Source organism: Oncorhynchus kisutch, linkage group LG22, assembly GCF_002021735.2.
Source record: "Oncorhynchus kisutch isolate 150728-3 linkage group LG22, Okis_V2, whole genome shotgun sequence".
Classification (NCBI taxonomy): Eukaryota; Metazoa; Chordata; class Actinopteri; order Salmoniformes; family Salmonidae; genus Oncorhynchus; species Oncorhynchus kisutch.
In genome coordinates this window covers 6,757,460-7,016,141 of record NC_034195.2, presented here as the reverse complement: position 1 = coordinate 7,016,141, position 258,682 = coordinate 6,757,460, and the positions used below count along the sequence as shown (strand labels likewise).

General features: G+C 42.0%; 4 protein-coding genes across 6 annotated transcripts; 2 read left to right on the top strand and 2 right to left on the bottom strand.

Moving 5' to 3' along the window:
- Window positions 1-18,453: 18,453 nt before the first annotated feature.
- ciao2a (cytosolic iron-sulfur assembly component 2A) lies at window positions 18,454-23,047 on the bottom strand. The gene is made up of 5 exons (XM_020470020.2): window positions 22,709-23,047; window positions 21,413-21,577; window positions 19,913-19,962; window positions 19,429-19,474; window positions 18,454-19,119 (listed from the first exon to the last, which is right to left on the bottom strand). Exons 1-5 carry the CDS (start codon window positions 22,734-22,736, stop codon window positions 19,019-19,021), a joined length of 390 nt encoding a protein of 129 aa, XP_020325609.1. The 5' UTR covers window positions 22,737-23,047; the 3' UTR covers window positions 18,454-19,018.
- A 710-nt stretch (window positions 23,048-23,757) lies between these two features.
- Window positions 23,758-118,299, top strand: spg11 (SPG11 vesicle trafficking associated, spatacsin). Of its 3 annotated transcripts, none has more exons than XM_020470019.2 (40): window positions 23,758-24,198; window positions 24,368-24,555; window positions 24,789-25,016; window positions 25,196-25,394; window positions 25,722-25,859; window positions 26,038-26,420; window positions 30,867-31,012; window positions 31,109-31,241; window positions 36,007-36,162; window positions 37,479-37,657; window positions 37,998-38,174; window positions 40,590-40,661; window positions 40,898-41,025; window positions 41,484-41,659; window positions 52,284-52,497; window positions 60,704-60,907; window positions 64,479-64,585; window positions 65,754-65,899; window positions 82,390-82,560; window positions 83,368-83,434; window positions 83,623-83,788; window positions 84,907-85,115; window positions 86,923-87,025; window positions 87,338-87,497; window positions 88,862-89,143; window positions 89,396-89,596; window positions 91,097-91,204; window positions 98,771-98,936; window positions 99,499-99,713; window positions 102,811-103,543; window positions 105,533-105,678; window positions 106,102-106,306; window positions 106,625-106,759; window positions 109,869-110,002; window positions 110,204-110,311; window positions 112,697-112,865; window positions 113,292-113,368; window positions 117,316-117,471; window positions 117,699-117,850; window positions 117,931-118,299. In XM_020470019.2, the coding sequence occupies exons 1-40, from the start codon at window positions 23,969-23,971 to the stop codon at window positions 118,112-118,114; spliced, it is 7,251 nt and encodes a 2,416-aa protein (XP_020325608.1). In that variant the 5' UTR covers window positions 23,758-23,968; the 3' UTR covers window positions 118,115-118,299. The 3 variants fall into 3 exon arrangements, with proteins under 3 accessions (XP_020325608.1, XP_020325607.1, XP_020325606.1); XM_020470018.2 differs by having other exon boundaries at window positions 23,759-24,198; window positions 52,287-52,497; window positions 106,622-106,759; XM_020470017.2 differs by having other exon boundaries at window positions 23,759-24,198; window positions 106,622-106,759.
- Window positions 118,300-123,620: 5,321 nt separating this feature from the next.
- Window positions 123,621-149,199, top strand: LOC109877812 (neuronal acetylcholine receptor subunit alpha-7). The gene is made up of 10 exons (XM_020470021.2): window positions 123,621-124,031; window positions 127,135-127,274; window positions 129,650-129,694; window positions 132,647-132,756; window positions 134,319-134,398; window positions 135,767-135,934; window positions 137,690-137,884; window positions 143,473-143,559; window positions 145,009-145,118; window positions 147,138-149,199. The coding sequence occupies exons 1-10, from the start codon at window positions 123,977-123,979 to the stop codon at window positions 147,702-147,704; spliced, it is 1,557 nt and encodes a 518-aa protein (XP_020325610.1). The 5' UTR covers window positions 123,621-123,976; the 3' UTR covers window positions 147,705-149,199.
- A 2,645-nt stretch (window positions 149,200-151,844) lies between these two features.
- Window positions 151,845-184,096, bottom strand: si:ch211-284k5.2 (uncharacterized protein CFAP97D1). The gene is made up of 5 exons (XM_031801918.1): window positions 183,997-184,096; window positions 183,640-183,720; window positions 182,138-182,256; window positions 167,436-167,619; window positions 151,845-152,112 (listed from the first exon to the last, which is right to left on the bottom strand). The coding sequence occupies exons 1-5, from the start codon at window positions 184,087-184,089 to the stop codon at window positions 151,957-151,959; spliced, it is 633 nt and encodes a 210-aa protein (XP_031657778.1). The 5' UTR covers window positions 184,090-184,096; the 3' UTR covers window positions 151,845-151,956.
- Between the last annotated feature and the right edge of the window lie 74,586 nt (window positions 184,097-258,682).

Here is a 258,682-nt window from a genome sequence, read left to right as displayed (position 1 = left end):
GCTCAAACCCAACACCTCTCATCACCCCGAGAAACCATGTGGGGATGTTTTTCCATTGGCAGGGACTGGGAAAGTGGTCAGAATTGAAGGAATGATGGATGGAGCTAAATATAGGGAAATTCTTGAGGGAAACCAATTTCAGTCCTGCAGAGATTTTAGACTGGGACGGAGGTTCACCTTCCAGCAGGCCAATGACCCTAAGCATACTGCTAAAGCAACACTCGAGTGGTATAAGGGGAAACATTTAAATGTCTTGGCATGGTCTAGTCAAAGCCCAGACCTCAATCCAATTGGGAATCTGTGGTATGATTTAAAGATTGCTGTACACCAGCGGAACCCATCTAAATGGAAGGAGCTGGAGCAGTTTTTCCTTGAAGAATGGGTAAAAACCCCAGTGGCCAGATGTGCCAAGCTTATAGAGACATACCCTAAGAGACTTGCAGCTGTAATTGCTGCAAAAGGTGGCTCTACAAAGTACTGACTTTGGGGTGGGTGAATAGTTATGCACTGTGGCGTACAGCAGGTCAGCCACCATGGGGAGACTCGTCGAGGCCTGGAATGTACATCACGAGGCGATGGCTCCATCTGTTGGACGTGCCAGGTTTCGACGGGCTCTCCAGCCAGGACTAATTGGGGCTGATTGGGAGCTGGTGAGTAATCAAGGGCGGATTGCTCACCAGCTGTGCGAGGCCCATAAAGCTGCCAGAAGGGTAGCACACAGGTGAGGATTTGGGGGAAACTTGACCACTATTGGCCTGGGCCTGTCACCTGGGCTGGTGGTGGGTATTACAGTCCTGTGGGCACGCTCCACCTCAATCTTCCTGTGGTCCATCTTCAATTTCTCAGAGATCATTTCCCTCACTTTGTCCTCAGATTCTATTCAGGTCTTGTGGAGATTCTGAAATACCGTACACAACCATGTTGTTCCGCCTTTATTGTCCCCTGATTTATCCATCATGGTTATCATGGATTCACACAGAACTGATGTCCTCTCTCAATGACTGTCATCTTACCGTTCTCCTGTTTCAACTCATCGAGCTGACCCTGGGAGAGGTGCAATCTGTTCTTCAGGTCCTGGACCTCTCTGGTTAGGTCCTCCATTCTTTTATTAGTTGAATCCACCAGTATTTGGACAAAACACATTAAGCTATTTTCTTGTTGTTGTAACAACTGCTTGTAGAACAGTTTTTTTTTGTGTTACTTTAGAAGAGCCTTCACGTGTGATAGACACCACTGTCCACAACAGTACTCCCGCCGGCTTTGTCTTTGTCATGGTAGCAAGCAACGTAGGTTACACTGTTACTCTTCACAGTTCCAGACAGGGCAGGTCACAAGGAAGATTGAAAACAACAAAGAGCAGGGATCTAGACAGCCACAAACCTGGGACAATCCACGGTCCCAGCCACAATGGCTAACCACATTGCGGGCTGCGTTCAAGCCCTCAAGAAAACCCCGCTAGCTTGATATGCAGCTTGCTGCAATGCCAAATGGCTCCTCAGCCCCATCATTGGTCGACAGGATCACTGGACAGAGACTAGCAGTGCCAGGAGGGATCCAAACTAAAAAGTTAGCTAGCTACTAAGAACTTTCCAATACACTTTCAAAACAACAAAACTGAGTGCTTCCTTGTTCAGAGGAAGTGACGTGTTACAACATGTCATATGTACATTCTACACACATTTGACATACATGGCCTTTATTTTTTACAGTACATAACAAGAATAAAGTCATTTGATATATATTACATCTAGGTAGATAACACAATGTATAATGTGTAGCTTTTCAGTCAGAACTATTAAAGAACATGAGCTTTTAAAAACACACCCCTCAGCTACTCTCAGTCCATCCCACCTATCTCCGTAAACCACAGTCTTAGGATTTCCATGTGCCATATATTTTTCAACTGAACCTGTCTAATCGCGTAGTATCTACACATTGTAAGTTAAATATTTTTACAATGTTGATTTATTGACTACGGCATTCCAAATCTCCCAACAGTGCTATTTGTAGAGTTAATTTTAGATAAAAGTTGTGATTTTTCAGCCATTCCTGAACTTGTGACGAGAAAGAAGCAACATCGCGGCAAATGATTGTCTATTCGTAGCAAAATCTGCAGAGCTGAGATGGTTGTATGCCCCATATACTGTAAATAACATTCGGTTTGTGGCAAGATTTTATATCATTTGAATTTAAAAAACATTTGAAATAAGCATTGTTTTGCATATTGGCCCATAAACCATGTGCCACTCTGTTCACAACGTTGACATCAGCAAACCGCCCACACAACGCCATACACATGGTTTGCGGTTGTGAGGCCGGTTGGACGTACTGCCAAATTCTCTAAAACTGTTGGAGGCGGTTTATGGTAGAAACATTAACATTCAATTATCTGGCAACAGCTCTGGTGGGCATTTCTGCACACTCCTTTAAAACTTGAGACATCTGTGGCATTGTGTTGTGGCAAAACGGCAAATTTGAGACTTTTGTCCCCAGCACAAGGTACACCTGTGTAATGATCATGCGGTTTAATCAGTTTCTTGATATGCCACACCTGTCTGGTGGATGGATTTTCTTTGACAAATGAGAAATGCTCACAAATTAATTGGAGAGAAATAAGCTTTTTGTGTGTATGAAACATTTCTGGGATATTTTATTAATCCCTACAGCCAGCCTAATTGGACCATGGGAGTTGACAATCACAATGAGTTTGCAAAAGGTTCACAAGTTGAGCCCATTTCTCATGTTTCTCACATTGCATTACATGACACAGTCCCTTTTTCAAGATATACTCATGGAACATATCAACTGCACTACACAGTTGGTATCAAAACATTGGAGTGCTGCAACTTGAAGGTGAATGCTGTTGTTTAGACTGCTGATGTCTTTTCACCTACCTACTTTTTTAGTTACTAATTATATATCTACTGTACACTGCTTTCCAGTATTTATTAAATTGATATTGCACTGTTTATGAAGAGCTTGCAAGTAAGCATTTCACTGTACCGTTTACATCCACAGCATATATCCTGTGCACGTAACAAACGTTGATTTGTATCCAAAGGGAGCTGTATTTTCCATTACCGTGATTTAGCCTCGTTATAAATCTTTGATAAAACAGATCTATTAAAAAAAATGGATATGAAAGTACTACAAACTGAACTCCAATGTATTGTGTTAATTCTCAAAATCCAAATGAACTTTAGAGAACTCAAGAGGGGACATAGAAGTGACAGGGTCCAGTTAAAATAGCATGTTGAGCTTAGAAGAGATTACAGGAGTGTTGTCTGCATTATCTTCAGTTAGAAGGCTCTGCTGATCATTATCTATTGTAAGAGTTTGCATGAGTCTTATTTATGCAAGAGCCTGTTTGATGTCATATAGAAGAGTGACAATTTAAATTATTTTTCTTTAAAAAGCCTGGGATAACATTGTCCTTAAAGCTGCACATACTGTATATTTTCACAAGTAATAAAACATTATTTTGTTTGTCCTGTTTCATTATCTTTTGAGAATGTAGGCTAAATGTAGTTCCACAGTAATACTTCCAATAATTCTGAAACTTCCATCAATTCAATTCAAGCGGTTTGTTACGTCAGAGCCAAACTTTTGTGAGAGCCTTTTGGAAAAGCCTACGCATTATTCTTAATGGTAGTTTACCAGGAAAAGTAGCTCATTTTTCTATGGGCTTCAAAAATAGACATTAGCTAGCTAGTTTCTATCCAATTGGCGACAGATTTTCACACAAATATTCTTCAATCTGCATAACATAATGCAAATATTCCCACCAGAGATGTGTTTCCATCCAATTGACTTATGGATAACAGTCAGTGCTTGATGACATACAGTAGTGCACAAATATAACGTTTACGGTCAAAAGTACAGAATAAAAAAATACAAGATTAATGGGTTTCCATATTATATCAATATTTGCGCATAAAGGCATTTCCACTGCCATTTCTCGCATACTTAATTTTACCTAAACTAAAAGACACCACCTTGTCTAGCGTATTTTGTTTTGTCATAATTTGGAAAGTTTACAGCTGAATTAGCTGTTTCCATCAGGCCTTAACTTGCATAAAGAAAGTTGGATGGAAGTAAATCATAAAACTGCAATACCTCTGAAATTGCAGCCTGTTACAGAAAGCACATTGAGAAAAGAGATTTGATTGAGACAAATGTCATAGGCTGCCCAGGATCTCAACATGACATTAGAAAGTAATTAAAAGTACTGTATATGTTGTTTATTCAAAAGGAACCACTCCTAATTATCCTCAAAATGAAATGGAAAAGTTGGCCACTTTTCAAGCAACTAGCTGGCTGATTGTCCAACTTCAGAGCCTCAAATATGGACAGCATTAGTGAAAAGGTACCTGTAAAAACAGACAGATTTGAGCACCCTTTTCCAACACTTGTGATAGTGAATGTGTATTCAGAGGGTTATGCTTTAAACATTTTTTTAACTACGCAGACCACTCTGAACAGTACTCAAGCAGTAGCGAACTCACATTTCATCTGACTTGTCTATCAATTCCTAGAATTCCATTGTTTACGCCATGTCAAATGTATTTTCTGGTTCTGTAAAGACTAAAGCGCTTTCTTTCTTCCCTCTGTATTTACCGATGACTTTTCACCACAGACGCGCTTCATCTCAAAGTCCCTCGAAGACAAAGGCAATCACAGGTTGTTTGTCTGAGTGAAGATTTGTCATTTCTTCTCATTTCTTCCATCTGCTCAGACATGCTGGAACCGTATGCTCTGCTCAAGCGGTGGCTTCAGTGTCTAGTATGTCCAGTTGGTGCTGTTCATCCTTTGGGCAAGGGGAGGTTTCTAACACATATGGTGTAAACCAGAGAGGAATTGTGATATCCTCGGCAAAGCCATCAAACAAGCAAAAGGACATTTCCTATTTGACCCAAATAGTTTGTGTATGCACCTATGCACCTAATTAGTTTGTGCATGCACGTAGGCTACATGTGCCTTTAAAATAAACTGTATGTTGTTCTATCCTTGAGCTGTTCTTGTCTATTAATGTTCTGTATTATGTAATGTTATGTTTTGATTGGACCCCAGGAAGAGAAGCTCTGCTGCTTTTGTAACAGCTAATGGGATCCTAATAAAATACCAAATCCCAAAAATAGGAACAAGATGGAATTCTTAGAGCCTGTGCAGAACAGCTGGCAGACACATTCACAGTCATGTTCAACCTCACAGTCATGTTCAACCAGTCCCAGTCTGTCACCCCCACAAGCAGACCAATATCATTCATGTTCAAAAGAACACTAATGACTACCTCCCTATAGCACTAACATCTGTAATCATGAAGTGCTTTTTGAAAGGCTTGCAATGGCACACATCAAATCCATCATCCCAGACCCAATCCAATTTGCACAACAGATTCAATCTCAAGTGCACTCCACACTGCCCTCACACACCTACAGTGAGCTCCAAAAGTATTGGGAAAGTAACACGTGTTGTTTTGGCTCTGTACTTCAGCACTTTGGATTTGAAACAATACACTGACTGAGGTTAAAGTGCAAGTTCCCAGCTTTAATTTGAGGGTATAACAAAAATAAAAATCCATACCAGGTGAATCATTTAGAAATTACAGCACTTTTTGTCCATAGTTCTCCCATTTAAGGGGACCAAAGGAGTTGGGACAAATTGCCTTGTGTGTGCATTAAAAATGGAACAAATTCATAGCACACAAGGAATACATCAAGCGTGTGATTCTACAAATTTGTTGGATGCATTTGCTGTTTGTTTTGGTTGGTTTTCAGATTGTTTTGTGTCCAATGAAAATCTATGGAGAATTAGTCATTTTAGAGTCACTTTTATTGTAAATAAGACTAGAATGTTTCTGAACACTTCTCCTTAACGTGGATGGTACCATGATTACAGATAATCCTGAATTAATCTGGAATAATGAGTGAGAAAGTTAGACGCACAAATATTATACATCCCAGACATGCTAACCTCACCATTACAATAGCAGGGGTTCACAAATATTATACATCCCAGACATGCTAACCTCACCATTACAATAGCAGGGGTTCACATTTTTTGGGGGGGTATGATATTTATGCCTCTAACTAACTTTGACTCATTATTATTCACGATTCATTCAGGATTATCCATAGTCATGGTAGCATCCACATTAAACATCTGAAACACAAAATGGCAAATGCATCCAACAAATTTGTAGTCACAAGCTTGAATGTAATCAAATAAAATGTGTACTGAATACAACAAGTGTAGATTTTACAGTGAAACACTAATTTACAGGCACATTACCAACAGTGCAAAGTAAAAAAACTTTTAAAAAAAACAACGAATATTTGCTAAATAAAAAAGTTAACAGTAACAAAAATAATAACTAGGGAGATTTTCTTATTTGATCATTTTTAGGGATTAGATCAGCTTTAATATTGCATATACATTGATGGAAGCTACAATCTAATTGTCTGCATTATTTCCAATCCCCATATACAGTGGGGAGAACAAGTATTTGATACACTGCCGATGTTGCAGGTTTTCCTACTTACAAAGATTGTAGAGGTGTGTAACTTTTTATCATAGGTACTGTGAGAGACGGAATCTAAAACAAAAATCACATTGTATGATTTTTAAATAATTAATTTGCATTTTATGCAGTGTGTGCAAACCTGGTCAAGAACAACAGGAAACATATATGATCTCTGTAATTGCAAACAAAGGTTTCTGTACCAAATATTAAGTTCTGCTTTTCTGATCTATGAAATACTTATGTCATGCAATGAAATAAAAATTAATTAATTAAAAATCATGTGATTTTCTGGATTTTTGTTTTAGATTCTGTCTCTCACAGTTGAAGTGCATCTATGATAAAAAATTACAGATCTCTACATGCTTTGTAAGCAGGAAAATCTGCAAAATCAGCAAATACACTTAAACTCAGTTTCACAATTCCTGACATTTAATCCCAGTAAAAATTCCCTGTTTTAGGTCAGTTAGGATCACCACTTTATTTTAACAATGTGAAATGTCAGAATAATAGTAGAGAGAATGATTTATTTCAGCTTTTATTTCTTTCATCACATTCCCAGTGGGTCAGAAGTTTACATACACTCAATTAGCATTTGGTAGCATTGCCTTTAAATTGGGTCAAACGTTTTGGGTAGCCACAACTTTGGAAGTATGCTTGGGGTCATTGTCAAATTGGAAGACCAATTTACAACCAAGCTTTAACTTCCAGACTGATGTCTTGAGTTGTTGCCTCAATATATACACATAATTTTCCTTCCTCATGATGCCATCTATTTTGTGAAGTCGTTTGTGCGCAGGCGGCTCTGGGGCCCATCCCGTTCCCCCTGCTCTTGTGCCTTGCACGCTTTCAGTGGATACAGATAGAGAACTGCAAGGCAATCCCATTGTGCGCCACTCGGGAGCCACGACCAATATATATAAAAGTCCTGCTAACGACAGGGTTTAGAATATATCTGTGAGAATATCCATCCGGCTTTTATATAATTCTAAATTAATAATATATCGCTTTGTTAAAATTCTATTTTGGAGATTTCTTTTTCAAATAACGTAAAATGAGCGAGAAAAAGTCCATTATTGAAAATGGGGTGAGACATTGTAGGTTTTTGGTATTCACAAATTAGTAACAATCATCTCATAGGTCTCCCAGTCGAGGGTGGCATGGGTATTAAAGCAGCATCTGTAGCAACACAGCTTGCACGGCTATGCAGCGTCTTAGACGGCCACTCAGGCACTGTTTAACGTGACCGGTCAGGAGAGGCCTACAGTACCACAGTAAGAGAAGAATAATCCTAACAAAATAAAATAAAAAGCTTAGTGTAACAACAGTTTTAGTAAGTAATACTGAAATCATGCACAATTATCAGTTTTTATGTCACCCATTCATTGCCAGTTAGAGACACAGTAACTCCCGTTTGCGCTGGTCTGGAGCAATGAAGTGGTGACGCAGGATACCGTACTAAACCACAAATTACCTCTAAATCCCGCAGCATAATCGCAAAACCTTTAGTAAAGCAACACATTTAACAATTAACCAAGCAAGGGAAGTTGGCAATGTAAACCGCTATGCCCTCATTTGTGATTGAGTTTGCGAGTGTACCATTCTGGAACACGCCATAATTCAATTTGTGATGATTTTACATTCACTACGAAGTCAGAGAAAACTAAACTACCATCTATATGAAGAAGTTAACATACAAGTTTAAGTAAAAATGAATGTAAATAAGTCATGCACATGACAGCACGAACACGTTTCTTAAAAGTAATGTTGTTTTTGGTTAGCTTTTGGAAACTTTAGCTAGCGCATGTAACTTTCCCTGACATTACACTTACACATTGTTATTTTCGATTTACCTGATAACGTCGGATGGCTAGCCTTCGATGTCTGCGGATGCGTTGTCTTCTAGCCAAGATATCAAATGCAATCTTTATTGACAGTAGTGCATATAAAGCACACAACAGCTACCGGTGGTTCCATGATGATTGAAAACAGTTGGGCGAACGAGTGACACATTTCCATTTGTCATCTTTTATATCATGGCGGTCTGCAAACAAACTTTTCAAGCGCATGCCGCCACCTACTGTGCTGGAATGTATGATCAATCATGAACTGCCAAATCCAAACCTACCATGAAAATACAGTACTAAACGAAATAAATCCCTAACTACTTCCTCCCCCTCCCCCATTAAACTTTCTCATGCAGAAACACTGCACCCTTACAGGCTGACCACACCACTCGCGTCGCGTGCGTGAGTGTTGCAAAATAAATACAGAAATCTATGTTATTCAATTACTGCACCCACACTGCGTGCGCGCCAATGAGCGTCTGCGTTGCCAAGGGCTAAAATAGAAATAGTTTCTATTTCTGACGCAGATCACGCTGCAAGTCCTGCCTCTCCCATCTCCTCATTGGTTTATGGAAGGCGGTACCCATGTGCCATCTCCTCATTGGTTATACTCACATGGGTGACTGAAAGACGAACGAGGTCAGTGGCGGTAATGCACCTAATTTATGAAGAGATGACTAGAAACGATTCGGTTGACAGTTATGTGTGGATTAATTGGCAGAGTAGAGGACCTTAAAATAACTCAATGTTTATATCCTAGCTAGCTAAATTTCCATAAATGTTTGTGTTTCAACCTGACCCCAAATTAATATAATTGGTTCAGTTTGTTTTGATATTTTAACCTGCGTGTCGTGATAGCGTTTGGTGTGGGGGGACAAAATACATTTATGCACGATGGCGCCGGTTTGGGTTCCATGTCAGGATTGTTCAGCATGTCAAACATTTCAACAGTAACATTTGTTACCTCAAATAGCTCTTGAGCCATCTCCACAATAACCTTCAACCTGGCATTTGTTTGCCACAACCCGCATTGTATTGATAACCTTACCAACAAAAACTATGAAGTCACCTTTATTCATTTTCAAAGTGTCCTTTGACACAGCACATTCATGAGCACAACATTTCTGAACAGGCCTCAAAACCATGCCAGCACCATCAGAAGCGCCAGCCCCAACAGACAGTAAGTCCTCTTACAACAGGTATATCCATGTAAGCGCCATCAGTCCTCACTGTAGTTCTAGCAATCTGTTTTTACGGCCCCTGCATGTGATACATCATGACTGATCCTATATCTCTAAGCCGCTCTCTGTACCTGGCATCCACCAAATGCTGCACTGTGTTCTACCCCCAATTACAGCACTTAACCTTCACACTGCTTCCACATTTACCGTAATCATGTGCCTCTCCACACATCTTTTCTTCCCTTCACACAGAGCAGCTACTTTTGGCATTTAAAACCCTGCAGTGCATATGGGGCAAATTTTTCCCGGCAAACCTCAGGACCACTGATAAGCTAAGCTTTCTCTTCTTTGACTCTCCTACTGATCAACCTTTTGGGCTCACTCTGCCTCCCTTAACATTTTCTTTAACTTAATCTGTGGACATAGATATTGGGGCCCCAGTGATGACTTCCCTCAATCTAGCATGAGCACCAGGGACATAGATTTTAATCTTCTTCCCATAAAGCTTTTCCATAATCCATAATGAGGATAACATAGTGCCACCAACGCGGCGAGCTCTCCTTCTCCGTTTCCGCCTTGAGTAAGACATTTAAACATGTTAACCTTTGCGAGGCTGCCGGGCTCTTCAATTTGCTTACCGCCCAAATAGATTAACAAACGATGCAATCGTCACCACACTGCCCTATCCCATCTGGACAAGTGGCATACAGTGCCTTGCGAAAGCATTCGGCCCCCTTGAACTTTGCGACCTTTTGCCACATTTCAGGCTTCAAACAAAGATATAAAACTGTATTTTTTTGTGAAGAATCAACAACAAGTGGGACACAATCATGAAGTGGAACGACATTTATTGGATATTTCAAACTTTTTTAACAAATCAAAAACTGAAAAATTGAGCGTGTAAAATTATTCAGCCCCTTTACTTTCAGTGCAGCAAACTCTCTCCAGAAGTTCAGTGAGGATCTCTGAATGATCCAATGTTGACCTAAATGACTAATGATGATAAATACAATCCACCTGTGTGTAATCAAGTCTCCGTATAAATGCACCTGCACTGTGATAGTCTCAGAGGTCCGTTAAAAGCGCAGAGAGCATCATGAAGAACAAGGAACACACCAGGCAGGTCCGAGATACTGTTGTGAAGAAGTTTAAAGCCGGATTTGGATACAAAAAGATTTCCCAAGCTTTAAACATCCCAAGGAGCACTGTGCAAGCGATATTGAAATGGAAGGAGTATCAGACCACTGCAAATCTACCAAGACCTGGCCGTCCCTCTAAACTTTCAGCTCATACAAGGAGAAGACTGATCAGAGATGCAGCCAAGAGGCCCATGATCACTCTGGATGAACTGCAGAGATCTACAGCTGAGGTGGGGGACTCTGTCCATAGGACAACAATCAGTCATATATTGCACAAATCTGGCCTTTATGGAAGAGTGGCAAGAAGAAAGCCATTTCTTAAAGATATCCATAAAAAGTGTCGTTTAAAGTTTGCCACAAGCCACCTGTGAGACACACCAAACATGTGGAAGAAGGTGCTCTGGTCAGATGAAACCAAAATTGAACTTTTTGGCAACAATGCAAAACGTTATGTTTGGCGTAAAAGCAACACAGCTCATCACCCTGAACACACCATCCCCACTGTCAAACATGGTGGTGGCAGCATCATGGTTTGGGCCTGCTTTTCTTCAGCAGGGACAGGGAAGATGGTTAAAATTGATGGGAAGATGGATGGAGCCAAATACAGGACCATTCTGGAAGAAAACCTGATGGAGTCTGCAAAAGACCTGAGACTGGGACAGAGATTTGTCTTCCAACAAGACAATGATCCAAAACATAAAGCAAAATCTACAATGGAATGGTTCAAAAATAAACATATCCAGGTGTTAGAATGGCCAAGTCAAAGTCCAGACCTGAATCCAATCGAGAATCTGTGGAAAGAACTGAAAACTGCTGTTCACAAATGCTCTCCATCCAACCTCACTGAGCTTGAGCTGTTTTGCAAGGAGGAATGGGAAAAAAATTCAGTCTCTCGATGTGCAAAACTGATAGAGACATACCCCAAGCGACTTACAGCTGTAATCGCAGCAAAAGGTGGCGCTACAAAGTATTAACTTAAGGGGGCTGAATAATTTTGCACGCCCAATTTTTCAGTTTTGGATTTGTTAAAAAAGTTTGAAATATCCAATAAATGTCGTTCCACTTCATGATTGTGTCCCACTTGTTGTTGATTCTTCACAAAAAAATACAGTTTTATATCTTTATGTTTGAAGCCTGAAATGTGGCAAAAGGTCGCAAAGTTCAAGGGGGCCGAATACTTTCGCAAGGCACTGTACCTACATAAGAATGCTGTTCAGTGACTATAGCTCAGCATTCAACACAAGAATACCCTCCAAACTCATCATCAAGCTCGAGGCCCTGGGTCTGAACCCCGCCCTGTGCAACTGGGTTCTGTACTTCCTGACGGGTCGTCCCCAGGTGGTGAAGGTAGGAAACACAGCTTCGCTGATCCTCAACACTGGGTCCCCACAAGGGTGCGCACGCTTCCAACTCAATCATCAAGTTTGCAGACAACAGTAGTAGGTTTGATTACCAACAACTATGAGAGCCTACAGGGAGGAGCTGAGGGCTCTGGGAATGTGGTGCCAGGAAAATAACCTCTCACTCAACGTCAACAAAACTAAGGAGATGATCGTGGACTTCAGGAAACAGCAGTGGGAGCACCCCCCTATCCACATCAATGGGACCACAGTGGAGAAGGTGGAAAGCTTTAAGTTCCTTGGCGTACACATCACTGACAAACTAAAATGGTCCATCCACACAGACAGTGTGGTGAAGGTGCAACAGTGCCTCTACAACCTCAGAAAGCAAATGAAATGTGGCTTAAAACCTGAAACTTTTACAGATTCACAATTGAGAGCATCCTGTCAGGCTGTATCACCGCCTGGTACGGCAATTGCACCGCCCACAACCACAAAGCTCTCCAGAGGATGGTAAGGACTTCCCAACACATTACCAGGGCAAACTTCCCACCCTCCCCGACACCTACAGCACCCGATGCCATAGGAAGGCCAAAAAGATCAACTACCCGAGCCACTGTCTGTTCACCTCGCTATCATCTAGAAGGAGAGGTCAGTACAGGTGCATCAAAGCTGGGACCGAGAGACTGAAAAACAACTTCTATCTCAAGGCCATCAGACTGCTAAACAGTTATCACTAGCACATCAGAAGCGGCTGCCTATAGACATAGATTAGGAATCACAGGCAACTTTTAGAAATGGATCACTAGCCACTGTAATAAAGTTCTGTATCTAGCATTACTCATCTCATGTGTAAACTGCACTCCACACTATTCTACGGTATCTTAGACACTTTTAAATTGTGTTTACATATTTTATCACCCATTTCATATGTATATACTGTATTGTATTCTATACTACACCACCAACTGTTAAACAGCCATCTCCAGCACATCAGAGGCTGCTGCCTATAGACATAGATTAGGAATCACTGGCCACTTTCAGGAAATGAAACACTAGCCACTTTAATCTTGCATTAGTCATCTCATATGAGTAAACTGTACTCTATAATATGTTAGTCTAATGCCGCTCTGACATGTGTGCGTGTATGTATGGATGTATGTATACTTTATTCATTCCTTACTTAGATTTACGTATTTGTTTTGGGTATATGTTGTGAAACTGTTAAATATTACTGCACTGTCGGAGCTAGAAGCACAAGCATTTCGCTACACCCGCGATAACATCTGCTTAAATCACCATCCGTTCCCCTTTGCTCTCAGAACAGCCTCAATTCGTCAGGCCCATGTGGACTCCAATTATTCCTACAATTGTATCAAGTTGGCTGGCTGTCCTTTGCGTGGTGGACCATTCTTGATACACACTGGAAACTGTTGAGGGTGGAAAACCCCAGAAGCGTTGCAGTTCTTGACACACTCAACATGGGGGGCCTGGCACCTACTACCATACCCAGATCATAAGGCACAAATCTTTTTGCCCATCCACCCGCTGAATGGCAGACAATTCAGATCTCTTCTTCTTCTGGATTTGGTACATAGATCGAATCAAACTTTTAGGTGCATACACCTCCACTCACACTGGTGTGCGAGGCCATTTATGGCCTACCTACATTCAATTCTTTGATACAGTAATACAAAATTAGGAAAAAGGAAAAATTGCCCAGCCAACTATTACACAACTTTTAAAAAACAATCAAAAACGACATTCAACTATTTAACCCTATCCAGTCCTACTCCAGACCAAAGGTCTGAGTGGAATTAACACTACCACTCAACACCCTCTGCAGCTGTTCTGCAGTAAATCCTCGCAATCCCAAGTACTTCTCTGCCTGCCGCCACAACCTATTTTCTCTGACTTTCGATCCATTTCTGCAGTACAATTGACAACCATGGCTATAAATGCTAAAAAGACCACCTTAATGAATGAAGCACATCTTCCCATCACTCTCAGTCTCTGCCTACTCACATGAATCCTCTCAGGATCCCTCACCCTGTACCAATCGTCCTCAACCATTCTTCACTGCTTCAGCTTACAGCACTATCTGTACCACTAACCCTGGTAACCACAATCGGCCTTTCTCTCAGCGGACACGATCTCCAGCCCTATGGGCACCCCCACAATTACCACAAATAACCTTCTTCACCGACACCACACATTCCTTCTTCTCATGCCCTCCTGCACACTTCCCACATCTAGGCATCTCGCTCCTACACACAACATGCCCATAAACTTGACACCTAAAACACCATAGTATTTTCAGAGCAAAAGCTGTCACGGTATAACTGACACTTCCTACCTTAACCTTATCTGGCAAAGACTCTGCATCAAAACTCAGCATGACAAACATGGTCTGTTTCCCCACGCACTCCATCGGATCTACGTCTCACCAAATGGCAGATGTCAGACAAGGAATTTTCCATTTCAATTGCTCAACACTTAATGCCACCCCCGTTAAAGCAGGTCACAATTCTTGTCCCTTATCGCATAATCCGGAGCACCCGGTCCCTCTGGGCAGAGTAAACACAATAAATCATCAGAAGTCCATTCCGAGTTACCTTCACCAACTCAGCAGTCCCCAGCCTGATACCACATATGGATCAGCCAAATTTCAACGATCCATTCTCTACAAATCTCACTCCCACTGGGCCAGAATCATTCTTAACATCCTCGGGATGAGGCCAGAACTTGGCGGTCCTCACCCCAGGTACTTCATCCTCACTCCCACCAGGTTCCATCTCTGAACTACTGGAGCACGTATCCATTTTTTTGCCAATCTTCCTTGTCACACTACTTCCCTCTACACTCAATATCTTCTTAGCAGTCATCACTCAACCTGCAGTTAATTCATTCTCACTCATGTTCAATTTCCTCCTCAAGCTCTTCCAAAAGTTCTGTGAGATCCTCTAGTCGATATTCAAACATCCTACTTAACTCATTTATTTATTATAGTCCACCATATTCTCCTTCTCCAGATCATCCAGAAGGCTTGCGCAATCCCAGTCCATATTTTATATATGTTGCACGCTTCCTTTTTTTCTTACCGCCCATGTGCCCAATCATGGCGAGGCTTAAAATAACTTAGTTAATCAGTCTCCTCCCCTTCATCAACACAGATTGAAATGGATTTAACAGGTGACATCAGTAAGGGATCATAGCTTTCACCACGTCGGCCGGTCATGTGAAAGTGAAGGTGTTTCTAATGTTTTGTACACTCAGTGTATATCATGGTTCACCTGCATTGGATATTCTCTTTCATATTGGTGGACATGGCAGAAAAACAGACAAGACTATTGCTAATTGAGGTTTGACTATTGTCCCACTTCAGTGACTCAACTAACTTTTTTCGACCATGCTGTTCGAGAGCTTACGTTCTGATTCGCATGAAACGAGAGCGCAGAGATCAGAATGGTGGACCAGGCTACCTCTCAAATGTTTGTCATTGTGTAATGTCATGGCGAGGGAAATGTGTATGATTCAAAATCATTTTCTATTAAAAACGTCTTGCATGTGAAGTTTCACACCTGCTATCCTACTATGTCCAGTTTAAGCTTCACTCCCAGATAAAGTACGGTGATTAGATCAACAGTGCCCTCCACTGGAATGGTACCTTCATTACAGAAGGGACACAACTTTTGAAACATTACCTGCTCTACATTTTTATATATCCCTCTATGTAACCGTTAGAGCATTGTTGTCCAGTGAGTCCATTTATACCATAGGCAGGAAAAACACATGTTAAAATAATTTTCCAGCAAAATTAGTTCTCAATTACAAGTTCTCAATTACAACTGCAACCTGGCCAAGATAAAGCAAAGCGACAAAAACAAGTTACACATGGGATAAACAAACGTAGTCAATAACAATAGAAACATCTATATACAGTGTGTGCATATGTAGGAAGATTCAGGAGGTTAGGCAATAAATAGGCCATAGTGGAAAAATAATTACAGTTTAGCATTAACACTGGAGTGAGTTGTGCAAGTAGAGATACTGGGGTGCAAAAGGGCAAAAACAATACGGGATGAGGTAGTTGGGTGGGCTATTTACAGATGGGCTGTGTACAGGTGCAGTGATCGGTAAGCTGCTCTGACAGCTGATGCTTATAGTTGGTGAGGGAGATGAGTCTCCATCATCAGTGACTCTTGCAATTCGTTCCAGTCATTGACAGCAGAGAACTGGAAGGAAAGGCAGCCACAGGTGTTGGCTTTGGGGATGACCAGTGCAATATACATGCTGGAGCGGGTGCTACGGGTGGGTGTTGCTATGGTGACCAGTGAGCTGAGATAAGGCGGAGCTATACATAGCAAAGACTTAGATGACCTGGAGCCAGCGGGTTTGGCGACAGATATGTAGAGATGGACAGCCATAGAGAGCATACAGGTCGCAGTGGTGGGTAGTATATAGAGCTTTAGAGTGACAAAACGGATGGCACTGTGATAGCAAATTGTACAGAGAAGAGAATCGGCCCGGGAATTGAACCCTGTGGGACTCCCATAGAGATTGCCAGAGGTCCGGACAACAGGCCCTCCAATTTGACACATTGAACTCTGTCTGCGAAGTAGTTGGTGAACCAGGCGAGGCAGTCGTTTGAGAAACCAAGGCTATTGAGTTTGCCGATAAGAATGTTGTGGTTGACAGAGTCGAAAGCATTGGCCAGAGCGATGAATACAGCTGCACAGTACGGTCTTATCGATGGAGTTTATGATATCATTTAGGACCTTGAGCGTGGCTGAAATGCACCCATGACCAGCTCGGAAACCAGATTACATTGCGGAGAAGGTACGGTGGGATTCGAAATGGCCGGTGATCTGTTTGTTAACTTCGCTTTTGAAGATTTTAGAAAGGCAGGGCGGATATAGGTCTGTAACAGTTTGGGGCTAGAGCAGTGGTTTTCAATCCTGGTCCTGGGGACCCAAAGGGGTGCACATTTTTGTTTTTACCCCAGCAGTACACACCTGATTCAAATCAGGCCTTTTGATGAGTTTATAATTTGAATCAGCTGTGTAGTGCTATGGCAAAAACAACATTGTGCACCCCTTTGGGTCCCCAGGACCTGGATTGAAAACCAGAAATTTGTCTCTCACTGTTGCTGCAGAGTGTATCCCCCTTTGAAGAGGGGGATGACCGTGGCAGCTTTCCAATCTTTAGGGATCTCAGACTATACGAAAAAGAGGTTGAACAGGCTAGTAATAGGAGTTGCAACAATTGCGGCAGATAATTTTAGAAAGAGAGGGTCCAGATTGTCTAGCCCAGCTGATTTGTAGGGGGTTCAGATTTTGCAACGCTTTCAGAATATCAGCTGCCTGGATTCGGGTGATGAGACGACGGGGGGGCAGCCAGGTGGAAAGCATGGCCAGCCGTAGAAAAATGCTTGTTGAAATGTTTAATTATCGTGGATTTATCGGTGATGACAGTGTTTCCTAGCCTCAGTGCAGTGGGCAGCTGGGAGGAGGTGCTCTTATTCTCCATGGACTTGTGTCCCAAAACCTTTTGAAATTAGTGCTACAGGATAAAAATGTAAGCTTGAAAAAGCTAGCCTTTGCTTTCCTAAATGACTGTGTATATTGGTTCATGACTTCCCTGAAAAATTGCATATCGCAGGGGGCTAGTCGATGCGAATGCAGTACGCCACAGGATGTTTGTGCTAGCCAAGGGCAGTCAAGTCACGAGAGAACAAGGGGCTATCTGTTCTTAGTTCTACATTTTTTGAAAGGGGCATGCTTATTAAGATGGTGAGGAAGGCACTTTTAAAGAACAACCAGGCATCCTCGGGGCATGTCAATTAGAAAGGCCTGCTCGCTGAAGTATTTTAGGGAGCGTTTGACAGTGATGAGTGGTGGTCGTTTGACCGCAGACCCATTACGGACGCAGGCAATGATTGCTGAGATCCTGGTTGAAGACAGCAAAGGTGTATTTGAAGGGCACTTTGGTCAGGATGATATCTATGATGGTGCCTGTGTTTACGGATGTAGGGTTGTACCTGCTAGGTTCCGTGATAATTTGCGAGAGATTGAGGGCATCTAGCTTAGATTGTAGGACAGCCGGGGTGTTAAGCATATCCCAGTTTAGGTCACCTAACAGTAAGAACTCTGAAGATAGACGGGGGGCAATCAATTCCCATATGGTGTCCAGGGCACAGCTGGGGGCTATAACAAGCAGCAACAGTGAGAGACTAATTTCTGGATAGGTGGATTTTTTAAAGTAGAAGCTCGAACTGTTTGGGTACACACCTGGATAGTAAGACAGAACTCTAAAGCTAACTCCGCCCCCTTCGGCAGAATAATGATGCATTTAGCCATTTCAGGTGAAAAATAACCCCAGCAGAAAAGATACAAAAAAAAATACAAATTCACCTCAAAACAAATATCAGCTTTTTTAGGAATAGGTTTTATTTCCTATTTCAATTATGATGTTAGAAAAAGATCAAACAAGACAAAGCCATATACACTGCTGTCCATTCTGTGGCGATTGTTCGAGGGACGTTGCTCAGAAGTCTAAAAACTAACTGGGAAGTTCTCACATTTTCCTGCAACTCTTCATCTTATCCCTTAGTGATTCTTTCATGATTACAATAAACTTCAAGTTGGAATTCTGTTACGGATTTGGACTTATTTTTTTTACCATGGTTGTTATTCACAAAAGGATTTAGGAAATTTGAACAGTTCCGATCAGGTAATCTCCGACATATCCTCCAGGCACTTGTATAAAAAAAAAAAAACACACATATTCCACGATGGCTACGATTTTAAGTTGATGGCTGGGTCGCATTCATTAGGGTACACAGTAGCAAAATGTTTTACAACGGAAAGCAAAAACTAGCATTTCTAAATGGACAACTTCAGCTAGTACCCCCCTGTTTCAGTCCATTTTCTTCCATTTGGTGCCTATTGAATACCTTGGTCTAAAGTAACTGAGATGTCAGTCCATTGGCTCAGTCATCAGGTTCAGTAACGCACTGCTCCACAATGTCCCGCAGGTTGGGGTTCTCCATAGCAGCTGCTACCCTCTCCTTGTCGTTGATCTGTTTGTTAACTGGAGGGAAATGGATAAAATCACAATAGGTTTCCTTCTATTGTCCAACTGCATAAATGGGACCAAATGGGTTTGAACCTGGATTGTCTGAGCACCACAAGTAAATGTTATTCCCGCTGAGTTAAAGCCTGAAGGTCTGTAAAATATTACCAATAGGGGTTCACAGAATTACTGGTTTCATAAGACAAATTATAGTTGGGCTTTTCGTGTGTAAATACAAAATATATCCAATGTCTGACATTTCTCTTTTATTCAAAATACATTTTCTGGAGATACGGATAAGGTGGTGTTGTAAGTAATAACACTTACTATCTTCCTCAGTAGAATGGGTTCCCTCAGAAATGAAAATGTCCAACTGTTGAACAAGAACAGATACATTTACACTTTAAAATAACAATAAATAAGCAATTCATCTGCATGAAGTTGGAAAAACTAAGTGTGTGTGTGTTCCCACAGACAGGTCTAATCAGGGAGAAGGGTTGGAGGTTAGCACACCAGAGATACAACCAGAACCAGAAAACAACCACACTGCATTTTCATAGGAGCCCCTTTGTTCCAGAGGCACCGCATTATAAACCATTTAAATTATTGGCTTCAGAGACTACCCTTGGAAATAAGACAAAGCGCTATGCATCAAAGGTTTGGAAAATAGGACTTTTCTTAATGACAAATCACTGGATGAGAGAACGTGTTCTTACTAAACAGACTAACATTTTGTGCATCAACATTGATTTAGGGATTAGTTGTATGATAACATTTTTCCTCTGATGGGTGTAATCCCCTAGCTGCTTACCTTGTGTTTAAACGGCAAGCATCTTTGCAGTTTAACTTGTAAGCACAGGCCTGAAACACACGTTACAGAATAACTTACATTGATGTCTGAAGTAGGCAATTTCTGTGTTTCCCCTAGGGTTTCTTTTAAGCAGCGGTGGCAGAGTTAGGGGGGGGGGGGGGGGGGGGGGGTTATACATCTATATTATATTTCTTATACCCGCTGCTGAACACATATAGGGGAAACAGATTTAAAAAAATATATATATATATATCCATAGAACAGAGTTAATTGACCCTGTGGGAAGAAGGTCATGTTACAAAGAGAGTGAAAAGCAGGGGTTTCTCATGAGACTGCCATTTAACATTCGTCCCCTTCAGAGAATGATTGGGAACATTCACTGAGTGTTAGAAACATTAGGAACACCTTCCTAATATTGAATTTCACACCCGTTTCCCCACAGAACAGCCTCAATTCACCAGGGCATGGACTCTACAAGGTGTTGAAAGCAGTTGGCTGGATGTTCTTTGGGTGGAGTACCATTCTTGACACACATGGGAAACTGTTGTGAGAAACCCAGCAGCGTTGCAGTTCTTGACACATAAATCAGTGCGCCTGGTACATACTACCATACCCCGCTCAAAAGGCACTTAAATATTTTGTGTTGCCAATTCACCCTCTGAATGGCATACATATACAAGCCACGTCTCAATTATCTCCAGGCTTGCAATTCCTTATTTTACCTGTCTCCTCCCCTTCATCTACACTGATTGAAGTGGATTTAACAAGTGGCATCAATAATGGATCATAGCTTTCACCTAGAATCACCTGGTCGGTCTGTCATGGAATGAGCAGGTATTCCTAATGTTTCTTACACTCAGTAGGTCTAGACAAAGTAGATCAATGCTACATTAAGTCAGACCACCTATGTCGAGTTACTTGACAACCTTGTGGAAGTAGAAACTGAAACTAGTGGAAGTATAAAATGCAAAGTCTGTTGCATTTCAGTCATGCCAGTCTGAGTGCACTAATACGCCAGAGTATGGTTGGAGAGGTGCCTGCTTGTGCTCCAGTTATCGGTCAATGGCCACCGATGTCACTATAGCTTCAAAGACAACATTGCATGGCACTTTATCATATCCCTATTTATTAAAAGGATAGGAAAAGGGGCCTCACAGACTCTTACATTCTCTGCCTGTGCTGCCAACTTTGAGGTAGACAAGAATGTAGTAGAGATAGTTGTAGCTCTATAGGAATGGTAGCCTGAGTGTTAGTCTGTTTATGCTATCATGCCAACTCCTTGTCACTCGTTATGTTAGGCTTGACAGCAACAGCAATGTAAGCAATGTAAGCAATGGAGATGTCAACAGCACAAACAGATCTGCGACAAGACTATGAGAATGCCACTGTAGTGTTGTCACATAAAACATTCTATCAGTATGGATGCAAGAGGCTAAATATCTATTTCTGTTCATGTCAGTTATGAACGGTTGTTTCTTATCAGTTGAAACAGAGACACACCGATTAGTGTTGCCAGAGAGCAGTGTGGGACAGTTGGGGAGAACTTGATAATTATGAGATACTCGTCCTCTCCAAGCTCTTGAACTTCAACACATTCTTCTGACACGACATCCAATTCCTCCAACGTGTTAGGTTTCTCTGGGTCTCGAATAGTGCGAATGACATCTGGGGAAAGAAATTGGGGTTGAGGTGGTGAACAAGCACATCACTTAGAAATGTTAACTATTTCAGCTGGTTATACTGACAACTAGCTAGCTATCAGTTGAAATTAGCAGTTGTCCGAATGTTTCATTATCAGAGAAAATAAGAAATTGTAAAACAATCTCAGATCTTTTAGTGCGGTCTCTCCGTTGGTCACTTAGGCGTTACAATCATTGTGACCTGTACGCACTCGTTGGCTGGCCCTCGCTTCATACTCGTCGCCAAACCCACTGACTCCATGTCATCTACAAGACCCTGCTAGGTAAAGTCTCCCCTTATCTCAGCTCACTGGTCACCATCGCATCACCCACCTATAGCACGCGCTCCAGCAGGTATATCTCTCTGGTCACCCCCAAAACCAATTCTTTCTTTGGCCGCCTCTCCTTCCAGTTCTCTGCTGCCAATGACTGGAACGAACTACAAAAATCTCTGAAACTGGAAACACTTATCTCCCTCACTAGCTTTAAGCACCAACTGTCAGAGCAGCTCACAGATTACTGCACCTGTACATAGCCCATCTATAATTTAGCCCAAACAACTACCTCTCCCCCTACTGTATTTATTTATTTAGCTCCTTTGCACCCCATTATTTATATTACTACCTTGCACATTCTTCCACTGCAAATCTACCATTTCAGTGTTTTACTTGCTATATTGTATTTACTTTGCCACCATGGCCTTTTTTTTTTGCCTTTACCTCCCTTATCTCACCTCATTTGCTCACATTGTATATAGACTTATTTTTTCTACTGTATTATTGACTGTATGTTTGTTTTACTCCATGTGCAACTCTGTGTTGTTGTATGTGTGGAACTGCTTTGCTTTATCTTGGCCAGGTCTCAATTGTAAATGAGAACTTGTTCTCAACTTGCCTACCTGGTTAAATAAAGGTGAAATAAAACAATTAAATAAAAAAAACAACGACCAGACTTGTCAACACATAAACTGTTCTGGGACCAGGCTAAGATAACCATAACTGGCCTAATTAAATAAAGATTCAATCAAATAAATAAAACAATACTAGCACGCAGCCTAGAAAACCTGTCTATAACGTTAGCGAACTAGCTGTATCAAGATGCAAATAAACCAATTTACCGTATACTTCTAATGCTTTCTCTTCCATATTTTGGGTCCTTGGTGCATTCGTGTTGTCTGGCAATCCGGTGAACTGCAATACTTTGTGACTCAATGTAACTAAGTGAGGCAAAGCTAGACACTATTTACATTTTTCATATACTCGAGCTTTCTGAGACTTTGACATCAGTGTTTTCACGCTCCCCTAAACTAGACAGTATGTTCACCGTTTAATAAAACATACTAGCATATGGATTGGCTCATCAACGCGGTTTTTATAAGAAGACTTAAGCTTTGACATCTGCGTAGGTTGTGACAAACAAAAAGTCGTCACTAGTTAACACAGTAACAAAGTTATAAACCCCGCCCATTTAAAAAACAACGCTATCTTAATTTTAAACATAACGCTAACCTTAACCACAATGCTTAAACATGCATAACCCTAACCTTAAATGAATCCCAAAAAGTACATGTTTGTTTTCATAAATTTTTACGTTAGCAAACATCGTCTTTGTGGCTGTGTTATCTAGTGGGAAGCAAAACGAAAGCCTGTGCTGGCTGTTTACTTCCTCCTTCAGATTCAGGCGAAAGCAAACGCTGCAAGATCAATACAAGTTCGGTTTTCTGCTCTGCATGCATAATCATTTAGGAATTATTATTTGGTGTATTCATTAATGTATTAATATTTTCAACAATTTGCCTTTAAACGGCAATTTAGGGTGTAAAATATCAAGGTTTCAACAGTGATGCTATCCTTGCTCTGCTTTTCTTTTACGTTTTATGGAAGACTACACCTACTGTATGGGGTATTGGAAAAAACAACAACATATTCCATTGCAGACATATAAAAAACAAATTAAACAACCATCACACTACTTCAGTCACAGTTCAAAGCACACCACCACACAGGCTCGGGTGGCTGTGAGCAAGGAGCATTCATCGACAGGATTCCTTGTAATGCCTCTGGAGAAAAATATATGAGCGCTATCCTTGCTTGATTATTACTGTCTTTTATGTATATATTTTTTCGTTCTACTATTGGGCAATAGTTAATCATCTGATACAGAGAACGCATGTCATGTGATTTGTGTCAGGATGTAGGTCAGAATGTTTACGTGAAAGAGGAACACACATCCACGAAAAAGAAAACGATAATGTCCAAATTCTATTTGAATTGTTCTCTCATTTGACGACAAGTCGACAGCTGAGTATATACAACTGTAAATAGCTAAATTACATATGAGATCGTATCAGTTGTAAGGCATCTGCATCAAATTCGACATGATTATGATAAATATGTTGCACAGATCTGAAACTCGAGATAACTGTGCATTAGAAGTCGCTCTCATCCCGGAGAGCAACCTCTGTGAAAATGTTGTGGACACAGCAAAAGCTAAAATGGCCCAAGGCTGCTCCCTGCTCTGCTGCTTGAGTGGTGCTGGGGTGCTGACAGTCGGCGACATTTCAGAGAGCAAGGCACCGGGGAGAACGGTGGATGGCACATATACAGAGTGAGTAAAGTGAGCTAAAAGAAATGTCAACTGCCGTATGCATTTGTTTCCACATTGATGACGGGATTGGTTCACACATCTCGTGTCTGTCTGTCTGTCTGTCTGTGCGTGGGTGCGTGCTATATCTTCAAAAAGTTCTCTAATTGAATGAATTCCTCGCTGTCTGTAGCTTTGCCTGGGAGGAGGTGACAGTTTACAATGGAGCCCGTGGCAACCCTAGACTTCTGGCTGTGAGCTCTGAGTGTGAGCTGACACTTTATGAACTAGAAGCAGAGGGCCCTACCTCTGGCCCTCTTGTCTCTGCCTCTGAGTTCACAGCAGAGAAGCTACTGCAGCTGGTCAAGGAGAAAGCCCCGAGTACGTGACGCCAATGTCTTTATCATTATCAGTTTAATTCAGATTGAAAGTAGTGGATTATATTTGTTTTAGAGACTACATTAGGGTACACAGAATTAGCAGTTGTGCCTGAAGTTGTACTCATTGTTATTTTCATAGCTTTGAGTGTTATTTTACATACATTCCAACTTTAATCTATCCATATGAATTCGTAACCTATACTAAACTGCACTGCTTGCATTTTGATTCTGCAGGTGTGGCTGAGGTGGTGTCCTTGAGGCTGCTGTCCTTTGTGGATGCCAGAAGCTTTCTCCTGCTCAACTCCAGTGTTGTGGTGCAGCTGCAGTGGCAGCAGGGGGCTGAACCGGGGACCCTGTCCTGCTGCAGCATCGTTCTGCCCCCAAAGGCCCCCCTGGACACATGCACTGACTACCAGCTCTGCAGAGGCATACTCTTTGTGTTGACCACACCTGGAGTCATATGTATCCTTAGCAATTTTATGTGTAGTAGTTAGCCCTGAGACACAGGGCTGTGCAGACTTCTATGGTAGCCATAACTGCCATAGGAGTCTACAGGCATCTCTCACAACTAAGTCGTAGTATCTTACTCTGATCCTGATTGTCTTTCAGTATACTGCTCTATCTTTAACACAGTGCTCCAGATGTGTTTGACAGTGCTGAGGGGAGGAAGCTGGCCAGTGTAGACCTGCCCTCGTACCACACTGCTGGGCTGGGGGAAGATGAGCCGGCCCCCTACCTGGACTCCTTCTGTCTCCTCCAGGTGTCTCCTGACCTGGGTACTGCTGTTGCTGCCACTCAGTCTAACACTGCCTTTGCTGTCGACCTCAACCACTACTTCAGGTATTTCAGCAGTAAACAGGGAAGAACTATCACTGAGACTCACCAAGATGGTTTACTTGTGATTCAATCTGTTCAGTCCATCTGGATGTCTCACAATTGGTATTTTCTTGATTCCTTGCTTCCTTTTTCTTTGGCTCTTTCCCAAAAGCATTCAAGGAGAACATCCTTGGTTCCGCCCTTGGTACCTTTTCCTTCAATGCGTTTTTAGGAGGCGAGGAGGGAGGACACAAGCCATCAAGGAAAGGCAAATTGAGAAGGGTTTCCTATGAAACCCTTCTTCCTTTAATTAACAGAAGTTGTTGTGGATTTTTCCTGTCGTCCTGATAGGATGTACCCAGAGCATCTGATGTGTCGAGTGGTCCCCAGTCGCCCTCCCCTCAGGCCCCAGGGTCCCTGTGATGAGGACAGCCTCTCCAGCTCCATCTACAGCCACACTGTGCTGGGCACCTCCTTCAGCACTGACCGGTAAGAGGAAGAGCACAGAATAGAACAGAATAGAATTCTCTGTCAGTGTTGTACATTGCATTTTAGTTAAAGGGGAGTGTATTGCATACCATTTTTTGTTTTTATCTTTAATTCCCTGAAAGTTAAATGAGGAAAATAATTATTTGTTTTCCTCTCTCCCCCTTCCCGTTATCTCCAGGTCCTGGGAAGCTAGGCTGACTTCTCTGTACAACAAGGCCAAGGCTACCCCTCCCTCTTCTCCTCAGACTCTGGGGGCTCCTTGGTTTAAGGATTTCCCCCACATCGAGTGTGGGCGGGCAGCTATCGCTGCCAAGCTCTCCCAGAGCAGAGTCCCATCAGGGGGAGCCACCATGCAATTCTCTGTGCCCTACACAACTACCCCAGTGCTGCTCTCTGTTTCTGAATTCTCCACTGTGTTGACCTTTGTCTCCCCTGGCAACAGCGAGACAACTGTGGCCTTCTGGGATCTGCAGTCCCAGAGTGTTACATACCACCGGCCCACCTCGCCCACCGTGCCTATCCAGCGTACCGCAGAGGAGCAGCTCAGCCTGCTTCTGAAGAGTGAGTCTGCTACTGCACACATATGAGAGGTGTTTAGTGTTCCTGAGTGGTCCAGTCTCAGCCATGACTCAAATCTGCTTGAAAATCAGAGACACGGTTTGAATATTGCTGTCCATCAATGATTCCCAACCAAATTTACTAAGCTAGATACATTTTGATGAAAAAAAGGTAACTTTTCAGTTTGTCGATCAGTATAACGTACTATCCGCTTGCCAGGACAAGTATAAAACCATGGGACAGACAAGAAGACAGATGGGTCAGACAAGAAAACCATGGGTCAGACAAGAAGAAAATGGATTAAAGTTGTTCGATTGGACAAGTAAAAAAAAAAAACATCTTACAACCACGCAATGTGTTGTACACTGTCCTCCAAATTTCTGCAGAGCGCATCGGACTATAATATTGTAGGCCTGCATTGACCGTGACGAGCGGTGATTCAATCATGCAGTCAGAAGAATATGTTTTCGTGATCAAAGCGTGCGTAGTGGAGTGTACATTTGTTGATATTCATTGCTAGTTAGTGAGCCCATTTATAGCAATTTTTTTGTCAGAATTAAAATCCTGGAAAATGAATGTTGTGTGCATCACCTGCATGTGGCATTGGGTTGCTGCCAAAGGAGCAAAAGAGACATTTGCGCAGAAGATAAAATAATGACATACAACAAACTAGCAAGATTACCAGCCAAACTACACTATGTTTTGAAGTGGCTGTCTCGCTAGTTAACTATTTAGCTATTAGCATGTATTATTGTCATGTCTGATGTCCTAAAATAACTCCACAGGCACTGGTGTATAATGGCAAATGACAGACATGCAGTTGATACGGGTGCACAGTTGATGAAACCAGGGTAATTTCAGGATGAGCCTGCAGGAAGGGTACCACATGAGGGAGGAGGATGTCTTCCCTGTAACGCACAGCGTTGAGTTTGCCTGCAATGACAACAAGCTCAGTCCGATGATGCTGTGACACACCTCCCCAGACCATGACGGTCCCTCCACCTCCAAATCGATCACGCTCCAGAGTAGAGGCCTCGGTGTAACGCTCATTCCTTTGACGATAAACACGAATCTGACAATCACCCCTGGTGAGACAAAACCACAACTCGTCAGTGAAGAGCACTTTTGGCCAGTCCTGTCTGGTCCAGTGACGGTGGGTTTGTGCCCATAGGCGACGTTGTTGCCGGTGATGTCTGGTGAGGACCTGCCTTACAACAGGCTTACAAGCCCTCAGTCCATCTTCTCTCAGCCTATTGCGGACAGTCTGAGCACTGATGGAGGAATTGTGTGTTCCTGGCGTAACTCGGGCAGTTGTTGTTGCCATCCTATACCTGTCCCGTAGGTGGGATGTTCGGATGTACCGATCTTCTGCAAATGTTGTTATACGTGGTCTGCCACTGCGAGGACTATCAGCTGTCCGTCCTTTCTCCCTGTAGTGCTGTCTTAGGTTGCTCACAGTACGGACATTGAGATTTATTGCCCTGGCCACATCTGCAGTCCTCATGCCTCCTTGCAGCATTCCTAAGGCATGTTCACGCAGTTAAGCAGGGACCATGGGCATCTTTCTTTTGGTGTTTTTCAGAGTCAGTAGAAAGGCCTCTATAATGTCCTAAGTTGTCATTACTGTGACCTTAATTGCCTACTGTCTGTAAGCTGTTTGTGTCTTAACGACCGTTCCACAGGTGCATGTTCATTAATTGTTTATGGTTCATTGAACAAGCATGGTAAACAGTGTTTAAACATTTACAATGAAGATCTGTGAAGTTATTTGGATTTTTATGAATTATCTTTGAAAGACAGGGTCTTGAAAAAGGGATGTTTCTTTTTTCGCTGAGTTTTACTGTCCTTGATTGGCTCTGGAGGGTTTTCGGAGTATGAATTGGCTGACTTCAGTCCGGGGCAGCCTGAAGCCCTTGCTTTGGATTCGGCGGGGGAGAGTGAACCATTGGTGGTGAATGCGCCTTTGATGGCGTTTTTCTCCCCTGCAGCAGAGTTCCTCCAGATTTGGGAAAGGTATTTCCTGTCCGTGCAGCGGTGAAGAGTTACTTAACCCAGTTTTAAAGATCTTGCTGATTTAGTGGCGAGTTTCTTTACTACAGAGTATAACAAGGGGGCTAGTCCTAGCTCAGAGGTTCCTTGGGCCGGGAATCAGAACACGCAGTTCCTTCCTCATGTTCAGACACACGGTTTTCAAGAGTGGTGGATATGAAAACAAAAATGACATCCCTGGTTCCTGAAGATCATCCACCTGTTGGCCGGGGACCCGTAGATTGAGGGAGTCTTTGGTTGACATTTTGATGTTCTTGCAATAGCTTTTTGGGCGGAGCCTTTCTTTTTCCAAATTGAAGTTTTATATGGCAGCCATTTTGGGGCGTGTCATGTACGGATGGACGGCTCGACCCCTGAGTCTCATCCTCTGTTGGTCGGTTCCTGAAAGCCGTACATTGGCTCGGACCAGGGTCTAAGCCTATAGCACCGGTCCTGGACGCTCTGTGTGAGCCTCCGTACGAACCGTTGGAGTCTGTGGACCTGAAGTTCCTTTCCTAGAAATGTGCACTGCTCATGGTGTCGGCAAAACACGTTGGGCATCTCCACGCACTTCCTGTTTGAAGTTTGCACCTGTAGTGAAACTACATCCTAATCCAGTTGCTCTCAAGGTTATGCCTATGAGGGGGGGTCGCTGGCTTTTGAGCAGTCTCTTTCTCACCCCCACCGTTTGTTTCTAGTGAACAACGAAGGCAGCATGGCCTGTATCCTATATGGATAGGAACAAGAATATCTGTGTTGTGACCAGCTTTTTTTTGTCTGTTTCGCTAATCCAGCTCAGGATAGGGTGCTTTCTAAGCAGCGTCTGTCTTGTTGGATTGTGGAGGCTATCTCCCTGGTGTGTGGCGGCTACTTGGGCATTGTTCATGGGCATGAAGATTGGTGATATCTGTGCTGCAGCGAGTTGGGGTTCCCCCACATACCTTTTGTGAAATTGTATTGATTGGATGTAGTAACTGCTCCCGGTGTGGCTCATAGTGTTCTTATGGCTGGTTCCGGGAGTGGATGTCCGGCACAGATGGCGCATGTATCCGGGTTACCACAGTTTCCCTGTGGGTTTGATCCTTGGGCTGCCGTGGTTCGTCAATGAAGTGGCACGCATTATCAAGTCACAGCAGGTGCCCTGTTGTTTTGGACTTGCGGTTCCTTGTATGAGATCTGACTTTTCAGGTTCCCAAGGTAAGTGTTGTTCTTGCCAAGGTGGGGCTTGTAGACTTGGGCCGCTGTGGTCGATGTTAGACAGCCTTTTGTCCTGGTTTCCCTGATTTGAGCCTTGGTCTGCCTTGATGCGCAGCAGCGTGCAGAGTGCGTTTTATCAGGGTTACCACAGTTTTCTGTGGGTTTGAACCTTGGGCTACGGCAGCGCGCGAGTACACAGTTTACAGGTTGCTGCAGGTTTTTTGTCGGAATCCTGCAGTAGCCATTTTGATGGTGGATCTTTGATGTTATGGGGCTATTTTGCTTCCACAGGTCCTGGGGCTATTGTTAAGGTCAACGGCATCAAAAACTTTTTCCCAGTACCAGGAGATTTTAGCCAAAAACCTAGTTACCTCTGCCAGGAGGCTGAAACTTGGCTGTAAATGGATCTTCTAGCAAGACAATATCCCCAAGCATACATCAAAATCCACAAATAAATTATTAGTTATAAATGATTAGAAAATCAACATTTTTCAATTGCCATCTCAGTCTCCGGACTTGAAAACCTGCAGTTTGAATTGTAAAGCGCAGTCCATAAGCACAGACTAAGGATATCAATGATCTGGAAGGATTCTGTATGGAGGAATCGTCTAAGATCCTTCCACATGAGTTCTCCAACTCATAAAACAAGGGAGAGTAAGGCTCAGTGCCTTTCTCCTCGCTAGGTGAGGTATTGTTAAACTAAAATCTCTTTCTCTGAGCAATTGTTTTACTGCTAAAATAATATAATTTCCCAATTTTTTGTGTGCGTAAAATATAGCTCAGTATATTTATTTATTTATTTTATACAGTAATTTTTGCTCATCTTTATTAAGTGTGTCAGTAATTTTAGACCCCACTGTAGGTTGCTATTAGAGTTGTGCAAAGTTGGTTGAATCTTATTCTAAGCTGTAATCTGATTCACAGCTGTAATGGCTGCCAAAAGTGCTTCTACCAAGTATTACCTCTGGGTTGTGAAGACATATGCAATCATTATTTTTTTGTATTTTTTATTAATTTGGGAAATGTTCTATAATATTCGTTCACTTTCAACATGTGGATTAGGTTGTGTAGATCGGTAAGAAAAAAAATCAAATGCAATACTTTTTTAGATACCACTTGCACACTTTTCTTCTGTAAAAATTGTGAGTAGACTTTCACTAGGCACTGTATGTTTTCGTTATTCATGTGTGTATTGATGTTGAGTGTAGCTCTTGTGTGTTGCAGCGTCAGGCCTGTCCCTGGTACTGTTTGCTGTGTCACAGGAGGAGCTGCTCAACAGACTAATGGTATTTGGCAGTGCTGGCACAGTGGACTCTCTGTGCCACCTTAATGAATGGGGCCGCTGCGCCATCCCCATTCACGCCTTGCAGGTAGGAGTCCTGGGGCCCGTTCAGTTGGCTAAATGGTTTGCTTAATTTCACAACAGTACGTACAGAACGATACATGCCTTTGTCTTGTATTTGTAGGCTGGTCTAAAGAACCACCAGTTGGACACAGTGGACTTCTTCCTGAAGAGCAAAAAGAACGTCCTGACTCCACCCTCTGGGTATATTCTACCTGACCAATCAGCTGCCATCTCAACCCAGAGCCAGCTGAAGAGTAAGGCCTTTACAATCAATTTCATATTAATCACATAAATCCCTAGAATCCTAATATAAATACTTAGTATTATTGTAATTGTATGCCATAGTAATTAATACTAAGAACAAATTTGACATGCATCAAATCTAATATTATTTGTCATTATTTGACCTTACTTACAGCCCTTAACCAATAGTGCAGTTCAATAAATAGTTAAGAAAATATTTATTACATTTAAATTAAGTAAAAAATGTAAAGTAACAAAGCAGAATTGCATAACAATAACAAGGCTATATGTAGGTAGGGGTGAAGTGACTATGCATAGATGATAAGATGAATAACAGAGAGTAACAGCAGTGTAAGAACAAAGGGGGGGTCAATGTAAATAGTCTGTAGAGCTTTTGGAAGATCTGGGGACCCATGCCAAATCGTTTCAGTCTCCTGAGGGGGAAAAGGTGTTGTCGTACCCTCTTCATGACTGTCTTGGTGTGTTTCGACCATGATGTTGATGCTACACTATTTCAGGTCTTTGTGCAGGGGCACCACCTTCCTGTTATTTTAAGGGATTATCAGAGGCCCAGGCGTCTTTAAGATTACATGCTTTATGAATTTCCATGTGCAATTGATGTTTGTTTATTTTTCAATAATTATTCACTCACTGAGGTTGGAGTCATTAAAACTCATTTTTCAACCACTCCACAAATTTCTTGTTAACAAACTATAGTTTTGGCAAGTCGGTTAGGACATCTACTTTGTGCATGACACAAGCAATTGTTTACAGACAGATTATTTCACTTATAATTCACTGTACAATTTCAGTGGGTCAGAAGTTTACATACACTTAAAAAAACAAACCATTTTACAACTTTTTTCTCCCCAATTTTGAGGTATCCACTTGGTAGTAGTTCGTCTTTTCTCATCGCTGCAACTCCCGTACGGACTCGGGAGAGGCGAAGGTCGATAGCCATGCGTCCCCAGAAACACAACCCAACCAAGCCACACTGCTTTTTGACACAATGCACATCCAACCCGGAAGCCAGCCAGTGTGTCGGAGGAAACACCATACACCTGGCGACCTGGTCAGAGTGCACTGCGCCCGGCCCACCACAAGAGTCGCTAGTGCGTGATGAGAGTATAAACACAATGGTACCACGCAGCTGTCATACCGCTCAGGAAGGAGACGCGTTCTGTCTCCTAGAAATGAATGTACTTTGGTGCAAAAAGTGCAAATCAATCCCAGAACAACAGCAAAGGACCTTGTGAAGATGCTGGAGGAAACGGGTACAAAAGTATCTATATCCACAGTAAAACGAGTCCTATATCAACATACCCTTAAAGGCCGCTCAGCAATGAAGAAGCCACTGCTCTAAGTCCGCCATAAAAAAGCGGACAAAGATTGTACTTTTTGAAGAAATGTCCTCTGGTCTGATGAAACAAAAATATAATTGTTTGGCCCTAATGACCATTGTTTGGAGGAATAAGGGGGAGGCTTGCAAGCTGAAGAACACCATCCCAACCGTGAAGCACATGTTGGCAGTATCATGTTGTGGGAGTGCTTTGCTGCTTGAGGGACTGGTACACTTCACAAAATAGATGGCATCACGAGAAAGGAAAATTATGAGGCTATATTGAAGCAACATCTCAAGACAACAGTCAGGAAGTTAAAGCTTGGTCGCAAATGGGTCTTCCAAATGTACAATGACCCCAAGCATACTTCCAAACATGTGGCAAAATGGTTTAAGGACAACAAAGTCAAGGTATTGGAGTGGTCATCACAAAGCCCTGACCTCAATCCTATAGAACATTTTGGGCAGAACTGAAGAAGTGTGTGCGAGCTCTGTTAGGAGGAATGGGACAAAATTCACAAAATGTATTGTGGGAAGCTTTTGGAAGGCGACCCGAAAAGTTTGATCCAAGTTAAACAATTTAAAGGCGATGCTACCAAATACTAATTGAGTGTATGTACACTTCTGACCCACTGGGAATGTGATGAAACAAATGAAAGCTGAAATAAATCATTCTCTCTACTATTATTCTGACATTTCACATTATTAAATAAAGTGGTGATCAAAACTGACCTAAGACAGGGAATTGTTACTAGGATTAAATGTCAGGAATGGTGAAAAACTGAATTTAAATGTATTTGTAAACTTCCGACTTCAACAATACCTTTTCAAATATTGCATTTTGCAAATAGTGTACAGTTCAAGTGACACCTGTCATCCATTTGTTGTGTTTATGTAATGTAGTATTGTGTTGCAAGGTCAATACACTTTACTGAGTTATAAATCAGGCTGAAAATAAGGCATACATTGATAACCATTACATTGTAGCTTTCAATTTAATTATCACTGTGAGGACATTCTAGGTTGTAAATGCAAGTAATCTGCAAATCCTATACCATGCTTGACAATTAAATGCTTGGGGGAACACAGACACATGAACAGAAACACGAACACACACGGGGAGAGTTAAGACGGTAATGATTCATATTGTGCATTGACTCATGGGAGCTATTGGGCCGACAGTCTGTCGTATCAGCCTTGCCTCCTGAGTCCTGCTTGGATCGTTGTATAGTAGGTAAAGCTTTGGAGCCCCTTAATCTAGCCCACTGGGAGTGGCTGACAAACAGAAAGGAACAAGTATTGGTATTTGGTATTTTATTAGGATCCCCATTAGCTGTTGCGAAAGCAGCAGCTACTCTTCCTGGGGTCCACACAACATAAAACATGACATAATACAAAAAATGTATAAACAACACCAGCTCAAAGACAGAACTACATAAATTAAATAAATATCACAAACACACACTCACAAATGTGTATTTAAATGTGTCTGCGTTCCTGTATGTGTGTCTACTAGTATGTTGTTCCTGGCGGTATACCGTATTTTACTATACACCGGTATTTATGCACGAACCGGTGTGGGTTTTTACTTTACCTTCTATAACGGTATTTTTAATGTTTGGTTTGTTAAATGTGATACGCCGTGTGTAACATCTATTTTTATAATTTACTTTGCTACTTGAGTCATCCCTCTCCACTCTCTCCATGCCGCTTTCCACACAGACCTGGTCCCACCCCGTCACTCAAGGAGAGCATTTGTTGTTGCTTGACCACGAGACACTTTCGTTCAGTCTGCATGGTCAACGCAGCACATACAACAATGTTGTTTCCACTTTGATCTTAATATAAATCCACAAGTGTTCTATAATTACAATATTAGTTTGTGTTTCTTACTTCTGCAAACAGCTAGTTTGTAATTTCTTAGCAAGTTAAGCTAAATCGTGTTAACCACTAATGCTAATTGCTAGTTAGCTGGCTAGTCAACGAGCTATTACAAGTACTGAGTCAGAGCAAACGTAGCTAGCTAATACAACCTGATCCCAGTTCTGGTGGAGGCTTAAATCAGAATGTTTTTTGTGCAACAGTATCTTCTTAATCAAAGAGGAATAGGCGAAGCATGAATATGTTTGCTATATGAATACAAATTTTAAATTTCCCTAGGAAACACTGAACATCACTTTGGTTCCTACCCTGTCACAATAACTCGCCCATGGCATTTTCATTCGTTGTCATGTCAACCACTGTATTCAAAGTGCCCACTATTATTTATATTCTAACTATAGAATTATAATAAACATTCTATTTCCATGATTCGAAAAGTTCACCGATCTAAATCTCAATTGAAGCATTTGGTTAAAAATAAGACCTAGTATTTTTGCCCATATTGTGGCAGTGTGGAAATGATCTCAAATGAGTGCAGGAAACTATTAGGTTAAAGTTGAGTTGAACAGTATAAAACAATCACAATTGGGAAAGACCCATTTAAAATCATTTAGAATATATGTGCTGCCACCCCTAGGGTCACGAACTACTCATAAAGCACATGTAGAACTTTTATTTCAAAGTCTGTAGAAATAGAAACTCCAGCACACTGGTGACCTTAATGCTACAAAAATGTAACAGATCTTATATTTCAGTCTCAATAGGCCTTCATCAGGGATTTCTACTGATGTTATTAGGAGATCAGGACCAAACTTGTTTGTATGGTCTATGTTGAATCATGATAAGGTCTGATGATGGTGGGTGTTTCAAACTTTCAATAACACAGAGGTTTCTCCCTATTCTCTAATCAAAAACATAAAATACCATCAAAAATGCGAAAAATACCATGATATGATATTTTGGCCCTATCGCCCAGCCCTAACTGTGAGCATACAGTTTGTGTGAGAGAAAAAGGAAGGGGACTATACCGTAAGATACCTCATGCGATGTCAGCTAGAATTACCGCTCCTAATAGTAATTGCCTTCTCACATGATGTCTCACTGTAGTCTCATCACAGCCTAGTAATTGAAATTGTGTGCATGCGCCCCCATGCCTTTAATTTGTTTGTGTATGTGTGTGTGGTTGATGTTTTCTCCTACTGACTAGAATAAATGTGTTCAACCTGTAGTGTATTATGAGCTTCAAATGAATATTTATGGAGTGTATATGTAAAAAAATATATATATAAAAAAAAATGTATGTGTGCCTTCAATGGGTAGGACAGTGTAATTACCAGAATGTAATGAATAGAACTGTAGCAAATGCAGCCATTACAATGGCAACATTTCCCCCTACTCATATGACCTAGGTACAGATCTAGGATCAGCTTCCACTCCCCCAATCCTAACCTTAACCATTAGTGGGGAACATGCAAAACTGAATAAAGATCAGCTTCTGGAAGCAACTTCATCCTACTGCAGATAATGACAGTATGAGTGTTTCTCTGTTCCTGTAGATGTCCAGGATCTGTGTCCGGCTCTGGACCTTCTGCGTTGTGCCATCAGAGACAATCATACTGAGGCCCAGAGCCGACAATTTTCAGAACAGCTGCTCAGCATCACCCTGGCCTTCCTCAACACACAAGTCAGGGCTGTCCTCTCCGCCACAGAGGGTAAGACATTTCTCTCGCCGCGTTCCCCATGATTTTGCTTGCAGGTTAAACCCATGTTCATTGCTACAAACTTTCAAAAAACATTTTGGATAAAATTACCACATGTAAATAAATAAAAAACGTTTAAAAACCGTGAACAATCCCTTTAAGATTTTTGAGGGGACACTGCATCAACCTGCTTGGCTACAGAATCCAGTTGCTGTAAGCATGATGCATTAGGAGTGCTGCCTCACTGAGCAGAGTCATGGTTGAGTGGTAACCCTCCCGGCTCTAGGCTCATGTACTACAACTCTGGAGACTGGGTTTCAAACCCTTCACACTACTATGCCTGATCCATTTCCCACTTTGTTTCTCATCTGAAATGAAATCAATAACATTTGAAATCCACTCACTTTAAAATCAAATAAAATACTGCTCTCAACTCTCAATCAATCAGCCATGGCTGGCAAGAAAACATCTGCGGGAGATTGCATCAACCTGCTTAGTTGCCAACTGTATAACAAAAAAATCAAGTTGACATTAGAATTTTGTCTGCTTCCACATGCAACAGTGAATTGAAATGAATTCATTAGGCCTTAATCTATGGATTTCACATGACAGGGCAGGGGCACAGCTGTGGGTGAGCCTGGGAGGCCATAGGCCCACCCACTTGGGAGCCCAGCCAATCAGAATAGGTTTTTACCCACAAAAGGGCATTATTACAGACAGAAATACTCCTCAGTTTCATCAGCTCTCCGGGTGGCTGGTCTCAGACGATTACGCAGGTGAAGAAACCGGATGTGGAGGTCCTGGGCTGGGGTGGTTGTGAGGACGGTTGGACGTATTGCCAAATTCTTTAAAATGACATTGAAGGTGGCATATGGTAGAGAAATGAACATTCAATTCTCTGGCTACAGCTCTGATGTACGTTCCTGCAGTCAGCAAGCCAATTGCACGCTCCCTCAGAACTTGAGACATCTGTGGCGTTGTTGTGTGACAACTTCACATGTTTTGGATCTTTTATTGCAGCTCATGAGACATGGGACTAATACTTTACTTTACATTTTGCATTTATATTTTTGTTCAGTGTAGAAAAGTCTATAGAAATAGAAACTCCAACACACTGGTGACCTTAATGCTCCATAAATGTACCAATCTTATATTTCAGTCTCAATAGGCCTTCATCAGGGATTTGTACTGATGTTTTTAGGAGATCAGTACCAAACTTGAGTTTGTATGGTCTATGTTGAATCATGATAAGGTCTGATGATGGTGGGTGTTTCAAACTTTCGATAACACAGAGGTTTCTCCCTATTCTCTAATTTCTTTCTTCACAGAGCTGGATGAGAACCTGCAGGAGTGTGTGGAGATCTTGGATAGTTACGTCTCAGATCTGCGTACCTTCATGAAGAGGTTTCCCTGGCCAACAGGTGGCGACACTTCCACCCTTGTCCCATCCCCCATACCTGTACCTGAGGAGGTGGAGAATGATTACTGGAGTTCCCTCTCTTCTGAGGTAAAAACACAGTGAATCTTTCAGAATAGCTACTTTATTGTCGATTCTTCCACTCAAATTAATTGATTTGCTGTCACAATCACACACACACACCCACACAAGAAGCAGAGTGGGCATGAATCCTCAGCAACATCCTAGATGGGTAATCATGATAATGGCTTGAATTTATGTCACACTTTTTAACCATAGGCCTCAAAGCGCTTGACCTTGTGCTAGGGTAACTCTTCTCATCCACAACAGCCATTTTGCACCAGAATGGTTCTCCCCAATTGGCTTTCATTAAATAATTATCTACAGTAATGACCAGATATCCGATTTCTGATACTGTGTGTGCGTCAAGGAGGTGGTCGAGCGAGCAGTGCTGACCAGGCAGATTCCCCGGGCCCAGGCCTACCTGAGGAGCCAGAACAGGCCAGATCAGCGGCTGGAGGAGTTGAGGAGTACGGGGCTGCGTCTGGCCTTCAACTGCCTCACACACAAAGACCTGGAGCAGGCCACTGCACTGCTCAGGAACATGGTGAGACTATGGCTATGTTTGGTTTGTTTTCACTAATTCATTCTGGAAGGATTCTGTATGGAGGAATGGTCTAAGATCCCTCCGGATGCGTTCTCCAACTCCATAAAACCTTTTAGAAAAAGGCTCATTGTCGTTATCCTCACAAGGTGAGGTATCGAAGGGTATTGAAAACTCGGGTGTCAATAATGTTGTCTTCTACCTTTTTTGAGAGAAAAAAATATTACTTGTTTAACAAATTCTCTTTCTCTGAGCAATTGTATTAGTATAACATAATTTAATTTCCCCCAAAAATGTAGCATACAATATAATAGCCCAGTATTTGAATTTATTTTATCCAGTCATTTTTTTTTTTCAGACCCCACTGTTGTTTGCCCTTAGAGTTGTTCAAAGTTGGTAGAATCTTATTCTAAATGATTCACAGCTGTAATGGCTGCCAAAAGGGCTTCCACCAAGTATTACCTCTGGGGTAATCTTTATATTCGTAGTTAGACAATGATGAACAATGGTAACAATATAAGATAAAACGAATTAAACAATATAGCAGCGAGCAGCAATGAACGGGGTTCAGAGGATGATAGAAAGGACACAAGATCAGTTGAATAGCAAAGCAAGCACTCTATCATGTAGGAACAATCTTCCTTTATGTGCAATCCTAAGTTTAAATACAACATTGAAGTGAATCTGATGAACGGTTCATGAGGAGAAGATGATTGCAGATCATTTTTAGCATTAGCGTTACATATGCAGTAATTAGTTATTAGTAGTTTCCTTGTTTTTTTTAGATATCAATACAAAATTCAGTGGGCTTCATCTTAGGGATGTCGATGACAAGTTTCAAGTTGATAGGCCACCGTGGAGTGGATTTCCAGTGGTTTAAATTGACACGTTAAATCCCATTTGAATTTGTCAACTCAGCCATCTCTTAGCCAATCCCTTGGCTTTTCTCAAACTAAGTTAAGAGATGTACCATGGACCTGTTATTTATCCTTCATGAGAATATGTTTTCCCAAGATGGAGGAGAATCTTTCCTGATAGACCTTATGAAATGTGGTCAGCATTAGAAAAGACACTTACATACAAAGTTTCAAGTCTCTAGGTCAAACAGGGTAGTGAATAGGAGGGTTTAAGTGAGATTGCTTATAACAGAGCCACCTATAGGCCAATCGTGCCATTCTTTTTCACCAAGTTCTTCATGGCCTCTAGTTCTGTGCGCCAAATTAGAAAAAAAGGTACCAATCTATATGCTTCAGTTATTTGACTATGTCAAAAATATGTATTTGTCATCTAAGAATAACAACAGCTTTGCTGTGAACCCCTAAAAAAGGTTTTCAACTTTGATAAATCTCACAATTACCCTTGGACAAAATAACTCAAAGACATATTTAAGGGAGCTGATCTATAACATATTTAGACACAAGTTACCATGCAATGTCTACATGATCAAAACAAAGTTGAACCCTTAGCTACAAAGAAAAATGGTCAACTTATATATTGCTTAAACCTAAGCTCAGAAATTATAACCAGACCAAAACACCTATGATCCAGAACCCTATGTCACCTGACAAGAAATCAAAGAATCTTGTTGAGAACTGGGATACTGCTTCTGGTAATTGAATTAGGTAGGTTCAATGCCATAAATAAAGAAGAGCGGATATAAACTGGTTATTTGTTTAGCAACAAAACCTACGTGTGCGCAGCTACGGGTTGGCTTACATTGTTGGCAAAATGTGAACTATATTTCATTTCCAATGTTTATTGAAAACATAAAACATTTGCATAATGAGCACTTGTTGTCTCTCAAACACATCGTTGCAGTTGTTGGAATGCTAGCTAGCAATTTTTTTTACTATATATACTGTACTAGCTCCAGGGTGCCAATAATTGTCTTTATTTCTTTTTTTATAAAACTGAAAATCCAAAGTTTCTTTTCAATTTCATCTTGTTTTAGAAGAAATGTGGGATTTCTTTTTTAATTCAAGGGTGCCAATACATTTGGCTGCAACTGTATGTGTGTAAGCATGTGTGTACTTGTGTTCATGTATAAGTATGATCATTTTTCTTTGGATACAGCAAATACGGTGTCTTATAAGCCCATGTGGGTTGGGCATCATGAAGATTCACTCTAATATAATCAACCAAGTCATCAATCATATAACATTACTTGACAGTGGTTACACTGCATGATTATTTTACATAACCCACAAGACATAGACAGAGCTTTGCTATTCATTGTGCCCAGAGTCTGTGAAAACAGGGATGATGTTAGAATCTCACTCACACCCCATGACCCAGCAGGAATGTTGGTGTGTCCTCCATGACTAAATGGTAATTTCTCATGCAACTGAAACAGGAGTCTCCTTGTTTTTTTGTAGTTTGTACTGTGGATAAAAAAACACCGGCATTCTCTGTTTTCAGGGTTTCAACGTAAAGAAGCAACTGCATAACATATGCCTCTACACAGATGACCGGGGCCTAAGGGACTTTGTGGTAAGACCAGCATTTTGAGCAAATGCGACGATCGCATCGAACATTGACTTTCATTATTTGGATGATTTGACTGTTTTTAAAAACTCATTCCAGCCAGACAAGCGGGTACACTGCATTGAGTTGAAAAACATTATCCTTATCAACATCTCTTTATGAACATTACCTTTTGAACTCATTACCTTTTGCCTTAGAGGCGATTTAAGATTTTTTTGGGGGGGGTTTCATACTGTGTGCAGGTGGAGGAGTTGTCAAAGCAGAGCTATTTGTCTGATGAAGAGACACAGAGGGTGGAATTCATCAAACAGATTGAGGCTTTGTGTGCGGTGCCTGAGACGCGCTGCACAGACCCTGTGGGCAGACAACGGTACGAGATAAAACGAGACTATTCACTGCATTTGGTTTTTCAGTTTTATCTTCGTGTGCTTTTCTCCTGTCAGGATTTCTGACACCGTTTCCATCTGGGTCGTGTTCTTTAGTCACCAAACAGAAGAAAACACATGTGAAGGTGGTCCCTCCCTTTGTGTGTCCTTAATGAACATGTGAAGGTGGTCCCTCCCTTTGTGTGTCCTTAATGAACATGTGAAGATGGTCCCTCCCTTTGTGTGTCCTTAATGAACATGTGAAGGTGGTCCCTCCCTTTGTGTCCTTAATGAACATGGCCCTGAATGCCAGTAGTTGTTTTTCTCTGCTTACATGACAAAATGTTAGCAGTAAACATTATTATAAATTTTTTTGCTCAATCATTTATCTTTAGTCTTGCTCTATGGCAATCACTTCCTGTTTTAATGTAGCAATACGGTACTGTGTACTGCTTTTTCTCAGGGTTCCTCAGATGTCCCAGACAGACCCAGGGTCTAAGAGTCTGCTGGAGGAGCTGGTAGACCAGAGAGGCTCCCAGTCAGAACAGACACTGTGGAGCTCGCTCCGTCTGGACTGGGTCAGACATTGGGACCACAACACCCAGCGAGCCATCCTGCTGTCACGCCTACAAGACTCGGGTAGGACTCTCTTAACCCTGCATTCACACCCTATATGAGTCATTGTAAGTAGGAGATCCTGACTTGGAAAAACATTCAGCTTTCATGTGGTAAATACAAGTTGGAAACTCGTATCATCTATGGACCCCGACTTTCCCGTCATGCTGAACTCTGACTTCACCCACAACAGAAATTAATATGATGACAGCATTTTCTGCACTAAATCCACTCCTATAATTAAATTCCTGTCAATTTGGTTATAGTCTATGTTCTATGAGTGGGTAAAACATTTATTTTCACCATGATTTAAGTGGTCTGCTTGTGCAATCATTAAATCGTGTTGTGCATCAGAATTCCAAATGATCACATTTTCAGAAAACTTTAAAAAAATAATTAAAAAAATACCTTCACTCCCGATCGCCATGTCAGCTCTGCTTCTAGCTCCTAAGCAACTTTGCACAAGAATTTAGCTTCACCCGCAATAACATCTGCTAAATTTGTGTATGTGACCAATACAATTTGATTTGATTTGATTACATGGTGTGGGCATACTTGTCTAGAACACATACACTACCATTCAAAAGTTTGGGGTCACATAGAAATGTCCTTGTTTTTGAAAGAAACATTTTTTTTTTCTCCATTTAAAATAACATCAAATTGATCAGAAATACAGTGTTGACATTGTTAATGGTGGAGGCAATGTGATAGTCTCGGGGTGCTTTGGTGGTCAAGTGGGAGGTTTGTACAGGGTAAAGGGATCTTGAAGGAAGACTGTCACTCCATTTTGCAACGCCATGCCAGAACCTGTGGATGGCTCTTAATTGGAGCCAATTTCCTCCTACAACAGGACAACGACCCAAAGCACAGCTCCAAACTATGCAAGAACTATTTAGGGAAGAAGCAGTCAGCTGGTATTCTGTCTATAATGGAGTGGCCAGCACAGTCACCGGATCTCAACCCTACTGAGTTGTTGTGGGAGCAGCTTTACCGTATGGTACGTAAGAAGTGCCCATCAAGCCAATCCAACTTGTGGGAGGTGCTTCAGGAAGCATGGGGTGAAATCTCTTCAGACAACCTCGACAAATTGACAACTAGAATGCCAAAGGTCTGCAAGGCTGTAATTGCTGGAGGATTGCTGCAAATGGATGATTCTTTGACGAAAGTTTGAAGGACACAATTATTATTTAATATACAAATCATTCTTGATAAAGTTGTCAGCGTCTCGACTATATTTCCTATTCATTCATTTCATGTATGTTTTCATGGAAAACAAGAACATTTCTAAGTGACCCCAAACTTTTGAACGGTAGTGGACATCCGTCTATATTTCGCTGAGATGTGCTCAATCTAAACAGTGGACCAAATTATTCAACTCCATTTTTTTCCTTCAACTACCATCACGCAACACAAATGTGTGTGTGTGTGTGCGTGCGGTCGCACTGTGCCTGCGGGGCTGTTGCATTGCCACATCAACATCAGACTCCACAGAGCCACACGACCTGCAGTTTGAACATTGTAGATTGTAGATCATTGTAGATTGAACATTGTAGATTGTAGATCATTGTAGATTGAACATTGTAGATTGAAGATTGTAACCTCCTAAATTGATAGTCCAGGTTGTTTTGGAGATTTTACAGTTAGCTACCTACTTCACATGCTGATGTTGACTTTGGTATTATCAGAGACACCTTATAGGCTTGGGGGGGTCTTGAGGCTGTGTGAGAGCGATAAGATTTGACAGAATATTACAGATTTCCCCACACACACAGTAATGGTTGTACATTTGGGCAAATCTGATGACAACCCGAATGTGTTCAGAACATTCTGAGCCCAAACTGACATCTTTCCAAGAAGTAGATTAGGATAAAAACAACTTTGTTTGTTATCTCATAGAACAAAACGTATAAGATCTTCTAAGCCCGTGTTAACCTCATACATTATTTTCGCCATATATGCTAAAACATTCTTTCCCCATTAATATCCCCAATTGGAATGGCCAACAAACCAGAGGTAGAAAATGTTAACTCATTACATTTTTTTAGGATGAGCTCTATTATAAAAAGTATTGTTCTCCCATATTAGTATTATTTAACCCTGTAAATCATAGGAATTTGTGGTTTTGGGTGTATTATTCCTTGAAGGACAAAAGCAAAACGGTATTTATCCCAAAATGTAATAGCTGTACTTTTAATTTATGATTTACGTAGCTAGTTAGCAAGTGAATGGTCCCAAGTTGTTGTTCCGAGTTGACAAGTCGTTCCTCTAATAGGTTGTGAATGCGGCATAAGTCCTGTTCGGGCTGTCACTTTTTCCCCCCCAAACATTGATGTTAAAACATTTTTATGTGATGATGGAAAATGCAATATTGTCCAGAAATCCATATTAACATGCACTGTCTGCTACTAGAGGTTTAATACAAATCTATCACTTCTCATTGGAGTATACTGTCATTTAACCATCATTGTTTTGCTTTGTATGGAAAGCCATCAACAGTTTGAGTCTAACATTCGGTGTTCTCTCCCTCATAAATTACCATGCTACCGCAAATTGAGCAACATAATAGCGGAATGTGCAACATGACAGTGGAGCACCTGTCAATTGAAACAACTGAAAGCAACTATATCAGACCTAATTTGGGGTATCACAAGTATTCACCTTGGTTTTCTTCACATTTTATTGTGTTACAAAGTGTGATTCAAATTGATAGAATTACTCTGTATTGTCAAAGTGGAAGAAAAATTCTATATATTTTGTAAAGATTAATGTTATACCTTGATTAGATAAGTAGGTGGTTTGAAATCTTCTTAGGTAGTTAGAAATCAGATCCAAATCTGATTCCTGGCCTTGCGATTTGTCTGAACAGTCAAATCGGATTTATTTGCCCTCAGGTGGTTTTTAGACAGTTATTTGACATATCTTGTTGCTTGCTAGTTACTCTGTAGGGTGTTTACCCATAAGACTATTATTTAATTCAGTGTTTATAAAGAAATATTCATTCTATATTTTAATGTTTTTTATTTCACCTTTATTTAACCAGGTAGGCTAGTTGAGAACAAGTTCTCATTTACAACTGCGACCTGGCCAAGATAAAGAAAAGCAGTTTGACACATACAACACAGATTACACATGGAATAAACAAACATGCAGTCAATAATACAGTAGAAAAAGTCTATATACAGTGTGTGCAAATGAGGTACAATAAGGGAATAAATAGGCCATGGTGGCGAAGTAATTACAATATAGCAATTAAACACTGGAATGGTAGATGTGCAGAAGATGAATGTACAAGTAGAGATACTGGGGTGCAAAGGAGCAAGATAAATACAGTATGGGGATGAGGTAGTTGGATGGGCTATTTACAGATGGGCTATGTACAGGTGCAGTGATCTGTGAGCTGCTCTGACAGCTGGTGCTTAAAGCTAGTGAGGGAAATATGAGCCTCCAGCTTCAGTGATTTTTGCAGTTTGTTCCAGTCATTGGCAGCAGAGAACTGGAAGGAAAGGCGGCCAAAGGAAGAATGGGCTTTGGGGACCTGTGACATATACCTGCTGGAGCGCATGCTACAGGTGGGTGCTGCTTTGGTGACTAGTGAGCTGAGATAAGGTGGGGCCTTACCTAGCAGATACTTGTAGATGACCTGGAGCCAGTGGGTTTGGTGACGAGTATGAAGCGAGGGCCAGCCAACAAGAGCGTACAGGTCACAGTGGTGGGTAGTATATGGGGCTTTGGTGACAAAACGGATGGCACTGTGATAGACTGCATCCAATTTGTTGAGTAGAGTGTTGGAGGCTATTTTGTAAATGACATCGCCGAAGTCAAGGATCTGTAGGATGGTCAGTCCTTTATCTGGGAATCTCAGACGATACGAAAGAGAGGTTGAACAGGATTGTTTTAGGGGTTGCAACAATTTCGGCAGATCATTTTAGAAAGAGAAGGTCCAGATTGTCTAGGCCGGCTGATTTGTAGGAGTCCAGATTTTGCAGCTCTTTCAGAACATCCATAGAGAATTGCAACAAAAAAAACAATGGCGCATACCCTATGTCTCTTCACAAGTTAGACTGTTTACTTTTACTTTAACATGATTAGAGTAAATAGAATGTCATTGTAGCCATGCTCAAAAAGTGGCCACTGCTCAATAGAACACTTTTACTGCTCCGCCGGTGCTAACTTCAAATCTCAACTGACAAGCTAGCTAGTGGCTGCAGGTTCCTGTGTGATAACATGGGGTTTTTCTAAATCAAATCTGCAGAATAGAAAAACAAATTCGGTCTTTATATTTAGAAATGTACAAAGCTAAGAGACCGAATTTCAATATTTACCCTCCCCGAAGACAATATGTTCCAATTTTCATGGGGTATTTCTGAGTCTTACCATTTTAAATCAGCATAGAAACGGACTCAGCATAGAAACCTGTTATGGCTGCATCCCTTTGTTCTCAATTTCCGCCTGAAGACATACCCAAATCTAACTGCCTGTAGCTCAGCCCCAGAGGCAAGGATATGCATATTCTTGGTATCGTTTGAATGGAAACATTCTGACATTTGTGGATGTAGGAGAATATAACACAGTAGATCTGGTGGAAGAAAAGAGAAAGAAAGAGCATACGTTTTCTGTTTTTTATTGTTGTAGTATCATCTTTCACATGTACTAGAATAGGATGCTGGAGATAATTTTGATGGATAACACGAGGGCAACTGCAGGTGTGCAAAGTTTCAGACTGATAACTTCAGGAATGGGTGAGCTACATGACATTTAGCATGAAGTCACCCAGGTGTCCCACACAAGTTGCCCAAATGTACCCAAGTGACCGAATTGGTGAAATGACCTATAACTATATACAGCAGTGCAAATAACTATATACAACATATCAAAAAGCAATTCTAACACACACACACAAAAAATTTTTTAAAAAAAATATTAGAAAGTAAATATAAATTTAAAAAAACAGTACACCCCTTGGAAGTCCTCGTCACAATATTTTGCTGCCTGTGCCATGTTCCATAGCAGTCTCTTTCTGATGTAAAGCAGAGGCAAACTGAACAAGTGGTGCATTTCATGCGACACAGAACACAACGACGCTGTGCCCTTTTGGCCCTGAGGCACAGTCATGCCTGCAGTAATGAACTGTGGCATATGAACACCACTGGGGGCACAGGTAGAGCGGGTAGCTTGGCACCGGGGGCTCCCAGTCGGAGTCGCTATCACTGAAAAGAAAACACAATACAAATATTTTTTAATATGAGCCTTTTATCATCACATAAAATAAACAGATATGTATTGTATAGAGCAGGGGGAACAGTCACTAAGGTGAAGTGCTGTTCCATTCAACTTCAACAATATATATATAAACAAAACAAACCACACATTTCATTGCATTTTTTAAAATTTTATTTTATTTTATATATTTATATATATATTTTTATATTTCATAAAACGGCATTAGCACTTACCCGTCCAGAAGTACGTTCTGTCCTTGTAGAAACAGCTCCTCAGTTCGTTTGAATCATAACACTCCAAGATTCCTCAAACAAAAAATCTTTCTCACTTTCACTTTTTCACTTTCACTTTAGACTTTGACTTTACTTTACCTGATTTATTCGCCATGATATCTTCAATGAAATCGTTGAAACTACAACTTTCCGAAATACAGCTGCGCATAAAAAGCCTTACAGCAACTCCTCTGATCGTCAAGGCGAGAATGGAGTTCCCCGCGCGTGCGATTACAAACAAGGAATTGTGTTCCAACCCAAAACCATTACATACTGGCGTTTACCTCAGCTCATTGGCTATCTACCCAGCTAGATTTTAAGAAGATCATTGGGCAGAAGTATAGTCAATCAATGAAGCTTCGCTAAAATTATTGGTGCGTAAGGTAGTCATTGCTCGTTGTCTTCAAATCAGCTCACTTCGGTCAATACTCCCCTCAAAAAAACCAATGATGTTTGGCTGTGTTGCAAACATCCAGAGGAATGCACTGAAACCAACCATGACTAGATAAACGATTGTTTACGGGGGTAATCACGTCGAATGCTCCGTAAACAATTGATAGAGATGGAATTCACGGCACAAACAGTTTACAAAATGTTTCGATTTAAGCTATAAAAATGGATTTTATCAAAGAAAACGGCAATTCATTTGATCACTGGCACCCTCGGGAAGAGAAATAAGAGCAAGATATCAGAATGTAAGTCATAATTTTACCTTCAGATGTGAATGTGTAAAAACTGTCATGGCGGAAGATGTTTCTGTTGTTGATTGCTCTTCTCATTTGTTCTCTGTAATAATGTCATGTTACGAAGTTGTATTTTTACTTGTCACTCTGAAATTTCCCCTGATGTTGATCCCTGTACGGGGATCGCAGCCATAACAGGTTATTAACGTTGATTGAGCGGGGTTAGATGAATAGAAAGCCACGGATCTGACAAGGGTATCAAGTGGATTTTGATTGGTCCCAATGCCGAAAAATGGAAGAGATTATACCAAGAGCTGGGCGGTTTAAACCAAAATATAAATGCAACATGCAACATTTTCAAAGATTTTGCTGAGTTACAGTTCATATAAGGAAATCAGTCAATTGAAATAAATTAATTAGGCCCTAATCTATGGATTTCACATGACTGGAATACAGATATGCATCTGTTGGTCACAAAAAAGTAGGGGCGTGGATCAGAAAACCAGTCAGTATCTGGTGTGACCACCATTTGCCTCATGCAGCGCGACACATCTCCCTCACATTGAGTTTCATCTTGTTAGTCTGTATATTCCACTCATACATTTCTACCCTGTTAGGCTAAATTATAGAGAAAGTGCCTGAGCTTGACCAATACATTTTTCTGACAGTAAAACATGTCCTTTTTCTGATAGAATACCAAAATGGATGTCAAAAGCTATGTGGTCCAAAAGGCACCGCATTGTAGTAATGAATCGACTGGGAAATGTATAACTTAAAATACATTGGATTAGTTAGATGATTTTGAGTTGATAGCAAGCAAGCTAAAGTTTATTAGCTGACTGAACATTGCTAGCAAGTTATGCTAGCTACTTTCTAGCGACAAGATCATATATCCAGTCATTCTCGTTGTCTCAGTGTGTGTCCCTCAATGTCATTCCGCTTGTATGTCTTCGGGTCTGAATTTTTAAAGGTCAAGTACAAAATGGAGGACATTAACAATCCCCCCTCCCCATTTGTGCCCATAGTGCAGAATAATTACTTAAAAAGCTGGACCACTCCAGATCTGAATGGCAAGAGTGTCTGTAAGCTTTTCTTCCAGTACATAACTGATTACAAATCTTACCCAAATGCCATGATTTGTTAAGTTGATTATTTAATTCTGGTGTTAAAGCTGGGCTGGGACCCTTCACACACTCTTGCTCTTCAAGACTTTCTGCAATGACTGAAACAGACCAAAGCAGGAGAACAGTTGTTCCAGGTTGAAACAGTTTTCCTAGTTAAGAGGTGATCAGACTCAGGGACACCCATTGGTTCTGGAATAGAAAAGGTTCAATTAAGGTTTGCAATTTGGCGTCAATAACGTGACAGTAATTCTAACAAAAAAAACTAATGTGTGAATATCAATGAATGTAAACCCCACCATAGCAGGTTGGACTAAATAAGGTGACATAAACATGCCTACTACTAATAAGCATCTGCTGTCCAGAGGCTAACAGCAAACAGATCAATGTTTTCCCCCTAGTAAAGTTGGCACACTGTTGACTTTTCTTGCATTACTCATCTCATGTGTATTTACTGTATTCGATACTATTCTATGGTATCTTAGTCACTTAATGTTTACATATCTGTCATTACTCATCTCATATGTATATAGTGTTTTCTATACTATTCTGCGGTATCTCATTCACTTGATAATGTTTACATATCTTGCATTACTCATCGCATATGTATATACTGTATTCTATAATATTCTACGGTATCTTAGTCACTTAATGTTTACATATCTTGAGTTACTCATTGCATATGTATATACTGTATTCTATACAGACTCTCTGACATTGCTTGTCTATATGTATATAGTCTTAATTCATTCCTACAGTACTTAGATTTGTGTGTATTGGGTGTATGTTGTGTAATTTGTTAGATATTACTACTCTGTCTGAGCTAGAAGCACAAGCAAATTAGATTTGATTTGAGAAAGGATGCTAATCAGTCCATCTCTGAAACCTCTCAAAAAGCTAGACCAAAATAATACAGCTAGCTGCTAGGGTAGCTACAAGGCAGGTAGTACTGGAAGTACTCCCCTACAGACACAAATAAACATCAAGAACGCTTAGCCTCACCATCTAGGTTAGCTAGCTAGTTAACTAGCAAGCTAGACAGTTAGTTTATAAAAGCCAAAGTAAGCTAATGTAGCCATCTAGCCAGCCTAATGTTGCTTACAAGCTAGCAATCATCAGCTAGCTCGCTAGGTAACGGGTATTGTGTACACTTGAAAACTTGCCCAAGACAGTTCACATAATTGTTATTTAAAAAAATGGAGCCAGTGTATTTATTACAAAATGTTGCTAAAATTAAATAGTTAATCTTGAGATTTTTACCTTTGCCTCGATTTGGCATTCACGTCTCTGAGTTGAAACACGGCGTTGCACTTTCCAGAATGACCACCTAATTAGTAGGAATAAAGAACTTTGCCCACCAGAGCTGCACACATTTTACAAGCACAGACTTTTGTTCCAACTGTGCAAACCCCATGATTTACAACTACAAATAATTGTGGCACATGTTAATCTCTAAGTTAGTTACAAAACTCTGAGCGCGCAGATTCAACATCAGCAAATGTCATTTTGATTCACAGAAAAAGATTAATCAGTCGCAAATTTAGTAAATTAGTTGCATTCATCCTCAACACATTTCAAGTTACACGTTTTGCAAGTGTTGTATTTATTCACACAAAGTTACGTGCTTGCGAGTGTTTTTGCATTTATTCTCAAAAGAAGTTGCATGTTTGCTAATCTTTTTTGCAACTACAAAACTGATTATACAGGGGCAACTCACATGTGACTCCCCGCCTCGATTCGGTCTTATATAGAAACATTTTTTATTGTATTTTTATATTGGACAAAAGTAGAGACTCAGAGCTAGAAAATGGTATATCATCTACTGCAGTTGAGGAACAATGGGAAAGTAATTCTGCTTTGAAAGTTGATAAACTTGTACCCCACTTTGAAGAAAATTGGCCCTTGAATGTTTTGGTACACCTACTGGAGATCTCTTCTTTGTCTACACCCATTATGCGTTGTTCGCACCCTCTTAAGCCTTAGCCCCACCCATCTCTTTTAGGATTCACATGTGAGGCCATGTGCTAAACAGAGTGAATAGTGTAGGAAACAACCAAATATTTCACGACTAAAAGTGGTGAAAGTAGTAGCAAACACACTATATCAAATAAAATCTATGTTGATTTGTCACATGCACAGGATACCGAATGTGTAAACGCTACAGTTAAATGGTTGCTGAAATAGAAAGTGTCCAGATAACAGTGATAAAATATTCATACAATAATTGTATATTATTCTTACCCAGGCACACTTGTCTAAATTGATGGGTCATGTGAAAGAAATACTATAACAACCCCCCAGCTAAGTGGATGGGTCACTATTGTCTAGACATGTAAACATGTTAATGAAATACAATAGATGGCCGTAATCACCCCCATAATTAGCAATGCAAATGTATTTCTGATGCACAAATAATATTACTACGCAGATCATACACGTAATGTCAGCTAGAGAACCAGCAAGCTAACGTTCGCTAGCTACCTAACAGTACGCTTTAACTTGCAATGAAAATGACTTTCTGACTAAATTAGAAACATATAATATCTGAAAGTGTAGCTAGACGCTTACCCGTATACACGGATGAACGCATCACAGGCAGACTGCTACCCCTTTAACTCCATTTTGTTTGTAGTTACACCTTGTTTGGCCTGCGTTGTGTTAAGTCACTCCGGTTCACACTCACCGTAGGTGTAGTCCATTACAACAAAAATTCAGGTCAGCAATGTTGTTGAGAGCAGTCCATGTTGTAGAGAGCAGTCCAACGTTAGGTCTGCGGTAGCCAGAATTACCTCCACATACTGAGCAGCTCACGTTATAGACAGAAGCACTCTACATGGCAGAGCAGTCCCAACTCCTCTCAGCATGTCCAGCCCATCCATTATCTCAGCCAAATATGGCTAGCAGGAAGGTTACTCGCTTTTTCCATGGCTAAACCAATTAGGCTCATAATTAAACAATTGTATTCATATTTACAGATGACATACACATTTGTTATTAAGGCGCATGAAAGTTCACATGTTCCCGATGGCATTTCTGCCAAATAACGCATTTTGATTTAAAAAATAATAAAACAATGTAAAATTGCCTCCTGTGAAGTAGTGACGTGCGACATACGACTAAATTCTTGAAATGGATCACAAATTTTACGTGCAAATCATACTTTACATGCTTGTACACTTATGTCTCTAATTACTTTCATATCTTCCGCTCATTAACTACACATTTAGTGTGGAAGGGTGATATTTAAGATATTTAATATTTAATATTAGGTTTTTCTTCAAATTCAATACTGTATTGAGCAGTTAAATGAGCAGTTGACACTATTTTCAATCTGTGTTTTATGTTTGACCAGCAGCTGTCAGTTCCTGTGACCCGGGGGTCCTGTGGTCATACCTCACCTCCCACCACGACCAGCGGAGGGTCACCGAGTGGATTGAGAGCCTAGCCACCCAGAATGGTGACCCTTCCAGCGCCCCACAGTGGCCCGCCCTCACGGCAGAGGTGGTCAACAACAACACCCGGTGCAGCGCCCACATGAGGAACCACATCCTCTACATGTTGGCCAGGTAGACCCTATTCTGGGATCATCTTTGTCCTGTTTGAGGACAGTAAAGTATTAACTATCTGTTCATCTCTCGTGGATGCATGTAAAATAGGATGGTATCGTAAGACTCCTTAAAAACACGGCACTTCGCCCGGGTTACATCTTAGTGGGCGTGGCTTATACTGGGTACAGTGCACTTTTTTGTATTTACTTTTAATTAGCCTTTATTTAACAAGGCAAGTCAGTTAAGAAAAAATTCTTAGGCGAACTTTGTGCCCGATGCGCATTCATGTAAAAACGTTTTACCAGACACAAACTCCGTCGACATGAAGTGATGTTGAGTTAAGATATTTGTAGGCAACTAGTGATGCACTGTATACCGAAGCTTGGTTCATTACTATAATATTTTGTGAAATCAACAAAAATGATTGAAGTTATTAGAAAATGTATTTGCCCAAGTTTATCATAAGACATGTACAGAATGTACACTACCAGTCAAAAGTTTTACAACACCTACTCATTCAAGGGTTTTTCTTTATTTTTACTATTTTCTACATTGTGGAATAATAGTGATGACATCAAATCTATGAAATAATACATAAGGAATCATGTAGTAATCCAAAAAGTGTTAATAAACCAATCAAAATATGTTTTATATTTGAGATTCTTCAAATAGCCACCCTTTGCCTTGATGACAGCTTTGCACACACTTGATATAGGTCACCAAGTGCTAACAGTCCGTATCTAAATAATATGTGTGAAATTCTTGATAGTGTATGTGATGTAAATAGAGAGGTCTACTTTCTTGACTGGAGACTGGCTAGGCCTTGAAATGCTTCTTACGAAGCCACTCCTTCGTTGCCCGGGCTGTGTGTGTTGGGAGCATTGTCATGCTGAAAGACCCAGCCACGTTTCATCTTCAATGCCCTTGCTGATGTAAGGTGGTTTTCACTCAAAATCTCACGATACATGGCCCCATTCATTCTTTCCTTTACACGGATTAGTCGTCCTGGTCCCTTTGCAGAAAAACAGCCCCAAAGCATGATGTTTCCACCCCCATGCTTCACAGTAGGTATGGTGTTCTTTGGATGCAACTCAGCACTCTGAGTTTTTACCAAAAAGTTATATTTTAGTTTCATCTGATCATATGACATTCTCCCAATATTCTTCTGGATCATCCAAATACTCTCTAGCAAACTACAGACGGACATGTACTGGCTTAAGCAGGGGGATACGTCTGGCACTGCAGGATTTGAGTCCCTAGCGGCGAAGTGTGTTAATGATGGTAAGCTTTGTTACTTTGGTCCCAGCTCACTGCAGGTCATTCACTAGGACCCCCCGTGTGGTTCTGGGATTTTTGCTCACCGTTCTTGTGATCATTTTGACCCCACGGGGTGAGATCTTGCTAGGAGCCCCAGATCGAGGGAGATTATCAGTGGTCTTGTATGTCTTGCATTTCCTAATAATTGCTCCCACAGTTGATTTCTTCAAACCAAGCTGCTTACCTATTGCAGATTCAGTCTTCCCAGCCTGGTGCAGGTCTACAATTTTGTTTCTGGTGTCCTTTGACAGCTCTTTGGTCTTGGCCATATTGGAGTTTGGAGTGTGACTGTTTGAGGTTGTGGACAGGTGTCTTTTATACTGATAACAAGTTCAAACAGGTGCCATTAATACAGGTAACGAGTGGAGGACAGAGGAGCCTCTTAGAGAAGAAGTTACGGGTCTGTGAGAGCCAGAAATCTTGCTTGTTTGTAGGTGAACAAATATTTACACTGCTCAAAAAAATAAAGGGAACACTAAAATGACACATCCTAGATCTGAATGAATGAAATATTCTTATTAAATACTTTTTTGAATAGTTGAATGTGCTGACAACAAAATCATACAAAAATGATCAATGGAAATCAAATGTATCAACCCATGGAGGTCTGGATTTGGAGTCACACTCAAAATTAAAGTGGAAAACCACACTACAGGCTGATCCAACTTTGATGTAATGTCCTTAAAACAAGTCAAAATGAGGCTCAGTAGTGTGTGTGTGTGTGTGGCCTCCATGTGCCTGTATGACCTCCCTACAACGCCTGGGCATGCTCCGGATGAGGTGGCGGATGGTCTCCTGAGGGATCTCCTCCCAGACCTGGACTAAAGCATCCACCAACTCCTGATGGAAACCTTCTTGCCACAGCTCGCATGGATGTGCCATCCTGGATGAGCTGCACTACCTGAGCCATTTGTGTGGGTTGTAGACTCCGTCTCATGCTACCACTAGAGTGAAAGCACCGCCAGCATTCAAAAGTGACCAAAACATCAGCCAGGAAGCATAGGAACTGAGAAGTGGTCTGTGGTCCCCACCTGCACAACCACTCCTTTATTGGGGGTGTCTTGCTTATTGCCTATAATTTCCACCTGTTGTCTATTCCATTTGCACAACAGCATGTGACATTTATTGTCAATCAGTGTTGGTCTAAGTGGACAGTTTGATTTCACAGAAGGGTGATTGACATGGAGTTACATTGTGTTGTTTAAGTGTTCCCTTTATTTTTTTGAGCAGTGTATTTTCCACCATAATTTGCAAATAAATTCATAAAAAATCCTACAATGTGATTTTTTAAATTTTTAATTTTGTCTGTCATAGTTGAAGTGTACCTATGATGAAAATTGCAGGACTCTCTCATCTTTTAAGTGGGAGAACTTGCACAATTGGTGGCTGACTAAATACTTTTTTGCCCCACTGTAGGTGTGTCTGTCAACCAATGTGAACGTGAACGAATCCAGATCAAATGGTTTAAATGGTTCAGCTGCCATGAAAACAAAGGCAATAGTCAACTCTGGAAATGACTTCAATGCTCTCCATGCTGCCCTTTTGCCCTTTTCATGAAGCTGCATGGAAGCCTTGCAAAGCCGAACTCTGGTATTGATTCAAATCTCCTGTTAGTTTTTAGCCATACCAAAAGCAACCCACAGCTTTTTGGTTGGATATTCCTTGGTAAGATAGAAGAACAGCCCAGCAATGAGGTCTATATCCACTGTTGAAATGATAATTGTCTATGCAACCTTTTTGAAGGGCATCTTTAATATGAAGGCATACTCTAGTGCAGGAGTGTCCAACCCTGTTCCTGGAGAGCTATCTTCCTGTATGTTTTCGCTCCATCACCAGTTGTAACTAAACTGGTTCAGCTTATCAACCAGCTAATTGATAGAATCAGGTGGGTTGGAGTGAACCTACAGGATGATAGCTCTCCAGGAACAGGGTTGGACACCCCTGCTCTAGTGTCTCACTCTTCATGGTCACATTCTGGCATTGATGTCAGAGACCTCTTTAGCACCACAGACTTATCAGTTGTAACAGATATTTTCCTTCTTCAAATTCATTCCCACACACCATATGTGTTAACATTTTGAAAAGCTCCTGTTTGTTAGTAGGATTTCTGGGAAAGTCAGAAATTACATGGAAGCTTTCTATCGGATGCCTTTCCCTCACTTTTCTCTCATTGACTGTCCCACACTATTAATTCTACTGCAGTTTTACAACTGGTGCTCTACCCAAGCCAGGAAGATACTACTGCCATATTCGCCAAATGTGTCAATGATTTTGACATCAGAAGAAGAGGGCGTGGTGGGAAGGAGTCTACAGCAATCAGGCCTAGCAGATCAGAGTTTTTGATTAGCAGGTTAAGCATTCCGGTAGTTGTAAGGATTGGAGGACATGGGTTATTCTCATGAGAGAAAAACTTGTTTGTCCTGCTACTACCATCCATCTCCAGAAGGCAGTAGGGTTCTCCGTTCCTTTTAGTGGGTTTCCCCTGTTCCTTTAACCAGCTAATTGTTTTGCACATGGGCTTGGTCAAGTGGCATGCATTAGAACCTGTTTTGTGTTTTTGGCAGGACCAGGAAGTCTGAGAATCTTGCTAAAGTTAGCTGGTAGAGCTTTCATGTCTCAAATGTGGATAGGAATCCACCTTGCATAGTTTGTTCTGTCCAGTGCAAAGAACCAAGGCCTCTAATGTTCCAACATAAAGACCAAAATCTCTAGTTATGCGTGTACAGACAAATATCATCACTAGTCTTTCAAATTCAAGAACAATGTTCCAGAACTGGAATGAACTGAACTGGAATGAATTTTGATAATGAACATAAAGTAACTTGATGACTGTGCCTGGTTTTGGTCAAGTGTGCTGCCACTCCAGCAAATGCTTACCCAGCACCTTAGAACGTTCCCTGTTGGTCCCTTAGCATTTTCCCTCAGGACGTTAGCTGGGTAGCTGTCTGGAATTGATATTATATGTTGACTGTTTTGAATACCTTTAGCTAGCTAACCAACAAGACCTAACATTTTAAGTGAACAAAATCTGTGGCTATTGTTTGTTGACAGAACAACCATGTGTCCGGTTTAAAGTCTTATTGCAATTACACATGTTCCCAATCAATTAGCTACATAATGTCACTTCTAGAGCGTGTTGGCAAAACTATCTGTAAGGTTACACAGTCGGTCGAGCAGTGAATTTCAAACATAGATTCAACCCAAAGACCAGAGAGGTTTTCTAATGCCTCGCAAAGAAGGGAACCTATTGCTAGATCGAAAGAAAAAAAGCAGACATTAAATATCCCTTTGAGCATTGTGACGTTATTAATTACACTTTGGATAGTATATAAATACAGCCAGAGAGGAAGGAAACAGCGGAGAGGAGAGGAATGAAACAGCTCAGGGATTTCACCATGAGGCCAATGGTGACTTTAAAACATTTACACAGTTTAATGAGTGTGATATGAGAAAACGACTAAGGATGGATCCACAACACTGTAGTTACTCCACAATACTGACATAAATGGTAGAGTGAAAAGAAGTAAGCCTGTACAGAATAAAAATGATCCAAAACATGCATCCTGTTTGCAACAAGGCTCTGAAGTAAAACTGCAAAAATAATTGGCAAATAAATTAACTTCATGTCCTGAATAGAAAGTGTTATGGTTGGGGCAAATCCAACACAACACATCACTGAGTACTACTATTCATATTTTCAAGGATGGTGGTGGCTGCATCATGTTATGGGTATGCTTGTGATCGGCAAGGACTGGGTCATTTAAAGAAAATGTAAACCCTGTTGCTTTCCAACAGACACTGGCAGACAAATTCACTTTTCAGCAGGAAAATAACCTAAAATAGAAGGCCAAATAAACAGTCGTGGCCAAAGGTTTTGAGAATGACACAAATATTAATTTTCACAAAGTCTGCTGCCTCAGTTTGTATGATGGCAATTTGCATATACTCCAGAATGTTATGAAGAGTGATCAGATGAATTGCAATTATTGCAAAGTCCCTCTTTGCCATGCAAATGAAATATTTCCACTGCATTTCATCCCTGCCACAAAAAGACCAGCTGACATCATGTCAGTGATTCTCTCGTTAACACAGGTGTGAGTGTTGATGAGGACAAGGCTGGAGATCACTCTGTCATGCTGATTGAGTTTGAATAACAGACTGGAAGCTTCAAAATGAGGGTGGTGCTTGGAATCATTGTTCTTCCTCTGTCAACCATGGTTACCTGCAAGGAAACACGTGCCGTCATCATTGCTTTGCACAAAAAGGGCTTCACAGGTAAGGATATTGCTGCCATTAAGATTGCACCTAAATCAACCATTTATCGGATCATCAAGAACTTCAAGGAGAGCGGTTCAATTGTTGTGAAGAAGGCTTCAGGGCGCCCAAGAAAGTCCAGCAAGCGCCAGGACCGTCTCCTAAAGTTGATTCAGCTGCGGGATCGGGGCACCACCAGTACAGAGCTTGCTCAGGAACGGCAGCAGGCAGGTGTGAGTGCATCTGCACGCACAGTGAGGCGAAGGCATTTGGAGGATGGCCTGGTGTCAAGAAGGGCAGCAAAGAAGCCACTTCCCTCCAGGAAAAACATCAGGGACAGACTGATATTCTGCAGAAGGTACAGGGATTGGACTGCTGAGGACTGGGGTAAAGTCATTTTCTCTGATGAATCCCCTTTCCGATTGCTTGGGGCATCATGAAAAAAAGCTTGTCCGGAGAAGACAAGGTGAACGCTACCATCAGTCCTGTGTCATTCCAACAGTAAAGCATCCTTAGACCATTCATGTGTGGGGTTGCTTCTCAGCCAAGGGAGTGGGCTCACTCACAATTTTGCCTAAGAACACATCCATGAATAAAGAATGGTACCAACACATCCTCCTAGAGCTACTTCCCCCAACCATCCAGGAACAACGAACAATGCCTTTTCCAGCATGATGGAACACCTTGCCATGAAGCAAAAGTGATAACTAAGTGGCTCAGGGGAAAAAAACATATTTATTTTGGGTCCATGGCCAGGAAACTCCCCAGACCTTAATCCCATTGAGAACTTGTGGTCAATCCTCAAGAGGCGGGTGGCCAAACAAAAACCTGCAAATTCTGTCAAACTCCAAGCATTGATTATGCAAGAATGAGCTGCCATCAGTCAGGATGTGGCCCAGAAGTTAATTTACAGCATGCCAGGGCAGATTGCAGAGGTCTTGAAAAAGAAGGGTGAACACTGCAAATTTTGACTCTTCATCAACTTCGTGTAATTGTCAAAAGCCCTTGACACTTTTGAAATGCTTGTAATTATTATTCCATAGTAACATCTGACAAAAAATATCTAAAAACACTGAAGCAGAAAACTTTGTGGAAATTAATATTTGTGTCATTCTCAAAACTTTTGGCCATGACTGTACACTAGAGTTGTTTACCAAGATGACATTGAATGTTCCTGAGTGGCCTAGTTACAGTTTTCACATAAATCGGCTTGGAAATCTTTGGAAAACCATGAATGGCTGTCTAGCACTGATCAACAACCATCTTGACAGAGTTATAATGTGCAAATATTGTACAATACAGGTGTGCCAAGCTCTTAAACCTTGTTCACATTGCAGGCCTTTGCTCAAATCAGTTTAGTTTTTAAAATCAGTTTTGGAATACTGCCTGTCCAAACAGCAAGTCACAAGTGACCAAATCGGATTTGTGTATGTTCAGACAGCAGTCATTTGCTGACATGGCTACCCTAGTTGTCATAGTGACAACAGGTGTGTGTGTGTGTGTGTGTGTGCAGAGATGTAGATTGATTGGTGGTGGTTCTCCTGTTTCCTATCACTTAGAAGTTATGTAGCAAGCTTAGGTGACATCAATGCCTGTCATGTATGTTTGCCAGTTGTTTTGAATGTTCAAAATCATAAGGTAAGAACACTTTTAAAGCCTCAAAGGATGAGATGATCCAACTTTCAAATTGAGTCTTTTTTGGCTAACCACAACAGTCAACTAGCTAGCTAGGTAGCTGTTTAGCTTTCTAGCACATTCACTAATTTGTTTCCAAACTATTTACAAGCTAATTAGCTACCACATGTTATTGTCAAACTGTCAACCGAGTACCTAGCAACCAACAACGTTTGCCAAGAAACCGTCAAAAAAACCACTTCAGGGTAAATAAATCAGATTTTACTGTTCAGATACAAGTCGCATGGCCAGGAATCAGATTTGACTTCAAACCACCTACGAAAGTGATCTGAAATGTGGATTGAAATATCAGATTCCATGTGCTTTTTGGTTGTTCAGACTGCAGGAAAAAGAACAGATTTGAATCGGTTATGCAAAAAAACTAGATTTGAGTCACTTCAAACTGCCAACGTGAACAAGGCTTTAGAGACTTAACCCAGAATGACTCACAGCTGTAATCGCTTCCAAATGTCATTCTAACATGTATTGTCTCAGGGGTGTGACTACTTTATGCAAATTTATTTTAAATCAAATTGCAAAAAAATCTATAAACGTGTTTTCACTTTGTCATTATGAGGTATTGTGTAGATGGGTTAGATAAAAACTAAATGCAATCAATTTTGAATTCAGGCTGTAACACAACAAAATGTGCAATAAGTCAAGGGGTATGAATACTTTCTGCACTGTATGTTTAGTAGAAGAAATACTGGAGCCAAAATCTCAAAAATAAAGAAAAAGTATTTTTTAAGGTGCTTCTTTCTGGATTAGTAGGCTTACTTGTGAGCCCACCATAGTAGAAGCAGAGAAGCAAACTCACAGTAAAAAATGTAGGCAAGTTTCGGCCTCTTGTGGCTGAACTGGTATTGCACCCTACACTGCTGAATACACGTAATGAATAGTCATATACGGTATATTACACTAGATATGTAAGAAAGCTATGTTAGCTGCTAACCTCAATCACCCACCACTCTCTTTGCAGGAGAGGAGTGTTCATCCAGGCCGAGATGGCTGATTTTGAACAGCTGTTGTGGAGGCTGGGCCAGGCAGGTGGGGTGATGCAGGCCAGCCCACCCATTCCCCAGTACCGCTCCCCTCAAGGTCACGACTTGCACACACGCTTCATCCACCACTGCCTGGACAATGGCCTTCGCTACCTGCTCTACACCTACCTGGAGCACAACAGGTGAGGGAAAGGGACAATCAATATTTCATGACTATTTGCTAGGAGGAGGCTATGGCTGAATCTCAAACCGAACACTTGGCCCCAGAGCCCTTGCTGATGTGTTCAGTGTTTCCAAAAATGTTTCAGTGAGAATTTCTACGATAGCCTGGCTAATCCGAGTCACTCGACTCACAGCGAAGGAGAGCTGTGACACGCTGGTCTGGATAGGAGCCCATTATAAATGCAGTATTCGTGCAATTTTTCATTGAGAATCACTATTGGCTCCTTAATTTGTCGCTAGATGACATTTTGCCATTGCCGCAACAAAGTCACAGCACCAATTTGCCTTGCTGCGGCACAGGTGCGGGCGTCAGTTGAGTATGGCAGTCGCCATACCCTAGCTCGAGACCAACAATTTAAAGTAGGCCATTTTTTTGTGGGAACTAAAATCATTCCAATCCCTATTTAACATGCAATAGCTGTTTAGAGTATTGCTTGGCTGGCTTTAGGACCATGGGGAACATCGCTCGGCCTGGGCTCCTTTTCTCTCACTTTTAGAATGCAGAGTGTGCCAGTGTGCTTTGCCAGTCAGCTGTTTAGGCAAAAATATACATGTCCTGTTTTTGGCTTCAAAGACGACAATTGTAGGCTATAACATAAACTCAGCAAAAAAAGAAACGTCCACTCACTGTCAACTGTGTTTATTTTCAGCAAACTTAACAGGTGTAAATATTTGTATGAACATAAGATTCAACAACTGAGACAAACTGAACAAGTTCCACAGAAATGGAATAATGTGTTCCTGAACAAAGGGGGGAGTCAAAATCAAAAGTAACAGTCAGTATCTGTTGTGGCCACCATCTGCATTTAGTACTGCAGTGCATCTCCTTCTCATGGACTGCACCAGATTTGCCAGTTCTTGCTGTGAGATGTTACCCCACTCTTTCACCAAGGTACCTGCAAGTTCCCGACATTTCTGGGGGGAATGGCCCTAGCCCTCACCTTCCGATCCAACAGGTCCCAGACTTGCTCAATGGGATTGAGATCCGGGCTCTTCGCTGGCCATGGCTGAACACTGACATTCCTGTCTTGTGGGAAATCATGCACAGAACGAGCAGTATGGCTGGTGGCATTGTCATGCTGGAGGGTCATTTCAGGATGAGCCTGCAGGAAGGGTACCACATGAAGGAGGAGGATGTCTTACCTGTTACACACAGAGCTGAGATTGCCTGCAATGACGACAAGCTCAGTCCGATGATGCTGTGACACACCGCCCCCAAATCGATCCCGCTCCAGAGTACAGGCCTCGGTGTAACGCTCATTCCTTCAAATATAAACGAGAATCCGACCATCAATAGAAAGGCCTCTTTAGTGTCCTAAGTTTTCATAACTGTGACCTTAATTGCCTACCGTCTGTAGGCTGTTAGTGTCTTAACGACCGTTCCACAGGTGCATGTTTATTAATTGTTTGTGGTTAATTGAACAAGCATGGGAAACAGTGTTTACACCCTTTACAATGAAGATCTGTGAATTCTTAAAAATCCAAATAACTTATCTTTGAAAGACAGGGTCCTGAAAAAGGGACGTTTCTTTTTTTTGCTGAGTTTATGTGCATTGTCATGCAGTGACTGGAAGATAATTGAGACAATGCAAATCATTAATGAATACTTATTTGGGCTAAAAAAAAGTTTACTTCTTCTTGCTGTCGGCCAACTTCATCATCATACTCTGCCTGCATCCTTAATCCCTCTAGCCCAACGACAGGCAGATGGCGATATTGAGTCGTTTCATCTTACTGTACAAATGCAATGTATGCAGCTGTCATTACACTCGTGTCCTGCGTGAGCCAGTTTGTACATAAAACATTCTCCATTCAGCCTGTAAAGGCATCGATTTCCTCCTTACCTCAATTTAAAGGAGAGAAGGTGGGGAATTTGAAAAAAATATGCATATTAAATGTCTAGGAATGCTAGTCCTGGATGTTGTGTATCGCGTTCAGCCAATCAGGTTGCAGCAGTTTGTTGTTTACGCCTGGCTCAACGCAGGGTACAACATCAGGAATTAGCATTAGCCATTCTAGCATGGTGGTGTAAAATGAGGTTTCATAGAGAAAGTATGCATATTTTCCCAGTTTTTTTCTCTCGCTGCCATGCTATTAAATCGAGTTAAGGAGGGGATGTTTTCAGTACGAACCGGTACATGGGGGATACGAGTGTATAGTCCGCTGCATACACTGCTTTTGGACGGTAAGATTAAATGTGGGTAGATGCTCAATTCGCCCGCCTCATTCTCACAAATGTATCCCGCTGTTTATGAAGTTTTTCATTCAACATGTGGCAATGAGAAATTGGTGCTACAATACCTGTTTTAAGAAATACTGCACCTTCAAGCACAGCTCCTTAGCTAGATGTAAACTTGTGCGACTAAAGCCGGGTGTGCAATGCACGATTTTTGGCCCCAATTTAGCTGTCCCAGACATGTTTTTGAGATCGGAGCCAGAATCCCCATGTCGTTGCCTACTCAACGCTCTGCCATCATCAGCGCTCGTTTAGTAAGAGCAGATCAGAGACACAATCTTAGGGCTAGCGATCCCGTCTTTGTCGGCACAATGCTCTTGTAGTGTGAGATGTGCAACGTATGACAAGTTTTGAGAACGGTGATCAGAAATGGCCAGTGAGCTCACCAGTAAGATGATGACTTTGCATCACCCAGAATGTGTAGACTTTCGAGCAGGAGCGACGACTACTACTAGTATGTGTTTTATACTTTTAGAAGCCAAATTGTAAAACCGTTACAGCTCTGAAGTTCACAAGCACTGTTATTAAATTCAAATTGTATTGGTTAGATATTTCATCTCTGTATGGCAGAGGCAGCTTTGAGCCACAGCATGTTCTAGCTAAGTTAACAATCTGTTCATGTGGTCACATCGTTGTTTTCGCGAGACAGCGTGGTATTGAGCATCCTCATGATGCAAAAACGTTCAAATTAATTACAGATTTCTTGATGATTCATTCAGACTATTTTGAGGGCGGCAGGTAGCCCAGCGGTTTGAGCATTGGGCCAATAACCAAAAGGTCTCTGGTTCAAATTCCCAAGCTAACAAGGTGAAAAATCTGTCTTTGTGCCCTTGAGCAAGGCACTTCACCCTAATTTGCTCCAGGGGTGCCATACTACTTTGGCTCACCCTGGAAAAACAATTTGCTCCAGTGTATGTGACAATAAAACAAATATATTTTTCTTTAGTAGTGGCTTTGTTGTTGCTAGGTAACACGCTAAGATTTGTGGTTAGAACTTGCTGCCTCCGGGAGCCGAGTTGGCACAGGATGCCCACTTGGTAGAGAGGCTGCTGAAAGACACAGTGGAGCCCTCGATCACTCGACAACTAACTGTTGAGATTTACTTGTGTTTGGTTTGAGATTCAGCTAATGTTTTGTATTTCTTGTATTAGGAGCTTACTGATCTTGGTTTTGAAAGTATTTTCAATTGTCAAACAAACAATCTCCAATTGAAGCTCAGATGACACTGCATTTGTGAAATATACTGTGTGTTTTTGTAGCTTGTGCTCCATCTTTGTTTTCTTTCTTTGTATCAGGTTGACACCCAGGAATTGCCCTGCTCTAGCTGATAATGGTCTATATGAAAGTCACCCATGGTTTGAAATGATGGTGAAAATGCAAGAGATTACCAGAGACCTCTCAGGTATGGCAGTTTTAGTTATGTGGTGATGGGTTCTGATTTCTTAACCTTTCATCATGAAATATACTTTTTCATTATAACGTTTACATTATTTATTTATTTACCTTTATTTAACTAGGCAAGTCAGTTAAGAACAAATTCTTATTTTCAATGACGGCCTGGGAACAGTGGGTTCAGGGGCAGAACGACAGATTTGTACTTTGTCAGCTCGGGGGTTTGAACTCGCAACCTTCCGGTTACTAGTCCAATGCTCTAACCACTAGGCTACGCTGCCGCCTCAATTATGTCAGGATATGTTATTGTTAGCCATCAGGGATCCTATGGGAGGAGAAGAGACAGTCGGGTACCAGTCACCATGACAGCCATGAGTTGGAGAGGAGTGAGGAACTTGGGCAGTGGTCAGGTTAGATGAAGTGAGGAATAACTTCTGGATAGCAACAGAGGTGTATTGGCTATCCAGATGTGTAAGGAGGGGCTCAGCATAGGAGAAAGGGTTAAATGTCAGTGTTTGTGTGAATATGTTCTTTGTCTTATGCAGATGTATGACCCAGTGGTTGAATAAACTTGGTTTGAGGTTGATTAAGCATCCAGGAGTTTTTTTAGTCTGTTTATTTTTAACCTAATAGTGGTATGTCATGTTTTATTGTTGGTGCTTAAGGTTGATTTATAGTCCGTCTTACGAAATGTCTCTAGACTATTAGAATGCGACAAGTGTCATTGGCCAAAGCTACATTGAATTTATACTCATGCCGACTGTCTGTAGACTGTCAATGCGACTGTCATTTTCCTTGTTGCATAGGTATGAAATATTTTCAACTTTGAACCTGTCGTTGGGACCATTGTTAGGATAGCCTGATTTTGACAGCATCAAGAAGTTCTACATTTCTGTTAAAATAAAAGTTGTCTACAGTCTAAACAGATATGTTCGGTCATCATTTGAACTGTCTAGCAAGCAAACAGCGAACTAAAACACTGTTGGAAAGTTACTTTCAGTTGCCTGACTTGCTAGATTAGCATATCCTAAATCTTTTTTAAACTAATGGGTTTATTGGTATAGAGCAGGTATGCTATTTGGAACACCAGGCTGCTGATGTCATGCAGTCGTATTTGTTTTTGACATGTAGTTTGGCGAGTCATTAATAACCATTAAATGTGTGTCTCTGTCCTGTAGATCCAGAACGCGTGTTCCAGGCCAGTCTGACCAGTGCCCAGGTCCTCATCCCAGGCAGCCAGGCCATGGTTAGCAGCATGCTCCTGGAAGGACACAGTCTTCTGGCCCTCGCTACCATCATGTTTGCCCCGGGTGGCATCGACCAGGTCTGGACCTTTTCTCTCCTCAAAAGCCTTATGTTTGGTAACCGCGTGATGCTATGTGATAACTGCACGAGGGTATCTCACCTTATAATTCTGCCTTCAGGAATTTCATGCATATAGTTTGTTTTATTTCCCATAGTGGCCATTTTTGGAATGCGGTGATCAGGCTGGTTCCACCAGGCTATTGGCCAAAAAGTGAACAGCTCCATCAGTGCAAGACAAAACCTAATCTATTGACTCATACAGTATAATGATCACAACAAAACAACCAACTTTCAATGCTCATGTTTTTATTGGGTATGTGTTAGAGGAATTTAATTCCTATATGTTCATTAACCAATTCAATTATAACAAAGCAAAACACTATGTTCGTTTCTAATCATTTGTAAGGTTCTTATTTGCATAAAATAGACAAAGATCAGTCTCAAAATTAATCAATAGAGTTTATTCCCGAGAGCTCCGGTTATAGTACCATGTACATTGGTTTATATACCTCAAATTTCATCATAAATGTCTCTCCTCCTCTCAGACACAATGGCAATATAGTTCACAAGCCTCCTCACATTGTCTGCCACCTGTTAAACAATCTACTACAAGCCCAAGGTCTCTCCCCTCCCTGGGTGGGGACAGAATGTCCTGTAAGGAACACAGTATTCCAGCTGGTCTGACGATAGCTCCATTCGTTTCTACCAAGGAACAGAAAGTCCTTGTTCTAATTCTTGACTAAAACTACACATGTTATATTCAGTGTTATGATTATAATAAGATCCATACATTCATACAGTAACAGAGTAGTATTCTGTTTCGTTATAATTCTAAGCTAAATGTATACATAATTTAGTCATTATTAATAAAAATCCCATAACAGTATGCCCAATGACTAGATATGACGTGTATAATGTGACACCATTCATTCCTATGTGAAGACTCAACGGTGCATTGAAATCAAATTAAGTCGGTTAAAGGTGCAATATGCTGAAATCATTCCGCCATTTACTGGTTGCAAAAATTCTAATAGATTGCCTAATTTCAGTTTGTGGCAAAAGTAGAAAATCATTGCATCTTCTACATCGCTGTGCTATATCTTTTCAATAACCAAATATATTGTATTTTTAGCTGTTTGAAGCTAGTGTACAAAACCAAAACATAAGCATGGGAAGCATAGAAATGGTGCACATAGATCTGTTCCATTGCTTTCAATGTGAATGACAGGTGTATAATTCCCATTTCTATGTGAATTTGGTAAGTTACTTATTGCAGCTTTTAAGATGGCGTCTCATGGAGACATAACATGCTCAATTTGAGGTACTCCAGGTAATGATGTTTCAGGCTAGCTTAGTGCTGCCCCCTTTTCATTGAATAACTCAAGTAGAAGGCCTACTGCAGGCTGTTATTATGTAGTAACTAAATTATCTTTATACAGTTGCAGCCAAATATATTGGCACCATTGCACTTTTGTTAAATAATTCCCCATTTGTTTCAAAATAAGTTGAAATAAAAAATGACATGTTGATCCCCACATCTTGTTATTGGATTTTCTACATTTGCATGTCACGAAAATCTATTTTTCAACACATTGATTCAAGTCAGAGGGATTTTTGTTTCGTTTTATTGTGATAACACACCCAGTCGTCAGACTTACCAAGAATAGTTTATCAAAATAAATATAGTTATTTCATGGATTTATTTACAAAAAACACTTCACACATCTGACAGATGCACATTTTGCATAGATTTACAAATAAAATGTCACTTAACATCAAAATTACACAAGATCTAAAAGAAGTCCTAAGAACCAGTGTGTGGAATATTTTTTATTTAACCTATATTTAACCAGGAAGGGCTCATAGAGATTAAAATCTCTTTTTCAAGAGCGCCCTGGCCAAGATAGGCAGCACCAAGTCATTACAAAAAAAATACAGACAGACAACATGAAAAACTACAAGTAATCTAGTAAAAACCATTGAATTCACAAGAGTATAACACAGCAAATTAAAAACATTGACAGGTCAGGGAATCAGCCTCAGAATCCTTCATCAGAGATTTAAAAACACCAATCGGGACAAGTTCTTCCAGTTTTAAAGTATTTATAGTTCCAAGATGATGGCACAGAGTACATAAAAGCCCTTTTACCAAATTCAGTTTGGACATTTGGAACAGTTAGCAGGATAAAGTCCAGCGAACGAAGAGAGTACCCACCACATTTCAATAAAAATGCACAAATAAAAAGGTAGTAAACCCAAAATGGCTTTGTAAATAAAAGTATACCAGTGACTGAGCCTACGAGTGACTAGAGACGGCCAGCCAACCCTGGTATACAAAGTGCAGTGGTGCGTAAGGGTTTTGCAGTTTAAATCTCAAAGTGCCATGGTAAAGGGTGTCAATTGATCTCAAACACTGAGCAGAAGCATTCATATATAAAATATCCCCATAGTCTAGTAAAGGCATAAATGTATCTGATACTAGCCTCCTTCTGGCTTCAAAAGAAAAACAGGCCTTATTCCTCAAATAAAATCCCAATTTCAGCTTCAATTGTTTTGTACGTTTTTGAATACACAATTTAAAAGAGAGGTCGTCATCAATTAAAATTCCAAGATATTTATATGAGGTAACAAACCTCAATCTCCTTGCCCTGACAGGTAGTAATAGGTGAAAGGTTCAGAGGTCTATTTCTTGCATTAGAAAACACCATTAGTTTAGGTTTGTCAGTATTGAGGATAAGCTTCAATTGACACAAGGTATGTTGAACAGTATAAAAAGCAGTTTGCATGTTCTGGAAATCTTTTGTAAGAGACGAGGCACAACAGTAAATAACAATATCATCAGCATAAAAATGAAGTTGTGCATTTTGGACATTTTTGTCTAAATCATTTTTATAAATAGTGAATAAGAGAGGACCAAGTACAGAGCCTTTGGGGCACCCTATTCAAGACAGACAATTTGACAGACATAAGTCAGTGCACTGAGATCTATCAGACAGAGTTAGCAAACCATGCAACTGCATACTCCGAAAGACCTACACTCGACAATCTCTGCCTTAGTATAGCAGGATCAACTGTATCAAAAGCCTTAGAGAGATCAATAAAAAGTGAGACACAGTGCTGTTTTTTGTCAATGGCTTCAGTGATATCATTTAAAACCTTCATGGCTGCTGTAATTGTGCTATGCTTCTTCCTGAAGCCCGATTGATACATTGATAAAATAGATTTAGTAAATAAAAACTATTTTAGCTGTTCACTTACAAGGGTTTCATGTATTTTCACCAGGGGTGACAGCTTTGAGATTGGCCTATAATTATTTAAAAGAGTCGGATCTCCCCCTTTTAAAATTGGTAGGACAAATGCTGATTTCCAGATATTTGGAATTTCATTACATTCCAGGGTTAGATTGAACAGAGATGTAAGTGGTTCAGCTATGAAATCAGCTGCCAGATTTAAAAAGCAGGGATTCAAAAGACCAGGACCTGCAGGCTTTCTCTGATCTAAGGATTTCAGGGCTTTATGTACCACCTGCACTGAGAATGGCTAAAAGTTTGACCAGCTCTCACTGGTTCATCCACACAGGGTTGTACAGAGACAGAGGGCACTGAATCAAACAGCCTACCGGATGATACAAAGTGCTCATTGAAACAATTCAGCATTTGTTGTCATATACAGCAACATAGTCCTTCAAAACACATGACGGTAATCCATTAACATTACTGTTACCAGACATAGACTTAATAGCCTTCTAAAACATTCCAGGGTCATTCAGTTTATCATTGGTAACAGACATAAAATATTCAGACTTGGCCTTCCTGAGAAGAAAAGAATGGAACTGCCTAAAAATAAGCCAATCAGCATCAGAACATGATTTCCTTTCTTTAGCCCAGGCTGGATTACGGTCGTGAATAATACAAGACAGCTCAGAAGAAAACCATGGATTATTCCGCCCTTTAACCCTGAACCTGCTGAATGGGGCATGTTTGTTTAGTATTTGGGAAAAACCATCATGAAAGAATTTCCAGGCAGTTTCCACATCAGGGATAAGCTCAATCTTGCTCCAGTCGAAATAAAACAAATCATGAAAGAAAGCCTGCTCATTAAAACACTTCATATTTCCCATATGAATAAAACGTGGGTTTGTCTTTGGAACCTTAGTATTTCTAACAGCAACAACAGCACAATGGTCACTTAAATCATTACAAAAAACACCAACCGTAGAATATTTATGTGGAACATTTGTCAATATCAAATTGATCTGGGCATTTAAGATTTGGGCGAGTGGGTGAGTTAATTAACTGTGTAAGATTCATAGAATTACAAAACATGTTTAAATCATCAGACACAGGCTTGAACCAACACCAGTTGAGATCACCAATCAAGATCATTTCACTGTAAAGAAGGTTAGACATAAGGTGCGTCAAAGAAGAAAATGCATCACCGAGAGCAGAGGGGGGGTCTATAACAGCCGATCACAGTTATAGAGAGGCCCTTTGAAACCTCAATATTCAAAGCAAGAAATTCCAACTGTTTCCAAATTGCCACAATTACAGGGAATTTAGTATTTACATATATAGCCACACCCCCACCTTTCTTAACCCGATCAGTGCTATAAACATTGTAACCACTTATACAAATATCCTTATCAAAAACAGACTTGCTGAGAAAATGGTTTTAAAAAAAACAATTGCATCAGTTGATTTAGCCCAAATCTTAACCCCATCAATTTTTGACAACAGGCTGCGTACATTTAAATGAAAAATACCAAAACCAGATCTAGATTTAAAATCAGAAGGGGTTTGGAGACATTGCATATCAGGGCCAGGGTTAGGTTGCACGTTACCTGATATCAACAAAAGAAGAATAACTAGGCACCTCTGTTTAATAACCTTGCACGGCTTCTCTTTTTAAGAGACCTACTGCAAGCGAATTCTACAAGTGAGTTTCCAGACAAAACAAAACAGTAATTTAAAACCATTAGACTTTGGTAGAGACACATTCGTACTGTTTACATCATGCCACAAAATACATCGGCACTTGGACGAGTGGACCAAGTGAAAAAGAGTGAGTTCCTGCAGACAAAATGTCCAATGGACGGGAGAGCACATTGTCAGCACATACTCACCCAGCGACAATGTTCATTTTCTCCAGAGTTCGGTAAAGTCAGTGCACAAAGCAATACCACGAAAACTGTCATTTTCTCTGACAAAAATAAATAAAAAATTAGAGGCCAACAAAGGTAAGGGGAGAGAGAGACGGCGTGTATGTATGAGTCTGAATGTGAGTGTTTGCGCGTGTGAGTATATTGGGTGTTGAGGTCGATAGAGAGAACGTTGAGCTGCCACTGACAGCCAGGCGAAGAGCAAAAAGGAGCAGCTTGGACAAGACACTCCGCAGACGAAGGAGGAACTCAGGCCAGCCAGAGATAGCCAGAGATAGGGTTACTTTGGTAAACTTCAAGTAATGAAGTGCCGAGCTGGAGGACCCGTGATCTTTACACCAGCAAAAATAAAATAGTTTGCACGACACAACAACGAAGTTACGCAACCATAAATAAATAGGTTATTAGTAGGTTAAAATGTACTAGTCACAGACAAACGAGTTGGCATGCTGCCATTTTGGATTTGAAGTTGCTCCTAATGTAAATGTATCTCCTTTGAAGGCTGAGAAAAAATGACTTCGGGCATGGTAAACCGGTCATTTTGAGAAAATGGCAGATAAAGATAGGTGAATGCAATTAACATGTCTTTTTCCTTAAATATGTCTAGTTTTGTAACATGAATTAATCTCTTATGTAATTTCTATATTGACAGTTAATACACTTTTTACAAATACACTAGCACATCTAATACACTAGTTAAAAGTAATAGAGAATATGTTTTAAATACTGGTTTGTTTGGTAAATATGCATAGTGTTGGGCAAATGCGCATAGTACCTTGCTCAATTTGTTATTTAAAAGGCTGGTGAAATTTGCAGTTTCAATGATTAATCAGCTATGCCTGCCTCGTATGCAAGGCCCTCTTTAAGTTGTTGCGGGTGCCTGTTGACTTTTTTGACTGCCTTAGGACCTGCGCTACGCTTGACACACTGTTGAAGCAGCATCAGCTCTCACAATACGCATCTCATCATCCTCCCTGATTGCATCCAGTGTCACCAAAGTGCTGTCAAGCCACAATCTGTCCATCACCTTTGATATAATAGTGGTACCCTTGTTGAATGTGGCTACTGCCATACTGGCTGCTGCATCTATGTGGCTTTTGCCCACAAAAGGGCATCTCGACCATATTACGGAGTTTATGCATTCTGGATTCCTCCATGTTGCATTCTTTTGAGGAGGTTGTCATTTGACATCCTATGGTATACAGGCACCATTTTCCGTGCAACTTTCGATTAAAAAAATGTATGGCCTGGATGGTTTTTGTGACTGGGTGGATTCTAACCATTTTCTAGGGCTCGCTGGTACCAGCACCAAGATGACGAGCATCTGCCGTGATTAGGGGTTTCGTCTGTTGACATGGAATGTAGAAGACTAGCCCAGATGGCAGTCTCCATGCTCTCTACATCACCCTTGATGTCAAGAATTGCTCTCCTGTAATAGTTTTGTAGACTCTTACATTTTAGTGAAGTAAGTTTTCCTACAACTCTGCCCCCAAGGCATATTTCTGCACTAAGTTTACATAGAGATGTTCCCATCCTCTTGTGGGCATGATGGATGCATTCCAGTTTCCATACAGTGGCTTCTGAAAGTATTCACTCCTTTGGCATTTTTCCTATTTTGTTGCCTTACAAACTGGAATTAAAATACATTTTGGGGGGGGTTGTATCATTTGATTTACACAACAAATATTTTTTATTGTGATACAAACACGAAATGAGACAAAAAAATTATGAAAACTTGAGCATGCATATCTATTCACCCCCCAAAGTCAATACTTTGTAGAGGCACCTTTTGCAGCAATTACAGCTGCAAGTCTTTTGGGGTATGTCTCTATAAGCTTGGCACATCTAGCCACTGGGATTTGTTGCCCATTCTTCTTCAAGGCAAAGCTGCTCCAGCTCCTTCAAGTTTGATGGGTTCCGCTGGTGTACAGCAATCTTTAAGTCATACCACAGATTTTCAATTGGATTGAGGTCTGGGCTTTGACTAGGCCATTCCAAAACATTTAAATGTTTCCCCTTAAACCACTCAAGTGTTGCTTTAGCAGTATTCGTAGGGTCATTGTCCTGCTGGAAGGTGAACCTTCGTCCCAGACTCAAATCTCCGGAAGACTGACACCGATTTCCCTCAAGAATTTCCCTGTATTTAGCGCCATCCACCATTCCTTCAATTCTGACCAGTTTCCCAGTCCCTGCCGATGGGATACCATCCCCACAGCATGATGCTGCCACCACCATGCTTCACTGTGGGGATGGTGTCCCCCGGGGTGATGGGAGGTGTTGGGTTTGTGCCAGACATAGCATTTTCCTTGATGGCCAAAAAGCTCAATTTTAGTCTCATTTGACCAGAGTACCTTCTTTCATATGGTTGGGTAGTCTCCCACATGCCTTTTGGCGAACACCACATGTGTTTGCTTATTTTAAGCAATGTCTTTTGTCTGGCCACTCTTCCATAAAGTCCAGCTCTGTGGAGTGTACAGCTTAAAGTGGTCCTATGGACAGATACTCCAAACTCTGCTGTGGACAACTCCTTCAGGGTTATCTTTGGTCTCTTTGTTGTCTCTCTGATTAATGCCCTCCTTGCCTGGTCCCTGAGTTTTGGTGGGCGGCCCTCTCTTGGCAGGTTTGTTGTGGTGCCATATTCTTTCCACTTTGTCCCTGACCTGTTTGGAGAGCTCCTTGGTCTTCATGGTGCCGCTTGCTTGGTGGTGCCCCTTGCTTTGTGGTGTTGCAGACTCTGGGGCCATTCAGAACAGGTGTATATATACTGAGATCATGTGACAGATCGTGTGACACTTAGATTACACACAGGTGGACTTTATGTAACTAATTATGTGACTTCTGAAGGTAGGGGTTTCATAGCAAAGGGGGTGAATACAAATGCCCTCACAACTTTTCCGTTTTTATTTCAAACATTTATTTTTTAAACAAGTACATTTTTTTCATTTCACTTCACCAATTTCAACTATTTTGTGTATGTCCATTACTTGAAATCCAAATAAAAATCCATTTAAATTACAGGTTGTAATGCAACAAAATAGGAAAAACATGAATGGGATGAATACTTTTGCAGGGCACTGTATCTCAATTCCTGGGTAGGGATCTAATGTGACAAACTTATGAAGTACTGTCACCATCTGAGAGCATTTCTGTGTAACAAATGCGATGGCGACTGACTGGTCTGGCCCACGTGCGTTTTGCTGCCTCCTGCTCTATTACTTTTCTAGACCCTGAGAAGTTTTGGGCACAGTCATCCGCATGTGACTCCTTCCATTCCCTGAACAACTCTTCAGTAAACCCTATTTTCCTTTTCATCACACATGCAAGGCAGTATGAAGACAACACTTCATAGTCTTATCACTGGACCTGTTGCAGTGTCTATGCACACACATATTCCCGTAGTTGGAAGTGAATCCTCTCTTGTGCCAAGTGCCATCAAACAATAGACATTCATCTATGACAGCATCGTCATCCTCCCTCAGCAACTCTGCTACGTCTGGATCGACAGCATATCTGTGTATGCTCTACTAATCTGGTTTGCGGCACACTCCAAAGATTGCGTCCCTCGAATCTCTCTAAAGTGGAAAAAAAATGTATTTCTGTAGGTAAATGTAATATCTCAGTAATCATACAGTAGTCTACTCTGTGTGTATGTGACAATCTCATTGTTTAACCTAGTTATATACTGCTGCTGGCAGTGATAGAGTAGCCACTATGACATGATGTTTGCACCCCAATATTAATATTGATAATTCAGCAATGCAAGGCCACCCTTACGTTTGAGTCTCTGTAAAAAGGTATTGCGTAATAGAGCGGTTCTTCTATTACAATATGATTCATCCTTAAGAGTCGATTGACACTCACATGCCTCAATCAAGTTAACATAATACAAAAATCCCCATCAAAATCTGTCTGTTTAAACTAGAGAAATATTTTTATATATATATATATATATATGGGCTGTGTCTCAATCCACCTCATCCGCCTATGTCGGCCTTCCACATGTGGTGGAAAGTGGCAGAGCTACAGCGTCGTTTGTCAGACCAGGAGATATCCTGAAAACGTCTGAATGGTTTGGCCTCCAAAATATGAGCACAAACTAATATACAAACTGAAATGAAAGATCGAGTCTCACGAACACGATGTTCTGTCCTACGACCCTGATCAGTGTAACGGGACTCGTCTGAGGGTACCGTTTTTTGTTTTCATGTATGGAATTAGTTTTGTGCCAACAAAAAAAGGGGTTAAATGTGTCTAAAAATATATAGATATGTTCCTGAGCTTTCTTATATTGCCTAGATATAGGAGAGACACTTCAAAACCTTATTCCTTATTATTTAATGTGTTATTCAATGCGTTTCTATGGGCTATAGTAGTGATGGCCAAATTCAATATTTTATTTTAAAAAATATGACCATCTTTAACAAACACCATATGTTATCTTAGTAGACAATTTTAAGACAGGCGATGGCCTGTTGAGCATCTAATCCTGATTTTACAGTTTAGTCCGAAGTCAACATTGGCAGATCTTGAAAAAAATTCCTTTTCAGAACCATTCCCACTGGATTCAGATTGGTAAAAAGTTAAAATTGTTAAATGCATTGTTAATCTCTGTATGATCACTCTATATACCATCAGATTGCGTGCGGATTTGTGAAATTAATCGAGATACAGTAGTTTGACACAGTTGACAGGCTTAAAGTTTGTTCGCTTGTTAACCAAATGACAGATCTTCAGAAGCATAATCTCGAACTGATTTGTTGATAAGAGATCAAGTGCATTTTTTAATTTAAGCTTCTTGTTCTGTAGCTCTGGTGAGGGGTGCTCAACGTACTGTTGGTCTGTCAGAAAGGTCTCCCTTTTGATATCCATTTTGAAGTCCTTGGATCGCTTTTTATTACTGTTGGCTACATAAATGAATGCCCTCTAATATACACTTTCAATGTTTCCCATAAATGGCTGGGTGAAGTGTCTTCTGATATTTTTTTTACTTCTAAGAAAAGCTGTACCTGCACTGAGACAATGTTAATGAAATTCTGCTCAGAGAGCAGCACAGAACACCATGTTTTATGAGGCTTATTTTTCATGGTAGTACTAGGGGGGCGTGATCGGATATGACTAGATGCAGTTTTATCATCAACAACGAAGTAGTCAATATGTGAAAAATAGTGGTGGACTGGAGAAAAAAAATGGTATTGTTTTTCTGTGGGATTTAACTGCTGCCACAAATCAAAAACATCCTGAGTTCTGTGGGATTATGGCATATTCTTATTTGTTAAACAGTGGAGTACCGGATTCAAAAAAACAATTAAAGTCCCCACACAGAATCACATAATGGGAGTTCAAATCTGGTAATAAGGAAAATAATGATTTGATGAAGTTGCTGCCATCCTTATTCATAGCATACACATTCACCAGCACTACAGGCCTATTATTAAGTTATCCCGTAACAATAACACGCCTGCCATCTGGATCGGAAATAACACGAGGAGACATTACTCTTAATCAAAATTGCTGTCCCACGAGCCCTACTTTGGTAACCTGGGCAGAAACCCTGCCCTTTCCATGAACTGTTTAAACGGGTGTAGCCTGATGGTCAGAGATTAATCTCTTGAAGGAATGCTATCTTTGCTTTCAAGTTATTCCCATGAGTTAATACCTTGTAATGCTTCAACAAGTTAACTGTTCCCTTCACATTCCATGACACATATCATTTCTCATTCTTTGTTACCCATGTTACCCATACTGTTTGTGGTTGCCTTGTGGTACATGGCCCTATGCTGGTTCAGCGTAGGTATAAAGCAAAAATATATCAACGTAGAAAAAAGGCGGTACACATTAGTCTTGCATCGGTTCTGATACTCACGTTTCCTTGAGGTTGACCCGCAAACAAATCAGCTGGCAGGTGGAATAAAAAATCATTTCAACCAGCGTGTCGGCTTGCAGTTCTAAAAAATTATATTGCCATTTGGAAACATTTTAAATCTAAATATTATACTTATACCCAGGAGCTTGTTGGGTTGAATAGTGTTGCGCATTCTATTATGTGAAGAGTGAGGCAGACGAATGACGTCATCGGTGTGCATCATGTGATTTTAACCAATTATAAATAGGCATGGCCTACAAATTGTCTACTAATTGGTTAATAATGCCATTGGAAACACATCTTTTTTACTACAAAACATAGAAATGCGCCATTTTCACATAGTTGGTGCTGGAGATGATGAATATGAAGTTGAAAAAAGGTGAAATTTCCCTTTAAATTAAAATAAAATATTTTTTACAAACCCAGGAGCTTGTTGTGTTGAAAAGTGTGGCGGATTCTATTATGTGAGCGATAATGCAGAAATAGCCGAGACGACCAGCCACCTAGCTCATGTGAAAATAGCCAACATAACAAGAGAAATAAAAAGAAAGGTTAAGATGGTGGATTACACCATCGTGGAAACAGGTAATGCGCAGGTGAAATCCCCAATTTGGAAGAATTCATTGGATTCATTCATTCCTTTTGTTGTCATTGTGGACAAGGAAGACAACAACCTGGTAGTTGGACAGCCTGCAAAAGTGCAAGCAGGTATTTGTTTACTATAATTCAGTTAATTATTACATGAATTCAGGCTTTTGTCTATTTAGACCATATGCAGGCTGTATAAAGTTTAAACCTGTGTGGCTGGTTAAAGGTTGAGTAGTGTTAGGTTCTAATTATCAGAGTAAGAACTAGACTGGCACTATGAAAGCTTAAACCAAGTGTATTCTTCCCAAAGGATCGAACAGCTGAACAGACAAAAACATGTTTACATTAGTGGTGGTATTTGTACCCCACTTTGGGTGGAGTCGTCTCCTCGCTTAACATTGTATCTTCATTGCTAGGCAGGAAAATAAGTGATACGGGAAATAAACGGTTATTTTTCCCTTAACGTAACCTGACCTGACCTGACCTCAACCCCCTTCATCACTAATCCATGACTCTCTCCCCTTATCATTGCCTGCCATGTGATCGCTTTCCCTACACTCAATACATTCCAAGCTTAATTGCACACACTATATACCTTCCTCCTACAGATAACCATTAACTTCTGGTGTAGACCCTCTAAACCTAAGCACCCAATATTTCAATAGATACCTGATCATTAACCCTATCCCGAGTTTAGGAGTTAGAACCCAGAATCCATCAGTAGCCAATAGCCAACTAAATATACAGTGCATTCAGACCTCTTCACTTTTTCCACATTTTGTTGTTACAGCATTATTTGAAATGTCTTATTCACATGTTTTCATTCCTCAGCCTTATTTGAAATGCCTTATTCAAATGTTTTCATTCCTCATCAGTCTACACACAATACCCCATAATATGCCATAAAAACTGAAATATCACGTTTACATAAGTATTCAGACCCTTTACTCAGAACTTTGTTGAAGCACCTTTGGCAGTGATTACAGCCTTGAGTCTTCTTGGGTATGATGCTTCAAGCTTGGCACACCTGTATTTGGGGAGTTTCTCCCATTCTTCTCTGCAGATCCTCTCAAGCTCTGTCAGGTTGGATGGGGAGCGTCACTGCACAGCTATTTTCATATCTTTCCAGAGATGTTCGATCCGGTTCAGGTCCGGGCTCTGGCTGAGCCACTCTATGACATTGAGACTTGTCCCGAAGCCACTCCTGCGCTGTTTTGAGTGTGTGCTTAGGGTCGTTGTCCTGTTGGAAGGTGAACCTTCTCCCCAGTCTGAGGTCCTGGAGCAGGTTTTCAGACTGCGGAAAAGGAACATTTTTAGTGGTCATGGGTCACTTTTAGAAAAGCATTTCATACAATTCTACATAATTTTAGATGACTAGAGACTTTAGAACAAAGGAACAAAATGATAGGTTATACTTAGACACAGACAAATTGAGAATCTGAGATCAATGAAAACAACCTTGTCTTAAATCCGTCAATAGCCTATGGAGAGTATGAGGAGGATTTTATAGTCCTAAAAAAGCTATCCAGTTTCACTGACTCACCCAATGTTGCGCAGCTCACTCACCGGCGATTATTTATTTATTTGCCTTTATTTAACTAGGCAAGTCAGTTAAGAACAAATTCTTATTTTCAATGACGGCCTGGGAACAGTGGGTTAACTGCCTGTTCAGGGGCAGAACGGCAGATTTGTACCTTGTCAGCTCGGGGGTTTGAACTTGCAACCTTCCGGTTACTAGTCCAACGCTCTAACCACTAGGCTACCCTGCCGGCAGGCCAATGCACTCATGCCAAAAGCTCATCTCTCTCTAGTTTTACTTTGTAAAACAATGCTGTTCGGCTCAATTGGTCTATTTGAAAGTTGATCACTTGGTAGCCTACAGACAGATTAGTCTTCTCTTTTCAGCAGGATCTGTGTTTTCCTGCTGTTGTATATGAAATGTTGCGAAAGGCCCTGTATTGGTTGACCGCAGTAATTCCATAACTTTGGCAAATGTATTTAAATGTATCAGTGGTGCTGTGATAGCTCCAGCACCCTCACCACGGCTGTGATTCTGTAAGGAAATAAATGATGAAGTGCAATGCTGGAGAGGTGAGAGTTACATGCTCATTTCTATCAGAGCAGGGAGAGACATCACAGAAAGTGAATCTCATTCTGGTTCGGTGAGAAATACAGGCGCACTTCTCTCTCTCACCACAGCAATGGCCATGCGTTTGTCAAAATAGGCTACAATGTTGTGCAAAACAGAAACCCGGGCCAGGCCAACACTGATCAATTCTTAGAATATCAGGCACTGTTTTCACATTATGGTTTTTTTAGGGGGCAGCCAGGAGAATAACACAGGATCAACTTGAATTAACTCTTGATTGCTTTTATCATTTTTACTTTGCAAACAGTAAAAATAATGTTTTATGTTACAAGAGGTACCGGATCCCGGCTGATGGATTCCAGAACAAAACAATCCAAAACTGAGGTGCCGAACAGGATCTGGCTCAAATTAAGCACTGCCACCACCCAAAAGGGCACTTTAGATACTGGAAAAGCAAAGGGGCTTGTGCTCTGCACAGGTAGAGCCCTATATGTGCACTTCCTGACCCACAGCTCCCCATGTACAATATGAAAACAGCATTTCCCACCCCATATGCTCTGTAGCTGGGGTTTGCCTGGTTCCCGCTCCCCTCCTAAAGAAAATCAAAATGGGTTAAATTTACAAAGAAAATGTATACTAAATTAATTTAATAATAAAAACATTTAAAGAAGCAAAAACTGTGTGGAAAAAGGGAGAGAGTAATGCCTATTTATGTGTTGGCCACTTTACTGATATTTATCTCTTACCTTATAAAACAACAAAACAAACATCCAGTGTTATGTGGAAGATAAACCGTCACGGAAGTAAACCTCATGGTTTTTTTTTGTCCTGAGAACGGACAGGCACATAGCACATTAATGTGCAAACAAAACAGTGTATCATTCGCCTACTGTTGTCCGTAGGTTCCTTGACCCCACCCACCCCGAGACACACAGACACACGCATGCAAATACACATTGATTTTGTATTGTAGATACCTGTATGCGGTAGTAGAGTACACTTAATGTGTTGAGAAAAGTGTTATGGAATGTAATGTCTTTTTTTTTTATTGTGTACAGTCGTGGCCAAAAGTTTTTGGGAGAATGACACAACTATTAATTTTCACAAAGTTTGCTGCTTCGGTGTCTTCAGATATTTTTTGTCAGATGTTACTATGGAATACTGAAGTATAATTACAAGCATTTCATAAGTGTCAAAGGCTTTTCTTGACAATTACCTGAAGTTGTTGCAAAGATATTTGCAGTGTTGACCCTTCTTTTTCAAGACCTCTGCAATCCGCCCTGGCATTCTGTCACCCGCCTCTTGAGGATTGACCACAAGTTCTCAATGGGATTAAGGTCTGGGGAGTTTCCTGGCCATGGACCCAAAATATCTATATTTTGTTCCCCGAGCCACTTAGTTATCACTTTTGCCTTATGACAAATCAAAATCAAATTTTATTTGTCACATACACATGGTTAGCAGATGTTAATGCGAGTGTAGCGAAATGCTTGTGCTTCTAGTTCAGACAATGCAGTAATAACCAACAAGTATGGACAAGGTGCTCCATCATGCTGGAAAAGGCATTGTTCATCACCAAACTGTTCCTGGATGGTTGGGAGGAGTTGCTCTCAGAGGATGTGTTGGTACCATTCTTTATTCATGGCTGTGTTCTTAGGCAAAATTGTGAGTGAGCCCACTCCCTTGGCTAAGAAGCAACCCCACACATGAATGGTCTCAGGATGCTTTACTGTTTGCATGACACAGGACTGATGGTAGAGCTCACCTTGTCTTCTCCGGACAAGCTTTTTCCGAATGCCCCAAACAATTGGAAACGGGATTCATCAGAGAAAATTACTTTACCCCAGTCCTCAGCAGTCCAATCCCTGTAGCTTTTGCAGAATATCAGTCTGTCCCTGATGTTTTTCCTGGAAGGAAGTGGCTTCTTTGCTACACTTCTTGACACCAGGCCATCCTCCAAAAGTCTTCGCCTCACTGCGTGCAGATGCACTCACACCTGCCTGCTGCCATTCCTGAGCAAGCTCTGTACTGGTGGTGCCCCGATCCCGCAGCTGAGTCAACTTTGGGAGACGGTCCTGGCGCTTGCTGGACTTTCTTGGGTGCCCTGAAGCCTTATTCACAACAATTGAACCGCTCTCCTTGAAGTTCTTGATGATCCGATGGTTGATTTAGGTGCAATCTTACTGTCAGCAATATCCTTGCCTGTGAAGCCCTTTTTGTGCAAAGCAATGATGACGGCACGTGTTTCCTTGCAGGTAACCATGGTTGACAGAGGAAGAACAATGATTCCAAGCACCACCCTCCTTTTGAAGCTCCCAGTCTGTTATTCAAACTCAATCAGCATGACAGAGTGATCTCCAGCCTTGTCCTCGTCAACACTCACACCTGTGTTAACGAGAGAATCACTGACATGATGTCAGCTGGTCCTTTTGTGGCAGGGCTGAAATTCAGTGGAAATGTTTTTGGGGGATTCAGTTCATTTGCATGGCGAAGAGGGACTTTGCAATTAATTGCAATTCATCTGATCACTCTTTATAATGGTCTGGAGTATATGCAAATTGCCATCATACAACCTGAGGCAGCAGACTTTGTGAAAATTAATATTTGTGTCATTCTTAACTTTTGGCCACGACTGTATATAACTGCCTTAATGTATCTGTACCCCAGGAAGAGTAATGGGGATCCTTAATAAATACAAATTCAGCTCCCGACCCCAGCCCAAAGGGATTTTCCAAGGGCGAAACGAGCACACTCACAAACACCAGGATTGGTATATATGAATTTGAGTTTTCCTGTCTGTGTGTTGTTTAGGTGGTGAGTCAGGGGGAGAGGGCTGGGAGCTCTGTGTCTAGGGTGGACCCCCAGCTACTGAAGATGGCCCTGAGCCCCTACCCCAAGCTAAAGGCAGCACTCTTCCCTGTGAGCGGACCACGAGGGACCACCGCCACCACATCCGATATCTCCGTCTACCACCTCATGCAGGTACTCTGCCACATCCATACCGTCCAGATCATCTGTTTGCTAAATGTCTTGTGTGTGTTTGCTGTGTTACAAATCATACAGTAACTTACCACATGCATAAAGGAACTGAATAATAGGGTTTGGTCCTGAGTACACCATTAGCATTCAGCTCATCACTGAGCAAACGAAGGCCCTAGGCTCTAATCATAGCATTATAGAGAACCACACAGCATCTTCACAGCACATTACACACACACTCTGCATTCACAGCACGGCGCACAACACACTATCACAGCTTCAAAGCTAAACTTTGACTTTCAGTGTGTATTAGCAACTCGTCATCCTTGAAACTCATCAATGTGTCTGCATCAGATAGCTTATGTCTGGTCTGGCCTGCACTTTTTTTTTTTTTTGCTGTGGTACGGTAATTGCCTTTTCACCGCTTAAAGGCTAAACAGCCAGCGCTCGGACAGCTAGCTTCCCCTCAGGCTACAGACAGCAGGGAGCAATCACTTTAATGAGTGGTGGATATGCATGGCTCCACTTTTATCCTGATGAGGTATGAAACCAGTGCACTAATATGTTTGCTGGAAAATACATTGAGATATGTCAGCCCATCCTCCCACAGTTTCAATAGGGCATAATTCAAATGAAGAAACCTGTGGAGTAGGCTGAGCAATGTGCTTTTTAAAGGAAATGTTGTTTGTCCGAAACGGAATATTTGTACGGGCACTTGTTATGGACTGTGTACATGGTGGTGTTAAGTGTAAAATAAAGGCAGAGGAAGTATTTTTGCTGACAATATATTTGATTTGTCTTTCCTTTTAGTCTTTACATCCATTGGATCCATCTCGACTGTTCGGATGGCAGTCTGCCAATACACTAGGCTCCACCGGTAGGTATTTCACGGGAAGAACATGTTCTTTTTTTTAAGCTCACTTCTGAATATCAATTTATGCTCTTGTAACTCACCTAGCAAGGGATGACGTACCCTAGGGTTTAACTAAGGCTGTAGATTTTTTGGGGGGATAATTTGTGTCTTCAAAACATTGTGTGATATGTCATGTTTAATTCCCCCAATAGAGACCTCAGTGGAGCTGCCCCATTTCTCTAGTCCTCACCTCGTCAGTAAATACGCCCTCATTGAGAACCTCGACTTCCTGTACTATCTGCGTCACGGACGACCATCGTTCGCCTACGGAACGTTTCTCGTCCAACAGCTAGCCAACTCCAACGAAGTGAAGTCACAGTGAGTATATTGGACTCTGTTAGGAAATTTCAACTGACACCAGGGTAACATAGACGGCACACTACAAAGACGATATGTTTTGCAGTAAGCGGAGTACATCCCCAAAAACATCTTACCTGAGGACATGATGACTATGCCTGGAAACAAAAAACGAAGCACTCAGATGTCTACAATGATCTTTGAGGTTTATCAGGGACAAGCAGGCCGGACTACATTTCGAAGTGTCAGACGCCTTCCTCCTCAGTGCCTTAACGTCACTAACCAAACTATTTGAAACTTGTTTAACATAAAAACAAGAGGCTTGGGCAAGCACTTATCCTTGTTTTATTTTTCCCTCTGTTGTCGTTGTTACTCTTCGGTGGCACACGTAATTTTATATTAATTTTCGCATATGTTGTAGCTCAGACTATTTTACCTCATCTGAGGTGTTTGTGTGTTTAATGCCTGTCGTCGGTTAAGACCGTATTCTCTTGAATTCTTCTACCATGAGCAAACATGTATAGAAGACTTTGTTCGAAAAGCGATTGAGTTCATATAGGACGACCCGGTATACAAGTCATGTGTATAAAAACATTTGGAATACCTTCCTAATATTGAGTTGCACCCACTTTTCCCCTCAGAGCTGCCTAAATTTGTCGTAGCATGGACTCTACAACGTGTCGGAGGCGTTCCATTGGGATGCCGGCCCATGTTGACTCCAATGCTTCCCATAGTTGTGTCAAGTTGGCTGGATGTCCTTTGGGTGATGGACCATTCTTGATACTCACGGGAAACTGTTGAGTGTGAAAAACCCAGCAGCATTGCAGGTCGACACAAACCGGTGCGCCTGGCACCTACTACCATACCCAGTTCAAAGGCAATTAAATATTTTGTCTTGCCCATTCACCCTTTGAATGGCACCCACACAATCCATATCTCAATTGTTTCAAGGCTTAAAAATCTTTCTTTAACCTTTCTCCTTTTTATCTACACTGATTGAAGTGGATTTAGCAGGTGACATCAATAAGGGATCATAGCGTTCACCTGGTCAGTCGATGTCATGGAAAGGTGTTCCTAATGTTTTGTGCACTCAGTGCACATTGTGTTGTAATATGTTGTATGTCTTTTCCCTGTGTCAGGCTCAGTCATGCGGCGCAGCAGGCCTACAGCCTGGCCATGCTGCATTTCAGCGTTCCCTCTGTGGCAGCTGCGTGTGTGTGTTTCTGTGAGCTCCTGGGTGTGTGTAGCCTAAAGCTGCGGGTGGACCTCAAAGCCCTCAGTCTGATCCTCCGACTCCGGACCCAGAGGCCTGGAGGGACCAGCACATTCTCCCTTAAAGACTTACTGGGTAAACCTACACATACACACGTGTGTAGGGTTTTTTCGCTACACCCGCAATAACATCTGCTAAATACATATACAGTTGAAGTAGGAAGTTTACATACACCTTAGCCGAATACATTTAAACTCCGTTTTTCACAATTCCTAACATTTAATCCTAGTAAAAATGCCCTGTTTTAGGTCAGTTAGGATCACTACTTTATTTTAAGAATGTGACATTTTCAAAATAGGTGATTGTCCATGCTATGGCTAGCTGATTCCGTGGGGGGAAAAAAGGCGAGGACCGCTAGCCGTGGCTAACAAAGACTAGTAGCTAGTTAGCTGGCTAGCTCCTAATGGAAGTTCTAGTTATAAGGAATAAAAATAGCAGATCCGTACCACATTGGGTGAGGTGGGTTGCAGGAAAGTATTTTTAATTCATAGATAGAAAGTGAGATTAAGATATATACGATAAAAAACGGCTATTTACAAGGGATAAGACACGGGATAAGACAGAGACAGATATACACGTCCTACTGCACTGCCGTCTTTAATTTTGAGGGAAAAAAAGTTTGAGGTCAGGGCTTTGTGATGACCACTCCAATACCTTGACTTTGTTGTCCTTAACCCATTTTGCCATATCTTTGGAAGTATGCTTGGGGTCATTGTCCATTTGGAAGACCCATTTGTGACCAAGCTTTAACATCCTGACTGATGTCTTGAGATGTTGCTTCAATATATCCACATCATTATCCTGCCTCATGATGAATCCATCTTTTTTGTGAAGTGCACCAGTCCCTCCTGCAGAAAAGCTCCCCCACAACATGATACTAACACCCCTGTGATTGACGGTTGGGATGGTGTTCTTTGGCTTGCAAGCCTCCCCCTTTTTCCTCCAAACATAATGATAGTCATTGTGGCCAAACAGTTCTATTTTTGTTTCATCAGACTAGAGGTCATCTCTCCAAAAAGTACAATCTTTGTCCCCATATGCAGTTGCAAACTGTTGTCTGGCTTTTTTAAGGCGGTTTTGGAGCAGTGGCTTCTTCCTTGCTGAGCGGCCTATCAGGTTATGTCGATATAGGACTCGTTTTACTGTGGATATAGATACTTTAGTACCTGTTTCCTCCAGCATCTTCACAAGGTCCTTTGCCTTTGCACCAAAGTATGTTCATCTCTAGGAGACAGAACATGTCTCTTTTCTGAGCGGTATGACGGCTGCCTGGTCCCATGGTGTTTATTCTTGCGTACTATTATTTGTACAGATGAACGTGGTACCTTCAGGCATTTGGAAATTGCTCGCAAGGATGAACCAGACTTGTGGAGGTCTATAATTATTTTCTGAGGTCTTGGCTGATTTCTTTTGATTTTCCCATGATGTCAAGCAAAGGTAGGCCTTGAAATACATCCACAGGTACACATCAAATTGACTCAAATGTTGTCAGTTAGCCTATCAGAAGCATCTAGAGCCATGACATCATTTTCTGGAATTTTCCAAGCTGTTTAAAAGGCACAGTCAACTTCGTGTATGTAAACTTCTGACCCACTGGAATTGTGATACAGTGAATTATAAGTGAAATAATCTGTCTGTAAACAATTCCTGTAAAAATGTCTTATCATGCACAAAGTAGATGTCCTAACCGACTTTCCAAAACTATAGTTTATTAACAACAAATTTGTGGATTAGTTGAAAAACAAGTTTTAATGACTCCAACCGAAGTGTATGTAAACTTCCGACTTCAACTGTATGTATGTGACCAATACAATTGTATTTTATTTGCAAAGACACACACCCATCACACTGTGACGTTTGTTTGACCTTTTCTGTGTTTCAGCTGCTAAAGGCAGTAAGCTGGTGGAGAGGGAGACAGCAGAAGAGCTGCTCTTTGACTTGGAGGAAGCTGTGAAGGACAGTTTGAAGAGGAAGGGCACCAGCAGGTTAGGCACAGGCCCAATCCTGCCAATACACTAGGCTCCACCACAGGCCCAATCCCAAATCGACCTATGCATTGTGAAGATTTTATGGGTAAAAGCAATATGGTGAAATGTACATCTCGCATGTCACAGGGCAAGGTGGAGATGTTACCATATTGCTTACACCTGTCAAATACTGTCGGATCTCAGCAATTGCATATGGTCTAGGGGCGAGAAGAAACACTCTTATACACAGTTTGGTACAAGGAAATTTATCCCATAGTTTTATGCACAATTTGTTGTGTGAGTCTGTTCAACTCCAAATGCCCTCTCCAGGTCATCCTATGAGGCAGGTCAGGAGTGGGCTCTGCCCATACAGTTTTGCCAGCTACACTCCCTGCCCCTGAGCAGTGTGTACCCGCAGGACTGTGCAGCCGACAGCCAGTGGCTACACTTCCTGCTCTTTGTCCAGCTGCACACCTACCCCCCTCAGCAGGTACATCTCCACCACTGCCAAACACACACATGCTAAATCTTTAAAGGCCCATTTGAACACTTTTGCAACTCGTATTCATTATCTCCAGCACCACACCAATCAGTGTGTGAAAACAGCACATTTTGAAGTTAACACTCCGGTTTACTGAGTCTATCATGCAGGGGTTTAAGTGCTCCATCACTGTGAAGAATTTCCATCATATGTGACTCACCACCTGGTTTCGTGTCTTATGAAGCAAAATTTGAAATTGTGAAGTGCTACAAAATGGTTTATCATACACAGCATTTTTGAGGAACAATGGGAAAGTAATTCTGCTTTGAACATTGATAAACTTGTAATCTCACTTTTGAGAAAAGGGCCTTTGAATGTTTTTGTACCTACTGGAGAGCTCGCCTTTGTCTACACCCATTCAGCATTGTTGACACCCTCTTAAGCCTTAGCCCCACCCATCTCTTTAAGGATTCACATGTGAGGTCATGTGCTAAACAGTGAGTAGTGTGGTAAAGACTAAGACTAAAGTGTTAGTAGCCTACAATAACGATGCAGAAACACGCCGTTTTCACATATGTAAACACTGGTATGGCGCTGAAAATTGGTGGACTTGCCCTTTAATCATCATTAACACCCCACTAGAAAACCCTTTAAAGATCCAATGCAGCCGCTTTTAACTCAATTTCAAATCATTTCTGGGTGACAATGAAGTACCTTAGTGTGGTTTTGACAAAAACAAAAAACAAAAATAACTCCTCAGCAAGAGCACTTTCTCAAGCAAGAATTTTGACTTTCTTAGAATGGTGAGGGGCCTAATTGGACAAGCCTAATGGGAGGGATATGCAACCTGAAAACTAACTGTTATTGGCAGAGCGGTATGAAAGTCTGTTATTGGTCTATTAACTTGCACTGTCTGGTGGTGTTGCTAGGCAGGCTGAAACTCCATCCCACTGAAACAGGCCAAAAATTCAGCCGCTCTTTTCAAACAGCTCTTACACTAAAAGGCAATTATCATAATTTTCACAATTTCACAGTATTATTCCAACCTCGTGGAGTGGAAATGTATATATAAACCACAGGAAAATAATTTTTGACTGCATTGGGCCTTTAATAACCCATACAACTGAAGGATTCTACCACACCTACTTTCTCTGTTCACTCTAAAATGGGATGAAAACTGCTCTCAGGTTCTCTTCCTCTGAAGATCCCAATGTTATTTGAATTAAATTGTATTGTTACAGGGGCCTAAACTGTAAGGATTGTTCTCTAGATGGAAAATAAAGACTGGTGGTTTCCAATCGCCTCCTTGTCTGTGGTACTGTAGCGATTGTATGTTTTCAGTTCTTCCCTCTTTCCCAACTTGTGATTGACAGGTGAGGTCCCTGGCAACCCAGTTCAGCCCAGCTCTGCAGGCCCACCTGACCTTGGCCTTCCAGAACCTGCAGCTCAGCTCTCAGTGGAGGGCGGGGGAGGTGGAAGACAGGGAGGCCCAGGGTCAAGTCACCCTACCCAGCGAGGAAGCTTCCGACCCCCCCAAGGAGCTGTTCCAGGTGCTGCTGCAGAGCCAGGAGCAGGCCAGTCCCTGGAGACACCTCCTGGGGGAGGCCCTGGCACAGCACTGCCCCACGCTCACCATACTAGCTGCCTGTCATCAGGTAGGGCTCTGTCTGTAAGGATTCTCTGTCTATGAGAATTTGTATTATAAGGCTTGGTATAAAAATCTGAAGTGTATTGACTTTCTCATTTGCATTGACATTTTGTGTCATCCATGAACTTAGTAAGAGGGTGTATAAAAGTTGCACTTTACATGATCTACTTTGTATCTGGACTTTATTTAACTGACTGTGTGTGTGTGATTGCGTGCGTCTTTCTCTGTACGGTGTGTGTGCCATGGATTTGATTGACAGGAAGCCGACCTGCTCCAGTGCCTCTGCGTCTGGGTCCTGACCTCTGTGGATGAGGTCATTGCCACAGAGGCTACCGCCCACCTGGAAGAGAGCCCGCAACATCATGAGTGGAACCTCCACGACCTGTCAATCATCTGGAAGACACTGCTGAGGAAATGCAGGATCAGGCCTCTCATACGAGGCTTCCAGCTCTTCCAGAGGGTAATTCAATAGAACATGTGTGATACATATCATTGTAGGTCTTGCAAATGAACTGCCCTTTTGGGGAAAAAATACAAATCTCAAATCTCCCATTGACACACATGCATGATTTAGACACAACTATGCACACAAATATAAAGTTAGGATTCTGCCCCAAATCTAAATGTCCCCCCCCCCCCCAAGGGCAGTTCATTGGCAGCAATTTAACTGACAGGCCTTATTCCATTTTGCGGTCTGAGCACTACCATGCTATAGGCCTAAACTCAACAAATAATTTCAGAATGCATTGTAAATGCAGTGAATACTCTGTCCCCTTTGACGCTCCGCTCAATTAGAACACGTCTTTATTATTGCGTTTTATCATTGGCGCTGTAGTCACAAAACAATTGTAATTATTTTTCAAGCACATTTGAGAGTGACGTGTATCTGAGACTAGAGAATGAAACGAGGCACTACATCACAAATGTGTTGAATCTGAAGGAAGAAAAAAATATCAGTCGGGTGAACATTTTAAAAACTGTTCTATTATACGCTGCGTATACAAAACATTAAGAACAACTTCCTTAAGCACCGTCCCTCCCCTTTGCCAACCAAAACAGGCTCAATTCGTCAGGGCATGGACTCTACAAGGTGTCGAAAGCATTCCACAGGGATGCTGGCCCATGTTGACTCTAATTCTTCCTACAGTTGTGTCAAGTTGGCTGGGTGTCCTTTGGGTAGTGGACCATTTTTCATACACATGGGAAAGTGTTGAGTGTGAAAACCCTGCAGCGTTGCAGTTCTTGACACAAACCGGTACGCCTGGCACATGCTACCACGTTCAAAGTCATTTAAGTGTATTTTGTCTTGCCCATTCACCCTCTGAATGGCACACGATCCATGTCTCACTTGTCTGAAGGATTCAAAATCTCCTTCATCCACAATGATTTAAGGGGATTTAACGAGTGACACCAATAAGGTGTCATAGCTTTCATCTGAATTCACCTAGTCATTCTATGTCATGGAAAGAGCAGGAGTTCTTAAGGTATGTTCTTAGTGCCTATTGAATAGACTACATGCAAATGAGGTTGCTTAAGGCTTAAGATGGGCGGTACTTTCCACTATTTCCTGTCAATCACTAACCGATGAAACCAATAGAAATGGCTTTAAACTTTTAATTTCATTCAAGCAATTCAAAGCACATAGATGGTTGCTTGCCCATCCAATCCCTCGTTGTTATTTGCATTTCATTTATCGGTTTCCTTCAGGCCTAGTCATTAGTGTTGCATTCTATTAGAATACTAATCTACCTGCACGGCAGCTTCCCTCTTCAGAAGTGACCCGAATGATATGTCCTCGTCGGCAATTTATGCTGTATGCATGATCTTCAAACAGCTCCTCTCATTAACCCAGCAGGCATCATGGGAGGTCTGCCCCATGCATTATGGCTGTCATGTCTGGTTCTGCATGAGTTTGGATGGTCTTTTATCACATTTCTCTCTCTCTATGTGTGTGTGACAGGACTCTCCCCTGATCCATGTGCTGCTCATGTACGAGCTGTGCTACGACTACAAAAACTACCCTGAAGCCAAGAAGAAACTCATTGAGTTCCAGAAATGCCTGATCACGGTAAGCTCCTTCACCCCTCTGCCTCTTCTTTCCACTCCCATTTCCCACACTCACTGTCTAACTCTCCAACTGACACCAGCTGACTCTGAACTCTGAAGTAGAGCCCAACCGATATGGGTTTTTTGGTTCCGATAGCGATTTTAGGGAGGCAAAATATGCCGATATGGTTTTTTAAGGGCGGAATGAAAAACTCAACTAAATATGAACATTAACATTATTTAAGAATATTTTATTTGTGGTTTACATGATAACCACCAACAACAAAATGGCGGACGGAAGACAGGGTGGTGCGGCAGGTGCCGCTTCTCATTCGAATGCTGTAATTTTATCTAAACCATCAGGTGTACGCCGATCCCAGCTAAGTAACTCATGCAAAGAGTTAAAGCGCAATTATGTGTTTTATCTCCAGTACTCTGCCATGATTGTCAGTTATGTAGCTGCTCTACTGATAATCTCAGTGCGTCCTTGCTGGGATGACACAATCAGTCTACTACCGGAGAATATCAACACCAAACACATTGGTTCACCGTTCCACGGGAGCGGACAGTACACAGCATACCATAATGTTCTGAATAATGGCCAAGTCTACCTCGCTCCTTATTCTACTGAACCGCTTAGGCGTAACAAACACAAGTCCAACATTTATCGGAAACTGTTAAACTACCTGTTCGCTACCCTCCTGCTCTCCGGGGATGTACAACTCAATCCTGGGCCCAATATCACCGAGCCAGTGATACGCACCGGAGTGGAGAGCGGTGGATGGCCTCGTCCACTGGTCGTCGCCGCAGTGGAGGTGGGTGAGTGCTATGGTCCTATGGTTTCTCTCGACTCACCCGGTTCCAGGATAGATTTTGACTCTTCAAACATACCAGAGTCGCTATATGCGATCCCTGACTCTGCTTCTGGTACGCAAGCTATTTTAATTAGTTCCCCGCATCCAGTGCAGGCGGGAGGGATTGTTAATTGCGCTACCGAACTGCCCCTAATCAAAACTAAACAAAACGGCCTAAACCCAGCCGTCAGAAAACACAGAAAATGTAACTTTTTTCAATGTGTCAATCACTCTCGAGTCATCTGGGACCCACGAGCTAAGCCCAAGGGACTACTAGGGGGGCACTTGAACATTCGTAGTGTCATTCCAAAAAGTGATCAAATTCAACATCTACTCACAGACTCCAACCTTGACTTTCTCTGCCTCTCAGAGACATGGCTTCATAAACACTCTCCATGTGCTGCTTTGGTTGTGCCTGGCTACAATGTTTTCAGGAGAGACAGGATTGAGGGAAGAGGGGGTGTGATGATTTACACTAAAGAACATATCCGATGTAAACAAATTGAGTGGTCATGTGATAATGAACTAGAATGTATCGGCCTGAACGTTACACTGTCTCCCCAAATGTCTTTTACCCTCATTGGAATGTATAGGCCACCTTCCACCAAAAGTGTGTTTTTTGATCAGTTTAATACCATGCTTAGGGAATGTGATTTTGGGAAAGAGGTCATCTTAATGGGAGATTTTAACATTAATTATGAAGACAAGTGTTGTAGGAAAACCCTCAAACGGATCACTAATACCTTTGACCTTACACAGCTAGTTAAAGGGCCAATCAGGGTGACTTGTTGCTCTAAAACACAGATTGATTTGGTGTTCAGTAATAAACCAGAGAGAGTGACTAAATCATTCAATATGGTTACTGGGCTGTCTGATCATAATCTGACATTTATAGCCAGAAAGCTGTCTAAGAGCAGGTTTAACCTCTCTACTGTTAGAAAGCCGGATCAATTCAGAATACCTAAGAGTGAATTAAATAATTTTGAAAAAGCAATTAATGGAATAAACTGGAATGATCTCTTGTCCTATACAGACGTGGAAGCTGATAGTCAGGTTTTTCTATCCACAATCCAGACTACAATAAATGGCTTCCTAAAGAAAATCAAATCCAAACCTGGCCAAAAGAGCACTCTTCCTTGGCTAAATGGAGAAATCTGGAAATTGATGAAAGAACGAGATTATGCTCTAAAAATAGCCCTAAAATCTAAATTAGAGCATGACAGACGTAGGTTTACCATGTTGAGAAATAAGGTGATGAAAGAAATCAGACAGGCCAAGGCAAACTTTTTTATTAACATAATTGGTGAAGCAAAGGGAAATTCTAAATTGATATGGGAGAATCTAAAAAAGTTAACAGGGAAAGACCATAGTAACACTGCAAAAAGACTAGAAATCATGGTGAATAACAATCTAACACAGGATGCAGTCGAAATAGCAATAGCCTTCAATTCCTACTTTATTGACTCTGTCAGGGTACTGACACAGAACCCCTCCACTTGTTTTTTGGGCTCAGTGCTAGTGAATGACACTCAACCTGTCTTCATCATAAGGGAGGTTTCTGAGTCAAAGGTGAACAAGGTGATTAGCTCACTAAAGAACTCTAAAGCCAAATATGTGTTTGGGATGGACTCTACCTTTCTTAAAAACTACAAAGAGTCACTCATTGGCCCCATTACTAAGGTCACCAACACATCTATTGGTCTCGGTGTGTTTCCAAGGGTATGGAAGTCGGCCATAATAACGGCCATCTTTAAATCAGGAGACCCTGCTAACGTGAGTAACTACAGGCCCATTAGTATATTACCTGTGGTGTCAAAGGTTGTTGAAAAGTGTGTAGCAGAACAACTGATTGCCCACCTCAACAACAGCCCCTTCACATTACACTCCATGCAGTTTGGCTTCAGAGCGAAACACTCCACATAAACGGCCAACTGCTTTCTTCTGGAAAATGTGAAGTCCAAGATGGACAAAGGGGGTGCTGTTGGGGCTGTGTTTATGGACCTAAGGAAGGCTTTTGATACTGTTAACCATGAGATTCTCATCACAAAATTGTCCAAGTTCAACTTTTCCCCTGATGCCTTGAGATGGATGAAATCATACCTTGAAGGCAGAACTCAGTGTGTCAGAGTGAGCAATGAGCTGTCGCCCACTCGTAGCTATGATGTGGGCGTGCCCCAAGGGTCAATACTGGGGCCCCTCCTGTTCAGCCTGTACATTAATGATCTGCCTTCTGTCTGTACTGGGTCTGAAGTTCAAATGTATGCAGATGATACAGTGATATATGTGCATGCAAAGAGCAAACAACAAGCTGCACAAGAACTCACTACTGTAATGGTCCAGGTTACAAAGTGGCTCAGTGACTCGTGTTTGCATCTCAATGTGAAAAAAACTGTTTGCATGTTCTTCACAAAGAGGGCAACAGATGCTACTGAGCCAGATGTCTATGTGTCAGGGGAGAAGCTCCAGGTGGTATCTGATTTTAAGTACCTTGGCATCATACTTGATTCCAACCTCTCTTTTAAAAAGCATGTGAAAAAGGTAATTCAAATAACCAAATTCAACCTAGCTAATTTCCGATTTATACGAAATTGTTTGACTACAGAGGTAGCAAAACTGTACTTCAAATCTATGATACTCCCCCACTTAACATACTGCTTGACTAGTTGGGCCCAAGCTTGCTGTACAACATTAAAACCTATTCAGTCTGTCTACAAACAGGCTCTCAAAGTGCTTGATAGGAAGCCCAATAGCCATCATCATTGTCACATCCTTAGAAAGCATGAGCTCTTGAGTTGGGAAAATCTTGTGCAATACACCGACGCATGTCTTGTATTCAAGATCCTCAATGGCCTGGCTCCCCCTCCACTCAATATTTTTGTTAAACAGAAAACCCAGACATATGGCAGCAGATCCACAAGGTCTGCCATGAGAGGTGACTGTATAGTTCCCCTAAGGAAAAGCACCTTTAGTAAATCTGCATTCTCTGTGAGAGCTTCCCATGTCTGGAATACACTGCCATCAGACACACATAACTGCACCACATATCACACTTTCACAAAATGCTTGAAGACATGGCTAAAGGTCAATCAGATTTGTGAACATGGTCCCTAGCTGTGTGTTGCCACTCCATGTTGTCTGTTGTCTGTAGCTTGTGAGGTGTTGTAATTGTTTTTAATAACCTGCCCAGGGACTGCGGTTGAAAATTAGCCGGTTGGCTAAAACCGGCACTTTTACTGAAATGTTGATTAATGTGCACTGTCCCTGTAAAAATAAAAATAAACTCAAACTCAAACAACGATATCCTCGATAAATACGAAAGTAAATACAAAACACTTGTTCAGTTTATCTTGGTACAACTTAAAGATTTGTCTATCTATGACGGTGAATAAGAATGCATAAGTGTTTGTGCTGAAGAACCACAAGCACACTAATAAACAAGAACGCTTTAATGAATTAAACATGGTCTTAAAGTAAAGGCGACTCCGGGACGCTGGCCTTCTAGGCAGAGTTGTAAAGAATAAGCCATATCTGAAACTGGCCAATAAAAGATTAAGATGGGCAAAAGAACACAGACACTGGACAGAGGAAATCTGTCTAGATGACTGGTTGTGTTTATGCCACATTAAAAGGCATAGGCGGTAGGTCCATAAGGCTAGGGAAAGCTTTCCCTAAAGTATATTGAATTAAATTGCCAAAATTATATAGCCTAATTAGCTTTTCTTTCAATACCAAGGACATTTCTAAGGGACCCCAAACTTTTGAATGGTAGTGTATTTGACTGCAAACCAATTAATTTTTTTTATGGAAAAGGAAATGGACTGTGTACATACAGTGCCTTGCGAAAGTATTCGGCCCCCTTGACCTTTGCGACCTTTTGCCACATTTCAGGCTTCAAACATAAAGATATAAAACTGTATTTTTTTGTGAAGAATCAACAACAAGTGGGACACAATCATGAAGTGGAACGACATTTATTGGATATTTCAAACTTTTTTAACAAATCAAAAACAGAAAAATTGGGTGTGCAAAATTATTCAGCCCCTTTACTTTCAGTGCCGCAAACTCTCTCCAGAAGTTCAGTGAGGATCTCTGAATGATCCAATGTTGACCTAAATGACTAATGATGATAAATACAATCCACCTGTGTGTAATCAAGTCTCCGTATAAATGCACCTGCACTGTGATAGTCTCAGAGGTCCGTTAAAAGCGCAGAGAGCATCATGAAGAACAAGGAACACACCAGGCAGGTCCGAGATACTGTTGTGAAGAAGTTTAAAGCCGGATTTGGATACAAAAAGATTTCCCAAGCTTTAAACATCCCAAGGAGCACTGTGCAAGCGATAATATTGAAATGGAAGGAGTATCAGTCCACTGCAAATCTACCAAGACCTGGCCGTCCCTCTAAACTTTCAGCTCATACAAGGAGAAGACTGATCAGAGATGCAGCCAAGAGGCCCATGATCACTCTGGATGAACTGCAGAGATCTACAGCTGAGGTGGGAGACTCTGTCCATAGGACAACAATCAGTCGTATATTGCACAAATCTGGCCTTTATGGAAGAGTGGCAAGAAGAAAGCCATTTCTTAAAGATATCCATAAAAAGTGTTTATTGCCACAAGCCACCTGGGAGACACACCAAACATGTGGAAGAAGGTGCTCTGGTAAGATGAAACCAAAATTGAACTTTTTGGCAACAATGCAAAACGTTATGTTTGGCGTAAAAGCAACACAGCTCATCACCCTGAACACACCATCCCCACCGTCAAACATGGTGGTGGCAGCATCATGGTTTGGGCCTGCTTTTCTTCAGCAGGGACAGGGAAGATGGTTAAAATTGATGGGAAGATGGATGGAGCCAAATAGAGGACCATTCTGGAAGAAAACCTGATGGAGTCTGCAAAAGACCTGAGACTGGGACGGAGATTTGTCTTCCAACAAGACAATGATCCAAAACATAAAGCAAAATCTACAATGGAATGGTTCAAAAATAAACATATCCAGGTGTTAGAATGGCCAAGTCAAAGTCCAGACCTGAATCCAATCGAGAATCTGTGGAAAGAACTGAAAACTGCTGTTCACAAATGCTCTCCATCCAACCTCACTGAGCTCGAGCTATTTTGCAAGGAGGAATGGGAAAAAATGTCAGTCTCTCGATGTGCAAAACTGATAGAGACACCTGTTAGAGGAAATTATGGTTGAAATGACTAATTATGTATACATTCCAATCAGAACTGACTAGTCCAAATGCTATAATGTACTGTACATGTGAATTTTCTCTCTTGCTCCCAGTCCCAATTGTATATAATGTAGTCAGGACGTTTAGTAACAATGAAGGTCTGTTCCTTAGTTCATACATTCGTACAATCTCCAGGTGGTAGGAACGGCCCATCTCCAGACTGTCTAGAATGTTGATTTATACTGACTGGCCTTGACTTCGTGCTGATAACGCGAAGGCTTGAGAGCTAGAGGGCCCCTCTACTTGTGAAATAGATAGAACGTTTAGAAAACGCTGACGTCATTTTCAGTTTATAACCTGTGGAAATATGTGTATGTGGTTAGTACTCTCTTGAATTAAACGCTGTTTACCTGGCTTTTAAGACTGGTCTCGATCTACTTCATGCATAATTAATGAACTTACACCTCATTAATGAACTAGAGAGAGTGCGAATTTGATTTTGGCTATAAAACATATAGGAATTTAGAAATTCCACCAACAACACCCCAAGCGACTTACAGCTGTAATCGCAGCAAAAGGTGGCGCTACAAAGTATTAACTTAAGGGGGCTGAATAATTTTGCACGCCCAATTTTTCAGTTTTTGATTTGTTAAAAAAGTTTGAAATATCCAATAAATGTCGTTCCACTTCATGATTGTGTCCCACTTGTTGATTCTTCACAAAAAAATACAGTTTTATATCTTTATGTTTGAAGCCTGAAATGTGGCAAAAGGTCACAAAGTTCAAGGGGGCCGAATACTTTCGCAAGGCACTGTATGTACTGTAACGCGTCGTGCCGGGGCAGAAGGTTATGTTTTTATTATCTATGTCCGCGCGGATGACGTCCCTTTAAGACATGTCCCTCATGTCCCTTTAAGTCTGACAGGTTGGTTGTGAGGGAAATTGATGCCCTCCGTTGTCAGGGGGAGTTAAAGGGGTGCCTGTGTCTGACCTTGCCGGTACTGTTTGGAGATGTCATTAGAGGGATGAATTTGGTGCCACACATGCCAGCCAAGCCACAAGGCCAGGGCCAATTTATCGAGTGTGTCAAGCACAACAGCACTCATACCTCAAAGCGGTGACCTTGGCTGTAATCTTGTGTTCGGGGCCTGGCCTCTTGCCGTCTTTTGCTGCGTGTTTTGAGATGGTCACCATCCCAATTCACATTGTTGCGCGCAATCTTTCGAGGCTGTACTCTCACCAAGTCCTCCCTCTCGATGACCATAGTTAACTTTGATGTTATTTATTTATTTAATTCCTGTATTCACTGTGATCTCCTGTCCTTGTGAAAGGTACATGACCTCATTTCTGTTACCTTTCATTATCCTCTATTGTAGTTAATGGAAGAAATGAGGAGAGGAAGACTTTCTAGCATGAGTGTTTGATGTGTTCTCTGTACGCGAGAGGTTATACAGCCATACTTCCTATGAGGTATGTGTGTGTTGCATGTAGGCCAATCTCAATTCTCTTTATTCTTTCATCTTTCCCTTATCCTCTCTCTCTCTTTCTCTCTGACAGCTGAGGAGCAGTGGTGCTCATGCGCCAGCGGGCATCCCTCTCCAGTGGGTGGAGTGCCAGGCCTCAGTCCTCCTGTTGACCATGATGCAACAGTGCTCCACACAATACGAGCTGCGCAGACTACTGCAGCTGCTCGCAGACATGGAGCGCCTGCTCAAGTCTAACGGTGAGACCCCAGTGTTAACACTGTAGTAACACCGAGTCTTCAGCTGTTGTGTTGGATCATCATATTTAAGCTAGTTAGCTGTCAATTAAGTGAGACTTGACCTAAATAACGTCCATAAGAGTTTGGTCAATAGTGTTGCATTATATCCAGAGCAACAATCTCTGTGTTTATTGTTAAGCCTGACTTCTCTTCATAAAACTGTGCAAACAAAGTGTCGCTTAACATAAACTAAAACTATGAAGACAGACATTTTTCCCGTGTGATTACCACGGAACCCTCCAGGTATGGTTGATGAGAGCAGGCAGAACGCCTTTTCATCATGGATTTAAATCACTGTCTTCCACTTGTGTGAGGTGTTGAGAAAACTGTCTTATTTTTTTTGTAGCTTATTGTCGGACTCGGGCACTTCATGTTTGAGTCCGTATCTGTGCTTGTTAATCACTGTCTTCTGCTTGCGTGAGGTATTGAGAATGCAATACTGTAAACAGGATGTTCTGGTTGACTCGTGGACTTGACCAGTCTTTGCTTCTATGTATGCATCGGTCTCTTTCTCTGTGAGCAGGCCCGGACTTCAAGAAGCTCAGCTTCCTCAGCCAGGTTCTCCAGGACACCTCGGTGTCTCTCTCTCCCAGGCTGCTTGAGAGCTATTCCCCTGGCATCCTGCAGGGAGAGTGCCAGAACATGTTGGAGAAGCTGCAAGACAGCGGGCTGTTCCACAAGGCCCGCCAGGTGGCCGAGCTGGCAGGGCTGCCCATTGACAGCCTGGTCATCAACGAGGTGAGCTCGTGGGTCCTCAATGCTCATCAACTAGATCATGTGCAGCCTGTTCAGTGTAAACTCAACTCTCACTGCCCTATACCTTTGGTATATTCAATGTAAGTTGATTTGGTCTAAACTCTACAGTGCCTTCAGAAAGTATTCACATCCCTTGACTTGTTCCACATTTTGTTGTGTTACAGCCTGCATTTAAAATGGATTACATTTAGATGTTTTTGTCACTGACCTACACACAATACCCCATAATGTCTAAGTGGAATTGTGTTTTAAGTTAATTAAAAATGAAAAGCTGAAATGTCTTGAGTCAATAAGTATTCAAACCGTTTGTTTTGGCAAGTCTTAATAAGTTCAAGAGTAAAAATTGACTTAACAAGTCACATAAGTTGCATTCTGTGTGAAATAAGTGTTTAGTGTTATTTTTTAATGGCTACCTCATCTCTGTACCCCACACATACAATTATTTGTAAAGTCCCTCAGTCAAGCAGTGAATTTCAACCACAGATTCAACCACAAAGACCAGGGATGTTTTCCAGTGCCTCGCAATGAAGGACACTTACTGGTAGATGGGTAAAAAAAATGGTGAATATCCCTTTGAGCATGGTGAAGTTATTAATTACACTTTGGATGGTGTATTAATACACCCAGTCACTACAAAGATACAGGCGTCCTTCCTTACTCAGTTGCCGGGGAGGAAGGAAATCACTCAGGGATTTGACCATGAGGCCAATGGTGACTTAAACAGTTACTGAGTTTAATGGCTGTTATAGGATCAACAACTTTATAGTTTCTCAAATAAATGTACTTTTTGAATGAATACAAAGTGTTATGTTTGAGGCAAGTACAACACATTACTGAGTACCACTCTCTATATTAACGAAATGTATATGGTGGCTGCATCATGGTATGGGTATGCTTGTAATCATTAAGGACTGGTGAGTTTTTCAGGATAAAAGAAGAAGTGGAATGGAGCTAAGCACAGGCAAAATCCTAGAGGAAAACCTGGTTCAGTCTGCTTTCCACCAGACACTGAGAGATTAATTGACTTTTCAGCAGGACAATAACCTAAAACACAAGGCAAAATCTACACTAGAGTTCCTTACCAAGAAGACAGTGAATGTTCCTGAGTGGCCAATTTGACGGAGCTTTAATAATTTTGAAAGTAGTTGACAAATGTTGCATAATCCAGGTGTGGAAAGCTCTTAGAGATTTACTCAGAAAGACTCACAGCTGTAATCGCTGCTATAGGTGCTTCAGCAAAGTGTTGACTCAGGGGTGTGAATACTTATGTACGGTGCATTCAGAAAGTATTCAGACCCCTTGACTTTTTCCACATTTTGTTATGGCCTTATTCTAAAATGGATTAAATCGTTTTTTTCCATCATCAATCTACACACAATTATTTTTTGAAAATGTATTAAAAATCAAAACGAAAATATCACATTTACATAAGTATCCGGGCCCTTTACTCAGTACTTTTTTGAAGCACGTTTGGCAGCGATTACAACCTTGAGTCTTTTTGGGTATGATGCTACAAGCTTGGCACACCTGCATTTGGGGAGTTTCTCCCATTCTTCTCTGCAGATCCTCTCAAGCTCTGTCAGGTTGGATGGGGAGTGTCCCTGCATAGTTATATTCAGGTCTCTTCAGAGATGTTCAATCGTGTTCATGTCCGGGCTCTGGCTGGGCCACTCAAGGACATTCAGAGACTTGTTCCGAAGCCACTCCTGCCTTGTCTTGGCTGTATGCTTAGGGTAATTGTCTGGTTGGAAGGTGAACCTTTGCCCCAGTCTGTGGTCCTGAGTGCTCTGGAGCAGGTTTTCATCAAGGATCTCTCTGTACTTTGCTCTGTTCATCTTTCCCTCGATCCTGACTAGTCTCCCAGGCCTTGCCACTGAAAAACAACCCCACAGCATGATGCTGCCATCACCATTCTTTACAGTAGGAATGGTGCCAGGTTTCCTTCAGGTGTGACGCTTGGCATTCAGGCCAAAGAGTTCAATCTTGGTTTCATCAGACCAGAGAATCTTGTTTCTCATGGTCTGAGTGTCTTTAGGTGCCTTTTGGCAAACTCCCAGCGGGCTGTCATGTGTATTTTACTGAGGGGTAGCTTCTGTCTGGCCACTCTACCATAAAGCCCTGATTGGTGGAGTGCTGAAGAGATGGTTGTCCTTCTGGAAGGTTCTCCCATCCCCACACTTAGGAACTCTGAAGCTCTATCAGAGTGACCATCAGGTTCTTTGTCACCTCCCTGACCAAGGCCCTTCTCCCCGAATTGCTCAGTTTAGCCGGGAGGCCAGCTCTAGGAAGACTCTTGGTTGTTCCAAACTTCTTCCATTTAAGAATGATGGAGGCCACTGTGTTCTTGGCGACCTTCAATGCTGCAGAAATGTGTTCGTACCCTCACCCAGATCTGTGACTCGACACAATCCTGTGTCAGATCTCTACAGACAATTCCTTCGACCTCATGGCTTGCTTTTTGCTCTGACATGCACTGTCAACTGTGGGATCTTATATAGACAAGTGAGTGCTTTTCCCAATCATGTCCAATCAATTGAATTTACCATAGGTGGACTCCAATCAAGTTGTAGAAACATCACAAGGACGATCAATGGAAACAGGATGCACCTGATCTCAATTTCGAGTCTCATAGCAAAGTGTCTGAATACTTATTCCAGTTTTTTATTATTAATATCATTTTGAAAAACCTGTTTTTGCTATGTCATGATGGGATATTGTGTGTAGATTTGATGAGGAAACAAATTCATTTAATCCATTGTAGAACAAGGCTGTAACGTAACAAAATGTGGAAAAAGTCAAGGGGTCTGAATACTTTACAAAGGCACTGTAAATGAGATATTTCTGTATTTCATTATCGATAAATTTGCAAACATTTCTAAAAACACTATCAATGTGGGGTATTGTGTGTAGATGGGTGAGAGAAAACAGATTTTCCTTTTTGAATTCAGGCTGTTACACATCAAAATGTGGTATAAGTCAAGGGGTATGAATACTTTCTGAAGGCACAGTGCATGATTCATGTTTTGAGACGGTAGCATTGTGGCTTGACGCTCCTTCTGATATCCCTCTTCTGGTAAAGTTACTCCAAGACCTCGGTGCCCTGAAGGCCAAGCGGCACTGGGAGAGGAGGGAGACCCGGGTGTCCTTCTGGAGAAAATGCCACGAGCAGTTCAGGACTAACAGCACTGGTCCTGGGGCAGCCTCGGAGTTCTTCCTGGCCCAGGCAGGTGCCTCTGAGCCTCCCCGGGGCTCCGTGGCCGGGACAGAGCTGCTGTGTGTCCAGGAGAGGTGCCTTCTCCTCAGCCTGGCCGGCTACTGGCTGTCCTGGCTCGCCCAAGCTCCCCTGGCACGTCTCGAGGACCTGGAGAAGCAGCTGTGGACAAGCCGAGTGCGCCAGCAAGTCCTGCTCACCGCCATGGAGAAGGAGAGCATGTTCGCCCTCCCGGCGCCCACCATAGCCCCCGAGGAAAACTCCTACGAGGCCCTGATCAGGGAGTTCTCCTTCTCCAAGATGGCAGTGCTCAACGAGCCCAGGTACCTAAGCTTGGACGGCCTGCCCAGCTTCTCCCCTGAGGAAGAGGGTGGGGAGAAGACTGGGTCGGAGGAGCAGGGTGCTCTGGCTATCCTGGTGGGGCAGCTGTTGGACGAAGGGTGTATCCACGAAGCGAGCCGTGTGTGCCGCTACTTCTCCTTCTGCTCCCGGGACATGTGGGTAGTGCTGCACTGCCGAGGCCTGGCCTCAGGCGAGCTCCAGGCTGGCCTGCAGGACATGCTCACCTTTGAGGGCCTGCCCAAGAAGAGCATTCCCAGCTGTAAGCTCCACACGACCCTCAGTTAACCTACTAGATACAACAATAAACTACTGTTTGGCGCATGTCAGACTTGTTCAGAATAAAATAAAATCGGTCACCTACACATATTTAGCAGATATTATTGTGGGTGTAGCTTAATTCTTGTGTTGCTATCCCCATCAGTGCAGTAGTATCTAACAATTCACAACAATACACACTAATCTAAAAGTAAAATAATGGAATTAAGAAATATATAAATATTAGATTGAGCAATGTCGGAGTGGCATAGACTAAAATACTGTAGAATAGAATACAGTATATACATATGAGATGAGTGAAGCAGTATGTAGACATTATTTAAACATTATTGAAGTGACTAGTGTTCCATTATTAAAGTGGCCAGTGATTCCAAGTCTACATATGTAGGGCAGCAGCCTCTAAGGTGCAGGGTTGCTAAACCGGGTGGAAGCTGGCAAGTGATGGCTATTTAACAGTCTGATGGCCTTGAGATAGAAGCTGTTTTTCAGTCTCTCGGCCCCACCTTCACCACCCAGGGGCGACGTGGCTGGTTTTCCCTTTTGTAGTCCGTGATTGTCTGTTGACCCTGCCACATACGCCTCATGTCGGAGCCGTTCAATTGCGACTCCACTTTGGCTCTGTACTGACGTTTTGCTTGTGATTGCCTTACGGAGGGAATAACGACACTGTTTGTATTTGGCCATATTCCCAGTCACTTTGCCATGATTAAATGTGGTGGTTCGCGCTTTCAGTTTTGCGCTAATGCTGCCGCCTATCCACAGTTTCTGGTTTTGGTAGTTCTTAACAGGTTTAATCTCCTATACACTTCCTGATGAACTCAGTCACCGTGTCGTGTATTCGTCGATGTTACTCTGAGGCTACCCGAAACATATCCCAATCTTCATGTGCAGAGGTCACAAGTTAAAAAAACACTCAGACACATCCAATCAACCCTCTGAAGAATCAAAATGACACTCACATACACCCAAACAACAATTCAAATATTGTCAGTAACAGTCACAACGCCTACATAGTTTATAGTGAGGTACAAAAGTATTTGGACAATGATAGTTTGTTGGTTATTTTGGCTCTGTACTCCAGCACATTGATACAATGACAGTGAGGTTAAAGTGCAGACTGATAGCTCGGGTGAACCGTTAAGAAATTACAGCACTTTTTGTACATAGTCCCACCATTTTAGAGAACGATTCATTGTCTATTAAAGTAGTCAAAAGTTTAGCATTTGGTACCATATTCCTAGCATGCAATGAATACATCAACGTTTATGAATATGTTTATGAATACATCAAACTGCAAATGCATCTGTAATTTCTAAACTGTTCAACTGATATGGATTAAAATGCCCTCAAATTGGTCTGCATCGCTGTGTTGCAGAGGGTTCGATCACGGGCTGTGTCACAACCGGCCTTGACCGGGAGTCCCATAGGGCGGCGCACAATTGGCCCAGCGTCATCCAGGTTTGGGGATGGCTTGGCCGGGGGGGCTTTACTTGGCTCTAGCGACTCCTTATGGCGGGCCGGGTGCTTGCGGGCTGACTTTGGTCGTCAGTTGAACGGTGTTTCCTCCAACACAATGGTGCAGCTTCCAGGTTAAGCGAGCGGGTGTTAAGAAGCATGGTTTGGCGGGTCATGTTTCAGAGGACGCGTGACTCGACCTTCGCCTCTCCCGAGCCCGTTGGGGAGTTGCAGCAATGAGACAAGATCGTAATCATGAAATTGGGGAGACAAAGGGGGTAAACCTTTTATTTTAATTTTTTACATACCCTGAAATTAACGCTGACAGTCAGCACTTTAACCTCATAGTCATTGTATTATTTCAAATCCAAAGTGCTGGAGTACAGAGACAAAACGACAACAAATGTGTAACCGTCAAAACACTTTTGGACCTCCCTCTGTCTGGCCTTTTGCATTATTGACATATCCCCTCTTTGAACGCTGTCCATCTGTTTCTCTGTGAATGACCCCACTCCAGCAACTAGTTTTAGCAGCCTGTCCTCCTTTGTGATGGTGCCCTCCCCAGAGGATCAAACAGTGACTCAGCTCCAGATGCTGGTGGACGAATGTCGCCGCGGAAAGAGCTACTGCAAGCAGGTCCTGAGTCTCTACGAGCTCTCCAAGGTACTCCCCTATCTTTTCCGACCTTAACATCGAAGTTGCTGCCTTTTCAGACCTAAACAACAGACTGAGCCTATTTTTGTGAAGTGAATTGAAGTTATGTACATTGCTGTGTGTTCATGAGAGCATTGTTGTTGTGTAGTATTTTTTTATAATGTACTCTATTAATACCCTAGATTTTAATATACAGGATCAGGGATATCACTATCTAGTGTATTCCATTTCTACATGTCGTTATGAGTTGAACTTGGTCGTGTTCATTAGGGCAGACAAAGGAAGATGTTTTAAAACGTAAAATGAAAATGTGCTTTTCTTATTGTACAAGTGCAGGCATTTGCTCCCTATTTCAATCAGTTCTTCCATTTGGTGCCCAATGGACATAACCTTGATCATGGTAACCTTTGACCCTTTGATACCGCTACCTAGGAGCTGCAGTGTTCATACAGTGAGATCTCAGCTGAGGAGCCTCAGGCGGTGCTGTGTAAGGTGCTACTGTCCCAGCAGCCGGAGCGCTATAAGAAGGCCCAGGCCTTCATCAGTGTGCAGGGCCTGCAGCCTGACACCGTGGCCCAGCTTGTATCCACCGCCGTGGTCCAGGGCCTGTTGGCCTCTGCACAGGATGGAGAGACTGGTGAGAGGAATGATGGATTGATTGATATGGCTACTTAAATGCAACTAATTGTCCCTCTAGAAGATTTTTTGCATACTTTTTAAATCCCTACTCGTATATTAAATATGTTGTGGTTCTATTACCTACTACAGTCAGACGTATTCATTTTTAGTCCTAAGGTTACAGGAAATGTATAATCGTAGCTAAGAGCTCAGATAATTGGTTACAAAGCTTTAATATGCACCTCCTGCGCTATCCTTGCTATTGGACTTTATTACCGTCTTATTAAACTCTGAGTCAGACACAACGACTGTAGTGATTGGTGTGTGTTCACAGCAGAGAAGCAGATGTTCAGTCCAGAGGAAGGGAGAGAGTCCTTCTTGCAGCTGGCCAAGCTGTGTGGGGACCCCAACCTGGTGGGCATCAAACTGCTGGACCACATCCCCACTGTGCCACTGGGAGAGCTCGGCTGCAGTAAGATATACTCAATACTAGGGCTGTGACGATACCAGTATCGCAATATTTTTTTTCCATGGCAAAAATAAAAACACGAAGCAGATCAAACATGGTAAACAATGGTAATATAGTATTATCATGGATTTATTCCACTCTATTTAGCTAGTCAAGCCATAGTTCTTTAAAACCCCTTGCACTAGTGGGAATTGGCCTATATGGTTAGGGCTACATTTAAATGTTTCTTACAGAAGAAATATGAAAAGCATCTGCATAACCATGGTAGCAATCAAAAGGGAACAGTTTGGAGATTATGGGAAAATTATTAGACTAAAAGTGAGGACACAACAGTTATTCTGACACTGACTGAATCCAAACGTAACACTGTTGATTTTATGTGCATTTTACATTTACTGTACTTTTCACCGCATTTGTTGGGAACAAAATCTGAAAATACTCTGGATACATTCAGTAACATAAGAATATTCACGGGACATTTTGTGGTAGGTGCCACATAAGACAAAAAAAACTAAGTGTGCACAGTTCCTACGTACAGTTGAAGTCGGAAGTTTACATACACCTTAGCCAAATACATTTAAACTCAGTTTTTCACAATTCCTGACATTTAATCCTAGTAAAAATTCCCTGTTTTAGGTCAGTTATGATCACCACTTTATTTGAAGAATGTGAAATGTCAGAATAATAGTGTAGAGTGATTTATTTCAGCTTTTATTTCTTTCATCACATTCCCAGTGGGTAAGAATTTTACATACACTCAATTCATATTTGGTAGCATTGCCTTTAAATTGTTGAACATGGGTCAAACATTTTGGGTCACCTTCCACAAGCTTCCCACAAAAAGTTGGGTGAATTTTGGCCCATTCCTCCTGACAGAGCTGGTGTAACCGAGTCAGGTTTGTAGGCCTCCTTGCTCGCACACGCTTTTTCAGTTCTGCCCACACATTTTCTATGGGATTGAGGTCAGGGCTTTGTGATGGCCACTCTAATACCTTGACTTTGTTGTCCTTAAACCATTTTGCCACAACTTTGGAAGTATGCTTGGGGTCATTGTCCATTTGGAAGACCCATTTGCGACCAAGCTTTAACTTCCTGACTGATGTCTTGAGATGTTGCTTCAATATATGCAAATTATTTTCCTGCCTCGTGATGCCATCTATTTTGTGAAGTGAACCAGTCCCTCCTGCAGCAAATAACCCCCACAACATGATGCTGCCACCCCTTGATTCACGGTTGGAATGGTGATCTTCGGCTTGCAAGCCTCCCTTTTTCCTTCAAACATAACAATGGTCATTATGGCCAAACAGTCATATTTTTGTTTCATCAGACCAGAGGACATTTCTCCAAAAAGTACCATCTTTGTCCCCATGTGCAGTTGCAAATCGTAGTCTGGCTTTTTTATGGCGGTTTTGGAGCAGTGGCTTCCTTGCTGAGCAGCCTTTCAGGTTATGTCGATATAGGACTCGTTTTACTATGGATATAAAAAATGTTGTACCTGTTTCCTCAAGCATTTTCACAAGGTCCTTTGCTGTTGTTCTGGGATTGATTTGCACTTTTCACACCAAAGTACGTTCATCTCTAGGAAATGGAATGTGTCTCCTTCCTGAGCAGTATGACGGCTGCGTGGTCCCATGGTGTTTATACTTGCGTACTATTGTTTGTACAGATGAACGTGGTAACTTCAGGCGTTTGGAAATTGCTCCCAAGGATGAACCAGATTTATGGAGGTCTACAATTTTTTTCTGGGGTCTTGGCTGATTTCTTTTCATTTTCCCATGATGTCAAGCAAACAGGCACTGAGTTTGAAGGTAGGCCATGAAATACATCCACAGGTACACCTTCAATTAACTCAAATGATAGCCTATCAGAAGCTTCTAAAGCCATGATGTCATTTTCTGGAATTTCCCAAGCTGTTTAAAGGCACAGTCAATTTAGTGTATTTAAACTTCTGACCCACTGGAATTGTGATACAGTGAATTATAAGTAAAATAATCTGTCTGTAAACAATTGTTGGAAAAATTACTTGTCATGCACAGAGTAGATGTTCTAACCGACTTGCCAAAACTACAGTTTGTTAGCAATGAATTTGTGGAGTGGTTGAAAAACTAGTTTTAATGAATCCAACCTCAGTGTATGTAAACTTAAACTGTAATTTCAATGCACTTTTGTGACTCAAAGAAAAGTCTTCAACTATAAGGTAATGTTTTGAGCTCTCCTAGCTGTGCCGTTGAGGAACTAGAGCGAGCACACTTGTAGTTGTTTTCTTTGGAACACAGCCCTGCGTCCCCACCTTCTCACAATTACTGTTGTTTACACATTCCAAAATGTCCGCATTCCATAATCAATCGCAACCTGGTCGGGTGGGCGTCATTTATAAGCGCGCTCTATTGCCAGCATGGTTAGCTACGTTACAAAATATGGTCTTACAGTGTTAGGCTTTCGCAAGGAAATTCGGAGAAGCCGATCATAATTATAATAGTCACGAGTGCATTCAGGTGCATTCAAATTTCTTCACAATACGACAAACATTATTCAGTTCAGATCAACCCAGGGGATGACGTCATGTCATCTTGTAACTATACAGTAGTGATCATAAATGTTGACACTGTAAATGACAAGTTTTTTTTAAATGGAAACGTTCAGTGCACATTTGGACTTTCGGGTGTTTGGCTTGCTTGTATGTAAGACATCAAAGTGGAATTTGTTATAATCCTCAACTTCTCATCTTTCAAAATACATAGTCTTCTTTATTTACAGCATTTCTCAGACAACAAATGTTTGCAAAAGTTTCCCAAGTAGTGGGAGGGATGGGGGCAACATCTTGTCGCGTGCAGTGGTCAAGTTCAGTATCGCTGTCAGTAAAAAACTATATTGAGACCTTGAGCTCTGACGTCATGTGTAGCATGTTACTGTACAGCCACTGCGTTACCATTTAGGCGCTTATCAGTATCCAAAATCTGCTATTTCGAACCGTATGTAAAGAGCTACCAATGGAAATGAGTCATGCCAACCAGTTACTAATTCATTTACAGTTTAATGCGTTGTAGTGTACTGGTGGATAATATCATGTATAAGGATGCATAATATCTAACTCCTCCCTCTTGTTGTATAGCGGTGGAGCTGTTGATCCTGGCCCACGACTGCTTCAGTCTGACCTGTAACATGGAGGGCATAGTGAGGGTACTGCAGGCTGCCCGCCACCTCAGCCACGCACACCTGGCCCACAGCGAACACTACGGCCTGCTGGTAAATCCCTCTGCCTGGTCACACATGGGCCTCCTTCCCAGTCATTGTATCGTAATCACGTCGTAATATATGTTGCAGGCTTTGCAATGGATTCCCTGGTGAGATTTCACTGTAAACGAATTGCTCCGAATGAATGTACTGTAAGCATGGTGGTTTGTCTCTTTTCTCTGTGCGTGCGTGTGTGTGTGCTCACCCCTTCAGGTGCGTCTCCTAACTGGCATCGGCAGATACAATGACATGACCTACATCTTCGACCTGCTCAACCAGAACCACCGCTTCGAGATGCTGCTCAGGAAAAAAGTAGAGTCTGTAAGAGGCACACACACACAGATCTGTCTCTCTCTCACACACACAAACGCAGAAACTGCACACTGTGTTTGTGTAAACACAGATAGAGATCGCTCTTCCCAAAACAGTTTCCTTTGAGGTCTGACAGAACACCCACAGAGACACAACAGACCTGCCAGACAGAGAGAGGCATCTAGTCATTGTATTTTAGTTGAGACAGGAAATATATATATCACAGGGGTTGTGTACATGCTGTTTTCTGAGAACACCATGCTTTAGATGTGTAGGAGTGTCTCGGAGTAGCAGAATTAGAACAATAGGAAAGGATATTTTACTTTCACATTGTCCTTTCCAGCACAGCTCCAGCAACTGTTGGATGCATAACCAAGCCAGCCCAGTACAGCTCTGCTTGGGTCAGTTCAGTAATGTGAACGGGGTATTAAAGTTTGCAACTGTTGGATGCATAACCAAGCCAGCCCAGTACAGCTCTGCTTGGGTCAGTTCAGTAATGTGAAAGGGGTATTAAAGTTTGCAACTGTTGGATGCATAACCAAGCCAGCCCAGTACAGCTCTGCTTGGGTCAGTTCAGTATTGTGAAAGGGGTATTAAAGTTTGCAACTGTTGGATGCATAACCAAGCCAGCCCAGTACAGCTCTGCTTGGGTGAGTTCAGTAATGTGAAAGGGGTATTAAAGTTTGCAACTGTTGGATGCATAACCAAGCCAGCCCAGTACAGCTCTGCTTGGGTCAGTTCAGTAATGTGAAAGGGGTATTAAAGTTTGCAACTGTTGGATGCATAACCAAGCCAGCCCAGTACAGCTCTGCTTGGGTCAGTTCAGTAATGTGAAAGGGGTATTAAAGTTTGCAACTGTTGGATGCATAACCAAGCCAGCCCAGTACAGCTCTGCTTGGGTCAGTTCAGTAATGTGAAAGGGGTATTAAAGTTTGCAACTGTTGGATGCATAACCAAGCCAGCCCAGTACAGCTCTGCTTGGGTCAGTTCAGTAATGTGAAAGGGGTATTAAAGTTTGCAACTGTTGGATGCATAACCAAGCCAGCCCAGTACAGCTCTGCTTGGGTCAGTTCAGTAATGTGAAAGGGGTATTAAAGTTTGTGTTTTGTAGTGCACTTGTTTATACGTACAGTGGGGCTAAAAAGTATTTAGTCAGCCACTCATTGTGCTCCCAAACACACTTAAAAAGATGAGAGAGGCCTGTAATTTTCATCATAGGTACAATTCAAATATGACAGACAAAATGAGAAAAACAAATCCTGAAATTACATTGTAGGATTTTTTATGAATTTATTTGCAAATTATGGTGGAAAATAACTATTTGGTCAATAACAAAGTTTATCTCAATACTTTGTTATATACCCTTTGTTGGCAATGACAGAGGTCAAATGTTTTCTGTAAGTCTTCTCAAGGTTTTCACACACTGTTGCTGGTATTTTGGCCCATTCCTCCATGCAGATCTCCTCTAGAGCAGTGATGTTTTGGGGCTGTTGCTGGGCAACACGGACTTTCAACTCCCTCCAAAGTTTTTCTATGGGGTTGAGATCTGGACACTGGCTAGGCCACTCCAGGACCTTGAAATGCTTCTTACAAAGCCACTCCTTCATGCCCGGGCGGTGTGTTTGGGATCATTGTCATGCTGCAAGACCCAGCCACGTTTCATCTTCAATGCCCTTGCTGATGGTAGGCTTTGTTACTTTGGTCCCAGCTCTCTGCAGGTCATTCATTAGGTCCCCCCGTATGGTTCTGGGATTTTTGCTCACCGTTCTTGTGATCATTTTGACCCCACAGGGTGAGATCTTGCGTGGACCCCCAGATCGAGGGAGATTATCAGTGGTCTTGTATGTCTTCCATTTCCTAATAATTGCTCCCACAGTTGATTTCTTCAAACCAAGCTGCTTACCTATTGCAGATTCAGTCTTCCCAGCCTGGTGCAGGTCTACAATTTTGTTTCTGGTGTCCTTTGACAGCTCTTTGGTCTTGGCCATAGTGGAGTTTGGAGTGTGACTGTTTGAGATTGTGGACAGGTCTTTTATACTGATAACAAGTTCAAACAGGTTCCATTAATACAGGTAACGAGTAAAGGACAGAGGAGCCTCTTAAAGAAGAAGTTACAGGTCTGTGAGAGCCAGAATTCTTGCTTGTTTGTAGGTGACCAAATATGTATTTTCCACCATAATTTGCTAATACATTCATTACAAATCCTACAATGTGATTTTCTGGATTTTTTTTTCTCATTTTGTCTGTCATAGTTGAAGTGTACCTATGATGAAAATTACAGGCCTCTCTCATCTTTTTAAGTGGGAGAACTTGCACAATTGGTGGCTGACTAAATACTTTTTTGCCCCACTGTATAGTACGCTAGTATCTAAACGGTGTGTGTGTGTGTTGCAGAACTTCCGGCTGAAGACGGCCCTGCTGGACTACATCAAGCGGTGTTTGCCGGGGGACAGTGAGAAGTACAACATGGTGGCCCTGTGCTTCAGCATGTGCAGGGAGATAGGAGAGAACCACGAGGGAGCCGCCCGCACCCAACTCAAACTGATCGAGTCCCAGCCTTGGGGTGAGCTATGACAAGGCCTACAATTTATAGTATGAGGATCACTACAGTTGCAGTATGAAGTCAGACATATTACATTTTTGTGACTCATATAAAGAACATGGTATAGTGGCTGAGGTCAATTCAGTTTTCAATTCTGCAAGTGAATTGAAATTCAATTCATGAATTGAAACGTCCTCATAGAAAACAGTAGACAATTTTCATTTTATGAATTGAATGTCAAAAAACTGAACTGACCCCAACCCTGGTGTCAAGGGATGTGTTTTTCAATAGTGTATTATCTTTCCTGTTGTATGGAGGGCAACTTCTTAAAATAGACTGTTGTGAAGTTTTTCTGTTGTTTTAACTTTATTTGCACCTGAATGTAGCCTGTGTATGAGTCATTTGGTCCCAGCGTTTTTCACTCACTCCCTGCTCATCCCATAACAGCAGTGACCCCTGAACTCAGAAGTGCCTTGATAAAGGTTCTTACTCTCCTGAAGGATGCTGCAGAGAGCTATTCTAAGGTATTGTTATCCCTCCAACTATCAAACACAGGTCCTCTGTTTAGTGTTTGTTAATACTAGAAAGGTCTCCTTGGAGCCCCCTTTGTGCCAATGACACATGTTTTGGACATCAACATTCGAACAGTCTAATAAGTCGATTTAATATATACTATCCGAAAAGTTATCATTTGTTTGTGATTATGAAGGTCTTACCTAACATTAGAATACGAAAATATATATTTTTAAAGAACGTAACATTTCATTATTTTATGTTAACGGAACTTTTCAACATTTTAGAACAGCCTTGTTCTAAAATGGATTACATTTTTGTTTTGCCATGAATCTACACACACAATATCCCATAATGACAAAGCAAAAACAGTATTTAAAAATGTTTGATTTTTAAAAATGTATGATTTAAAAAAAATGGAAGCACCTTAGGCAGCGATTACAGCCACGAGTCTTGGGTATGACGCTAGAAGCTTGGCACACCTGTATTTTGGGAGTTTCTCCCATTCTTCTCTGCAGATCCTGTCAAGCTCTGTTAAGTTGGATGGGGAGCGTCACTGCACAGCTATTTTCAGAAAAACATCCCCACAGCATGATGCTGCCACTACCATGCTTCACCATAGGGATTGTGCCAGGATTCCTCCAGACGTGAAGCTTGGCATTCAGGCCAAAGAGTTCAATCTTGGTTTCATCAGACCAGAGAGTCTTAGTGTGTAGTTAACTAGTGATTATGTTAAGATTGATTGTTTTTTATAAGATAAGTTTAATGCTAGCTAGCAACTTACCTTGGCTTCTTGCTGCCCTCACGTAACAGGTAGTCAGCCTGCCACTCAGGCTCCTCATGTTGTGCAATGTAAGGCAGGTGGTTGGAATGTTGCACTAGTAACCGGAAGGTTGCAAAAACGAATCCCCGAGCTGACAAGGTAAAAATCTGTCGTTCTGCCCCTGAACAAGGCAGTTAACCCACCGTTCCTAGGCCGTCATTGTAAATAAGAATGTGTTCTTAACTGACTTGCCTAGTTAAATAAAGGTATACAAAACAAATCGGTGTCCAAAAATACCGATTACCAATTGATATGAAAACTTGAAATCGGCCCTGATTAATCGGGTCAACCTCTAATATAGACAGGTGTGTGCCTTTCCAAATCAAGTCCAATCAATTGAATTTACCACAGGCGGACTCCAATCAAGTTGTAGAAACATCAAGGATGATCAATGGAAACAGAATGCACCTGAGCTCAACTTCGAGTCTCATAGCAATGGGCCTTGTAAATAAATAACAATTCTTACTGTTTTAGCTTTCACATTATGGGGTGTAGATTGATGAGGAAAAATAATAATTGAATCAACTTTAGAATATGGCTGTACGGTAACAAAATGTGGAAAAAGGTAAGGGGTCAGAATACTTTCTGAATCCACTGTGTGTCGGGTGTCCACCCACTAGTACTGAGCGAAGACAGTACAGTGTGAGGAGAACAGAGATAACGTTAGATGGTTGTCTGACTGTCTGGCTGCGACTGCCTGAGCAGAGATGAGAAGATGACTAAGGAATTAAAAATGATAGTCTACAGAATTGCAATATTTTATTATTTCCTATTTTTTTATTTGGACCTGAAAGAGCCAATGGAATATTTTCAATGTTTTGACAGTTGAATGTCCACTATTTTTGGCTTTGGAATTTCTATTAAAAAGCTCTAATCATTTTGATGTAATTATTCATAATGCATTTAATATTAATTGAAAACCGTGGTATTAAAAAAAAAAATTGTGCCAAAACTGAACTGAAAAAGCACTAATGGCTCTACTACCACCCAATCTACAGAGTGGGTGAAAACAGGCTTTGGTGATGAAATGTCACTTCTTTATGTTATAAAATACATTTGACCAAGACAAATATGATGATTCATGTTCTACGCCGTTCAGTGGGGTCTTTCACTAACATTTCATTAACAAATCAAATCACATTTATTTATATAGCCCTTCAAACATCAGCTGATATCTCAAAGTGCTGTACAGAAACCCAGCCTAAAACCCCAAACAGCAAGCAATGCAGGTGTAGAATCACGGTGGCTAGGAAAAACTCCCTAGAAAGGCCAAAACCTAGGAAGGAACCTAGAGCGAAACCAGGCGATGTGGGGTGGCCAGTCCTCTTCTGGCTGTGCCGGGTGGAGATTATAACAGAACATGGCCAAGATGTTCAAATGTTCATAAATCACCAGCATGGTCAAATAATAATAATAATCACAGGCAGAACAGTTGAAACTGGAGCAGCAGCACGGCCAGGTGGACTGGGGACAGCAAGGAGTCATGATGTCAGGTAGTCCTGAGGCATGGTCCTAGGGCTCAGGTCCTCCGGGAGAAGGAGAGAATTAGAGAGAGCATACTTAAATTCACACAGGACACCGGATAGGACAGGAGAAGTACTCCAGATATAACAAACTGACCATAGCCCACCGACACATAAACTACTGCAGCATAAATACTGGAGGCTGAGACAGGAGGGGTCAGGAGACACTGTGGCCCCATCCGAGGACACCCCCGGACAGGGCCAAACTAACAGTAAGTCCAAATAGTTGGATTTCCTACCTACACCTACACTGATTTCCTACCTACCTACACATTCTGTTGACGAGCGGTGCAGCTTACTCGCAGCAACTTTTGAGGATTGCACATGCTGTGGTGGTCATCTTCAAAGTTGTTTCGACGAGTGGCAAAAGCTAAATTGGCATGGCACAAGCTGAATTAATTGTGAAAGGCTTTGAAAATAAAAAAAGATTGCGGTACGTTCAGTTGACATTTCACAGAGAGACGCTTGTTTTTGTGAGAAAATCTTCTAAACAGGAATTTCTCATTAATTAGAAAAGCTTATACTAAAATGTGAAAATACTGTCCCAAAACATATTGTTTTATGTCCTGCGGATTCGAGTAGAAAGATGACGATTTCAACGGGAAATGTGAACCTGTGAGGTAGCAATCGTTCTCTCACGTCATCCAGCCTAGCTGACGCGATGCTGTGCAATTTTAATTATTTTGACAACTTTTTTTTCTCTGGGCTCCATTGATTTAGTCACCTTAATTTTGGCCACCCTACAAGGGTAGACATTCCAATAACTTTTGAACATGAGGTTTGGACCTGTGTGGGTTCCATATTTTGGGCAGAGGGAGGGAGCTCCCGTCTCGCTTTGTTCATGGTGCCTACCAGGCTTGTTTTTTGTGCATCGTTCGCTTCCCCTCGCTCATAAACTCTCCCATTCTCCCCCTTTTACTTTACTTAATTTATTTCATGTTATATGAAAAATATATATAATAATAAGAATTGTTTCGGTATAGTTTAGGTTCAGTTTTGAGGCAATTATCGGGGTGATTATCAACTGGTCATGGCACCTTCAACAGTCGGGAAAGCCATTTTAAAAAATGATATGTCCGCCTAAAACTGGTTATAACTCAAATCAAATGTTTTTTGTCATATGAAAACCGGTGTAGACTAACAGTGAATTGCTTACTCACGGTTCCTTTTCCAACAATGCAGAGTTTAAGATCAAAAAAATCAAATAGAAATAGTGACAGGAGGAATAAATACACAGTGAATAATGAATAACAATAACGAGTAAAAAATAACATGGCTATATACAGGGAGTACTAGTACCGAGTTGATGTGCAGGTATACAAGGTAATTGAGTTAGCGATGTACATATACGTATGGGTAAAGTGACTCCAGTTCTATTTGTGATATAACACACTGTCGTTGTTAGAATTTTTAGATAGACTTATTTAGGAAAAGTCAAGGATCACTTAAGAAATAGCAGAGTAATAAAAGCATTTAAATTCGTTTTGCGTCATTATTATCTGGGTCTTTCTAGTGTTAATTGAACGTGAGTAATAGCTTTGCAGTGGAGATTAAAAAAACTTGTGTGGACACGTGCACGTATATATGCATGTGCGTGTGTGTTCTCCCTCAGGACTCGTGTGTACGCCAGGCAGCACGTTGTGTCAAAATGGCAAAGCTGACCACACTCCAGCTCCACTTCCTGAACCACGGTCAAGACCAACGTGTCATCAACCTGCGCCAATCAGATCTCCTTGGTGCCATAGTGGCACTGCCCCGCTGTTACCAGGTAATGGCACTAAATGTAACCGTGGTATGCTAAATCAGTTATCCAAATGCTAGACTTGTGGTACCGGCGCTATTGTAATAGTGGGAGGAAAAATCTATTATCCCAATCCTAGACTTGGGAAGGATGTACTGAAATGTAGATAGATTCCCAGTAGTATGTCATAATGAGATGTAGCTAAGCTTCTTTTAAGCTATTATTTTAAACTGGGTTGTTTCTCGTGTCTCTAGGCTTTTGTGTTGTCGGAGGCCTACGACTACAGTCCAGACTGGGCGGAGGTGCTCTACCAGAAGGTCATCCTCAGTGGAGACTTTGCTTACCTAGAGGAGTTCCGACTTCACCGGCCACTCCCCGCCTGCCTGTTTGAAGACATATCCCAAAAGTAATTTCAGATGATTTCCAGAATTAGGAGGGAATATCTTCTTGCTGGTATTAATCATTGGTCTGGTCCTACCTTTTCAGATTGACTCACAACACGCCTCCGAGCAGTGCGGGCCAGAACCTGAAGAGACTATTGCAACACTGTGATGACGTTTACACCTACTACAAGCTTGCGTATGAACACAAGTTCTTCGACGTGGCCAACATGTTACTTCAGGACTCCAAAACAAGCAGTTACCTAAACGACAGGCTAGGTACTAGGTAGCGGATTCGAAACAGCACTGCCCCTGTCAAATACCTCCAAATATGCATGTGGAATTTTTTACAAACTCTTTTCTATAACATCTTTCATGGAGATGAATAGTTTCACGAAATAATGTTTTATTATTTCTTTATTATTTCTTGCAAAATCACTGACTAACTGAATAAATCTCGCCCTGGTTGAAGCTACAGACGTCTGTCTTTACTTAAACACGATTGTGTGGTCATACACAGGATGCTGTTATTATAGCTGTTGTTGTGATGTCTACCCGTCTACCTAAACGAGGTAGACAAAGTAAAAATATCCTCAATTGTAATAAGTTTAGGGTTGCAAAATTATAGTAACATTCCCAAAATTCCTGGGAATGCTGGAGTATTCAGGATTTTCATTTTTTTTCCCCACAATAATCTTTTAACCAGAATTTCTGGAAAACCTGGGAATTTTACGAAAGATACCGGAAAGGTGCAACCCTAAGTGGAGGACTTGGTGGACTGTATATTCTTAGGTTTGGTATTGCTTAATGTGTTCACTCTCAGGTGCTGATCGGGGCACAGATGACAGTAAAGTGGATTACAGTTGTGGTGGGTTTAATAAAGATGAGGATTCACATAGTATAGGGCAAAGCACAGCACAGTGTAGGATGTTAATGGCTTGATTGACAGCTTGAGTGTTAACCAACTTGGTTGTGTGTGTGGTCTGAAAATACAAGGGGGAAAAAAAGACACTATAGTGAATCATAGATATAAACTGAAGACAATCTCCAATTCACTATACTAAACAATAAGAATGTAACAACATGGCTATAACATCTTGATGCTATTCAAGACTATGCAGCGGTATACAACATGTACAATAATTAGAGACCAAAAGCGTGCTGCTGCACATGTACTATAAAGCAAAGCACTGCCATCTTCAGTGCAATGCCACAACTGCATGAACTTGAAATGGTACGAGTGAGGTGTTCTCTCATTTATTTCTGGAAATAGCTAGCAAACTAGCCAACTTTAGCCAGTTAGCTTAGTTGCTTGAATGCGGTTGAGAGGTCAGAATGCTCGGATCAGCCCTACTCCTTGGCCAGAGCGTCCAGCGTGATCTCTGGCCCAGAGTGCACACTGAGACACTGGAGGCAATTTACGAACACACCCGTAGCTTTGTTTTTCGCTGACTCTGAGCTGGAGATCACCCAGAATGCTCTGCTCCACTTCACTAGTAGCCACAGCTACAGCTCTAATATGATGAACTACTATTTCTTCGCAGCCTTTCGTACACAAATCGTAGACTTGGGAAGAACGCACTGAAATGCAGATTGTCACTTTCAATGACCATGATTCCCTCTGACTCTCTTTGGTGCCCTTATAAAGCATATCACGATATATCTGGGATGTATCAAGGGATGTACACTGAGTGTATAAAACATTAAGAACACCTTCCTAATATTCAGTTTCAGCCTGAATTCGTCGGGGCCTGGACTTGAAAGCCTTCCACAGGGATGTTGGCCCATGGTTGGCTCCAATGCTTCCCACAGTTGTCAAGTTGGCTGGATGTCCTTTGGGAGGTGGACTATTCCTAATACACATGGAAAACTGTTGAGCGTGAAAAACCCAGCAGTGTTGCAGTTCTTAACACAAACCGGTGCGCCTGGCACCTACTACCATACGTTGTTCAAAAGCATTTAAGTGTTTTATTTTTCCCATTCACCCTCTGAATGGCACACATACACAATACATGTCTTAATGGTTAAAAATCCTTCTTTAACCTGTCTCCTCCCTTTTATCTACACTTATTGAAGTTGATTTAACAATTGACATCAATAAGGGGGCATAGCATTCACCTGGTCACTCTATGTCATGGAAAGAGCAGGTGTTCCTAATATTTTGTACACTCAGTTAATGTTAGTCATCAAACTGTGTTCGGCAACGTCCACAGAGGATTTTCCAGTTTGCATTCCAAATGACACCCTATTCCCTATACAGTGCACGACTCTTGACCAGGGCCCACAGGATACCATTTGGGATGAAGCCCTAATCTCCGCCAGTGATACAGGGTTAATTCCTCTCCTTGTTTGTAGTGTTTGGGGTCTGGGTCCCTGAGGGGAAGACCCCTCATGAATAAACATGCTGTGTCCTCTCCAGACACTGCGATAGCATGGCTTTGATGAACTACTAGAATCAATGGGCCGCCAGCAACAAATCCTGCAAGGTTGGATAATGACCTTGTCTGGTTTGATTAATAATTACAGGATTCACCAGGAGAGGGGATGGATGTTGCAGTACTGGCCATACTCACTAGATGCCACTCTATGGTGCTTATAAGTCATACACTATGTGATCAAAGGTATGTGGACACCTGCTTGTCAGACATCTCTTTCCAAAATCATGGGCATTAAAATGGAGTTGGTCCCGCCTTTGCTGCTCTAACAGCCTGCACTCTTCTGGGAATGCTTTCCACTAGATGCTGGAACATTGCTGCGGGGACCTGCTTCCATTCAGCCACAAGCGCATTAGTGAGGTCGGACACTGATGTTGGGTGATTTAGGCCTGGCTCGCAATCGTCGTTCCAGTTCATCCCAAAGGTGTTCAATGGGATTGAGGTCAGGGCTCTGTTCAGGCCAGTCATGTTCTTCCACACCAATCTCGACAAACCATTTCTGTATGGACCTCACTTTGTGCACGAGGGCATTGTCATAATGAAACAGGAAAGGGCCTTCCCCAAACTGTTGCCACAAAGTTGGAAGCGCAAAATCATCTACAATGTAATTGTATGCTATAGCGTTAAGATTTCAATGGAACTAAAAGGCCCTAGCCCGAACTATGAAAAACATCCCCAGACCGTTATTCCTCCTCCAACAAACTTTATAGTTCCTCTGTCAGACTGCCAGATGGTGAAGCGCAATGCATCACTCCAGATTCATCACTCCAGATTCATCAGTCCAATTGTGCGTGAGCTTTGCACCGCTCCAGCCGATGCTTGGCATTGTGCATGGGGATCTTAGGCTTGTGTGTGTTCTTGTGCTGACGATGCTTCCGGAGGCAGGTAGTGAGTGTTGCAACCATGGACAGACAATTTTTATGCGCTCCAGCACTTGGCGGTCCCGAGCTTGTGTTTGCCTAGCACTTCGCGGCTGAGCCATTGTTGCTCCTAGATTTTTTTCACTTAGCATATTTTTTGTTTATTGGATAGGATTAAAGATGGAGGAGAGAGTGTGCTGAACTAGCAGTGGGGAGGATTTGAACCCATACTGCAGCGTTGTCTGTGATCTGGAGGCAGCGGCCTAGACTGCTAGACCACCCTAGGCCACATGCACTGATAGATTAGCTGCTATCAGTATTCACATTTGAAAATACCTTTTTTGTTACTCCTTTAATAATGAATGACTTTGCATTCTGTGGGTTTAGTGATAATAAGCTCCGATTTCAGACTTAAGTTTTTCTCATGAATTAATTTTCTCATTACATCAATGCTTACTGCATAATTCAGTGTGCTGAGTCGTCAAAGTATGTATGTATACATCTGTGTACGTTTGCAGAACCTCTACATTTCTAGAAATTCCCCTGATGATGTGTTGAACGGAAGACTGGTGGGAATCAAAAGTGAACTTGAGCCCGAGATGGAGAAGAGATAAAAGGAGCATTTTGTTCGGTATTGATCTGTCGCTCTATGAAGAGCTTATTTTATGTTATGGTTCAAGCTATATGGGATCATTGAGACGTCCCAACCCTAAACCCTAACCTTACCATAGCCCTTACCTAGCCATTTTACATTCCCAAGGATCCCACGTTATTAATCCCACTTGTATTAATATGGTTGTCAACAATGGCACCAATTCATTCCAACCTTTTAATCTGTTACTTAGTAACATTTTGACATGTCAGTGGCAGTGCATGCCATTGCTGAAGCCTGAACTTTCCTATGCAGATTTGTTGAAGAGCCTTGCATTGTGGCAAAATATTCTGTTTTCTCTTTGTGTTTCAGAGGGCTCTTGGCTCTTTCCCTGCAATAGAAGTGAGACCACCTCAAACATACATTAAGTACGCTATAGATCATCTTGGCTGCTCAAGATCAATTAACCCACATGTCCACTAACCACATGCATATGTCTTTTTTCATCACACACATTGCTTTAATACCCCAAAGCCATGTTGTATTTTTTTTCTGCAGTTCCTATCAATGTGTTTGAGTGCATTAACTCAACAAAACCAATAGCAAGGCTGTAGGTACAATATCAGCTTGACTCTGTCTCACAAATTTTCATACTAGACATTTCTCATTCTCACTAGAATACAAATAATGGCAGTAAATTAATGAATTATAAATCACATTGACCAATTTATTTGCACCTTTAATATATTAAGTATATAACTGCACATAAATAAGGTATTTATATTTGGATTGTAACTATCCAGATGTTGTTTTTTTGTTACTGGATACTGGATTAGTGTATAACACTTCTGGAGCTACCACTATCTCAGAAGTAGAGAGTATTTCACCTGTTCCCCATCTAATTGTTTGATTTTAGAGTAGCTACCACTATCTCAGAAGTAGAGTATTTCACCTGTTCCCCATCTAATTGTTTAGTGTATAACACTTCTGGAGCTACCACTATCTCAGAAGTAGAGAGTATTTCACCTGTTCCCCATCTAATTGTTTAGTGTATAACACTTCTGGAGCTACCACTATCTCAGAAGTAGAGTATTTCACCTGTTCCCCATCTAATTGTTTAGTGTATAACACTTCTGGAGCTACCACTATCTCAGAAGTAGAGAGTATTTCACCTGTTCCCCATCTAATTGTTTGATTTTAGAGTAGCTACCACAAACATTGTATTATAGTTCAGAGTGATCTAGTGTTTCAAAGCATGTTTTAATTTTCAGTTTTTAGGATGAAACTGTGTTTGCAACCAGCGGGATGCTGCTGCTGGGTAGACTAACAAACTGGATACCTCCTACTTCCAATTATCAAACACACTTGGTTTGATTATCTGGAAAATGGTCCCTCTGGTACGGAGAAGATTGAACCAGGCCTATCTTCAAAGGTTCTAGAATCTTCTCTGTGAGAGAGAGGTTCTACAAGCTGATCTCTGGGGGAGACTTTAAGAGCTATCCATGGTTCTGATTAGATACAAAAGGATCATTCTGTACTTCTACCTCATTTTCAAAGTATGGAATAGAGATAATAAAGTATTATTAGTCAGATGGTGCCTCACACTTTAAATGTAATTGTTTCCTTTATGGAAACACATCGTCTTTTTACAGGTAGTCATTTTAATTAACAGCCCAGTACAGTGGCTTCTTTCACTTCATAAAGGATACATTTGAGGCTTGTGGGTTATTTCATCCACCCTAATATTTACTTTTCTCTCGCCATAATTTTTGCCATATTATTAGCTAAATCTACAGGTGATGCAGTGTTTGTGCGTTTTTGCATAAACATATGTAATCTAGTCATAATCATATTCATATTCAATAGACATTATGTTAAGACTTCCCAGTGAATGATTGTCACACTCTCCTACTGTATGCCTCCTCGAAATATTAGCTGCCAGTGCGGTTATTCGATGATTTGCCTCTGCAAGGACAGCATGACTAGTTCTGTCACAGCCATGTGAGTTTAGTGTCGCGATTCACATTTTCATTTTGGAAGGCTTCAAGGAAGAGCACCCGACCAACCCCCCCGGAGCACAAGTACAAATCCGTATCTTCGCATGTCAAGCCTCGTTATCAACTATTTTCAACCGTTTGCCAGGCGTTGTCTGGGATGCCCGGTGACTTTTTGGCGTTTTTTAATTACCGGTGACTGTATAACAGTGGTCTCGGAACTGTCACATAGTCTAGGCTATCATAGGAGGCATATTTGGTCTGTCATGCAATGGAGGCTCGGATTTTTACCCTTTATTTACTTATCATCGTCTGCTTGTTTCACGGTAGGCAACGTTGTGCATGTGTCATAATGTTATTATAGTGAGATTTTGAAACCGTGGGTTAGATGTTCGTTGTCAATTACAGAGAGGGCTTTGTCAATTACAGAGAGGGCTAGCCTTGTTTCGGTTACATGAGAAACTTAGAAGTGTAGCTTCTTCTGACATTGTTTTAGCCTACATCGACATAGATTTATCTTCGTGGCGGACCAGCCATTATTCGGCCATTAACAGCATCAAGGACAAGGTCCCTCACCTGTGTACACTTTGAACATGAAACAGTGCGCCTTGTAGCAAGAGTCCCCACTTAAATCTTAGACATAAGTTACATACTTATTATTACTACTATTATTATTTAACACACTACTCCTCTTATACTGTTTAAGCTAAAAACGCCGTTCAAACGTAAAAAAGTGCAAACTGGTCTGGTTTGAGTTGCTTGCATACAACTTTTTTGGATCTCTTTTTTTATTAAGCTTTTTTGTCCTCCGACTTTCATGGGATTTCCAGCACCATTCTTAAGGGCCCATTGTGACGTCATGATTCCCAACATGCCGCTCTATTCACTAAACAATGGAACCTTTGACACAAATCATCTACTTTGGCCACTTTTCCAACAATTTACACAAAAAGATCTGAAATCGATATTAAAATATACTCTACCAATCTAACAATATTAGTAACCGCATTAACCAATTATTTTCCAATTTTTTACAAATAACTGACATTTCAACCACTTTCCCATCACTTTAGACACAAACGTCGATTTAGACACCTTCGTCTACTTCTCAGCTTTTGATGATCAGCCTGATGATGTCACCAGGCAGGCCAAGACTCCATCCTACCAAAACCGTCTTTTCAAACAGCTCTTACACTAAAACGACATTGACATCATTTTCACAAAGTCACAGTATTATTCCAACTTCATACTATACACTATATACACAAAAGTACGTGGACAACCCTTAAAATTCTTCTATTTCAGCCACATCTGTTGTTGACAGGTGTATACAATCGAGCATACAGTCATGCAATCTCTATAGACAAACATTGGCCGTAGAATGGCCTTACTGAAGAGCTCAGTGACTTTCAACGTGGCGTGGTCATAGGATGCCAGCTTTCCAACAAGTCAGTTTTTCTCATTTCTGCCCTGCTAGAGCTGCCCTGCGTAACTGTAAGCGCTGTTATTGTGAGGTGCAAACGTCTACGAGTAACAGCGGCTCTGCCGCAAAGTGGTAGGCCACACAAGCTCACAGAACAGAGAGCTTCATGAAATTGATTTCTATGGTCGAGCAGCCGCACACAAACCTTAGATCACCATGATGAATAATGGTCTGGTATTTTTAATGGTTCGGGCTAGATCCAGGGAAATCTGGATCTAGCCCGAATCTTAACACTACAGCATACAATGACATTCTAGACTATTCTGTGCTTCCAACTTTGTGGCAACAGTTTGGGAAAGGCCCTATCCTGTTTCAGCATGACAATGCCTCTGTGCACAAAGTAAGATCCCATACAGAAAGGGTTTGTTGAGATCGGTGTGGAAGAATCTGACTGGCCTGCAAAGAGCCCTGTCCTCAACCCCATTGAACACCTTTGGGATGAATTGGAACTCCAACTGCGAGCCAGGCCTAATCACTCAAAATCAGTGCCTGACCTCACTAATGTTCTTGTGGCTGAATGGAAGCAACTCCCCGCAACAATGTTCTAACATTTAGTGTAAAGCCTTCCCAGAAGAGTGGAGTGTGTTATGGCAGCAAAGGGGGGACCAATTCCATATTCATGCCCATGATTTTGGGAATGAGATGTTTGACGAGCAGGTGTCCACATACTTTTGTTAATGTAGTGCATCAGCAGGTACAATTTACGCCTCTTAGAGCAAACAAGTGGAAACTGAAGGGTGCAGATCTTCTGATCAGCAATGAAGTGGAAAACTCAGTTTCAAAGGTGAATGATGAGGATGTATTTGGACTATTTTGGTATTTTTTTCCCCAACCTGATCTCATAGACTAGATGTAACAGTAGGGTAAAGCCAAGATTTGTGAAATGTTACATTTGGTATGGTTACACAAGACAGAATTTTACTTAAGGCAAGGAGTGGTGGATAGGTGGGAGTATAACGCAAATGTCTAGCAACCCAAAAGTTGTATGTTTGAATCTCATCACGGACAACTTTAGATAATTAGCTGCTTTTCATTACGTGCTACTTTGCAACTACTTAGCATGTTAGCTAACCCTTCCCCTAACCCTTTTAGATAACCCTTCCCCTAACCTTAACCCTTTAACCTAATTCCTCACCTTAGCCTAGCTAACATCAACGTTAGCCACCTAGCTAATGTTAGCCACAACAAATTGGAATTTGTAACATATCATGTGTTTTGTAAATTCATAACTTATTGTAAGTTTAGCAAATTCCTAACACGTTGTACATTTAGCAAATCTCTAACACATTGTACATTTAGCAAATTTGGAAAATATACAAAATGTATGATGGACATCCATAAATGAATACATACCATACGAACCATGACATATCATACTAAATGGAATGTTAAAATTTACATACAGAATAATACGAAATGCTCTGACACCAGGTTGTTTTTCCGGACTGCACTACCTTGCCGTTTGAGGTTATAGTTGCCGTTTGAGCTGATAGAGACAGACTGATGTGTCTCCAGATACGTGAAGCAGATGAGACCGGATGGGGTTCAAAAACATACAATCGAGATTATTTTGTTTGCCTTTATTTATAGTTGTATAACTTTGTATGAAATTGCACACCAGTATCAAATAAAAAAAATTATGCTGTATCTTAAAGCCTTGACTTTACTGAATGTGTGAAAAATTGGCACTACAAAAATAAATGCTTTCTGTTATACTGTTTTATAAAGTTCTTCGGAGTTGGAATTTGATCAGATCTCTGTCCCACTGTGCACAGACTACATACAGTTCAATGTCTAGTTTTGATTTACATTTGGTTGAGCTTTTATTTATTTTTCCAGACCGTAACATACAAAATGCAAAAAAATGTAGGGGTTGCAACCTGTGGGTGATGTGGGATGTCAGTGTCTTTGACGTGTGTGTGTGTGCGGGCATGAATGGCCCCTAGTGTCTCTACAGGGACAGCACCAGCGCAGACTGTACAAGGACCTGATGCGAAACTACAACCCTCTGGAGCGTCCCGTGTTCAATGACTCCCACTCGCTCACCGTACACTTCAGCTTCAGCCTCATGCAGATCATGGATGTGGTGAGTCTGATGAGCCATCTATCAACCCACACACACACACACACACACTGTAAGCACACAATGAAAGAAACACTGACAACATCACCGTAACACATTTTTAAAAAAAATGTGTAAAACCTTTTATTTTACTAGGCAAGTCAGTTAAGAACAAATTCTTATTTTCAATGACGGCCTAGGAACAGTGGGTTAACTGCCTGTTCAGGGGCAGAACGACAGATTTGTACCTTGTCAGCTCAGGGATTCGAACTTGCAACCTTTCGGTTACTAGTCCAACGCTCTAACCACTAGGCTACCCTGCCGCCCCATAGTGATGGATATATCAGATCTCCCCTCTGAGGCACTAGAGATGATATCACACACACACACACACACACACACACACACACACACACACACACACACACACACACACACACACACACACACACACACACACACACACACACACACACACACACACACACACACACACACACACACACACACACACACACACGTGTGAGCCACATTAACAAGGCTCCCTGTGCGGCTGTGTTTCCCGGTCGGTGCTCAGCTCACCCACAGTGCTGCTGAGAGAGGCAGCAGACCTTTTTCCCCCCTGTGTGTCTGATGCACTCCCCCCTGCCAGGGCACTGCCAGCAGGGGAGCTGAAACAACATACGGTGGCCCTCATCTCTCCACCATTACACCCAGCATCTGACAACCCTGACGTTCCCTGGCTCCACAGAATACCACTGTTTTTCAAAGTATCTACGTATTTGTTATTGAAGAGATTTTATTTATTTTTTTAAGAGGAAAGTGAGGATTTGTGGCAAAGTAGCAGTAGTTGAGGGATTTGAATCCACCCGGTCATGAGCATACTGTTTTGGCCCAAATCCTACTGTTGTGACAGAAACAGCCTCCCTGGGTGGAGTGTATATCATACACGTTCTATGGAACTGTCTGTGCGTACTGTAGATCTATAATCGAGATGGGAGGAAAGCACAGGCAGAGAATGGTGAATGTGCTGAAATGATCACTTACCATAATATCAGAGACGGAATTGGAAGGGAGCGTGTTTCCCAGGCAGAGCATTTTGACAAATGTGACATTAGTGAGTGATTTTTAACAATCTTATTTCAACTTTTCATGCCTACTGTTCTCTACGATACTACTCTTGCTGCTTCTTTCCAAATATCACTGTAAGTCTTGTAAAGGCCACAGTGTGTGCAGGCTTTTGTTCCCACCCATCTCTAATACACAGTTTTAAATGATAAACTACTTCAAATACCACAATTAGTTGAAAGGTGTGTTTGTGCTGGGCTGGAACAAAAGTCTGCACACAGAGGCTGTAACAACGGTTAATGTATTAACACCGGCTATTACGTTAATCTCAGTTAACAGGGACCCTCGAGAACAGTTGCCTATCCCTTAGTAAATAGCTACACTGAATATTTCATTGTCATTATTTGTTTCATTCTTTGTTTCACCATTTCTACTCTGTTGTTGGTGGAGATTGTGTTTTTGGGGGGGGACCCCAGCTGTGTGCTGCGTTGGGATTAAATGAGACCCTATTTCGTGCAGTGGGAGCCCTGCTGGATTGGGAAACATTAGTCACAATTCACTACACGTGCCTGCTCCCATTTTACTGTTAGCTAATCACATTTTAGGGTACAGAGCACATTGCGTCCATGATTATACAATATTACAAGGATGATTTAAGATCATTACATATAATATATTGTGAGGGGGAGAAAAAAAAATGTAAGTTAACAAATATACTTTGAAAAAGTTCAAAAAAACAAGTCATCAAATTAATCTGTGAGTCCGTGAGCATGAGGTTCATGTTTGCAGCTACTGTAATTGGCCAGTGACCATTTATGGAGCCACACAGTTGAGCCTTCCTGGAACTCCAATGCCAACAGCTGGGGTCTGTGGCGGCTGCAGCGTTTACCCATAAACAGGGGAAAAAATGATATGCATCCACTGGTAAAAGTTTAAGTATGCCACATTACCCACCGCCCAGCACCCACAGACCAATAACCTTCCCACTTTTAAACAACATTTACCTCAGGTCTTTTCACCTCAACCATTGCTTTGGAGCAGCGTGTGTCTTTTAATAGAAACCCTTGGTGGTGTTGTTACGCAGATGCGATAGCTACATGTTTTGCTACCTGCTGGTGAGAGGATTTAAAATGCAGGGCATTTATCAAAGTGACGTTATTCATAGTCATTTGCCCTTTATCGGCAAGTGGCCATATCTAAGACGAATTACAAGCTAGCGAAAAGTCCTGTTCCAGCAAGACTTTTATTAAGTGTGGCAGGTGGAGCGACAAATTAGAACATTTTCTAGCATTGGTTGGTGACAGACATTGATTGTGTTTGCATGTTTACAGGATGAGAAGAACCAGGTCCTGACGACCAACATCTGGTTACAGCTGGTGAGTTCTTTCATCATTCGAACCTCGAGTCTAAGAGTATGTGGCATGTGAAGATATGCGTCAAAACAGACAGAGGTTCATATCAAGACACTTGTCCTCCCATCACCCCCTTTCCTTCTCCCGGGCAGAGTGTCTTTTGTGATCATCTGTCCTCCTTTATCGAGTCAGACAATTAGGCCCCCTGTATATCAATGAACTCTACTAATGCTCCTCAATTACCAAGCAACATTAAATGTGCAGAATTTTAAGGGTCATGCTCAAGAACGTCCTTTGAGGATCTACTACACCTAACAAGCTTGATGGATGTGTCTGTCAGCTCTGCCCTTTATCCCAAAAACTTCCCCCGACACCCCTCCCCATCCTATCCCCCTCATCCTTGACAAACTGGCCCTCAGCTCCATTCCCAACCCTCACTGGGGAGTGCCACTACATTAAGAAAATTAAACCGTGCTCTCACAGACCATTGCAGATGGGCTAGGCTGCAGATGGGCTAGGCGAGCGCCAAAGGGACAGTGCCTAGATGGACTCAGAAGAAAATTGTGAATCAAATGTTCATGATAAGTGTAAGCCTTTAGCCAAATTATTTAGTCAGGTTTTTTTTCCAACTTGACTCCCAAAGTATCTAAATGAATTGGCTTCTCCCAAACCCTAGTATTTGACCTAGATAAATAGCTGTAGAACAATTTTTTTAATTTTTTTAACTCCCTCAACAGCGAAAAAGGAGGCGCGATGCTCGCTCTGCTTCTACTAATACTGCATTTCCCTTTTAGACACTCCATGTGGAGTTGAAAGGCTCTGTCAGGCTTGTCTTGTCAATATGGTGTTTGAATACGTTTTTGTAGGAAGTCATCTATAACCTTCCCTGAGTTTTTTTTATTTTTTTACTGAATGGTGTCACGCACACATTGTTATGTGGTACACTACTCCACTCGGCCATTTTGTGAACTCAAGTCCCCTTTGGAAAAAGCGAGTGTCATTGCTAAAGCTCAGATCGAATGTATTTTTTTGATGGGTGATTATTTTTCTATACTAACGCGCGCTTTTCATTCTAAACAAAGAATGACAATACAATTGTATGTTGTTAACAGACAGACATTGACATGGCAGAGCATTCTCAAAAGCCTGGTTCCTTTTGCACCTTTGGCAGTGATGGGGTGGAAGACTTGTGCTTTTTCCAGTTCACATAAAGGACATTGTAGCAGATTATTATCAGTTAGAAGCTACTTTTATAATACTAGTATTGGTTTTTAAGTATATGCATAATGACAAAACAGTACAGTAAAGACATGAATACAAATACTGTATGTAAACAAGTTTTCTTCTCAAATTTAATGAGCTTTCTTATCAGTATTGTGAATTCCCAGAATTCTCACGGTCTCTTAACGAAAGTTGTTTTTAAAATTTAGAGAAGCAACTAATCCCTTCCTAACGTCTCACACTCTTCATTCAGTGAGAAAGGTTGTTTCATCCCCTCAGGCTCAACCTTTTCTCCAGCACATTTTGTTTGTTAAATTGCCTCCAGTGCAAAGTAGTCTTTTAGCTTAATTTGATTTTAAGGGCTCAATGAATTTCCTTGCTGCCTCTCTCAATGTTTTGGAAAGCGATCCGCCCAGGCTCTGGTCCTGGAAGTCTGTATTTTGAGGGGAGAGATGTCTCTATGCCCCGAGCTGTGGGTATTTTTCAAATGTCAACATCCGTTACCGCGGCTCTTTAAAGGTTTCATGCCGGCAGAGGGAATGATTGAACTTGCATAAATAGCCCACAAGAGAAAAATATGATCTACAGCGTGAATTCCCATCTCCAGCAGATGCCTCCTCTCTGGTAATTTATTGTGCATATTTACTGCGTGCCATATTTCTGACAGCATAACATTTATTTACATGTGGGAGTTAAGGAACACTTTTGAGTGAACAGAGATTATTCACTCAGAGGTATTCACTTTGATTTTTTGGGGATTCCTCTCCCCATACATAACTCTCCTAAAGCTGGTTAGCCACTGGGATGAAACAATACCTTCTGCCACAAGATAAGTCCATTTAAATGACCCACTTATGTCGTCCAATTTGGACTAAGTTAAGCGTACCTGTCCTTTGCCAGGGAATATTTATGAGGATGAGTCCATTGTCAGAAGGTAATTATTTAATTAGAGATAATGACTAGAGAAAGAGAGAGTGAGTCAGTGAGCCTCCAACGAAACTGAGAGAGGCTCACCAGAGTGGGGTTGTGGTGTGCTGCTCAAAAAATGTTCTCCATTTGGGGAGGAAGAGGCCAGAGTTATAGGCTCGTCTTCTGTGTGAGGACATTCGGTGGAAATACGAGGTCTGGGCAGACCGCTCAAGTCTAATAATATACCTCTCCGTGCCTGACCAGCCGTTCAGAGTGCATAGATATTTTACACGGATGTTTCACAGTCATTGGGAATTTGTACTTTTCTGTATGCCTCGCTCTGTTCATTAGCTAGGTAACCTTATACAGTTACCCCGTGGGCAGATTATTAGGTCCAGATATACTGAGCATTTGTACCAAGTTCACAGTTAAACCGTTTTTTTTCCCAGAGGAAATTGACCAAAGAATGTAAAACAAAAATGCCAAATTAAAGTCATAAGAAGGAATAACACAGGGTGAAGGCATAATTTAATCCGTGTGTATATCAGACAACCACGGGTATGATGCAAAAATACTTTATTGTTCTATTTATGTTGGTAACCAGTTAATAATAATAAGGCACATTTGTTTTTTAGGGGGAAATGGCCAATATACCACGGCTAAGGGCTGTATCCAGGCACTCCGCTTCTGGCCTTATTGTTTAATTGAACCCTATTGCACCTGGTGCAAATTATTATGTAGTTAACCTGGACCATGTCTCACAACACGTGTAAGTGTCAATCTCTACAATGGGTAAATAACACACTTGATTATAACACATTAGTCTGTATCTGTGTGGTCTCCTAGTACTGGACTGACTACTACCTGCAGTGGAACACCACAGACTACCCTGGAGTTACCAATGTCAGGTTCCCTGACACCCAGATATGGAGGCCTGACATTCTCCTCTACAACAGGTAAGTAAACACTACTCATACATCATGGTACTGTATTGTGGGATTCATTCAGTGTGTTGGCTAGCTAGCCAGTAACATTTACTGTTAGAATTTGGATTTAAGAGAAGGTGAACCATCGTCCATTTGATGCACTTGCGTGTGTGTGTGTGTGTGGTGTTGTTTGTCTTCATTCGATGCCATTCATTCAACACAATGACTATTCAGCGAACTGAATGTGTTGCATCTTATATCAGAGCCATAATATGTTAAGTACATCAAAAAATAGTAAAAATAGCTTATGTGCCTGTCATGATTTATATTTCTTTGTTAAAGATATCAATGTGACGAGAGTGCCTACGCTAGCAGCCGAGGCTAGTCTGGATATGCTTCCTTATACTGAGCAATTGTTATGGAGAGCATCAGGAACGGAGCAGAGCTCCATTTGCATTTAGAGAAGGAGGCCCGATCAAAGATAAGCTCCAATAACTTGTCCAATGTGTTGATGTCAGTAGTGTAACGAGCGGGGGCGATATCAGAGGCAGAGAACATTGAGACCCTGAAGAATGTGCAGACGTTGTAGAGGAACTTTTTAATTAGCACACAGTGTTCTACTGAATTGTTTTTCCTGTGTAGACCATCAAACGTATATTTTGCAGATCAGATACAGGTGACACGTTTATTTGAGAGAAACGTATGAGTAAATAGGAAAGGTGAATGGTTGCTGTCTGAGTCAGATGCTGATAGGCTTATCTTTTTTATGAAGAGACACTTTCATCTGCACTGCTGTGCCTGTATCTTGCAGTGCTACAGCTAGCTGGAGTAACATGGATTTATGTTGAAGAGAAGCACAGACTGATACATTATCCAAGTGTGTGGGGGGGGGGGGCACTGTGCAGCTCTTGATTTGTTTGTGTGTGTTTGTGTCTGTCGTTGTCATTTCTTTGTGTATGGGCTGTCTGTGAAGCAGCTGAGCCTGCTTAATCTGCACATGCTCGACTCTGCTCATTCACATTCTAATGCAACTTCTTCACTAGTGTGTGTGTGTACAGTGTGTGTGCGTGTGTGTGTACAGTGTGTTAGTCTATGCCAGGGTTCCAGAACTGGCGGGATTTTATTTGTCCCCCCATGTTTTCTATTGTTGGACATAAAAGACTGTAAAAAAACACCAGCAAATCAGCTCCATGTATTCGCACACATAATAGCTCTCTAGATATATGGGATCGTATACACATGTAAGCAAGGTTTGAAATGATTATGTTTTAGTCCAATTTTATATCTGTTTGGGCTTCTTGCGGTAAATTTGCCGTCTACAAATTATTTGTATTTATGTTCCGGACCCCTGACCATCCTCTCAAGAAAAAATTGGCCCGCGGCTGAGTCTAGTTGATGATCCCTGGTCTATGCTATTTGTTTTGCACTATGCTGAGTAACTATGATTTACACAGCCCTTGCGCCGGCAGTGACACCCCATCTCTGCTGAGCTCTTTACGGTCTTGTTTTCCCACAAAATCTACAAGGTTAGATTTTATGTGCAAATAAAGCACTGATGGATGCTAACTGCTAATCTGTGTCCAAATGCTCAGCGCTGACGAGAGGTTTGACGCCAGCTTCCACACCAACGTCCTAGTCAACTCCACTGGCTACTGCCAGTATCTCCCCCCAGGTAAGCCTCCTTAACTTATCCTAGATCACAGGGGGAGGTCCATTCTCCTTATTCTCCCTGCAAAAGCCTCCACTGGTATATATCAGTGGGCCTGGAAATTGTGTCAAAATGGTATTGAGGTCAGGAAATAAGCCAGGTCAATTTGGTCAGAGAGGTCCCTCTGGGCCAATAAAAACAGCCATGAAAAGTTACGGATCTGAATGATGATGCAATCACTCTGTGTTCGTTCCAAGCTTCCACTATTCATTTAGTTTTTTTTCTGCTCCCACAAACAAAGCCAGTGGTGCCTGTGATGATGAACCTCCCAAACCTAATGGATTAAGTCGTGCAGAGCTGAATTAACTAGATTCTACACAACGCCATGCCGAATTAGAAGACATGTGAACCATTGTGGGTGTGTGTCGAGTGGGGCTGGCTGACACATGGTCTCCGTCGAGATATGGAGTGCAGTGTAGTCAAATAGCTCCCTATCTGCAAATCAGTCTGTAAATCAGCTTTATGACCTTTATGAATGTCATTGCGACAGGCATTGATTCATCTCAGAGTTATGAACGAGGCAGTGACTGAGATGTGGAAATTGGATGCGGGGGGTAATGTCTCTATAAGCTGTCACAACCCTCTCCCATGTCTACCCTACCACCTAGTTTGACCCTATCTTCTCTGACCCAGTAATGTAACCTCCGGGATGTAGACATACAAGTCCCTGACAGTATGTCACCAACAGGGGAACCAGCAGGACCTACGTGTAAGGAAGATGATCGCAAATGGCACCCTGTCTTAGTATCTCCCTCCAGCTGACTGCAGGAATTTGAGAAAAACACAGAGTTGTAACTGACAGAAATCAATAGAGCCACAAACAGCTGCATCACGATAGACAGCGGACATGAATTACTTTGGGGTCTGGATGGACGGAAAGAGGGGGCTATGCAAAACATGACAGCCGACCTGCTATCAACGACTAACTAATTCAGTCATATTCAGCCATTCACAAATGTCCAGAGAGACCCTTATTGCAGGGAAAAGTAATCCAACAAAGGCAGAATGGCTACTCCGGAAACGCTGTGCAGACTCTTAGAGATTGGGAACAAATTACCTTTTTCTGCCATTTTGTTTTGTGGGGGATCCAGGGCATGTAAATCAAAGAGCCCTGTCCCAATCCATCATGCTCAGGCTGGTTTGGCTCTTGCTTCTTCTCCCCCTCTCATATCAACAGTTTGGAGTTCCCCAGGGCTTCGTTGTTGGCCCCCTTATAACAAGGGGGAATTATTATTAATATCCCTCTTTCATCCCATCCTTCCATTCTGTTTACCATTTATTGATGTATTGCTTCGGTAACAGTTTATACAATTAAGCAAATTTGCTGCTTAGGAATCTTCAAGAGCACATGCTACATCGACGTGCGCTGGTTTCCCTTCGATGTCCAGCGCTGTGACCTCAAGTTTGGCTCGTGGACATACGGGGGCTGGTCTTTAGACCTGCAGATGATAGAGGCGGATGTGACTGGATACATTGCTAATGGAGAGTGGGACCTTGTGGGTAAGTTCAGTCCCGAATGGCAGAGAGCCATAGAAAGCAAGAGATGATAAAGAAATTACTAAGTGTGGATTATGCTCGAAGAAGTCTGAGGTTTGGTTCTATGATTACTATTTCAAATATCACACAGTTCCCTGTATGTAAGATCTATGCTAGACGTAGTGTGCGAACTAGGGCAGCTCTGAGGATCCACATTCATTGTAATAAAAAATAGAAAGCAGCTAGCAGCCACGACTGAACTAATATTCAAAAGACCAATGGCTTTGATGCCTCTAAAGACATCTGGTTGTTGAGGAATGGAACTGGATTTACATAACAATGATTATGTTCCTACATTTATTCAACAGCAATTAAAACTGTCCTGCTGTTATTTAGTGAACCCCCTGCAGGGGTGGGTTGGCAGATGCTTCCATGGAGCTCGTTTCACCTGGGGTGGGGGGGGGGGGGGGGGTCGTCGAATCTAGGCACTATTTGCCAAATCAAGCGCAACAAAGTGTGACGGGCAATTGGCATTTCGGTTTCCCTGACTGCTGCCTTACCCTGGTGTTTCTTTCGCATGCAGAGCTCTATTCAGAATGGGAATGACACGAAAAACACATGAGGCTTTACCACCCCTGATGGAATGGTTCTATTAGGTGATGTTTGCGCCCGCCCTCACCCTCCATAAATGGAATGGTCTAGGAGACCTTGGCTGTCTCTATTTTTACATAGACGGAAGAGTCATGTTGGGAGCTAATGATTAACAAAGGCCTGTTCATCGCTCCCTGGGGAGCCAAAACACATACATGTGCTTCCGAGAGACGGAAATGAAGAAATGGAGTGGGAGAGATGGAGCAAGAGATGATGGAGCAAGAGAGTGAGGAATGTGTCCTTAGGAGACCAACCAATGGAGCATTGAGGCCCCACGTAATAGAAATCGCAGGAAGTAATCTGGCTATTTCACCATCAACATGCTCTATGATTCCCTCCCATATGGCCATATACACAATCAAAACCAGTGTTCTAAAGATCATAAGTAGTGAAGCATGTAAGAGGACTGTTCACAATATTCACTCCCTGATGTACTTTCTTGATAACAAGAGGCTAGTCGTTGAAGCCTGTTATTGGTGTGTTCTGGCAGTGATTATGTAAGAAATAATCAACGAGGGGCTATACGTTCTCTGGAAAATAATGCATGACGTGGAAGGTGTGTTCCACGATGTGCTAGCGGAGTGGAATAAACCTTCCACGGAGTTGCATTATTTTCCAGAGAAAGCATAGAGCCCTGAGTTGATTATAACCCGTTCATACCATGACTATAATTTAACATATTTGCTGCTATAAATATATTGCCAGTAGAAATGTGACAACATCCACTGAAGTAGCTAGCAAGTTTACTAGCTAGCTAGACAGCTAAGGTAGTTCCTTTGGCAACCAAACAGACTTGCTACCTTAGCTAACCAAACCTTCATCCTAGCTTGCTATTATAAAAATCAAATTCAACAAAGCCAGTCATGTTTTCAGCTCGACTTTTGCTTTCAAAGCAGCTCAAACATAGAACATGTAAGAATTAACTTCATAGCTATAAAATGATACCGTTCAATTGTACCGTGGGTAATAGGGACATAATGCGCACTCTAGAATGCCCTTCCAGCCAATCAGAAACAAGTATTCAACAATGCCATGGTATAAGATAGTATAACAGTAAACATCTATGTATACAATAAGGATGCATACGTGTGCCGATACTGTAATTCTCTGTCTGTGTGTGTGATGCAGAGGTCCCCGGACGGCGGAACGAGCGTTTCTATGACTGCTGTAAGGAGCCTTACCCTGACGTGACCTTCACGGTGGTGATGCGTAGACGCACCCTCTACTACGGCCTCAACCTGCTCATCCCCTGTGTCCTCATCTCCACCCTGGCCCTGCTCGTTTTCCTGCTGCCTGCGGACTCTGGAGAGAAGATCTCACTGGGTGAGACTGGGGTGGGTGCGTGTGCGTGAAAGGGTTGTGTGTGTGTGTGTGAGCGGTGTTGGTAAGGTACATGACTAAATACCATACCAGGGTATGCTTTTCTTCTTGTGATGAAACAGGCGTTTTTAGACAGCGGTTGTACCCTACTGTTATGGTCTGCTCTGTTGCTTTCTATCACAAATGCATGAGTAACATACGGAATGTTTGTGTGCCAAATGTGTGGTGTCGCTGAATATTTGTTTGTGTGTTTGTGTCCGTGCGTATGAGGGAAGTAGGTTTGTAAAGTGCACACTCTTGACTGGCGTTCAATCTATGCTAGCAGGACCGACACTCAGCCCAAAGGCCGTCTGTTGAATTTTAGGGCAACTAAACGCCCCCCCTTCACTGACCGGACAACCCACTCTGTCTACATGAACCAAACTTTATATACAGTAGAGATGTTTATGTATGTGAAGGTTTTTACATATAGATGTCTCTGTATAATTCATCCTATGCCATTTTGACTGATGGGCATGTCTGCAGTTTACCCAAAACAAAAGTAAAAAGCAATTTTGAAAAGGTAGGCCTAAATACATTATTCATGCCAGTTGACTTGGCTGCATCTGAATTCATTCATCCACTTTGATTCATTTAGGTGGACTGGCAGTACACAGATCCCTACCTACAGTAATACACACACACACAGGCATACACACACTGCCAAACTGAGTTAAAAGAGCATATGTTATCCTCACACAGATAGCTTGTGACATGCTTAAGCTGCATCTATATGCTATAGGTAGTTACAGTAGTATGTAACCCCCCCAAAAAACTACAGTGCATAAGACACAACACATTTAACCACTGCCTATGGGCACTGCCCAGACTAGCGACCAGTCTTCCCAGTGATGGCAGAGGGGGGCCAGATATTTGCGGTGTGCTTCTGTTAGAGCAGCGCTGCAGGGGCCAGTCCCCCAAGACCTCTATGCTTCTGGCTGTAGCTGGGTTGTGGCTGTGGGCTGCCTGTCTGCCTGTCTGCGTGCATGACTGGGCTTGAGCTTTGGCTGGATCCTCAGACCAGGTGAACTGGAAATGCCCTCTCTTGCCTGCCCAGAGAGACCTGGAGATGATTGTGTGTTTTGTGTTTTTGTGAGTCTGCGTGTGTGTGTGTGTGTATGAAGCAGCCTACCTGCCAGAATGAGTTCAACTACGTAGGACCATAATAATATGATTAATATTCCAATTCTATGCATAGGATATAGGTGTTTAACATGGGTGTGTTTTTTTCTTGTTGTATGCAACAAACCACATCTACAGTATGTTATCGTACAATTGATGACAAATACTATTTACAGGTGCTTTTAGATGCTTCTAGTTTTCAGAGTAAGAAACGTGGCTGAGCAAACAATAGAAATGTTAGAAATTAGAAAGGTTTGCTAATTTATTGAAAATGAAATCTAATTTACTTAAAGTATTCACACCCCTGAATCAATACATTGTAGAAGCACCTTTGGCAGCGATTACATTTGTGAGACTTTCTGAGGTAAGTCTCTATGAGCTTTCCACACCTGGATTGCGCAACATTTGCCCATTATTCTTTTCACAATTCTTCAAGCTCTGTCAAATTGGTTGTTGATTATCGTTAGACAGTCATTTACATACATTTTTAAGAAGACTTAAGTCAAAACTTTTTTTTTTTTACTTTTTTATCCTGAAAACACCCCAGTCATTAACGATTACAACCATACCCATAACATGATACAGCCACCACTATGCTTGAAAATATGGAGAGTGGTACTCTGTAATGGGTTGAATTGGATTTTCCCCAAACATAACACTTTGTATTCAGGACAAAAAAGTGTTTTGCAGTATTACTTTAGGGCTTTGTTGAAAACAGGATGCATGTTTTGGAGAAATTGTTTTATTATTAACAGGCTTCCTTCTTTTCGCTCTGTCAATTATTGTGGAGTAAGTACAATGTTGATCCATCCTCAGTTTTCTCCTATCACAGCCATTCAACTTTGTAACTGTTTTAAAGTCACCATTGGCCTCGTGGTGAAATCCCTGAGTGGTTTCTTTCCTCTCCGGCAACTGAGTTAGGAAAGACACCTGGATCTTTGTAGTGACTGGGTGTATTGATACACCATCCAAAGTGTATTTAATATCTTCACCATGCTCAAAGGGATATTCAATGTCTGCTTTTTTTACCCATCTACTAGTAGGTTCCTTTCTTTGCGAGGCATTGGAAAATCTCCCTGGTCTTTGTGGTTGAATCTGTGTTTGAAATTCACTGCTCGACTGAGGGACCTTACAGATAATTGTATGTGTGGGGTACAGAGATAAGGTAGTAATTCCAAAATCGTGTTAAACACTATTATTGCACACAGAGTGAGTGCATGCAAGTTATTACGTGACTTGTTAAGCACATTTTTACTCCTGAACTTACTTGCATTATCTCAGGCTCCCGAGTGGCGCAGGGGTCTAAGGCACTGCATCTCAGTGCAAGAGCCGTCATAACAGTCCCTGGTTTGGATCCAGGCTGTATCACATCTGGCCGTGATTGGGAGTCCCATCGGGCGGCGTACAATTGGCCCAGCGTCGCCCGGGTTTGCCTGGGGGGTAGGCCGTCATTTCAATAAGAACTTGTTCTTAACTGACTTGCCTAGTTAAATAAAGGTTAAATAGATACAAATAATACTAATTGACTCGAGACATTTCAACTTTTCATTTGTAATTATTTGAAAGAAATTACACAAACCTAATTCTACTTTGACATAATGTGGTATGGTGTGTAGGCTGGTCACAAACAAGTCTCAATTTAATCCATTTTAAATTCAGGCTGTAAAACATTTTTTTTTTAATTGAGGGGTGTGAATACTTTCTGTATGTAAAACTAAGATGTGGCATAAAAATGGCTTATGGTTTGATAGGATCTGGCACATGGCTCATCCCTAAACAATGTATTATGCTCATAATTAATGTAGAGCATATTGAGACAGTATTATAGAAAACTACATTTTCAAGATGCTTCAATTAACTACTTGAGCCACGTCTCCCCCTCCCACTGGATGACTTATGGTCTGAAATCAATATCTGCTGGCAATGAACTGACTTGAAACTCCGAGTCAAACTGCAAGTAACATTTTCCCAAGTGATTCCACAAGATAGTGTGTGTGTGCGTGCTGTGTGTGTGTTCCTGTGTGTCTGCATGCATGTGTGTTTCCATCTGTGTCTGTATACAAATGTATCGACTGGATGCATCGAAGAATACAGTAGTGGTTAATGAGAGGAAAGCGCTCTATCCATCTTGATCCTTGGATCGCCTGGCTTTATTGATCCTCAGAGTTCATTAGAAAACTTTGGGAAGTGTGCTGCTGGTGAGTCCTAGCCCACTGTACACTGAATAAAATAAGGTTTTTAAATGGTTCTTCTTCTTAAGGTTCCTTGGAGATCTCTATTCCAATAAAGAACCTTTGAGCTAAGTGTGGGGGGGTTCTTAATGGTGCATCTACAGTCTAAAGAATTCGAAAAGGTTATTGAACTGTATGGAGGCCTGCCGATGTGTCACTTTCATAGAACACAGTAAATTGGCCAGTGTCAACTGGTGTTGAATTTCAGTGTAACATTTGTAGTGTTGATTCGGGAGTTAAATTAACTCTCAGTGGTGTAAAAGAACCCCAGTGTTGGTGTTAATAACCAGAGTTGAACCAAAACCATTCATTATCTTATTTCCCAGCATGTTCTTTTGCAGGTTTGATGTTTGAATTGTTTGTTTCAATATCTATGTTTTTGCATTGATTCATTCATTCATTTTAGACTGAAATATAAATAACATAAATGGTTCTAAAATATTCCAATCTGTTACTTGGACTTATTGCAAAAGTTACTGAAATGATTGTTCCAGTTTAGATGCTTTAGGTAGTCTGATATCTTAGTCTCCCCTACCCTGGCCGTCATTCTGAATGCAGGTTGTGGGTGAATAAAAATGAAAAATGTTGCATATCCCCACACTGGCTGGATTTCAAAATAAATTACACATCACTTGGCAAGCCAACATAATTAATCAGACTGACCATCTGATGCAGGCCCAGTAAAATAAAAAATAAAAGCAAATTATTTCAATATATGTTCACTCAGATTTATTACCGGTGTGAATATATAGTCTACCTCAAATGTTGAAATATAATTTTAAAACATGTCCCGAGAAGAACAACGATGCATTGGCAGGGCAATCCAAGCAAGAGGCGTCATTACAGTCCATGGTTCGGATCCAGGCTGTATCACATCGGGCAGTGTACAATTGGCCCATCGTCGTCCGAGTTTGCCCGGGGTAGGCCGTCATTGCAAATAAGACTTTTTTCTTAACTGATTTGCCTAGTTAAATAAATGAATTGTCTTAAACAGACGTTTTGGGAGATCAGGGTAGAGAAGTAGTTCGCTCTTGCATCTTTAACTGCAACAAGTAAGTTCTCATCAGATCCTTCATTATCTCGTAGAACACTTGAAGTTGACAGGCCTTCCATTTACATTCAGCCTTTCTAAGTTCACTTCTAATGAATGCGCTACCCTTTTCTTCTCATTTGTACATAGTTTTTTTTACACCTTTATTTAACTAGGCAAGTCAGTTAAGAACACATTCTTATTTTCAATGACGGCCTAGGAACGGTGGGTTAACTGCCTTGTTCAGGGGCAGAACGACAGATTTGTACCTTGTCAGCTTGGGGGTTTGAACTCGCAACCTTCCGGTTACTAATCCAACGCTCTAACCACTAGGCTACGCTGCCGCCCCATGGCGGTTGAAAATGAAATGTCTCTCTCTTTTACATAAACCACAATAATGACTATGATAACATGATAATAACTATAATACAGATAAGCACTATGATGGCATGGTGATAACACGATAACCACTATGATAGCACGAGAATCACTTCGATAACACGATAACCACTATGATAGCACGAGAATCACTTCGATAACACGATAACCACTATGATAGCACGAGAATCACTTCGATAACACGATAACCACTATGATAGCACGAGAATCACTTCGATAACACGATAACCACTATGATAGCACGAGAATCACTTCGATAACACGATAACCACTATGACAGCACGAGAATCACTTCGATAACACGATAACCACTATGATAGCACGAGAATCACTTCGATAACACGATAACCACTATGATAGCACGAGAATCACTTCGATAACACGATAACCACTATGATAGCACGAGAATCACTTCGATAACACGATAACCACTATGATAGCACGAGAATCACTTCGATAACACGATAACCACTATGACAGCACGAGAATCACTTCGATAACACGATAACCACTATGATAGCACGAGAATCACTTCGATAACACGATAACCACTATGACAGCACGAGAATCACTTCGATAACACGATAACCACTATGACAGCACGAGAATCACTTCGATAACACGATAACCACTGTGATAATGTGATAATCACTATGATAACATGCTAATCACTAGGATACCTTAACATGATTACAGCATGTCTGGTGATGTACAGTAGGTTCTGTCTTCTAATGGTCTGTCTGTCTCCCTCTTTTTCTTCCTTTCTCCAGGTATCACTGTGCTGCTCTCTCTAACTGTCTTCATGCTCTTGGTAGCCGAGATCATGCCGGCCACCTCCGACTCTGTTCCTCTCATAGGTAAGTGCTCAGGGAGACCTTCATCCTCACCCTACTCCATCTATCCATTTTCTCATCTGTCCGTTTCTCCAGCCGTCTGTTCATCCCAGTCATCCACTCATTCCTTTTCGTCTATCCATCTGTCCCCTCTGTGTCACCACATTGGTAAGACGAACCGGCCCTCAATGACTGAGGTAGAAAGAGCTGATGAAACAGAACAAGTGACACACGCTCCTTTAAAGCGAAACTGGGTGGCACCTCATTTGTCACAGACAGTGACGCTACAGAATACACTAGGTCATTAATCGGTTGGACTGACGAGATATAAGTGCGATCACTCACCCATGAAACTTGGGGTGTATTTATAAGCACCAAATGGAGGGAAAACATACTGAGACAGCGAGGGACTACCTGAACTTGGCAAAACATTTTACTACGCTGTGCCCTAATGAATAGAACAACCCTGACTACTTAGCATCTGAGACCTCCGCGCTCAAGTGGCAGGCAGTCAGTCTGGCAAGCAAATGGGTCAATGGATTCATTTGACAAGCAAATGGAAGAATAGAGACTTGGCGTTGATTGCAGTGCCGCGTGGGAGTATAGTTAGCAGGCTATTTTTATAATTTGATGAATGTATTGATATTGAGCAATGCTCAAAGCAATGGATGTGCGCGTGTAATCTTTTCCGCTTATGAATCTGCAGTTCAAGCCCAATGACCGTCATATTTTTACCAATGGCAGATATTTATATTCTTAAACATATTGATATCCTCATCTCAGCTATTTCCCTGCATGCCACCCAATTGCTTCCACATTATCTTCAAGCTATCCCCCCCTAACATGATATGATGGCCCATTTGGTCTCTGCCTTGAGGAACATATTCAGCTTGCCAGGGCTGGCTCTAACCTTATCATACTATGTCTGTCATTGACTGACATATTTGAGGAACATTTGCACTACCAAATTACGAAATTGCACCCCGTGTTGCATAGTCTGCGTGTAGGGCAGGGTGGCCCTGCAGCTTGCCGTAGCGTTCAGAGAGATTAGAGATAGAAATGTTGTATTTTCTGCAGACATCCCTTATTAGCTACATTACTATCTTCAACATTCTGAACACTGCGACCGACTGAACACCAGGCACGGTTCAGATGCTCATCTCTGAGAGGCTCTTTTTCGGGGCATACATCAGTATGCAAGACAGGAAAAACCTCCTGCTGTGTGGCTCAGTTGGTAACAGCATGGCACAAGTAATGCCAGGGTTGCGGGTCCAATTCCCAAAGGGATCACATACACAAACTATGTATGCATTCACTGTACTGGAAGTCGCTTTGGATAAAAGCATGTGATCTGTGGCATATATTAACTGAATGTGCCCTTGGTCTCCTGCCATAGTATATAATCCCCTATGATTCCTCAGAGTTATTCTCTCTCTCTCTCTATATATATATATTTATTTATTTGTATTCCAGCCCAGTACTTTGCCACCACCATGGTCATCGTGGGCCTGTCCGTCATCGCCACCGTCCTGGTCCTCCAGTACCACCATCATGACCCGGACGGAGCCAAAATGCCAAAGTGGGTGAGTCCATGTCCGCCCATTCCCGCGTTCTGCATTCACTCGGAACGCCGGATACACTCGGAATTCCAAATGCTGACATTCCATTAAGGTAGAATTGGACCTGAAGGTTAAGGGTTCTACATCAGCGGATCAGCGGCTGCTCCTTGGTCTGAGGTGTGTGTGTGTGTGTGTTAGTCAGGGTTAGTGGGCAGTTTGAGTATTGGCGTGAGAGGAATGCCAATGTGATTTGAAAAAGAGGGGAGGGGAGGGGAGGAGAGACTGCTGGCCAGGCTTGAAGGGCAGATGGAAGGGAGTGGAGAGAGAACAGAACTTTGGACAATTTGGATGATGCAATTATAAGCCTTATTAGACATGATAAAGGTCCATACATGCTAATAACAAGATGTAAGCCATTATATCGGCAGGTTACCAGAGGTTATTCCAACACTTTTTCTATAGCAGGAACACTCATTTATTATGTACCGAGTGTGTTGTCATATGTTTTCTGTGATCTGAACTATAAACACCATGGGACCAGGCAGCCGTCATACCGCTCAGGAAGGAGACTCATTCTGTCTCCTAGAGATGAACATACTTTGGTGCGAGATGTGCAAATCAATCCCAGAACAACAGCAAAGGACCTTGTGAAGATGCTGCAGTAAACATGTACAAAAGTATCTATATCCACAGTAAAACAAGTCCTATATAGAAACAACCTGAAAGGCCGCTCAGCAAGGAAGAAGCCACTGCTCCAAAACTGCCATCAAAAGCCAGACTACAGTTTGCAACTGCACATGGGGACAAATATTGTACTTTTTGGAGAAATGTCCTCTGGTCTGATGAAAAGAAATTAGAACTGTTTGGCCATAATGACCATCGTTATGTTTGTGAGGAAAAGGGGGGAGACTTGCAAGCTGAAGAACACCATCCAAACCATGAAGCACGGGGGCGGCAGCATCATGTTGTGGGGGTGCTTTGCTGCAGGTGGATCTGGGCACTTCACAAAATAGATGGCATCATGAGGACGGAAATGTGGATATATTGAAGCAACATCTCAAGACATCAGTCAGGAAGTTAAAGCTTGGTCGTAAATGGGTCTTCCAAATGGACAATGACCCCAAGCATACTTCCAAAGTTGTGGCAAAATGGCTTAAGGACAACAAAGTCAAGGTATTGGAGTGGCCATCATAAAGCCCTGACCTCAAACCTATAGAATATTTGTGGGCAGGCCTGAAAAAGCGTGTGCGAGCAAGGTGGCCTATAAACCTGACTCGGTTACACCAGCTCTGTCAGGAGGAATGGGCCAAAATTCACCCAACTTATTGTGGGAAGCTTGTGAAAGACTACCCGAAACATTTGACCCGTCAAATACTAATTGAGTGTATGTAAACTTCTGACCCACTGGGAATGTTATGAAATAAATAAAAGCTGAAATAAATCATTCTCTCTACTATTATTCTGACATTTCACGTTCTTAAAATAATGTGGTGTAGGAAATGAAATCGATAGGATGTGAAAAATATTGTAAACTGATATTTTTTTCTCGAAAACATGTATAGCTACAGTATACCAAGAGAACATAATCGGACTGAAAAGCCATGTTAAAATTGTCCGTGTCCGTGTTAGAATTGGGAGCGAATGCACAATGCTTGCATAGTGATTATCTCCTGTGCATGTTTCTCTCCTCTGTTGTTGATATTCTATTCTTGTCTCTCCTCCCCCTGGTGTACATAAACACACGGACACTGACACGCATACATACATACACACACACTCTCTCTCTCTCTCTCTCTCTCTCTCTCTCTCTCTCTCTCTCTCTCTCTCTCTCTCTCTCTCTCTCTCTCTCTCTCTCTCTCTCTCTCTCTCTCTCTCTCTCTCTCTCTCTCTCTCTCTCTCTCTCTCTCTCTCTCTCTCTCTCTCTCTCTCTCTCTCTCTCTCTCTCTCTCTCTCTCTCTCTCTCTCTCTCTCTCTCTCTCTCTCTCTCTGTCTCTCTGTCTCTCTGTCTCTCTCTCTCTCTCTCTCTCTCTCTTCCCCACAAAGACACGCGTGGTGCTCCTGAACTGGTGCGCCTGGTTCCTGCGTATGAAGCGGCCCGGCGAGGAGCGTGTGCGTCTGGCCTGCCACAACAAGCATCCGCGCAACAGCCTCTCCAGTGTGGAGCTCAGTATGAGCCAGGGGACCCTCCAGCCCACCAATGGCAACATGCTCTACATTGGCTTCCGGGGCATGGAGGGCATGCACTACACCACCACCCCCGACTCTGGCGTCATCTGCTCCAGGCTGGTGGGGGCAGGGGACGAGGAGGTGCTGCTACCCGGGGCCGGGCTGCCCAACTTGGGCAGCATGGCAGGCGGCACCGGGGTGGGGGTGGCGAGCCCCGTGGACTCCGACATGTCCAAGATCCTGGAAGAGGTGCGCTACATCGCCAAGCGCTTCCGGGGCCAGGACGAGGACGAGTCGCTGTGCAATGAGTGGAAGTTTGCGGCATCTGTGATTGACCGGCTGTGCCTGATGGCGTTCTCTGTGTTCACCATCCTCTGCACCATCGGCATCCTCATGTCAGCGCCAAACTTCGTGGAAGCCATCTCCAAAGACTTCTTCACCTGAGCGGGCTGTTTGTGTTGGAGGATGAGAGGGATGGGGTCACGTGTGTGTGTGTGTTTGTTTGGGGGGGGGGGTGTACATATATACACACACAAAAGCACACACACGTACAGTCTCACACACAATCTCACATATACACACACACACATTCCCACTTGCACTCACATGCATTTACCTTTACCTCACATCTTTACCTATGACTTATATCAGCTGACTACCCCACTCTTCAGTATTTTCACATATTTTTCACATACGTTACTGTATTTAGAGTGGCTATTATAATGGCACAACTTATAGCAATACAAATGTGTTCATCATATGTGGTGTGAATCTGTGATCAATTGAGGTCTTCATCAACAATGACTGTGTATATTAAGTAGCACTTTGGGGATGTTCCAGAAAGCAGGATCATTGAGTTAACCAGCTAGCTTACTGAAATCCATATTTTTGAGAAATATACACTTGACATTGGCATAGTATATATTAATCAACCATCAAAAACGCATATTCAAGCTGAGCTAAATTAACCAAAAAATTCAAGAGATATATATGATCGTTGATATGTTAGCTAGATAACGTAAGGATTAATTTGATTTTATCACAGGCTATTGGAAGTATACATGGGTGAAAATGTTTGTTCCAAAAAAGATTGGTGTTTGTAATGTTCATTCGTGTACAGTACATGTAAAATGGAAAAAGTAGTTTCCCTTGTTTATGCCTTTCAAAGGAAATCTCTAACGTTCATGCTGAGTTTCTCTCAATCTAAAGCTCGTTTCATAGATTTGCTCGAGTGAATTGAAGAAACTGCCCCAATTGCAAAATGTAGATCATTTCTGTTTTCTTTCCTTCTGCATTATACGTTCAATTCCCAAGAGAACAGCCATGCCAATAATAATTGTAACAGTGTTTTGGACTTGTGATTTTTGTGCTATTTATTCTTTGTTTCACTGCTTTGTGCCACTGACCCATTTGACATGCATGGAACCTATGACATTTGACGTAAGTGTTTGGACGAAAAGCGTACAATGAGGGAGTTCAGGTGCAGTGGAGTGCAGTGATCCCTAGTGTCACCCTGGAATGAAGGACAAGTTCTGCTCGAATACTTCAGGTGTGTATTCACCAGGATCCAAACGGGAAGGATCTAACTAAATGTGTCCAATAGAAACTCTTGTTTTCTTTGGTAACCGTTTTTCCATTGCCAAACGTTTTGCAGCAGTTTGCTACGTTGTGCAGTAATGAATACACCCCCAGGCAGTTTGAAAATGGTTTCATACCTTCTGAATATGACCCTGGCTTGGGTTTTCCATCGCCCTCTGTTCTCCTCAACTGTTCCTCTGTACTGTAAAAGCTGCATGGGAGCCTACCGCTCTTCCCGTCCACCTTTATCATTTAACCTTTAACCCTTAAACCTTTGTCGTTTATGTGCACTTGCATCCATGCCCAGAATACATTTTGATCCATGCACAAAAATAAATGTATTTTTCTAGATGTCACGTGATGTGTATGAAGCCTGTGTTCAATTATTAATGTTTCTATGGATGAAGTGTCACAGGATGGAAGATTGAATTTTTGACATAGAATTTTTAGGATTAGTTTTTTTATTGGACAGAGGAGAAATAGACAGAGAGCACGAAGGCAGAGGGCCGGATTCTAAACCACGACGATACTGGCTGTATCGAGGACCTAGTTAGAGAAACCCTGCATTAACCGCTAGTCTACAGTCTACCTTTCTAATTCTACAGAATGCAATTTAGATCTATCTGTCTGTCTGTGTGTGTGTGTGTGTGTGTGTGTGTGTGTGTGTGTGTGTGTGTGTGTGTGTGTGTGTGTGTGTGTGTGTGTGTGTGTGTGTGTGTGTGTGTGTGTGTGTGTGTGTCAGACAGTGAGGGGTACTACAGTCTTCTGTAATGTCACCTCTTGAAACAGGGTCACTGCGAATCACTGCGCTCTGCTAATCCGCTCTTGTAAACCTGTTCTTTTTTTTATTACAGCCACGAAGCCACACTAATGACTTGTTGGAAGAGACACTTTCCTGTGTAGCACACATTCTTACAGAGAGCGGTTCTCTGCTGCTTCGACAGCCAGGTACAGTGAAGTACAAGTTTGTGGGCCAAATGGCACACTATATAATGCACTACCCTATGGGCCCTGGTCAAAAGTCGTGCACTATGTAGGGAATATGGTGGCATTTGGGATGTACAGGTTAATTTGCCGTGCTTGTTACTAACGCATTAGCGTTACTGTCATGATGTTCATGTGCATCTGGAAACAAGAATTATCATTAAGCAAACTGGTGTGAACCAGGAGAGCAGGGAACTGGAAACTAACATGACCAACAAAAAAAAGAGACAACCGTGGACTGAGAGAATAACTCAGTCAAGCACAGTACACAGACAGGCGAACAAGAAACATTGGTTTTAGCCCCACCAGCCAACTCACAGAATGGGTTGCAGTTGTAGCCTTCCCTTTTCACACTATAAACCAAACCAAACTACTGGCTCTGAACTTTTCTTTCCACATTGTCCTTTAGAGTTCCTGCAACTATGGTGGATGTGTAACCGACCCAGCTCAGTACAGGTTAGTTTGGCTCCCTAGTGTACAGAATCAGCCCTAAAAACAAGTGGAGAAATATCCCCTGTAATTCTATCCTTTGGTTTGTAAAGTAAAAATAACAGTCCCTTGAACTTGACAAATTCCAATTGAAACTGTTGTTTTGAATAGAGGCAACATAGGAATTATTCAACGCAGTGGCTTATCGCTTGTGAACATAGGGAGCACACAAACACACACTCTATACGAGGCCCCCAGAAGAGTGACTGTAAATTTAGAAAGTGATAAGTCTTGGCCGTCGGACCCATCTACTCTCGGAGGCTGACATCACACAGATGTGTTGGTTATTAATATCTTATTGTTAGTGAAAGAGAGCATGAATGGGCCAGATGGCAGAGCCTTGGGAGGAACCTTTAAGAGTAGAAAGGGAAAGCACACTAAACAATACGACAACGGAAGCGGACATTTTGGCCCAAGAAGTATTGTCGGCGCACTGGCCTCTTTATGAAGCCCATTATTATTGTCGTGAAGATGATGCAGTCTGTCCGTCCGTCCGTCCGCATGCAGCCAGCCCTGTGTGTGTATAGAGAAATATAAGAATCCACAAACCGGGGGACTGGTCCGCCTTGTGTGTTGGACAGGAGAGCGGTGAAGCCCTGGCAGCTGCTGGGCGAGGTAATCGTGCCATCCTGGGGTCACAGACTGGAGAAGCTGGTTCAAACATTGGCCATTCGCCCAGATGAGGAACGCAGCACTTGGCCTTGTGAGCAAGGCGCACTTCGACTGAATTGAACTCACTGTGGAAAAAGTATTCAACAACTAGAGGAAACCCATTGGCCCTAAAACATTTACGGTCAAGGCATATTCCAATGCTTCCCTCACAAACAAACACTTTTTTATGTAGTGTGAGAATGTTACTGTTCCAAAAATACTTATTTTTAACAACAAAATATTGAACAAGGAACAAAAAAAGGCAGATGTGCAAAAATGTTATCTTCCAAATAACACTGGGTTTAAATCTTGGACCTGGACTTGAGAAATCTCTTATAAAGGAAAACATTGATAGAGAGAACCCTGATTCTAATCAATGAGTTTTGGCCCTGGGTCATTCTGTTAAATATGGTACAAACCTCAGGGACCTTGTTGAAATTCTAGGATTAATAAGTAACTAGTAGGAGCCAAATAGGGTGAGATGCCCCCTCATTTGTTACCCCCTCTTCGGATCTGGATGTTTCCTCTCCTGGCAAGAAGAGTAATTTGTCTTCAGATAGGTAATATATGTTGTCTCTTCTCTTTCTCTCCTCCCCTGTATAATTAACAGAGCCCTGCTTAAGGAAATACAAATTGCCCTCTCATCAATACTCATGCATTTGCTGCCATCTAGTGGAAGAGAAGTGCAATGTCATGGTAGGTGCATACCACCCACGAGCACTCCGGAGTGAAGTTTCCCTCAGGTACAGATCCTCCCGTTCCCCCAATCCTAACCTTAACCATTAGTGCCCATGAGGAGAATGCTAAACTTACCCAAGATGAGCATCTAGGGGCAACTTAGCACTACACCACCCACTAGCACACTGACACAAAACATTTCTGCCATAGCACCTCTTTATTAAAACAGGAATTGATGGCATGAAAGAATACAACATCACAGACTTTTGAATAAAACTAAAAGTAATGCTTATTTCAATAGTTTTTTTCCACTTCATCATTCATTTAGAGTATCTTTGTCTTCTTCTGTTTTCTTCTCCACCTCCTCCTCCACCTCCTGGTCAGTGTTGGTGTCACTGTAGCTGTTGCTTTCGGAAGACTTCTCACTTTGCCCCGAGTCACTGCCTGCAAACTTCACCCTCCGCTTGGATTTCTACTTACAGAAGAAGTAAGGGGGACACGAGAACAAAGGTATGCGCGTCACTTCTTAGTTAGCCTGATGGTCCAGTCTGTTTGCACTTAAAGTCAACCTCTCTGTGTTCCTCCATTGTCATGCCAAACATTGCATGGCATGACAATAGTTTGCAACAGCACGTACAGAATGAGACCTGGCTAGTTCTTTGCTACCAATCATTATTCCAAAGGCTTCTAAACAGCTTCTACCCCCAAGCCATAAGACTCCTGAACATCTAGTCAAATTGCTACCCAGACTATTGGCATTGCTCCCCCCTCCCCTCTCCATACCACTGCCACTCTCTGTCATCTATGCATAGTCACTTTAATTAACTCTGTACATACTACCTTAACTAACCGGTGCCCCCGGACATTGACTCAGTACCGGCGCACCCCCCTGTATATATATATATATTTATTTACTGCTGCTCTTTAATTACTTGTTACTTTTATCTCTTATTCTTATCCGTATTTTTTTGAAACTGCACTGTCGGTTAGGGGCTCGTAAGAAAGCATTTCCCTGTTGTTCGGCGGGTGTGACTAATAAAATTAGATTTGAAACTACAGGGCTTTCATCTCCCAGGTATTTTAGATTCCAAAAAGTGTCCCAGACTGCCACCTGAAATGCTTGTAAATGAATTGGAGTGTGTAAAAAGGTCTCTGCATAGTGCTGCTTTACCAGGCAAGTCAGGTAAGAACAAATTCTTATTTTCAATGACAGCTTAGGAACAGTGGGTTAACTGCCTTGTTCAAGGGCAGAACGACAGATTTTGACCTTGTCAGCTCGGGGGATTTGACCTTGTAATCTTTCGGTTGGTTACTAGTCCAACGCTCTAACCACTAGGCTACATGCCGCCCCAGTACTATTAACCTTGAGGTTTTTTTTATATATATATCCTTTGTATTCTTGTAAAAGGGAGGTCCATTCTCCCCTTCCTACATGCACAGACCTCCACTGACACACAAAGAAATACAGCCAACATATGCTCTATAAGTATTTGACCACATGTACACTGAGTATCACAGCAGGTTGGTGGCACCTTAATTGGGGAGGACCGGCATGTGGTAATGGCTGGAGTGGAATGAGTGGAATGCTATCAAATATATCAAACACATGGTTTTCATCTGTTTGATGCATTCCCATTTGCTCCGTTCTAGACATTATTATGAGCCGTCCTCCCCTCAGCAGCCGCCACTGATGAGTGTACCAAACGTTAGGAACACCTTCCCTAAAATTGAGTTGCATCATTTTTCTATTTCCTTTCTTCATTGCTCCTTTGCGTTTTCTTTTTAGATGTGTGTTAGACCTGTCAATCAAACACAGTGGGCGGGTCTTTGTTAACGTGAGGTGGAAGAGGTTGTCTGTGCTTGCTGGCAACAGGGTCAGTGCTATCCGGGATTCCTTAGGACATCCCTACCCTAAACCCTAACCTTATCCCTTACCTTAATCATAACCCTTACCTAAACATTTTAAATTTCAACTTCAATGGGGTAGGGAGGTCCCAAGGATATTGGATAGCACGGACTCTGGCAATAGTCACTTTCGGTCGTAGCTGTATCGATGAGGTGTGTTTTTAGGTTGTCCCGGCAACAACGGCCAGTGTCAAACCCCACAGAAGAAGAACAACAGCCAGTGTGTGCGAGGAGTTTGCAGTGGAGGGGAGCTACTAGTAGCTAGCTAATATGGCTAATTGGCTATTATATGAAGCCAGCTACCACAGATAGAACAATGAGCCAGCTATCTCACCGGATGTGTAAATGTGAAGCATCCGGGTGGCGTTTCCACTCACTACCAAATATGGTGATGAGAGGAAGCCCACTGGCCGGCAGCGGGAGGAGATGGATCAAGATGGATTTTGGCCGACATTCTGCTCATTTTTTTTTTTTTTACATTTGATCTCAAATACAGTTTTCTTTTTCCAAACTAGATTCTCTAACAAACACGTTTTGTAGACTTCACCCTTCGCCAAAGTTTCTAAAAATGGTGTGGTTTAGGAGTGCAAGGGCGAATTGAGTTACTTCACAACCGCATACACACAGAGAAGGCATTCCCTAACGGAAATATGCAAATAAATGCTAGAACGTACCAATAGGATCTCTATGCTTGGCTCTGCCCACCTCCTTGCTTGTTCTGTCCACTATTATTCATATTCTCACATGGAAACGACAGGCTCTGGTCTATCTTGGGTTAGTTACAAAAAATCTTTGGTTACTGTCTAACATTCGCTAGTTAGCCCACTGGCTAGCCTAGCTAACTAGCTACTGTCACAACAAGACATCGTGGAACTAATTTTGTCTGATTTGAAGGCTGACACGTTTTTTGAAAGAAAATAATTTTCTATGTTAGTTCATTTGCCCCAGACCTGACAGTGTTCCTTTCAACTTATCTATTTTGTGTTCCAGCTCTCAGAAAACTATGTCACTGCTGTGTATGGGCAACCCCAGCAGCTCCTCCAGCAGACACTGCCCCCTTCTGTCTTTCCAGGTGCCACTGACCGAGCTGCCCACCAGTAGATAGGTAAGGATGCTCTCCCATAGAAAGCAAGGGCTGGCTGGAGGGGCACAAAAATGGCTGAAAGATGCCTTGATACCCTCCCCTTCTTCCAAGGGTCTGCACCCAGCTCCTCCCTTTCATGGATTGAAGAGCAATGGATTTGTACAATTGGTTAGTTTAGTTCAGTGTTCCTTTTTCTTGCCTAACAGTGTGAACCTTGTCATCCCTACCTGTGCTATAACACCTCATTGAACTCAATAAGACCACACTTGGATAAATTGAGTGAATGATTGATTGGTTATGGCATGCACTAAACTGGAGCATAAACTGGAGTATACAGTTATTGCAAACAATAAAAAACAGTAGGATATGTTAATTGAATTGTGACTAGTGCACTTATCATGAGTTGTACATTGACCATTTGTGTTTTAGGTTTCCATCCATGCTAAACGTTTTGCATAATTTGTTAATTCCTTTTTCCACAGGAAGTTCTGGCTGATGACTGGTCTCCGTATATAGCTGATAGAAACCAACACGGAATATCATCCCCACTGATACTACTAATATTTCTAACTTTACTGATGAAGTATACGAGGGCAGGCTTATCCAATCTCTCTGAACTGCCTGAAGTGTTCAGTCAAAATTACAACTACCACTAGTCACAGGTTCAATAAGATGTTCTGCAAAAAAAACAATACAGAAATGTTATTTCTCTGCCAATCATACAGTATGTTGACTTTGTGTCGATAGTAATATGTTTGTTGAACACCAGTGATTCTAAGATTCTAAGAATAACTATTACATGTAGGACAATGTCTCTATCTAATAAAATACTTTGTCATGGTTAATTGTACATGCCTCTCATTTTCCAGTCGACATGGAACAACTTAATATGCAATATAGTTATACCTATGGCTTGCATAACCATCTACGTGCCCTTGTTGTTAGTGTCCTTACTGAGATTTGAAGGTTGGACAGTTTGATCCCTGTCTTATCCAGGGGGTGTACGTGCTGCCTCACACTACAGAAACAGGAGATAGGCTCTTGCTCCTATGAGCCGTAAGCCACACTCTTACTTACTTTGGCTTGCAGCTTGAACAATATTCAGTCAAGGAACAGCTTTACTGCTCAAGAAAATATTGTGTCAGAGTACTGAAGGGACAGAGCAGGCAGGTGGGCTTCCCATTTCCTGTGGGGATTACCGTGATGGTGCCATGACAAATGACAACCAGAAGTTTTTGTAAAGACTAATGACCAAATGGGTCCCTCTTGCTCTCTCTCACACACAGTCACTATGTCAATATATATACAGTACCAGTGAAAAGTTTGGACACACCTAATCATTTAAGGGTTTTTCTTTATTTTTACTATTTTCTACATTGCCAAGAGTGTGCAAAGCTCTCATCAAGGCAAAGGGTGGCTACTTTGAAGAATATAAAAGTTGATTTTGATTTGTTTAACACTTTTGGTTACTACATGATTCCATATGTGTTATTTCATATTTTTGATGTGTCTTCACTAATATTCTTAAATGTAGAATAAGGTTCTAATGTAACCAAATGTGGAAAAAGTCAAGGGGTCTGAATGGATTGAGCAGATCTTCCCATACAATTCTGAAAGTTCCATGAAATACATAACTCTACCATTCCAATGTACAATATCACTTAAAAACAGAATACCTTTTCCATAAATACAGGTATTTTAGAGAAAACCATCAAATTTGTTGTAATATTTGTTCTATCTTTTGTGAAATTGAAATTGTAACCAGCTCTGCATTGCTTGTTTGAAAAAGAGAGATACTTTGAACAAGGTTTCATTAATCAAAAATGAAAAATGGCAATCTGCACACAATCTACTTAAAACTTAGTAAAACATTTGAATAAGTGAAGCATTTAGTGCTTTTATATTTAATAATGTCAGCCCCCCCCCAGTTCATATTCATTATATACAGTGCAATGATAGAAATATAACTAATAGAATGGACCTACAGTGCCTTGCGAAAGTATTCGGCCCCCTTGAACTTTGCGACCTTTTGCCACATTTCAGGCTTCAAACAAAAAGATATAAAACTGTATTTTTTTGTGAAGAATCAACAACAAGTGGGACACAATCATGAAGTGGAACGACATTTATTGGATATTTCAAACTTTTTTAACAAATCCAAAACTGAAAAATTGGGCGTGCAAAATTATTGGACAGATTGATTGTGTCCCACTTGTTGTTGATTCTACACAGAAAACTACAGTTTTATATCTTTATGTTTGAAGCCTGAAATGTGGCAAAAGGTCGCAAAGTTCAAGGGGGCCGAATACCTTCGCAAGGCACTGTACCTTAGGCATGCTTTCTCTTGTCTGGTTTACCATTCCAGATAAAGTGAAATATTTTTTGCTCATATGATTTGAAAAATGAATCATCAGGAGTAGGCAGCACTATAAGTTTGTGAGTTAACTGAGATGTGACTAAGGAGTTAATCAGTGTAATATTTCCATAAATCGACAGGTATTTACCTCTCCATGGTTGCAGGATCTTGTCTATTTTTACTTGTTTTCTATTGAAATTCATTGTGGAGCATTAATTTACTGTTTTTATTTTTGTGATATGAATACCAAGTATGTCTACTTCACTGTCAGACCATTTTTTAGGTAAACTGCAGGGTAATGTAAAAGTTGTCTTTTAAAGATCCAATACGTAATATGGTACACTTCATAGTAATTGGGTTTTAGCCCAGAGAGGCCAGAAAAGTTATCTAGATCTTCAATGACACATTGCAGGGCTCTAGCTTGCAGACTTAACATAAAACTTGAGTCATCGGCATAAACGGACAACATTGTTTTCAAGCCTTGCGTTTCTAATCCTCTAATATTGTTATTTGATCTGATTTTAACAGCTAGCATTTTGATGGCCATAAAAAAATATATGGTGACAGCGGACACCCTTGTTTAATTCTTCTTGACAGTTCAAAACTCTCTGAGAAGTAGTCGTTATTTACAATTTTACACCTGGGGATGCTATACATTTACTTCTACCCATTGAATAAGAGACTCACAAAAAATGGAAAAAAATCCAGACATTTATATATAAAATCCAGTCTCCAAATATCCACTATTTCTAACGTGTCCATAATATTTGTGATCTTAAGGGCACGAGGATGATAGTTTGTAGAATGATTTCCTTTACAGTCTATTGAGGTACTTAGTACTGTGTTGTAGTCTCCCACCATAATGATTTGATCAGTTGTTGCCTGTAAGTTTAATAGATTGTAATAAATATTTTTTTTAAAGTGTGCATCATCTTGATTTGGACCATATAGATTAATGAGTCAAATCTGTTTTTCATCCACTTTCATATTTAAAAGGGTCCAACTTCCTTCCGGATCATTCCTGACTGTTTGCACATTTGGATTGACATTTTTGTTAATTAGTATCATCACACCTTTTGAGATCCTTTTCCCATGACAGATAATTATTTCACCGCCCCATTCCTTTTTCCACGCAACTTCATCTAAAGATGTAGAGTGTTTCCTGTCAACAGTCAGGGTTGGGTAGGTTACTTTCTAAATGTAATCCGTTAGTTACTACTACTATCTGTCCAAAATTGTAATCAGTAACGTAACTTTTGTATTACCAAAACTCAGTAATGTAATCTGATTACATTCTGTTACTTTTAGATGACTTTCCCCTTAAGAAGAAGACAAAAATGCATGTTATCAATTGAACAACATCTATTGCAGGATAAATCAATGTTAAAGTTTACATAGCTGGCCATATACAGTATGGATTTTACATTTTACTTTATGGGTTGGTTATGTAGGCTTCTTCTAACCCATCGCTTTCTACTACATATAATAATATGATTAAATTATATCTTAACATTTAAACCCGAGTTCTATCAGAATTCCAGTCATTCCAATAAATGTTATACACCTTGGTCTTCAAGAATAGGATTTGGAAATATGGAAGTACAGATTAGCCAAATAGTTTTACCTGAGCATTACCACAAAACTAAGGACTTATTAGCCAGCCCGACTCAGTTGTTTATGATTTTGTTGTCATGGAGGACTGGTTGGGCTCATTGATTCGAGTTGAAAAACAAATGCTGTGTTCATGGAATGGCCTGATTTGAGCACTGCTGAAAAGTGCTATTTACGTGTGAAAAAGGAAAGCCATATGTTGCCTATTGCTTACCTTATGTTGGTGACACTTTGATATCTTGATAATATTCAGCTGTGTAAAGGGAAAATCCACAGATGAAACAATAACAATACGGTCGGCCAGCCTCTGTTTTGGTAAAATGCTGAGGGATGGGCCTGGAAAATGTGACCACTCTCAGAATAATAGACAGAACTGTGGATGCAATTATTGTTTTAACCATGTAATGAGGCTATACAGTGTTTGTTTACGTTTACAATGTTTACAAACATTGGAGTAAAACAAGCTTATATTTTGGGTTCTCAGAGGGTGATAATTGAACTAAGCTCATTAAGCATTTATAAGTTATTCTAGAATCAATGGCTATATATTATATATATACATATATATACAATGGGTTCTGATATCTTCCCATTGCTTGTTGTAAACATATACTGTGTAGACAAAGACATACAAAAGATGGACAAACAAGAAACATATTGAATTATAACAAGGTCTAGACAATAGAGGGGGAGAGAGAGAGGAGAGCGAACAAGTGTGTATGTGTGTGTGCGTCCGTGTGTGTGTGTGTCCGTGTGTGTAAGCGAGTGTGTATTTGAGTGTGTGTGTGCGCGTATCAACTTCAGACTGTTCAGATATTTTACAATCCCCATGTTTTTTTCCGTAACCTGGTGTCCCTGTAGAATTTAGTATAACTATGGTGTTATGGAGCTGTCTCGGAAAAAAACTGTCCTTCTATAAAGAGTTTGTCCACAATTTGAGGGTTTTTACCTTGGCTGTGAGTGACTTATCTCCTAGGAGTGCGAGAATTTCACTATGACTAAACTCCAAGTTCCCCCTCAGCCCTGCTACCTTCTCACAACTTTTCAAGTGTTTCATGGATTCCAGCAACAGCACTAGCCTCTACTTCAATGGTAAATTAATTGTCCGTGTCTGTAGATTTATCTCTTTTTTTTTTGGTCGGTTAGAGTTCTTTTGTGAGGTAGCTGGATCTATCCTCAATGGAGTATGTTGTTCCTCCATAGCATAAAGCTGCTGGTACTCGTCGATTTCCTTCAGGATCTTGTTGGTATCCAGGTTGGCTCAGGACTTCAAGCAGTTGTTGAAACCTTTTTTGTTGCTGATCATCTAGAGAATTTGGCAGTAAGTCCAACAGGCTCACAACCACAGACCACATGTAACCACGCTAGCCCAGGACCTCCACATCCAGCTTATTCACGTGCAGGATCGTCTGAGACCAGCCACCCGGACAGCTAATGAAACTGTTGGTTTGTACAACAGAAGAAATTCTGCACAAACGGTCAGAAAGCTCATCTGCGTGCGTGTTGTCCTCATCAGGGTCTAGACTTGACTGCAGTTCAGAGTCGTAACCAACTTCAGTAGGCAAATGCTCACCTTCGATGGTCACTGTCACGCTGGAGAAGTGTGCTCTTCACGGTCAGAATTATTTTTGAAATTGTTGCATGTGGAGCTTATATTTTTGTTCAGTGTATTTAGATGATTTGTTATACCAGAATATCTTTTGTAGGTTATGTCCATCTACCCATCTCTTAAAATGAGTTGACTTGCCTCTCACCATAGACAGCTTGCTAATGTATCTAACCTAGCTAGATACATATACTAGCCATCATTGCTAGTAGCTTGCAGCAAGCACAATGCCTGATCTCTCTCCGTGTCTCCTCCCTCAAACTCCTTACTCACCGTCTGTCCTAGCCAGCATAGCAAAGATTATTCAATATATAAAGAGTTATTCAGTATATAGTACAGCTTCGCCTCTTCCTCTTCCTCTCCAGAAATAGTACTTCAAGAAATGAACCGGTATTTCTGTCTGAGCATAGCTAGCAAGCCCAGACAACCTCTTACGCCTCAGGTTACCAAAGCCCTGCCCACCGTGTTTGATTGACAGGTCCAAATGCAAAGGTGCAATAAGGAAACTAAATAGCAAATTAATCATTGCGATTGATACAGTATCAGTCCAACATTTGGATAAACTTACTCATTCAAGGGTTTTTTCTTTATTTTTACAACTATGAAATAACACATGTGGAATCATGTAGGAACCAAAAAAGTGTTAAACAAATCAAAATATATTTTATATTTGAGATTCTTCAAAGTAGCCACGCTTTGCCTTGATGACAGCTTTGCACACTCTTGGCATTCTCTCAACTAGCGTTATGAGGTAGACCTGGAATGCATTTCAATTAACAGGTGTGCCTTCTTAAAATAACATTTTGGCATTTCTTTCCTTCTTAATGCATTTGAGCCAATCAGTTGTGTTGTGACAAGGTATGAGTCCTATACAGAAAATAGCCCTATTTGGTAAAAGACCAAGTCTATATTATGGCAAGAACAGCTCAAATAAGCAAAGAGAACAGTCCACAATTACTAGAAGACATAAAGGTCAGAAATTCTGAAAATGTCAAGAACTTTGAAAGTTTCAAGTGCAGTCGCAAAATGCATCAAGCGCTATGATGAAACTGGTTCTCATATAAGGACTGCCACAGGAAAGGAAGACCCAGAGTTACCTGTGCTGCAGAGGAAAAGTTAGAGTTAACTGCACCTCTGATTTCAGCCCAAATAAATGCACATCTCAACATAAACTGTTCAGAGGTATAAGGGCACAAGGCGAGACCCAGATGCAGACACAGGAGGCAGATGGTTTGAGTCTCTGATATTTATTATAATCCAAGGGGTAGGCAAGAGAATGGTCGTGGACAGGCAAAAGATCAAAACCAGGTCAGAGTCCAGGAGGTACAGAGTGGCAGGCAGGCTCGAGGTAGGGCAGGCAGAAATGGTCAGGCAGGCGGGTTCAGAGTCCAGACAGGCAAGTGTCACAACTGGGAGCACTAGCAAAACAGAGTGAAGGAAAAGCAGGCGAACGGGGAAAAACACACTGGTTGACTTGACAAACAATATGAACTGGCAACAGACAAGCAGGGAACACAGGAACAAGTACCCAGGGACTAATGAGGAAAACAGTTGACACCTGGAGGTGGGTGGAGACAATCACAAAGAGCGGTGAAACAGATCAGGGCGTGACAAGAGGAGACTGTGAATCAGGCCTTCATGGGCAAAATAAACTTTCCAAGTCAAAACCATGTCATAACCACTACACACAGCCTACATCGTTGTCCCCATACTAGCTAAAGTAACGTCCTAGTCAACATAGCTACAGTGGGGCAAAAAAGTATTTAGTCAGCCACCAATTGTGCAAGTTCTCCCACTTAAAAGATGAGAGAGGCCTGTAATTTTCATCATAGGTACACTTCAACTATGACAGACAAAATGAGAAAAAAAATCCAGAAAATCACATTGTAGGATTTTTTTATTAATTTATTTGCAAATTATGGTGGAGAATAAGTATTTGGTCAATAACAAAAGTTTATCTCAATACTTTGTTATATACCCTTTGTTGGCAATGACGGAGGTCAAACATTTTCTGTAAGTCTTCACAAGGTTTTCACACACTGTTGCTGGTATTTTGGCCCATTCCTCCATGCAGAGCTCCTCTAGAGCAGTGATGTTTTGGGGCTGTTGCTGGGCAACACGGACTTTCAACTCCCTCCAAAGATTTTCTATGGGGTTGAGATCTGGAGACTGGCTAGGCCACTCCAGGACCTTGAAATGCTTCTTACGATGTGTTTGGGATCATTGTCATGCTGAAAGACCCAGCCACGTTTCATCTTCAATGCCCTTGCTGATGGAAGGAGGTTTTCACTCAAAATCTCACAATACATGGCCCCATTCATTCTTTCCTTTACACGGATCAGTCGTCCTGGTCCCTTTAACAGAAAAACAGCCCCAAAGCATGATGTTTCCACACCCATGCTTCATAGTAGGTATGGTGATCTTTGGATGCAACTCAGCATTCTTTGTCCTCCAAACACGACGAGTTGAGTTTTTACCAAAAGTTATATTTTGGTTTCATCTGACCATATGACATTCTCCCAATCACTTGTGGACAGGTGTCTTTATACTGATAACAAGTTCAAACAGGTGCCATTAATACAGGTAACGAGTGGAGGACATAGGAGCCTCTTAAAGAAGAAGTTACAGGTCTGTGAGAGCCAGAAATCTTGCTTGTTTGTAGGTGACCAAATACTTATTTTTAAGTGGGAGAACCTGCACAATTGGTGGATGACTAAATACTTTTTTGCCCCACTGTAATAGAACTAATGCGTTAGCAAGCCTGCATCAATCATGCAGTAACGTTACAGTGTTTAGTCAGTAAGCAGTTACACCGGTGCAATGGCAATAAATAAATTAAACCAAAAGCTTACCTTGACTTGGAAGAGTTCCCGTGTTGTGTTGGATGGTCATAGCCATCTAGCTAAGATAGCATCCCTTTGTTTGAGCTGGGTGTTTGAGTAGGCTAAACTAGCCAGCTGCATTTGCTAGCTAAGTAAGTGTAACTCTCTCTCTCTTGCTTCTCCTTCATTTCTGAAGAAATGAATTTGTTGAAAACTGTTCAACTATTGTCTTTCTCTCTCTTTGAGTCAATTACTCACCACATTTTATGCACTGCAGTGCTAGCTAGCTGTAGATTATGTGTTCAATATTAAATTAATTATCTTATCCTTTAATTGGGTGGACATCATATCTGTTCATGCTCAAAAGCTCTGATAGGTTGGAGGACGTGCTACCTTATAGAGTGCTGTTGAGGCTTCTGGAGACCTTCATTGCAAAACAGTGTGTTTTAATCAATTATTTGGTGAAATGTGAATATATTTAGTATAGTTTTATCTAAAAAGGATAACTTTTTAAATGTTTTAAAATAGTTATTTTTATGAAGTTCGCTGAGGAGGATGGTCCTCCCCTTCCTCCTCTGAGGAGCCTCCACTGCTACAGACCTGGGTTCATTCCCGGGCTGTGTCACAACCGGCCATGGCCGGGAGTCCCATAGGACGGGGCACAATTGGCCCAGCGTCGTTTACTTGGCTCATCGGGCTCTAGCGACTCGTTGTGTCAGGCAGGGTGCCTGTGGGCTGACCCTGGGTGACAGTTGAAGTAGTGTAAATGGTTTCTGAAAAAAGTGTGGCCAGCTCAAATGCTGATTGTTGCGTCATTCGAAACTGGCCTAAATCAGCTTTCTAAATAAGCGTTCTAATCACATGGGTGTGATTGTACTCTTCAGGGACCACTGTAGAACAATCACACCCATGTGATGGTACGTGTGAAAAGGTTGAGTCTTTACTGAAGACTCATCTCTTCAGTAGGTCCTATGATTGAGTGTAGTCTGGCCCAGGGGTGCGAAGCTGAATGGCAAGGCACTGGCGCGATGAACCGCCATTGCTGTCTCTGCCTGGCCGGCTCCCCTCTCTCCACTGGGATTCTCTCCCTTTGACCCTATTACGGGTGCTGAGTCCCTGGCTTACTAGTACTCTTCCATATCAACCCTAGGAGGGTTGTGTCACTTGAGTGGGTCCTGTTTTGCACCACTTCGGGTTTTTGCAGTGGAGAAGATCTTTGTGGGCTATACTCAGTCTTGTCTCAAGGTAGTAAGTTGGTGGTCTGTTGAAATCCCACTAGTGGTGTGGGGGCTGTGCTTTGACAAAGTGGGTGGGGTAATATCCTGCCTGGTTGTCCCTGTCCGGGGTATCGTTGGACAGGGCCACAGTGCCTCCTGACCCACCCCTGTCTCAGCCTACAGTATCTATGCTGCAATAGTCTATGTGCCGGGGGAATAGGGTCAGTCTGTTATACTTAGTGTAATTATCCTGTCTCATCTAGTGTCCCGTGTGAATTTAACCATTTTACACATACCAACAAACGGGTGTGATCGCTCAATAGTGGTCGCTGTTGCGTACAATCAAAAGGTGTGATTAGAACGCTTATTTAGAACATCCATTTTCGATTGACCCAACAATCAGCCTTTGAACTGGCCACACTTGTTTTTTCAAAGAAACATTTTGCACAAACACAGTCCTTACAAAGTTATGTTCAGAAGGTGAGTAGCTTATTTTTGGATGCAATATTCAGACATTCACAGAAGTAGCTACAGCCATAACGCAATCATCCAAACCGGAAAATGTAGGCTACATTTGTCCTAGCGCTAACTGAGGCAAGATTGACATAACACAAGCGGTCATATTTCTATGACTCTCAGCTGACAGAAACCACAATATGAATTAGCTAACAGCAATGAGCTCAGGTGAGCTCACCGTTGATCGAAATAATTAAGTAAAACACTTTCTAGAAATTGAAAGTAATCTGACAATGGGTAGTTTGTGCGCGCCGGAATGTTTATTTTTTTCGCATCAACCAAACATAATAAGAGGAGACACGATGAGTTTGGTCTATTTACAGTATGCATGTTGAAGTGGGTGTGTCTTCTACGATCATCCACTTCCCTTCATTCACTTCCAGATGTTCACGCAAAAGATGAGTGAACCATTCCTTCACCTCATTACAATCATCTTCGGTTGACAGACTTGACACCCAGAATGCATTGTATAATGTCAACAAACATGGCGCCACACATAGCCGGCAAATAGCTTAGCTCATTATCATCAGTCTAACCTTCAAAAAAGTATTTTACACACATCCTAGGTGTCCATTACAATAGATGCAAATAATCAGAATGCATTATTTGTCACAAGTACATGATAACATGAGAATAAAACTGTAAATACATTATGCTCCATGCATACATACTACATACCGTATGCGGCTACAGTACTGTAGAAACGACTACACGATATACAGAAAATAAGGAACTTGCTATCAAAGGAACACACACATGTCCAAAGTTATTATTTGTAAGGAAAACAACAAGGAAGGTAAAGCGAGCGCCAGCAAGAAAATGTTCAAATTCTTGCAAGACTGCGCAAATATATGCATACTTGATCTGCGCAAACATCAGTGAAGTATGGTGGGCTCTGGAAGAGAGAAGTTTATCCAGCTCAGTAAAGCCTCAAACATAAATGACCGGCAACGCTGAAATCGGCTAGCTCTATGTGAATTAATGAGGAGGCGGAGCACACCTCAATTCAAACTGTTGTTAGAAAATATAACTTGTTAGAAAATCTTTTGAAATTGACAAGTTGAAACATAGCCTATAGATAATTATCAGGCAACGTGTGTTAACTGTCCTGTTGCGTAACAATCACATTTTGGAACAGTGAGTGCATTCTGACATCACGTGCGTTAAACAACTCGCGCTGGGGTTGACCGTTAGAGATGTTAGGAACTCGCATGTGAAAAGGTTATGTATGCTCCCTCTAATTTAGAATAGAATATAATACAACTTTATTGTCCATCCAGGATGGACATTTTCTTTGGCATCACCTTCCATTAAAAGAATCACATACATTCTCACATCATACACATTTAAACCAGTCAGTCCATCATGTTGCATACACTAACAACATAGACACATACATTCACTCACAAATGATCATTGTCCCAACTGCACTAGATAGATAAGTACATTATACCGATACATTTCACTTACATTTAGTAGTCCAACAGCACAAGGAACTAATTAATTTTTGAACACATTCTTCTTGGCCATGGGCATTCTGAAGAGTTCTCCCTCTCTCCCTCTCCATCCACTCCCAGAGGATCTGAGCCCCATGCCTCAGGACTACCTGGCTTAATGACTCCTGGCTGTCCCCAGTCCACATGGTTGTGCTGCTGGCTACGGAACCCTAACCTCTCCCTCCCTCTCCTGCTGTCTCAACCTCTGAATACTTGGCTATGAAAAGCCAACTGACATTTATTCCTGAGGTACTGCCATGTTGCACCCTCTACAACCACTGTGATTATTATTTTACCCTGCTGGTCATCTATGAACATTTGAACATATTGAAGAACAATCTGGCCTTAATGCACTCTTATAATGTTCACCCTGCACAGCCTGAAGAGGACTTCTACATCTGTCACACCCAGTTCTGTTTCACCTGTCTTTGTGAGTGTCTCCACCCCCCTCCAGGTGTCGCCCATCTTCCACAGTATCCCCTGTGTATTTATACCTGTGTTCTCTGTTTGTCTGTTGCCAGTTCGTTTTGTTAGTTGATTTTTCCCTTGCTCCTGTCTTTGCTATAGTTCCAGTTTTGACCATTCCTGACCCTGAGCCTGCCTGCCATCCTGGACATTTACCCCAACTTTCTGGATTACTGACCTCTGCCTACTCTTGACCTGTCCTTTTGCCTGCCCCTGTTCGAATAATACATTTCTGTTATTTCTAAACTGTCTACACCTGGGTCTTACCTTAAATGTGAAAACATCTGCATTGCTTGCAATTTGAAGTTTTAGGTTGGGTTTCTGTATAAGCACTTTATAAAAAGTGCTTTATAAATACATTTGATTTTATCTGTACTGAACTTCCAGTTGAAAAACGGGGAGAGGTTGGGTTGTGGGTAGGGGAACGCTGTAAGCATGGCCACTACCCTTTAAAACATTATTCATTGCTTTAAGCCTTTCATTGCCACACCCACCAAACAGGATCAAACGTAGCTCAAAGTCTGTTCAGGTAAGTTTGGGGGAAACCGAATGCACCTCAGTGCGAACTGAACACACCTCAGTTTTACAAACAGAAATTCAGGTCAAATCAGTTTTGCCTGAATCAATTAATGCATGAAAATTCGGCTTCCGGTTTCTTGCCTATCTCAGAGAGGAAAACAATGTTCCTATAATGGACTTGTATCACGTTGATCGCACCTGTTTGTTGGCGACAGCACGAGGGTAACGAGCGATGTCATCACGTCTGCGCACCACCCTCTCCCAGTCGTCCAACCAGAGCTGGCGACGGTAGTCAGATTCACGGGCTGTGATTCGCTGGTAGATGGCCTGGTTCTGATTAGTCACCTGCAGTAGCTCATCCCTCCTCTTCTCAGCGTTCAGACTATAGCACCGAGAGAGAGAGAGAGAGAGAGAGAGACCCAGAATGTTTAGTTCTGTCTTCCACACATCACTATGTATGCTCAGTGTAACCTACTGTACCATCATCCAAGGTACTATGACTTTAGCCAAAGGGTCTGGGCCTTCAGGGAACAGATAGTAGTGCACTAGTCCTTGACACTATTTCCCATATAGTGTTTTGTATATGGCATTATAACACTTTTAAAGGTAATCTCGAATAGAGTGACCATGAGCAGCATGGCAGATATTGTGATAAGTGAGATGCAAGACTTCGCTCTCACACAGTCACACAGCGTATCTGCGCATGCATGGGTTCATTTCACGCTGTGACAGAGTGGTAGCAGCAGGACCAAAACAGAGGAGAAGTTTAGCCTCGAGCATCAGCGCTCTTAGTTGTTGTGGAAATTAAACCACCATACTGTTTACTTTGTGCATCTATGTCATATAGTTGAGTCTTTAACCAACCCAGTGGTTAGACTGTCCGCCGTGAAATTGAGGAAGCAAAGAGAAACGAGAAACAACAGTAAATCATTACTTTAAGACATGGTCAGTCAATGTGGAACATTTCAAGAACTTTGAAAGTGGGGGTGCCATAATCCTACAAGACTAGTCCAACAGGGAAAACTCCAGGATCCAGAAAAGACTCATCTTGCCTCACCACTTTTGAACCTGTGGTTCTACCTCTGCCTTTTGTTAATAAAATACTTTTTCTACAGATCCATCTGTGCATTAAAGTATAGTTTTTTGTCCCTGTGTCCTTGTGCTGAGTTAATGGGACTTAATGTGTAGCGACTAATTGTACAGCTAATAGGCTATGTGTTTTTAGAGCGACTGAGGTGAATGAAGCTACAATAACCAATGTACTTAAACAAATCTCTCTTTGCTCTTTTAACTTCTCTCTTGAATCTTATAAGCCCTTAAAATATCTGTAAATCCCATCTAGGGACTGGTGCAGTAAATCAGTGTAAAGTAGGCCTCAAGGTGCAGTTTACATTTATCAAGTTCCTTGGTGTCCACATCACCCACAAACTATCATGTTCCAAACACACTAGGATGTGAAGGCATGACAAAGCTTATTCCCACTCAGGAGACTGAAAAGATTTGGTATGGGTCCTCAGTTCCTCAAAAGGTTCTACAGCTGCACCATCGAGAGCACTGGTTGCATCACTGCCTGGTATGGCAACTGCTCGGACTCCAACCATAAGGCACAGCTAATCAAAGGGCTACACAGCCCCTCTTTTGCGTTGCTACTTGTCTCTGTTTATAATCTATGCATAGTCACTTTAACTTTCACCTACATGTACAATTACTGTCACGCCCTGACTTTTTATGTCTCTATTTTGGTTTGGTCAGGGTGTGAGTTGGGTGGGCATTCTATGTTCTTTTTTCTGTTTTTGTATTTCTATGTTTTGGCCGGGTATGGTTCTCAATCAGGGACAGCTGTCTATCATTGTCTCTGATTGGGAACCATACTTAGGTAGCTTTTCCCACATGGTTTTTGTGTGTAGTTATTTTCTGTTTAGTGTTTTGCACCTTACAGGACTGTTTTGGTTATTCTCTTTGTTATTTTTGTTGTAGTGTTCAGTTTCAATAAAAAGAATGAACACTTACCACGCTGCGCTTTGGTCGATTCCTCTTCTTCAGTCGACGAAAACCGTGACAATTACCTCAACTAACCGGTGCCCCTGCACATTGACTCTGTACCTGTACCCCCTGTATATAGCCTCCACATTGACTCTGTACCTGTACCCCCTGTATATAGCCTCCACATTGACTCTGTACCTGTACCCCTTGTATATAGCCTCCACATTGACTCTGTACCTGTACCCCCTGTATATAGCCTCCACATTGACTCTGTACCGGTACCCCCTGTATATAGCCTCCACATTGACTCTGTACCGGTACCCTCCTGTATATAGCCTCCACATTGACTCTGTACCGGTACCTCCTGTATATAGCCTCCACATTGACTCTGTACCGGTACCCCCTGTATATAGCCTCCACATTGACTCTGTACCTGTACCCCTGTATATAGCCTCCACATTGACTCTGTACCTGTACCCCTTGTATATAGCCTCCACATTGACTCTGTACCTGTACCCCCTGTATAAAGCCTCCACATTGACTCTGTACCGGTACCCCCTGTATAAAGCCTCCACATTGACTCTGTACCGGTACCCCCTGTAATATAGCCTCCACATTGACTCTGTACCGGTACCCCCTGTATATAGCCTCCACATTGACTCTGTACCGGTACCCCTGTATATAGCCTCCACATTGACTCTGTACCGGGTACCCCTGTATATAGCCTCCACACTGGACCTCTGTACCGGTACCCCTGTATATAGCCTCCACATTGACTCTGTAACGGTACCCCCTGTATATAGCCTCCAGCATTGACTCTGTATCCCAGGTACCCCCTGTATATAGCCTCCACATTGACTTCCGGTACCCGGTAACCCACATGACTCGTACCGGTACCCCCTGTATATAGCCTCCACATTGACTCTGTACCGGTACCCCCTGTATATAGCCTCCACATTGACTCTGTACCGGTACCCCCTGTATATAGCCTCCACATTGACTCTGTACCGGTACCCCCTGTATATAGCCTCCACATTGACTCTGTACCGGTACCCCCTGTATATAACCTCCACATTGACTCTGTACCGGTACCCCCCTGTATATAGCCTCCACATTGACTCTGTAACCGGTACCCCCTGTATATAGCCTCCACATTGACTCTGTACCGGTACCCCCTGTATATAGCCTCCACATTGACTCTGTACCGGTACCCCCTGTATATAGCCTCCACATTGACTCTGTACCGGTACCCCCTGTATATAGCCTCCACATTGACTCTGTACCGGTACCCCCTGTATATAGCCTCCACATTAACTCTGTACCGGTACCCCCTGTATATAGCCTCCACATTGACTCTGTACTGGTAACCCTGTATATAGCCTCCACATTGACTCTGTACCGGTACCCCTGTATATAGCCTCCACATTGACTCTGTACTGGTAACCCTGTATATAGCCTCCACATTGACTCTGTACTGGTAACCCTGTATATAGCCTCCACATTGACTCTGTACTGGTACCCTGTATATAGCCTCCACATTGACTCTGTACTGGTTAACCCTGTATATAGCCTCCACATTGACTCTGTACTGGTAACCCTGTATATAGCCTCCACATTGACTCTGTACTGGTACCCCCCTGTATAAAGCCTCCACATTGACTCTGTACCGGTACCCCCTGTATATACCTCCACATTGACTCTGTACCGGTACCCAGTACCCCCTGTATATAGCCTCCACATTGACTCTGTACTGGTACCGCCCCTGTATATAGCCTCCACATTAACTCTGTACCGGTACCCCCCCCCTGTATATAGCCTCCACATTGACTCTGTACTGGTACCCCCGGTATAAAGCCCTGCCACATTGACTCTGTACCGGTACCCCCTGTATATAGCCTCCACATTAACTCGTACCGGTACCCCCCACCACCCCCCCTGTATATAGCCGCCACATTGCACTCTGTACCTGGTACCCCCGTATAGAGCCTCCACATTGAACGTCTGTAACCGGTACCCCCCCTTGTATATAGCCTCCACATTGACCGCTGTACCTGTACCCCCCTGTATATAGCCTCCACAGTTGACTCTGTACCGGTACACCGCAACCTTGTATATAGCCTCCCACATTGACTCTGTACCTGTACCCCCTGTATATAGCCTCCACATTGACTCTGTACCTGTACCCCTGTATATAGCCTCCACATTGACTCTGTACCTACCCCCTGTATATAGCCTCCACATTGACTCTGTACCGGTACCCCCTGTATATAGCCTCCACATTGACTCTGTACCGGTACCCCCTGTATATAGCCTCCACATTGACTCTGTACCGGTACCCCCTGTATATAGCCTCCACATTGACTCTGTACCGGTACCCCCTGTATATAGCCTCCACATTGACTCTGTACCGGTACCCCTGTATATAGCCTCCACATTGACTCTGTACCGGTACCCCCTGTATATAGCCTCCACATTGACTCTGTACCGGTACCCCCTGTATATAGCCTCCACATTGACTCTGTACCGGTACCCCCTGTATATAGCCTCCACATTGACTCTGTACCGGTACCCCCTGTATATAGCCTCCACATTGACTCTGTACCGGTACCCCCTGTATATAGCCTCCACATTGACTCTGTACCGGTACCCCCTGTATATAGCCTCCACATTGACTCTGTACCGGTACCCCTGTATATAGCCTCCACATTGACTCTGTACCGGTACCCCCTGTATATAGCCTCCACATTGACTCTGTACCGGTACCCCCTGTATATAGCCTCCACATTGACTCTGTACCGGTACCCCCTGTATATAGCCTCCACATTGACTCTGTACCGGTACCCCCTGTATATAGCCTCCACATTGACTCTGTACCGGTACCCCCTGTATATAGCCTCCACATTGACTCTGTACCGGTACCCCTGTATATAGCCTCCACATTGACTCTGTACCGGTACCCCCTGTATATAGCCTCCACATTGACTCTGTACCGGTACCCCTGTATATAGCCTCCACATTGACTCTGTACTGGTACCCCTGTATATAGCCTCCACATTGACTCTGTACCGGTACCCCCTGTATATAGCCTCCACATTGACTCTGTACTGGTACCCTGTATATAGCCTCCACATTGACTCTGTACTGGTAACCCTGTATATAGCCTCCACATTGACTCTGTACTGGTAACCCTGTATATAGCCTCCACATTGACTCTGTACTGGTAACCCCTGTATAAAGCCTCCACATTGACTCTGTACTGGTAATCCCTGTATATAGCCTCCACATTGACTCTGTACTGGTACCCCCTGTAAGAGCCTCCACATTGACTCTGTAACGGTACCCCCTGTATATAGCCTCCACATTGACTCTGTACCGGTACCCCCTGTATAATCCTCCACATTGACTCTGTACCGTCCACATTAACTCTACCGTACCCCCGTAGCCCCCCCCACTGTATCTGCTCCACTTGCTCTTACTGTACCCCCCTGTATAAGCCTCATTACTCTGTACGGTACCCCTGTATATAGCCTCCACATTAACTCTGTACCGTACCCCCTGATATAGCCTCCACATGACTCTGTTCTGGTACCCCCCCTGTATATAGCCTCCACATTGACTCTGGTACCGGTGAACCAACTGTAATATAGCCAAATCCGCATTGACTCTGTACCTGGACCCCCCTGTATATAGCCTCCACATTAACTCTGTACCTGTACCCCCTGTATATAGCCTCCACATTGACTCTGTACCGGTACCCCTGTATAAGGTCCGTCCATCTCCCATTGACTCTGTACTGTACCCCCTGTATATAGCCTCCAACATGACTCGTTACCGGTACCCCCCTTGTATATCAGCCATCCACATTGACTCTGTAACAGTACCCACTGTCTATATCTCCACATTGAATCTTAAACGGTACCCCCTGTATATAGCCTCCACATTGACTCTGTACCGGTAGCCCCCCCTGGTTATATGCCTCCACATTGACTCTGTTACGCGGTACCCCCTGTACTATGCCATCCACATTGACTCTGTACCTGTACCCCCCCTGTATATAGCCTCCACATTGACTCTGTACTGGTACCACCCTGTATATAGCCTCCACATTGACTCCTGTACCAGGTACCCCCTGTATATTACGTCTCCACATTGACTCTGTACCGGTTAGCCCCATATATGATATCCCACATTGACTCTGTACCGTACCCCCCTGTATATAGCCTCCACATTGGGGGACTCTGTACCGGTACCCCCGGTGTATATAGCCTGCCACATTTGACTCTGTACCTGGTACCCCTGTATATAGCCCACATTGACTCTGTACGCGGGTACCCTGTATATAGCCTCCACATTGACTCTGTACTGGTACCCCTGTATATAGCCTCCACATTGACTCTGTACCGGTACCCCCTGTATATAGCCTCCACATTGACTCTGTACCGGTACCCCCTGTATATAGCCTCCACATTGACTCTGTACCGGTACCCCCTGTATATAGCCTCCACATTGACTCTGTACTGGTACCCCCTGTATATAGCCTCCACATTGACTCTGTACCGGTACCCCCTGTATATAGCCTCCACATTGACTCTGTACTGGTACCCCCTGTATATAGCCTCCACATTGACTCTGTACCGGTACCCCCTGTATATAGCCTCCACATTGACTCTGTACCGGTACCCCCTGTATATAGCCTCCACATTGACTCTGTACCGGTACCCCCTGTATATAGCCTCCACATTGACTCTGTACCGGTACCCCCTGTATATAGCCTCCACATTGACTCTGTACCGGTACCCCCTGTATATAGCCTCCACATTGACTCTGTACCGGTACCCCCTGTATATAGCCTCCACATTGACTCTGTACCGGTACCCCTGTATATAGCCTCCACATTGACTCTGTACTGGTACCCCTGTATATAGCCTCCACATTGACTCTGTACCGGTACCCCCTGTATATAGCCTCCACATTGACTCTGTACCGGTACCCCCTGTATATAGCCTCCACATTGACTCTGTACCGGTACCCCCTGTATATAGCCTCCACATTGACTCTGTACCGGTACCCCCTGTATATAGCCTCCACATTGACTCTGTACCGGTACCCCCTGTATATAGCCTCCACATTGACTCTGTACGGTACCCCCTGTATATAGCCTCCACATTGACTCTGTACCGGTACCCCTGTATATAGCCTCCACATTGACTCTGTACCGGTACCCCCTGTATATAGCCTCCACATTGACTCTGTACCGGTACCCCCTGTATATAGCTCCAATTGACTCTGTACTGCGTACCCCCATGTATATAAGCTCCACATTGACTCTGTACCGGTACCCCCTGTATATAGCCTCCACATTGACTCTGTACCGGTACCCCCTGATATAGCCTCCAATTGACTCTGTACTGGTACCCCCTGTATAAGCCTCCACATTGACTCTGTACCGGTACCCCTGTATATAGCCTCCCACTTGACTCTGTACTGTACCCCTGTTATAAGCCTCCACATTGACTCTGTACCGGTACCCCCTGTATATAGCTCCACATTGACTCTGTACCGGTACCCCCTTGTATATAGCCTCCACATTGACTCTGTACCGGTACCCCCTGTATAAGCCTCCACATTGACTCTGTACCGTTACCCCTGTATATAGCCTCCACATTGAATACTGTAACCGGTACCCTGGTATTATAGCCTCCACATTGACTCTGTACCGGTACCCCCTGTATATAGCCTCCACATTGACTCTGTACCAGGTACCCCATGTATATAGCCTCCACATTGACTCTGTACCGGTACCCCCTGTATATAGCCTCCACATTGACTCTGTACCGGTACCCCCTGTATAAGTCAATCCACATTGACTCTGTACCGGTACCCCCTGTATATGCCTCCACATTGACTCTGTCCTGTACCCCCTGTATATAGCCTCCACATTGACTCTGTACCGGTACCCCCTGTATATAACCTCCACATTGACTCTGGTACTGTACCCCCTGTATATAGCCTACACACTGACCTCTGTACCGGTAACCCCCTGTATATAGCCTCCACATTGACTCTGTACCGGTACCCCCTGTATATAGCCTCCACTTGACTCTGTACCTGTACCCCCTGTATATAGCTAACACTGACTCTGTACCGGTACCCCTGTATTATGCCTCCACATTGACTCTGTACCCTGTACCCCCTGTATATAGCCTCCACATTGACTCTGTACCATGTACCCCCTGTATATAGCCTCCACATTGACTCGGTACTCTGATAACCCCCTGTATATAGTCTCCACATTGGAACTCCTGTACCAGTACCCCCCTGGATATAGCCTGCCACATTGACTCTGTAGCTGTACCCCTTGTATATAGCCTCCACATTGACTTGTACCTGTACTCTGTACCAGTACCCCCTGTATATAGCCTCCACATTGACTCGTACCATGTACCCCCTGTATATAGCCTACCACACTGACTCTGTACCGGTAACCCCCTGTATATAGCCTCCACATTGACTCTGTACCTGTACCCCCTGTAATAGCCTCCACATTGACTCTGTACCTGTACCCCCTGTATATAGCCTCCCACATTGACTCTGTACCTGTACCCCCTGTATATAGCCTCCACATTGACTCTGTACCTGTACCCCCTGTATATTAGCCTCCACATTTGACTCTGTACCTGTACCCCTGTATATAGCCTCCACATTGACTCTGTAACCTGTACCCCCTGTAATATAGCCTCACACTTGACTCTGTACCATGTAACCCCCTGTATATAGCCTCCACATTGACTCTGTACCTGTACCCCCTGTATATAGCCTCCACATTGACTCTGTACCTGTACCCCCTGTATATAGCCTCCACATTGACTCTGTACCTGTACCCCCTGTATATCGCCTCCACATTGACTCTGTACCTGTACCCCCCTGTATATAGCCTCCACATTGACTCTGTACCTGTACCCCCTGTATATAGCCTCCACATTGACTCTGTACCTGTACCCCCTGTATATAGCCCCACATTGACTCTGTACCGTAGTACCCCCTGTATATAGCCTCCACAATTGACTCTGCTACCTGTACCCCCTGTATATAGCCTACACATTGACTCTGTACCGTACCCCCTGTATATAGCCTCCACATTGACTCTGTACCTGTACCCCCTGTATATAGCCTCCACATTGACTCTGTACCTGTACCCCCTGTATATAGCCTCCACATTGACTCTGTACCTGTACCCCCTGTATATTAGCTCCACATTGACTCTGTACCGTACCCCCTGTATATAGCCTCCACATTGACTCTGTACCTGTACCCCCTGTATATAGCCTCCACATTGACTCTGTACCTGTACCCCCTGTATATAGCCTCCACATTGACTCTGTACCTGTACCCCCTGTATATAGCCTCCACATTGACTCTGTACCTGTACCCCCTGTATATAGCCTCCACATTGACTCTGTACCTGTACCCCTGTATATAGCCTCCACACTGACTCTGCTACTGGTACCCCCTGTATATAGCCTCCACATTGACTCTGTACCTGTACCCCCTGTATATAGCCTTCCACATGGACTCTGTACCTGTACCCCCTGTATATAGCCTCCACATTGACTCTGTACCGTACCCCCTGTATATAGCCTCCACATGACTCTGTACCTGTTACCCCCCTGTATATAGCCTCCACATTTGACTCTGTACCTGTACCCCCTGTATATAGCCTCCACATTGACTCTTACCTGTACCCCTGTATATAGCCTTCCACATTGACTCTGTACCTGTACCCCCTGTATATAGCCTCCACATTGACTCTGTACCTGTACCCCCTGTATATAGCCTCCACATTGACTCTGTACCGTAATACCCCCTGTATATAGCCTCCACATGACTCTGTACTGTACCCCCCTTATCATAGCCTCCACATTGACTCTGTACCTGTACCCCCTGTATATAGCCTCCACATTGACTCTGTACCTTGCCTACCCCCTGTATATAGCCTCCACATTGACTCTGTACCTGTACCCCCTGTATATAGCCTCCACATGACTCTGTACCTGTACCCCCTGTATTATAGCCTCCACATGACTCTGTACCTGTACCCCCTGTATATAGCCTCCACATTGACTCTGTACTCGTACCCCTGTATATAGCCTCCACATTGACTCTGTACCTGTACCCCCTGTATATAGCCTCCACATTGACTCTGTACCTGTACCCCTGTATATAGCCTCCACATTGACTCTGTACCAGTACCCCCTGTATATAGCCTCCACATTGACTCTGTACCTGGTACCCCCTGTATATAGCCTCCACATTGACTCTGTACCTGGTACCCCCTGTATATAGCCTCCCACATTGACTCTGTACCTGGTACCCCCTGTATATAGCCTCCACATCTGACTCTGTACCGGTACCCCCTGTATATAGCCTCCACATTGACTCTGTACCGGTACCCCCTGTATATAGCCTCCACATTGACTCTGTACTGGTACCCCCTGTATATAGCCTCCACATTGACTCTGTACTGGTACCCCCTGTATATAGCCTCACATTGACTCTGTACTGGTACCCCCTGTATATAGCCTCCACATTGACTCTGTACCGGTACCCCCTGTATATAGCCTCCACATTGACTCTGTACCGGTACCCCCTGTATATAGCCTCCACATTGACTCTGTACTGGTACCCCCTGTATATAGCCTCCACATTGACTCTGTACTGGTCCCCCTGTATATAGCCTCCACATTGACTCTGTACCTGTACCCCCTGTATATAGCCTACACACTGACTCTGTACCGGTAACCCCCTGTATATAGCCTCCACATTGACTCTGTACCTGTACCCCCTGTATATAGCCTCCACATTGACTCTGTACCTGTACCCCCTGTATATAGCCTCCACATTGACTCTGTACTGTACCCCCTGTATATAGCCTCCACATTGACTCTGTACCAGTACCCCCCTGTATATAGCTCCACATTGACTCTGTACCTGTACCCCCTGTATATAGCCTCCACATTGACTCTGTACCTGTACCCCCTGTATATAGCCTCCACATTGACTCTGTACCAGTACCCCCTGTATATAGCCTCCACATTGACTCTGTACCTGTACCCCCCTGTATATAGCCTCCACATTGACTCTGTACCTGTACCCCCTGTATATAGCCTCCACATTGACTCTGTACCTGTACCCCCTGTATATAGCCTCCACATTGACTCTGTACCTGTACCCCCTGTATATAGCCTCCACATTGACTCTGTACCTGTACCCCCTGTATATAGCCTCCACATTGACTCTGTACCTGTACCCCCCTGTATATAGCCTACACACTTGACTCTGTACCGGTACCCCCTGTATATAGCCTCCACATTGACTCTGTACCTGTACCCCCTGTATATAGCCTCCACATTGACTCTGTACCTGTACCCCCTGTATATAGCCTCCACATTGACTCTGTACCTGTACCCCCTGTATATAGCCTCCACATTGACTCTGTACCAGTACCCCCCTGTATATAGCCTCCACATTGACTCTGTACCTGTACCCCCTGTATATAGCCTCCACATTGACTCTGTACCTGTACCCCCTGTATATAGCCTCCACATTGACTCTGTACCAGTACCCCCCTGTATATAGCCTCCACATTGACTCTGTACCTGTACCCCCTGTATATAGCCTCCACATTGACTCTGTACCTGTACCCCCTGTATATAGCCTCCACATTGACTCTGTACCTGTACCCCCTGTATATAGCCTCCACATTGACTCTGTACCTGTACCCCCTGTATATAGCCTCCACATTGACTCTGTACCGTAATACCCTGTATATAGCCTCCACACTGACTCTGCACTGGTACACCCTGTATATAGCCTCCACATTGACTCTGTACTGGTACCCCCTGTATATAGCCTCCACATTGACTCTGTACTGGTACCCCCTGTATATAGCCTCCACATTGACTCTGTACCGGTACCCCCTGTATATAGCCTCCACATTGACTCTGTACTGGTACCCCCCTGTATATAGCCTCCACATTGACTCTGTACCGGTACCCCCTGTATATAGCCTCCACATTGACTCTGTACTGGTACCCCCTGTATATAGCCTCCACATTGACTCTGTACCGGTACCCCCTGTATATAGCCTCCACATTGACTCTGTACCGGTACCCCCTGTATATAACCTCCACATTGACTCTGTACTGGTACCCCCTGTATATAGCCTCCACATTGACTCTGTACCTGTACCCCCTGTATAAAGCCTCCACATTGACTCTGTACCTGTACCCCCTGTATATAGCCTCCACATTGACTCTGTACTGGTACCCCCTGTATATAACCTCCACATTGACTCTGTACTGGTACCCCCTGTATATAGCCTCCACATTGACTCTGTACCGGTACCCCCTGTATATAGCCTCCACATTGACTCTGTACCGGTACCCCCTGTATATAGCCTCCACATTGACTCTGTACCGGTACCCCCTGTATACAGCCTCCACATTGACTCTGTACTGGTACCCCCTGTATATAGCCTCCACATTGACTCTGTACCGGTACCCCCTGTATATAGCCTCCACATTGACTCTGTACTGGTACCCCCTGTATATAGCCTCCACATTGACTCTGTACTGGTACCCCCTGTATATAGCCTCCACATTGACTCTGTACTGGTACCTCCTGTATATAGCCTCCACATTGACTCTGTACCTGTACCCCCTGTATACAGCCTCCACATTGACTCTGTACTGGTACCCCCTGTATATAGCCTCCACATTGACTCTGTACTGGTACCCCCTGTATATAGCCTCCACATTGACTCTGTACTGGTACCCCCCTGTATATAGCCTCCACATTGACTCTGTACTGGTACCCCCTGTATATAGCCTCCACATTGACTCTGTACTGGTACCCCCTGTATATAGCCTCCACATTGACTCTGTACCTGTACCCCCTGTATACAGCCTCCACATTGACTCTGTACTGGTACCCCCTGTATATAGCCTCCACATTGACTCTGTACTGGTACCCCCTGTATATAGCCTCCACATTGACTCTGTACTGGTACCCCCTGTATATAGCCTCCACATTGACTCTGTACCTGTACCCCCTGTATACAGCCTCCACATTGACTCTGTACTGGTACCCCCTGTATATAGCCTCCACATTGACTCTGTACTGGTACCTCCTGTATATAGCCTCCACATTGACTCTGTACTGGTACCCCCCTGTATACAGCCTCCACATTGACTCTGTACTGGTACCCCCTGTATATAGCCTCCACATTGACTCTGTACTGGTACCCCCTGTATATAGCCTCCACATTGACTCTGTACCGGTACCTCCTGTATATAGCCTCCACATTGACTCTGTACTGGTACCCCCTGTATATAGCCTCCACATTGACTCTGTACCGGTACCCCCTGTATATAGCCTCCACATTGACTCTGTACCGGTACCTCCTGTATATAGCCTCCACATTGACTCTGTACCGGTACCCCCTGTATATAGCCTCCACATTGACTCAGTATCGGTACCCCCTGTATATAGCCTCCACATTGACTCTGTACCGGTCCCCCCTGTATATAGCCTCCACATTGACTCTGTACCGGTACCCCCTGTATATAGCCTCCACATTGACTCTGTACCGGTACCCCCTGTATATAGCCTCCACATTGACTCTGTACCGGTACCTCCTGTATATAGCCTCCACATTGACTCTGTACTGGTACCCCCTGTATATAGCCTCCACATTGACTCTGTACCGGTACCCCCTGTATATAGCCTCCACATTGACTCTGTACTGGTACCCCCTGTATATAGCCTCCACATTGACTCTGTACCGGTACCCCCTGTATATAGCCTCCACATTGACTCTGTACCGGTACCCCCTGTATATAGCCTCCACATTGACTCTGTACCGGTACCCCCTGTATATAGCCTCCACATTGACTCTGTACCGGTACCCCCTGTATATAGCCTCCACATTGACTCTGTACTGGTACCTCCTGTATATAGCCTCCACATTGACTCTGTACTGGTACCCCCTGTATACAGCCTCCACATTGACTCTGTACTGGTACCCCCTGTATATAGCCTCCACATTGACTCTGTACCGGTACCTCCTGTATATAGCCTCCACATTGACTCTGTACTGGTACCCCCTGTATATAGCCTCCACATTGACTCTGTACTGGTACCCCCTGTATATAGCCTCCACATTGACTCTGTACCGGTACCTCCTGTATATAGCCTCCACATTGACTCTGTACCGGTACCTCCTGTATATAGCCTCCACATTGACTCTGTACTGGTACCCCCTGTATATAGCCTCCACATTGACTCTGTACTGGTACCCCCTGTATACAGCCTCCCTTGTTATTTTACTGCAGCTGTTTAATTATTTGTTACTTTTTATTTTCTATTTTTTACCTAACACTTATGTATATGTTTTTTCTTACCTTCTTAAATCATTATTGGTTAGAGCCTATAAGTAAGCATTTCACTGTAAGGTCTACACCTGTTGTATTCGGCGCACGTGACAAATAAACTTGGATTTGATTTGACAGTTTATTATATGCGTATTGTAATGACAACTTTCCCAATCCAATAAATAATCGAATAATAAATGCAGAACTGAGTATCAGTACACCATTCTGTGAGGCATTATCTACAAAGAGGATTTGATGGATGGACAAGCCTTAAAAATCATTTAATATTCCACCATGTTTTCTTTTGACAAAGAATGTCCACAGTTAGTCATCAAATACTTATTGATCTTATGAATAATGGACTGAACGTTATATAATATCACTGAAAACACAAGAGTATTACATTTCCTATGGAGAGTATTACCGTGACACAGTGCTGAGAGGTTTTTAACGGTGACTGAAACGTGAAACGTGAGTAGCCCTTACCTTCTCTCGGGATAATGGTTCCTGTGGTCGACCAGACCTTTGGATCGCACAATGTCAGACAGCTTGGAGGACAGGAGACGGTTGTCTCTCTCGATGGTGACCAGCCTCTCATCTTGTAACTGATCGATAAAAATAGACGTAATGGCAGACATATCTCATTAAAAAAAAAATCTGATATTGACATTTAACCAGTTATATGCCACTTCAGGTGACAGGTTATATTTCACTATATCTTGACATTCGAACCTTTGTTGGTAATGACTGTGCTATCAGTAGACATTTATGACTGATATAGGCATACATTCTAATGTTTCAGATATTGAATGCCTATGTGAGACATACACATTGTAGTTGTACGGATACAGTAGCAGTTTTACAATTATTTTATACCCTTGTCTATGGCCATTTGTATGGCTATGCTAGATGAAAATATCTGTTTGTCTGTATACATGATTTCACTTTATCTACTGTATGTCTTTCATATAGAGTCTGCAATGAAACTAAATGTCCTACTGCAATACTTTTTAACCTATAGTAACAATAATGGTGTGATAGCACACTGCGTATACAAAACATTAATCTTTCCATGACACAGACTGCAGGTGAATCCAGGAGAAAGCTATGATCTCTTATTGATGTCACTTGTTATATCCACTTCAATCAGTGTAGATGAAGGGGAGGAGACTAGTTAGAGAAGGATTTTTAAGCCTCGAGACAATTCAGATATGGATTGTGTGTGTGCCATTCAGAGGGTGAATGGGCAAGACAAAAGATGTAACTGCCTTTGAACGGGGTATAGTAGTAGGTTACAGGCACACTGGTTTGTTTCAAGAACTGCAACGCTGCACAGTTTCCCTTGTGTATCAAGAATGGTCCACCACCTAAAGGACATCCAGCCAACTTGACACAACAGTGGGAAGCATTGGAGTAAACATGGGCCAGCATCCCTGTGGAACGCTTTCGCAAATGCTCCATGCTGCATGCTCCGATGAATTGAATCTGTCCTGGGGGCAATAGGCGGAGTTTGCAACTCAATATTACGAAGGTTTTCCTAATGTTTGGTATACTCAGTGTATGTTTATTTTAGTTTTTCCAGGTCAATTTATTTTATGAACAAATATATATATTTTCAACCACTACTGTAAGGTAACATCATCAGGCCATGTGTTACGTCTGCTCCATCTCTGGCGTACGACGTTGCCAGAGTAATAACCACCCGACCTGGGATTCATCATTACGCACTCCTGGCACTCATCATTACGCGCACCTGTGAATCATTATGATTCACAACTGGACGCCATTACCTTCATCAATTCCTCCCCTTTATACGTATGTCACTCTCCCAGGTTCACTAACCAGTTGGTGTTGTCCTTGTGTCTCGATGTACTGCCTTATGTTAGTGTTCTTGGTGTTGATGTTTTACTAAAACTTTTCACCTGCACCTGCATCCGACTCACCGCCCCGTCATTACACCATTGTCACCAGTGTGTGTGTCCACTGACCTGGAGTTTCTTGAGTTTCAGCTGAACATGTGCAGGTGTTCTAATGCCTTTAGTGTCCACAATGGGCCTGGCCGTACTCAGCTGGAGGTGATGTTAAGTTAATGTTAGGTTGTTATGGAAGTTAATTATGTAATCCATTGTTGATTTACTTCATTAATTTGGTGTGTGTAAGTAATGCTTCTGATGATCATCCAGGAGGAAAATAAAATGCCTGATGATCAGGCATGTGACAATATGCTTTAATGAATTAACACCTTAATAAATATGCACATGTATTCACTTGTGTACTTGTCTACAGACATATATATGTGTGCACGTATAAATACACAGGCACAAACAGACACATTTATCTCATACCTTATTCCTATGCTCCTCATATCTGGTCTGGTCCCATTTTTTCTGCAGGTACTTGTTCGTTGCAGGTTTCAGTGGTTGGTATGACTTGTGCATGTTTCAATTGTGTAGCTCTGGGCTTTCTGGCACTTCAGGGCACCTGCCAATAAATCCCCCCACCGCTCCTCCTCCTCCCCACACACACGCCCCACTCTCCAAGCAGGAGGTCCGGCTCAGGCTCGCTCGGCCTAAGGCAGTTACCATGGCGCCATGACTCACCTGTATCTCCCTCACTAATGCTACTGTTTCTAATGTGGGCAGATTGTATGTCAATGAATTATTAGTGGACTGACTTACTCCCCAGTGGCTTCAATAAAAAGCTGCTCTACTCCAAACACAGGCCCTGAAGGCAAAGGCTGCCACTAACATCAATGTCTGTTTACGAAAAAAAGAATGCACTCACTACTGCAAGTTGCTCTGGATAAGGGCATCTGCTACATTTTTTTACCTTTATTTAACTAGGCAAGTCAGTTAAGAACAAATTCTTATTTTCATTGATGGCCTAGGAACAGTGGGTTAACTGCCTGTTCAGGGGCAGAACAACAGATTTGTACCTTGTCAGCTCAGGGGTTTGAACTTGCAACCTTCCGGTTACTAGTCCAACGCTCTAACCACTAGGCTACCCTGACACCCCTGAACGTTTAAATGTTTTACAAACTGGAGTCTAATTCATCAAAAAACCTCAGAGAACTTAACACTTGACACATCCACATGACTATGGATGCTATATTTTGTTTAAAAAAATAGATGTACCACAAAATGCCAAATGGTGACATCTAGATTGTTTGAGCACATTTTCCAGAATCATTATTCTCTTTTTCAAAATCATTTCTGTAAGAAAATAGATTATGTTGCAGTTTTCGGTTGTTGAAGAACCAGATCTTAAACCATTAATACATTTTAATAGCTACGAATTGCTGTGCAACCCTTTGTACACATATTGCATTAATATGAAAGCTGTACAGTTATACTGTATAATGAGACTAGTATAGAAGTCCCATCAACCAACTCAGCCTCATCATATGCAGAGATGTTATTTTCAGTGTTATTAGGTTGTTCATGTACAGTTTTAGGAAAAGGTAAGTGTTGTTGGCCAAAGTCAGACATTAAACTTCCACTATTTACATTCCATCCCTAGGTGGCAACAGGTGCTTGGAGACCATCAGCAAGGCTTGAGAAGAAGTGAGTAATTACCATAAGTACAGATGCTGCTGTAATGTTACAATTGTAAAAAGTTTTGGACAAGTGGCAAGTGTTTGTTGAATGAATAAATATTTAGCAGCTGAAGAGTCAAGATGAAGCATGTTGTGATGATGGGAATCAAGTTCCCAAGTTCCTGGAGTGCCCTGTAAGGATGAAGGAGGTCGCAGTAGCTAGGATCAGGGCTATCCAGCAGATCTCCTATGTGGAGGCAGTGAAAATAGCTGAAGGAGTGAGTGTAGATGAGATGGAAGGGAATGTCCCACAGTCGGCAGTGAATGCCATGCAGGAGAAGGATCCCGACACACTAACAGTGAAGAAGGTGGACTTTGTTGCGTTTATAGGGCAAGTGATAAATTGCACTAGTCAAACTAATAATAAAAAATCAAAGAAGTTAGAAATCATTGTGAAGGCGGCAAATAGATACCTGAATCTCCAGGACTCCAGCCAAAATGTTACAGGGAGTACTGAATGAAGAGGTTCCTCCCCTCCCTGGTTTCTGAGCCTGTGTAGGGATCTGAATAGATATTTAAAACCTGACGGAAGGAGTATGTATTCTTTTTTTGTTTGGGGTAGTAGCGTGAATTTGTTCAACCAAAACACATTATGTTTCTGGGGTATTTTTTACTGCCCCGTACAGTAGGTGGCGGCAATACACCTAATGAGTGTAGTCTATCTACAGTCGTATGAAAAAGTTTGGCCACCCTGACAATTTCCACGATTTCCATTTATAAATAATTGGGTGTTTGGATCAGAAATTTAACTTTGATCTATCAAATAACTGATGGACACAGTAATATTTCAGTAGTGAAATGAGGTTTATTGGATTAACAGAAAATGTGCAATATGCATCAAAACAAAATTAGACAGGTGCATCATTTTGGGCACCCCAATAGAGAAATCACATCAATATTTAGTAGAGCCTCCTTTTGCTAAAATAACAGCCTCTAGACGCTTCCCATAGCCTCTAATGAGTGTCTGGATTCTGGATGAAGGTATTTTGGACCATTCCACCTTACAAAACATCTCCGGTTCAGTTCAGTGCCGAGCATGGACAGCCCGCTTCAAATCATCCCACAGATTCTCAATAATATTCAGGTCTGGGGACTGGGATGGCCATTCCAGAACATTGTACTTGTTCCTCTGCATAAATGACCGGGTAGATTTTGAGCAGTGTTTTGGGTCGTTGTCTTGTTGAAATAGCCACGTAACTTCAACTTTGTGACTGATTCTTCAACATTATTCCCAAGAATCTGCTGATATTGAGTGGAATCCATGCAACCCTCAACTTGAACAAGATTCCCAGTACCGGCACTGGCCACACAGCCCCACAGCATAATGGAACCCCCACCATATTTTACTGTGGGTAGCAAGTGTTTTTCTTGGAACGCTGTGTTCTTTTGCCGCCATGCATAACGTCCCTTGTTATGACCAAATAACTCAATCTTTGTTTCATCAGTCCACATAACCTTATTCTAAAATGAAGCTGGCTTGCCAAATGCGTTTGCATACCTCAAGCGACTGTTTGTGGCTTGTGTGCAGAAAAGGCTTCTTCCGCATCACTCTCCCATACAGCTTCTCATTGTGCAAAGTGCGCTGAATTGTTGAACGATGCACAGTGATACCATCTGCAGCAAGATGATGTTGTAGGTCTTTGGAGGTGGTCTGTGGGCTGTTTTTGACCACTCTCTCCATCCTTTGCCTCTCCAATATTTTACTTGGCCTGCCACTTCTGGCCTTAACAAGAACTGTGCCTGTGGTCTTCCATTTCCTCACTATGTTCCTCACAGGGGACACTGACAGCTTACATCTCTGCAATAGCTTTTTGTAGCCTTCCTCTAAACCATAATGTTGAACCATCGTTGTTTTCAGGTCATTTGAGAGTTGTTTTGATGCCCCCATGTTGCCACTCTTCAGAGGAGAGTCAAAGAGAACAACAACTTGCAATTGGCCTCCTTAAATACCTTTTCTCATGATTGGATGCACTTGTCTATGAAGTTCAAGGCTTAATGAGCTCACCAAACCAATTGTGTGTTCCAATTAATCAGTGCTAAGTAGTTACAGGTATTCAAATCAACAGAATGACAAGGGTGTCCACATTTTTGCATAGCCTATTTTTCACATCTGATTTAATTTCATACAACTTAATATTGCTACACTAAAAATCTTTGTCTGGACAATACCCCAGTACTCAGTTTTTATTAGAAAAGGAATGGCATTCCACTGTGGTCATTTTCTGTGATGACAGAGTAAGTTATTATGCAGCCTCAGAGGGGTGCCCAAACCTTTTCATACGACTGTATAAACCTCAAAGAAAAAGAAGAAGTGAGTAATTGCTCACAGGTGTGAGTGATGTAGCGTCACGAGACAGTGTTTTAGTAAATCCAATGACTTATGTGTGGGGTGAAGGGAAGATGGTGGAAGTGGATGCTGAGTTTGAATTAAGCAGCTTGTCAAGCTAATTTGGCGAAGACTAATGTTTTGAACGGACAACACTAGTATCGAAAACTGGAACAAAAAAGCAAATGTCTAAAATTGGAGTGGAAGATATGAGTGGGTACTGGCGCCTGGATCAGCTCTGTTTTATGAATCCATTTTGCATTTGTTTTCTTATGGGTGCATTCGAACCAAAACACACAGCGGGGCAGGTGGCTTCGTCGTATCATTCTCTGATTACATGCAGTGGCAGGTGCAGTGAACATCGCCAAGTTCGAGCCTCACCCCGTTGATGACAAAGACGATTCTGACCCTGTGGGAGTGAGATTTTTGGAGCGAATGGATCCTTGCCTTCTGGCTGATCCATATGTGGTGCCAGGTTGGGTGGAGAAGTGTCTGGGGACTGTTGAATCAGTGAAAGTAACTAAAAGTAGACTTGTGGTGATTTTTGTTGTTTCCTCCGCCCAGAGGGAGTGGGCGTTCTGCACCACGCTCGTCTGGACAAGACCTGTGTCTTGCTTTACTCTCCAGAGCGAGGTGCCGTTGAAAGAAGTGAGAAATGGGGTGGCATTAAGTGTTGAGGAGGATCAACTGAAATAGAATATTCCCGGTATCTGTGACGCCCGCCGTTTGATGCAACATAGACCCGGTGGAGAGCATGGTGAAACAGAGAACACACCGTCTGTCCTGCTGAGTTTTGAATCTGAGATTTTGCCTGACAAAGTCAAGTTAGGATGTGTCAGTTATCCTGTGAGAGCTTGTCTCGAACCCATTACGGTGTTTTAGGTGCCAAGCTTATGGTCATGTTGTAGCACTTTGAAGGAGGAAGATTCCTAGATGTGAGTAGGAGGGCATGAGACAAAGGAATGTGTAGTACAGATGGTAAAAGCTGTGTGTATTAAAGGCCCAAGGCAGCTGTTTTTATATCAATATAATTTCTGGGTAATAAAGAAGTGCCTTTCTGTAATAGATTTATTAAAATTGGCAAAAATAGCTTTTTGTTAAGCAAGAATTTTGCTAGTATCGTCTGTTCTGAGTGGAGAGGGGAAAACTAGCTGTTTTTGGCAGAGGTTTGAAACTCTCTTTATCATTGGTCTATTAACCAATTTGCTGCATGGTGATGTCAGCATGGAAAGCCGAACTCCCGCCCATGCAAGCCAGCTGATTAGAAGATCCGGAGTAGATAATATTTTTTTACCAACACGTTGACAGTATTTGTTTCAGCAGCTGTTGTACAATATGATACAAAACACAGGAAATACTGAATTTGGACTGCATTGGACCTTTAACTGTAGGGGCTACCCATGTTGCTGGAGATCAAATGTGCCCAGTGAGAGAGAGAGGCAGGTTGAGGTTGACAGGGTCAGAGTAGTAAAGAAGGTTTTGTATGCTGAGGCAGTGAAGAAAGTAGAAGAGGACGAGGGTTCCAGGATCCAAGAGGATCCCTGTGAGTAGGCCGAGGCCAATAGCGTGATAGGAATAACATACTTCAGTAAGGTGGCTATCAATTGTACCGCAGAAATTAAACTTAAATCACAGAAAATAGATGTGGTAGCATCTGCAGAGGAGTACTTGGGTATACAAGATTTACTGCAGAAGAAATACAAGGTGTGTTACAGAGTGATTACATTATACAAGCGCCACTTGCCAAGTCACGCTAGCCTCGCCCTCATGTGGGCTCCCTCACACATGCTCGCATCTCTCAATGGCAGTGGTGGAAAAAGTACCCAATTGTCATACTTGAGTAAAAGCAAAGATACCTTCATAGAAAATGACTCAAGTAAAAGTTAAGTCACCCAGTAAAATATTACTTGTGTAAAAGTCTAAAAGTATTTTGGTTTTAAATATACTTAAGTATCAAAAGTAAAAGTACAAATCATTTCAAATTCCTTGTATTAAGCAAACCAGACGGCACCATTTTATTTTTTATTCACGGATAGCCAGGGACGCACCCACTCTCAGACATAATTTACAAATGAAGCATGTGTTTAGTGAGTCTGCCAGATCAGAGGCAGTAGGGATGACCAGGAATGTCATCTTGATAAGTGTGTGAATTAGACAATTGTCCTGTCCTGCTAAGCATTCATAAGGTAACGAGTACTTTTGGGTGTCAGGGGAAATGTATGGAGTAAAACATTCATTATTTTCTTTAGGAATGTAGTGAACTAAAACTTAAAGTTGTCAAAAATATAAATATTAATGTACAGATTTTTTATTTAACTAGGCAAGACATTTAACCTCTAGCGTCTAGCAATCCCGTATCCGGGAGCGGAATTATAGCCTCAAGCTCATTAGCATAACGCAACGTTAACTATTCATGAAAATTGCAAATGAAATGAAAGAAATATATTCACTCACAAGCTTAGCCTTTTGTTAACAACACTGTCATCTCAGATTTTCAAAATATGCTTTTCAACCATAGCTACACAAGCATTTGTGTAAGAATATTGATAGCTAGCAGAGCATTAAGCCTAGCATTCAGCAGGCAACATTTTCACAAAAACAAGAAAAGCATTCAAATAAATAATTTACCTTTGAAGAACTTTGGATGTTTTCAATGAGGAGACTCTCAGTTAGATAGCAAATGTTCATTTTTTCCCAAAATATTATTTGTATAGGAGAAATCGCTCCGTTTTGTTCATCACGTTTGGCTAAGAAAAAAAATGCAGTCTCTACAACGCCAAACTTTTTACCAAATTAACTCCATAATATCAACAGAAACATGACAAACGTTGTTTAGAATCAATCCTCAAGGTGTTTTTCACATATCTATTCGATGATAAATCATTCGTGGAAGTTGGGTTTCTCCTCGAAGCAAACAAAAAATACACGCAGCTGGAGATTACGCAATAATTGCAACGGAGGACACCAAGCGGCCACCTGGTAGATAAGGTCAACCTTCCAATGATTTGCCTACAAATACGTCACAATGCTGTCAACACCTTGGGGAAACGACAGAAAGTCTAAGCTCATTCGTGACCCATACACAGCCATATAAGGAGACATTGGAACACAGCGCATTCAAAATCTGGGGCACTTCCTGTATGAAATTTCATCTTGGTTTCGCCTGTAGCATTAGTTCTGTGGCACTCACAGACAATATCTTTGCGGTTTTGGAAAGGTCAGAGTGTTTTCTTTCCAAAGCTGTCAATTATATGCATAGTCAAGCATCTTTTCGTGACAAAATATCTTGTTTAAAACGGGAACGTTTTTTTATCCATAAATTAAAAGAGCGCCCCCTATATCCAAGAAGTTAAGAACAAATTATTGTTTACAAAGACAGCCTAGGAACAGGGGGTTAACTGCCTTGTTCAGGGGCAGAACGAGAGATTTTTACCTTGTCAGCTCGGGGATTCAATCTAGCAACCTTTCGGTTACTGGCCCAATGCGCTAACCACTAGGCTACCTGCTACCAGATACCCTAAATAATTACTTAAGTATTACTTTCAAGTATTTTACACCACTGCTCAACGGTCTTCCCACCGGATGTTTCACCATGCGATGTGGCTGTATCGTGTGAACGCAATGTAAATGCACACATTCCTCCAATTCTAATGTTGTGGTCATCTGACAATGACTTGACAATGTGCATGAAGGTGCCATTGAAAGTGTGTTCCCTCAGTCACATTTGAGATTAACTCAACTATGTATAACGGTAATAAATATTTCAGCTGAAGTTGATGCTGATAGAGTGTTTTCTGTAATCGCTTCTGACAAACTATCATCAGCTAGCAACACCCTCACAGCGATGTGTGTGTTTACAGTAGATCCCAGCTGACAGGAAATGGAAAATCTCTCAGCAGGCAGCTGTCTGAGGAAGTCTCAGGACAAATAATTCTTCTACTTCAGACACCTCACAGTTAAGTGTGTGTGTGTGTTCTCACAAAACAGCAGCAGTGAAGCGGTAAATTCGTTTTGGCTCATGCTTAGATGAAAACAGATTTTGACAGATTTTTCCTTGTGGTTTAGGGCGGAGCAGTTGCCACACCAGGCTGTGATACAGCCTGACAGGACGCTCTCAATTATGGATCTGTAAAAGTTAGTCAGGGTTTTGGGTGACAAGCCAAATTTCTTCAGCCTGTTGCGCCTACTTCATCACACTGTCTGTGTGGGTGGACCATTTCAGTTTGTCGTTGATGTGTACGCCAAGGAACTTAAAACGTTCCATTTTCTCCACTGCTGTCCCTTTGATGTGGATAGGCGGGTGCTCCCTCTGCTGTTTCCTGAAGTCCACAATCATCTCCTTTGTTTTGTTGATGTAGAGTGAGTGGTAGTTTTCCTAACACCACACTCCGAGTGCTCTCAACTACTCCCTGTAGGCTGTCTCAGCAATGTTGATGATCAGGCCCACTACTGTTGTGCCTTCAGAAAACCTGATGATTGAGTTGGAGGCGTGCATGCCACGCAGTCTAGGGTGAACAGGGAGTACAGGAGGGGGCTGAGCACGCACCCTTGTGGGGCCCCAGTGTTTAGGGTTAGCGAGGTGGAGATGTTGTTTCCTACCTTCACCACCTGGGGGCGGCTCGTCAGGAAGTCCAGGACCCAATTGCACATTGCGGGGTTGAGACCAAGGGCCTCCAGCTTGATGATGAGCTTGGAGGGTAGTATGGTGTTGAATGCTGAGCTGTAGTCAATTAACAGCATTCTTACAATAGGTATTCCTCTTGTCCAGATGGGATAAGGCAGTGTGATGGCGATTGCGTCATCTGTGGACCTGTTTGGGCGGTCTGCCAACTGAAGTGCGTCTAGGTTGGCCGGTAAGGTGGTGGTGATGTGATCCTTGACTAGCCTCTCAAAGCACTTCATGACGACAGAAGTGAGTGCTATGGGACGGTAGTCATTTAGTTCAGTTATCTTTGCCTTCTTGGGTACAGGAAAAATGGTGGCCATCTTGAAGCATGTAGGGACAGCAGACTGGGATAGGGGGCGATTGAATATGTCCGTAAAAACACACTAGCCAGCTGGTCTGCGCGTGCTCTGAGGACGCGGCTAGGGATGCCGTCTGGGTCAGCAGCCTGCGAGGGTTAACACGCTTAAATATTTTACTCACGTCAGCCACAGAGAAGGAGGAGGGGATGCAGTTCTTGTTAGCGGGCCGCGGCGGAGGCACTGTATTATCATCAAAGCAAGATGGCGTCGTGGTCAGATTTGCCAAAGAGAGGGCGGAGGAGGGCTTTGTGTTCATCGCGGAAGTTAGAGTAGCAGTGGTCGATTGTAATACCCCCGTGCGTAGTGCCATCAATATGCTGATAGAATTTAGGTAGCCTTGTTATCAAATATGCTTTGTTAAAATCCCCAGCTACAATAAATGCAGCCTCAGGATATATGGTTTCCAGTTTACATAGAATCCAGTGAAGTTCCTTTAGGGCTATCTTGGTGTCTGCTTGAGGGGGAATGTACACAGCTGTGATGATAAATGATGACAATTGTCTTGGAAGGTAATACGGCCGCCATTTGATTGTGAGGAATTCTAGGTCGGGTGAGCAGAAGGACTTGAGTTCCTGTAATCATAACAACATACACCATGAGTCGTTAATCATGAAGCATACACCCCCGCCCTTCCTCTTCCCAGAGAGTTGTTTATCTCTGTCAGCGTGATGCATGGAGAAGCCCAGGGGTTGAACTGATTCCGACAACATATCCCGAGAGAGCCATGATGTTACATACTCTGATGTCTCTCTGGAAGGCAAACCTTGCTCGAATTTCATCTACCATGTTGTCAAGAGACTAGACATTGGCGAGTAGTATACTCGGGAGTGGTGGGCGATGTGCAAGTCTACAGAGCCTGCTCAGGAGGCCGCTCCATCTGCCCCTGTTGTGGCACCTTGGTCTTGGGTCTGCTTCTGGGATTAGATCCATTGTCCTGGGTTGGGTGGTGGTCCAAACAGAGGATCCACTTTGGGAAAGTTGTATTCCTGGTCGTAATGTTGGTAAGTTGAGGTCGCTCTTATATCCAATTGTTATTCCCGGCTGTATGTAATAAGACTTAATGTTGGGGCTAGGGGGGCACAAGGAGTTCCCCGAAGGGAACACGCCCTCCCATTCAGCTGATAAAAATATTATTTAGAAATATTTAACTTTCACACATTAACAAGTCCAATACAGCAAATGAAAGATAAACATCTTGTTAATCTACTCATCGTGTCCGATTTTTAAAATGTTTTACAGCGAAAACACAACATATATTTATGTTAGATGACCACCAAATTCAAAAACACACAGAGCGATATTTCACAGTCACAAAAGCATAAATATAGATAAAATGAATCACTAACCTTTGATTATCTCCATCAGATGACACTCATAGGACATCATGTTATACATGTATTGTGTGTTTTGTTCGATAATGTGCATATATATATAAAATAGATCTCAGCGTTACGTGCAGAAATGTTTTAATTCCAAAACATCCGGTGATTTTGCAGAAATACTCACAATAAACATCAATAAAAGATGCAAGTGTTATTCACAGAATTAAAGATAAATGTATCCTCTATGCAACCGCTGTGTCAGATTTTTTTTTAAACTTTACAGAAAAATAATAATCTGAGAACGGTGCCCAGAACCCAAAGAAATAGCCGCTATTTTGGCGTCAACAGAAGCTACAAAAAACACAGAAGGCAGTTCCAGGAATCCCAGTTCGACAATAAATGACTCATAAAGTTACAAAAAGCCCATAATTTAGCCACTTGTTGTTAGCTTATTCAGCCCAGCATTCAATCCTCAAAAAGCACGAGCAATTCCTCCAGACAAAAACTCAAAGTTCCGTTACAGGTCGTAGAAACAAGTCAAATGATGTATGCAATCCATATTTAGGATGTTTTAAACATTAATCAGCAATAAGGTTCCAACCGGAGAATTTCATTGTCTGAAGAAAAGCATAGGAATGGTAGGACACTCTCGTGACCGCGCGTAATGAGACCGAGGCTTTCTACCAGACCACCCACACAAAGAGCTATTATGAGCCCCTCCTTCATAGTAGAATCATACAACCAGAATCTAAAGACGGTGACATCTTGTGGAAGACCTAGGAAGTGCATTCTCATCTATATCTAAGGTGGACATCCAATGGCACTGTTTTCTATATTGAGTTCTCACTTGCTGTTTGGATTTCTTCTCAGGTTTTTGTCTGCCATATGAGTTCTGTAATACTCACAGACATAATTCAAACAGTTTTAGAAACTTCAGAGTGTTTTCTATCCACCATCTGGGAAAGAGTAGGAGGCCGTTTACTCTGGGCACGCCTTTCAGCCAAAAGTGAAAATACAGCCCCCTAGCCTCAACAGGTTTAAGATTTCCTGGGGTAACAATGTAAGAAATAATACTTAAATAAGCAATATACTGCATAGTTTCCTAAGGACTCGCTAGGCAACTATCTCTGTCGACGCCATCTTCCAATGCCTTGATGTCTTCACTGTTATTCTACACTGTAGAAAATGGTAAAATAGAGAAAAACCCTTGAATGAGTAGGTGTGTCCAAACTTTTGACTGGTACTGTATGTAAGTGTTTTGTCTGTAATGTATTTTTCGCTATGTGTCGGACCCCAGTAAGACTAGCTGTTGCCATTGGTGTCGGCTAATGGGGATCCCAATAAATCTAATCAGATCAAGATTGGACTTCCCGAATTTAGTATTTTCACTGTTACAGAAGTCTACATTATTCGTAGGTTTGTGTTATTCCACAAAGATCTAGCGCTGCAGTGAGTTGGGGGCTGTATAACTCTGTGACGTAGCTCCGGCTCTTGCTCTCTGAGTGAGAGGTGCGCGCTTTGACAGACAGTCCAACAACGAGTCAGAGGGGTACAGACACATTTTCCAAATTTGCCATTATTCCCCTTTGACACACTTGTAAATCTTACTCAAGTTGACCACAGAGATCGAGAGCCTATCTAATGTGTAATTTTGGCATAATCAACATACCTTTTAAAGTAATTATAGTTTGGACATTTCACAAAGGAACCTTTAGTCAATCAACATCCCTATTCCTAATTGTGGGCACATTACAGTACACCTCTTGCAATTCCTTTCATGGCCCATAGAGGGTGTACTCCACCATCACTTTCAGTTGAAGCACAAGGCAGCCATGTTTTGCAGCTGAGTGAATAGGAAAGCCTTTGGCAGATTCTCCCAGCGCAAACCAACCACTAAACAGCTATCACTCAATGATCTGGTGCTGCTTCTGTTCTTTAAGTTTATCTCTCTAGACTTGTCTTTTCTCTAGGTATCTACTTATGTTATTATGGACTTAGCAGATAAAATAGCAAGGCAAAACCATAGCATCTGAGAGAGAGAAAGAGACAGAGCGAGAGTACTGATGTCGGTTCTTGATTCCTTATTAATCAATGAGGTTAAGCTCACTGTGGCTTCAATCTGTGTTTGGTTCTTTCTGCTATAGAACACCTGCACATACACAAACGCTTTTCCCAACATATCTCATGCAGCTACTGTACATCTCCAATAAGTCTTAAATCTTTAATAAGGATGAATGTTTTATTGGCTCATTTCCTGTCTCATTTCCTTCTCGGTTTGCCTTGAAAAAGAGAGAAGAGAAAATGTGGTCATCATGACAGTTCAGACATCACATAAAACCCTGCCCATCCCCAAGCCACCCACATCCTCTCCCTACATCTTTTGCTCTTTCCCTACAGCTCTCTTTTTGCCTACCCTCTCTCTGTCTCTCTCTACCCTCTCACTGCCTCTCCACTACTCCACTCTCTCAATAAATAAGATAAAATAAATGCTTTACGTGCACGAATGAGTGGTTGCCACTGTTGCCAAAGCAATGTACACTGAGTGCACAAAACATTAGGAACACCTTCCTAATATTGAGTTGCAACCCTTTTTGCCCTCGAAACAGCCTCAATTCGTCGGGATATGGACTACAAGGTGTTAAAAGCTTTCCACAGGGATGCTGGCCCATGTTGACTCCAATGCTTCCCACAGTTGTGTCAAGTTGGCTGGATGTCCTTTTGTGTGGTGGACCATTCTTGATACACACAGGGAACTGTGCAGCACTGCAGTTCTTGAATAAAACTGGTGTGCTTGGCACCTAGTACCATATCCCAGTTCAAAGGCACTTAAATATTTTGTCTTACCCATTCACCCTATGAATAGCACACACACAATCTCAATTGTCTCCTCCTGTTCATCTACATTGATTTCAGTGGATAGAACAGGTGACCTCAATAACAAATCAATGCTTTCACCTGGTCAGTCTATGGAAAGAAAATGTTTTGTACACTCAGTGTATATTAAGAATTACTTAAACGACCAATATGTTTGAGCAACAATAATAAGCTATTGTCTCTCTAATATTATGACAAGCCAGGACATAATCTGCAGCAAGTTCCACAGGCTCTGTTTTTTCCTCACAAAATGCGATTTTTTTTCCTCAACACGAAATCCAGCAAATCTTAAATACCTCTGATTAGCTTGGTCGCCATCCAATTTACAACATATTTTCATGCGAATATTCGCATATCTGCCGGAAAACAATAGGTTTCCCAGCAGAGATGTCTCCATCCAACTGACTTTATGCGAATAACAGGCTGTGCGTGATCACGTAGTACACATACAAATAACTTTTGCTGTTAAAATACCATGTAACCGATGAAAAATACAGGTTAAATGGGTTTCCATTGCGTTTTCAACTCTACTGATTGTTTTGTCACAAAAACTGTTGCTTTTTATTGCAAATGTGCCCACTCTGGGTTAGGCACATGCTCTCTAGCCAACAGCTCACAGATACAGTGCAGGTAGGCTATCTACATTATAGAGATTTTATTTGTATTTGTCAAAGGCAGCCAAGCATTGATCATCATGTCACCAGAATAAGACCCTCGATATTTAATGGAAAGGTGCTTAACTAGCACATTCACCATCCTGTGAAGTTCATCATGTATTTCATCTGTCTCCTAATAAACTGCATGGTTTCTCAAGTCGTAGTGGGAGGACCACACAACATATCATCACTGACTCCAAGTTTACTTCAATATGATGGTTATTATGTCAATACTGGCACATGAGGGCGTGGTTATTGAGTCGTATTTGGAGCAGGGGAGTAGGAAGGGATGCTCATTCTCTACTTCAACCAACCCACAGTGCTTAGATAGTCTTTGTTCTCTGTTCTTTCGTGTTTTTCTATGGTGTTCTGTCTCTATTGCCAGGCTATGGTGACTGAGTCTGTACATTGTTAATGTCTTCCTTTGTTTGAACTCTGTGATTTGGACAAGGTGTTCTGCTAATCTCTATTTAGAATTTGGTAACATTGAAGTTTGATTAAATTGAATTTCATTTCAGCAATAATTTGGATCTGTACAGTTGAAGTTGGAAGTTTACATACACCTTAGCCAAATACATTTAAACTCAGTTTCACAATTCCTGACATTTAATCCTAGTAAAAATTCCCTGACTTAGGTCAGGTAGGATCACCACTTTATTTGAAGAATGTGAAATGTCAGAATAATAGTAGAGAGTGATTTATTTTTCAGCTTTTATTTCTTTCATCACATTCCCAATGGGTCAGAAGTTTACATACACTCAATTAGTATTTGGTAGCATTGCCTTTAAATTGTTTAACTTGGGTCAAACGTTTCAGGTAGCCTTCCACAAGTTTCCCACAATAAGTTGGGTGAATTTTGGCCCATTCCTCCTGACAGAGCTGGTGTAACTGAGTCAGGTTTGTAGACCTCCTTGCTCGCACACGCCTTTTCAGTTCTGCCCACAAATTTTCTACGGGATTGAGGTCAGGGCTTTGTGAGGGCCACTCCAATACCTTGACTTTGTTGTCCTTAAGCCCTTTTGCCACAACTTTGGAAGTATGCTTGGGGTCAATGTCCACTTGGAAGACCAATTTGCGACCCAGCTGTAACTGATGTCTTGAGATGTTGCTTCAATATATCCACATAACTTTCCTCCCTCATGATGCCATCTATTTTGTGAAGTGCACCAGTCCCTCCTGCAGCAAAGCACCCCCACAGCATCGTGCTGCAAACCCCGTGCTTCACGGTGGGATGATGCCGCCCCCTTTTTCCTCTAAACATAATGATGGTCAAACAGTTCTATTTTTCATCAGACAAGAGGACATTTCTCCAAAACATACAATATTTTTTCCCCATGTGCAGTTGCAAACCATAGTCTGGCGTTTTTATGGTAGATTTGGAGCAGTGGCTTCTTCCTTGCTGAGCGGCCTTTCAGGTTATTTCGATATAGGACTCGTTTTATTGTGGATAAAGATACTTTTGTACTTGTTTCCTCCAGCATATTCACAGGGTCCTTTGCTGTTGTTCTGGGATTCATTTGCACTTTTCGAACCAAAGTACGTTCATCTCTCGGAGACAGAACATGTCTCCTTCCTGAGCGGTATGACGGCTGCGTGGTCCCATGGTGTTTATACTTGCGTACTGTTGTTTGTACAGATGAACGTGGTACCTTCAGGCATTTGGAAATTGCTCCTAAGGATGAACCAGACTTGCCGAGGTCTACAATTGTTTTCTGAGGTCTTGGCTGATTTTCCTATGATGTCAAGCAAAGAGGCACTGAGTTTGAAGGTAGGCCTTGAAATACATCCACAGGTACACCTCCAAATGACTGAAATTATGTCAATTAGCCTATCCGAAGCTTCTAAAGCCATGACATCATTTTCTGGAATTTTCCAAGCTGTTTAAAGGCACAGTCAACTTGGTGTATGTAAACTTCGGACACACTGGAATTGTGATACAGTGAATTATAAGTGAAATAATCTGTCTTCAAACAATTGTTGGAAAAATTACTTGTGTCATGCACAAAGAAGATGTCCCAACTGACTTGCCAAAACTATAGTTTGTTAACAAGACATTTGTGGAGTGGCTGGAAAACAAGTTTTAATGACTCCAACCTAAGTGTATGTAAACTTCCGACTTCAACTGTATATTGGTTCAAGATTTTTTATTTGTTTGAACTTTGTTACGCATGGTTGAGTTTCTCTCTCTCTCTAGCTCTCGCTCTCTACATATTGACCCAGACTAAGGTATTTAAATACTGCACAGTGATATTCTGCCTGGGGTAAATAGGTCCTGTTTCAGTGTAATTACTCTTCTTTACATAGCGACCACAATGATTCAGAGGGTGGAAAGATATCTCGCTCTCTCAAGCTAGCATAATGCCGCTCATACATAGTTACTGCCCATCGGGCAAAACTGCATGCAACATCCTTATGACGTCTTGTATGACACCATGGTCACATTGATACTGATTATGTCTTTTTAGCAACAAGAATGGTTGTGTTTTTTTATTCACAGGCATAAAATCAATTGTTCAGATGTAACTCCAGCTGTTCTTTTAGTGTGTGTGTGTGTGTGTGTGTGTGTGTGTGTGTGTGTGTGTGTGTGTGTGTGTGTGTGTGTGTGTGTGTGTGTGTGTGTGTGTGTGTGTGTGTGTGTGTGTGTGTGTGTACGTGTGTCATACGTGATCGCTTTCATGTTCTTAGTTTTTCATTGTATCATGCATATTTACAATAATTTGGTAGCCTACAGTATTTGTTGATTGTGGTCGGACGTAAGAGTATTTGAATGGGCTTTCTGGCCATGCTTTCAATATGTATAAATGTGTATTCAATATGCACATGCCTGCTCCAAAGTACAACCGCAAATTTGTATTTACATATATTTTCTATTTATTGAACCAGGTGAACTGACTGAGAATACATTCTTTATTTACAGCAATGACCTGGGGAAAATTACAAAATATAATTAGCAATCAATATTAGCAATCAAAAAACTCACACACACACACACAACAAATTAAAAATAGATCAATCATAGAATCCTAAAAACAAAAACAATATTCCCTAAAAATGACCTAACATGGCTGTCTGAACTTAGAGGCACCAATCCATTCAGCTTCAGCTCATTCTGACTTGCCTAGTTAAATAAATAAAAATATTTAAAATCCTGTAGACCATTCCACCAGAAAGGTGCACAATAGCTAAAGGCAGATTTACTTAAATCTGTCGATATCAAAGGGAACTTTAGAATGAGCCATTCCTGAGATGGTGTCTGATAGCTTGTATTTCTGTAGGTTAACAGAGAAGTGAGTGAGTGGTAGTTTATGTAAGAGGGCTTTATAAACAAAAAGCATGGAATGCATTGATCTACAAGATGTCAAAGAGGACCAGCCTACTTTCTGATGAAGAGTGCAGTGATGTGTGCCGAAACTATCAACCGGAATAAAGTGTAATGCAACTACGATAAACTGCGCCCAGAGGCTTCAATACCAGTGGCAGATTCATTCATGTATGTACATGATATTGCCATAGTCTAAAACCGGTAGGTAATCCAACAAATTCACAACAACTACCGTATACACACAAATGTAAAGGGATGAATATGTACACATAAATATATGGATGAGCGATGGCCGTGAGGCATAGGCAAGATGCAGTAGATGGTATAGAGTACAGTATATACATATGAGATGAGTAATGTAGGGTATGTAAACATTATATAAAGTGCCGTTATTTAAAGTGACTAGTGATACCTTAAGTCCATTTATTTAAGATTTGAGTCTGTATGTTGGCAGCAGCCTCTCCATGTTAGTGGTGGCTGTTTAACAGTCTGATGGCCTTGAGATAGAAGCTGTTTTACAGTCTCTCGGTCCCAGCTTTTATGCACCTGTACTGACCTCACCTTCTGGATGATAGCGGGGTGAACAGGCAGTGGCTCGGGTGGTTGTTGTCCTTGATCTTTTTAGTCTTCCTGTGACATCGGGTGCTGTAGGTGTCCTGGAGGGCAGGTCGTTTGCCCTCGGTGATGCTTTGTGCAGACCACACCACCCTCTGGAGAGCCTTGCGGTTGAGAGCGGTGCAGTTGCCGTACCAGGCGGTGATACAGCCCGACAGGATGCTCTCGATTGTGCATCTGTAAAAGTTTGTGAGTGTTTTAGGCGACAAGCCTAAAATAAATGTATGTATGAATAAAATCTTCAGGTATATTTTTACAAGATTTAGATAATACCATATACTTGGTTTTACCTGCATGAAGTACTAATTCAAGTTCAACAAAAGATTTCTGCAAGGCTCCAAAATGGCCTGATCAGGCATAGGGGCAGTAACATACAAGTGTCATACAGGTGAATTGTATTATTTTTTTGACAGATCAGCCAATATTGCCCATGTAAATAGTCAAAAGAACCGGACCAAGAATTGATCCCTGTGTGACACCCTTTGTTACAGTGCATTCGGAAAATCATCAGACCCCTTGAATTTTTCCACATTTTGTCACGTTACAGCCTTATTCTAAAATTAATGAAATCATTTTTCCCCCCTCAATCTACACACAATACCCCATAATGACAAAGTGAAAACAGGTTTAGAAATTTTTGCAAATGTATTGAAAATAAAAAAGATACCTTATTTACGTAAGTATTCAGACCCTTTGCTATGAGACTAAAAATGGACCTGAGTGTGTTGGAAGTTTTGGAATCTGCATTCACTGTGAATTCTGAACTGTGAATTCTGCAGACTGCTCAGAGTCAACCACAAACTCCAGAATTCACAGTGAATGCAGATTCCAAAACTTCCAGATATGCAGATAGTCGAAACTGTCACGTTCTGACCTTTATTTCCTTTGTTTTCTATGTATTTAGTATGGTCAGGGTGTGAGTTGGGGTGGGCAGTCTATGTTTGTTTTTCTATGATTTGGGGATTTGTATGGTTCTCAATCAGAGGCAGGGGTAGCCTGGGTTGCACTGTTTGTTTGTGGGTGATTGTCTATGTTAGTTGCTTGTGTCCGCACAGGTCTCATTTATAGCTTCACGGTCATTATTGGTTTATTCTTTTTGTATTCAGTGTTCAGTATTTTCTTTAATTAAATATTCATCATGAACACCTACCACGCCGCATTTCGGTCCTCTGATCCTTCTCGCCTCTCCTCTTCAGATGAAGAGGAGGAAGACCGTGACAGAAACTTCCCGATTCCTACCAGTGAAATGAAAATGTGCTCGTTCTAGCTTGTGATTTGGAAAATTCTGATGTTTATGACAAAAACGTAATGTTAATATAGCAGTGGCAGAGCCAGGATGAAATCTTCCTTAAAAACATTGAATTGTTTTTGTTTTGTTTAATTTGTTTTGTTTTGTTATCATTTTGTTTTCTTGTTTTTTTCTCACTTGCTATGGCAATGTAAACATGTCTCCCATGCCAAAAAAGCACAGTTGAATTGAGAAAGAGAGAGAGCGAGATCCCCCATATGATTTTGGTGAATTGAACAATCCCGCTACTCCTATGGCCTGCCGAGTTATCGATCCAAATACCCTGCACCAGCAGATTAATGAGAAAGGGCCCATTACACACACACACACACACACACACACACACCACATCACAGATGAAGATAAGATACTTAACCAAGATATGGTTAGAGAGCAAAGAGGGTGTTACATTTTTAAAAAAGCAACTGGAAAGAGAGAAGGGATAGTAGGTAGAGGAGGACAAATTTAAAGAGGCATGAGAAAAGAGATAAATGAGGGAAAAGACGGAGATCAGAGAAGAAAACGTATATACCATTCCCAGACCTCACTGTGGGACCAGCATAGAATAAGAGCTGAGATCTTACATTGGGAAAATCACTGATCTCAAATCAGTTTTAGGAATTGCTGGTTAAAAGTTTGTATCCACATCACACTACTTATGTTTGAGTTCAGTCATGGCCGCTTGCGTTTCTTAATGAACCAAATCTAAAATGAGTCCAAATCAGGAAGCGCAGTCGCCCTTGAACAGGGAGAATCACTGTTCTTGGATCAGTTTTAACAGTAGGAATCCAGATCACCCCTCTCGACCTGCACTAAACCACTCAGTCACAATCACCATCTCCACGTTTCCCTGCACATTGTACACAGCTGACCCATAGTGAAGAACATGACAAAGTCGCAGCCATTTCCATTTGGACTCTTATTGCAGTATTGGAGATTCACTCATTATGAATTAAATTATAGCCCATAGCTCCGGCACACTGTGCGGCAAATGATAATTAACACAAATAATTATGGGGGGGAAATAAATATATTTGAGCTCTGGGAGAGAGGATGGCTTCTCCAGCTCCTGTAATGTGTGTTTGTTTCAGTATGTGTTTGTTGGAATAGGCTACCTCAGATCTATAGAGAATATACATACATAAGTGGTTGCACATTTGTGTATACTGTATATTCTCTATACATCTGAGTTACTCCAACACACACACGCACGCACGCACGCATGTAGTCTGTTGCAGTGGGAGGCTTACATTGATCCGAGCAAGGCTGAAGGCAGGCCAATGCCCCTGAGAGTTATAAGAGAACTGATATTCACTCACAGTCTCACAGAAGGCTGCACACAAGGCTATGTCACACTCTATAGCTGGGAGAATGCTCATGTGCCTCTATGTCTCTCATTCTCTTTCCGTCTCTCTCTCTCTCTCTCTCTGTGTGTGTCTGTCTCTCTCTCTCTCTGTGTCTCTCTCTCTTTTCACCAAAGATCATTAACGATTTGTCTATAATTCAATTAATTGAAAATGTAATGTTGAAAAAACAACAAGAGGAAACTAATATGTAATTGTTGGTAGCAAGTAAAACTTATAGACTATTGGTAAATCTGTATTTTTTAAAGATTTAGATTTATCAATCAATGTGTTTTCAGGTAATTCACTTGGATAAGGTTTCACCACTCCCTGTATTTGTGACCTACACACCAACCCTCTCTCTCTGGTCATTGTTTTCACAGAGCTGGAGGCATATGCTGCAGACAAAGCGGGGGACCTCCTCTCCCCCTCCCTCTCAGTGTGCTGTCCCTGTGATCAGCAGAGAGAGACTAATGATGGGCAGGTTATCCCCCCACGTGTGAAGACCCAGGATTCAAAGGTCATATCACCCCCACCCCCCCAAGCCACCGAACTCCGCCATACTTCTGCCGATATTGAAAACCAATCAGGGCCTTCCTTCAGGCAATTTGTCGTGGTGGTCAGAAGGGGTGGAAGGGGGAGTATAAGTGGGATAGGAATTAGGAAACAGGCTGAGAGGGAAGGTGTTTGTGTGTAGGGGGGGTTTGGGTGGTGGGTGGCAGTGGGGAGGGGGATACTGATGATTCTCCATCTGTCCGACAAGGACCTTAGGGAGGCAATCTGTTATTTTTTAAAAGCCCTTGTCGATGGTGAGAAGTTATAGAGGCTCTATCCGGCCATTTACTGCTTGATGTTGTTCATTTATAAACATGAAAAGACCACTTTCCCCGGGTAAACAGTTTGACCCTGCGGACGGCAGGTCACTGTTATTATGTGATAGAGATTTGAGAAGGTGATGTGTAGTCTACCTCACTCAGCAGTTTGGTGTCAGTGCTGGATCATGCTACGGCAGGGCTTTTTTTAAACACGAAACGTAAGAAAAAAGCTGAAACCGGGAGGGACTTCCTAGATTTGTCCAATTAAAAAAAAAAGTTCTGTTTTAAGACATTTGCCATTGCGTTCCCTAACATGAACCAGGCATCACAGCCTTCTCAATCTAAGGCAGTGATTCCCAAACCTCTCCTTGAGTACACCCAGCCATTCCACTTATTTCAATGTATTCCAGTTCTAGCACACCTCATTAAATTGATCAACTAAACACCGAGCCCTTCATTAGTTGAAATCAGGTATGCTAGCACTGGAACACATCAAATACGTGGAATGTGGGGGTACTCCAGGGGAGGTTTGGGAAACACTGATCTACAAAACGACCAGTGATGATGTTTTTGACACTACTAACTAGTCATCTTTTGCATAATATTAGCTGCCTGTTGTGTGGTACACTATGCCATTGATACTGACACAGTTTTGAGGCATCGGTAGAGATTGTGATAAACAGTTCAAATTAGATGACAATGGTATGTACGTATCTCTGTAGCACAAGACACACACATACACATACTGAAAAGTAGAGTCCTCCCTGTGATCTGTTACCTGAGAGATCCTGGGGCGGAGGAGTCTAATACAGGTGTGATGTCATTGTGCTAAACACACACACAGTATACACACACACACATACAGTACACACACACCATCTATTTTTGTGGAGAGTCTGGTAGTCATCGTCTCTCGCCGATAAACTCTGTTATTTCCTTATGTGGCAATGTGGGTATTTACAGTGCCTAGCGAAAGTATTCGGCCCCCTTGAACTTTGCGACCTTTTGCCACATTTCAGGCTTCAAACATAAAGATATAAAACTGTATTTTTTTGTGAAGAATCAACAACAAGTGGGACACAATCATGAAGTGGAACGACATTTATTGGATATTTCAAACATTTTTAACAAATCAAAAACTGAAAAATTGGGCGTGCAAAATTATTCAGCCCCTTTACTTTCAGTGCAGCAAACTCTCTCCAGAAGTTCAGTGAGGATCTCTGAATGATCCAATGTTGACCTAAATGACTAATGATGATAAATACAATCCACCTGTGTGTAATCAAGTCTCCGTATAAATGCACCTGCACTGTGATAGTCTCAGAGGTCCGTTAAAAGCGCAGAGAGCATCATGAAGAACAAGGAACACACCAGGCAGGTCCGAGATACTGTTGTGAAGAAGTTTAAAGCCGGATTTGGATACAAAAAGATTTCCCAAGCATTAAAAATCCCAAGGAGCACTGTGCAAGCGATAATATTGAAATGGAAGGAGTATCAGACCACTGCAAATCTACCAAGACCTGGCCGTCCCTCTAAACTTTCAGCTCATACAAGGAGAAGACTGATCAGAGATGCAGCCAAGAGGCCCATGATCACTCTGGATGAACTGCAGAGATCTACAGCTGAGGTGGGAGACTCTGTCCATAGGACAACAATCAGTCGTATATTGCACAAATCTGGCCTTTATGGAAGAGTGGCAAGAAGAAAGCCATTTCTTAAAGATATCCATAAAAAGTGTCATTTAAAGTTTGCCACAAGCCACCTGGGAGACACACCAAACATGTGGAAGAAGGTGCTCTGGTCAGATGAAACCAAAATTGAACATAAAATTGGCATAAAAGAAACACAGCTCATCACCCTGAACACGCCATCCCCACTGTCAAACATGGTGGTGGCAGCATCATGGTTTGAGTCTGCTTTTCTTCAGCAGGGACAGGGAAGATGGTTAAAATTGATGGGAAGATGGATGGAGCCAAATACAGGACCATTCTGGAAGAAAACCTGATGGAGTCTGCAAAAGACCGGAGACTGAGACGGAGATTTGTCTTCCAACAAGACAATGATCCAAAACATAAAGCAAAATCTACAATGGAATGGTTCAAAAATAAACATATCCAGGTGTTAGAATGGCCAAGTCAAAGTCCAGACCTGAATCCAATCGAGAATCTGTGGAAAGAACTGAAAACTGCTGTTCACAAATGCTCTCCATCCAACCTCACTTAGCTCGAGCTGTTTTGCAAGGAGGAATGGGAAAAAATGTCAGTCTCTCGATGTGCAAAACTGATAGAGACTTACCCCAAGCGACTTACAGCTGTAATCGCAGCAAAAGTTGGCGCTACAAAGTATTAACTTAAGGGGGCTGAATAATTTTGCACGCCCAATTTTTCTGTTTTTGATTTGTTAAAAAAGTTAGAAATATCCAATAAATGTCGTTCCACTTCATGATTGTGTCCCACTTGTTGTTGATTCTTCACAAAAAAATACAGTTTTATATCTTTATGTTTGAAGCCTGAAATGTGGCAAAAGGTCGCAAAGTTCAAGGGGGCCGAATACTTTCGCAAGGCACTGTATATGTAGAGAAGATATCCACCACCGAGAGAGAAAAGAACAGTGAGAGAGAGAGGCTACTGCCTCTACAGGTTTGAGGCCACAGACAACGCTGTTTCCTCCCCCCTCCCTTTCTCCCCCGTTCCTCTTTCCTTTCCTCTATCCCCCGGCCTTGCTTAATCCTTCTCTCATCCTCCTCTCTCTCGTAGACATTAGCTAGGTTTCCATGAACTTTTCCAGCAATTTTTTAGGGGGGACATTTAAGAAAGTTCACATAGAAAACAGATGTGACAATTGCCTGCTACAATGTGTTTCCATTGAACTATCTTCTGTCGATAAAACAGCTGGATGTAATGAAGTCACACCTAAAAAAAATGTTTTAAAATAACTTTCTTTCGCAAAAAACTACAGTGTCGACTAAAAATGAACTTGAAGTGATTCCATTACCCATTTAGGCAAAATGCGCATGAATGAATTGTCGACAGCCTATATGCCCACCTTTCTGTTTCATGTCTCAGGTAGCCCGCATAGAGACAATGCAAGAATTTACTCATATTTGCTATATTCTAATCGTTCTCATGTGCCAATGTATCGCCACAGTCTGTGTCATGGTGATTTATTTTAAATTTTTTAAGGGGTGGATCAGCTTTAATATCGAGAATAAATTGTTGCTTCCATCAATGTAATTGTCTGCATCATTTCCAATCTCCCATACATTTTTGGGTTAAATATATATACAGTATATTATACATACATACATACATACATACATACATACATACATACATACATACATACATACATACATACATACATACATACATACATACATACATACATACATATCTCTATATATATATATATATATATATCTATATCCACATATACATACATAAACTTTCACACATTTCCACATATACAGTTCAAGTCGGAAGTTTACATACACCTTAGCCAAATACATTTAAACTTAGTTTTCACAATTCCTGACATTTAATCCTAGTAAAAACTTTATTTTAATTAAGAATGTGAAATGTCAGAATAATAGTAGAGAGAATAATTTATTTTTCAGCTTTTATTTCTTTCATCACATTCCCAGTGGGTCAGAAGTTTGCATACACTTAATTAGTATTTAGTAGCATTGCCTTTAAATTGTTTAACTTGGGTCAAACGTTTCGGGTAGCCTTCCACAATCAGTTGGGTGAATTTTGGCCCATTCCTCCTGACAGAGCTGGTGTAACTGAGTCAGGTTTGTAGGCCTCCGCACATGCTTTTTCAGTTCTGCTCACAAATGTTCTATAGGATTGAGGTCAGGGCTTTGTGGTGGCCACTCCAATACTTTGACTTTGTTGTCCTTAAGCCATTTTGCCACAACTTTGGAAGACCCGTTTGCGACTAAGCTTTAACTTCCTGACTGATGTCTTGAGATGTTGCTTCAATATATCCACATAATATTCCTGCCTCATGATACCATCTATTTTGTGAAGTGCACCAGTCCCTCATGTAGCAAAGCACCCCCACAACATGATGCTGCCACCCCCGTGCTTCATAGTTGGGATGGTGTTCTTTGGCTTGCAAGCATCCCCCTTTTTCTTCCAACCATAACGATGGTCATTATGGCCAAACAGTTCTGTTTTTGTTTCATCAGACCAGAGGACATTTCTCCAAAAAGTACAATCTTTGTCCCCATGTGCAGTTGCAACCCGTAGTCTCGCTTTTTTATGGCGGATTTGGAGCAGTGGCTTCTTCCTTGCTGATCGGCCTATCAGGTTATGTCGATATAGGACTCATTTTACTGTGGATATAGATACTTTTGTACCTGTTTCCTCCAGCATCTTCACAATGTCCTTTGCTGTTGTTCTGGGATTGATTTGCACTTTTCGCACCAAAGTATGTTCATCTCTAGGAGACAGAATGCAACTCCTTTCTGAGCGGTATGACGGCTGCGTGGTCCCATGGTGTTTATACTTGCGTACCATTGTTTGTAGAGATGAACGTGGTACCTTCAGGCATTTGGAAATTGCTCCCAAGGATGAACCAGACTTGTGGAGGTCTACAATTGTTTTCTGAGGTCTTAGCAGATTTCCTTTGATTTTCCCATGATGTCAAGCAAAGAGCCATTGAGTTTGAAGGTAGGCCTTGAAATACATCCACAGGTACACAGACTCAAATGATGCCAATTAGCCTATCAGAAGCTTCTAAAGCCATTACGTAATTTTCTGGAATTTTCCAAGCTGTTTAAAGGCACAGTCAACTTAGTGTATGTAAACTTCTGACACACTGGAATTGTGATACAGTGAATTATAAGTGAAATAATCTGTCTGTAAACAATTGTTGGAAAAATTACTTGTGTCATGCACAAAGTAGATGTCCTAACTGACTTGCCAAAACTATAGTTTGTTAACAAGAAATTTGTGGAGTGGTTGGAAAACGAGTTTTAATGACTCCAACCTAAGTGTATGTAAACTTCCGACTTCAACTATATATACCACTTGGATCCTGTTTCAGTAATAATGAAATCAGACCTTCTTGTTGCGTGTCCGATAATCTACCATTTATATCAGAGTGGTGAAAACAAGCTAATAATGATCCTTTGAGTATATTAAAAAAGGTTTGGTATACTTCCACGGGTATGACATCCAGCCCTGGAGTTTTCCCGGACTTAGAGGCTTTAATTGCATCCTCCTCTGTTATTTGGCCTTTAAATGAGTCTTTCTGTACAGATGTTAATTTTACATTATTATTGTGAAAGAAATCCATACATTTAGCTTGGATTAGTGGAGATGGAGGAGACTGAAACGAAAACATATTCTTGAAGTACTTTACTTCCTCTTACAAATTATAGTTTGGTGAATCATGAGTGACTCCATCATTTGTAACAAGTTCCAATACATTTTTGTTGGTAGCATTTCTATGTTGAAGATTGAAAAAAGAATTTGGTGCATTTTTCCCCATATTCCATCCAGTTCGCATTATTTTTACAATATATTACACTGGATCTTTCTTGAATACGTTTCTCCATTTCTTTCTGTTTTTCTTACTCTGAGCCTCTACGGTACAGTTTTTATTGCTGTCTAACTGTACTGTTAGTCCTTCAATTTCCTTTGTTAATATGGACTCTTTTGACCTAAATTGCTTTTGTTTTATAGATGAGTACTGAATTGGCCTCTAAAGGCGCATTTAAAAAGTGTCAATAAGGGGATCTGCTGTACCTATGTTATGTCGGAAAAAGTCAGTTATAAATTCTTCTGTCCTAGTTAAAAACAAGTTATTATCTAGTAGGCTTTAATTCAATTTCCAATATCCTCGCTCACGTGGAAATTCTGTAAGAGTAATATATATGCCAATTATGTGATGGTCCGACGGCATTCTGTCCCCTATCAACACTTTTTAAACTTTTGGTGCCAGAGAGAATGACATAAGAAAGTAAATCAAGACGACTTGCACTCATGTAGATATGAAATCATTGGATGGTGAAACTTTCATCCAGTCAACCAGAAAAGCAAGGTGAAGCAATAGCCATCATTTATTCGAAAAAATTAAGTTTCCATCATCATTTGCAATAAAGAAAGTTAAACAAAAGGAAAATCCATCCCAGTCCAACAGATAAAAATGTTGTCTGTCTCCTATATCTGCTGTTTCCATTACACATGTCACAAAGATTTTTATTTCAACATTACTTTTGTCGAATAAACCTGGGGCAATGGAAACCTGCCTAGTGTTTCTCCTCCTGACGTTCCAGTGCTGTGCGGCCCAGATGCCATTTTCAGAGGAATTGATTTCCCCTTCGGTTGGCTTCATTATCTGCGGTGTGCAGCAGCAAACCCCCTCCTTCTCCTTCTCTCCGTCGTTTTTTTCCATGCCAGGCATCCTGCCATCAAGGAGAGGTCACCCAGCTTGTGACTGCAGCACAGGGGAGGGTACAGTGAGCCATGGCTGCAGAGCTCCAAGGCTCTAGGGCTGCAGGCTGGAGAGGGGGAGGGACAGGCTGAGACCAACTGCAGACTCATAGAGCGTGAAATAAGGAGATAGGCTCTCTATCTGCCACTACCAATGAGTCAATCCCTTCTTTCATGCAGCCCCCTAGAATCTACAGTAACTGCCGTTTTATGAAACGGCCATGGCCCCTGTTGTAAATTCTCATGTCCTTGTTTCACAGGCTTCATTGTCTTTAGTAGCTGTGGTTCTGGGGATACACTGGTTTTAGTGTAAGGGAAAAGTGTGTGTGTGTGTGTGTGTGTGTGTGTGTGCCCTATTGTCCCAAATGCCATCCTATTCCCTATATAGTGCAGCACTTTTGACCAGGACCTATAGGGCATTGGTCAAAATTAGTGCACTATGTAGAGTGTAGTGTGCCATTTGTGATTGACATGTGTGCAGATAATTAATTGAGCAGGTGGTGCTGCCAAGCGATTAGTTAGTGAGGAGGGGACTTTACTGCCAGCTTAGGCTTCGTCCCAAATGGCACCCTATTCCTTATGTAGTGCACTACTTTGACCAGGTCCCGATGTAGTGCATTATGTAGAGTGCCATTTGGGACACAACATCTGAAACAGTGCAACACTGAATAAGAGTTAACCTAGACTGCATATAGCAACATAAATGCATCAACTTTAACTAGCTCATTTCTCTAATAAGCTGTCCACCATTTCTTTCTCCTCTTTTTCTCCTCTCAGAGTACAAAGTCATTTACTGTGTCCGAAAACTGCACCCTATTTCCTATAGTGCACTACTATCAACCAGGGCCTGTCAGGCCAAATAATGTCCCCCGGCCAAATAGTGTCCCACTCTACATTACATTGGGATTTGATAAACTATTAGCGTCCTTTGCTATATCAATGGTGTGATGACCTAATGATTCAAATTTTGGAGATCATTACAGCCTAAATTATGTTATTTTCATCATCGCTATGCAAACAAGGCTGATTTCCACGACAATTTCGCTGTTTAAACAAGTTTTGTTTAGCTAATAAAATGAAAACATTATTTCAAAACCACTTTTGGGTACCTTGTTAATATTACAACATGAAATCCATGTCTTAAAGATTGCTATGTTTCAGAAATGGCGAAGAAAAACTAGTAATCTGCTTGACACATCAAAGTTACTTACCTTACAGATCACGAAGTCAGCTAATGTTCATTCCATTCATATGCAAATCCGTTGCAGTGTTATAAATGGGAGATATGTACTTTTCAACACTTTTGGAAGGTATGGCCTACCTCAAGCTGGTCCCCTTCCGACTCAGAGTACTGAGAATCAGACTGATCTGAACTCACTGGTTCTGGTGGACGGGATACCTCCTGGGGGGCTCGGACAGATAATGGTCCTAAAGTCATTTGGAGATAGAAATTGAAGTGGTACATTTTTATAAGCTTAACATAACTTAACATAAGCTTAACATAACTACCATTTTCTTGCTTTCTCAAATGTCAACCAAAGCTTAACATACTTTGTCTATTGGGCTTCACTGAAGTGTAGTGCATCAGTGCTTCCAGTGGTTGACCGTCCAACTGCTCCAACTGTAGAAGATTGTTGGCTTCCACTGAAGTAACCCTAGCAAGACAAATACATTTTTTAATATTTGCTTTAACAGATGGTGACCCCAGCTAGGAGCGAAAGAGCAGCGTGGTTTCCCAGGTCTCGCCTTCCTTTCGTCCTTCTTCCAATCCAGGTAATTCACCCGGATATCGTAGCACTTGTTCCCCTTCTTGATTCTGCTCCGGTAACTCGCCTTCTGTTTCTCCTGAGCCTTGTCCATGTTCAGTCTCACCTTGATCGATGACAGGAATGTAATGCAATTATAGTTCATATTACAAATACATTTCTTACATATCTCTTGGAGGGCCACAAAAGAAATAAACAACTGACAATTTTTTTTTGACCTGGTCAAAAAAACTCCACATCTTAGTCCGTGCCTGAAGGTAGTACTCAAAGTCGTTCTGATCTGGTTCGACAACTTCCAGAAGGTGAGGTTTCAGTGATCTGAAAGTACGTTATACCTTATGGAGAATATGGAGAGAAAAAAATAATGAAATGTTAATTATATAAAGTGTCCTGTCTAATCATCTGCCAGAGAGTATCCCCTATCGGCCAAAGCCGAAAACATTTGGGCCAGATAACTATCCCCGGAATCAGCCCAAGCCCCAAGTAATACAATTGGGCCGCATAACTCACACCGGTATCGGCACAAGTCCAATTCCCACATCCTTGCGATAAGTAATACTGCCGAAGGCGGCCCAGACTCGAACCACATGATGTTGGCTGAGTGTGACTCTCAGCCGAGTGCCCCGACGCTCAGCTGGAAACGGCCCGGATTCACTGTGCTAGCTGGGATATGTCTGTCATATTGAGGAGTCTAGCTATAAGTTAAACCTGATCAATCAAATGGATAGGTGTAAGCAATTATAGTAATTCTAAATTCCCTTAACCTCTTATGGCTGCAGGGGCAGTATTGAGTAGCTATTATTAGTATTGGATAGAAAACACTTTGAAGTTTCTAAAACTGTTTGAATGATGTCTGTGAGTATAACAGAACTCATATGGCAGGCAAAAACCTGAGAGGAAATCCAAACAGGAAGTGGGAAATCTGAGGTTGGTCGATTTTCAACCCAGCCCCTATTGAATAAACAGTGGGATATGGATCAAGTTGTACTTCCTAAGCCTTCCACTAGATGTCAACCGTCTTTAGAAACTTGAATGAGGCTTCTACTGTGTTGTGGAGTCGGATGGGAGCTCTTTGAGTCAGTGGTCTGGCAGAGAGCCAGGTCCTGGTCATGCGCATTTCACATGATAGTGACCTGCGTTCCATGGCTTCTCTACAGACATAGGAATTCTCCGGTTGGAACATTATTGAAGATTTATGATAACAACATCCTAAAGATTGATTATATACTTAGTTTGACAAGTTTCTTAGACCTGTAATATAACTTTTTGAAGTTTTCGTCCGACGTTCGGGTGGACCTGCATGAGTGTTTGGATGTGTACTAAACGCGCTAACAAAAGTAGCTACTTGGACATAAATAATGGACATTATCGAACAAATCAAGAATTTGTTGTGGAACTAGGATTCCTGGGAGTGCATTCTGATGAAGATCGTCAAAGGTAAGGGAATATTTATAATGTGATTTCTGATTTCTGTTGACTCCAACATGGCAGATAATTTTTTTAATCTTCTGAGCGCCGTCTCAGATTATTGCATGGTTTGCTTTTTCTGTAAAGTTTTTTTTAAATCTGACACAGCGGTTTCATTAAGGAGAGGTATATCTATATTTCCATGTCTAACAATTGTATTTATGGACATTTATAATGAGTATTTCTGTAAAATGATGTGGCTCTCTGCAATATCACTTGATGTTTTTGAAACTAGTGAACATAATGCGCCCAACGTATACTGAGATTTTATCAAACAAAACATCCTATCAATGTCATCGAGTGAAGATCATCAAAGGTTAGTGATTCATTTTATCTCTATTTGTGCTTTTTGTGACTCCTCTCTTTGGCTGGAAAAATTGCTGAATTTTTCTATGAGTTGGTGGTGACCTAACATAATCGTTTGTGGTGCTTTCGCTGTAAAGCCTATTTGAAATCGGACACTGTGGTGGGATTAACAAGATTACCTTCAAAATGGTATAAAATGCATGTATGTTTGAGGAATTTCAATGATGAGATTTAGAATTTGGCGCCCTGCACTTTCACTGGCTGTTGTCATATTGATCCTGTTAAAAACTTTGTGAAAGGAGCCTCCCGAGTAGCGCGGTCTAAGACAATGCATCGCAGTGCAAACAGCGTTGCTACAGATGCTGGCTCGAGACCTGCTTGGCTGGCCTGGATGTCCTTGTACCATCGCACTGTAGCGACTCCTGGCCGTGTCATGCATGCGCATGACACGGCCACCAGGTGTATGGTGTTTCCTCTGACACAAAATGTTTTTTTGTGGATGGTTATAATTTGTATGTATAAAATGTATAACAGTAATGTTTAAAATGACTAAATAGGGGAATTTTGTATACATGTATTTAAATTTGCATCTGGCCGCTTCTGGGGGGATTCTGGTAAGATGCCGGGAAAGTCGGCTGATTTCCGGTAGACGGAAATGGCCCGATGTACCTGGCCGGTTCTGAGCAGTCATTCATTTTGATTCCGGGCTGATTCAATCAGTTCCTGCCCCCCGGAAGAGGGCTGCTTCTGTGCCGATTCCTCATTGCTAGCTGGGATAACTATATGTATAGCTAGCAACTAGCTAACGTTTGATGGAAAATGTTTTTGGGAAAATGGTTGTACATAGCTAAATCCGTCCAGTTATCTAACTGAAGTTAAGTGCTTAACATTACCCTGAATTGTGCATTTCTCTGAATGTTGCGCCTCTTGTCGAGATCAGTGGTGTTTTCATAGATCTTCGTCTGGTTGGAAAGATAAAATAACCTCTCCTCAAGGGATGCCATTCAAATGCAAGCTACATACAAACAGAAAGCTGCAATAACAGCTACAGTAGCTTGCTTGCTAACTAGCTAACGTTAGTTTTATTTAGCTGTCTGGCTAGCTAGCTGGCTAGCTGACTAGGCAGGCTGAGGAATATAAGTACAGTAGCTAGCAATATCAATCTAAAAACAGCTTAAATGATTTATCCCTATTTAACAATTTGTACTTATATAAAGACAAATACATGGTAAAGAAAGGGTTCTCTTTCCAGTCTTTTCAGGCCTTTGAAGCAGCAGGTTTTCCCCGTCAAAAACATTGTCCTTGGAGAGCAATTCTAAGGTAATCATTTTGAGCGGGCTGAGCGAGGATTTATGCGGTGAAATAGAACCAAGCAACCAGCATAGCAACGGACGCTTGGGTTCGTAATCCAAAGCATAGCAACAGAAGCTAGAACTCATCAAATTCCATTGTGACGTAGAGGGGGACACTATTTGGCCGGGGGACACTATTTGGCATGACAGGCCCATATGACTCTGATCAAAAGTAGTGCACTATTTAGAGATTAGGGCGCCATTTGGGACGCACAACAGCGAGGGTCAAGAGATGACAAAACTGTAACCCCATCTTGTTTCTCGTATAGACAGAACCAGTCAGATTCGACCCTCCCTTCTCACTCTGTGACGGATGCCTGGAAGTGTTTTCCTCTGCATTGTATAGACAGAGGGGACACCCAGTCAGATTCAGCCCTCCCTTCTCCCTCTGTGACGGATGACTGGAAGTGTTCTCATCTGCATTGTTCTCTCCATCTCTCCACTGGTGTCAGCAGGGGTCCGCTGAGGGACTGACTGTGTGGCTGGATGGTTATTGATGGCCACAACTCAGCCTCTGAGGTCTAAACAAGAACAGCTAGCAGCCATTGGAGACCAATATCAAAGTATATTTTTTGCCTTCGGAAAGATTTCACAACCCTTGACTTTTTACACATTTTGTTACGTTACAGCCTTATTCTAAAATTGATGAAAAAAAGTACAATTGAATCCATCTACACACAATAACCCATAATGACAAAGTAAAAACAGGTGTTAAGAAAAAACTGAAATCACATTTACATAATTATTCAGACCCTTTCCCCAACACTTTGTTGAAACACCTTTGGCAGTGATTACAGCCTTGATTCTTCTTGGGTATGACGCTACAAGCTTGGCACACCTGTATTTGGGGAGTTTCTCCCATTCTTCTCTGAAGATCCTCTCAAGCTCTGTCAAGTTGGATGGGGAGTGTCACTGCACAGCTATTTCCAGGTCTCTCCAGAGATGTTTGATCGGGTTCAAGTCTGGGCTCTGGCTGGGCCACTCAAGGACATTCAGAGACTTGTCCCGAAGCCACTCCTTCGTTGTCTTGGCTGTGTGCTTAAGGTCGTTGTCCTGTTGGAAGGTGAACCTTCGCCCCAGTCTGAGGTCCTGAGTGCTCTGGAGCAGGTTTTCATCTAGAATCTCTCTGTACTTTGCTCCGTTCATCTTTCCCTCGATCTTGACTAGTCTACCAGTCCCCGACGCTGAAAAACATCCCCACAGCATGATGCTGCCACCACCATTCTTCATCGAAGGGAAGGTGCCAGGTTTCCTCCAGACGGGATGCTTGGTATTCATGCCAAAGAGTTCAATCTTGGTTTCATCAGACCAGAGAATCTTGTTTCTCATGATCTGAGAGTCTTTAGGTGCCTTTTGGCAAAATTCAGCAAGCTGTCATGTCCCTTTTAATGAAGAGTGGTCTGTCTGGCCACTCTACCATAAAGGTCTTATTGGTAGAGTGCTGCAGAGATTGGTGTCCTTCTGGAAGGTTCTCCAATCTCCACAGAGGAACCCATCGAGTTCTTGGTCACCTCCCTGACCAAAGCCCTTCCCCCCCGATTGCTCAGTTTGGCTGGGCGGTCAGCTCTAGGAAGAATCCTGCTGGTTCCAAACTTCTTCCATTTTAAGAATGATGGAGGCCACTGTGTTCCTGGGGACCATTAATGCTGCAGATTTAATGCTGCAGATGTACCCTTCCCCAGATCTGTGCCTCGATACAGTCCTGCACTGGAGCTCTACGAACAATTCCTTCGACCTCATGGCTTGGTTTTTGCTCTGACATGCACTGTCAACTGTGGGACCTTATATAGACAGGTGTGTGGCTTTCCAAATCATGTCCACTCCATTGAATTTACCACAGGTGGACTCCAATCAGGTTGTAGAAACATCTCAAGGATGATCAATGGAAACAGGATGCACCTGAGCTTAACTTCGAGTCTCATAGCAAAGGGTCTGGGTACAGACCCTTTGCCAGAGCCCAGACTTGAACCCGATCAAACATCTCTGGAGAGACCTGGAAATAGCTGTGCAGTGACACTCCCCATCCAACTTGACAGAGCTTGAGAGGATCTTCAGAGAAGAATGGGAGAAACTCCCCAATGGGAGAAACTCCCCAAATACAGGGGTACTTATGTTAACAAGGTATTTCTGTTTTCTATTTTTAATACCTTTCAAACATTTCTAACAACCTGTTTTTGCTTTGTCATTATGGTATGTTGTGTGTAGATTATTTTTATTTTTTAAACAATTTAATCAATTTTAGAATAAGGCTGTAACATAACAAAATGTGGAAAAAGTCAAGGGGTCTGATTACTTTCTTAAGGCACTGTAAATATATATAAGTATTTTATTTGTACTCCCGTTGAGGTGGTGTTTGTGTGCTGCATGCTCCAGTGTTACCCACTAGACCATATTCAGGCATGCAGAGTGCATGGTTTACTGCATTCAAATAATATGGGAGCCACATTTTGTTACCCAAATATGGATGAACATGTTATATTAATGTGTTTGGTAACAATAGTGTAAATGTCTGTAACTGCAATGTAACTACATTTGTAAAGTGGAATAGAATATGGAATCTGCAAGGCGACAAGATTTTGTCCTGCTGACAATGCCAGATGTAACAGTGTAGGGTGAAGTTGCCCCTAGACACTGATCTTGGGTCAGTTTTGCATTTCCCCCACTAATGGTTAAGGTTCAGATTGGAGGAGGGGAAGCTGATTCTAGATCTGTACCTCAGGGAAACTTCACCCATGGGCAAATGTAATGGACCACTGGTCCAGTAAAACCGTTAACTTGATTCAATATAATTTAAGAGCTTACAAGAAAGGCATGTCACTGTACTTGTGCATGTGACATTAAAACGTGAAACTCAACTGTAAACCATCCAAAACACACATCCTAGGCAGGAGTTTGCCTCACACAATAATCTTTACATGTTACAGGTGCTGTTTGAAATCCTAATTGATGTTGTTGGAGACAATGATTATTTTATGCAACAGTGCTGAGGTTTTTGGACATTTTAAAGGGCATAGAGATATACCACAAGGAACTCACTTGTCTGTCTGCGTCCCAAAGGGCCTGTTCAAAAGTCTAAATAGGAAATAGGGTGCCATTTGGGATGCATACCATGTAACTCCAGCAAGTATAATATCCAAGGGTGATAAATCAACATCCACTCTGTGTTCTGGCCCTGTGGCCTCTATCGAAGAGTTATTTTATTATACTTACTACCTACAGACTATTGAAGTCGTTGAACAAGGTACTGATGGTGCAGAACAGCAATTGGACTTGTGGAACACTTTATAAGGCAACAATGAACTGTGAAATAGAGTACTGAAGGTTTGACTTCCACACAATCTTCTCTTGCCAAGAAACACAGCGTGTCCTGATTCTCTGTGGTGGAAGGCATGTGGCGGTTTGCCATTCGCTGCAGCAGAGAGAGATAGAAAGAGACAGGAAAAGAGAAAGATAGAGGGAGCAATTTCCTCCTCAAGTCTGCTTTGAAATTCATTCGACCTGATGGCTTAAAAAGAAGAATGTGAATTCTCGGCAAGCTTCTCTTTAGCTTGATATAACTTACTGCTGAAAGGGCTCATCTAGGTCCAGATATGCTTTCTAATTGTCTGCAGACTCCAGATGGTGGAGCTCAAGCCAGCACTGAAAGGTTTTGGGAAAGTTGCCATAAGGTTTTGGGAGGTTTGCCATGGGCAAAAGCTTTCACAAGCAATCAGAATGATACTCTCCGAGCATGACCCGTTAGTTGCTTTTATCTTTCCCCTCAGGCTTTCTGCGGCCATTTGGTGGTAAATTTGAGTGAAAGTATGTGGGTGTTTCTGACAAAAACCTGTTTTAAACATGTCTGCAGCAAATTGAGTTACAAAACCATGATGCATCTGCAAAAATAAACTATCTTTCTGAAGACTAAGATGTCTAGTTTTTGTGTGTCTACTTTTAATTAATGTTACCTTTTCACCAGAATTTGCTACAATTTCACCCCAAATTCTCATTACCGAAATGCATCCGGATTAAATTCTTGGGTCATTATCATTTTCAGGAAAACACAAAATATGTTGCTTTAGTTTTTCCATAAATCATAAAAATGGTATACTAGTTGACGTTTATATTAAACTATAATATTTGTTACGGAATATTTATGTCTGTGGACATGTCTCTTTACGTAACACTTTATCAAGTTTCTGTAAAAACTCCAATCAGTTATCAAATAAGTTTTATTCATCCATGATGCATCATCTAGAGGAGTAGTCCTTAGATGAGCACAAGTTAAGTTAGCTTATTTCCTTAAATGCCTTCAGAATGAGGTTCTTATTCTCAAATAAACCCTTTACACCACTTGGCCTTCTCAATACTGGAAAGGCAAGAAATCAAAAATTGGGATGAAGTCTGAAAACCATTACTTTACCAACATGGAGGCATGAATGAATATAGATTTAGTGATGTGGTAAATTGTTTGCAGACTCATAATAATCTGTTTCCTATTATTTGCAGATTGAGCATTTAGGTCCATTTCGGTAATAAGAACCTTAACTTTGGTAATGATAATAAGCTAATTCTAATGTATAGTAAATGGGTGTGCTGTGCTGATAACTTTATTTGTTTACTAGGATCACTCTTTAAACCTATTGTATGAATCTTTAAAAACAACAGTTCTTTGATTAAGAAGATGGCGCTGACAGTGTAACGATTCTCGTTGGTGGAAGGAGAGGAGGACCAAAATGCAGCATGGTAAGTGTTCGTCATATTTTAATTGAAAAACTGAACACTACACAAAATAACAACGAAGAGAAAACGAAACAGTTCTTCCAGGTGAACAAACACTAAACAAAAATTAAACACCCACAACCAAAATGGGGAAAACCGGCTACATAAATATGATTCTCAATCAGAGACAACGAACGACAGCTGCCTCTGATTGAGAACCATACTAGGCCAAACACATAGAAATATAACAACATAGAAAAAAGAACATAGACTACCCACCCCAACTCACGCCCTGACCAACCTAACACAAAGACATAAAAAAGGAACTAAGGTCAGAAAGTGACAGACAGACATGGCAACTCTGCTTCTAGTGCCTAAGCAATTTAGCAGATTTTTGTTTTTTTGTGTGTTATTTCTTACATTATTAGCCCAGAATGTTTTTTGTTGTTGGTGTTATAACATACAACCGGTAATAACTTTTGGATATCAGAGAGGCAGTAACTCGCATTACAACCAGGAATACGACTTTCCCGATTTGGATCCTTTGTTCGTACCCTCCAGGGCAATTTAACTTATTCCATAAATTGCTCCAAGACACATCCGGCGGACAGTGGACTTCTAGTCCAACTCAGGAGGCATGCACACAATGCCTCGCTTCCGAGTATATTACTCGCTAAAGTTCAGTCTCTGGACAATAAAACAGACGATCTCAGGGCAAGGATCTCTTTCCCGAGATACATCAGGAACTGTAACGTACTCTGTTTCACAGAAACATGTCTCTCTCCAGATATACTGTCCCCATCCATACAGCCAGCTGGGTTCTCAGTACATCGTGCAGACAGGTGTAAAGAACTCTCCGGGAAGAAGAAAGGCGGGGGTGTATGTTTCATGATTAGCTACTCATGGTGTGATTGTGATAATGTACAGAGTCATTATGTTCACCTGGCCTAGAATACCTCAATCAAATGCCGACCGTATTACCTCCCAAGTTAATTATCTTTGGGTATAGTCACAGCCGTGTATATTCCCCCGCAAGCCAGTACCATGGCAGCCCTCAAAGAATTACACTGGACTTTATTGTCACGATCCTCTTCCTGTAAATGACTGGACCAAAGCGCAGCGTGGTACTTGTTCATGATATTTATTTAAATCAGAACACTTGAACAAAAGTAACAAAGAGGAAAACGAACAGTTCCGTAAGGAAACTAAACTATACAGAAAACAACTACCCACAAAAACACTGTGGGAAAAAGCCACCTAAGTATGGTTCCCAATCAGAGACAACGATAGACAGCTGTCCCTGATTGAGAACCATACCCGGCCAAAACAAACAAATACAAAAACATAGAAAAAGGAACATAGAATGCCCACCCAAATCAAACCCTGACCAAACCAAAATAGAGACAAAAAAGCTCTAATGTCAGGGCGTGACATTTATGCAAACTGGAAACCACATATCCTAAGGCAACATGTATTGTAGCTGGGGATTTTAACAAAGTAAATTTGAGGAAAACCCTGCCGAAGTCCTGTGAACACATTGACTGTAGTACTCGTGCTGGAAAAACACTTGACCGCTGCTACTCCCCCTTCCGGGATGACTACAAGGCCCTCCCCCACCCTCCCTTTGGAAAATCAGATCACAAATCTATTTTTCATCTCCCTTCCTATAGGCAGAAACTCAAACAGGAGGTACCCGTGCTAAGGTCTATTCAATGCTGGTCTGACCAATCGGAATCCATGCTTCAAGATTTTTTGACCACGGGGAATGGGATATGTTCCGGGTAGCCTCTAAGAATAACATTGACATATACACGGACACGGTGACTGAGTTAATAAGGAAGAGTATAGGGGATGTTGTTTCCGACCGTGACAATTAAAACCTACCCAAACCAGAAACCGTGTATAGATGGCAGCATTCAAACAAAACCACATTTAACCATGGCAAGGTGACTGGGAATATGGTTGAATACAAACAGTGTAGTTATTCCCTCCGTAAGGCAATCAAACAGCCAAAATGCCAATACAGAGACAAAGTGGAGTCGCAATTCAACGGCTCAGACAAGAGACGTATGTGGCAGGGTCTACAGACAATCACATGTTACAAAAGGGAAACCCAGTCACGTCGCGGACACCAACGGCTTGCTCAAAACACCTTCTTCACCTGCTTTGAGGATAACACAGTGCCACTGACGCGGCCTGCTCCCAAGGACTGTGGGCTCTTGTTCTCTGTGGCCGACGTGAGTAAGACATTTTAAGCACATTAACCCAGTTTGCTGTCCCCACATGCTTCAAGATGGCCACTATTGTTCCTGTACCCAAGAAAGCAAAGGTAAATTAACTAAATGACTATCGCCCCATAGCACTCACTTCTGTCATCATGAAGTGCTTTGAAAGGAGAGTTAAGGATCATATCACCTCTACCTCCCCGGACACCCTAGGCCCACTTCAATTTGCTTGCCGCCCCAATAGACAGATGAAGAAATCGCCATCGCACTGCCCTATCCCATCTGGACAAGAGGAATACCTATGTAAGAATGCTGTTCATTGACTATAGCTCAGCGTTCAACACCCTAGTACCCTCCAAGTTCATCATTAAGCCTGGGCCCTAGGTCTGAACCCCGCCCTGTGGAACTGAGTCCTGGACTTCCTGACGGGCCGCCCATAGGTGGTGAAGTAGGAAACAACACCTCCACTTCGCTGATCTTCAAAACAGGGGCCCCACCAGGGTGTGTGCTCAGCCCCCTCCTTTCCTCCCTCTTCACTCATGACTGCATGGCCACGCACGCTTCCAACTCAATCATCAATCTGCAGACGACACAACAGTAGTAGGCCTGATTACCAACAATGATGAGACAGCCTACAGGGAGGAGGTGAGGGCCCTGGCGAGTGGTGCCAGGGAAATAACCTCACACTCAACATCAACAAAACGAAGGAGCTGTTCGTGGACTTCAGGAAACAGCAGAGGGAGCACGCCCCTATCCACGTCGACGGGACCGCAGTGGAGAAGGTGAAAAGCTTCAAGTTCATCGGCATACACATCACTGACAATCTGAAATGGTCCAACCACACAGACAGTGTGGTGAAGAACCTCAGTAGGCTGAAGAAATTTGGCTTGGCTGACTAAATACTTTTTTGCCCCAATGTATATATTGTATTCTATTCTACTGTATTTTAGTCAATGCCTCTCTGACATTGCTCATTCTAATATTTATATATTTCTTAATTCCATTATTTTACTTTTAGATGTGTGTGTTGTTGTGAATTGTTTGTTACTACTTTGACCAATAAAAGTTGATTTCACGTACGGTTTGTCAAGAAATATGGGGTGTATAAACCCCATTTAACTTTCTTGAAGCCTCAATTGACTGTTTGTGTTTCAGCGAAGACCAACCCCACCAGTTAAAAGAGGATATCCTCCATTTTTACATATTTACTTGTTTTCACACTTACCTACAGTGTTGATTTATATCCCAAGACAGTTTTTGGTACATATCTCACATATTTAGATATTTTATAGGCATATTGTGTTATGCCATTTGCCCATGGTATCCCATTCAACTCAGAAATACACCAATATTCCATTTAAAATTTGATAAATTATGTTTACGTCCACGTTTGACTTTTGAAAATACATGTATGTAACTACAGTATTTATTTAAAGGGTAAATGCCCAAGAAGCCAGTGTTTGGAGGATATATTGTCGTGTGTGTTGTTAGGCCTGAGGCCATGCCAATATATTCTCCAAACACTGGCTCTGAGGGCATTATCACTTGGGGGTTACCATTTTCATATGATGTTCGACATATTTTCATTATAAAATGTATTTTGATTAATTTATTCATACTATTTCATGCTTCATGCAAGATATAGTCCCGACAAAAATCTAGGGTTGCTACCCAAGCCGACTGGTCGGTCGTTCGTTCTATCGGTTGGGTTACCAGAGACGCAACCCAGTCATTCAGTCTTTTTGTTCTGTATCTATGGACGCGACCCAGACGTTCGCTCTAAATGTTTCATTGCCATACTGGCTAGCAACGTTCTTATCCCTTGCTTGCTAGCTAGCCAACTACAGCTAACTTAGTAATGTCAAACAAGTTTAGCCAGAATAACAGCAAAGTAGCTGCATTTGTTTAAGTTGTTTTCTAGTGACATTTATTTGAATGCATCCATAACAACAATGGGGCTCGATTTCACCTGGCATAGAAAATGTGCTCACTCGTCAGGACACTGTTGTTCAGAGGAGCTCGCCAACAACACAGGTAACACAATCACTTCAAACGGAAGCTGCAAAGACTGCAAACTAGCTGCACTTCGTTTCGATTTACCTTTAAAAAAAAAAAACATGTTTATATCCATAAAAATGATGCCATCTGATTCATGATTTCAACTGGCTGAGAAATGCTGCCTGCCTGTCTTTCTTGTCCCGACTCACTCCGCTGTTGAAAACTAAATGTTAGTCTAAAAGAAATGTGAGATAATGTATAGATGCTTTTTATAGTGAGATCAAGTTTATAAATTGCCTGGCTGGGCTGATGAGACAGTGGATTGCGCAGTCAGATGGAACAGAGTAAATAGGCATTTTAACATCATATTTACCCGGTGGTAATTTATGGAATAGACACCGACTGGAATGTGGTTTTAACCAATCAGCATTCAGGATTAGACCCATCTGTTGTATAAACTGAAATAAGGGTTATTTTAGTAAATTGCATTAAAATCTGTGATTTTAGTATTATGCCATTAAATCATTTGGGATTAACAAATGACACACTTTGATGATATGTTGCATTACTGAAACGTTGATAGAGATCAATACAGTCTTTTAATGGCAAACTATGCACACTCATTACCAAAAAATGCAACGTCATCTCTGAAACCTGCTCATCATTACCGTAATGGAAAAATAAAACATATGCTTTAGCAGTTTTGGTTAATCTGGATGTGTCACTTTTGATCTTTGTCCAAATATATCCACATAAATCAAATTTAAAAAAACTACGTTTACATACACAAGTGATTATGACAAAGAAAAAAAAGTTATGTATTACAGCAATGAGTTAAATTACGAAATACATTTTAATAATTTGAATTTAAATATTTGAATGTTCAGTGTCATGTTTAACTCAGGCCTTTTCATTAGGGGAGCAATGTACAAAAACATTATACATCTATTTTTTTATAACTTTTTTGAACTTAGAGAACTGTCGCGGTAATAATTTTTTGCAAAGGTAGTTGTAGAAATGGGGGTAAAATGCATAATATCATATTGGGCTCCCGAGTGGCGCAGTGGTCTAAGGCACTATCACAACCTGTATCACAACCAGCCGTGATTGGGAGTCCCGTATCGCGGCGCACACATTTGGCCCAGCGTCGTCAGGGTTTGGCCGGTGTAGGTCGTCATTGTAAATAAGAATTTGTTCTTAATTAACTGACTTGCCTAGTTAAATAAAGGTTAAAAAAAAACGTTTTAATAAAAAACATAATAATTATTATGAAATAGATATGTACAGATCCTAATCCCAGTGATCCAAGAGGAAATTTCAGGATGAATTACACTTGAGAATTGTTTGTTCAAATGTCAGTTTTGGGAGAATGTGTCTTTGTGCCAATGTGCATTTAAATGTTACTGCATTTATTTTGCTCTCCCCTGGTGTGTGCTGGTGGTGATGTGTTACAGTAAAAGTGTATTTAAATGTTACTGCATTTATTTTGCTCTCCCCTGGTGTGTGCTGGTGGTGATGTGTTACAGTAAAAGCATTCCTCTGAGGAAATAGAGCCAGAAGCTGAAATGTCTCCATTCACTGGACATTCAGAAAGGCAGACACTTTTTGTTTTATATCCTCCCTCCCCATCACTATACAACAGCATCTATATCTATCTCCTGACTGAGGTAGTGGGTCTACAGCCTCAATAATACACTACAATTCACCTCCTCTTCCACATACAGTAACATCTCCCTTCTTCCATCAGACGCAGATTCAGATGACTATTAGCCACCCATTTTGTGTCCTTGACCCAGATGGAGGGGAGTAAGTCATTGTGTCTTTTCTTGAGGCAGTTCCAGATAAGTGTTTTCCAGTGGGCAAAACTGGTTGAAATGATGTTGTCTCAACCAGTTTACAACCAAAACTGGTTGATATCTGGTTGCAACGACCCCTCCCAACCCGTTTTGTCTGCTGGGTTGCTGGGCGCTTTCAGACGAGTGTTTTTTTCCAGCAGGTGAAACTCGGCGAAATGACGTCATCACAACCAGTTTACAACCAGATAACAGTTATCTGGTTGCAACAACGTAATTTTAAACCAGTTTGGTCAGATTGCTGTGCAGCTTCAGATGTTGACTTGAGTTTAGCATGTCTCTCCAGTGTGTTTGCTTTCTGTGAAAACATCATGAAGATTAATCATAGATGCGGTTGAATAAAGGGATCTCAGCTTTACAAAGCCGCTGGCAAGCGCCTCGCCTCACTAATCAACTTGTCTTGTATTTCCCTGCTCTGTGACCATTAATTATGTACAGGCATGTACGTGAGCCTCTTAAAAACTGCACCTTGCCGTGGATACGCTGCACTCACTTTTGACACCGGTTGATATTATGCGTGACGGAGAGCAGTTGAAATATTAACGACCTCCGGACGTGATGGAGAGTGGAATGTGGGCTGCCCGTGTTTGAAAGGGATAGTGGGAGAGCGAGATTGTCGATTTACAGTATGAGAGCCATCTTATAGAGACAGAGTGGTGTGGTGCATTAGGAATCTGGCACAGCGTGTGCATGAGCATGTGTATGTGCAATGTCCATGCATGTGTGTATGTATGCTTTCCTGTGAGAAAGAAATAGAGAGAGAGAGAGCGAGAGAGAGAGAAAGAGAGAGAGAGAGGCAGGCAAGGTCGTTATTCCTCCCATGGTAATTCTCTCCTCTCCAGCATGTACATTCATCTCACATAGAAAAGGAGTGAAATCGATGTTATTAAGCTCCCTCCCTCGATTTGACCCCAGAGTCCCACTTCCTGGCAAAGAAAACCACCCTACCAAAGAATCCCCCCTCCATCTCTCTCCCTTTCTCCCTCTCTCTTTTCTTCCACCAGCGGGAGGGCATTTGCACTTGTGCATGTTTGCTATTCACTCACCATTCATTCCCCCTCTCCGAGCTGACAGAGGCCCTTTATTTCCTCGTTCTTTTTTTATTCCCTTTCATTTTTTTTTACAAGGGCTATCCTGTGAACCGGGAGGCCAGTTGCCAATGAGGTCCTTTTATTTGGCTGAGATTGAGTGCAGCCAGGCGGGCGGGCCATGCGGCCCCATTACGACTCCACCACAGCACGGGAGATTGCCTGTCTGGGCCCTCTAATTGTCCACAGTGGCCGAGGGCTTGTGGGGAGGCTGTGGCCAGAAATAAAAGGACAGACTGGACTGGATGGAATGGACTAGACTGGTCTAGATTGGAATGGACTGGACTAGGCAAGCCCTGCTCAACTGGACTGGAACGACTAGGCTAGATTAGACTGGACAGGGGATAGGGATTGGCTACTAGAAGAATCAGTGAAGCAGAGTGGATCTATTTGTCTGATCCCTAATTTCTCTGTTTTTACTCTCCTTTTCCTTCTTTCACTCACTCACTCCCTCTCGCCCCCCTTCCTCTTTCCCTCTCGTTTGGTCTATTTTGCTTCTCCACTGTTGCGGCTCTTGTTTCAGGGTGGATGTTCAATGTGGATTTCATATTACAGGAGTGATTGCCTTGTCACACTGGCAATATCCCTGCAAATTGAGAAGAATGAGCCACTTATGGTCTTCCTGCTTGTCTGGAGCCCAGTGTGTCTACCTTATATATATATACACACAGTACTTTGGGTGGGTGTGTCCAAACCTTTGACTGGTACTGTGTGTACATATATATATATATATTCCTTTATTTCATGGGATGACTCGGTTGGTGTATGGGAATGAGTGTGTACATAGAGCATTGTGTCTCACTCTGTGTGTGTTTATTTGTCTGTGTGTATGTGTGTGCAATTTCATGTGCATGAAAATGTGTTTAGTGTACTCTCTCTAGTCCTACAGCTCTGTTAGAAACCTGAGAGCATGTGCCCCTCTTTCAGAGTGCTCATATTGCAGAGAGAGAGAGAGAGAGAGAAAGAGATAGAGCTGGTGGAGAATTTAATAAGCCTTGAGTGGGTCTATCTGGAAAACTTCACTTCCTCAAGCACTGCTTTACCAGGCTTAATGCCCTCTGAACAAGGAGCCAGGATGGGCGGTTGCAGTGTTTTCTGTAGACACACTCAGCATGTGTACTAAATGGCACCCTATTCCCTTTGTAGTGCACTAGTATGGGTCTTGGTCTAAAGTAGTGCACTATAAATGGAATAGGGCGCCATTTAGGACCTCTAAAAGAAAACACTGCACTGCAACCAACCATCCTGGCTTTACACTGCCCTCCGAGGAGGGATAACAAACTCAATTCAACCACAATGTTTATTTGGATTCACAGGGATTTCTACTCCTCTCTACCTCTGCCCTCAACAGGCAATGCAACCGAATAAAAGAGGATACAGTTTCTGTGGTGACTGGTTACCGCTGAGAGCAGCGAGTGAATGTGCTTTCTCGCCACATTCAGGGCTTGATCCATGGCCCTGTGTCAATGATGTCGCATAGTCGGTTGATTAACCGTGGGGGGGGGGAGGAAAAGGGAGGAGGGGAGAGAGGGAGATTCAGCAGCTGAAATTGCCAAATGGAGGGTGGAGGGCACTGGAGACAGGTTAGAAAGAGATGGTCTAGCTACTCTAAGCTAAAGCTTTTGTCTTTGGGGGATGCTTTTTAAAACGAGTAGAGGGGTTTCCTCTGAGAAGCCATTTACTCATTTTTAAAGCCTGTGTTTTGGTAGCCTGTAAAAGCTAGTCCCTCACCAGAGTGTTTGGTCCACTGATATTAGAAAGATGAGGCCCAGTAGTCCGCCCACCCATTCCACAGATAAATATCAGCCGCAACGGATTTCCCCTTATATGTATAAAGACCCTCCCTCTTTCTCTCTCTCCCCCAGTTATTTCCCACTGGGCACAAACTGGTTGAATCAACGTTTTAAAAAACAGATAAAAATACACCTTATGGAACGCGGGGAGTGTGAAGACACACACACACACACACCTTGGCAGCAGCTATTGGGGATCCCTAATAAATACAAATTCAAACGTGCAACATCAGATCCACGTCACATTTTAGATGTAAACATTTTTGCATTTTCTTACTGTTTAATCCACGTCTGTTTTTCTATCCTATATTCAATATACTGTATATTGGGTGGTGAAATTATGTTGAATTATATTGCACATTTTATTTGACCTTACACATTTTATTATATTTTATAACACATTTTATTTGACCTTGTTTCAAATGTTGCTAGTAAAATGGTGCTTGAATCATGTTCATTGTTTCAACATCATGCCATCAACCTAAGCAAAGAGATACAGTGCCTTCAGAAAGTATTCACACCCCTTGTCTTTTCTCACATTTTGTTGTGTTACAGTCTGAATTTAAAATGGATTAAATTGAGATGATTTGTTCCTTGCCTACACACAACCAATAATGTCAAAGTGGAATTATGTTCCAGAGAATTCTTACAAATAAATACAAAATGAAAAGCTGAAATGTCTTGACTCAATAAGTATTCAACCCCTTTGATGTGGCATGCCTAAATAAGTTCAGGAGCAAGAATGTGCCACATAATAAGTTACATGGACTCATTCTGTGTGCAATAAGAGTGTTTAACATCATTTTTGAATTACTACCTCAAATCTGTACCCCACACATACAATTATCTGTGAGGTCCCTCAGTTGAGCAGTGAATTTCAAACACAGATTTAACCACAAAGACCAGGGAGTGCACCTGTGACTTGAGTCTCTGACAATTTTATGGGCTTTCCTCTGACACCGCCTATTCTATAGTTCCTGGATGGCAGGAAGCTTGGCCCCAGTGATGTACAGGGCCATTCGCACAACCCCCTGTAGAGCCTTTACGGTCAGATACTGGGCAGTTGCCATACCAGGCGGTGATGCAACTGGTCAGGATGCTCTCGATGGTGCAGCTGTAGAACCTTTTGAGGATCTGGGGGGCCATGCCAAATCTTTTCAGTCTCCTGAGGGGGAAAAGGTTTTGTCTTGCCCTCTTCACGACTGTCTTGGTATGTTTGGACCATAATAGTTTGTTGGTGATGTGGACACCAAGGAACTTAAAACTCTAGAACCCGCTGCACTACAGCCCCGTCTATGTTAATGGGGGCCTGTTCGGCCCGCCTTTTCTTGTAGTCCACGATCAGCTCCTTTGTCTTGCTCACATTGAGGGAGAGCATGTTGTCCTGGCACCACACTGCCAGTTCTCTGACCTCCTCCCTATAGGCTGTCTCATCGTTGTCGGTGATCAGGCCTACCACTGTAGTGTCGTCAGCAAACTTAATGATGTTGTTGGAGTCGTGCTTGGCCACACAGTCGTGGGTGAACAGGGAATACAGGAGGGGACTAAGCACACACCCCTGAGGGGCCCCAGTGTTAAGGATTAGCATGGCAGACGTGTAGTTGCCTACTCTTACCACCTGGGGGCGGCCCGTCAGTAAGTCCAGGATCCAGTTGCAGAGGGAGGTGTTTAGTCCCAGAGTCCTTAGCTTAGTGATGAGCTTTGTGGGCACTATGGTGTTGAACACTGAGCTCTAGTCAATGAACAGCATTCTCACATAGGTGTTCCTTTTGTCCAGGTGAGTAAGGACAGTGTGGAGTGTGATTGAGATTGCCACCCCTCGTCTTACCAGAGGTAGCGTCTCTGTTCTGCCGGTGCATGGAAAAACCTGCTAGCTCTATGTTGTCCGTATCTTCATTCAGCCACGTCTCGGTGAAACATAAGATGATACAGTTTTTAATGTCCCGTTGGTAGGATAATTTTAATAGTAGGTCATCAATTTTATTTTCCAATGATTGCATGTTAGCAAGAAGAATGGAAGGCATTGAGAGTTTACTCGCTCGCCTCCGGATACTCAGAAGGATCCCCGATCTGCGTCCCCTTTTCCGGCGTCTTTTCTCCACGCAAAAGGTGGGGATCTGGGCCTGTTCCAGTGACAGCAGGATATCCTTCTCGCCGAGGGAGGGAGCTTTTCAGTCCGCGGTGAGTAATCGTCCAGAAGTTATTTTCGATCATAAGAGATGGTAGCAGCAACATTATGTACACAATAAGGTAAAAAAATAACTTACACAAAACGCCACAAAAATTACAAAATGGCACAATTGGTTGGGAGAATGTAAAACGTCAGCCATGTTCTTTGGCGCCAATCTTCCTTCTCTAACTGAGGAAGATAGGAATATTCTATTCTATGCGGAACCATCATTAAAGATGAGGTATGTGAAGCTATACAGTCTTTACAGAGTGGCAAGGCCCCAGGCCTTGGGGACATTTTAGTTGTACTTTGTATACAATCAAAATCCCTGTTCTAAATTCATCAAAGTGTTTGAGATATATTGATGACATCCTCTTCATTTGGTCCATTTGGTTAGGTGATAATCTTAAATTGTAAGACATTTATGCATATATGAATTTCAGGATATTGTCCATTAAATGTATGTTGGTATCAGATTAAGAACAGGTTTTGTTTTTGGATGTTTTGGTTTGGGAAATGTTCGGAAGTTCGGATGAATGGCATACCCAAAGTAAACTGCATGTTACTCAGGTCCAGAAGCTAGGATATGCATCTATATGCATCTATCTATTGGTAGCATTGGATATAAAACACTCTGAAGTTCCTGAAACTGTTAAAATAATGTCTGTAGATATAACAAAACTGCTATGGCAGGCGAAAATCCATCTGGAAAATGTTTTTTTGAGGTCACAGTCCATTTAAATGCTTGTCTATGGGATATACAAATAAATAGCTCCCAGATTGCAGTTCATATGGCTTCTAAAGACATGTAAACAGTCTTTAGAAAGGGTTTCAGGCTTGTTTTTTGAAAAATGATTGAGTAGTTGTAGTTTTTAAAAGGTGTCTCTCAGTATAAATGTAGTCTTGTTGCACGCGTGAATGTGGTGCACGCTCTTTGTTATTCATCTTCCCTATTGAACATACTATTCTCCGTCTTAAATTTGATCGTTTAGGTAGATATTAGAGTACATGAGGATTAATTAGAAACATTGTTTGACTTGTTTGGGCGAACTTTACTGGTACATTTTTGGAATCATTTGTATGCATGTTGAACGAGTGGATTACTGAATCAAGAGTGCCAACTAAATATACATTTTTGGGATATAAAGAAGGACTTTATCGAACATTTGTTCGATCCCAAGGGTAGATGGGACCCTTGGGATTGCAAACAGAGGAAGATCTTCAAATGTAAGTGATTTATTTTATCGCTATTTGTTACTTTTGTGACACCTGTGCTGGTTTGGAAAATGATTTTGGTGTGGGGCGCTGTCCTCGGATAATTGCATGGTATGCTTCCATCATAAAGCCTTTTTGAAATCTGACAACGTGGTTGGATTAACAAGAAGTTAAGCTTGTAAATGACGTAAGACACTTGTTTGTTCATGAATGTTTAATATTACAATTTTGTCACTTGAATTTGGAGCGCTCCAGCTTCACCGGATGTTGACGATTTTGATCCCGCTAGCAGGATCCGTGCGCTAAGGGTTAAGAAAGATGGCAATGTCCTGCACACTGAGGTGTATAGAAAATAAACGTAAAGAAATGCCTTTCTTCATTTCATACACCTTCATAAAAACATGGTTTACCATATAGCCAACTCCTTCCCATTAGGCAAGTTTGTTACTCTGATTTATGATTTGATGTTCATGCCAAAGATTTATGGGAACAATTCAAAACAAGATGGTATAAAGAAGAGTGATTGGACAATTGCCTTAAGATTGAGCGAAATGCATTATTGCAACCACTATATAGGAATTCCTCTCCTACCTCTGCAACTTTGGGGTCCACCTACAGTCCCATTTCAAGGTCTATCCAGGAAGTGTTTAATAGACATTGACATATTTTACAGCAACCCCAGCTTTGGTAAAGCGTTTGAATCCCCCCCAACGTTTTGATATTAGAGACCCTCAAATTTACAGGATTGCTTAGTCAGGTCTGATTTGCCTAAGAAAAAGGCTTCACATTTGATGTCTATCATTCCTGATGACAATTTCCCTAGTTACAATTGCGTTCACTGTTATGCCCTGATCAGAGGGAACTCTCTTATCAATCGGGCGAAGGGATAAAGTTGAGGTAGAATAACATGTAACGAGAAATATGTTGTATATCTCCTTAAGTGTTTCTGTAGTTTTTATTATGTAGGTAAGACCTAACCTGAACTTAAGACAATGATATGTGAGCACAAGAGCTCCATTCGCAACCATGATGAAAAATCAGCTGATGCTTGGCATTTCAATAGCCATAATCATTAACATAGTGCCTTACGTTACAGGGCCTTCAGAAAGTAATCATATACCCTTGACTTATTCCACATTTTATTGTGTTACAGCCTGAATTCAAAATGGATGAAATACATGTTTTTCTCACCCATCTAAACACAATACTGTCCCGCCTGCTCCCGCTCCCCCTCTCTAGCGTTCGAGGGCGCCAGGTGGCCCATCATTACACACACTTGTCACCATCATCTGCTCAATACTGGTCTCACCTGGACTCCATTACTTTGTTGATTGCCCCTCTATATCTGTCTGCTCCTCAGTTTGCTCTCCGTGTCAGTAATGATGTTGTTACGTTTCCCCCTGTCTAGACGCTGTCCTTGTTTGTTTCTTGTCTTTTATCCACACCACTCCCTGTACTTGCTTCTCATATCCCAACATTGGTCCTTACAGAATGCTGACACCACAATTTGAAGCATCAGGGAGTTTTTTGTTTTTGTTAGTGACGTCGGGTCCAGATGTCGCTGCCGGAGGAACCGGGGGTGCCTTAGCAGGCTCATCGGGATTCCACGCCTTAGATGGCTCGAGAGGTCTCCTTGCCTTAGTTGGCTTGGCAGGCTCCCATCCCACATCATGAGTCAGCAGGCTCGTCGGGCTCCCATCCCACGTCATGCCTCATCCGGCTCGTCGGGCTCCTATGCCTCAGCCGGCTCATCAGGCTCCCACGCTTCAGCCGGCTCGTCAGACTCACACTCGTCAGCCGGCTCGGCAGGCTACCACGCTTCAGCCGGCTTGTCGGGCTTCCACGCCTCAGGCTCGCCCTGATGGGACGCAGGGCGGCGCCCCTAGAGTGGGGGGGGGGGGCTGTCACCACCTGCTCCCACTCCCCCTCTCTGGCGCTCTCGGGCACCAGTCAGCCCATAATTACTCACACTTGTCACCATCATTACACGCATCTGCGCAATATTGTACTCACCTGGACTCCATTACATTGTTGATTGCCCCACTATATCTGTCTGCTCCTCAGTTTTTTCCATGTGACAGCATTGATGTCGCCATGTTTTCCCCTGTCCAGAAGCAGTCCTTGTCTGTTATCCATTAAATGTTCACTCCCTGTACTTGCTTCTCGTCTCAGTCCTTACACAATACCCCAAGTATTCACACCCCTGAGTCAATACTTTGTACAAGCACCTTTGGTGACGATTACAGCTTTCAGTCTTCTTGAGTATTTCTATATCAGCTTTGTACATCTGGATTTGTGGATTTTCTCCCATTCTTCCTTGCATATTTTTCCAAACTCTGTTAAGTTAAATGGGGAGTCCTGGTGAACAGCAATCTTCAAATCTTTCAAGTCTGAATTTTGGATGGTCCACTTAAGGACTTCAATATTCTTGTTCTGAAGCCATTCCAGCTTTGCTTTGGCTGTATGCTGTTGGAATGTAAATCTTCACCCCAGTCTAAGGTCGTTTGCACTCTGAAGCAGGTTCTCATCAAGGATTTGCCTGTATTTGGCTCCATTCATTGTTCCCTCAAACCTTACCAGTCTCCCAGTACCTGCTGCTGAATATCATCCCCATATCATGATGCTGCCACCACCACGCTTTACGGCAAGGATGGTGTTACAAAAATACTTTCATCATTTTTCATATAGTGTAGCATGCACAACGCAGAGGATGGAAACTTCGTGCATGTAGTGTGTATACTTTTCAAGTTACAGTATTTCCTTTATAACATTTTTAATGACATCACAAAATAATACCCAAAACGACATTAGTGTTCTTTTGGGTCGCCTCTGACCATTCCCCACGTTCTATGTTAGAAATATTGTTCCAGTAGTTACTTTTGAACGTGTTAGAGTTTCAGCGGGAAAAGTATTCTTATAACAAAGCACATTCCTTGGGTGAATTTTGAGAGGGATGTCTGTGTTCTGTCCTTGATTCACAACAGGGTGTGAGGTGTAAACCCCACCAGTTTCTTCCTCCCCTCCTCTGCGGGTGAGAAGGGGTCTGGTTGAAATTATTTATTGCAAAGTTGATCTGACCTATTTGGATCCTCACAGGACAGATATGACACAATTATATCTCTGAGATCTACAGACAGTTGCTTGGACTTCATGGTATAATTTCTGTGTGACCTTAAATACAGTGCCTTCAGAAAGTATTCATACCCTTTGATTTATTCAACGTGATGTTGTTACACACCGAATTCAAAATGGATGACATTGCTTTCTCACCCATCTTCACAAAGTACCCCATAATGACAAAGTGAAAGCATGTTTTTAGTATTCACACCCATGAGTCACCCATGAGACATTTTAGAATCACTTTTGAAAGTGATTACAGCTGTGAGTCTTTCTGAGGAAGTCTCTGAGAGCTTTTCACATCTGGATTGTACAATAGTTGCCCGTTATTATTTTCTAAACTCTTTAAGCACTGTCAAATTGGTTGTTGATCATTGCTGGACAACCATTTTCAAGTATTGCCATAGATTTTCAAGCAGATTTAAGTCAGAACTATCTTCTTGGTAAGCAACATTCACTGTCAACATTCATGTGCACGCCCACGCCCACGCACGCCCGCCCGCCCGCCCACGCACACACACACACACACACACACACACACACACACACACACACACACACACACACACACACACACACACACACACACACACACAAGTAAGCAGGCATCAGTAAATGTACCAAAAATGCACACACAAAATCAAAGCAACCCACACACTTGTACTGCACATACACAAAGTGACTTACTCTTTCATGGACATAATTCAACCAATAATGAAAAGCTCTCACACACAATAGCAATCCCATCTTGCTGATGTCCTTATTCTAACGCGTCGTTCACACAACGCTCCCACAGAGCATTAAGCCATTAAATGAAACTGTCACTTAGACTCCCCTCTGCCGCTAATAAAAAACGGTTTCTCTCTGTCACTGCCATTGTAAAACAAGCCACCAGAGCTGAAAATCCCCATCACAATCATCTCCGAGCCAGTTTCCCCAGCACCCAGCAAACGGTGGTGAATAAACATGAAATTGATCTCCATCTGGCTCAGAGAAGAGCCATAATGGAGTCTGAGAAATGGAAATGACTCAGCTTTGGAGGATAAAGACTGAAATCAATAGTACTGAAGCTGAGCCCTGTCATAACACACAGTTTTCTCCGTTCGATCTGTCGTATCTACTGTATGCATGCATTGGATCCTAATCAATTTACTGATGAGTGAGCTTGGAGAGGATGCTGTGTATCCTTCCCTGCTCTATCATAGCTATTAGCTCAGTTACTGATCGGGAGTAAATGGCTCTGTCTTTAGATTAGTTGAGTTTATTAGTCACATGCACTAAGGGTGTTAGGAAGTCTCGGGGCAGGAGGGGGACAGGTAGTTAGCTGCCCTATGGTGGCCTTCCTGTGACACCGGGTGTTGTAGGTGTTTTCACGCCCTGACCTTAGAGATCCTTTTTATGTCTCTATTTTGGTTTGGTCAGGGTGTGATTTGGGGTGGGTATTCTATGTTCTTTCATTCTATTATTTGTATTTCTATGTTTTGGCCGGGTATGGTTCTCAATCAGGGACAGCTGTTTATCGTTGTTTCTGATTGGGAACCATACTTATGTAGCCCTTTTTCCCACCTGTCTTTGTGGGAAGTTAACTTTGTTTGTGGCACATAGCCCTTAAGCTTCACGGTTGTTTTGTATTGTTTATTGTTTTTGTCGGCGTCATTTCGAATAAAAAAGGAATATGTCCGCTAACCACCCTGCACCTTGGTCCTCTTCTTCAGACGCCCGTGGCAGGTGTCCTGGAGAGCAGGCAGAGTGCACCCAATGGTGCGATGGAGGAATGGTCCATTTCTGGTTATGTATACGTTTTTTCAGGATGATTGACGAGAAAAATGTTGTCCAACCAGTGGTGGAAATACTTGTCATACTTGAGTAAAAGTAAAAAATACCTTAATAGAAAATAACTCAAGTAAAAGTGAAGGTCAACAAGTAAAATACTACTAAAAGTATCTGGTTTTATCAGGTTTACTTAAGTACAGTGGTGGAAAAAGTACTCAATTATCACACTTAAATAAAAGTAAATCCGACATAATTTACAAACACACCTGAGTCCACCTGATTAGAGGCAGTAGGGATGGCAATGCCTTTTATTGATAGGTGCGTGAATTGGACCAAATTGCTGTCCTGCCCGAGCATTCAAAATGTAACAAGTACATTTAAAATGTAACAAGGAACCTTTATGCGAGTAAAAAGTACTTTCCTTAGGAATATAACTAGTAAAGTACTGATACACCCAAAAACTACTTAAGTAGTACTTTACACCATCCAACGCAACGTGTATTTCACTGCACCCTCAAATGCTGTGTCTTGAAATATCCAGACAGATGGATTAAATGGACATTTACATTTGAATACTTCTGACAGCCAATTTTCTAGCTCCGCCCATACCCTTTGAACTTTAGAACGTTCCCAGAAGGCTTGCTTTATTAAGTCATTGTTGGTTTTACATTTAAGACATGACTCTGTCATGGTGCTGTAGAATTAGAATTTTGACTCTTGTGTAGTACATTCTACAGATTAGTTTATACTGGATTGAGCGTACATTTTTGTAAACTTTAATTTCATTAGTTATGTTCCAACATTCGCTCCATCTTGTGCCAATATCAGTTCTTTTTATGTCCTAATTTTTTTTCTAAAAGATTGTCAGTTGGATAGGCTCTCTGCAAGGTCACCATATCAATATCCTTTTCTGACTCAAATAGGATTCCCTCAAGATTGCTCTATGTCCAAAATAATTCAAATCAACATTTTGTGATAAACTTTTAAGTTGCATGTATTTTGAAAATATCTACATTGGTCAGTCCAAAATTGCTTTTGAATTCTGTCATGGAAATGTATTTCCAATTACCAAGTCATTTATCGGTGAATTCTGAGAAGCTATCCAAGGATTGTTCCATAGGGATGTGTTTTTAGGGAGTGATATTGTTTTTTGCAGAATACGTCCCATTTTCTTCCATAGTGTTCTTAACTATGAAGTTGTTCATGTTCTTAGCTTTATCCGTTGAAAATAGACACAAAATATTCTGGGGATGAGCATGCGCATCTTCACTATGTGCCCGATATTCGTCTTTAGTGCATTTAACTACACTGCTCAAAAGAATGAAGGGAACGCTAAAATAACACATCCTAGATCTGAATGAATGAAATCATCTTATTAAATACTTTTTTCTTTACATAGTTGAATGTGCTGACAACAAAATCACACAAAAATTATCAATGGAAATCAAAGTTATCAACCCATGGAGGTCTGGATTTGGAGTCACACTCAAAATTAAAGTGGAAAACCACACTACAGGCTGATCCAACTTTGATGTAATGTCCTTAAAACAAGTCACAATGAGGCTCAGTAGTGGGTGTGGCCTCCACGTGCCTGTATGACCTCCCTACAACGCCTGGGCATGCTCCTGATGAGGTGGCGGGTGGTCTCCTGAGGGATCTCCTCCCAGACCTGGACTAAAGCATCCTACAACTCCTGGACAGTCTGTGGTGCAATGTGGCGTTGGTGGATGGAGCGAGACATGAGGTCCCAGATGTGCTCAATTGGATTCAGGTCTGGGGAACGAGCGGGCCAGTCCATAGCATCAATGCCTTCCTCTTGCAGGAACACACTCCAGCCACATGCGGTCTAGCATTGTCTTGCATTAGGAGGAACCCAGGGCCAACCGCACCAGCATATGGTCTCACAAGGGGTCTGAGGATATCATCTCGGTACCTAATGACAGTCAGGCTACCTCTGGCGAGCACATGGAGGGCTGTGCGGCCCCCCCAAAGAAATACCACCCCACACCATGACTGACCCACCGCCAAACTGGTCATGCTGGAGGATGTTGCAGGCAGCAGAACGTTCTCCACGGCGTCTCCAGACTCTGTCACGTCTGTCACATGTGCTCAGTGTGAACCTGCTTTCATCTGTGAAGAGCACAGGGCGCCAGTGGCGAATTTGCCAATCTTGGTGTTCTCTGGCAAATGCCAAACGTCCTGCACGGTGTTGGGCTGTAAGCACAACCCCCACCTGTGGACGTTGGGCCCTCATACCACCCGCATGGAGTCTGTTTCTGACCGTTTGAGCAGACACATGCACATTTGTGGCCTGCTGGAGGTCATTTTGCAGGGCTCTGGCAGTGCTCCTCCTGCTCCTCCTTGCATAAAGGCGGAGGTAGCGGTCCTGCTGCTGGGTTGTTGCCCTCCTACGGCCTCCTCTACGTCTCCTGATGTACTGGCCTGTCTCCTGGTAGCGCCTCCATGCTCTGGACACTACGCTGACAGACACAGCAAACCTTCTTGCCACGACTCGCATTGATGTGCTATCCTGGATGAGCTGCACTACCTGAGCCACTTGTGTGGGTTGTAGACTCCGTCTCATGCTACCACTAGAGTGAAAGCACCGCCAACATTCAAAAGTGACCAAAACATCAGCCAGGAAGCATAGGAACTGAGAAGTGGTCTGTGGTCACCACCTGCAGAACCACTCCTTTATTGGGGGTGTCTTGCTCATTGCCTATAATTTCGACCTGTTGTCTATTCCATTTGCACAACAGCATGTGAAATTTATTGTCAATCAGTGTTGCTTCCTAAGTGGACAGTTTGATTTCACAGAAGTGTGATTGACTTGGAGTTACATTGTGTTGTTTAAGTGTTCCCTTTGTTTTTTTGAGCAGTGTCTATGTCGCATGTAAAACCCTTATGTGGCGAGTTTTATTTTTTTATTTGCCTGTATAAGGTCTGTTCTGAATGAGTATACTTTTTTAATGAATGTCTTTGGTTGGCTAATTGCCATTCTGAAGAGGTTTATTCTACCTGTAAGATTCATGAGAAGATTGTTCCATTTAATTAGATCTACTTTCATATTGTTATGTAATGGGATGCATTTATCTTTATATATTTGTTGTTTGTTGTCACTTATTAAGGACCTAATACTGAACATAAATATAAACGCAACATGTAAATTGTTGGTCTCATGTTGGGATCATGTTTCATGAGCTGAAAAAAAGATACCAGAAATGTTTTATACACACAAAAATCTTATTTCTCTCACATTTGTTTACATCCCTGTTAGTGACCATATCTCCTTTGCCAAGATAATCCATCCACCTGACAGGTGTGTCCCATCAAGAAACTGATTAAACAGCATGATCATTACACAGGTGCACCTTGTGCTGGGGAAAATATAAGGTCACTCTAAAATGTGCAGTTTTGTCACACAACACAATGCCACACATGTCTCAAGTTTTGAGGGCGCGTGCAATTGGCATGCTGACTGCCTGAATGTCCACCAGAGCTGTTGCCAGAGAATTGACTGTTAATTTCTCTACCATAATGTCATTTCTCTACCTCTAACGTCGTTTTAGAGAATTTAGCAGTACGTCCAACCAGCCTCACAACCACAGACCACGTGTAACAACGTCAGCCCAGGACCTCCACATTCTTCACCTGTGGGATCATCTAAGACCAGCACCCGGACAGCTGAAGAAACTGTGGGTTTGCACAACCAAAGAATTTCTGCACAAACTATCAGAAACCATCTCAGGGAAGCTCATCTGTGTTCTCGTCTTCCTTACCAGGGTCTTAACTTGACTGCAGTTTGGCGTTGTAACTGAGTTCAGTTGGCAAATGCTCAACTTCAATGGCCACTGGCAAGCTGTGCTCTTCATGGATGAATACTGGTTTCAACTGTACCGGGCTTGATGGCAGACATTGTGGCATTGTATGAGCGAGCGGTTTGCTGATGTTAACATTGTGAACAGAGTGCCCCATGGTAGCGGTGGGGTTATAGTATGGGCAGGCATAAGCTACGGACAATGAACACAATTGCATTTTATCGATTTTATCGATAAACAGCAACATGTCGCAAGGATCTGTACACAATTCCTGGAAGTTGAAAATGTCACCATTCTTCGATGGCCTTCATACTCACCAGAGATAATACCCATTGAGCAAGTTTGGGATGCTCTGGATTGATGTATACAACAGCGCGTTCCAGTTCCAGACAATATCCTGCATCTTCACACAGCCATTAAAGAGGAGTGGGACAACAATCCACAGGCCACAATCAACAGCCTGATCAACTCTATGCAAAGGAGATGTGTCGTGCTGCATGAGGTAAATGGTGGTGCCACCAGATATTGACTGGTTTTCTGATCCACGCCCCGACCTTTTTTTAAGGTACAGTACCAGTCAAAGTTTGAACACATCTACTCATTCAAGGGGTTTTCTTAATTTTTTACTATTGTCTACATTGTATAATAATAGCGAAGACATCAAAACTACGAAATAACACATATGGAATCATGTAGTAACCAAAAACGTGTTAACTTCTTGGTGACAGAGGGCAGTACTTTCATGTCCGGGTGAAATGCATGCCCAAATTCAACTGCCTGCTACTCATCCCCAGAAGATAAGATATGCATATTGTTAGTAGATTTGGATAGAAAACACTCTGAACCATGTCTGTGAGTATAACAGAACTTATTTAGCAGGCGGAACCACGGAGACAAACCATTCAGAATTTTTTTTTTGAGGTCACTCTCTTTTCAATGTATTTCCGTCTTTAGAAATTGGTTGAGGTTATTCCTTTGTGTAATGAAGAAGTACGGCCATCTTGAACGAGGGTCACTTGAAGTGTACTGTTAGATAGATGCGCGTGACCAGAAAGCATGCTTCAGTTTGTTTTCTTCCTGTATTGAACACAAATCATCCCGTCTTCAATTTTATCGATTATTTACGTTAAAAAATACCTAAAGTTGTATAACAAAAGTAGTTTGAAATGTTTTGGCAAAGTTTACAGGTAACTTTTGAGATATTTTGTAGTCATGTTGAGCAAGTTGGGACCGGTGTTTTTCTTGATAAAACGCGCCAAATAAATGGACATTTTGGATATATATTGACGGAATTAATCGAACAAAAGGACCATTTGTGATGTTTATGGGACCTATTGGAGTGCCAACAAAAGAAGCTCGTCAAAGGCATGAATTATATTTGTATTTCTGCGTTTTGTGTCGCGCCTGCAGGGTTGAGATATGCTTTCTCTCTTTATTTACAGAAGTGCTATCCTCAGATAATAGCATTGTTTGCTTTAGCCGAAAAGCCTTTTTGAAATCTGACACGTTGACTGGATTCACAGCAAGTGTAGCTTTAATTTGCTATCTTGCATGTGTGATTTAATGAAAGTTAGAATTGTGTAGTAATTTATTTGAATTTGGCACTCTGCATTTTCCCTGGCTATGTGGGCGTCCCACATATCCCAGAGAGGTTAAAACCTGTTATGGTGAGGAGTTCCCCTCGGGAACTCAGCTGAAAAGTTGGCGCAGGGTGGCGCAGGGAATTCAAAAATATTCTTTAGAAATATTTAACTTTCACACATTAACAAGTCCAATACCTCAAATGAAAGATAAACATCTTGTTCATCTACCCATCGTGTCAGATTTTTAAATTGTTTTACAGCGAAAACACAACATATATTTATGTTAGACCACCACCAAACCAAAGAAAAACGCAGCCATTTTTTCCAGCCAAAGGTAAAATCACAAAAGCAGGATTAGAGATAAAATGAATCACTAACCTTTTGAAAATCTTCATCAGATGACAGTCATATGACATGTTACACAGTACATTTATGTTTTGTTCGATAATATGCATTTTTATATCCACAAATCTCGGTTTACATTGAAGCCATGTTCAGAAATTACTCCAAAATATCCGGAGGAATTATAGAAAGCTACGCCAGATAAGAGAAATACTCACCATAAACTTTGACTAAAGATACATGTTCTACATATAATGTGTCACGAATCTCGCCGAAGATGGTGCCTCTTCCTGTTCGGGCGGCCCTCGGCGGTCGTCGTCGCCGGCCTATTAGCTGCCATCGATTCCCTTTCCGTTTGTTTCTGTTTATTGGGTTTAATTGGGTACACCTGTTTTGAGTTAGTGTTTGTTTGTAGGCTATTTAAGGGCACTAGGCCCGCTGGGTATTTGTGCGGGCTTGTTCTCTGTTATTTTGGTGTTGGTGTATAAGTGTTCTCATTATTTTCCTGGACAGTGTTAGTCCTGTGTATTTTGGACGGGTTGTTTCTTACGCCCTAGTGTTGGCATGTCCATGTCTCCGCTGTCGTTGGAATAAATAGATTCACATACGATATTACCTGCTCTCTGCGTTTGACTCCTCCACCGCACCATTTATAGAAGTCGTAACATAATGAAAGATACACTGGTTCTTAATGCAACTGCTGTGTCAGATTTTTTTTTAACGTTACGGAAAAAGCCTAACATTGCATTAATCTGAGACGGCGCTCAGACGTAACCGTCATGTTGGAGTCAACAGAAATACGAAATTACAACATAAATATTCCCTTACCTTTGATGATCTTTCATCAGAATGTAGTGCAAGGAGTCCTAGTTCCACAATAAATTGTTGTTTTGTTCCATAATGTCCAATACTAGTGTCCAAGTAGCTGCATTTGCTATCACTTTCAGCTCACGTGCCCAAAAACTGACTGCTGGTCCAAGATAACTCGCACAAAAACTTCCAAAAGATATATTCCAGGTCGTATAAACTGGTCAAACTAAGTAGAGAATCAATATTCAGGATGTTATTATCATATATATCCAATAACGTTCCAACTGGATCATACGTTTTCATCTGGAGCTAAATGGAACAGCGGTAGCACTCACAGAGAAATGCGCCACAGGAAAATGGCATTCTGTCGGGACACTGACTATTTCCCCTCCCATTAGGTCAAAGTTCACAGCAAATGCTCCATTCCACTTTCTACTGAATGAGGACATCTAGTGGAAGGCGTAGGAAGTGCTTCCAGATCCATATCTTGTTGGGAAAGGAGGGGGCGATGACGTCAAAGTTGCCCCAACTTTCAGAATTTCACTTCTTGTTTGGAAGATTGCCTGCCCTATGAGTTCTGTTATACTCACAGACATAATTCAAACAGTTTTAGAAACTTCAGAGTGTTTTCTATCCAATAGTAATAATATATATATATATATATATTAGCAATCTAGGACAGAGTTTGATGCAGTTCACTATGGGCACGCAATTCATCCAAAGTGAAAATACTGCCCCCTATCCTCAACAAGTTTTAAACTCTTTAACATCATCCTCAGCTCTGGCATCTTCCCCAATATTTGGGAACCAAGGACTGATCACCCCAATCCACAAAAGCAGAGACAAATTTGTCCTCAATAACTACCGTGGGATATTCGTCAACAGCAACCTTGGGAACATTCTCTGCGTTATCATTGACAGCAGACTCATACATTTCCTACATTTTTACCAAATGACTGTATGACAGACCATGTATTCACCCTGCACACCTTATTGCCAAGCAAACAAACCAAAACAAAGGCAAAGTCTTCTCATGCTTTTTTGATTTCCCAAAAACTTTTGACTCAATGAGGGTCTGCTATACAAATTGATGGAAAGTAGTGTTGGGGTAAAACATACGACATTATAAAATCCATGTACACAAACAAAATTGGCAAAATACACATTTATTCACACAGTTCCATGAGATAGGTATGCAGCTTGAGCCACACCCTCTTCAACATACTATGTATGTCAACGAATTGGCGAGGGCAGTAGAACAGTCTGCAGCACCCTGCCTCACCCTACTAGAATCTGAAGTCAAGTGTCTAATGTTTGCTGATGATATGGTGCTTCTGTCCCCAACCAAGGAGTGCCTACAGCAGCACCTAGATCTTCTGCACAGATTCTGTCAGACCTGGGCCTTGACAGTAAAACTCAGTCAGACAAAATAATGGTGTTCCAAAAAAGGTCCAGTTGCCCCGACTACAAATTCCATCTGGACACCAGTGCCGGGACAAAGGATTTGCACCCCTTTCTGATTTTCTCTATTTTTGCATATTTTTGATACTGATTTATCAGATCTTCAACCAACACCTAATGTTAGATAAAGGTAACCTGAGTTCATTAAAAAAACTAATAATAATAATGATACTAATTGTATTTATTTAATTAACAAAGTTATGCAACACCCAATTCCCCTGTGTGTAAAAGTAATTGCCCCCTTACACTCAATAACTGTTTGTGTCACCTTTAGCAGCAATGACTGCAACCAAATACTTCCTGTAGTTGTTGATCAGTCTCTCACATCGCTGTGGAGGAATGTTGGCCCACTCTTGCATGCATAACTGCTTTAACTCTTTTCAAGTCGTGCCACAACATCTCAATTATGAATAGGTGAAGGACTTTAACTTGGCCATTCCAAAAATCTAATTTGTTGCTTGTTAGGGGGCAGTATTTTCACCTCTGGATGAAAAGTGTGCCCAAATTAAACTGCCTGTTACTCAGGATATGCAGATCAATAGTTGATTTGGATAGAACACATTCTAAAGTTTCCAAAACTGTTAAAATAATGTCTGTGAGTATAACAGAACTGATATGGCAGGCGAAAACCCAAGGAAAATCTAACTAGGATGTACTATTATTTTCAAAGGCTGTTTTTCCATTGAAAGCCTATCCACCATACAAAGACTTAGGACCCAGTTCAGGATCTCTATGGCTTCCTCTACATGTGGCCAGTCTTTAGGCATTGTTTCAGGCTTTTACTCTGAAAAATGAGGGAGATACACCACTTGCAATGAGAGGCCAGTGCAAATTTCCAGACATGAGCCAAGCGTGTGATCGGGAGCGCGTCTTTCTTAATTCTCCTTTTCTATTGACGAAGCTTTTGTCCGGTTGAAATATGATTTATTATTTATGACAAAAACAATCTGAGGATTGATTTTCAACATCGTTTTTAGTCTGGATTTTGTGACCGTGAATTGTGCCTTTGGATTACTGATCTAAACCCACCAACAAAACATAGGTTTTTGGACATAAAGAGGGACATTATCGAACTAAACAAACATTTATTGTCTAACATGGAGACCTGGGAGTGCCACCAGATGAAGATCATCAAAGGTAAGTGATTAATTTAATCGCTATTTCTGACGTTTGTGAGCCCTCTCCTTGGCTGGAAAATGGCTGTATGGTTTTCTGTGACTAGGTGCTGACCTAACATAATCATTTGGTGTGCTTTCGCCGTAAAGACTTTTTGAAATCGGACACTGTGGTTGGATTTACAAGAAGTGTATCTATAAAATGGTGTATAATACTTGTATGTTTGAGGAATTTTAATTATGGGATTTCTGTTGTTTCAAATTTGGCGCCCTGCAATTTCACTTGCTGTTGTCGAGGTGGGACGCTATCGTCCCACTGGTACCAGAGAGGTTAACCATTTTCATGTAGAGTTGATTGTGTGCTTAGGATTATTGTCTTGCCGCATGACCCAGCTATGCTTCAGCTTCAGCTCCAGCTCTAACTCATAGATGGATGGCCTGTCATTCTCCTGTAGAATTCTCTGATACAGAGCAGAATTCATGGTTCCGACAATTAAGGTAAGTCGTCCAGGTCCTGATGCAGCAAAGCATCCCCAAACCATCACACTACCAGCACCATGCTTGACCGTTGGTATGAGGTTCTTACTGTGGAATGCAATGTTTCTGTTTTCACCAGACATAATGGGACCCATCTCATACAAAAAGTTGACTCAAGTTTGCCAAAAAGCACCTGGATGATCATCAAGACTCATGGAAGAATGTTCTATGGACAGATGAGTCAAAAGTATAACTTTTTGGATGACATGGGTCTCATTTATTTGTTTTTCACTTTTGTTCATTGTCTATTTCACTTGCTTTGGCAATGTAAACATACATACATGGGGCGGCAGCGTAGCCTAGTGGTTAGAGCGTTGGACTAGTAACCGGAAGGTTGTGAGTTCAAACCCCCGAGCAAGGTACACCACAAGGTACAAATCTGTCGTTCTGCCCTTGAACAGGCAGTTAACCCACTGTTCCCAGGCCGTCATTGAAAATAAGAATGTGTTCTTAACTGACTTGCCTGGTTAAATAAAGGTAAAAAAATAAAATAATAATAAAAATAAAAAAAATAAAAAATATACATTTCCCATGCCAATAAAGCCCATTGAATTAGGGCGAGAGAGAGAGATGTGTTTAATGTAGCACACAGGAGAACAGTCCTGCTGAGCTGCACACAGAAAGCAGTGGCCTGCTGGCCCTCACATTTGAACTTTGCCTTTTGGTCACTTTTGTTCTCCCCTCCCCTCCCTGCACCCGTGCACCACCCCTGCCTCTCTGTTGTCTTTGGCTCCAGTAGAAGGGTCAGGGCTCCTAAACCTCGACCCTAGCCAACCCCAAAGCCCGAACATACCCCTGAACACGGGGACAAGGAGAGGAAAATACTAACACTGTCACTCACCCACCATCAAAGGAATGCCAGTGTGAAATTAGGGAATTGCCATTTTCCCATAACACAAAAACAATGTCACAAAACAATCAACACAAAAAAAAAATCACACAATCATTTTTAATGCTCCATGCTTTGTTATACTTTATCATAAAAGATGTGTGCCAATTCACTTCTGTCTGTCTTGATATCAAAGGCTATTGGTGCTTTAGCTACTGCGCATTCCGAAAGTGTTTTGACCTTTTGACTTTTTCCACATTTTGTTACGTTACAGCCTTATTCTAAAATTGATTAAATAGTTTCCCCCCCTCATCAATCTACACACAATACCCGACAATGACAAAGCAAAAACAGTTTTATTTTTTTCAAGAATCTCAAATATATTTAGATTTGTTTAACACTTTTTTGGTTACTACATGATTCCATATGTGTTCTTTCATAGTTTAGATGTCTTCACTATTATTCTACAATGTAGAAAATATTAAAAATAAAGAAAATCCCTGAAATGAGTATTATTTAATCAATTTTAGATCAAGGCTGTGACTTAACAAAATGTGGAAAATGTCAAGGGGTATGAATACTTTCCGAACGCACTGTACATGTTAAATATGGTTCTCAGAAGTACAGTATGTCTGTTTTGTTTGGACAAACCCAAACACCTGATGTGTGCCCTGAAACACACACACACACACACACACACACACACACACACACACACACACACACACACACACACACACACACACACACAATGGCTCCTCTGATGGAACTGCGTCTGTTGAGTGGCAGCCAGCACTGTGTCCTGTCAATGGCAGCCTCTCTCACCATGCTGCTGTCAGATGCACACACACACAGTGCCAGCCTATCACACACAGGACAGAGAGAGGAGGGAGATATAGTTCTCACAGCTTTGCATACTCTTGGCATTCTCTCAACCAGCTTTACCTGGAATGCTTTTCCAACAGTCTTGAAGGAGTTCCCACATATGCGGAGCAAACTCAACAGGGTGTCAGACAGAATAGGGTTGTCCAGTATACAGTATATTGTAAACATAATGAGCCAGCAAACTGTTTACAATGAAGAATTATATGTTGTCATTGGTCAAATGATGTCTCTCTTATGAACTTGCACAAGTAGTAGAATAATAGAGCAATCCTCAAAGGAACCCCTTCAAAGGAACCCCTTCTTATTTGAAGGAATTTTTGCTTACTGTAAGGGTCTGTTCTCTGTGTGTGTGTACTTGTGTGTGTGTGTGTCTCTAAAGAACAAGAATAGAAACCTCCTAATGATTTTCTCTCCATTTCATCATTACAGCTTGGTGCCTATTGATTGTGCCGTGTTGCTCCGAGGATATTTTAGATGATTAATAACCAGATCTAGCGTTGTTAAATTAGAACATATTGCCTCTCACTAGGCTCCATCACCTCCCCAGAGTGATGCCACATCGTCTCACACTATGAAGAGAGGATGCACCCCAAATGGCAGCCTATTTCCCTACTTTTGACTAGTGCACTATTTTTTTTACCAGGGCTCATAGGGCATAAAATAATAAGCTATGTCTGCTCACTGTTTGTGCCAATTAAAGATCAATTATAAATCAATCGCGGGAGCAGCAATCAAAGTTTATTTGTGGATTTTCACATTTCCCTTCAATGTAAAAACACAAACAAATATTACATAATACCAATCATTTCCAGGACAGATTTTCAAGGACATTTCATCCCAAAAAAGTATTTTCTAACAAAGATGATTAGAGACACAGGTACATCCTGAATATGACCCCGATGCCGACTGAGCAGCTGAAATTGACCCGGGGACACAAGAAGCGGTGAATAATCTGAGCGATGGGAGGGTATTGGAACACAGACAGCTCCACACCGGGGAGCGATGGGATTACGCGTTCTACTCAGAGCCCTGCTCTCCCCAGAGCACACTGACAGCACTACAGGCTCTGTCACCTGATAATGGGTCTCTCTGAGAGAGGGAGGGAGGAAGCAAGATGGGATTGAAATATGTTTGAGTGTGTGTGTGTTTGTTTGTGGGGGGGGGGGGGGTTGTGGGGCTGTGTGTGTGTGTTTGTATGTGTGTGTGTGGGTTAGGAAAGACGTATCAGCAAGTGTGTGATTGTTGAGAAAGTGAGGGTGAACAAGCTTGAAAGCATTTCAGTAACACACATAGTCAGCTGAAGACTAAACTGTTGTCGTGACGTTGTATTAGTTAATGTGACAACTGTTGCTCATCGAATGATTACAAGTTTCTAATTGCGTGATTAACTGAATCAAGCAATTATTAACTCATTGACCTGGGGCACCATGGGAAAACTAGTTTTAATTGAGTTTCTATTTCCCAAATTAACTCAAAGAATATCAGAATATCGATTTTACAACAGCAACTAATTAACCAGTTACCTCTACCAATCTCGTTCTGAACGTCGTATAGCCCGTGAATCTGCACGGACCCGAGTGAGTCTTACTAATGAATTCGTACCACACCAATCTTAGTAGAAAATGTATTTACTATAAAGCTAAAATTATGATGAAAGATACACATAGAAAAAACACATCATAGGCTATTGATTAGAACTTAGTATAACGGGCCAACACACTATGGTGCGTATTACCCACAATGAGGATTTCAAAAGAGAGAGAAAAAAGAAAGTACATAGAGAAATATACATTTGGGTGAATTTGTCAGCTATGCTATTCTAACCCTAGCCTTGCCACAAACTGCCGCACTTCTGGGTCAGAATATAATGATGTAATTACGTGGGGATGATCTCAGAGGATTCTCTGCGTGGACCGTTCCGCTGTTCGATGACGCACTTCTCCTGCGCCCCTCCCTGCTCGTCCTCCCGGTATCAGTGTCCTTTTTGGCTTATGAGTCTGTTCCCTTTTCTCTGGAAGGGGTCTTCTGAAGACAGACAGGTCTGTAGCTCAGAGCTCACAGCATAGGAATGAAACCCTTTAGATACCACGATTCGATGGGAGATGGTGGCTAGGTGGTTCGACTTGAATTCACCCGCTTAGACACAGCTACTCATCCGTAGGTTGGGTAGAAAATGATTTCTTTGTCCTCAAACTTGCGTTGCGTTCTGGGTTTGTTTACTTTTTTAGACCTTGCTGCAGCTGGGGTCACGTAGTCCTCCTGTAAATTCTACACTCACAGGTTTTATACCCTTGGGTCAGAAGTGGGCGTAGCCGCCTTTAGGGCAATTCTCTGGGCGTACCAAGTTAATGAGGCAAGGTCCAGATTTTTCTCAAATCAACTAACTTAACATTTCATCTTCCCCAAAACATTCTCTTTGATTTGGATATTTTCCATACAACGTACAATGTATAAACATCAAACATATACTAGGAAAACCCTTCACATTACAATGTTTTTGTAATAACGTCATCTATTAACCTTTAATAACAAAACAAAAATGACATACATTTTCATATTCCATCTATCGTCATGACCACCATTGTGGCTGACGGAAACCATTGTTCCAAAGTCCCTTTATTTCATGTTTAATGTTCTGAGTCTGGTTCTCCATAGTAACAGGACAAAGGAATTTGTCTGTGGCCTGAGATTTACCAGGGGTGTGAGGGGCCATAAAAAGAAACACATCTTCAGACCCCTAGATCTCTCCGCTGTTGGGGTTGAGAGATAATCTGTAGGGTTGTGGTCTCCTGTAACTTGACCTGATCAGGACAGTCATGGGAGAGAGCGAGAGAGAGAGAGACACTGTAGAATTGAAAAATGACAATGGCAGGGAGGACGGGTGTGTAGAACTGGTGGCTCTCATCTCTGCTGAGTGGCTTCACTTTCAGGTCTATAGAACAAAACACACACACACACTCATCTCCTCGCAGGCCTCACACAATAGAGCTAGGGTTGGGCGATGTCAGATTATATACTCATAAAACATTGTGGTATAATGATAGTATTGCCCCCTGTTAGCTAACCCCCCCAATAATATAATGAACAAAAATAGAAATGCAACATGTAACATTTCAAATTTTGCTGAGTTACAGTTCATATAAAGGAAATCAGTCAAATTAAATAAATTCATTAGACCCTAATCTATGGTTTTCACATGGCTGGGAATACAGATATGCATCTGTTGGTCACAGACTGTCACACCCTGACCATAGTTTGCTTTGTATGTTCTATGTTTTGGTTGGTCAGGGTGTGATCTGAGTGGGCATTCTATGTTGGATGTCTTGTTTGTCTGTTTCTGTGTTTGGGCCTGATATGGTTCTCAATCAGAGGCAGGTGTTAGTCATTGTCTCTGATTGGGAGCCATATTTAGGTAGCCTGTTTTGTGTTGGGTTTTGTGGGTGATTGTTCCTGTCTCTGTGTTTGTGGCACCAGATAGGGCTGTTTCAGTTTTTCACGTTTATTGTTCATTTATCATCTTCATTAAAGATGTATAAAAATAACCACGCTGCGTTTTGGTCCGCCTCTCCATCCCAGGAAGAATTCCGTGACACAGACACCTTAAAAAACAAGGTAGGGGCGTGCATCACAACACCATTCAGTATCTGGTGTGACCACCATTTCTCTCATGAATTTGCATAGAGTTGATCAGGCTGTTGATTGTGGCCTGTGGAATGTTGTCCCACTCCTCTTCAATGGCTGAGCGAAGTTGCAGGATATTGGCTGGAACTGGAAACATGCTCTCATACACATCTATCCAGAGCATCCCAAACATGCTCAATGGGTGACATGTCTGGTGAGGAAGAAAGCCATGGAAGAACTGGGACATTTTCAGCTTACAGGAATTGTGTACAGATCCTTGTGACATGGGGCAGTGCATTATCATGCTGAAACATGAGGTGATGGCAGTGGATGAATGGCACGATAATGGCCCTCAGGATCTAGTCATGGTATATTTGCGCAATAAAATTTCCATAAATAAAATGCAATTGTGTTCATTGTCCGTAGCTTATGCCTGCCCATACCATAACCTCACCTCCAGCATGGGGCTTTCTGTTCACAACATGGACATCTGCAAACGGCTCGCCTACACAACGCCATACACGTGGTCTGCGGTTGTGAGGCCAAATTCTCTAAAACAGCGTTGGAGGAGACTTATGGTAGAGAAATGACCATTAAATTATTTGGAAACAGCTCTTGGTGGACATTCCAGCATTCAGCATGCCAATCTGTTACGTTGTGCTGTGTGCACATTTTAGAGTGGACTTTTATTGTCGACCAGCACACGGTGCACCTGTGTAATGATCATGCTGTTTAATCAGCTTCTTGATATGCCACACCTGTCAGGTGGATGGATTACCTTGGCAAAAGAGAAATACTCACTAACAAGGATGTAAACTAATTTGTCCACAAAATAAAATAAGCTTTTTGTACGTATGGAACATTTCTGGGATCTTTTATTTCAGCTCATGAAACATGGGACCACTTTACATGTTGTGTTTATATTTTAGTTCAGTGTAAAAACTATGCTATAACCACCGTTGGGATATAGTGTGAGATCGCATGCTACAACTGGACGAATCATGACGAAGAATAATGGTTTTTAAAACGTGGGCAGAGGTACTGGGCACAAACCTGGTTGAATCAAAATAGTTTCAATGTAATTTGTCAACGTATTGAGATGTGGAAAATACTTCGGATTTGAAAATAAATGCAGGATTATGTCATGATGGTAACAAACTCTCAAAATAGACACACCTTTTATAAAATATCTTGAATTTGTACCTTTTTAAAACTTCCAATTTTCAATGTTATATCCAGTATCAGAAGAAAGAAAAACTATAGGCTGGACAGCACCTCCTATTGGAGAATTGGCCTATCTACAGCTACCCTTTGGTTTCCCATCTAAGGTTAACCTAGCCCTGCATAGATACACTACATATACCAAGGTATGTGGATACCCCTTTAAATTAGTGGATTCGGCTATTTCAGCCACACCCGTTGCTGAGAGGTGTATAAAATCCAGCACAGAGCCATGCAATCTCCATAGACAGACATTGGCAGTAGAATGTGGCACTGTCATAGGATGCCACCATTCCAATAAGTCAGTTTGTCACGTTTATGCCCTGCTAGAGCTGCCCCGGTCAACTGTAAGTGCTGTTGTGAAGTGGAAACTCTAGGAGCAACAACAGCTCAGTCGCGAAGTGGTAAGGCCACACAAGTTTATAGAACGGGCGCTCCAATGCTGAAGCGCGTATCGTGTAAAAATCGTCTGTCTTTGGTTGCAACGCTCACTACCGAGTACCAAACTGCCTCTCGAAGCAAAGTCAGCACAAGAACAGTTTGTCGGGAGATACGGGTTTCCATGGCTGCACACAAGCCTAACATCACCATGCGCAATGCTAAGGGTCGGCTGGAGTAGTTTAAAAGGTCGCCGCCATTGGACTCTGGAGCAGGGGAAACATGTTCTCTGGGGATGAATCACGCTTCACTATCTGGCAGTCCGACGAACAAATCTGTGTTTTACCGGATGCCAGGTGAATGCTACCTGCCCGAATGCATAGTGCCAACTGTAAAGTTGGTGGAGGAGAAATAATGGTCTGTGGCTGTATTTCACTGTTCAAGTGAATGGAAAGCTTAACGCTATAGCATACAATGACATTCTAGATACGATTCTGCGCTTCCAACTTTGCGGCAACAGTTTGGGGAAGGCCCTTTCCGGTTTCAGCATTATAATGCCCCAATGAACAAAGTGAGGTCCATACAGAACTGGTTTGTCAAGATCGGTGAGGAAGAACTTGACTGGCCTGAGAGTACCCTGACCTCAACCCCATCGAACACCTTTGGGATGAATTGGAACACTGACTGCGAGCCAGGCCTAATCACCCAACATCGGTGCCCAATCTCACTAATGCTCTTGTGGCTAAATGGAAGGAAGTCACCAAAGCAATGTTCCAACATCTAGTAGAAAGCCTTCCCAGAAGAGTGGAGGCTGTTATAGCAGCAAAGGGGAGTCCAACTCCATATTAATGCTCATGATTTGGAATTAGATGTTCGACAAGCAGGTGTCCACATACTTTTGTTCATGTAATGTATGATATTTGTCATCGACTATTGCCAATGTGCTGTCGTGAGAATGATTATTGAGAGATCTCCACTTAAAACTAATTAGATTCACTGTTGCTATTGAAGTCATTCCAAAGGGTATGTTTATCAGAACAAATGAAATGTGACCCATACTTTATCACTCATATATCATCAATGATGCTATTTCGGCCTATAACATTTGCAAAGTCATCAACAGCAATTATTTAAATTCATTCCAGAATTCAACTAAAAATAGATAATACTAAGGGCCTGTGTTTTCCAGCTCTGGTTGATTTCAAATGTAACGATATTTAGTTTCATTGAATTGTGTTTGGTTGTCAATGCAACCAAATATCAACATTTGAAGTAGATGTATTGTGCTGCCATCCAGTTAGAAGGTAAGAGATTGTAATAAAATAATGGTTAAAATGGATTTTCATTGTGTTCCATGGTGTTATTCGCCCCTAGTGGAGCTTTCTGGTACTTAGAAAGGCTGTAAGCAAACAGGAAGTAGAGAATTCGTTCTGCACGCATAGAAGCAGCTAAAAACAACGATTGGTCTTTCAGTGTAGTTATTTCTTGTCACGCTTCAGCCTCTGAAAATATTTGTTCGTAAATTTGATTCAAGCATTTAGCTAGCGATGATAATCCTGTTAATGATAGAGTTGCTTACATATCAATGTTGGTTGGTTGCATTTACTCACACAAATTGCAATGCCTTTCATGTATGCCGTTAGCTGTATTGCTCGTGCGTCATGCAAATGAATTGTAAAACATACAATACTGACGTTTTGTTACTGTTTCTAGTTTAAGATGCTTTGTTATTCTACAGAGATGGTTGTACATTATTAGAGTAATGAAAGGAGTTAGCCAATTACCATATGAGTATGGTTTGGCGTCATGCCAGATGCATGGTACCTTGGTACGTGCTTTGTATTTTCATGCAACTTCAACTTCAAATGTATAATGTACAGCTACAGTATGTCTTATGTGAATTGAATACTAAAGTATGTTATTTTCTGTATTTTTGCAGTTTCACAACATAAACGTTTTCAATATATTAATTCAAGAAAAATCGGGCCTTATGAGTTTTATTGAAGACTTGGTTGCTAGCTATCTGTCTAGTTTTGCATGGGAATGCAACTCAAGGGCAGAATATGTATCTTCCACTTGGATAGTTCCATATGTGCCACTAATTAGTCTGGTTTTAATTCCAGTTTGTCTACAAATGAAATCATTGACATGTTGAATTCACGTCGTCAATCTCAACCAAATATCAAAGTTAAAGAATAGGAGTAAATCAAACTTTATTTTAAGTCCATTTAAAGTTTGATTGTATTTAGTCATATTCTTTAACTTAGATTTTTTGCTTGAGTTGGAGATTTGAATCCATCCATGAATCCATTTTTATTTTTAGGCAAACTGTTTATTGGTATTTGTTTCATTCGTCCATTGTTGATACAGTCCCAAAATGTTTTGCATGTAAAAGCCAGACTAAGTGTCACAGATGGAACTATCCAAGCTGATGATACATAACCAAACACGGTTCAATATCACTTTAATGTCAGACAATAAATAGCCTTTTAACTTGTTAACAAATGATATGTTGGATTCATGTCCCAAACGCAACAAAAAAAATACATGTTAAAGCTGCAATATGTAAATTTTTGTGGGACCCATCCAAATTCACATAGAAGTGTGAGTTATAGATCTGTCATTCTCATTGACAAAAAGTCTTAGACGCGGTAGATCTGTTCTATGTATGCTTCCCGTTTTTGTTTTTGCGTCTTTTACTTTTGGGTTTGTACATCAGCTGAAAATACAATATATTTGGTTATTGTAAATATATTTCAGTGGTTTAGATGGTACAATGACTCTCTACATAAATTGTAGTTGAAATTACATTAAAAGTATATGGTGCAAGTGATCAACGCCGTTCAAGATTACAGTAATTGTGAATTCTCCACAGACCTGCGACGACCTATGCATGCTATCTTGAACATGCACACTTGTGTTTTCAGCTGTTTGAAGCTGGTGAACTAAACTGATCGCTTGTTTTGTCAGAAACGCAAATTAGGCAAACGATTATAATTTTAGCCACCATGAAATAGGGGGAGCGATTTCTGCATATTGCTCCTTTAAACAATGGGAAGCCTCTCCTTATACATTTTTTCGTATGTAGTCATATAAAGGGTGCATGTTCAAGATAGCTTGCGTTGGTTGTCGCAGGTCTGTGGAGATCTTCACAATTGCTGTAATAATCTGCGCAGAATCTCAAACGTCATTGGTAATTTGCACCATATACTTTTAATGTAATCTCAAATCTAATCCAGTTTATTTGGTTCTGGTATTAGATGAAGAACAGTGATAAAACACTGTATTCTCATTTGAACTGCTGTGCTTTTAAATGGTTGAAAATGCAGTGTTGTGACTTTTGGTTATGCATATTCAAGATACATTAATGATTCATTACTGGAATAATTAATTGATCTAATTTATTTAATTAATATGGTTATCCTATCCAAATTCATCTAAAACAGTGACCATTAATTAAGGACTGGCCCCTTTTTTTCAATTTTCGCCTGAAATGACATACCCAAATCGAACTGCCTGTAGCTCAGGCCCTGAAGCAAGGCTATGCATATTCTTGGTACCATTTGAAACGAAACACTTTGTAGTTTGTGGAAATGTGAAAGGAAATTAGGAGAATATAACACATTAGATCTGGTAAAAACTTTTTTTTGACCCTTCATCTTTGAAATGCAAGAGAAAGGCCATCGTGTATTACTCCAGCCAGATGCAAATGAGATGTTGGCGACTAGATGGCGGCAGTGTGTGTGCAAAGTTTTAGACTGATCAAATTAACCATTGCATTTCTGTTTAAAATGGTGTATTAAGGCTGCCCAAATGTGCCTAATTTGTTTATTAATAACTTTTAATGTTCAAACCTATGCACTCTCCTCAAACAATAGCATGGTATTATTTCACTGTAACAGCTACTGTAAATTGGACAGTGCAGTTAGATTAACAAGAGTTTAAGCTTTCTGACAATATCAGATATGTCTATGTCCTGGAAA

Coding starts and splice junctions, on each gene's coding strand:
- LOC109877812 (XM_020470021.2), top strand. CDS start 123,977: ATGGAGGCTCGGATTTTTACCCTTTATTTACTTATCATCGTCTGCTTG. Junction 124,032..127,134: donor CATCGTCTGCTTGTTTCACG/GTAGGCAACGTT, acceptor AATGGCCCCTAG/TGTCTCTACAGGGACAGCAC. Junction 143,560..145,008: donor CGACTCTGTTCCTCTCATAG/GTAAGTGCTCAG, acceptor TTTGTATTCCAG/CCCAGTACTTTGCCACCACC.
- spg11 (XM_020470017.2), top strand. CDS start 23,969: ATGATTATGATAAATATGTTGCACAGATCTGAAACTCGAGATAACTGT. Junction 31,242..36,006: donor AACCCAGAGCCAGCTGAAGA/GTAAGGCCTTTA, acceptor CTGTTCCTGTAG/ATGTCCAGGATCTGTGTCCG. Junction 52,498..60,703: donor ATCCTCTACATGTTGGCCAG/GTAGACCCTATT, acceptor CTCTCTTTGCAG/GAGAGGAGTGTTCATCCAGG.
- ciao2a (XM_020470020.2), bottom strand. CDS start 22,736: ATGGAAGAGAAAGCATTAGAAGTATACG. Junction 19,963..21,412: donor CTCTCTGGCAACACTAATCG/GTGTGTCTCTGT, acceptor CGTGTGTTTCAG/GCCTGTGCTTACAAGTTAAA. Junction 19,475..19,912: donor GCTTGCCGTTTAAACACAAG/GTAAGCAGCTAG, acceptor CTTGTTCAACAG/TTGGACATTTTCATTTCTGA.
- si:ch211-284k5.2 (XM_031801918.1), bottom strand. CDS start 184,089: ATGCACAAGTCATACCAACCACTGAAACCTGCAACGAACAAGTACCTG. Junction 182,257..183,639: donor TGAAACTCAAGAAACTCCAG/GTCAGTGGACAC, acceptor TTTATCGATCAG/TTACAAGATGAGAGGCTGGT. Junction 167,620..182,137: donor AACCATTATCCCGAGAGAAG/GTAAGGGCTACT, acceptor TCGGTGCTATAG/TCTGAACGCTGAGAAGAGGA.